The sequence below is a fragment of the Cyprinodon tularosa genome, unplaced genomic scaffold (genome assembly GCF_016077235.1).
Source record: "Cyprinodon tularosa strain WSP-4 unplaced genomic scaffold, ASM1607723v1 ctg4, whole genome shotgun sequence".
Classification (NCBI taxonomy): Eukaryota; Metazoa; Chordata; class Actinopteri; order Cyprinodontiformes; family Cyprinodontidae; genus Cyprinodon; species Cyprinodon tularosa.
In genome coordinates this window covers 586,599-871,426 of record NW_024039118.1, presented here as the reverse complement: position 1 = coordinate 871,426, position 284,828 = coordinate 586,599, and the positions used below count along the sequence as shown (strand labels likewise).

General features: G+C 38.3%; 7 protein-coding genes across 10 annotated transcripts; 4 read left to right on the top strand and 3 right to left on the bottom strand.

Moving 5' to 3' along the window:
- The first annotated feature begins 9,825 nt into the window (after window positions 1-9,825).
- On the top strand, window positions 9,826-21,817 carry LOC119791697. The gene is made up of 4 exons (XM_038297940.1): window positions 9,826-9,931; window positions 12,609-13,257; window positions 14,314-14,470; window positions 14,812-21,817. The coding sequence occupies exons 2-4, from the start codon at window positions 12,622-12,624 to the stop codon at window positions 21,030-21,032; spliced, it is 7,014 nt and encodes a 2,337-aa protein (XP_038153868.1). The 5' UTR covers window positions 9,826-9,931; window positions 12,609-12,621; the 3' UTR covers window positions 21,033-21,817.
- A 1,797-nt stretch (window positions 21,818-23,614) lies between these two features.
- On the bottom strand, window positions 23,615-43,692 carry LOC119791723 (microtubule-associated protein futsch-like). Of its 2 annotated transcripts, none has more exons than XM_038297995.1 (10): window positions 43,603-43,692; window positions 31,567-41,416; window positions 31,392-31,488; window positions 31,200-31,281; window positions 30,278-30,341; window positions 30,015-30,146; window positions 25,931-26,020; window positions 25,689-25,832; window positions 25,421-25,605; window positions 23,615-24,700 (listed from the first exon to the last, which is right to left on the bottom strand). In XM_038297995.1, the coding sequence occupies exons 2-10, from the start codon at window positions 41,413-41,415 to the stop codon at window positions 24,532-24,534; spliced, it is 10,812 nt and encodes a 3,603-aa protein (XP_038153923.1). In that variant the 5' UTR covers window position 41,416; window positions 43,603-43,692; the 3' UTR covers window positions 23,615-24,531. The 2 variants fall into 2 exon arrangements, with proteins under 2 accessions (XP_038153923.1, XP_038153922.1); XM_038297994.1 differs by lacking the exon at window positions 43,603-43,692 and adding an exon at window positions 42,096-42,194.
- Window positions 43,693-44,864: 1,172 nt separating this feature from the next.
- On the bottom strand, window positions 44,865-69,384 carry vps41 (VPS41 subunit of HOPS complex). The gene is made up of 28 exons (XM_038297897.1): window positions 69,190-69,384; window positions 68,864-68,902; window positions 63,418-63,525; window positions 62,005-62,082; window positions 59,191-59,265; window positions 58,255-58,317; window positions 56,729-56,794; window positions 53,246-53,365; window positions 53,013-53,159; window positions 52,862-52,928; window positions 51,232-51,329; window positions 51,016-51,145; window positions 50,766-50,881; window positions 50,561-50,679; window positions 48,715-48,796; window positions 48,533-48,625; window positions 48,325-48,452; window positions 48,065-48,209; window positions 47,533-47,574; window positions 47,398-47,448; window positions 47,171-47,308; window positions 47,035-47,089; window positions 46,821-46,961; window positions 46,579-46,715; window positions 45,546-45,645; window positions 45,419-45,463; window positions 45,253-45,332; window positions 44,865-45,168 (listed from the first exon to the last, which is right to left on the bottom strand). The coding sequence occupies exons 1-28, from the start codon at window positions 69,208-69,210 to the stop codon at window positions 45,088-45,090; spliced, it is 2,565 nt and encodes an 854-aa protein (XP_038153825.1). The 5' UTR covers window positions 69,211-69,384; the 3' UTR covers window positions 44,865-45,087.
- Window positions 69,385-80,260: 10,876 nt separating this feature from the next.
- pou6f2 (POU class 6 homeobox 2) lies at window positions 80,261-198,462 on the top strand. Of its 3 annotated transcripts, none has more exons than XM_038297900.1 (11): window positions 80,261-80,592; window positions 81,357-81,544; window positions 110,355-110,452; window positions 118,960-119,179; window positions 135,130-135,192; window positions 149,096-149,397; window positions 167,511-167,648; window positions 175,492-175,701; window positions 178,894-179,047; window positions 190,955-191,123; window positions 197,745-198,462. In XM_038297900.1, exons 2-11 carry the CDS (start codon window positions 81,373-81,375, stop codon window positions 198,250-198,252), a joined length of 2,034 nt encoding a protein of 677 aa, XP_038153828.1. In that variant the 5' UTR covers window positions 80,261-80,592; window positions 81,357-81,372; the 3' UTR covers window positions 198,253-198,462. The 3 variants fall into 3 exon arrangements, with proteins under 3 accessions (XP_038153828.1, XP_038153826.1, XP_038153827.1); XM_038297898.1 differs by lacking the exon at window positions 80,261-80,592 and adding an exon at window positions 81,033-81,240; XM_038297899.1 differs by lacking the exons at window positions 80,261-80,592; window positions 135,130-135,192 and adding an exon at window positions 81,036-81,240.
- Window positions 198,463-218,559: 20,097 nt separating this feature from the next.
- On the top strand, window positions 218,560-224,413 carry otulina (OTU deubiquitinase with linear linkage specificity a). Its single transcript, XM_038297863.1, has 4 exons — window positions 218,560-218,657; window positions 221,510-221,691; window positions 221,809-221,930; window positions 223,854-224,413. The coding sequence occupies exons 2-4, from the start codon at window positions 221,575-221,577 to the stop codon at window positions 224,275-224,277; spliced, it is 663 nt and encodes a 220-aa protein (XP_038153791.1). The 5' UTR covers window positions 218,560-218,657; window positions 221,510-221,574; the 3' UTR covers window positions 224,278-224,413.
- Window positions 224,414-229,784: 5,371 nt separating this feature from the next.
- Window positions 229,785-242,728, top strand: LOC119791651. The gene is made up of 10 exons (XM_038297870.1): window positions 229,785-230,070; window positions 230,624-231,175; window positions 234,470-234,616; window positions 234,850-235,122; window positions 237,433-237,512; window positions 237,598-237,704; window positions 237,791-237,934; window positions 240,034-240,165; window positions 240,647-240,916; window positions 241,309-242,728. Exons 1-10 carry the CDS (start codon window positions 229,925-229,927, stop codon window positions 241,516-241,518), a joined length of 2,061 nt encoding a protein of 686 aa, XP_038153798.1. The 5' UTR covers window positions 229,785-229,924; the 3' UTR covers window positions 241,519-242,728.
- Window positions 242,729-243,955: 1,227 nt separating this feature from the next.
- On the bottom strand, window positions 243,956-258,752 carry ankha (ANKH inorganic pyrophosphate transport regulator a). The gene is made up of 12 exons (XM_038297871.1): window positions 258,267-258,752; window positions 256,310-256,526; window positions 256,081-256,199; window positions 255,855-255,938; window positions 255,117-255,287; window positions 254,882-255,016; window positions 254,226-254,318; window positions 254,043-254,135; window positions 249,213-249,342; window positions 249,004-249,127; window positions 248,774-248,873; window positions 243,956-244,209 (listed from the first exon to the last, which is right to left on the bottom strand). The coding sequence occupies exons 1-12, from the start codon at window positions 258,360-258,362 to the stop codon at window positions 244,078-244,080; spliced, it is 1,494 nt and encodes a 497-aa protein (XP_038153799.1). The 5' UTR covers window positions 258,363-258,752; the 3' UTR covers window positions 243,956-244,077.
- Between the last annotated feature and the right edge of the window lie 26,076 nt (window positions 258,753-284,828).

The following is a 284,828-nucleotide window of genomic DNA, read 5'->3' as shown; positions in this document are numbered from 1 at the left end:
CTTTGGTATGTGTGTATTTAAGTTTGTGTAAGTCAGCCAACATATTTAAACTACTGAGAAGGGGCAGCAAAAAAAAAAGAGCTATGTGTTTCTGTGAACATGTCTGTTGGTAGAAGTGTGTATGGTCATTGTGGGCGAACAGAATAGTAAATGCTCTGCTGATGTTTCCAGAGCCTGGAAACTTCATCTGAGTGTCGGTTGGTCAGGATGCCAGTGTCTCACACACGGAGGCCGCTTGTCTCGACCTCTCCACTCAGCGGTGACTGACCCTTAATCAGAGGAAGGTTGTCTGATGACGGATAAATCACTCCGCACCCAGGGCTGCTATCTGGGTCGCGTGTAGTCAGCTTGTCCCGTCAGAGGGCTGGCCCTCAGCCACAGGCCTTCCAGCGGGACGGTATTGAGCTATTTGATGAGGAGGAACCCTGCCTGCCACCGTCCTCTGGAGAATAATAGTGCACATTCTCTGCATGTTAATGTTTCTGTTGAGAGGCTGGGCTGCTGATGGTCACCCAACACTGAGGAGACACTGACAACCTTTATATTCTGCTGTCTATTCAGGTTTTTCTGTCTTGATTGCAGTTTGAATCTGCTTCAAATTTATTAGATTCATTTTTCAGGATAGAGGCATTTTAAAATTTAGAAAGAGTTTGGATTTAAAGTTGTTTATATGTAAAATTTAAATAAAACATCAACATATGTCTTTGTATAGAAATAACATCATAAATACTGCAATAGGCAGGGCCTCGAGAGAGAATTGGCCCCTTTGCAGGTTTTATTTTCAAATCATCCAAAATAATATCAATATCAAAACACAGGTAAGCTAGAGGCTTGACTTCTTCTGCTCTGATTTAGAGGTTTTTAAGCATTACCACCCTGTATGTCGTAACGCAATAGCATCTAATCCGTACTTCTGGGCTTGTGTTGCTGTGCTGCTGCATGCTCTCCTGTATTGCTTGGTCAGTTATCACAATATATTCCCCAAAAGTGTTGAAGCTCGTTAACACGTTTTTTTTTTTTTAAATATGACGCAAGTGTTTTAATTATTTCTTCCTCAGCAAAGGTTTTAGCCTTCAGATGCGTTGTTGCTTTTTCTTTCCATAGATAAATGATGAAAACGGACCTGAACTGAGGAAAGGGTTATTTTCACTGTCTCTCATTAGTATGAAGCACTTTTAAACTTATTTTTATTGGTCAGTAGCTCTTGGAAAAGTTCAACATTGTTCTATACTTTCTTTACAATACTTCTGTTAGTCTATAAATTACAGAGTAGCTTAGCTCTTTAATGCATAACAGACTTGTTGTCAGTGTATCGACCACCCAGACCCTTCAGGTCTTCTGGTTCTAGTCTACTCTGCAAACCCAGAACCAGAACCAAACAAGGAGAAGCAGCTTTTAGCTTTTATGCTACACTAATCGTTTAGAGTGGCCTTTGACTGTGCTATCTGAACATAATTAGTTTAACCTCTTAGCTTCCATCTCCAAAATGTCACGTCATTTTGACGTGACGTTTTGTTCTGTATTAACCACAAGCTTATCTGTAAACAAAACCCAACATGCTTTACCTCTTTAGACTTAGGATTTCCCAAACAAAATAACCATCAACCAAGCTGTAAGCCAACTTTACTCCACAAACACCAATAATTAATAATCATCAGATTGGAACTTATAACTCTTCACTTGTTACCCTGTTTTCATCCTCTGGCATTCCAAAACACGTTCTATTCTGGCATAAAAGGGCTCATTTTGTCTGTTGTAAAACCCATAAAATAAAATCCACCAAAGTATTTTTTTTTCCTTTGGAAAAGTAAAATGATATGGTTAAAAAAAAAATTTCATGAGTATGGAAACATATGTAAGACATTTTAGAATATCTATGTTACCTGGTCTTATTCACCTGTCTGTTTGCTTCACTGGTGTATGATTCATGTTTCAAATTAATGACCAATCTAACTTTTAAATATTGTGTTAGCCAATAAGAGAAGCTTTTCAATGAAGTATTGGACGTGTACTGTAGGGGCAGGCTTATGTGCGTAAGAATTACGAGGAGAAATATTTGGATATGCACAGAAAATGCATGGTCAAAATTCAGAAAGCTGATAATTGGAAAAATTATAAAGGAAAGTGCTTTAATGAAAATGTATGAAAAGCCACAAGTCAAAATATGTTTTTTTCTTCTTCTTCTTTTTATTAATTGGACATAAAATTGAAATAATCCACTTTGGCACTTTTGGTTCCAATTTGGATCAATTCTGCTTAATGGACCTTTTCTATACAAAAAGGGTCACAGTTTCACAATGCTTAGGAGATCTGACATTTTCCACAGTTATTATTCACAACATAAGCAACAAGTATTGTGAGTTGGAGAGGAAAACTATGAATTATACCCAAAATATAGAACATTAAACATTGCATTTTTTTTTATCTGAGGGTAAAAAGGATTTGTTTGGATTAGTTTGAAGTTACATCGCTCAAGTTGTATAAGACCTACAGAGTTTGTGCACATATCTCCAGAAACTAGAAGATATTAGCTTTCTGGCAGCTTAGCATATGACATACATCACAAGCATGTGGTATTTATAATAGTTTTTCACTTGCCACTGGAATTTTGGTTTGCAATTTCTTTTTGCACAAGCTAGAAAAAGATGAGAGCAAAAATTTCTTGGCCAACTTTCTTTCTTTTAATTATAAATAGTTTTTTGTATTTTCATTCAATTTGATTATTATTATTACTCATGTTTTGCAATCATTTAATCACCTTTCTGCCACTGCAATGTACTTTTTTCTCAGTGTGTTTTCCTTTTATTTTGTTAACCATAAACCTCCTGACTTATCCTTTCACTTAAATGTGCTATATAAACAAGCTTGCCTTCTCAATGGGTGAATAATTACTCTCATTTTGATTCAGAGGAGTCCTAATGTCTTAGAGAGGATCACCCTTACATTACTGAGTAATTTCAATAAATCAAGTTTCTCTGGATTTATTAAGATCAGCATTTTGGGACCTCTAAGACTATTTCAGGTTCTTTATGAGGGACTTCTTGGTTGTATTCATCAGGAATTAGTTAGACTTTCTATAAGAACAAAAAATTTGAGCACAGTTTAAAAATATTCAAGAGGTCTTACATTTCTGATAAAGGCTCTTTATTTCCACAATTAATTTCCTGGTCTTTAAAATAATAAACAAACTCTAAATTTTGTATTCATTTGTATAGCTTAATTTGTATTAATCTATAATCTTCATTTGAGAATAATACAGTATCGTCACCTGATAAAGACTAGAGAGCAGTTATAACGCTTTTTATGGGGCTTGCTACCTTTTCTGAGGGGTTCTATACCGAAATAAAAGGTAAATATTCCTTAAAAGAAGGATTTTTCTCTATAAATCTTTAAAGTGAATCAGTAATTGAAAAAAAATCAGCAAGGTACAAATATTATTCTAAACATAAAGAAGTTAATATAAAAACCCTAATGCAAAGTATTAAGTTGAATTTTCTAGCTCTCTAATACATTTCTGTAATGATTGAAGGTTACTGCATCAATGCCTATAAATTGCAGCACGTTTCAGTCCTTTAATGCATACATGCATATATGGTCAGAAGTAAACGATTGAAAACAATACATCTTGCCAACTGTTTAAAAGTTTAACACCTAACTCAAATGGCAACAAATACATAAGATTATTTATACTTGTTATAGTTAGTCTAATAGACAAATCATTTTCTAGATTTTTTTAGTAATACATTCTGAACAGAAAACAAGGTAGACTATGTCTAAAAGACAAAAGAGAGAAAAAAAATCTGCAAAAAAGTGGACAAGTAAAGGCAGCCTGCATTTGTAGTGTGCATTTTTAAAACCACTCTCTTTTTTTCCACTTCCTTTCAAAGTAGATCAGATGGCACTTATTTATATATTGGATGCAATATCAGCTGAGTACAGACACTTTTTTAATAGAACATAAAGTTGATATGGTAATAAATATGGTGGTACATAAAACACTGTTTAATTTATTCTACTACACTCATTATACAGCTGATACATCTATAGCAGACACGTAAAAAACCTGACATTAAATTGAATTTGACCCTTAATGTTTGTTTGATTCCTGCCACAGTCCAAATATCGGGCCTGTTAGGTTACTCTTTGGTTCTAACCTTCTCCAGTGTGAGTTATACCATATGTTAAGCTTACCTCATGTGTCTTTGTCTGGGTACAAGATCGAACCTGTTAGCGGTCCAGGGTGTTCTGACAATCCCACTCACTGAATGCTGGGGCATGTCACCAATAAGTGAAAAAAACATACAGCTGCGAGCCTAAAATTTCACCAATACAAACTAATTCCTTTACCCTGACAGTATCCGTATCATTTGATCATAAACTATAAGGAGAAAAGTGAATATAAACTTTGAGATAAGTGGAAAAACTTGCTGGAGCGTTCTTTAAAAAAGACTTGTATTTTTGATTTTAGATTTTATATATTTGCATATTATTGGATATTTGTGTATACCACCTTATGAACTTAAAGTCACAAACAGCTTCAATTGAACTCCAACTCATTCAAACCGAATGAACAGGTATAATTTTAAAAAAGCACATTTGTTTTTATATCCTAATAAAGTTGGCATATAAAATCTCTTATTTTTACCATTCATAGAGGTTATTGGAAGTCTTCTGTGGCATTAAACTAATGATACGGTCATTTGAGTGTGCCTCCATGGCATTTTGAAAATTAGCTTTGGTGGCACGCTCCAGCTCTCCGGGGGTTGGAAGGACTCTTTACCATTACCATAATCCTAAACGGTCCTCCACAGATTCTATTTACTTCAGCTTATAAGATGTTAAAATTGGGAAAAAAAAAAAATAAATTTGGATTTGTGTTCATGTCTGCTGGCAACAAGTTAGACTTTACCAACATTTCTCTGTTAGTCTGCAAACAAGACATGAACGCAACACATGCAACAGTTTTTTGAACTTTTAATACAGCTCCTTAGATGCCTTACCTAATGTAAATTTAACTTAATCTTCTTTTCTTTCACATAATAAAATCAATAGTGTAGTTTATTATTGTGAAAGAAAGAAACAAAAAAAGAAACAAAGAACAAAAGAAAGAGAAAGAAACAAAGAAAAAAAAAGAAAAAACAAATAAAGAAACCAACATAGAAAGAAACAAAATAAGAAAGAAAGAAGCAAACAAACAAAGGAGGGAAAAAACAAAGAAACAAATAAGGATGAGACAATTAGAAAGACAAAAGAAAGACATTTTATAAATGATTTTCAGTATCTGATTATAATAAGCGAGAATGGTGGTGAATTTGAGCACAGCCTAATTGAATAATGGAGATATCGATGCAGAAGTGCGGACTGATTTACCGCCCAGAGGAGTGTGCTTATCTCTCCGACCGTCCTATGCAGGAAACACTGGGATGTCACCAGGCAGATTAAAAGCTTGGCACAGCTGATACAGAGAGCTGAAAATGGATGGGGTGGGGACCTCTCCGGGCTGTGCAAAAGGGTTTTGGAGGGGAGTGAACGGTCAGCAGTTTGACCTCATGAGTCCTGTTTGGCACAGTTTCATTCAAAATCTGGGAATTCCACTGGAAGTCAGGAGGCTGAAAAATAGGTTTACCATCATCTAACTGGTTAGGAATTTTGAAACGTAAGCATAGTTTTGATTCAACTTGGGCCAATATTCACTTTTTTTAAGCACACCCAAAAGGAAAAGTGGAATTTATCAACATGTTGGTGAATAGTGGAAGTATTTGAAGAATGTCAAAGTAAATCCACTTGAGTTGGAGTTGCATCCTATAAATGCTTTTTGGTCACAAAACCACTGAATCATGACAGCTGCAATGGAAGGCATTTTCACAAGGGCCAGAAAATGAGCCACATATTAGATATTAAATGACACAACAGAGGGTAAGTGTGGTTACACATCAAAAGGCGCTGCCGGCATTTCAAATGTGCCTTCAAGTGTATTTTTGCTGCTTTAAGCAGGAGTTGATGGAGGCTGGCAGACACTCGAACTGAAGAAGTATATGCAGGCTGAAGAGAACAGCTCAATGGGAACACTGGGAGACAGATCTGGAGAAGCAGCTGCACGGAGGACACTGAGACAAATATAGAACCAGAACAAGAGCCAAAACATATCACACATTTTTTCCCATTAACAGCATAGGTTTGAATCTAACGTGGCGCCAATTACTTTCTCTATAGTCGCGGGAGAGTAAAAATAGGCCTTGGCTGAAGTGGCAATACAAGCGGAACGCAGAGACACATATCTGTCTTGGCGGCATGTGATTTTACTCTTAAAGGGACACTATGCAACATTTTTCAGTTAATTAATGTGTTCCATAACGTTATGGATGACTAAATGAGTCATTTCAGGTTGAACAAAGGTATTCTCGGCCGCCCTGGTGGTCTGTGGGGGAAATACTGCACTTGCAACTGCAGGAGCACCGACCCGCACCCACAGGCTCAGAAGTCTCGTGAGAGTCAGTCTTGCTTTACGGCGAGAACTGCTACATGCCCCCAGTTAAAAGCATTCTCGTTGCTAGCACAGTGGCGATCTTTGTGCAGTTATGCTACGTTCACGCAGCAAAAGCAGCAAAATCGCATCTGCTGCTTCATTTTTGCTGCTTGTACCAGTTAGTTCTGACGCGTGGCTGAAGCAGCTTTGCTGCTCTGGCTGCAAAAGTGTGTCTGAGGCGCGTTGGGCGGAGCTTCACTATCCTTTCTCTGCCTTGCAGCTATATTTGCTGTGATCAGTGGGAATAAAGTAGTTTTAATATGTTTTTAAGTGAGAAAATACACCTGAAAACGTAATCAGTGCAGTCAGTTCATTCAGATTATTATCCTGCCTTCAATATTTTTTCTGTCGGAGCCGCTCAGACCCCCACATACCAGGGATGCGCCGACAGTATGGATCCCTTCATCAGCAGCGGTTCACCGCGGCAGCTGGTAGGTGTTTTTCATCTAAATAATCCAAACTGCATATTCTGCCGGCAGATTTCTGCATTTTAAGTTAATTTAGGCGTCAATAAACTGTTTAAGAGCAGTGATCATCAGCGCTGTGTCTCTCTCCCTGCGGTAAACGCACCCGACGCGCTGCTGCAGCCGCTCAGACGTGCTGCGCCTGCAGCTCAAAACGCGCCGCGGGACCTTTGCATGTAAACTCGCTGCTTCTGTCGCGCCAGCTACATCCAGTGTGAACGCAGCGTTAGTCATTCGCTGCTAAGCTCAAAACAACCGCGCCTGGCTTGACGGAGAAACCAGGAGAACAGCTGTGCATATTTACGACAGTGCACTTTTACTTTCGCCCTCTGGAGGGAGCCTCGCTGGAAAATCAACACCGGTTGCATAGTGTACCTTTAATCATGCATGAAAACTTTTTTTTTTACATTGCCAGCTGCTTTTGTTTTGAGTTTTTGCAGAAGTTGCAGAAGCCTGTAAGATACCTCATTTGCGAATCCCACCTGTTTGATAGGGTGATAGGTAGTACAGCTGTTTATTTAAAATATGAACTGCGCATATTTATGAACAAGAACACAACATTTGTATATGTAGCAGATAATAGCCCTGTAATAGTTGCTGGCTGCTTGTTCTTTGACAGGTTTATGTTAACATACATAAATGCATTGGACAAAAGTATGCACATAATATGGTGTAAAACAACAAAGCGCTTGAGGAAACACAGCTGCATGACAGAAATCAGTTAGTGCAGCCGTTTTATCCCTCCCTTTTCCAGCATTCCTTATCTCTGCTGTGGATGGCTGGAATGAGGGGCATTCATGACCTACCTGTTTACGCTGAAAGCTTCCTCCATTGTTCCCCACTCAGCTTCCTGCAGGATTTTTCACATTTTTGTGCTTGTTGGGTTTTTTCTGGGAAGGGGGTCAGAAAGTGGACGGGGATCATGGGAGTCTCTGATGGCATTCCTGAATGTCAGCATGGTCACGCTTAGCAGGAATTCTTTCCTAGGGCACAAATTGACTGCTTTATATACACCTGGGATTTTTATTTTATTTTTTTTTTACAGAAGCAAACTAAACTCTGAAACTATGTAAAACATTGCATCCTTTTATTGGAAATCGAAATCTGATAGCTTCTCTAAAAGCTTTTAATTCCTTCAGTTGAGTTAACTGTGCAATGAAGTCATCCTGCTTTACTCTAATCTCTTTTACTACAGAAATAGATTTGGTTAAGTTCGGGTTTGGTAACTGTTATGCAACCTACGAGGCTTCACAGTTAAGGATATTCATGACCAGCTAAAACCTCTCTCTGTAATACAGTTAAACCTAATCTATTAGTGTCTACTACCCCTATAAACTCAACTGTATTTCAAGAACAAGCACCATGTCTCCAGGAGAGTATTTTTGTGATGGCTATAAAGGCCTGTATTTGCTATTATGAGAACGTCCATCTGATGTTAACACTCTGTATTGTCCCAATGTCACACCGTGTATGAGAAGTAACTTCTGGTTACCCTGGATGCCACTGGGAAGTCAGAGTGATACAATCTCAAAGGTGACAACTCTCCAATTTTCCAGTGGTCAGAAAAAACATGAACGCTTGTAGTCCTCAACAATCATATATTATATATGCGGTATTTCTGCTGATCTTTTAAGAACTGAAAATAGACAGACGGACGCATGGAGATAGATAGATAGATAGATAGATAGATAGATAGATAGATAGATAGATAGATAGATAGATAGATAGATAGATAGATAGATAGATAGATAGATAGATAGATAGATAGATAGATAGATAGATAGATAGAAACTTTTGCCACATTTGTTGTGAGGCTTGCTGTGCACATTCAACAATTGGGACACAATGATGGTGTGGGACAAAATGTTTCATTAAAAAATGAAAAGCAAAATGAATCAGGCCCTTTACTTTCTTTGCCGCAGACTCTCTCCAGAAGTTTAGTGAGGATCTCTGAATGATCCATTGTTGACCTAAATGACTGATGATGATTAATATAATACACTTGTGTGTAATCAAGTCTCTGTATAAATGCACCTGCTCTGTGATCATCTCAGAGGTCTGTTTAAAGAACAGAAAGCATCATAAAGAACAAGGAACACATTAGGTAGGTACGAGGTACTGTTGTGAAGAAGTTTAAATCCGGATTTAGATGCAATAAAGATATATATATATATATATATATATATGGTCTTAACTGCAAATGACTTCTTTAACCTTGGGCTGGCTCTGTCTATTGTCCAGCTCTAAAATCAAACAATGTATTAAAAAAAAAAAACTACCAATTTTAAAAACCTAATCATATGATTTGTAACTTTCATAATAAAGGAAGCTGTCCTCTCTAAGGGTCCTTAGAATCGAAAGCATCTTAATCCTAATTATGGAAAGAGGTCCCTAATGCGATTAGAAACCTGCTCGTATTTTACAAGCGGACACTAACTTACCATCTGGCATTCAGAAAACCTTGCTCACATTTTATGCTCTAATTTAAAACTTGCACAACAGGGCTATTAAAAAATTTTATAGACAAAAACAACATAAAAAAAACAACTTCACAAATATGTTCAAAATTTTTCAACATTTGGTGAAAGATTTCCCTTGCAAACATTAAAACTCTCCCGACAAATGATTCTTATAAAAACATATTGCAGTTTGATATTAATGTAAAACATATCAATATAATTCAGAGGTCTTTGGACCAGTTTTGTGACATGCATTGATAGCTCCATAAGGTGTGGCGCACCCTTCCAAAGAGGATTTACAAGCTTTGCACCAGCAGTGAAGATTAACTCTGAGCAAAGATTAAGCAAATTGCCAATGATGTTGTCTCCTGGAATAAACTCTTACTGTGCAGTTAGCTCAGCAGCAGTCATGCCATGGAGCACGCTATGGAAATCTATAGATCTTCCTTAGAACAACCGGAGCTCTAATCATGCCAATAAAGGTGAGTTACTTGTTTCTATTTGTTTGCAAGTTCAACTTTGTTTGACTGATTTATACTTTGATTGTGAGAGATGTTAGATAAGCTTGTTTCACTAAAAGCAGTTGAAAATACTTAAAGTTTGAAGAAATAGATAATTACTATAAATTTATTATTCAGTCTTGTATGAAAAAGAGATGTTTCAAGAAAAAAAAAATACTAATATAAAATTAAATAATTAAATTAATAAAGTCAATGAAAAGGGCACTAAAACCTTTATATTTGTGCATCAATAAATTTTTTTTCTCTCCAGTTTAGCAGAGGGCCGGTCTTTCACCTGGTGACTACAACCTGACTAAGTAAACAACATATGCTTGGCAGCAGGTCAATTAGGTGTTTACAAGAACTGTATATGTTGCCTTTAAAAAGTTTTATAGCATCATGCACATTTATAGATTATAGCCTTGGCAAGAATATTTACAGAACCCTAGAAATAGCAAAATCTCACGTGTTAAAATGTGACTTAAATTCAGTGAAATAAGTAACTAAAGAATTTAACCAAAGAAACAGCTTCCACAATTAACACTTCAAATAAAATAAATGTTACTTAGATATTTATACATTACATTTTTCAGATTGATTGTGTATAAAAATTCAAATTTGTGCTCTATAACTCCCTGACATGACACCCTCTCTTATAAATGGGAAAGAAAAATAACAGACATATTGGTGCTAGTATGTTATAATTCAGGAACTGGACCATAGGATGTTGGTATTCGCTTAAATTTATACTTATAGTCATTGAAATGGTTAAAATGCTAAAACCAACCTGGACTGTGTAAAACAAGACTGAACGAGAAATTATGTTTATTGTACCGCTGATGTCTATAAATGTGGAGGATGGTTTCTGTTGTTTAAATGTTGATATCATTAAAACTAACCAGAAAAAAAGGATGAAAACTAAACTAGAAGCAATTATTGTTCGGCATAGACAAAATATTTTTATTCTTATGAATTGAGTTTCGTGTTTTTAACTAAGCCAAAGACATCAGGACAGATAAAGGTATTAGAAATCTCCCTCTTTGAAAGAAAAAAATATTTATATCTTGTCTTATCAGAAATCAGATTCAGAACTTTTTTTCTGCTGAGGTTTTAGGCTTTCTCTTGCTTAATTTAAATACTTGCCCTATTACTGGTTAACACATTTAGCAACTCAATCAATTTAGACATCTAAAAATATTAAGGAAAACAACAGATCAAACAAATCATGGTTGTTTTTGTCAGACTACTCGTATTTTCATGTTCAAACATCTCACAGGTCTACAGAGAAAGGTCTGAAAAAGAGAAAGTATCCAGTGAACAACAGCAACATGGGTAAAGTTGTTTGCTGACAACCCGGTTCACAGGGGAGTGAGGCAAGTCTGTTCTGAAACTATATAAAGGCAACCGTTGCTCTAATAGTGAGAAGACAACTTCAAGTAGAAATCCACTCATTTAAGAACAGAGAACCAATCCACTGAGGATCAACAAAATTAGACAATAAGAACCTGGGAAAAAGAATGCTTGAAAAAGTGATTCTTTATATCACCTGCACGATTTAAATGGTATACAGTAGGATAACAATCTATTGTAAACCGTTTTTTAAGCAGGTATCCATCTGCCTTACATAAAAGTTTCAGGGCTACCATTTCAACTGATATGGGGGATATTTTCTCATTTTGAGCCCCTTGGTTCCAACTGAGCTTCATTTTAACACCTCAGCCTACCTGAATGCTGTTATTGACCATATCTGCTCCTGTATGATCACAGTGTGCATGTAGGATAATGGTTACTTTCAATATTTAATGCAACATGTCCTAAGGCAAAAATCCTCTCCAAGATAGTTCGCTAAACATCATGAGTTTACTTATATCAAATGCTGAAACAGTCTCACGATATAAAAGCAGATGCAGTCAACAATCTGCAGCAAAAGCAGACGTGTTTCTTCTTAATGTTGGATCTATGCCACAAATGATTAAGGAAAAAGGAGGTCCAATATATAGAAAAGAAAGTTAATTCAATTCAATATAATACTAATTAAGTGTGCTTATTGTCAGTGTACAACAGCTATGTCTCCAGTTTTATTGTTACTCAGTAGCAGCCATTCAAAACCGCCCTTCCCTGTCAAACACCAGCCAAATGGCATCCTACTCCACTGCTTCTCCTAGCCAAATCCAGCCACTGGCCTTCTCCCGGGCATGCTTTTTTTTACTCTGAATCACCCTTTCACTGAATTACAGGTTCTGACCAGGAGATCAAGCTTCTCTTTAGATCTTAAAGTCCACAAATCAAAGAATAATTTAGTACAAAGATTGACGTTTAAAAAGGAATTGTTGAGGACCAGCTAAGGACCAGCCAAGGGTCCATCAAGGAAAGTGGGAAAATTTTGAATTGCTACTACTGTAGGTCAGAAAGTAGGAATCTTTTACAATGGTTCAAGATTTAAGATTGTTTATTGTCATTATACATAAAGGGCAGCACAAAGTATAACAAGATTTCTAAATCACTCACTCCCTGCATTTCCAAATCAAAAGACACCATAAGGAAAGCAAGAATAAATAGATACTCTTGTAAAGCAGAAGCATAAGATGCAACAGATGAAAAGCTTGTTTTTTGCTAAATGTCTAATTATTTTTGCTTTTTCCTACACCTTCATTTGCAGTCAGTTGGAGAAGATGAATGAAACAGGACTTCGGAGAACCCTCCCTGACCAGTCATCAGGTAGCGGACATACCTTCGAAACTTCCCATCACACGAGTGTCACCAGTACTATTCTGTCAAAGCGGGTCTGCTTCTACAAAAGTGGGGATCCACAATTCAATGGCCTTCGAGTGGTCATAAACAACCGCACCTTTAAAACATTCGATGCGCTTCTGGACAGTCTTTCCAAAAAAGTCCCCCTGCCTTTTGGGGTGCGTAACATAACGACTCCTCGGGGGATTCATGGCATCAAAGCGCTAGATGATTTTGAGGATGGGAAATCCTACATCTGTTCTGACAGCAGGAAAGTCAAGCCAATCGATCTGGCCTTGGCCCGGAAGAGGCTGCCACCGTGGTACCATGCAAGACCTGTTAGTCCTAATCGCAAGACAGCCAGGTTTTTTCCAGGCCGGAAAAATCTCCACAGAGAAGAGCAAGGGATTGTTCATACACCCAAAAAGCTGGTTGTGTTTCGCAACGGAGACCCCTCTGTAAGGCATGCTGTTTTGCTACAGAGGAAGACTACGCCGAGTTATGAGTCTATCCTGAGACACATCTCAGAACTCATGCAGTTCCACGTCAACAAACTACATACTCTGGATGGCCGAAGGGTAAGTGTTTCCCATCAAGATCAAACACAAAGTTATTCTGCTGGAAATCAAACATTATCAACCCTAAAAGTACTGACAAAGACCTACCCCTGGCATGAGGAAGTGGTCACATGAGAAAAGGGAGTGAAAAACTTTCTTGCAAACCCTTATAATACCTCCAGTACCTTGCAAAATTATTCATACCTTTAAACCTTTAGAGTTTTTGTGAAATTCAAAACACAATATTCTATGTACTTTATTGCGATTTCCAATGAACTACCCTTAAACATCAAATAATTACTTAATCAATATCAGGTTTTGAATACTCAACAGACCGAGGTTAAATTAATCATCTGAAATAGATTGAGTAAGTATTTCAGGTTGAAATATAGCAAGACAAGCGCTAACATTTGATATCCTAGAAAACTAGCCCCACCCGCCAGCGGCCAAAATCCTTTTTTCTTGCAAGTGGGTCTAGCCTTGATCAATGCCCCAGGCCCTAGAACTGGTGGGCCAATCAGAGATGTGTTTTGAATTTTCAATAGCAAAGTGGCCAAGGGTTTTGAGGGCTGGGCCGACAAAGCTGTGCAACGCTGGACAAAGCACAACAAGAAAGATGGCAAAAAGACTTAGACTTAGACTTGGGATTTTCGTTGAAATGTGAGCAGGAAGAGGCTCTACGCTTGTTGATTTTATAGAAGGACGTATACACTGATTTACCGACAGGCTGTTTGTTTACATTCCCCCACCAACTTTCTGTCACGCTTGCTACGTCACAGTCAGTTGCCGTGGCTTATCAATTGAAGTCCCAATAAAAAGAATTGAATTTTAACTCTGTAACATGACAAAATGTGAAAAAGCTGAAGGAAGTGTAAATATAGGCAAATAGTTTAACATTGGGTCTAATGCAAGTTCAAGCCTTGCTTGTTATTTAACATACATAATTCCATACTTAAAGTTAGGATTCTTTGTAAAGTAGTAGGTAAAAATAAATAGTAAAATGTTTAGATATATTTTTAGTTTAAGGAATAGTTTGAGCTACACTAATTAAAAGCAATTTATTTCCTGTCTTTTCAGATTGATGGTCTTCCAGGTTTGATTCTGTGCTCTGGAAGTGTGGTTGCCGTGGGCAGGGAACCTTTCAGGCATGTCGTATACAGCATGGAGAAATATCCAAGTCCAACAAGGCAACACACCAAGCGAAGGGTTTCAAAAAAACAAAAGACTTCAGTCTGTAAGTAAAAAAATAAATTGGTTGGTTTATTTAGGTGAAGAATTTCTTAAAACTGTGTTCATTAGCCTTGTATTAGCTTGATACATATTAAGTGTATGCAGTAATCTGCTGTCAGTCAAGGGTTTAAGCTTGAGAAAGGGCTGAGGTGATAATATTGAACATAATGCTGTAGATGACCTACATGCTTCGCTGCTGGCTAATGTTCTAGAGGAGCAGCCGTTCAGTCAGTCTAACTTTCTCTTCCTTTTCTTTTCTCCCTTCATGCTTTTCTGGAAAACTCTTGAATTTCTTGTTTTTTACTCTCCAACTTTTCACACAACCCTTTTGGACTCTCTGAGAAGCAAAGAAAATGACACCTTCATTTTCTTCAAAGTCAAGAAATTTCTCTGCATCATCAGAGAGGTACATCGTCCAACAGATTCATGCCAGCATGGGCGAGAGCTCCTGTGACCTGCCCAGTAACGCCGCTAATTCCATCGAGTCAGACTCAGATCGAATACTGGAGTCCTTGGCAGAAACAGACGAGGACATCTGTCTCGGCAATGGCGGTAATGAGGGACAGGACGGCGATCTTCCGAATGACGACAACATTGAGAAGTCCTTTCGGGTAAATGAGGACGGCAGTATGACAGTGGAGATGAAAGTGCGGCTGACAATTAAAGAGGAGGAATCTGTTCAGTGGACAACCACCTTGACACGGTCAGTTGTAGCTGATCAGCTTAACATGTCGTCTTTGCCACATTCTGACCCAGAGCAGGAGGTTTGCTCAAGAAATTCACAAACTTCTGCAGCTTCCAATGACATTATCCATAAAGACAGAACCAGTGATGACAATGACGATGATCCACCATCTCTTGGAAACAGAGCTTCTAGTGATAATTTTCAGGATGAGGATGATCTTAAAAACCACACAGAAGTGTTGCTCCCAAGGAGAGAACCTACTCCAGGATGCAAGAGAATAAGAGAAAGCCAAGCTTCTGTGGATAGCATTAAATCTGTAGATGAGGATGATTTTGGAGAAGGAAAGGTGGGTTCTTGTTTCCTCGAAGAACAGACAGAGAACGTGACAACAAAAGAGCAGTTCTACATGGAGAATCAGACCAGCACAAAACCAGTTCCTAAACCAAGACGACTTGGTTCTGTGGATGTTATCAACAGGGACAGTTCTGCATTAAAATCCACTGAAATTATGCAGACTGAATCCAGCGGAGATGAGGTTACTGAAACAGTCTTGCACATATATGAACAACACACATATCAGGATAATTTTCTTGCAAATGTTGGTGTTCACAGTATGTCTGCTTCTGGAGTTACTTCACAAAACAGGCAAAATTGTTCTTCTAATGAATTTGAAGCTGAACTTTGGCCTTCGCCGGCTTTTGAGCCAGATAGTGGATGGAGAGCTGATAGCATGTCTGTAACACCAGGTTTACAATTGGCCTCCCTAAACATTGGTGCAATTCAAGGACCAAAAAGAGAACAGCTACCAAAATCTAAAAAAAGCCAAGTCAAGCCAGGAGACAATGAATCAAAGAAAGATCTGAGGGTTTCCTCAAAGCCAAAATTGACTAGAAAAAATGTCCAACGGGATATGACACCAGGTAAAGGACAAAGGAAGAGTTCAGGAAAGGCTACTGAGAAACGTAAAAAATTAAAACCATTCTCCAGTGCAGTGTTCATTAAGAGAATTTATGGAAACAAAACTAAGCCCCCAAAAAAGATCAAAAGGAAAGTAAAACAAACTTGGAAAAGCTTACCAAAGCGATTCGCTAATAATGTTAATGGTCAATTATCTTTAAAAGAAGAGACCAGCAAGCAAATCTTAACAGAAACAAGCTCTCCACAAATAGTACAGATATGGCAGAGTAAAAACGAGTCCTTGCATGTTATTAAAGACAGGCCATTGCTACCAATTAATAATCCTCCTAACTTTGATAAAGAGTATGTGGAGCATGGGCCCGAGAAGGGACATTCAAACCCAATATCAAACCAAAAAAAAGAAAGCAAAAGAATGGACAGATTTATTCCTGCACAAGTAGGAAGAACTTTAGAGGAGACCTCAAAAAACAGCAAAAGTTCTGAACTTTCTACCCTGGAAAATGTGATCTCCCCATCAGTTAAGCTGAGAGTACAGTCTTTTGAAAACAAATCAATGCCTGCAGTCACATCACAAAATGGCCAGGATGCTACACAAGCTAAGCCACCCCTAAATGTGATCTACTCAAAAATGATCCCACCGACAACTGAATCAACTGAAGAGGGAAATATTACAATGTCTATTGATTTACCACCACCACCGCCCAAACTACTTGATACTGAAGATTTCACAAATGAATCTAAATGTCTAAGTGGTAGCCTTATCAGCAGCCAGGGACTAGATAATTGTCCCCAAAGTAGGACTCCTACATCTGACAAGGCCTTATCTTACAATTATAACACAACTGAAAAAATAAAATCTGCTTTAACCAAGAATGCCCCGGCTAAAAAGGGGGTAGAAATAGCCAGAGCTCCATCCATTAAAGAGACTCATTTGGTCAGTAATCACTCTCCAGAAACAAAAATGTCACCCAAAATGGAACCTCTGAATGAACCAGCTTTGGATAACTATGCTACTGAAGAGGAAACAGTATTGTCAGTTCCCACCATCAGCAATGGAAGGAAGGAAATCTGCTCAACAGTGACAGCAAAAAAGGTTACAGCCACATCTGAAGAGATCCCTCAACCCACCTTAGAGCGGGGCATTCCATCATTTTGTACTTCTGTGTCTCCACTTAGTTTAACCTCTGATGAAAGAATGTCGTCTTCCAGTATTATATCAAGTGAAACCTCAGTTTTGGGAAGTATTGAGTTTGAAGAAACAAAAATATCTGATATGCCCAAAATCGAAGAAAAATCACCTAAGAGTTTGGCAAAAAAAGCCAAATTGAAAAGCAGTCCATCTCCAGAGAGGAAGATGCAGAGCAAAAACTCCTCTGAACTCCAAAATACGTCAACAAAAAATTCAGCAGAGACTAGACACATTGTGGACAAAGACAATCTTTCACAAAAAGGACTACAAAAACCTGAAAAACCCAAAGTAAGTCCGTCAGCGGAGACAAAACACCATGAACTTCAGAGACCTTCCCCATATTCTCAGTCTCTAGATGTGGTGTCACCACCTAGTAGGCACAAGTCCAGCAAAAAGCTTCTTCCAAGAAATGTCTCTTTGGACAGCCCGTTACAATCAAAGAATGGAAAACTTAAGAAATCATCCCAAAGAGAAGGCCACCAACCAGCCCTGCTGAAAGCTGATATCAGTGGTGACACTGAGGCTGTGGCAGGAGATCAAGTTATATCTGTGATGCCAGAGCCAATACATTCAGTGGATCAGCCTAACATGAAGCCAGTCCTTGAGAAGATCTGCTACTCAATAAAATCAATACGACAAATTACTCAGAGTAAGCGTCCATCCTGTTTGGAAAAGTCCAACAGCTTACCCGACTTTTCCTCTCATGTGGCCTCAACGTTTGGCTCTTCATCCAAGGTTCTTCTTGCTTTCCTTGCAGTTATGACCCTAAAAGATGGCTTGGCAAACCTGAATATGAAAGAGCTGAATGCATACAACGTCAGCTGTGCTGAAGCTTTAAAAATGATTGATTCCCTCCGAGAAATTGCCAACATAGAAGACTCTCAAAGATTGAGAATCAGTTTGTCCAATTTACAAAAGTCTGCTTCAATGCAGCTCCTCCAAAGCTGGAAGGGTTTCCAGGACAAAAGCACAAACCTTATTTCTTCAGAGGCTGCCCCTGAATTTGATTGTGGCATTGGAGAAAATGTTATTGACCAGATAATAGATAATTTAGACATTCCCAAAAGGCTAAAGGATGAACTGGTTTCGCTTTCCGACGGTGAGAGTGACAGACGAGGAAAGAGACATTCTAGCAGACTGAAGCTGTTGGCAGACCAACTAATTCATGAAAACACTGGCGAAGACACTGTTACTCATGATGAAAAAGATAATAGTGGTGTCAGGTCTATTGTGAAACAAATACCTGACATTAAAAAGCCAGCACAACCAGAATTGGACAGTACTCCTCTGTTTTCTGAGGCAGGAAAATACAAAACAACAAGGCAAGTAATAGAAGACAAGGGCTGCAAGAATTGGTTGAATTCTGTCGCTGATTCAGAATATAATCCAGAAGAAAAGAAGACTTTCAACATAATGTCTCTAGACTTGCAGACATGTACAGATGAGGCACAAGATAATCCGGAAAAGCAAAAACAGCACCAGAGGGCATGTTTGTTTGAGAAATTACCACAAAAAGGTGCAGAAAGTGTAGACCTGTACAGCAGGATAGAACCCGCAAAACAAGAGACGTATATGGATGCTAACCAGTTAACACAAAATGAGAAAAACACGCTCTACACTGAAATAATCAAGGAAGCTAGATCAGATCTGGCTGAAGGACACCAGGTGATTAGAAGTGCCAATAAAGACTGTTTTAAACAATATACAGAAGAGAGAGCGGAAGTAACAGATCATGGGACAAAACAAGGGATCAGTGCAAGTTCTAACTATTACGCAGAAGTAAAAGTAAAAGGGAAGAAAACAACATTCAACTCAGACTGCAAAAATCTGTATGATCCGATAGAAATCAAAAGTAAAGTGTCACAAAGCCAAAGAGCCAGTATGGGGCTAAACATAAGCACTAATGGCAGTACAGGAAGCTTAAATGTAGAGGATCCATCTTCACTGGAGGAACAGCAAGAAGTTAATTATAAAAAACTGCATGTTATTATTGAGGAAAGCTTGTCTGGCAATGAGAAAGAGGAACCCCTTGATTATCTTCCTAAGTTTGCAGAGGAAACAAAAGCAGGTAGAGATCTGGAGGCTTTGATCGAGGAGTCTGAGAACGACCAGTTTAGTTCAGAGGATGAGATCCAGTATGCTGCTGATGAGCTAAAACAGCAAGGTTCTCCTAACCGAGGCTCAGTTGGTGCATTAGAAAATCCAGATTTATGTAGCTTGATAACAAATAAAAGTTTAGGATATGGATTTAGATCCAATGTTGATGATGACAGTGGCAACGACCACAGCAGTTTTGAGGAACATATGTATGAAGTGCAGCTAAAGGATGAAGATAAACAAAAGAGTAACTTAACTGAAGAAGAGTTGAGTTACTATGAAAATGACTTTAGCTCTGAGGAGGAAGAAACAAGTAGAGAGAGAAGATTAAAGCAAAGAACTGCCGAACTCCAGGAAACTCCCCTGAGAGTACAGCTAGAAGAGTTAAACACCAAGGGGATTGTTGAAAGTCTTAAACATCAATCTGATGAGGTCTTATCCAAGTCCGTTGCAGAGCGGGTGACTCTTCTGGAAAAGCAGGTGGCTGAAGCCCAGAAACCAAAACCTGCAGCAAAAAGTTCCACAATCAGGCTTTCCTCTCAAAGAAAGTCTCCTCCTGAATCCGAGGATTCCCCTTCTGAGTCACCTGCTTCCGAGATGCTTATCTGTACTCGATCGGCTCCTCAGTCATCGTTATCTTTTAGCTACGACTCCAGTGGTGTTATAACCACAGAGCCCGAGGGAAGCAGAGTCAGATCCATCAGGGAAATGTTTTTAGCAAGGAGCGCCACAGACATTCAACAGAGAGGCTTCCTGGGCCCAAGCTCATCCGAGCTGAGGGCAGAGACATCAGGCAGTGGTGGCTATCAGTCCCAGACTTCTACTGACCTATCTGGTAACGAAGACGACTCGCCACGAAAATCCATCTCTAAAGGCTTTGTAAGGAGGGCAATCGAAATGCTTTATGGCAAGAAAGACCCCGAACCAGAGGAAGTGAGTGAGAGATCCCCTTCAGAGCCAGATCAAAGAAAGAGGGAACCTTCAAGCATCCTCTCTCCATTTCACGCAGCTAGATCTAAGGCAATGTCAGAGTTCTCCTATTTTAATTCCTCTAATGCTCTAGACATCTTCAGTGAAGCAACGAGATGCATTACGTTCAACGCACAAGTGGGGCCTGGAGACAGTGTTCCTATTGACAATGGCCGGTGGCTTCTTAGAGAGAACACACAAATGAGAAAGTCAGTGTCAGACCCAGTTGGAATTAACAAAACCTTGACAAACACATTTTACGATGATGGATTTTGTAAGGATAAAGAGGAGAAGACTCCGTATTTATTGTTCAGTTCAAAACCAGAGTTACAAAACGAGACCAAATCCCAACCTGGAAAGTGCACCTATTTCTCCCTGCCTCATGCCAGTGAATCAGAGGCATGTCAGGATGAAATGAGCGTAATAAGCAAGGACAGCAAGAACGAGGACAGTGTTGAGGAGACAAAGGATGCTTCAGAGGACAGCAAAACATGGACAGAGAGAAACGGAGCCCTGCCAGGAATAGGTGTTATAGATTTTAAGATGAAGGACAATAAAGTGCACCCGCTGGTTGAGCTGCCACCCGATGGTGAGGTGGTGGTGGTACAGCCTGGGAAAGGTCAGGGCGTTATTAACAGACGGATTCAAGAACCTGATGTTTTGGACTTACTGTATCATTTTTGTGGTGAGCATTGTCCCATACTGTGAGAGCAACAAACTCTCACATTCAGCTAAAAATAAATTGTACACAGGGTTAGAGATGAATATATTGTCTTCTGTGCCTACATTATCATGTTTTCATGGCCTTGAATTTCAACTCACTTCAGCTAACTTTCATATAAAACATTGTGTAATGGCTACAAAACCTTTACATTTTTAAGTACAGTCAGTAATTTGGTTTTTGTCTTTCTCAGTTGATTTTTTCCTCTTTTTCTCATCCACTGAGCCCCAATTTTATTCAAGTTGTCCAGTTTTCCAGGCATCTCATTAAAATCGGATTTTGTTTGTTTCATTTGATTTTTCATTTGCTGACTAAAAACACAAAAGGTACAGCTTTTAAGAGTTTGTCAGTTGCTGCTTGGTTTATCGTAAACATCAAGAATTTCCTGTGTAATCCAGTCATGCACCAGAGCAGGTCTTTCCCCCTCTAGGTTGCCTGTAAACAAAACAAACAGCCTGAGCATTACTGTAATCTCACTTTAAAACTTTAAACAGATCAAGTCCCTGCAGATGTCAGAAAATCAGGGTGAGCTAAGCAGCGCTGCAGGAGCTGGTCAGAATAGTTGCTGCAGCTCAGGTTTAACTTGGAGCAGTTTCTTTTTTTAATAATTACACCAGACTGTAGAAATGATCTGTACTGTGGTTGTTGTGTTTTCGATAGCGTGACCAAAACGTTTAGGACCAAGTGGTCTATGGTTTACAATCTGGCAGCTGTAATGTTCTTTTGTCTTTTTGAGCTAATGTGTGAGAATAAAAACTGTGTTTACAAGTAACTTTGTGTCTTTTTTTTTTAAGCAACCTAAATTGAGCAATAGATCTGTACTATTTTAATCAACAAAGATGCTCTTGATGAGCAAAGCAAAAACAAAGCCCCCAAAAAATCAATTTGTGGTTGTTGAGTGAGAAACCCAAACATGTTTTTCTCTTCCTGATGTGTATCAGCGCCCAGAGGAGTCGTCAGCAGAGCCTCGGTTTTTGTCCCTCCCTGGTTGAGGAAGCATTTGTGTTGTTCTAAGACTGTTTTGTTTCTCTGATGTTGCCATCATGCAGTCCCGTGTTGTGACAGGAGCGTTGAGGAATGTGCAAAGAGCGGAGTGTTTACATCTTCAAGCAAGAAAATTCCCACAATTTAAAACAGATTCCAAGATATCCCAATATATAAGAATAATTGTGGAAATAATTTATGTTCATATTTTAACTTAGATTGAAACTAAAATAAAATAAATCTATATAGATTGGTTACATGGTGTGATATATTATTATTTTGATGATAATGGATTAGAGAAAATTGAAACCCACTTTCTCAGAAAATTACCATGTTAGTATATACCTAAAAAATACAGGAAATATTCACACGGCAGGAGAGAGGGCTGGAATGACTTTAACTAAAGACAGTAATCATTGACTGCCTCCATAAGGAGAGTGGCAAAATGTCATCCCTCTGACTGCTGACTGCAAGCATGGAGAACGAAGGGAAGAAATAAAAACAAGAAGTCAAAGGTGCACAAGAAAGTAGAATGATCTTTTATGGTTTGAAATAATTTTTAGGATTTCATTATCTGTAAAACCATTATAACTGGATGGTTAAGTGGAAAGAAAAACTGACAGAAAAAGGTGTGTAAATCATGAAGCAAACAATATTTGGAAAGAATTATAAAAGAAACTATACCAAAAAAATTGGTAGGATTTAAGAGACATGAGTCTCAGCTGGGGTAACGCTTCAAAACAGAGATGCTTCCTGAACATGGGCTTTAAGTATTTTATATAGCCACCACCTCTACTGAAGAGCTTTATTGCTATGATGATTTTATTTTCTCACAAACCTTGACACTGGTCTACTCTACTAGTCTAATAAAGAGGGCTGTAACCTGCAGCCCTAGGCCTGCAGGCTCATCTTCAGATCAACAGTGGGTTCTGATAATGTTTGTTTAAAACTACAGAAAATTTACAATATTTCTTAAAAATAGCTCATTGTGTTTTTATGTTTTCATGCATTAATTTTAATAGAATATTATCAAATTATTTTCAACTCATTTTTTCTTACATCCCAGTTTCACAAATGCAGTCAACTAAAAATAAAACATTTAAAAAATAAACCATATTCCCAACAAAACTATTTAGACATATAATCTCAATTTAACATTAGTTTACTCTTCTAAATTACATTCTAAAATAAAACTGATTACATTTCAAAATGACTATACACCAGCTTTGCATTAGACTGGGTAGCAATTCAAATTTCAAGAACTCATGAGATTTAATTTCTCAGGATTAGGAATAAATTGTTTTCAATCTGATTTTAAATAGGCTTGGCTGCCTAAATATTACCTGAATAACATGACCATGTGGTTCCCACATATTGATACTTATAATATAATAATGTTCAACAGCAGATGAATAAAGTAATAGCACTTAGAGTCTATAGGGAGAGTGGAATATGAATAGTTTTTAAGCCAATGTTTAAGAATTAAGAGCATTTATTCAGAACTGGAAATTTCTCTTTTTTAACATATACCTACTGTGCAGAGTGGGAGCCACCACTTTGAAATGAAGAAACTTCCCACAAAGAAAAATATTTTACAGTTTATTTAAATAAATATTTACATAAGAGATTCATATAAATCAATTTATTTTCTTACACAAAATGCCACTAAAAGGCGACTGCTTTAACAAGGATGGAGAAAATAAGGGATGATGAGGTTAATCGGAGTGTGATCTAAACCCTTATGTAGCGTGGACCTTTATGCAAACTTAAAAAACACAAAAAAATACACATTTAAGATCGTTCTTATTTTCCATTATAAATCTTGTTATAGTATGCATAAATCTACATGATTATTCAATAGAAGTTTTAATTTGTTAATAAGGAATAAAAGGAAGATTCTCTACACTAACTGAATAAAAAGCCATTTGCCGGATGGTGGGGGCGGCGTGTGGCTGAGAGGTGAATAAAGCGAAACAAACAATCAAGTAAGCATCAACAGAGCACATTTAAAATAAAATAAAAACCCTTGGTGAGACTTGAAGACAACATTCAGACAGAACAAGTCTAAAAAGTAGACATTATGGCTCGGTTTGAAAAATAAAACCTTACAGGAATACATGAAGAATCCAAACTACAGCTCAAAGAATCAAATCTTAATCCATCCAAAGACAACCGCGGCTTCCCTGTCCAGGAGGAGATCCTAACACCTATCCTCACAGCTTTTAAAGAGGTTTCAGATTGCTGAACATAAAAAACTGATATGATCTTTAAACTCTATTGCTCTCTCACATCATGCATTTTATTTTATTTTAATAAAACCAACTGCTTGTTTAAAAACAGTATAAAGAAAATATATTTTCCAAAATACTATGCAGGGAAGAGTTTAAGTTGTCACCCTGAGTTTTAGTCCAATGATCGAGCTCTTAGAGGAGTAATTTAAGTCTCTTTATTCACTGTGAAGATTTCCATGTCAGATCCATGGCCGCCTCTACCAGGGGGCTGTCATACTGAGCCAGTTTTGGGCTGGATTGAGCGGGTCCCGCTTACAAAGTTATAAACTAAAAACTGAGATGTGCCGAAGTAATGGGTGGCAAAGAGTTTTCCATCCGGAGTCGGGTCTGAGAACGCAATCTCATCTTTACTCAGGTAGGAACCGTAAATGAAGTTATTCCTGTGAAAAAAACAAAAAAGCAACCATAAGTGACTGCAAGTTATTTTGCTTTGCATGATGTACTCTTTTCACATAAATCAATTCAAGGTAAAAAATGAAAATAGAATAACTGGAAGTGAGGCCGTGTAGATTCTTATAGACCCTAATACAATTAACTTTTAACAAGTTTTAGAATATAATTTTGCTATGAATATTTAAATATTTGTCTATTTGCTACATATCTCAATTGCAACCAGGGTGAGGAGAGAATGTCTTGTCAGAGATGATCAGTTGACTTTAACTAGGCCATTATCACACAGGGATATGGGATCCACACAGCATGATGCTGCCACCACCATATAGCAGCATCCTGGTGTTCTCATATTTGTGACCGGTCTGCTGCATTCATTGGTGTCTATTATGCTGTTAGTTCATGAATGTTCTCTAAGAAATTGAGGCTTTATATTAAGATTAATTCACAAACATTTGATTCTTTAGATGACGTCTGATGATAACTGGATGCTCTGGATCTTATTTCTTCTAACAGAATAAAAAGGTCATAAATTGAAGGAATCCAAACCCATTAAAATTTTTTTATCTGTCAATGTTTTAAAACCATGCATCCCTTACCTCTCACTTCAAAGTACTGCTCTACCATATAAACTTCCTGTCTTGTGTGTCAAATTGTGAAAATATTCAAGGTTTATTAATAGTTCTTCAGGGCACCAATCAGGAACTGACCTTAGGCACTCGATCATACGCGTGGCGATGGCCCGCCTCCGCATCATTCCGACCACCCAGATGCGGCTGATGCCACAGATGGCTGGCTCGGGTGTGGTGGAGCAGCACCAAGCTCTCTGACGTTCAAACATCACCTTCTCCCCTTCTGAGCCCTTAGGAGGAGCCTCCTCGATCACTCTGTACCCCTTTGAGCAAATATGAAGAGGAGTTAAAAAAGGCTCAGAGACATAACAGCTCTAAACAGATATAAGAGCCTGCAGTCTGCTACCTCTTGAATGTGCTCTGCTATGAGGCATCCGGCCACTTTCTTGTCAATAGAGATAAAGAGGAAGGTTTTAGTCTTAGATGGACACTTTGTCTCCACCTGTTGGAAGCCGAGGTCATTGTCCACCATCTCTCGGATCTCCTCCACCTGAGATGAACAGCAAATTAGCAAGCCGCAAACATGATTTAAGACAGAAGTCCAAAATATGAGAAGCACTGATATTTCTAACCTCTGAATTTACTTACCTTTTTCAGGGCATATTTGGGATCATCAGGGAGGACAAGGATGATCTTGCCATCAGGATATTCAGCCATGATTCTCTCCTTTTTCCAACCCTGAAAAATTAAAACAGAAAAAAAAAAAAAAAACATTTAATCCTGAAGGCGTTTTTTATTAGCAAAACCAATAGCACACCAGCTTTACTCTATAAATTAAACATGAGATTAACATTTATTTGTTTATTTAGCATTCTTTGGAAAGTAAATCACATCCAAAGCTTTATATACTCATCTGGTAGAAACAAAAAACCCAAAATCAATGAATCACTAATGTCATGACCGGCACACATAAAATAAAACATGTTTTTTTCTCGTTCATGTTTTTAGTTCTTCTGGATCTACAAGATTTTACTTTGTAATTCATCAATTTCCATTTTTGGGTGACAACAAAAATTTCTTTCATCATCAAAATAGTAAGACTAGAGAATATGCTATTAGGTAGAGCTTATTATTAAGTAATATAATATTAACAAAATTAAAGAAAATGGTTTGTTATCTTAAATTGTAAATGTCAATCTAATTAATAAAAAGAGTTTTAAACAACTTGGATTGAGTCAGAGAAGGCATGAGGAGGACCAAAACCTATTTTGCAACACACACCGAAGCAAAATGTAACAACTTTTCTTTTATTTCATTATCTGTGACTAAGATTATTTTTAATTTATGGCAGAAACCATCCATATATATTAGAAGCAGATTAAAAGTTAAATGCATGTTAAAGAAGTCCATGTCCATTTTTAAATACAGTGAATGATGCATGATGCTGTGGGCTTGTTTCTCTACAGAGGCCATGGGAACTGGTGCTGAAACAATTAATCCGATGAATCGATTATTGAAATAATCGTCCACTAATTTAGTAATCAATCCTAAAACAGAGGTGCTTAAGTCCAATCCTGTAACTTTTACATGCATCTCTTCTCTAACTCACTTGAATATAAAAAGGCTCAATCCCCTCATTCAGTGTAGGCACAGTAACGAGCAATCATTTGATACAGGTGCATTAAAAATGGGGTGCAACAAAAAGTTTCACCTGGTTTAATTCTGTAAGAAATCTTCTTTTTAGGAAAGATCCCAGATCCCAGAGAGAATTCATAGAACTCATCTTCAGTGATCCTACTGCCTACTGGATATGCTGTTGTGAACAGAAATCACTCGAGCAACCCATTGGTGTTATGCAAACATATTACATAAATGAAGTGGCATTGGTCTTTTACATACTTTAATAATCTCTTAATCAACTCTCTGCATTTAACCCATCCCTTTGGAGAGCAACCGGGGAGCAGTGTGGGGTAAGGTTTTGCTCAGGGACCCAGAGTGGCAGTCTGTGGGAGTGGGGGATTGAACTCACAACCTCAGGACTCAGTACATTAAGACATTTGTTTGATAGAGTGCATCTCATGCTCACAGCAACACTAGAAGAGCATGTTTTGAGACAAGGATGGGATTCGAAACCCATGCGCGCAGAGCACAATGGATTAGCAGTCCATCGCCTTAAAGGGACACTATGCAACCGGTGTTGATTTTCCAGCGAGGCTCCCTCCAGAGGGCGAAAGTAAAAGTGCACTGTCGTAAATATGCACAGCTGTTCTCCTGGTTTCTCCGTCAAGCCAGGCGCGGTTGTTTTGAGCTTAGCAGCGAATGATTAACGCTGCGTTCACACTGGATGTAGCTGGCGCGACAGAAGCAGCGAGTTTACATGCAAAGGTCCCGCGGCGCGTTTTGAGCTGCAGGCACAGCACGTCTGAGCGGCTGCAGCAGCGCGTCGGGTGCGTTTACCGCAGGGAGAGAGACACAGCGCTGATGATCACTGCTCTTAAACAGTTTATTGACGCCTAAATTAACTTAAAATGCAGAAATCTGCCGGCAGAATGTGCAGTTTGGATTATTTAGATGAAAAACACCTACCAGCTGCCGCGGTGAACCGCTGCTGATGAAGGGATCCATACTGTCGGCGCATCCCTGGTATGTGGGGGTCTGAGCGGCTCCGACAGAAAAAATATTGAAGGCAGGATAATAATCTGAATGAACTGACTGCACTGATTACGTTTTCAGGTGTATTTTCTCACTTAAAAACATATTAAAACTACTTTATTCCCACTGATCACAGCAAATATAGCTGCAAGGCAGAGAAAGGATAGTGAAGCTCAGCCCAACGCGCCTCAGACACACTTTTGCAGCCAGAGCAGCAAAGCTGCTTCAGCCACGCGTCAGAACTAACTGGTACAAGCAGCAAAAATGAAGCAGCAGATGCGATTTTGCTGCTTTTGCTGCGTGAACGTAGCATAACTGCACAAAGATTGCCACTGTGCTAGCAACGAGAATGCTTTTAACTGGGGGGTGTAGCAGTTCTCGCCGTAAAGCAAGACTGACTCTCACGAGACTTCTGAGCCTGTGGGTGCGGGTCGGTGCTCCTGCAGTTGCAAGTGCAGTATTTCCCCCACAGACCACCAGGGCGGCCGAGAATACCTTTGTTCAACCTGAAATGACTCATTTAATCATCCATAACGTTATGGAACACATTAATTAACTGAAAAATGTTGCATAGTGTCCCTTTAACCTCTCAGCCAACTTGTCTCTAATTGGTGAAATAATTATTGTAATTATACTAGTTGTGTTGGAAACAAACTTTAAGCAGGTTACAACAAAACAGGTACAAACCTACATACCTTTTTATTTTCGGCCAAGTTTGAGTTGCTAATGTCAATTTAGAAGCTGTTTTGCAGTAATTAAATAAAAATATCCCTCATGGTGGGTAGAAAACAGCAACGTTGCCAGGGTTATTTCGACATGTCGTGAGTGCCTTTCAGGTACTGATTTGTGCAGAGATGGCAAAAGTACTCACTTTCCGTACTTGAGTAAAAGTACAGATACTTGTGTTAAAAAATACTCTGGTAAAAGTGGTAAGGTAAAAGTAGAAGTACTGATTAAACTTCTTTACTCAAGTAAAAGTAACAAAGTACAGGCTTGTAAATTTACTTAAAGTATAAAAGTAAAAGTAGAAACCACTTTTTTCATGCCGTTGCCTACATTTTAAATGGATGTCTGCCAATAGGACTAGATCTCCGTTGTGTTCATTTTCAATCATCTCGTCGTCCATACTACTATGCTAACGCCACCGCCACCAAGCTGCAATGATTTGCCGCGAATGAATACCGCCGAATCTGTCGATTCATCTTGTAGTGGTGCGTCAAATGCAACGTAGATTCCCATCCAATTAGATTGAATTTGGTATTGATGACGTGAAAAATAATAATGGCAACTCCATTGAAATGATTCAAAACTAAAGTAACGAGCCAATTTTTTTAAATGTAAGGAGTAGAAAGTACAGATTTTTGTGTAAAAATGTAAGGAGTAGAAGTAAAAAGTCGCTATAAAAATAAGTAGTAAAGTAAAGTAAAAATATCAGAAAAATCTACTTGAGTACAGTAACTAAGTATTTGTACTTCATTACTTCCCATCTCTGGATTTGTGTATGTATATCAGGCGGGAAGCGGACAGGCCCTGTACATCTTGCAGCTGTGCTGTTCGTTACAAATTAGGATGTATGACGCTAACAGGATGCATAATTGAAGTTTCGTACATCCAAAATTTTCATGCATCTCAACTTAAATAATTTCTCTCAGCTGCTAATTTTTAGTGCCTCTACAAGGGTTAGCTATAAAGGAGAAATATGCCCTATGTTACAAAGCTCCCCCTGTGAGTTAATATCATACATCAGCAGATCCCATGAGGTTTCCTTTAATACACAAGTGGGTTTCTCATGTTACTTTCTTGATGGGAAACTACAAACATCAAAAGGATTCCTTTAAATATACAAAAGTCATGCTGATCAGTTTAAAAGGTTGCCTAAAATCAGTCCAAAAAAAACAGATAAGGGTAGAATCTCACCAACAATCTGGAGTCTTCTCATAAAAACCTTTCAAACCAATTAAATTAGCTATGATGCCATTGCATCAATGTTCAAGAAACAAACCTTAAGTTTAAGTTAAGTTTTAACTAAATGCCAGCATTGAATCATTGCGATGAAGACATTCTCCATGTTTGGTCTCACCACATATTTGACAGCACTGATGAACTGATTGTGAAACAGTAAATGCTGGGATTCATCCTCAGGGTTGGCAGGAGAGTAGAGCATCCCACATATGCTGCAGGCATCTGGGCCGAAGTGTTTCTGCTCTGCATCCTGGGAGACAAAAGGAGACACAGGTCAGTTTAAAAAACACAGCATACAACATGGATGGTAGTTCTTCTGTTTAAGCTACATTAGACATTTGGGTAAATGGGGCGTGGAGTGATCATTTTGCTTACAATTACCTTCTCAGTGCCCTCTTTGTCGCCCTCTTGAGGAGACGCCCCATCTGGTGGCTTTTCTTCTCCGCTGTGAAACAAACACACATCAGTGGGGTTGATGTATTTTTCCCAAGTCAGATTCTAAAATTCTCCCGGCCTGAAAGGCAAGCCTTTTTGTCAGCAAATTTCCAAAGAATAAAACCTATTTCTAAGGATGTTACGGTTTAAATTGACCGGACGTGAAATGGACAGGAATTGGATGATTGAAAAAAAATGTATAGTTGTACAAATGGACAAATGGATGGGAGGACAGATAACTGGAGAGACATAAAAAAGCCTAAAAAGGCCTTAATACTGGACTTGGTTGTCATGGTTTTGAGCATAAGATCATATTTTCCCCATTCTCTCTCAATTCCCTTTACTGTGAGTTTACTTTCAAAAATAATAAAAAACTAAGGCTAACAGTGCCTAAAACAAAACAAATAAACCAAAAAGAAAAAACAGAATGGATGGAAATGGGGACAAACTGATAAAGTAACAGATAAAAACTCAAAAGAGGAACACTGGAAACACTGAGGGAGGGTGAATGGAGATATCGACAGTTGGATGGAAAAATAGGAGGACGAACAAAAACAATAGAGGAAAAAAAATCAAATGGACGTATAGATGGGTGAATGACACACATATGACTGGATGGAGAAAGACAAAAACATAGAGGGATGGATAAACAGCCCGCTTTAAGCTAATGTTTTAAATTTAAACGGAACAGGAATTTTTTTTCAGACTTAATTTTTCTTTTTCTGTATTTCTCCAGATAAGAAAAAACTTTCATATAAATATCTAAACTCCCCCAACTGTTCATGGACCCTGAACACAAACATTTTAATTTAAAGGAAAAAAACAACAACAAAAAAAAACAGTAAACAAGCAAACTGAATCTTCTTACCTCTTAGACGGCTCCGTCGATGTCTTTTCTTCCGTCATGGCTAATTCGGTGTTACTTCCTGGAATAGAATCTGCAGTACTGACTGTTGGAGAAAAGGAGAAAATGGGGCAAAACGTTAGACAAAAAATAGTAATAGGACGAGGCAGAATTCTCTTTCCTTGTATTATGGAACAAAAAGAACAAAACACAAACCACTAGGTATTTCTTCACAAGTTCTATTAGAGAGTTTAGCACTGTCCTCAGGTGCAACGGCAGAAGCAGGAACAGGTGAGGATGAATCAGCTGCATCCTGTAAAATAAAAGTGTCAATCACAGCATACTCATAATAATGGTACTAATAACTGAAATAACATAAATTTAGATTTACCTTGGGTTTGTTTTCCTCCTGTGTTTGGGGACTTTGGGATTTCTGAGGCACTGAAGTTACTGAATGCTTGGATTCAGACAGCTGAACGCCTCTCGTTGCAGGCTGCTTTGACTTTGTTACACTTGTACTAGCTGCTTTTGATAGCATAGAAGAGGGAGCAGCAGGTTTGGACTGAGCTGCAGTAGAGATGGATTTAGGAACAGTTCCAACAGAGGGAGCTAGTTTTGAAGTCACTGCAGTTGTAGCTTTCGACTGTGGGGCTGTAACAGTTGGCTTGGTTTGTGCTGGCTTTATCTGAGCTTGCGCTGCAGCACTCGGCTTTGACTGTCCAGGAAGGGCAGTTTGAGCTTTAAGTTTTGCCTGGTTAGGTAACTGTGGTGAAGCTGTGGGTTTTAATGACGTTGTGGGGCGCTGAGCGGGGATGCCAGGTCGTAGCTGCTGACTGGGCTGATTTGGCTTTTTTGGAGCTACCAGCAACATGTCGTCATCGTCTAATTCAAAGTCATCTGGAGAGTACTTTGGCCTGGGTTTGTACGGCGTGTACTCTACAGGCTTCGGTTTTTGAGCTTTAAGTCCATTGGGCATGGGAGGAGGAACTGCTGGGAGGGACCTCTTGGCTGTGGATCTGGTTACTTTTGGAGCAGGTACTGTGGCAGCTGCAGCGGCTTGGGAAGCCTGAGCCTTACTTTGCCTCGTGCTCCTTCGGGTTTCAACAGTTTGCGTAGCAGGCTTAGTGGTCTCGGCTTTAACAGGCGGAGCTTTGGCGGCTCCTTTTTTAGAAGGCTTGGTTTTGGCAGTTTCTGGTTCAGGGGAAGGAGTTGGAGAGTTTTCCATTTTAGCTGGTTCTGTTGCGACCGGCTCAGCCTTGGGCGTCTCTGGTTTTGGTGGTGCAGGTTTACTGGCAGGGGCAGGGCTTGCAGGGGAAGATGTGGACTGACTGGCTGCTGCTGGTGGAGGAGGAGTAGTTACTGGACCCATTAAAAAGCTGGAAGAAAAAGGAGCTTGCCAATCAATGTCTGAAAACATCTGGTTTGCTTGATCAGATTTTAGTTTCTTTACGCGAGCCCAAGACATTTTTTCCCTCTGCAGCTCAACCTGTCTCAGCCTCTGATACCGGGTAAGCTTCTTTTTTTCATGGGCTTTTAGCGGCACTGAAACTTGTGATATGAAGAAGCGTCTTTTCGGGGGTTCTGCAGCTGGCTTGGTTTCAGACGAGTCTGTTGACGAGGGATGGGGCGCAGATGACTCGGGAGCAGGTATCACCGAAGTAGAGCTGGCTTCTAGCCCAGCAGGAGTTGCAACATTATCCGGTTCTGCATCTTGCAAATTAACTGCTGGTTGTTCCCTTTTGGTAGCTTCAGCTTTAGCGGCTGCTGCTACCGCTGCTTGTTTTTCTTCCTCTATCCTTTTCAACAACATGCTGTCCGTGGCGATATCTTCTGCAATTTCTTGACAAAGGGCTAAGAGGTTCAGCTGCTGTCGTTGCGCAGCTCTCTTGGACTCTGCGGCCTTCTGTTCGGCCAAAGCTGCAAGTCGAGCTTTTGTTCTCGCTTGCGTATTCATTTCTTGTTTCTTGGGTTTCTCCACCTCTGGTCCCTTTTTATCATCTTCTGTTTTAGCTTTTTCCTTCAAAGTACTGCTGATTTCCTCTTTATTTTTATCCTCTACCTTCTCTTCAGACTTTTTTGGAGGGTCTTCAGTAGCTTGTTCGGAAGGCTTTATTATTTTTACATCATCATCCTCTTCATCATCCTCCTCGGCCACAACAATCTCTCGACCAATTTCGATGTCCTGCAGCATTTGCACTTCTTGAAGGTCCAAATTAACTTCTGCATTCTCCAATACTACAGCCTTACCATCTTCAGCTGAGTGCTTAGCCTCAGCGTTTGACATTTCTGCATTTTTGTGTTCCGAATTTTGAGCATTTTTAAGGTCCTGAGGTAAAACCTCACCAGAACGGTCTACAGCAGCGTTTTTGAACCCATCATTTGCTTCTTCTAATCCTCTCTTTTGAGAGACATTTAAGATACTTTCATCTGAGTCTTTTCCCACTAACCCACTGTCAGAGAGTGAGGAAGACAGCCCTGATTCAGCTGCAGCCTGAGTCAAGATGTCTAAGTGAAATTCACCCACTGGAACTGGTTCTAGTATTACATACTCTTCAGATGCACCATCTGGTATCTCTACTTCACTTTGGGGCGGAGCGCCCTGAAGTCCATCCTCTTCCTGCACCTGCTTAGAGTTCTCTAAGAGTTCTTCACTTCTGTAGTCAGGAATGGCACTTCTTTCACTTTTGTGAGCTGAATCTTCTGACTTGCCATCTGTAGTGCTGATATCAACACTTGAAGCGTTTGATGTTGCATTACTCTGCTCTAACTGGGCATGTGTTGCACCTTTTGCCTCACTGACAGTTTGCACTTCCATTTCCACAGTAACCTGACTGTCTGGAACGGTAATTTCTTCTTTGTCCTCCAGTTGAGGGTGAACAACTACCTTTACTTCTTGGGTTGAAAAGTCTCCCTTGGCACCCAGAAGGAGAGGGCTCTCTGTATTCTGTATGTCCAGAACAGAAATACTCTCACCAAGGTCAATTTTTGTATAAACTTCCCCACCACTGTTGCTCTCAGGACTGCTAATCGGTTCGTAGACTACCTGGCTATCAGAAAACCGGACCTCTGTCTCATTTACTGTCCTTATCTCATCTTCTGATGCCTGAATAATACTGCCAAACTCATCATGTTGACCATCAACAAGCGCAGCTCCTTCTTGAGGATTAGTAACAGATCTCTCAACAATGGCTTCGTCAGTTAGCTGTCTCCTTGTTTCTACATCCTCAGCAATTGCTTCCAACTTGCTGGCATTTGCATTATTTTCTAAATTAAAGACAGGAAGTGGTTCCTCATTAGATATATCTTTGGTGTCATGGATTTCTTCCGACAAATGGTTGCGTTGTTCTGCCACAGTAGCTAGAGGAGGAATTTCAACTGTCTCTGCAGACGTTTCCATTTTAGTTTCAGCCTCTTGAACATTCTCACATAAAGAGGTGACCTTGTTTTCCTCTTTACACTCTTTGTCAGCCTCCTTGTTTCGTTGCTGTTGAAGATGAACATCCGATTCCTGAAAATAAGTCTCACTGGGGGTTTCTGATGCATAGAAAGGTCTACTGATTTGACCATTTACACATATAATGCTTTGTTCACTCTCAGCAGGAATAGTGTCATCCCCTGCTTTGGTATCTTGAGAGAGTTCACTGACCTGAACTCTCTGGCTTTGGGTGTTTTCTATAAATGATTGGTGATAATTCCCTTCCGGTACCTGAGAATTTTTCTCCATTTCTTCTGGAGTCTCAGAAATAGCAAGATTTTCTCTAAAAACCCTATCATCATTTTCCTCATCGGCATTAAGGCTCTGCTGGAGTTCTGCCTCAGGTGGTAGCGAGGAAACTAAACTCCTAGTGTCTGAGGTGAGTTCAGGGACTTCCTGACTACTCCAGCTATGTCTTTGTTCAGTAACAGTTGATGGCGATATCTCCTCTGGCCCCTCTGTAGTCTGCATTTCTTGTTCTTCTGGAGCAATTGACCTAAGGCTCTCAATTACATTCTTATTATTTTCATCACATATTTTCTCTGCTGGTGTTTGAATTTTCATTTCATCTGGACTCTTAGAAATGCCGACATATTCTTCAGATACCCAGTTTTCATTTTCCTCACACTCATTTGTGGGAATTCTGAAACTCTCTGGGATATTTTCAGATATGAGAGTGACAGGATTCGTAACATCAATACATTTCTGGTTTTCGGTTTTTCCTTTAGAGGTTTGTTGAAAAATCTCTTCACGAGGTACTGCTTGCATTTCCACTGGATTGTCAACAATACCACTGTAATCTTCGACAGCCTTTTTTTCGCCATCTTTGACCCTTTTGGCCACCTCAGTTACTTCAAGGCCCCTCTGGTTGTTTGTTTCAGGAGTAGCTGGTAAAAAAGACAATCCAATGTCTTGTTGAGCTTTCTGGTTCTCTGTTTGTACTTTAGCCGCTGCATTAGAAATATCCTCAAGAGATGTGGGTGTTTGCAATTCTGTTTGGGTTAGATTCCCCTCAATGCCAACGGGTTCTTCAAAAGTCTTGCTCAGGTTTTCATCACACATGTTAGAGTCTTGAGCAGTTTCACTTGCATCAAGGCTCTTCTGGGTTTTTGTATCAATAATAGTTGTTGGTTGAAACATCTCCTCTAGAGGCTGTGTTGTATGCTTTACCATTTCAACTGGATTGCCATCTATGAAAATACGTTTGACAGTTTCGGTCTCATCTTGATTGCCTTTATTTGTGTTGCTTTCAGATTCTGTTGCATCAATCATAAGCTGGATTTGTTTGTTTGTTTCACTAGCAGATGGTGGAGTGAAGGTTTTGGGTAAAGAATCAGAGATTGTATCCATTTCATTATCCGTAACAGTTACAGGCGTGGAATCTGTATTTTTGTCCTTCCACATTTGGTTTTGTATTTCAACAGCAGGGGAGACTGTATTCAGAATCTCAATTACGTTTTTGCTTTTCTCTCTCTGCATTTCCACCAAAGGTGTTTCTGTAAAATCCTCTGGAGCAGATATGAGCTGGATTTCAGATTGGACTGTATCGTCTTGCACGCTCAGATGTTCTTTACAACCATTCTCTTCTTTCTTAACATTTTGATCAGTTTCAATCATCATAGCATCATGTGCATCAAAGTCTTCTCCAGCTGTTTGTTCACTGAGATTGTGGTTTTCCTCACTGAGTGGTTCGACTACAGAACCAATGTGGGAACAATTCTCTGGTGTCTCCATGACAAATTCTGTTTGGTCTTTATTGGTATCCGATGGCGAGGGTGAAACTGGACTCTCTTTTGTTACTGTTGTGTCTACTTCAATTTGTCTCTTTGTTGCCGTCATGAATTCCACTTTTACTTTGTTTTCATTTTCAATCAGATGTTGAATTGCTATCTCTGGGTTAGGTTCCAATATCGTCTGGCTTTGAATTTCATCTCTAAGAGCAATGGTGCAGACCTCCCTGGTCGAGTCTGCAGCCTCAGCCAAAAGAGCAGAACAAGTTGCAATCTCTGGAGCTTCGCTGGATATCTCAGTGGTAGGTTCATAAACAGTCTGCATTTGCATTTTTTCTATATGAGAAAGGTCAGATACCTTGCTAGATGGGACTAAAACTTCTCCATCAGGTTCTGCTATGTTTTGAACAGTATTAGGACCATATGTAACATCTAAGCTGTTTGGGTGACCTAAAGTTTTATGAACTTGATGTGCTTCGTTGAGTGTTCCAACAAATGGTTCACTCACCAATTGGGTTTGCATTTCCTCAAAAGATCCAATGTTTGACCTCTTCTCTGAGGTTACATCAACTCCTACTTGGGTCTCAACTGCACATTTTATATCCCCAAAATCTATCTGTGCTCTGGGGGGTAGAGAAGTGGCAGGTTCACTAACCAGCTGTGCCGGCATTTCTGAAGTCTCTGCAACTTCTTTTTGTGTTTTGTCAGGTTCACTTACCAGCTGGGTTTGGATTTCTTCTGTTAGAGGACAGTTAGAAGCAACCTTTCTATCAGCGTGCAGTTCACTCTGTTCAGCAGCAGAAATACATTTAAAATCTAAAATGCTCTCATGACTCAAATTTCCTTGATATTCATTTGGTTCACAGGGTATGCCAGTGGTGGTTTCAAAGACCGGCTGTGTTTGCATTTCTTCTACAGAAGATGATATAGAGATATTCACTGATGTGCATAAAACTTCCCCATCAGGTTGTATTCGACTCTGACCAGCAGTAGAACCACATTGAACATCCTCTTCAGCTGCAGAATTTGGATTTTCCAGATTTTCATTAGCTTCATCTTGAATGCTAATGATGCATTTACTGACCAGCTGAGTTTGCATTTCTTCAACAGGTGAAACGTTGGTTACTTTCTTTGACATAGCCTGAACTTCAACTAGAGTCTGAGCAGCAAAGTTTGTATCCACATCTTCATGTACCATGTAGCTGATGTCACTGGTAGTTTCACTTACTAGTTGTCTTTGAATTCCTTCTATATGTACATCTGTAGAACCCTCATTTGGTGCGGCAACAATTTCTTCAGCAGCCTCTAATTTAGCCTGAGTAGAAACACATGCCACATTTTCACTGCTTCTGGAATCTGCATTTCCCAAATGATTATGAATTTCATTGGATACATCAATGTTTGGTTTATCCTGGGTTTGTGTTTCTTCTACACGTGCATCGTTAGGGATTTTTTCAGATGTGACCTCAACTTCAGTCTGAGCTGCATATTGCTCAGTCTCCAGGCTTTTCTCTGCTTCAATAGGTGCTTCTATAAGTTGTTCATTCACTGCTTGTGTTTCCATTTCTTCTATAACAGTAGAGACGGTATGGGATGTTGCTAAAGCTTCTGTACCGCCTTCTCTGTCACTCTCAGAAGCAGCATGTATACTGATCCCACAATGAGCATTTTTCAGATTTTCATGAGCTTTGTCATCAATAGTAGGCTCACTGATCAGATGGGCTTGCATTTCTTTAAAAAGCACAGTCTCCTCAGATGGGGAATCAACTTGGCTTTGCATCTTAGCAGTCCCATTGGGACCATCCTGATCTTTGGGACTTTTTGCAGGTATTTCTATGAAACTTTCCCTAACTGACTGGTTTTGAATTTCTTCTATAGGAGCAATATTAGACACTTCCTCAGACTTTGTAAAAGAGAGCTCATTAACAGCGATTTGAGCCTGAGTGACACATGGACCACCCTGATCTCTATAAGCTTCTATAGGTATCTCAGTAAACAACTGGTTTTCCATTTCTGCAACACTTACATTGCAGACCCCATCTTTGGAGCCTGAAGCTTCTAAACCATCTTCCATTTGACCCTGAGATGCACCACTCATGTTACTTAGCTCCTCCATTGCTTCCTTAGGTATGTCCGTAGGTGTTTCATTCACCATCTGGGTTTCCATTTCAATAGAAGTAAAAGTAAAACCTGTCTGGGATGATGCTAAAACCTCCGTGTTGTCTGTTCTGTGACTCTCAGCAGCAGCAAGGTCTACACTAATCCTACAATTAGCATTTTCCAGATTCACATTATCTTTTTCCTGATTGATAGGTCCCGTGACCTGTTGGGTTTGCATTTCTTCAGTAAATGGGGTCTTTTCTGATGAGGCATCAACTTGGATGTGAGTCTCAATGGTCCCCGTTTGACCATGGTGATCTTTGTGAATTTCTTCAGGCATGTCGGTTGTACGTTCCCTGACAGACTGGGTTTGCATTTCTTGTTTAGCAGCAATCTTAGGCACCTCCTCTGGTGTTTCTGAGAATGTATTAACATTGATTTGAGTCTGATCAGCACCCAGGCCACCCTGATCTCTGTAAGCTTCATCACCTATCTCAGTTATGGGTTCAATAAACAACTGCCTTTGCCTTTCTTCAACACTTGCAATATTAGAGATCTCTTCCATGGAGCCCGCAGCTTCTACATCTTGTATTTGAGTTGGAGCAGGATCGTTTGTAGTCTTTGCTTCATTGAGTCTATCACTGGTCAGTTTATCAGACAGCTGTGGTTCAGTTTCTTCTGTAGTAGCCTTGGCTAACTCAGGCTCTGACATAGCTGTATTTTTTCCTAGGACTTCAATCAGAGTCCCACCTGCGCAATTTGCTTTCTCCAGATCTCTCTGAGCTTCATCAGGAGTGTCTGTGGAGGGTTCACTAACCAAATGTTTGATTGGGCTGTGTGATTCTTCCATCAGAGTCCTGTCAGAGCCCTGTTTAGATACATTTAAGGTCTGTATATCCACTTCTGGTAGATTCTCAGCCATTGCAGAAAAACCCTCTGCAGATTTTGTTGAGTTTGAATCCTTTCCACTTTCATCAAGTACTGCTGTGGTACATTCACTGTCCTGCTGAACGTCTGATTCCTGTTTGAAAAGTTCAGATGTTGCAACAGGCCGTGTTTCCATCCCACTTTGACCCTGATTTTTTTCACCACCTCCAGGAGTTTCCATATTTTCAGAATCACCATCCTTTACATGATGATGGATTTGAATAGAGACAAGTGTGGGGGATTCCCTGACATGTAACTCCAGCTTTTGCATTTCCTCTGGAGGATCAGGATTTAAGATCTCAGATGTAATTCCAATCTGTATTTCTGTTTTACTTCCGCCTTCGGCTTCACTGAAAGTCTCTTTGTTTGCCACGATTTTAACATTTTCCTCACTTTGAAAGTTTGTGGACAGGTTGGCAGTAGAATCCTGGATTTGTGAAACAATTGTAGCACTTGGATTTGAAGCCAGTAAAATCTCTTCATCTTTGATCTTTGGTACAACAGCTTGATGAAGGATCGTAATGTTATTTTTGTCTCTGTTTGAAGAATCCATTTGAAACATGCTTTCTTGAACAGTGTGATTCTCCTGACTATGAATATCCTCTCCAGATGTTATTTGAGTTGCTGGAACTATATTTTCAGAAAGCTCCTCTGTTTCATTTTTAACTAAAGTATTCTGAATATCAGACTGAGTCCCTTGGATAACAAAGCTATGATTCTGTTGTTCTTTTACAGAAATGTCAGAATCAGTAACACTTTGGGGATACTGGATGTCAATTTTTTCTCCACTGCTTTCTTTGAGTTTTTCTTCAGAGTTTTCATTCGTTTTGTTTAAGTCCTCCCCCAAACAATCATCTCTTACTGGAAAATTGTGTTTATTCGCTACAGGATTTGACTCCTTTTTTAAACGAGTCTCTGAAACAGCAAAGGATTCTGCTTTTGTTACCATTTCCTCAGCTGCTGGACTACAGATTTCCACTTGTGATGACGAGAAATTGGTTTCAATGAGTGATCTTGTTTCTGACTCTTTTAACCCCACTGATGTTTGGGTATGGTGAGTGTGATCTTCTAATCGGTGTGATGAATCAGTCCTTCTTGGTTCAAGATTTTCATGTCCAGAACTTGAAATCACATCTCCGGGAAATGAACCTAATGTTTCCTCTGATGAAGATAGCGTTTCATTATTTTGGCCCTTTGGGATTTCAGCAGACCGAACTTTATCTCTCTTTTCCTCATCCTCAGAGACAGCACGACCTACTGTTTCCGTCAAAGAGGTTTCATGATGTTGGTGTTTTAATTCCAACTGCTGCATTTCTTCAGTTGTTGAGTCCAACCTGCCTGTTTCAGATGTCAAGACATCTGTCGATGCTCTCTGAAGTGCTTCAACTGAAGTTTCTTTTTTCTCATCGGTGTCAAACAGGCTTTTAGAAGATTCAGATTCGGAGTATCTCCCATAGTTGTGCTCAATCTGTACAGAATCTGGTGGTGGAGATGATGAATCGTGGCTAGTGTCCGGTGGATCAAAAGAACCTTCCTCTACTGTACGCTTAGCTTTGTTGGAATATTTTTTGATGCAACAGGTCTTGTCAACATCCTCCCGCTCCCCGAAGAAGTCTACCTTACTCCTGTCGCTGCTCGGCTCCTCATCAGACTCTGTGGAGGTGCTCCGCTTCAGGGAACCTTTGGAGTTTTCTCTTTGGGAGAGTACTTCTCCGCAGGAGGCACTTGTGGCTTTCAGAAGCTTGGCTTTTTTAAGAGGGGGGTCTGAGGGGGTCGCAATGGAATCACTAGAAGGAGAACTCGGTTTCAATAATTCATTTCCATCTTCAACAGAGGAAGACCTTTTTTTCTTAGCCCGTGGGGTTCCTGTCTTTTCTTGCTCTACTCTTGTCTGTAGAGCGTTGGTAGTTGGTCCAGTTTTTGATTGTAATTCTTCGCCATCCTCTTCCACCTTTCTCATCTTCGACTGTGGTTCATGAGGAGACGATTCTCTCTTTGAGGCCGGCATTCTGTTAAGATATTAAAGCATCATCAGGCTTGGACTGAAACACACACACAAAAAGGTACAGTGCTGAAGATTAAAAACAATTATTAGGAGATTGAATGTCGTTGATTATCTACTTAAATTACAGTTCTAGCTGGATGTTTAGCTGTTCACCCTTTCAGAAATAGCAGTATTAAATTTAGTCGTTCGGGTTCATGGCCCTGACCTCACTTTAATTTAAGTTTGTTCATTTAAACTGAGCAATAACCTGCTTTATTTCCATCTATTCATTGTAAATTTATTTCAATCAACTGAAGATCCTGTGATAATCTTTATAGTAAGATGGGTTTTAAATGTTCTAGAACAGAGGTCTGCAACGTTTTCCAGGCCAAGGAACCCTAAAGTGATGGTGAGATGGAGTGGGGACCCCCTAATTATATATATTGTGTTAAATTGTGTTATATCAAACTGGTCCTATTGTCATTCTATTACAGATGGAGACATGTAATGAAAGTAAATTTGCCCTGGGATTATTAAAGTATTTCTGAATCTGATTGGACAGGTGTTAACTAGACAGTCAAATACACAATCAAATTCATCCTGAAACTTTAAATCAATACCCAGCCCTACAATGAAGCCACAAAGGTAAGAAGTATTTGTGTGTGTCACCAGGTGAGGTGCTGAACTGAGGAATACATCATCACCTTTTAGACATGGTGATGACAGCATCATCCTGTGGGACAGTTTCACATTCCAAGATAAGAGTCAACTTTCAGGCACTGAACTGTGGACAGGATCGGGTGCTAAAAAAACATAATGATCCATTACCCATAATTAATGTCCCATGAATAGACAAAGAATAGTGAGCATCAATGACTCACTGAAGAACCCGGAACATATAAAACACAGCAGACCTCAGTCACATCAAGTAACCCTATTCCAAATAAGTAAAAAAAAAAAAAAAAAAAAAAGAAAAAAAAAAAAAAGGAAAATAAAAAAAACCAAAACAATCTAATTAGTGTTGAATTTAACTCAATGCTAATTCTGACATTTTAAATTGAAAAAGGTTCCTGGATGGGAAGCGAAACGTCTTCAAAGTTGTAAACAAAGTTCAGTGGATTGTTTTTTTTTTTTTTCCCCCTTTTTGGAACGACTATGACCTGGATGACTGAGAATCTTCACCAGCACAAGTAACCTGATATGACAATAAATAAATCTGAGCAAAAAAAATGCATCAATGGGCTGGTTTACAGAGAAAACACTGCAAAGAAAACAAACAATAAAAAAAAAAAAAAAAAAAAACATGAACAAAACAGGCCCAGTTCACGTTTGGCTTTGTGCATTTTGCACAAAGATTTTTCAAATCCAAAAAAAGTTTGATGAAAATCTCCTTCTGCTATGATGCTACAGTACCTGGATGTTTAGGCATGTTTGTTGGAAACTTTATCTCCTACAACATGAAATCTCAAAGAACAAAACCTAGCCATCACTTTGTAAACTTAGATATTGTCTTCATAATATTTTGAAGGGCATTGACCAAAGCAATAGGGCAAATTTAAAAGAATAAATGAATAAAGGTTTTAGAATGTGTTAATAAAAGTCAGGATTTAAATCAGAACAGCTTGGATTGGGATTACATTAAAGAAACTGTTGTGGTTGAATTGTTAGAGTGCATCTAATTCAGCTTGCACTTAGGACTTAATAATAAAACAAAGCCTTGGAGTCATCTACTTTCACATAATTTAAAATTAAATAGTGCTAAAGAAAAACATGCAAATACTGGTACCAAAGCATGCCTCAAATCATAGGTCTGCAGGTCCTGACCTGATGCAGTAGGTGTTTATCATACATGCAACAAGCCAGGCTAATGGTGGACATAAACAGATGAATCAGAATTAAAGTAGCTGCTTAGCAAGTAACACGACGTACGATCAACTTTAATTCGCTTATTCCCTGATTTGAGCAAATTATCTGAGCGATTATCTAACAGATAGATGGGGCACTTCTCTGTGTGGAGAGCATGCAGTCAGAAATGGACAGTTAGCTGATAGATAGCAGAGAGGAGCAGGGAGCTAACGCTAGCCGCTGCCAACTCGCAGAAAAATAAGCGCAGCGAGACTTACAAAGAGCAAAACAGCTGCTCCACACTCTGATCACAATCCCCACTGAGGCTTACCGACATTACCAAGAAGGTAAAACCGCAACACGTACCTGATAAACTCACTTTGATGTTTTCTTTCTCAACAACAGCTGTTTTTTTTCTCCCCGTGAATAAAAATTAACTGTACTTCCGGAGAGAGACGGCGGATGTGACGTAATCACGTACTGTCCCTGCTCCGAAAGTTGAATTTATTTTGCACGAAGTATATAAAATCCCTTACTTTAATTCATTGGAAACAGAGCAATACTTCCAAGGATATTTTTGAGAGATTTTTTTTTAAAGAATTATTTATTTTGTTTTTCTGATGTATTTTATTTTAGACCACCTTTCCATTGTTCTTCTGTATAATTGTTTGTAAGATCTGTATAATTTTTTTTTCAATAAAAAAAGGTTGAATTTATTTTGTGGAAAATAGAGAGATAACATCAATAGGGGGAGCTCTGTGTTTATGATGTTCATTTACTTGGTAACATGACATTAAAAGGATTGATTTGAGAAAGTAATTCGCAGGGGGAAAAATGAAATGATTAAAAGTCAATAAATAATCTAAACGTTGTACATACACTTTGTCATAAGTTCACTATTTCTTTATACCAATTGATATAAGAACATTAAAATGACAGTTTTTTTTATATCTTAGTCATGTCAATGTATCCTGCAGATTCTCAAGTGAGAGAAATTATTTGGTTAAAAAAAGTTATTCAAGTACTGAGAAACTAATTACACAAATCCATGCAAAAGTAACACTTTTACAAAATATTTTTTTGGCATAAACCTAAGAAGCCACTCCTCACAATTGGTAACTAATACATATTAGAACAATGTAAAATACCTCAGTGACATTATTTTTAATATGTGGACAGACTGTATATACCCCATGCACCTTCTTCTTTTTGACTATAGAGCTGATGTAACGAGTACATTTTTCCACTGTGAGATCAATAGGGTCAACCAATCAATCACGTCGAAAAGGTCACTCAAGCAAATATCACTGAGTGAAAAAATTATTTACTACCCCCCTCTGTTTTTTTAATCACTGAGGAAATCCTGACTGGAGATGCTGAAACCTGTAAAAATGCAGTGTAAATTTACATTTTAAACTAAACCAGTGAAGCATAAAAAAACAAGCATGCTTGTTTTATTTTAGATATTATAAAACATCGCTTTATAGTGCTTTGCCATTACCTTTAAAAAAAGTTAAATTTTCCTCGACAGTGAAGCGCTGCTCTACAGCTCAAATGCTTTGGTTTGTATTAATTTAGTCCTGCTTGGGATTTGTTTAACTGCAGAGCAAACCAGAGACAAACTGAAATCAGAGCTTAAATGATTTTATTCTTTCTCAGCACATAACATTAATAGAAAGCAGAACAAAGTGCAGCGTTTTACAGTTGTCAAACTTAAATACTCAGAAAAGGTCCAGAGGAAATGTTCAGCATATCTGTAAGTTTGCAGATGAGTGACTAAGGAAAAGGGTTTTTATTGATCTATGCATCCGAGAGGAAAGAAGCATCAATAGTCGCCAGCGCCTTAAACTGTTACTTTTTCATCTCCAGTATTCCACTTCCAGGTCTTCGCTTTTTTGCACTGCAGATGTTACAGAACTGCGTCCCAGGAATCTGAGAACAAAGGAAAGTTACAGATAAAGTGATGCAGAAAAAAAGTGTCAAATTAGAAAATGCAAACCAAGAGGATCCACCTACAGGGCCAGAAGACGGTAAACACTCCTTGTGGAACATATGTCTGCAGTGAAACACCACAACACTAAACGACTGCGCCATATCTGAAACACAAACACGAGCCTGATTAGGCAAACAGCAACGACAAAATAACCCAACAGCATAGCTGGATGCAGCTACGTCCAGTTACCTGAGGGTAATATTGAGCTGTGACACGACTCACAGATGTTCCCCTCTGAAAGAACAAAACAGAAGCAGCAAATTTAGGAATCTGCTTAAACAGCCATTAAATCAACTTAATCTGTAAACAGACTGACCATCCACTCTGACTGCTCTTGTTTGGGTTCGATGCATCTTCTGGAGCAAAGAGAGCGAGTCGGCTACAAGGATCTTTTTGCATCCTTCTCGGAGGAGAATCTTCAAAAGAGGAAAACTGGTTTAGAAAAATGCTTTCAGAAAAACCCTTCATGATGTTTCTGTTCTGGATCAATCGGAATAAATTAACAGCAAGGGTACTTAAAGCAAGCTTAAGAGTTTCTCTTTTAATTTAAATTTCTAATCGTTTTATATACACATATATACACAGGACGGTTGGGATTATAGACCTTTGTAAGAATATTCAAACTCCTTTTTCTAAATATTAATATTTTTAAAACGAAATATTTAAATATTTATTGTCATTTTCTTACAGGCTAAGATGAAATTAAAGAATGGTCGTTCATCCCCTTTTACTCCGTTAAAACAATCTGTTACCTTTAAAAATCACCATAATTAGTCAATAATGTAGATAAAAATATAGTGGATCTAATTATTTATAATTTTTTCTAGCTGTTCCTTAGAAAAACATTACAGTTTAAGGAACAGAACAAACATTATAGAATTTGTTCCCATCAGATTCGATCAAAATGATAGGCTTTGGTTTACATACAAAATGCAACAAGACGAGAAAACTTAATGCTGCACATCATCTTGAATAAAGCAGTCCTAAAGTGAAGCAAGGCAATGGCAGCATCATGCTGTGGGAATGCGTTTTGTAAGCTGGGACAGGAAAGCTATGCCCCTTTTCAACTGGCTCCCATTCCCCTCCACCCAACCAGTTCATAAACATTTCTTTCTCAGCGCCCTTCTCCTTTTTGATCATACTTACTCCTGTGCATGGCATACTACTTTTTTTTCGTATTATGTAATATTTTAAAACTTTTACAAAGGATTCAAAATCCAATCCTTTGCAAAAGTTTTGGACTTTTGCAAAGGATTGGATACATTGGATCCAAGCAACGTATAAGTCTGATGCCTTTTTGCAGAGTAGATTAGGTGAAACTAAAGACCTCCAGTGAGATCTGGACAAACCTGCAGGTTGTAGTCGTGGAGAATTTTCACCAGTGAGTCTCTGAGGTTTGGGATCTCCATCCCCTCCTTTATGCGTTTGATGAGCAGAATGGGATCCACGTGAGTACCAATGTTATTAAGGAGCCCGGTAATGAATGCTGGAAGCAGTCATAAAATCAAAAAGGTAACAAATCAAATGATAGATTGACACGGTAACAAGTTGGAGCAGCTCTAATTAGAGAGCAGGAGATGTGATTTCTCACGTGGCTTGTCTATAGAGTAAGAGATGAGATCTTCCCACAGCTCTGCGTCGTCCTGCTCTTTAGCAAACTCTATAGCTTTGTCCACATCCTCTAACTCCTCCATGATCATCTGGAGGGCTCGTCTACAGTTTCCCATCCTGCCTGTATGGGTAAAAAAAAAACAGATTAGATCCTTGATTTCTATCAAACAAATCTTTCCATCATCAATGCTCACTGAGAAGGAAGACTGTCTCCTCCACAAAGTTCCTCTGCTGACAAATCTCAAGAGCCTGTGCAAAAAAGTGAAAATAAGATAAGGCTAAAAAGTGTTTTTTCTTCACTTTTGCTGACCTATATTTAGTAAGACACACCTTTTCAAGAGGACAATGGGTGCTATCCCTCAAAAAAGGAAGAAGGTTTGGTCGGTCATACTCCGCGTATAAACCAATCTGCCTTTCATGGTACTTCTGGCCTCTGTGGTGGTCCCGCTTGAACAGTTTATGGAGGTACTGAGAGGGGAGGGGGGGGGAAAAAATCAAGAAAATAGTGTGATACAACGTAAAATTCTTCAGACTTTAGAAGTAAAGCATTAGCTCACCACATGCAGCAGCTCAGGCCTTCCATCCAGTTCCTGAACCACTCTGTCTATCTGTTTGAAGAAGTGCAGAAAGCGTCAGCAGAGGGCGCTATTCCCAACAGAAGGAAAGCTTTTAGAACAGTGCCGTGCACTTACAGATATCTTGTCTTCATTGTCGAGAAGCATATCAACAGCTTTCTATCAACATAAAAACCATGTATAACATGAGCAGGACTTGAAAAAAAAATCTGTTAAAATGCAACATTTCTGAGTTACAAAAAGACATGACAAATATTTTCACTTCTAACATGACATATTCTTTATAATAACCTAATACACACTGATTTGAGTGTGTACTCCCTTAAAATCACTCTTTACTCAAATTCCTTCAGATTTCCGCCCATTTACCAAATTCATAAAAACGTCAGATTTTCTATTAAGCTCCATACTCTACTTACTAAATCTTGTTTTTCTCTCACTGTCATATGTGTTTTATAATTTGATGTACACTTAGACTCAGATCTGAATAAATGGAATGACTCCTCATCCTCCGGCTTCTAGCAGAGATCTGAAGGTCTTGAATCCAAACTGGCTGATGTCTGGAACGGATTGTGGTCTTATCCACCTTCATAAGAGAGTGAGATTCATTCGCATACGGATGGACGAGAGATCAGCTTAGTTTCCTTACCTCCTTGTCAAACTCCATCAGGAGGACGATCTTGTCCTCGATGGAGGAGAACAGGTTGTGTTTGTGGATCAGCTGGTAGACGTCTTTGTGCCTAAGCCTCAGATAGATTTCCAGGGCTCGGTCATAGCGCTGGTCATAAGTGTACCTTAAGTTGAATAAAACCCAAAGAAGGATTCAAATCTTTAGCAGACACAAATGTTAAAAGTTGCAGGTCTGAAATTTTGTTTTAAGAGTGTAGTAGATGTGTGAGCGTCACTCACAGTTCAGCCAGTGTGGTGAGCAGTGTGCTGTTGGTGGGATCCCTCTTTAGGTGGTCGTTGACGGCTTGAACGATGGCCATGTTGTTGTAAAGTTCTCCTGGCCATTCACGGATCAGTGTAGCAAAACCCTTTTAGGGAAAAGATGGCAAATGTGAGAACTGCAACTCAGTTGTAAACATGACAAAAACAGTAAGAGAAGACAAAGTACCTCATAGTCCGTTTTTAGGAATTCGTGCAGGATCATTTCATAAATAGCCGGTCTGAGACGCAGATCTCCTCTCGGCAAATACTGACTGATGGCCTGAAGGTAAAGAGGAGGTGAAACACTAAAGATGTCACCAACTTGAAGAAAAATGTTTTAATTGCTTGAAGTTAATTCTATTATTCTACCTTCAGCTGCCCTATGGTCTTAAACCGGTACACCTCGTTCTCCCACAGCTCCATGTTCTTTCCAAGAACCTTTTGACATTTTCTGCAAAAAAAAAGCAAAACTTAAATCAATCTAGATGATATTTTTTTACTTTAATCTTGTAGTGAATTTAACCACTCTTCTAGTCAGAGTTGGGATATTTACTTCCTACATTCCGATCTTCTGGAAGCAATAAACTATTCTCCATCCATTTTAAAACCCATTTCAAAGTGTGTTTGAGATCACTGCCCTGTTTAAACATTCAGGTTTTCCCTATTTGATCTAAACCTTAGATGAATGGAAATTAGTTCTGATATTCAAGAACAACTCAGAAACTCAAGCCTATCATTTGCTGGAAGATGCTGCAGCACCAGAGTCTCTTTCCAGAATGAAATCATTTTAGTATCAACATGAAATGAAAGGGTGCTGAGGAACAGCTGTTTTAAATGAAAATGTGCAGCTTGCCTTAAAGACCAATTCAGACTGAGCTGCTTGGCAACAATGATGAAACAGAAAGTTTTCAGTACTAACGGCTGAGCATCGTGATGGAAGCATCATGCTGTGGGGCTGCTTTGACATAAGTGGAGCTGGTGCATAGCACAGGTTGGATGGAGCAGAGAAGGAGGGCTTATTTTTCATTTATCTAACTCCTCACATAAACAGCTAGGCGGTTGAAACTTGAACACAGTTCGGTGTTCCAATATGAGTGAATCAGGCTAACAGCTAGCATAACTAATTAGTTCCCAAAGCCCTGACCTCCTCCTCATTAATAGAATATAATCTGCTAATAAAAAAAAATGGGACAAATATTCTGGCAGTGAGTACAACTTCTTCTTTATTAGCATTTATTTGTTTAATTTTAATGTGGATGTTCATATTTGAACCTGCATATACTTACTTAAAGGTATGGTAGAGGATTTTTTAAAAGAGGCGCCCTCCCCACTTAAAAAAAAAATGCACGTGTAAAAGCGTGCACAAGCCCATTTCTCCACGTGCACACCCTGTTTAAAATGTGCTGTTCTCGTAGCTCATACAAGCTTACCACATACAATGGGGAATATATAGTGGACCTTATAGCAAACTCAGTTAACTGACCATCACAAGGATGATCACTGCTTATTGTTCCGTTGGTCACAGAATTCCTCCTCCACTGTGCGGTGCCAGAGCCATCTTTGTTATTAGTCGCCACTATGTTGTAGCGACAGCTGGCCACTGACAACAAATCCCATAATGCTTTGCGAGGAGAGTTCTCCATGCAAAGCATTCTGGGCTATATCTGCCTCTTCTGAAGCCCTTCTTCTCTTCTCATACACTTCGTAGACACTTTTTCTCTTACGACCCTCTGCCATTTTTTAAAGAACTGCAGTAAGACAGTTGAGCTTCAATGACCCTAGCTCACCACACATATGCAACTGAAAGTGTGCATGAGCAGAAAAAGATGGCTAATGGGGCGAGCACATAAGACGGCCTTACGAAAACATATCACCAGAACGATTGACAATTAGGAGGAACACTTATTTAGATGATCCACCTGGAAAAAAAAGATCATCCTCTATACCTTTAATCTAAACTTTTGCACTCAGTTCTTGTTTTTAAAGAACTATGTGCATAATCATTTATCCCTGTAAAAAGAACAGATCTAAGAAATCATAATATTCCTCTAACAAAAAGGTAATTTAACAAACATGAGAACTTTACTTAAAAAGAAAATCTATTTTCTCTCCATTAAATTGAAAAAAAATTGTCTAAATTCAGCTTTTTAAAAATGTTTTTTTTTTTTTTTTTCTGTCTTTGCCAGAGTATATCTGTGCTACACGCAGGACTGACCTGGCTGCGGTGTCGTAGTCTCTGTTCTCCACCAGGTGATTGATGTAAGCCATCCCTATTTTCTGAACGTCGTGCCTCTTGATGTTTTTGAAGCTGATCTCTGCAGCCATCAGCGCCTCCTGTCTCAGAGAAAGGATGCAGAATTAAACTCTGACATTCCTTCTTAACCTTTAACAGCCTCTGGCTAAAGTTCAGCAACACAAACCTCATATTTCTTCTTCTCGAGGAGCCAATCGATGTGGTCGTCCTGGTCTCGCTCTTTAGCCACAACGATGTCTTTGGGACTGATGATGTAGAAGAGCGGCTCTCCCTCTGAATGCTCTGTTAATGAAAATACATTTATGGCTCTGCGTCCCGAGCATTAGCGCTGACATTTACTAGTCGATGCATAATAAAATCAGACTGCAGAGAAAGGCTGGGTGACATTTCACCCAGGGTGAGTTTGATGGTCTCACCGAGGCGGTAGTCCCTGCACTCATTGTCTTGGTAGCAGCGAACACTCAGAGCATCTGAGGAGATCTCCTCACAGCTCTCGGGGAGAGGCTGGATGATGTCGAGACGAGGCCGCGCGCGAACCTCTTCATCCTGCATGCAGGCATAACAGGTTATCGCCTAATACTACACATTTATATGTTCTGTTAATCCACATGTTTAAAAAAGGTTAGCTATACCATCTGGTCCAAGTACTCCTGCACAAAAAACAGCGAGACAAGCTGATCCGCCAGCGGAGCCAAACCACAGATGAAGAACTCTGTCTCGAATGCAGACACTGAAAGCAGCAGGTTTTTAAAGAATGTGAGGAATGACATAAAGTAACATCGGGGGGGGTTACGGTAACAAACAGCAAGCTTCTAAACTTCTAAAGCCAGGGTCTCTTAAATCTGGGTTAAAACATCATACATTTCACATATTTGATTAAGAAAACTATCAATGAGTATCCAAGTCTGTCAAAGATATTAGTAAAGTAAAGGGGAGATAAAGATAAAGATTTTTGTTTCTTCATAACAAAAATAAAGACTATCATCACCCATCGAGTTTCTGGGGTTTTTATTGTTCTAATTTTGGAATCAAGGATGTCTTTATGGATCAACTCTTTTACACACTGTACTATTAGGAACATTCATTGATGGAATGAGCTGAATATATACATATATATAAAGATAATATTTGGTCTTACCAATTTTTGTGAAAAAGAAATAACATAATTATCAATATTAAATCTGTGGTGTCATCAGCATTTAAATAGTGTAGAAAAATGAAAATAAGTTTGCTTTGTTATTCTTAATTATTATTAAAAATATTGTATTTTTGTATCTTGGAATTTTATTGCATCCTTTTATTTTATATAATATGTATAAGTTAATTTTGTCACAAGTCTACAAATGTCATTGTTTCTTTTGGCTTAGATTTTTTTGTTTTTCTAAATTTTGGGGGGGAGAGAACTATGGAGGAAGTTTGCTTTTTCCCTCTGTGATTCTTGATGTGTGTTTTATACTGTCCGTATAATACTGTGTTGTGTTGTCTGTAATTTATGTTTTGTTTCATGGACTCCCTCAAAAACGAGAGGGCACAGCTCAAGGGGTATTCCATTAATAAACAATAAACAACAAACAAAACAATAAAAATAAATCACTGTTCAAATGTGTTTGGTTGTCATATCATAAGAGTGGAAAAGAAAAAAATACAGAAAAAAAAATCAAAAAGTTAAAGCAGTTAGGTGTCATCAGTATAATATTGATGTAGAAAAATAGCCTCAAAATAATAAAAAGCTATAATAAAATGTTGTAATTCTTTTGTGGTTTAAAGAAAATACAATATGACAATAGGATACTTGTCTTCGACACCTTTCTTACTTTGTTTAGGAAATTCATTAATTAAATAAATTAAAATTACAAAAATGAAACTCTACTTTCTGGGGTGATTATTATTTAATTGAAAGAAAAAAAAAGAAAATCTGATTAGTGTAGAATAAAAATCTGTTTTTAAATACATTTTAAAAAGTACATTTGTACTAAAAGTTTTTAGTTATTTTGCCTTATTATATGTCCGATGTTTGAGATCAGATGAACAGCACATTAGCTATTTAATGCAAAGTGCCAAATGCATTTAGATTTAACTGATTCTATAACAGAACAGGTATTTTTCCTCCCTTGTTTCATTATAAAAATCCTTTGAACTTGGATCCATTCATCTAGTTTCTGTATTTTAATCCTTCTCACTATAAAGAAATATAAGAAAAATGTTTGAGTCAGCTATAAATGTAAGCAGATACATTGTCTGCTTTACTGCAGCGTTACTTACCTATTTCCACGTAGCGATTGGGCAAATCTCTCATTTCAGTGGGATTTCGCTCTTTGACTACACAAATCTGGGGAGAAACAAGATGACATTAAAACATTGAAGAAGTAGTGCCTGAAATAAAGAAGATGAAGAAGAAGAAGAAGAAGCAGACCTTGATGGAATTACCCCAGCCCAAAATGAGTGTGGCGTCGTCTTTCCAACACAGGCTGCAGGGGTACATGTCAGGCCGCAGACTCACGTTATCCCTCAGCACGTTGGTGATCCGCTGCTTTGTGCTGAAGTCATAGATTTTTACTCCCTGGGGGAAAAAAAGGAAAATGATGCCACATAACTGTTGCAGTCATAGTGGATATGAGGTTTGAGATCTGGGAAGCTGTTGCTTACCAGGTTGTTGGCCCAAGCTATAAGGTTTGCTCTCCACTTCACATTAGTGATCGTGCCCTCACCCTCATGAAGGACTGAAGTCTTCCATCGATTCAGCCAGTTTCTCTCATACAGGAGCAGCTTGAATGAAAGAAAGACTTTAATGTACAGCAGTTGCAAAACTAATCAGATGTTTTGTACATTTAAAATACTGTAACGTTACAAGAAAACTGCAGTGTATTTTATCTGGTCATTGGTTTATCATTGTGTGGTAAACTAAAACAAGTGAAAAATCAGAAAAGTGTGGCTCATTTGCATTCAACTCCTAAAAAGGAAAAACACTTTCTGCTTCAGTTACAGCTGCAAGACCTATGATGATTATCTCTGTTAGATCAGTGCCTGGACTCTTTGCCAGGACTCTGTTCCACATTTAATATCATCCGAAACATCTGATGGCTCAGAAGATACACCAGCGCAACACCCTCCCATCCTCCTGTCTGATTCCACCTCTTAATTACTGGTCTTTTTTTTGAGGTTTAACTATTTTCCTAATGAGTTCTCTGCTCTACAAGAAGACATCCTGGAGAACAGAGACGTGCTCTGGCATGGACCTTAACTTCCTTTCCAATACTTCGATGTCAGCAATTTGTTTAAAAATCTGTTCGTTTTTTTCTGTCTGATTTAGATTAAATTCTGTTCAACCTTAAGTCATGTTTAAGAGTCATCTACTTTACAAAGAAGTGTAATTTAAAGTGTTAAAAGCAAATTCAGTCAAAAGAACTGGGTGAAAGCTCCAAGGTGTAAGCACCTTCAGGGGGCAGCTGCTTCCATTTCACAGAACAATAAGTTAAACACGTTAAAACAATATCCCAGTATTACCAAGCATTTAGGTCTGAGCTTTGACTAGACCATTTATATACATGAATGTTACCTGTTCTATGCCAACCTTCACTTACAAACATTCTGTGCCTCCCTCACATAGCGCTTATTTTGACATACTTATTTGCACATTCATGCTTGTGCATAAGGGCACATAGCCAAAATCATAAAACCTAAATAAGTGCTTCTTATTGGTGAAATAACACTTGGTCTTTTGTCTTCACAGAGATCAGCTTTCTGGATGAAGCAGCTACAGATCATCTTATTAAAAAACCAAGACTGATGGTAATTTCCTCCCGTCATTATGTTTCAAAGCTGTGCCAATAGCATGTTTTATTTTTGCTTCAATTTATCCACCATATTGGATTTAAGGTGATGCATCTAACTGTGGAGCCAAATGTGAAGATGAGCAGCAGATGATGAAACTGGCTCCTTTGCTTACAGCAATTTTTATCTAAAATGTGTAAAATGTTAACTGCTAGAAAACTTGCTTCCTGTGTTCCCTATGGGATTAGCATCAAACAGCAACTGCATAGATGGCCATACAGCAGCAGGTTTGATGTTATCCTAACTACTAATCAAAGAGGATTTTGCATCCCTGTTCCTGAACTATCTGTTGTTCTTTATTTCCCTAATGTGAACCTTGGAGGCCCTCACATATCATTTTAAACTGAGATTTAACTAAAAATATACATTTACTAACTCATTAAAAATAATTATAATTAGGGGTTTTATTAGGAAACGGGGTACAGATAAATGCATGCCACACCTTTAACATCATAAAAAGTATTTCAGTTCCACATCAAACTTATGCAGCCCTTATTCATATTATATTGGTCTATTACAAAAAAAATCTCATACTATGTTGAAGTTTTTGGCGGGAATTTTACTTAAATATATACCATGTACTTTGGATAGAATGATTCAAATCCATTATAATATATTTAAGTATAATTTAGCAGTTGTTTAAGAAGCCTAGCCCTCTTTATATAAGAATAATAATTTGAGTCTTATTCTAGAATTTCAATCAAACAATACCAAGTAACTGGTAAATAAAGTTCAAGTTAATATCTCGAGCTGAAATATCCTAAGTAACAGTTAAACTTGTTTCTATACTGAGCTTAATTAACTTATGCAAAACTTGTCTGTAAATATACATTCTTTTAACAGAAGAATAAGAAAAAATCTCAAACAGGTGTTTTTTTCCCCTTGAAATCCTATTATTTATTTTTTTTAAGTACAGTGCCATATCAAACAACTCTGGAGTGCAGTAATGCAGACTAGCCTACAGAGGGCAGTAGATAAACAGCATACAGCTGCTGGAGTTACCTGTTAAGTTAAGGAGTAGAAGCCTCATAAATTTAAGTCAAACTGTACATAATGACATAAAAGCTTTTTCCTTTTCATACGCGGACTTACTTTCACTTAGGAGCGTTTTGCTAAATGGAAAATTAAGACAGATTGTTCATTTGACTGCAGTGAAGCAGGACAAGCTTCAGGTCCACTGATGTAGGAAGTCATTCGGAACGCACAAGTGGGTCGACAAATTTTGCGCACAGTCTGTGTAGAAGCCGTAAAGGCGGCGGTGAAAATGTGGTGCATTATAGGCATGATTTCACACCCTTATCTCTCATCATGAGGCTGGCTGCCTCTTTTGGCCGCACACCATTTATTGAGGAAAATGAGATTGGTGTAAAATAAAGCATATTTAAAAATCAGCCCCTGTGTTATCATTACAGATGGAATTCACAGCCTCGCGTCGGCTTTATCTTTTGCACATTCTCTGCGTTGTCTGGATCCTAACTGTACAAAGTTGAACAAAAAGCCTCCAAAAGAAGGACAGATTTGTTACCAAAGAGGTAGAATTCGCTCTAATTCAGCATTTGGGCTATGTTAATAAACAGTTTGCTCTACAAAGAGATGATACTACAAAAGAACTGGGGAGACAAAATTGAATTTCCTTTGACAGGATGTGGCGCCCGTTGAGGCTTATTGATTTTCATTACAGGCACCTTGTGGAGGCCTTCACAACATGGAAGGGAGAGGAATCAGCAGCAATTGAAAGAAAATGGCAAAGTAACGCTAATAATGGAGTTTTATGGAGAAAGTTTTTCCTCACACTGCTGTATAAATGTCAGTGCACCTTATTTATGGCTCAATGACGCGAGATCAGAGCTTTATTGTATTATAGCAGTTTTTTTTAACAGGCAGATGTTGTTTTTTCTGAGCTGGGAAAAATCAAATCTAATGTTCAAATTCATTTCACTCTATACATGTCTCCCCAAAGAAAAGCCTAAGACTATGTAGCCACTTTATAATGGCATCTATTTGCTGCGCTCGTAAAGCGTTGCTTTTTGAAACACTGCAGAGAGAACAGCACTTTGTGAAAATAGCCACCTGTGCCGAGAGCACTCCAGCAAAGAGACAGAAAACTAAGAGCCTTTCACACTAGACAAAGGCCTGAGTTTTGCCTTCCGAGCTTGGCCAAAGCCACTTAGTTTTTTACAGGAATCGGTTTCACCCGGACGCAATCAGGCGGGAATTATTAGGGCAGGAAAATTTCTATAAACGCCCAAAACTGCCCGTAATGACTGTTAGCGGGAGGAAAGTACAGTTTAAACCTACCTTGTTGCCCCCGGTGACAAACTGTTTGTAGTTTGATCTGCTGAACTGAGGGTGTAATGCAACAACCTGCAAAATGAAAGAAAGGAGGCTTTATCATGACTTACAGTATCCTGCAAAAGTTTTCATAACTCTTTAAGTTTAGGATGCTACAACCACAAACTATAACATATTCCAATGGGATTAGACTAACATTGAGATTTTTTATTTTTATTTATTTTTCACTATAGAAGGAAAATTATTCATGTTCTGTAAAATGTTTCACAAAAAAAAACAGGTCTGTTTTCAGCTCCTTTAATAAAACCTGATGCAACCAACTACAAAAAAAAGATCTAATCAATGAATAGCATCTCAGCATAAATTTAAGCTCAGCCTTAATCCACCTGCTCCGTGGAGGTTTCAGTGGTTTGTTACAGAATCTATGATCAGACCAAGGAACATAGCAGACAAGTCAGGAACAAAGTAGTGAAGACAATTAAATCACAGTCTGGTAAATAAAAAAAACATCATCTTACAGAGCTCCAATTAACACATCATCTAAAAATGAAGAGTACCACAACTACTAACCTGCAAAGACACACTCATCATCCTATATCGAGCCAAAACAGGTCTTTTTTTCAGTTAGCACAGCAAATATATGCATTAACATACAATAACCAACAATCCATTCTTCTGAACACACAATTTCAACTGAGAAACAGTGTGGTGGCAGCATTATACCGTTGTTAGGCTAGCAACAGGGCAGAGAGAGTTAGACATAGTTTAAAAGGTAGTGACGATTCTCTTTCCAGCAAGACATTTGGCCTAAACCTGCAATCAGAGATAAAGTGGTCATTTTTAGACTAAAATATGTTTATATTTAATTCAATTTAGTAAAAAAAAATTTATTAATCCAACAGGGCAATAAAATGTAGCAGTTACTCATGGTCAGCTTCTAAATATATATCTGCTGTAGGGGCTGATAGCTGTAGGCTTGAAGGACTTTCTGTGGCGCTCTGTCTTACACTGGATTTGAGAAGCCTCTGACTGAAGACACTGCTAATGAAGAGGATGCTAAATGTACATAATGTTCTTCACTTTATCGACTCTTTATGACATTCAGAATGACTTAGATTCAAATTTAATTAAGGGGCTTCTACATTGAGAAGAGTTTTTCCATCCAAACTAAGTTAGAGCCACTTCACAAAGATGATGTGGAGTGATAGTCTGTAGATGTGGAAACCTGCTAAACATATAATAAATAAAGAAAGTACAACTGCAATTAAAATGTGCTTTTGCTAAGTACTCAAAAGGCTAGAAGACAAGTTCATACCACACATTTCAGATCTTTATTTAAAAAACATTTAGCATAACTTTTCCTCCACTTCACAACAATGCACAATTTGGTTTTCATCCATCATGTAGCAATAATGAAATAATAATAAAATACAATAAGGTCTGTGGCTGTGATGTAGCATACAGTAAGAATTCATGCTTAAAATGCTTTTGCGAGGTAATAAAGGAAGGTACAGCAAAAAAAAAATACCTACTTTGATAGGACAATCGAAGCTCTCATGGAAGCCCTCTCTTGTGTAGAGGCCAAACACTTGAACCTGGAACAGAGATGAGGCGGCAGAAAAGACAAAAGCAAAGGTGAATTACTGAACATTTCTCGTTTAATTGCTGTGTCTGCAACTATCTGAGGCCAGCGGGGGGGAAAAAAAAGTTGTTGGAAGAGATTCTGATTGGCGCCCTGCTCCTGCTCAGGGTCACCAATTAGTGGAGATGATTTTTATTTTATTTTTTTCAACCCTGCAGGCTTTAGAGCAGTCCTAATCTTGGACTTGACCACATCGGCAGTTTGCTACAGTAGACTATCTGAGCACCCCAGGATGTTACCCCCACCACCCCAAAGATGTGAGGAAATCATAAAACTCAGATATGATCTGATTTTATGCATTAATGGTCAAGGATTAAGTTAGATTTTGAAGGATTAACAGCAAACTAAATTAGAGGTGATAAACACTTGCTGTTGCATCAGCTTTAATTGTCTGCTTCCCCTTTTTTCCTGCGACAAGATCTAGTCTTTACTGAAAGTAGGAGGACAGGGCGATATCACAAAGCCTATCTTGACTGTAGAATCCATGAACGATGGTGGTGATGATAGAAAGAAACAAGATAAGAGCCAGAACATGGAGATGGTTCCTATGGAAGGGCTGATGGCTGACTGACAGCTAAACACATCAGCGTGCACTCCTTCAAACTGTTCTTTAAGATGGTTAAAAGCTGCGACTACATTTACGTGCAAATCTGGGGGAAATAAAACTCCTGGTTAATGCCCTAAATGTAGAGGAAGTGACTCCCAAACTTTTAGGTCATTAAAATACAGATTGAAGTTGATAAAATGAGCTTAAAGATAGAGAAACCCCGACTGGCCGCAGAGAGAAGCTCCAGGACCAGGATCTGTAACAGCAGATGTATCTCACCTTCCCGTCCTCGGAGCAGATGCCCACATGTTCCCCACTTTCATCCAGGCTGATCTGGTTGATCTTCACTGAACTCTGGGGGCGCAAAAAAAGCATTTTTTGAAAGTTAAAAATCATAAAGGGAACATACAGTGAAGTTGCTCTGAATAACATAAACTTTCTGATTAAATTATTTGTTGTGCTTTTTAATAAAGAAATTCCAAAGTATAACTCTTTATGTTCAATATAGAAATCAGTTGTGCTAATCATCAAAAAGAAGAAGAATGTTTATCGCATCGCTGAAAGCCACCAGCTCAACTTAGAGGTTATTCTTACAATAATTATATATTATGCCTATACTTTAACATTACACTTTAAAATAATGTAACTTCCTATATGAATTAAGTATTAAGTTTTGAACATGAAACCTATTTTTGAGCAGTGGCTGCTGTACTGCACTTTATGGTGAGTTCAGGTTTGACTTGGTAATCTATAAAAATCATGTCCACAACTTAGAAAAACATATTATGTCTATTTTAAAACTTGGGTTTCCCTATTATCTGAGGCGCCGCTGTCTATAACGGCTTCAGAAGAGAATAGTTTGGAGGAAATAGCATCATGATATCCAAGGAAAACAGGTCAGGGATAAAGTCATAAATATATTTAAAGCAGGCTTAGGCTGTAAAAAGGTTTGATCAAACTTTGAACATTTATTAAATCCAACATCTTATCCAGAAATAGACTAAAGCACAACTGTAATCCAACCAAGACAAGGCTGTCCATCTAAACATCTAAAAGAGAACTGATCAGAGATGCAGGCAGGAGACCAATGGTGACTTTGGATGAACTGCAGAGATCCGCAGCTCAGGCCGGGAGTATCTGACCACTGGACAACTATTAGCCATGCACGGTATAATTGTGTTTTTTATGGAAGAGTAAACAAAAAGAAAGACACCGTTAAAAGAAAACCATAACCGCTTACTCCCACTGGATGCGCAGCGGTTCCTATGCTGCAGTGCTGTGTCTTTGCTGCTGATAGCAGCATTTCTAGTCAGTCAGAGCGGTTCCACAATCTTTCAGATCACATTCCAACAGAATATAGTTATATCTGTTTGGAAAATGGCGGCCTAGTGGTTTGGGCATAGAGCTTGGAATCTTGAGGTTCTGAGTTCGAGCCCCACTCCCACAGACTGCAAATCTGGGGGGAGATGAGCAAAGACCCTGAGCAAAGACCCTAAACCCCCTGATCGCTCCCAGGGCGCCCCACGATGGCAGCCCGCTGCTCTCCAAGGGGTTGGGTTAAATGCAGAGGTAAATTTCTCCAATGTGAGATCAATAAAGTTCAATTATTATTAATGATCAATTATTATTAGAGTTGTAATGTGACCAAATGTGGAAAAATTCAAGGGGGACTTCATTGAGATAATGGTCATGGTTGAAGGTCTCTGATTTAAACTGTCAACTTCCTGCAAAAAAAGAAAAAAAGAAAAAAAAAAATGAAAAAAATTCCCAGCTGGACTGTTAGTATAAAAATTCCAAGCACACAGGATGGCAGCAGAAGTGTTTACCAAGAAGGCTTTAGCATGAACAGCTAGCAACATTTTACAACTGGAGTCGTTTTAACGTGGCCACATTTTCCTGTCTAACTTTTAAGTCACCAAGACGATCTGAACTCGTTCTCTTTATACAAGCTAAGGATGTGAAGAACATACAGGCCCTCCTCTATTTAAAGCACTCCAGTAAAAAGGTGTACAAAAGCCTAAAAACGAGTTGTTGTCATGGAAACTTGGTGACCCCAGATGTCAATTTTACTGCTGTTAATAGCCTCAACAATGAGCCCTGGAGACTTCCTTTTCGTCCTCCTCGCTGTGTTTGTGTGTTAAAAATTTTAACCTTGCCTCAGTTCCAGTTAAACTTTTATGATTCTGTCTCAGACTGTAGATATGAGGAAGTTTAGGCAAGAGGCTACTTCTTTTTACTTCTTGTTTGTTGTTGGCTTTTCCATTCCTGACCTCCGAGTCTCATATTTATAATTTATTGAAGGAGAAAAGTATGGATTACCCATTAAAAAGTTCACAGACACTGTGATCAGTTTAAAGATAGTAAATACAAATTGCAAAACTCTTCAAGTTACAGTCAAACTAACAAATATGCTTATAATTTGAAGGTTTATTTAATTTTATTCTCATGAGCTAACAATACACACCTTGAAGTTTTTATTAAAAAGAGCATATTAAAGTTTATTGACACTGCTCTGAATATTCATTGGAAAAATCACAGCAATCAAATCCCTTTTTCACATATTTTTGCACTGTATACTTGGAAAGAAAGAATGACAAAGGTGGAGGAAACTAGAGAAAGACAAGAAAATGGATAAAGTTCACAAGGAATAAATGTAAGAGAAAGACTGAAAAGGGAAGATGAGCAGTGGGAAGGAAGGAAGGAAGGAAAAGCAAAGTTAGGAATGAAGGACAGAGCAAGGAAGGAAGGAAGGAAGGAAGGAAGGAAGGAAGGAAGGAAGGAAGGAAGGAAGGAAGGAAGGAAGGAAGGAAGGAAGGAAGGAAGGAAGGAAAAGCAAAGTTAGGAATGAAGGACAGAGCAAGGAAGGAAGGAAGGAAGGAAGGAAGGAAGGAAGGAAGGAAGGAAGGAAGGAAGGAAAAGCAAAGTTAGGAATGAAGGACAGAGCAAAGAAGGAAGGAAGGAAGGAAGGAAGGAAGGAAGGAAGGAAGGAAGGAAGGAAGGAAGGAAGGAAGGAAGGAAGGAAGGAAGGAAGGAAGGAAGGATAAAAAAAGCAGAACTGAACCACTGTTATCAATAAAACAACGTCATACTTACAAGGTCAAATTTCTGAGTGATATTTCCTTGAATGTCCAGCAGGAACACCTTTCCAAAATGGGTTCCCAGAGCAAGAAACTGAAAAAAAGACAAAAAGTAAGATGTTTAACAATTTTAAGAGGAAAAAAGTTGGCAGAGGTAGAGGATAAAAAATGTTTCCTGGAACATGCTCATAGAGGGGATTGGGTGGGCTTGGAGGCAAAGCTGTGAAATTGCAAGGAGTGGAAAAGCCCTATTTATTAAAGCAGACAGTGTGAAATGGCATTTTCCCCCTTAAATTAAAATGCTTAAGCATAATAAATGCTCTCTACATGCTCTTCTTGCAACCCAATCACCATCTTTCCCAGTATAGACCCATTTCTTCTCCTGACCAGCAACTGGTTTCTGTTTTAAGGCTCCAGCAGGGGTCCATACGGCTGCAGATGTGTGTGCGCACAAGTCCGCGGGGACAAAAAAAAAATAAAAATTACAGAAACCGGGGGCTTCTAGCATTAGATTAAGTGTGTGTTCTTCCGCCCCAGCCCCTGCTGCATGCCGTCTTCCTAATCCCCCTCCCTTCCCGAGCAGCATGTGGATGTGCGGCGAGCCCACCATGCTTCAGTGCAGTCTATAATGAAATGCTTATATTTACAGGCACAGCTGAGCATGTCAGACAGAGCCCCCTGCAATCTCCCCAAATAAAATAACCAAAAATAAATAAATAAAAGGTTCGGCCTTGTGAGGCGGAGCGACTTTTAAAGGGATTTATCAGGATGGGAATTGTTCAAATGAAATTCCAATTCAGACACTTAAAATATGAGGCAACATAAGGCAGTGCTTGCTGCCTTTAGTGTGTGTAGGGGTTTTCATGTTGATGGCGGGCTGGATGGCTAAAGGTAAACAAACCAAATTAGAAAAACGGATAGTTAAATTCTAATTATGATTTCACAAAAACAGACTTTCTTCATGGCTGCTTCAGGTGTAGGAGACAAAAAAAAAAAGCCTGGACTCACAGAGCAGAAATAAATAAATGAAAATCAATTGTTGTTAATAAAACATCAGATAAGGAGACGTAACTGGGCTTGACTTTTGCTCTGCTCAGGCGTGAGGGTGTGCTGCTGGTGCCATGATGGCTAAAGATCATGCAGAGAGTGGCTCTCTTTAAAAAAAAAATAGAGTAGGAGAGGAGTAAAAAATATGTAAGAAGTGGGAATAAAAAGAGGAAAAGACAATGGTGCCTTCTGAGGCACAAGGGGGGAAAGCAAGGTGAGAAAAGAATGGCCTGCCTCAACGGATCGAGCAGAAGGGATGAAAACCAACTTTGAAGATGGCATCTCTCAAATGTGCGGGTAAACAGAAAAAAAAAATTCCCCTTTGGAGAAGATTGGAGTTGAAGCTGAAATACCCTGGTGGGGGGTGGATTACCACCCTTACCTTGTCGTGGACCGTCATACAGCTGGCTGCGTCGCTGTGGAGGATTTCAGTCACCCCGTTGGAGAGCCTCTCATACTTCAGTTTGGGCTCCTCCTCACTGTCCTCCTCCTGGTGGAGATAGGAGATGGGCTCTCACTGAAACACTTTCTTATAAGGTAGCTATTACAACAGGGTCACCTCTAAAACTCTAGAAAGATTTCTCTGAAATGATCCATGCAGGAAAAATGGGATATACAGCATGTCCTTATTTAGTATTGTGTGATTAAAACAAACCACAGATCAGTTAGAAGAAGTTCCAGCTGTTTGAAAACTAAGCAAGTGGAAATAATTCAAATTGGCCTCTAGTTACTGTTGCATACAAAATAATATTCCTATTTTCACATTTTATCAAATCATTTGTGTATCTTACTGGGAACACGATTAATGCTGAGTTGAATTTAGTGCAGAGAAGGAAGATGAAATGTGTTTTTTTATTTATATTTATTACCCATTATCTGAAAAGTGCGATGTGCATTTGTATTAATTTCCCTGGATACATTTATCTGTTTACAATTATAGCCTCAATTTCTTTGGGATTGTTCTCATTCTAAATCTTTCTAAAAAATTCTCAATATTTCCCTCAACTCTGACCACCTTTTTTTCCCCACTGGTGCATGAATCCATTCCCACAGTATGATGGAGCCACCACCATATTTACATAAAAATATAAAATTTTAGGGTAACATGTTTTGGATAACAATGTTTTTGTTGGAACAACTACTACATAGAGGCTGGTGTTTTTGTTTTAAATTAGTGATTCCCTTTTATTTTTAATAAAAAGCAGATAAATTATTATTTTTCTGGCATTCTGGGTGAGATGTTTACGTAAGGCCGTCCTACGTGCTCGTCCCTATTTTTACTTACTGGTGGTGAGTCTGACATAGTGGAAAAATTGCAAATCTTCTTTTGGAAAGTAAGCTTGTATGAGTGAAGCAAACAGCAACATTTAAACGGAGAGTGCACAAGAAGAAATGGGCTCTTGCATGCGTTTAATAGGCGTTCCCTCTAGGAAGCAGGTACAGAGTTGTGCATGTGCATATTTTTTTTTTTTAAGTGAAGAGTCTTTTCAAAAATTCGCAAAAATTCTCCACTATACCTGTAAGCATTTACAACAAATTACAACAATAATAGCTGTTATTTCAGCAGCCGGTGCTTCAGATTTTAACATGAAAGCAGTTAAATCATGTTTTCATGTGAATGTTTATGCCTCAAAAATTAACAAGCTTGAATCTCTAATTCTAATGAAATTTTAACATTTATTGCTCAGCTGACACCTTTTAAATCAGTTCAAAGGTTATCCTTATGTCCCCGGAGGAATTTTCTTTTCAAATCATGATTTTTTTTTTTTTTTTTTTTTAAATCAATGAACTTTAGTCTGTAAAAGTATGAAGAAAAAAATTTTTTTTTACAGAAAAATACTTCTGAATGCATTATTGTCGTTATTTATTAGGAGAAAACCAGAATATTGATTTAGGACTTGCATGGTTTTTAACAGCACTTTATTCTCTTGCTTTTCAGATATTACTTTATGTATTAAATGGGTAAAAATCTGCAAAAATGTAATGAGTAACCTGTTTCTTTACTGCAATTAAAATTAGAAAGATGAGCTGTATAAAATGTGTTGCTTTTTTAAAGAATCTAATTTACATATGCTTTCTGAAAAAGATTTTTTCCTCTCTGTTGTTGGAGCTGCTTGTCCACGGTGAAATACGTGCATCTATTGTTTTCATAAGACAAACTTAAGGCATTCTACTGCGTTACACTTTCCAGCATGAGCCCACATTGGAGGCCGGTCACAGCCTGAATATTACCCATAATTCGGTTTATAACCAATGCTGCACAGTCTGTGGCTGCCCAGAGGGTGCATCAACTCAAAACATTGTCTGCCATTATGTGCTCCTGGCTTGGAGGTGGGGGACAATAGCGTGGAAAAAATGTTATTTTCAAAAACAATCCTTCCCCACTCAACAATGCCATATCTAGGCTATTTCCTGTGTATTCTGGTTGTGAGATTTCTGATGCGAGGGCATTTGTCACGGGTTTCAAAGGCGTATCAAACAACAAAGGCAAACTTCATCCCCACAGAGAAAATACTCATTTTAAAAGTTTTGCCATTTCTTGTAAGTTGCTTTTTGTTTTGCGGACAACAGAAGTTGCTTTTATGCTGCTTTTCTTGCCTCTTGTCAGTTTAAATAAGCATGCGGAACCGTTTAATCTGATGACGTCAAGGGTAAGATTCAGGCTTCAGCATAAATGGGACAGAAGGATTTCTTTCGTCACAGATTGAGATATTGACTGAAAAACCAGGCACATGACGTGGCATATAGCAAACAGTCCATCCGTGTCAAATATGACATGCAAGTCTAATGAAGCTGATAGACAAAAAACTCTGATGCAAATACTTTCAGGTCTAACATTAATAGAAATCATGTGACTCCAATTCAGTTGTCTTCAAGATTTGCAGAGATCCAAAGGTTTTATGGTCCAATTCACACACAGTTCAAACTGTAGCTGTCATCAGCTTCATAGCAAATCACCGAGGCTGCACTAGTGATTTCTTTTTTAATTGTTTAAGCAAATGGGAAAGTTGATAATTATTTCTCTTTCAACTGATCAATCAAGATTAATCTGAATTTCTGACAAAAAATCTTTAAAAAAGTCAATAATATTCTTACAAAAAAATCCCCAACCAGTTCCTGTTTGATAAATAAATAGATAAACAAATAAATACAGAAATAAAATGTAATAAAAATGATCAGACTGACCAATCAGTATTCAATGGGGTGGTACTTCCTGAACTTACTGGACCAGAGTGCAAATCCCCTCTGGGTTGAACAATTCAAGATTAACAGGCAAAGTAAAACTTAAACAACTTCATTCACATACAAAAACAGGAATTCTAGAAGACATCAATTCCATAAAAACCTGAACTAGAGAACAATTAAAATCACTATTAAAAGTTTATTCACACACTTCTGTTCACAAACTTATGTTGTAACTCTTCTGCCTAAAGCCAAAACGTGTTGCTCTACTTGGAAAGTTGTTTCTTTGGTTCCTCCCTTTCACATGAAGATGCACATATTTACTTCTATTGTCATAAAAACTTACAGAATTCAACAAGGATTAATTTTTTTCAGACTTTGCATCTAGTGGCAGTTTTAAAAGGGGTTATTTCATAATATACCAAATACTCATTACTGATTAGTTCCTGATTATTCAACCATTTCTAACTTAAAATGAAAGAGCATCAGAAATCACACAAAATAAGTGTAGCTCTCAAACTTCTAAAAGACCAGGAGCAATAATCTATATCCCACCTAAATAGGAATATATGTAAATGGTATAACGTTTCAAGTGGGAATATTCAAAATTATTCATGCATCCCTCTTCCACTACATTTAAAGGCCATCTTGCGCGTGCAAATCAACATCAAAGAAGGCTTGAGAGAAAGGGCTCTCGTTAGACGAGACCTTGATCAAGCTCTTTGCCATCCATGCGATCTAAAGAACTGGTAGGAAGAAAAACAGAGTTTCTCCTAAACTACAGCATCTCCAAAGTCAGTGACAGAAACATTGTACTTTTAGACTGCTTTACTGCTAAAGGGGCAGCAAAACTTTGGGGCCATGCATCATAAAATGTTGGATGATTCTGCATCTATTTGCCAAAACATAAAAGACAAACCATGGATGGGTGTAATTACAAAATAATTACCTGAATATAAATTCCACAGCAAAGAAAAAAAGGCCATCAATAATAACACAAAAAGGTGATTTAGTAGCATCGCTAATTCAGATCTCAAGTCATCCTTTGAACGGATGCATGGGACAAAATACCCTTTGTCAAAACTAGAGACATTTTAATAGCTGAAACATTGGCAAAATGCCTCTGCACAAAACACACTATATATAAATATAATTGTGTATATATGTATTTATATTTTTATGAGTGTGTGTGAATATTGGATAAAAAACAGGTTTAACAGGAAGGTTTCTCTAAATTAATTAAAGTGCAATTAGAGGGAAAGGGGGTATGAAAAATAAGTTTTACTTCTTCATACCCCTTTTCAGACAATTTACATTAACTGATGTCAGTTCTCTGGCTGTATATACCGACAGATTTATTTGGTGGAGGGTTTTTTTTTTATTATTTATGTTCAGGTGAATTTAGTTAGTTTGGAAATTGGCGTTTGGTTAGGTTAATGTTAAATATTCTCTTTTGTGTGTATTTTGTTGATCCTTTTATTGTTGTTTGTCAAATTGTTTGAAACAAATTCTTATTCATTTATTCATTCATTCATACATTCAGTTACATAAAGGCTGCCTTAAAACTGTGTTCAAAAGAGCAAACCCAAAGCCAGATAATATTAAGCTGTAACTACCGATTACTTTGCAAATCATTTATTCTGTTGATTATTTTTTCACTTAAAAATCGGACAGCCAAAGGTTCCCTAAAGAAGATTTTTTACTTAATGATATCAGGTGAAACTAAAACCTTTCCACCTGTGGAGTTCTGAATCCAGCATATTGACAAACTTTTTATCTTAAAGTACCTTTTAATATCTTTTTCTTTACAATTTTGATACAATTACTATTCTAAGTGGGTTGCTCTGTCAGCTAAAGGCATATTTTACAGTCTCTATACTCCAGTAAACGATTAATCGATTACAAAATTAGTTGACAATTATTTCAATAACCAAGTAATCACAATTAATCCGAATAATTGTTTTACCCCTAGATAATAGCATCTTCTTAATCAAAATGTTAATTACCCTACAGCAGCCGATATAAAATTGGCAAACATAAAATAGGATGCCCATTCATTTATGATTTTCATTCTTTCCTTTAGCCTGCTCTGACCTACTTGAGTGAAATAGTTCAATGTTGCCTGTATGTAATTATTTTCTCATCAGCTTCCATAGTAGAAACATAAAAATCTGCTTCCTCCCTGACGGTGATGTAGTAGTCATGTTTTATTAAGCTGGTGTGTGATTCTCCGGAGCACAGGTGTGCTGTAACATGCCAAAGTTCAGTCCTAATGTTGGAAGATCAGGAAAAAAACATCTGTAATTCATGAGAGCTTGACACCTTTCAAACCCTGACAAAGATCCTACAGGGATCAGGCTGTGTTGATGTATTACAGTCCTTTCAGTGGACACTGCTTTATACGAGGTAAAAATCATCCAGGTTTGACAGAAATATGCTCACTCCTCTAACAATGTGTTGTTGGTGTATTTCTGTGCCGACATACTGGTGCAACTGCCTTATATTTTTACCTTTTGTTTGTTTGTGTTTTTTTATCTCTCCATAAGCCTGCCTTCATAGCAAACTACTGTTATGTACATTTCCCATGCTTCCTTTGGAAATAGGATGAAAACATCAGTGCAAAATGATGTAATGATGAATCTTACCTCAGATTCATCTGTGAATTCCCCACTCTGCTTCCTCTCCTGGAAAATAAAAACATCCTGAGTTTTTTTCTTTAAACAACAAACTTAGCAATGCTAGATCACATGACGAACAGGTATGCTTTTGGGGCTAAATTTTAAAGAGAATAACAGAAACCTCACAGTATAGCTATAGCATCCCCGCGTTTTATTTTATCCACCCCAGATTGAATAAACAAACCGATTCTTTTTTTTTATTTCTCGAAAAGTCAATCAACAATTTTCCTGGAGTAATCTCCAAAATGACAAGAAGTGCAGATTAATGCATCAGTATTAGCTTGCTAGCTTACCTGTCCCTCTACTTCCGACATTGTTAAAAAAAATCGTGTCCAATCGTTATACTATCTTAAAACGTCAAATAGATGTTAGCAAAGATGAAGGAAGAAAATCTTCCTAGAGAAAGCATTTAATATATAGCATAACACAGTGTTTGTTGTCGAAGCAAGCTTCTTGGTGGCTAAATCACATGACAACGTTTAGCGCGCTAAGCCTTATGGGTATTGGAGTTTGAGAGCCCAAAATAACCACAGTGGGAAGGTTTAGGTACAGCAAGCATCGGATGCGTTATCCTTTTTTTTCTTTTTTGTGGACGTCGTTGAACCAAACAGTCTTCAAAAAATATTACTTTAAGGTCGTGTCACCATTTTTATTACATTTAAAAATAGCCTGATAGTTCTGTTTGTTTGCTTGTTTTCTTTTCTCTGATATTTTAAATACATTGTCTCCCGCGTTTTGACCAGTTTAAGCTGTTCAGTATTTTAGGTGTGAATGTCTGACTGAAAATGGGACGTTCAAGGACTGAAGTGCTCCATATGTAAGTAAAATATTGACACCCAAACTTCTCACTAATATATGTGAAATATGGCCTCTTCCATAAAAAACTTAATGAAACATAATATTTACAATAATAGGCATAGCCAGAAAATTTTTATAAGGGTGGCCAGGCAATAACCAATGTATACTGAACGGTGGCCCGAAAGTGGATAGGCACCAAAACTTAACGGTCAATCTACACTGTTCCAACAGGAAAATTAATGAGCAAACCATCCATATTTTCTAAATAAAGACTAACTATCCTTTGCCACAGCCATTGCTAACAAATAGACAAATATATTCAAACATATGTGCTTTCTAAATAAAAGGTATAGTGGATAAAATTCTTTCAGGTTTGAGTTTTGGGCGAACATCTTTTCCATTGTCATGACTTACCTACTTTTATCAATAATCATTCTGCATAAAATTGATATTTACAAGCACAAATATCTACATAAATTGATTGATAAGTTTTTATTAAAAATAGATATTTATCTATGATTTCACTGAAGACTCCTTGATGAGTTGCAGAGACACATCTTTTTCACTTAACCCATAAAACACAAAATCTATTTCTGCTTGAACTCTGTACCTAATGTTAGTATATTGATGTGCATAATTAACCACAGTGTTTTTATTTTAAAGTAACTGTTAATATATGAAAATTTTAAATGTTTTGAACATTCCACTTGAGAGTATTACCGCTGCCACCTCTATATTAGAGGGAAATAAATGGTAGGGGTGGCCGGGGGGGCAATGATTGGCTAAGGGTGGCCATGGCCCGCCCCTGCTTCCATTAAAAAAAAGTGGGTTTAAAAAAAAGAAGAAAGAAAGATAATGTAGACAAATATTTTTGATATACAGTCAAAAATATTCCTACAAAAAAAATCCTCAACCAGTTCCTGTTTGATAAATAAATAGAAAACAAATATATACAGAATAATAAATTAAAAATGAAAAAACAAATAAAGATCAGACTGACCAATCAGCATTCATTTGGGGGGGTGGCTTTGGCTGAACCAGAGTCCAAATCCCCTCTGGGTTGAACTACAACAAGTTTAACAAGAAAACCACTTTTTAATTCCCACCATGCAAAGTAAAACTTAAACTACTACAAAAACAGGAACAGATAAAGATTTCCTTTCAGACGTTAAGGAAATGTATGCAGTAATAGTGTCTGGGTTTAAATGATTAATTAAGGTGAATTTTCCACAGTTGATTTTTTTTCACAATTAGCCACTGTGATAGCTTTTCTGTGACAGGATTTGGCTGAACAAATTTAAAGAAATTGTGATGTTTGTTTCCTGTCACTGTTGATATTTTACCCACATTATATTCAGTTTGACCAAATATATCTATATGTTCTATATCTATATGTTCATTGAATTAGATTGACATGAACTAGAGTCTTTAAATGTTTTTTTTTTCTACTGAAATCCTTTGGGTGTCATGATCTGAGAGTAATATCGGATATCGTTCTGATAGTAGCCACAAAATTTATATTGGATTATATCAATCGAAAAATCTCCAATATTTGGCATTTTGATTGAAATATTTGCTTCTATTTAAAGTTTCTGTAATTTATTTGTAAATATTACATTGGTCAGTTGTTCTCATAACTATTGTTTTTTACTATTTTTAGTAATATCACTTCATCAAGCCTTTTCTAACATTCTAAAGTATAAACTAAGTAATAAAATCATAATGCTTTTAGTGCTAATATCGTCTCAGGTAAATATTTGTATTGTATCGGAAATTAAAAACTTGTATCGGGGAAATCCTTAATTTACATACACTGTTTACGAGAACATCAAAATAATAGAAAATTTTGAAAAAAGAGATATAATTTTCACTCATTTCAGAAAGAGAAACTATAATCTTGGTGGGTATTGCTTACACTTAATGAAAACCCAAAATTCAGTGTCTTAAATAAATAGAATATTGTGAACATTTTTACTCAAAAACATTATCTGAGGTTTTCTGAGTCTCATAATTGTCGTTCAGTCAGAGTTAGTAGGCTTTACAACCATGGAGAAGACATTCCCTCTACCGGGACTCTAAGTCAGAAAAGTAAAATTAGCATTTCATTTATTCTTGAAGTCATGTTCTGGAGAAAAAATCCAGAGTGACATGTTAACAGCAGTGGTGTCAAAAGTACTTAAGTAGAAGTATAGATACTGCAGTTTAAAAACACTCTGGTAAAAGTTGAAGTATCAACTTGACATCTTTACTCAACTTAAAGTATAAAAGTATAAAGTAACCTTTAAAAAAATAGCCTGGTGCCACTATATGAATTGAAAACTCAATTTTTCAACTATTTCGAACTGTTCTTTTATAAAGTCCAAGTTAATGAAAGACCTTTTAGAGCGCTTCCTTCTGTGGACAAGCCTTATAGAGTTACTGTTTTTATTTCCCAGCAAGACTTGGTACCTGCCCCCACTGCCAAAGGTAACAAACACTTGTTCCATGACTATAGTGTTACTCTGCATGACTGGCCAGCAAAGTGGCCTGACCTGAAGCTCATTGAGAACTATGTTTTATAAGGATACCAGACCCAACAATGTAGATGCCCCGAAGGCTGCTATCAAAGCAATTTGAGCCTCCATTACACCTCAGCAGAACCACAGTCTCATCGCCTCCATTCCACTTATGCTATTAATTAAATATTTCACATAGACAAAGGTCCAACCAAGTTCTGATGTATATATGCTATTTTGATGTTAGGTTGTTTTATCTTTCAGATTTTTTTTTTATTTGGATTTTCATGATCTGTAACCTGTGATGATCGTTTTTACCCCAACAAAACACAAAAAGGGTTAAAAAATATTTCATAATGAATCAATGTCATGCATGGTTTTCACTATCTTCAATGACAGAGTTGTGATTAAATTCTTATTTTTAATATGTGCCTGTATTAAAAGGAACATGGCTTCTGTCACTGACTGACAATGAATTGTTTCAAGTCAGTAACTAAAACAATATCTATATGCTAAATGAAAATAACATTTGGGAGAGACTGTCAAGGCTCAGAACATTCCCAGTATTCAAAGCAAGACAGACATATTATTCAAAAAGCGTTTATGTAAAAATGATGGATTTGTTAATTCCTCATCATACTCAAATAAAAGAGGGGTCATAATCTTAATACATAAAAATCTCCCTTTCACAGTTTTAGACACATTTAAAGACACAGAAGGAAGATTCATCCTGATTAATAGTATATGGAGAGAGTTTATAGCTGTAGTGTACACGGCAAAAAGTCCGGAGGTATTTTACTGAATAGAGATGTTAGCAGGGTCAATTGAAAACTGATGAACAGATTTTACCAGAGGTGTGCCTCATGCCATGCTTTATTTAAATTTGGTAATCATCCAGATAATGTGCAAGTTTAGTTGTTAGTCATTTGGGGCAAAATTTGCTGCTTAGCAGAGGTCTGCTCTCTCCGAGTGCTTTTCTAGTTCTTGTAATGAAATTGTCTATAAAGTAACTCAGACAGGGAGAAGACATTACACCAAACACAACATCAAAAGCCAAGTTACAGTTTGGTAATACATATATGGACAAAGAACTTCACATCTTTAGGCACATGCTATCGTCTGATGAAACAAAAATGAAAGTGTGGCTCCATGATAAGCACAGTCACATTTGAAAGGAAAAAACTGGAAGCTTGTAAGCCCTCAGACACCAGGCCTGTGATCTGAGAAGCCATGGGGCGGCGGCCTCATGGAGAGTAATGATGAAAGGAAAAATGCTTCATGAGGAAAGAACCCATTGTGGAAACATCTGGTAAGATCTAATGACATCATCCAGAAGGTTAAAGCTTGCTTATAAATCATAAACTATATTATAAATTATAAACTATAAATAGACAGTAATGCTCAGCATCTTGGCAAATTAGTTATAAAACGGTTTAAGAAAAAACAAAAGTCAGTCTTTTGCAGTGGCCATCCAAAACCTATATTCAGCTCCACATCAGTTGGCAGGAACAACCCATTGGGAGAAATAAATAAAAAAAACACAGTAAGCATTTTACTGATACACTTAAAAAGACAGTTTGTACATATGCTACTGATATATTTACACTACTAAATTCAAGGAAAGTAGAGACATTAGCAAATAGAAATGATCTTGGTTGCATTTAGTTTGACCACAATGCCAATGGATTGGAATCAGAGGAGTGGAGTCACTAGTTATATTTACTCAGTTACCTTTATTTGAGTAACTTTTTGAGAAAAAATACTTTTAGGAGTAGCTTTACAACATTATGTTTTTTACAGAATCATTAGTCTTCTATCAATGAAAAGCTTATTTAAACAAAACTTCACCGGAGAGGTACACTCCTACTACCTAACTTTACATTTTTAACCCATTTTTAAAATAGTACAGCAGTTGTTATGTTCCTGAGTGGTTAGCAGATCAGTTACTCAGTACTTTAAAGTTTTCTTGAATAGCTGCTACTTAATTTTGAGTAAAAATGTGACGTAGTAGGGCCACTTTTACTTGTGTACAGTTTTTGGGTACTCTACCCACCCCTGCTTCAAAGTACTTAGGTATTCATAAAGTGGAAATACAAGCTATTATGATGGAGGCATAAGTAGCGACCCCAAAACTTTTCTGCTATTTATAAACAGTTTCAAAGAGAAATATAATAAAATTGACTTTATACAGTCTAAATGTCCAGATAATTTGACTTATTTCTTATTAATGCAACTTCTAATTTACCTCAGCACTACGTTATGTATATTTGCAGACATTCCTGAGCAAGGTGTTGAGAGAACCCTTCATATATTGGTCGGCTCACCAGCTCCTTTGTCACGCCGCTGACAGCCATAGTCCAGATGAATGCCAAAGGTATGATTTGCCTCTTCTTTACTGAGATTGTCTCGCACCTTTGTCTTGCCTCATCCATCCTCAGGAGAATCCTAATGTACTGATACAGAGAGGGAATAATTCTTTTTTTTTTTTCTGTACAATCTGCTTAGCAATGATTTATTGATTGCTGCTTCCACCCTTACGGAGAATTACCAATCCTTTTTGGGAAATCACATTTTCACACCTTTGACGAGTGTGTATGTGGCGCAGGTCTCCAGAGACAATGTGAGGGGGAAACTGACTTTGAGGAGCAGCTATGTTTGAATCTCAGCCGTGTCACCCCTCTGCTTCCAGTGGTTAATGGTTTTTTTCTTTGGCTCGCTGACTTTCTTCCCCTTAATCACTATTTGGAGTACTTGGTTTGTAAGTATCCCCTAATTTCATATGTGTTTGTTCCTTTTCCAACCATGAAAGCACACCGTTCACCTATGATGATCACAGAGAAGCCCCTCTAAGGCATAAGCAGCTCATAAACAAAAAAGGAAAATAATAAAAAAACAACCCTTGCCCACATAGGAGGAGTCATATTAGTGGACTGAAAGCTTTGATGCTCCAGAATGTCAGCGCCACGGATCGATCAAGCACAAAAACACACACACACACCTGACCAATCAGAGGCGCCTATCCGTTGTGGACCTGCTGGGCACGGCGGTTTACAAGCTTCAAAGAGCTCCTTTTAATACACTGCTTTGATAGCCCTCAGCCTTCACTGGCCCACTGACTATCCACTGGGGAGCATTTTAGCTTTAGTGGGGGAGAGAGGCATAACTGTTGATCATACTAACAAGCTAAAAAAATAAAAAGAAGTATATATCACCTAAAGTTTTGGGTATCTTCAACATTTACATGTTATTCTAAAACCAGATAAAGAGGAATTGAATAAGCAAGTTTTCAACACAATATTTCCAAAAATGCATCTTTGGTGTAAACATTTCTGAAATTACTGATCATAAGTAGAGTCTAATACATGAGGAGTTTTAGTGACATTTGTAGATCTCTATGCACGGCTCAATCCAAATGAAGTTGGAGACAGAGAAACAGTTTAGTTAATAACCCTAAGGGGGAGACAAACCATCATCTACCAAATCACATTAGGAATCAACATAATATACAACATACAACATACTGATCCAGTGCAGCAGATTCACCTAAATATAAAACAATTTTAACTGTAGGATTATTTATTATTATTATTATTATTATTATTATTATTATTATTATTATTATTATTATTATTATTATTTGTTTTAATAAAAAAAAGCTTGTATCTGTTAAGTTATTTGAATACATTTTGCCTTATTCACATATCTCATTTCTGGTCTTTTGGCATTATCACTTCAGGTTTGTAGGATAAGACTTTTAAAGAAATAGCATCAATACGTTGGCTTTATTTGTCATTTATTGGTGCATTCACCTAAGCCAATTTGGTAATCTGTCCGTGTCGAACACTTCACATGGTAGAGTAACTTCAGAGTATGGCTGCTTATTGCTAACATTCCCTCTGCAAACAACATTTAAAAAAGGATATCAATTCCTTTTTTTTAGTTGTTAGGTCAATTAGCCCTGCTGTGTTCCCAGTCTGCTGACGAATACTGAGATCTAAAGCAGAATAACAAGTTCACCGATACTACTTCTGCTCAAAGTTTTTTTTTGAGTGATTCTACTTGGTGTTACAGCTAAACAATTAGGAACACATGCTTTTCTAAGTGCTGTTTGATTTTTTTTTTAAGGGAAGTATATTTACACTGATTCTTATCATGGAAAAGAGGAACAGCAGGGCATCTATTCATGAAATGAAATATCAAAATATTGATTTTTTTTTTAACCTGATATAATTTTTTCTATTAAACAGGTAAAAGTGGGCTAAAAAACAACAACAACAAAAAAAAAAAAACTGAAAGTATCACTTAAAGTTTGGGGTATTTTCAACATTTACATGATGTTCTGAAAACACATAAGAAGAAATTTAAAAAGCAAATTTTCAACAAAACACTTCCAAAGAGATGCCACAGTGAAGTATAGAACATTAACTCAAGTAGAATAAACTTAAATTATATTTTTAACGCCTTGATTGATATTTTTAACAGCTAACATCAATATATATATTTTTTTATTGGAATGCCAACAACAGCTTAATTGGTAAAATGTCATTAAAATACTTTGAATGAGCAAAGGAAATGGCTTCCTCTCATTAATGCAGTGCAGGTTTTTAATACGACAAGGTGAATCTAAAATAGCAATAAAAAGGGTTTGTTTTTTTGTTTTGTTTTAAACTGAAATCTCCTTTTTGGTGCCTTTCAAAATGGGGCAGCACTGATAAGACCACCAGCGCTTTGCAGGGATATCTGATGACACTCAGTCCCCCCACCCCTCTACTACTTATTCTGCTGCCACTGCGGGTGTGAAGGGGGGGTTAGAGTGTTTCATCCATTGTATGCAACCTGTTCCTAAGTTATGCCTGAACTGAGAAGAAATGAGATCATCCTTGTTCCCCCATATCTTTTAATTTCGATAAAATTGTACATTTAAAAAGAATGTATTACAAAGGTAGTCATCCTCAGTGAACCTTTTTTAAAATTCTGTCCCATTTAAGCTACAAACTAAAACATGGTTTACTAGGAATTGTTGGATGGGCACAAAATAGTGTGGTGCAGGCCTGATGTATATTTTTATTCATCCCTATTTCTTTCCTCATACTTTTACATGCATTTAAGTGCAACCAGCTGGTCTGGTTAAGAGAGTCCACTAGTGAGCAAGTGCGTAATGATTTAGAATAGAATAGAATTCAATTTTATTGTCATTGCTCTGTCACGAGTACAAAGCAATGAGCAAAAAGGTACAAGCAAAAAGTAATAAATAGGGACTGTAAAAAGTTGTGTATAAATATAAATATGAATATGGGAGCTACATGCACAGATTACACAGATTATACAGAATATACAGGAAGGTTAGGAAAAGGATTATATATGTATTAGCTGGTTTATAATACAAGTTAAATAATGGCAGATAAGATTTACAAATTATATACAGATTGTATACAGATAGTGTATGTGTGTGAGGACAGTCCATATGTTATTATTTCTGTCAAATCCAGTGAGATTAAATGAGCCCTTGGGCACTATCAATAAGAACAGATTTTGTTAGAGATAATAATATAAATAGTTTGAATTTTAGAAAAAAACTGTAGGATATTGAAGATGAAGGAAGATGACAAAGTACACAATGAATAAGAGTGGAAAAAGCAACTTATCCAATGCTAGAATTTAACGTTCAAAGATGTGTTAAACCTCTATGGTTTGTGATCATTCTAAAATCTTCATGATAGACTTTGTTGAGAGCATTTTAACACCCTGAGGTGACTTTGATGAACTACACCTCCACAATAAATAAAGGGACAAAAAAGTAACTAACATAACAACATATTCTCATTATGAGTGTGTATGAAGACGTTTGTCCTCAAAAAACCACATCAGTGCGCGTGTGCTGGCAGACAAAAAAAAAAAGCAGATCCGCGGACGCACGTAAAAATGGGAAAAACAGTGCAATCATCACTTATTCAGGTTTCTAACTACCTTGCTTGCTGTTTTATATCTTAGGGTTAGGGTAAGGGTCAGGGTTAGGGCTAATTGTAATTTATATTCTATATTCGTGAATGGTGCGTCAGATGCGCATGTGCATACGACGAAAAAAACGTCCAAAACGTACAAAATAACTTTTCGTACGATTTCACACGCACTCATAATGAGAATAGGTTGAACATAAACCTCTTTTCTTTGCGTATAAAACAAGACTCAATTAGGAAGAAAAAAACTATTTTTAAGTTGAGTTATCACAGCCTTAATCAGAGAAACAGCCAAAAGACTCATTGGAGGAGCTGCAGAGATTCACAGCTCAGGACGGGGAGTGTGGTCACAGGACAGTTACTATTTATTGACTCTAAAAAAGCTAGCTTTTAAGGAAGAGTGGGGAAAACAAAGCAGAACACATCCTGTTTCCAGTTTAATGGGCTCAACAGGAAACATGAAAGAGTTGCTCTGATCAAATAAGTCTAAAATTGGTCTTTATGTCTAAGGTGTGAAGTGCTTCATCTGGTTATTAATTTGGCATACTGTAGCATTCTCATGGTGACACATGCAAGTTCTGATTTTCAGATTATTTTCAACAGAAAAACTACAAAACCAGAGATTATTTATTAAGGAGTGTTGGCCTGGTGGGTTAGAGCTGTGTGCTCATGCTCTAAGAAGGTTGTAAGTACCTGGTTCGATCCCCACAGCCTCCACTGTGGGTTCCTGAGCAAAACCCTTAACCCCAAACTGCTCCCCGGCCACCACATAATGGCAGCCCAATGGTCCCCAAGGGAAAAATGCAACAAAATTCCCCATTGTGGGACAATCAAGGGATTTACATTGTTTTCCCTCCACTTTAAAGTTCTTCCTGACTTATTGAAGATCTATCCCTGTGATGTTGATATGATAAAATATAAAACATAACTTAAAGGAACATGAATACTTTAAAAAGAGTACACCCTTCTGATTGCAAATATTAGTATCCCTTTTTGTTTATTTTTACAACCGCAATAACATTGAATACAGCTCATCTTTGGGATATAATTATCTGCTGTATAAGATGGTGAGAGATGTGCTGCCCTGTTATCCTGCAGCCTTAGAGGCCAGAGGAAGATTAGAGCTGTGATCTCATTCCCAGCACTTGTTTGGAGTCTGTCAGGAAGAGAAATGCCAGCATTAGAGAGGTACCGCCACACTCCTGATATGATGAAATAAGGAGGAAAGGGGAAAGGGAAAAAGATGGAGGGATGGACAGAAAGGACCATGCCCTTCTCTGAAGTGTCAGTAGCTTGTTTATTCTATTTTTCATTGTAGCTGCTGGGGCAAAGATTCCCATTTTTCCTTTATATCCCCCCACCCGCCCATCCACACCCACCCACCTCCTGACAAAAAACACAGCTCTCATTTTTTATAGGTCTTGCAAACCCTCATGCCCTAGTGAAAATTACATTGTGAAACGGTAGAAATCTCCGGGCTGCCTGTGCTCGCCGCTGTCCCTCGGAGCTTTCAAACAGTCAACAGACTGTGAAGAATAAATAATAAAAAACTATTGATTATTTTGATGACTGCAAGATTCAATTAGGTATTAATTTTGCCCTCCAGTGGACCTATCAAGCAACTCAAAGGAGAGGCGGGGGGAGGGGGGGATTGTCCCAAACGCATGCAGAGCGCGGCCAGGCTCAGACAGAGGAGAAAATGTGTTTACGGCGGCGGGCGGAGAGGCGCATCGATGTGCAGCGTCCCACATTTAAGTGCTCCACAAATGAAGCCCTGATGAGTAGTGACATTGTTACCAGGGATATGAGTATTGACCAGTCGGCTCACGGATTTTAATGACAGCTTAAACTACTTCTATTGATTAACATTTTCATAGATTATCATGTGTCATATCAGAAAGGGCAGATTGCCGTGATGGGCACATTAAAAAGGCCCCTCTGGGCAGCAATTCATCGACCATCCTGATTGACGCAGGGGATTGTTGATGTGAGCAAGGGGGGGAATAAGACCCTCACCCTCCTCCTTTTTTTTTTTTTTTATCTGTGCTTATATATACATGCCGGTCACCTGTCCTTTGCTTAGGCACATTTAGGTTGAACCTGATTCATAAATAAGAAAGAGGCCCGTGGTGGTGCTGCTCCACGTCTGCGCCTCTGAGCCTGAGGTGGGGTGAACACTGTCTGAGGAGCTTTCTAGTCAGGAGACACAAGGGGGAAGAGACAGAGGGAGGGAGAGGAAAAAGGGAGGAGGTGACATCTTCAGGGGTTTTCTTTGGAAGTTACCTCAGGCTTGAACGTGTGCTGGTGATTTAGACGCAGAAAGGTTGAAGAAGCTCCTTCTGGTTACGTGGGAGGTACATCCTGACTGCCGGCTTGTTCTGTGGTGGCTCTTGCTTTGAGCTTTCTATAACCTCGTTTTTCTCATTCTCATCTGGAGCTTTGAAAGGTAGGAAAAGTTCTCAGGAGAGCTTTTTTTTTTCTTTTTTTTTTTTAGGTCATTCTGAAATTAAGTTTGTACTATTTCAAATTTGTATCATGATGTTTGTAAAATACACTTTCCGTTAATAAAGTGTCAGTTTATTTTCCACTTGACTCATTTGTAGATAATCTAATCATTCTGTATTGATGTTTTCTGATCTGGCAATAAAAATTAAAAACAATTGGCTGATTTTAATTAGGCTTTAAGTATGTATTGCTTTATAATCTGATGCAAGATATCACCTTTGATATAACTTTATGTCCCTAAATATGCACAAATTGTTGTGATCACTGTATTATAGTTCCCTCCTTTTCAGATTTATTTATTCCTCCCTTCATTGTAATTAGTAGGTATCTGTATGCTGAAGATGAGGCACATGTCAGTTAGGGATGTGCTGTCGGAGATGAATGTATCCCAGTTTCAGGACTGTAGTGCACGATGGTAAAGCCACGCGATCCGTAACAGCTCTTCACCAGGCAGCAGCCGGCAGGATCAGCGGGGTAGCACCAGTCTCAGATAAAAGAGGGAGCCAAGGAGGGGAGGGAGCAGGAGAGAGAGAGGGAGAGTGATGAGTGAGCAACAGGAAGGTGAAGCTTGGGTGGAGAGAAAGAGAGAGTGAGTAGAGACATAGAGAAGGAGTCGCTGAGGGTGAGCTGCTCAGGCAATCTAACCAGGGGCTTTTTCTCTCTTTTTTTCCCCCTCTCCTCCCTGTTTCCCACCTGGTCTCCCAGCTCCCATCAGGATCCGATGATTACAGGGCAGCTGAGCAAGCCGCTGCTCTCCCTGCGCAGCGACATGAGCGCAGCAGAACTCCGGGCAGACGACAAAGCAGCAACCCCAGAAAGCGATTTGAACGACGAACCCCTGCTCCTGCCCTCTGAGGCCACGGACAGAGAGGGCACTCCCAACAAGCTGTATGGTGAGTCCACTTTTATCTCTGTGTCCTCCTCTGCTGCTAACATGCCGGCTTACTTCTGACTGAGGTCCACTTTGAGTGGGAAAGCAGACCTGCAGGAGATGGGACAGGTGGAAGAAACTAAGCGCATGAATGAGTAAGCTGAACTTTCTAAGAGGTTCATCATAAAAGTGCAGAAACTGCTCATTTTACACAATTAAACCCAGAACTTAATTTTATAAGGATGGATAAGTTTGTATTAAGCTGGCTACACCCTAAAAAATAATAATAAATGTAGCATTATGTTAATTAGGATTATAATTTTCTAATAGTTTAGTTTTCCTGCCATTGTTAATATTTTGAATCAGCAGATGCGTAAATCTTTCAGTAAACATTTTAAACTGACTTTAAAAAGTAATTTTGTGCATCAGAATAATTTCCTTTAAGGCTAGCTTTACAACTTATCAAAGTTATGCTGCATAAAGTCGTTGATTTTTTTTCAATAATAAACAGGAAGATAAACAATTATGACTAAAATGTATATTAAAAAAGTTCTAAATTAGTGCTGAACAATTTCCAAATCTCTTCTATAAGTAGATTTATGTATTCATTAAATAATTAGAGTTTTTATTGTTGTTCTTGAGCAAATATATAATTTTCCTACAAGTTATCCAGATTAAAAATTGCATAAATAATTACATAATTTCTAAACTCTATATTTGATTTTTTTTTTGTTTTATCTCCTGAACTAATTAATTAATCCATTTTGAATATGTGTTGAAATATTCTCTTTTTCATTAATTAGTCATGTGGATTGATTCAACCCTGTTATGAATCAATAAACCTAATGAATAAATTAATTATTTTGAAGATCTAATTACATTTTTAATAAAACACATTTAAAACCTCAGGCCTCTTTTTCTGTAACATTCGCAAGAAATAAAGCCAGACCAATTAAATGTATTGGTTCTTTTTATTAATATATAACTAATATGTGCTGAAGAGGAAAATCTATTGTTTTCCTTCTTATAACAAGAACATGTTAACCATTCACATGTGAGATTTTATTTTATCGATGTCAGATTATTTTGAAAAAAGAGTAATTGTCAAATAGAAATGCTTGGAAAAGAAACCTAAAGCAGTTATAGAGCTCTAATGTTTTAAAATTATTTTCTTAATTGCCTTATATTATGTTGCTATGGATAATAATTGACAAGAGAAAAGAGCCTTTAAACAGCTTTTCCACAATACAATTCTGCAAAAAGAAAAGGCCCATTTTATTTCCCGATTGGAAGTTGTGCACATCCCTGCTCATTAACTGGTGTAAATGTGTTCTTATAATGTGTCAATCTGGGTTTGAGGATGGGATTAATAATGGGTGTTTATTCTGAATTTACACCACAGTAAATGGTGTGGGTTTTTTATGGTTTGTCAGGATTTATTGAAAGTTGTTGAAAAGACTCTCTGACTGTGTGTCTGGGTGTGTGTGTGTGTGTGTGGCTGTTTATGTTGTGTGGAAAGTGGCAGAAAGTATACCAGAGTTTCTTTGGATTAAGCTTGCCATATATTGGAGACTGAAAAATAAACAAAAAAATTGGGAGCAGTAGAAACAAATATCCCTCTAACTTATAGCTCAGAGTTTAGCACTCAGTTATATTTCCCAAATAACTCCAGGCTAGTCCTCTAAACAAGGACTGCACGCTGCAGGATTTGTCTTGAATGTATTGCAATTTGCTTTAATAATCATCAAGTCGTTTCTTTCTGTTTGATCAGCTTTTATCTGACTCTTTTACTTTTACTTTGTTTCTATTTTACTTTCCTCTTTCAGATAAGTTGATACCTTTAGATGCTTAATCCTACTATTTCTGAGAAATTAATTGGAATATTTTAAGCAGAAATACCTGTGAAACTTTTGCATAAACAGCCAGTTGGGTGTTTGACTCTACTCTGTCTAAATGTGGCTATTTTGAGCCACTACCATTTCTGCACGCTGTGAGCTTTGTGGGATGGTTGCCCCTGCCCAGTGGTAGAGCCTTGGGCTGTGCCAGCAGCAGCTATGGTTTTAGAGCTGTCGCACAGATGACTTGTGAGGAAGTAGCAGGGAAATCTTGCAAGGTTGTGTCCTCTGCTGGCAGGCTTGAAGAGTGGAAAAGAGAGGGGCATTGAAGAGGAGAAACTCGATATCTCTTTGTGTAAAAGATCTAAAATTTAGAAGAAACCTGAATTGATCATTTTAAGAGGAAGTTATTTTTTTTCTTGTTTGAAAGGGTTTTCTATAAGTTTTGGTGTGTGTCGGGTTTAACATTTTGACACTTTTCTTTAAATTCTGATTGATAGCATCAGCTGTTAGTTAAGTCCATGAAGCTTTTCTTAGATATCAAAATGTAAAAAAAAAATGCTTAATACTATAGAAACAGAGTGATTCTTTAGATGTTCTTTAAACTTAAGTAAAATATTAAAGCTTTTTTTCATCTCTGAAAATCTATATAGGCTAAAACTCAGGAAAGGATTTGAAAAGGGTTATATTTTTCTTTATGGTTTTGGTTTCTTATGTAGTTCTGTGTGCCTGGATTATTGAAATAAGAGCGCAGAACTGTTCCGGTATTAACATGAAGGGCATGGATATTGAAAATAAAATCAGCGAATTTAAACCAGACTTTAGGTTGTTTTCATGGTTCTTTTTATGTGGCTTTGAGCAGAGTATATGCCACAATATTTACAGTTTTGTTCTTTTCTTGGACCGGGGTAAAGAATCAACAGATGATTCTACACTTTGATTTGCCACATTGTTTGCATGAAAATATTTGTTTCCGATGGAGCGCTCCAGTTTCACGCTTGACAGACAGTCTACCCAGCTCATCGGGACCTCCACAACAAAGTTCACAAGGTAACCAGCTAAAAAAAAAAAAAAAAAAAAAACTGCCTAAATGTGTGTAAATTCTATCAGCTTTGAAAGGCAGTCATGTCAGTCCTGCAGTACCTCAGCTGTCGGCATGAAATAAAATTAAATCAATAAATTTCTGATCGTTTTTCTTTAATTACTGTCAGTGCTTGTAGTCACTTGTAATATATCACACCGCTTTCAAAAGAAAAGTAAAAATTACATTCTTTATTTTAAATCTTAATAAGCTTTAAAATGAAGTTGGAGCAGGAAGGGAGGCAGCAGTATATTTACCTCTCTTCAGGGGGTAAATTAAAACCCATATGAGAGACCTTTGCTGTTCTTCCTATTTGCAGAAGTAGTAAACACAGACAATAAAGTCATGATTTGCTGTGCTTAATAATTACAGGATATTGTAGAAAATAAATTTTCTATATCCCCTTAAACATCTATTTTTAAAGTGAAAAAGATTACATCAAACTGGGCACAATCAAGTAGTCTGATGCATTTTCCTAAATTGTGATATTATAACTGACTCAGCAGCTATGTTTTGTTTACCATTGTGGGTTACAGTTTTACAGAAACCTTAGACTATGCCATCAACATTTAGAGAACATCAGTGGTTATAAATTCTTCTGTTAGCTTCTTAGCTAGGGCTAGAGCAGATTTTATTTATTTTTTTCAACAAAAGTACATTTGAGTTACCAAAAATAGGATTTTTTTTAAAAGCAAACAGTTCTAGTCAGATTTTTCAGCTACTTTCGTGTACAACTCTGCCTTTAAAAGTGCTACAAACAATTATTGAGCGATGTTCCCTGCTGAATTTTCACCTTACAACCATTTTTTCCACAGCTTTATCATTATTACATTCTCACAAGTACATAGCAACGAAATGAACTCTGCATTTAACCCATCCCCTTGGGGAGAAGTGGGCTGCCGTTGTGTGGTGCCCGGGGAGCCCTAAGCACTAGGCCACCACTCTCCAAACTAGGTGACACTCCCCATTGTATTTCCAATGTATATACAACTTACTACTGAAAAATAATAATCAGTTTTACAGTTATTTCAACATTTGTAAGGTTTGCTTTGAAAAAGGATGCAAACAGAGTCCATATAGCAGCAAATTTGACCTTTTAGCAGAATACATATCTACTAAATGTCAGTTAAGTCCTTATTATCCAACCCAACCTCTGAACAGGGTAAATCCTTTATCAAAGAACATTTGCATGAAATCTAATGCCAAAAACAGATCTGATATGATATTTGAGCTCTCACAGGTTTGAAAGTGTTTTAGGCTGCTTTTCATATTGACACGTACACCATTACACTCTTTATTATTAAAACATAAAAATGAGTGGCCGCATTGGAAAAATATCATAATGTTGTTTTAAAAGGTTTGTATTTTGACCTTATCTTTTTTACCTCTGTGCCAGGCATGGTATCACAGGACGGCTGTTCTGCTTTTTGAATATCCCTCTTCTTATCATAATGCATGCATGTGTCAGCATGCACATTTTTTAACTGATATATGCAGTCAAGCCGAAACATATTAATTTTACAAGAATATTTCCTTTAACTGGAAGTAATATTAGGGTCAAAAACCCTTACTTGGACCTTTTAAACAATCCAATCCAATGGGAGGAGAGAAGTGAAGATTAGGGTTATGTTAAGTAGATCTTCTGACCTTAAAATAAACCTTCAAAATCCCAGTTAAAACAAAAAAGTAAATTAGCAAGTATAACATTTTTTTTAATTTTTAATGCAAATTAAATTACCCGACCAATTGATGACAAAATCATTTATTTGTCTTTTTACATTTTTAAGTCCATGAAATTATTTTGAATCTAAATCTAAAAGAAGTATATTTACATAATAATTATTTATTACATCTTTTAATAAGTGGCTTTTGTTTGGTCAGGTGAAAAGCTGCTGGAAAGATGGTGATATTAGATCCCAACTAAGTAAACATCAGCATACCTTTTTTCCCCCATTAAAGTTTTTTTTTATTTGTTCACATTTACAGCTTTTAGAGAATACAGTAAGTGTCTGAGACTCGCCTCTGTGCAATCAGACCTTCAAAACTTGTGTGTCAGGAGCTCGTTTTAAATCAAAACTAAAATTATTTGTGATAAACCTGCCTGAGAAGTAGTATTTGTGTCAGAGCCCTGGTATATTCTGAGAGTTTTTATAGGTTCTTACCCAGAGTGGGATTAAAATGACCCTGCGTGTGTTTACCTTTTCAGGCCTACCACAATATTTGTGCCTCGCAGAGTTAATGTCCACCTTCTGCATTAGTTTCTTAACACTATTCATACAGTAAGGCTTTGTGGCGGTATGAAAAGCAGAAGTCAGCTGGTAGTAAACAATTGTAGCACTCATGTTTGTCTCCAGTATATTGTCAAACTCGCACAGCCTCCATATGCTTACTGCCGTGGTGAAAGGGTCATTCTCCTCCTAAAAGCTTGCCTGTGCCAATAGTCTTCCACTTCAGGTAACAGGGGCTACGAGGCACAACAAAGATCCTGCTGCCTTGTATTTATTCCAAGTAGAAGTGGACATTAGGTGGAAAAGCTGTGTTTAGTGGGGCAAGCAATTTTTTTTTTTTTTTTTTTTTGTGAAAGGAGGAGATGGTGTTGGATGCCTACAGTTTCTGTCTTCTCTTCTAAAGCAAATCTCCCCCCATCAAACATCAACAGACAAGATAATAAGACACTCAGAGCACAATTCAGTATTATATTCAGCAACCAAAGACTCATCTCTTGTCAGTTTGCATTTACTCTCCCAAGGATGTGACGCTTCTATCATCATGCTGTCAAAGAGACCCTGCCTGGAAAGACAGGAGCACTCATTTTACACACTTACTGTCTGCATGAAATGGTCTGCACTTATACGGATTCTGCCAAAATGATGGCACATTTTCAGAAAGGTCACCTAGAGACCCCCCTACACCCCCGCTATCCCCCTTCCCAAAACAAATCTTCATTGATTTTTGGTATTGGAGGTCATTTGGGCAAAAAAAAAAAAAAGAAGGAAAGTCCACCGAAAAATGCACCACTACACTAATGTGTTTTTTTCCCTATTTATTTCATGTTTTTTCAGCCTAATTAGACATCATCCTTAAATTGTGCATATGAGATGGGAAATGTTTTTCAGCCGGGTTACTTAACATGCCTTTGAACATGTTCCTGTCAACATTAAAATTGTGTTAAAAGGCAGAAATTTCAAACATTTCTCATATTTAGTTGTGAAATTTGGTTTTAGTGGGAAAATGAACATTTTAGTATAAATTTGGCATTTTATACTGGTATTTTGCTATACTTTTGTGTGTTTTATTTATTTTAAGCACTACCTGTTGCTGACAATTGCAGCATTATAATATTTCACCAAAACTTTTTTCACTTAATGCCATTTTTGCAAAGAAAAAAGCTTTGAATTTTAAAGAATCTTACCTAATGTTATGCATTGTGTCTTATATGTTTGGCATGAACACTATAAAATTGGAATTACACTATTTAAAAAAAGTTTAAAAAAGTAAAAAAAAAAAAAAAAAAAACAGTAGTTTAAATGTTACTAGTAAGTTATGGTCTAAAAATAACATACGGTAGATAAAAGTTGTCATACTGCTCGCCTATTTGAGAGTCCTTGCTAGGTAAAAAATTTAAGTTTAGAGATTAATGCAGTGATGCCCCTCCCCAGGTTGTTGCTCCTCACACAGCTGGTTGAAAGAAGATCCTGACAATATGATAATTTGGGACAAACATAATTTTGTTTCTTTTTGCATAATCCATTAATAAAAAAAAAACAATTGCAGTATAAAATGATGATGCTACTTTTAATTAGATGTGCAGCTTAGCTTCAGAGACTAAAAACCCTGTCTAGTTTTTGTCCTGACTTATTTCAAAACTCAGTGGTTTAAGGTTTGTCCCTTGCCCTATACATCTGTATCAAATAGATAAACCATGTGGGAAAACTCTAATGAATCTTCAAATGACAAGAGAATGAAGTGGTCCAGTGACGTGGACTCAGAAATTTCTGAGGATCAATGGAAAATGGTGTGTCACAAAGCACAGATTCAAACTATCAATACCAAGTTTAAACTTTTACAGTATAAATGGATTATGCGTACATATTTGACTCCCTTCGTTTTGGACCGCTTCAACAACAATAACCCTGACCTCTGCATTAAGTGTGGTCTAGAGGAGGGCACACTTTATCACTGCCTGTGGACCTGCCCTAAAATTAGGGAATATTGGGAAGAGGTACTAGAACAAGTCTCTGACTTAGCTCCATAAGATTACCCGTCTGTTCTAAGTTGTTTATTCTTGGACTTGTCTCAACAGACTTCAGATTGTCAAATGCTGTGAAAAAAATGGTATACATGTGCTCATTACAAGCTAAATACTGAATTGCTATTTCATGGAAAGGGGAAGCTACAAAATTTTTACAAAATATGGGAACAATTTATAGACTTCTTGGAAAAGCCAACGAGATGTACAAGATGCATAGGCTGTATATTTCAACTTTCTGATTTCGTATTATAGATATTGTAAGTGTTTTTTTTTCCTTCCTCTGCCTTTTTTTCTCTTTCTTTCTTTTTTCAATGTTGTTTTGTTTCTGTTTTTTTTTTTTATAATTAATATCCTTCTATTTTGCTAAACATGTATTTTTGATCTATGTTGTTGGAAAATTTAATAAATAAAATTCTAAATAAAAAGAAAAAAAAAAATAGATAAACCACACTAGCAGCAGTCAAGCTCTGCAAAGAAGAAGAGGCTCCTTCCGAAGACATTTTTAAGGACACTTAAGCCAAAGCTGAAGTGCGTCACCTGCCGTCATTATAAGTGCAATCCAAATAGTGCTGGCAGTGAGGAAGGAGCCAGGTAAAGGAAGCAGGATGCTTCCTATTCTCAGTAAAGATGGCACATGGAGCTCCTTACGTTCCCATCCGCCTCTAGGAGCTATATGGTTACCCACAATCCTTTAGATAGGTAAAGATAGGTAGCTCCCATGATGTCATGTCCAGTGCACTGAAGAACAACAGCACCATTGTGGTAGTATATAGAGCTTGGTTTTAGTTCTGTTCCACATAAAAGAACCAGGATGTTTGTTTATTGTTGGGTTCAAAGGTTTACAGACAAGACAGAAAAACAGCAAAGGGAAGTTTCCATTACATAGCGAGTATAACAAGAGTTAAATGTGAGTAAAGTTTACAACTAAGCATCAATGAGTGTGGCTGACTAATACACCAAGAAAACACTAGCCACTCAATGTGGCACGGATTTTCTTCATGTTAAGGACCTTTTCTAATGTTTCAAAAAATGTGATGCTAGATTGAAATGTAATGCTTAATATGTGTAAATAATTAAGAGTTATTTACTTCAAAAAGTATATATTTCCATTCATTTTGATTTTGAGACAATAAATAAAACCATATACACATAGGCAAATATCAGTTACTTCAGATAAAAGCAACCCTGTTTACTTACCCTTTACTTTGCATTCCTCCACTTCCAATGGATCTATATAAAAATTTTTTATCTTTACTTCGTATCCCTGTAAGGTCATATCATCTCACACAATCCAGCAGCTCGTACAACCAAAGCTTATGTAAAGAATTAATAAATAACGAAAAAAGACTTGGTAATACTGATCATATTGTTGTTCCTATGTAATGCCATCTACTGGTATCCACCAACATGTAGCCTTTTTGAGTCAGTTACTTCTCTTTCCAGCTTTCTATAGGCAGAGCCCAGCTCATGGAGTTTAACAAAAACATTATTTCCTCACATGCACTCTGTGTGACACATGCAAATGTACTCATCTTTATATATTTTATGTTTTTAATTGAAGAGCTTAAGCCTTTTGCTCCAGTTGTGAAACTTTTGTCTATTTTAATTTTTTTTCAGACAGTTGTAGTCTCAATTTGACCCTCAACATTCATGTGCATGTCTGTTGCGTAAGGATGTCCGGTAGGATTCAGCACAGTCCAGATTTCCTTTCCTTCGTTTGCAAGTGTTCTTACTGTTTTCCGCTTTAGAAAGGCGAAGGGATAGGAGCTAGGAACAGGAACTACAATTTGAGGTATTCTGAGTCCATATTGGAAATAGGCGTGTCCAGGCAGAGATGCATCCAATAGTTGCGGGAGATCAGCCCTTAAGGACTGGAATTTGAGACCACTGAGAAATCATTAGTTATGATGTGTAGCTGGAAATGCAAATGTTTCGAAATAAAATACATGCAGTTTTTTTACTCTCTGTACTTAGGTTTACCACGTCTGTGTGTTTTGCCACTTGTATAGTACTTTCGGCAGAGGTGGTCAGAGTACTCAGGGACTGCGTTAAAGGTGGTGGATTCACATAGAATTCCTATACAAACCGTGCGGTGAAGGGTGGTGAAGTGGCCAGCAGTGGTAGCTGAGGTGTTGTCAAACAGCAGCACCGCATGGAGAGAGAGGAGCGGTGATCGCTGAAGTTATAACGAGCTCAACCTTTCTAAGAAATTGAGACATGGAAGCCATTCAGTGACTGGTTGTAGTTGAAGCTTTTTAATTTAAAATTGAATACAGAGAAAATAATGTTAACAAATGTAGAAATAAGGAATCTTCCCAAGAGGTATTTAGGTGGCTTTAAAAAAACTCTAAAAAAGCACTGCTTAAGCCGGGCATACACTGTGCGATATTTTCAATTGTTGTACTCAGCTACAGCTCAAACTGTATGACAAAACCGTAGGGTTTAAGAGTTGACAGCTCATAATGCATGTTCCCACACTGTGCGGCCCGATGCTCTGATGCGACCTTACGACGGCTCACTGAATTTGAAACATGTTTGATTTTCTCCTGACCTTATTATTCCTGATTGGGAGGTGGTCGTGAGAGGCTGATTGCCCCTCGTTGCCCCCCTGTATAATGCACGCTGAGGCTGAAACTCGGCCCTATCGAAAAATTCTCTCTAGATAATAGGCTCAGAAAGGGCAAAAAACCATACAGGGTATTCCCAGCTTAACTTATCTCCAGAGAGCCCTGTCTATCACTGCCCAGCATTGGTGCTTTCTAAAGGGATAGATTTACAAGGACTTTGTTCATAGAGAACAACTTAAGCCCGGCGTACACTGCGATTTTCGGGGCGATTTTTCCAGTCATGGGAGAATCTTTCGATCGGCCCGACTTTCAGCCTGATGGTGCATCGTTTGTCGTGTAGTGTACAGGGTGTTACAAGTGGCGATCAGCCTCTCACCATCACCTCCTGATCAGGAATCGTGTGGTTGGGAGAACACGATCGTCGTGGGCAAATCGCTCAGGGCGCATACGCAAGCAAGTATTCTTCTTTTTATTCTCCCTCTCAGATGTAAACACAGCAGCATGGCAGGGATGCAATGAGTGAAATGCAGTTCTTTTTGTAAAATTGACAGACCGTAGTAGCCACGTTTGCTCAGCCATGTCTTTGTCCAAATATGTCGTCGCCTTTCCTTTTTAGGGCTTTCAGCACAAAATTGCACAAATTGACAAGGCAGCGCGTTTCACTATAGTGAGCTTAATATTCCCATACTATTTGTATGGCTTCCGGATAGACGAGTCAGAGCAGCTCCGTCACTGCAGAGCTGAGTCCGACGTGGTGTTTAGTCGCACAGTGTGAGCAGGTAGATCGCATCAGAGCAACGGGCCAAACATAAATCGTGAGCTGTGAGCTCACACTGTACAACTAAATCATGCGATTAGTCGTACAGTGTGAGCAGCAGCTGCGCGCAACGATTGAAAAAAATCGCACAGTGTACGCCCGGCTTTAGTAGCAGTGCGTGATGTTAAGTTTCACCTGGGCTTTTATTGTGAAATGCCGACAGGCAGTGACACATTGAAAGGAAATGAAATGGGGTTGCCAGCGGTAACGGTAGGTCCAAAACAAAGGGTCTGGGAGCCTGGTGTGATTTACTAAATATTAAACAATCATTCCAGCCACTAAATAAGATAAACATGTCCACTGTTATATTTAGTACTAGCAGATGAAAGACAAGATGCAATGCAATAACTATAGGGGAACCATCAAGGCACTGTCTGTTGTGATGGTGACGTCATCGACCGTAATAAAAAATTATTCTATCTTAAAAACCAAATCAGCACAAACAAGAGTTTTACATGCAGAAATTAACTTGCTCTGAAAAAGTAGACTTGATCATTTTAATGGAGCTTAATCGGGGAAGAGTTGACCTCTGGGTGACCTGAAAAATAATATTTAAAATCTGTGAAAACAATAGTAACACATACAATTATTTTTTTTATTCATTTATTTTATTTTTTTTTACAAAGGACCATTTAACCTGCACTAAAGAAGCACTAACCATGCAGTAGAGTCAGTGGGTTATCAGCTTTACTCAGCTGAAGCTCCTACATTTGTTGATGTGGTCCAGGGTGTAAACACAGTGCATCTTAAATGCAGAGCGGTGAAATACCTGCAGGGCTCACAGAAATCACCACCTTCACTGCCTGCTGTGTGAACATACCAATAAAGTAGCTCTACTTCATCATATTTTTACTCATGTAAGAGTGAAAAGTAGCCCTCAAAGAAATTACTTTGGTAATCGAAAAGAAGTATTTGGTAAACAAATCTACTCAAGTACTGAGTAACTCCTAATATTTGAAATCCTGTTATAAGATCAAAAACATAAAATCAAAATAAGACCAAAACCTGAATTTAAATGCAAATAGTTGTACTTTAAAGACTATAATAAGATATTCAAAAATTAAACAAATAAGGTAAATAAAAATGAAAAAACTTTTGTTAACAATTTTTCTTTTAAACATAAAACTTATAAAACCAGTACCTCCAGTGACAATATTTATTCCTTACTGTATATTAGGACGTCACATTTTGAAATTAACATTAACTTTGTGTCTTTGTCTGGAGCATCTTGGTTTAAATCAAGCTTATTCATTTCTCAATGAAGTTACTCACAATGGATGGAGTGGCCAAACATTTTAGTCAAGAAAGAGTCACAATATTATTCAAGTTAAAGTATATAGTATTGTGCAGTATATAGTATTGTGCAGTAAATCTACTCCTAAAAGTATTTTTTCTTCGAAATGTTATTCAAGTTTACTGAGTAAATGTAACTAGTAACTGCCACCCTCTGCCTTTAGGTAACTGGTACCTGATATGGCAGCATAGCTGAGGTGTAAAGAGTAATTTTTAGGCCCCAAAAACTTCATACCAAACCGAATTTTGGGGGAAAATGTATGAGATGTCATACAGACTATAAAGTTACATGAGTTTGACACTTTGGCTCTCATATTCGAGGTTTTAGAGAGAGCAGTATTTATACTACTTAATAATACTTGAGGAGTGCTTGTTTCATATTTTTACTTTTTTATTTTATTTATCTTTACTTAGCACATAGTTTATCAGTTGAGTAAATCACAGAGTTAGTATATTATTTCAGTATTTGACCATTTTATTTAAAAATGATATCATTCTGTCAATTTATCTAGACCACGATATCCTAAGCGCTGTAAATAACAGTGCCTGAGATTTGTGACCCAATTGACCACCTGGCTACTACCCTAAACATACATACAGTTATTTAAATCTTTAAAATATAGATTGAAATAATAAAATATATTTTTTAATTAAAATATTTTCTAAAAACACACATTTAATTATTTGATTTCATCCTTAACTGTACATTTCATTAACATTTAGCACAATTGTTCATAAAAAATTTCATAGAATGTTTAATTATTTAATGTATAAGATAAATAGATGATGCACTTAGTTATTTAATATGTTTATTTATTTCATTGGAAATACTCCTTTATTTGTATTGTATTAATTATTTATCTAATTTTGTCCCTTTTGGCCTGTCATACATCTCAGGAGTCACATCACAAAGATCAGGATCTTTGTGATGTGAAGGAGGGCCCCGACCCCCGCTTCTGGGATCCAATCAGTACAGTAATGCATATGTGGAAACTGTGAGTGAAAGCCATGGCACCAGGTCAGAACCCACTCATGCACTAACGGCTCTAGGCCAAATTTACTAGGTCTGGCCGGTGTGTTTTCATAGTGTCATAGAAAACAATGCAATAAAAAAAATATATTAAAAAAAAAGGTATTATTTAAATATATTAATAGACAAAATGAAGTGAAATCTCCATTCTATTTGGTTTAATAAAAATTTTAAGTTGTTTAAATTTAAGTTTTGTATTTTTGTTGTAAAATTCTTCATTTTAATTACCATTAAAAAAAAAATATATATATATATAATTTAACATTTAAAAAAAACTACTGAAAAAAAATGCTGCTGAATAAATGTGTACTAAAACATAAAATGAAGGAATATTAAGTCAATATAAATATATTCATTATTCAGGAATGTTACATATTTTTGGCTTATTTTAAATGAGAATAGCCAGTTTTAATCAAATCAGAATTAGAAATTAAGTAAAACTGATCAATTTAGCTGTAAAATTTTTTTTATATTTTTTAATATTTTGCTAGAAAAAAAACATTTAACAGATTAAAACTTAATTCTATCTCAATACGACAGACGCTATCAACTTCACTTTTTAAATCACAATAAAAAAAAAAAAGGGGATCCAAGGAATCTATCAGTCTGTTCATATCATTAGAATTTTTTTTGTGTGTGTTTTTGGTACAGGGGCCTTAACAGGGGCCAGGACCAGTTCTACAGGGACATTGGCCCCTGTAGGTCCCTGTTGAACAGAGCATGCACTCATACATGAGGGAATTATCCAAACTTCATGGTAAGGATTTGAACCCAGAAACTTCTTGCCGCATAAATTAGGTGATTTAAAAGCATAATCTGTGGAATTTCTATTAATTTTGAGCATATTATGAGAATCTAATACTAGCTTATGCTTCTTACATAAAAGTCTTTTGTTTCATATACATGTCAAACATAAAGACAGAGAAACATGCACTGCTTGAGGCTTGAGTTCTTATTATTTTTGTGTAATCAGCCTAGTGGGCAGGATGCATGGTGGGAAAGCTGCTTGCTAATGCAGAGAGCCTTGTAATGTTGTGTGGTGAGGTTAAGTAATAAAGAGGCGCAAAGCGAGCGCTGAATGGGCCACGCTGAGTAAATAAGAGTGGATAAAGTAGAGCGAGAGGGGGAACAAGTCTCTCCCCAGGAGGTGGATCTCATTATAGGGATTTCAGCTGCCTGCGCACTCTTGAAAACAAGCCTAATGCGTGCCTCTAAAGCAGGTGTATTACATTTGCTAATGTAACCGCAGTGCCCATGGCTACAGCAGCACAATCACTGCGTGGCAGAGAGGATGAGTGCAAAATAGACTTCTTGTTTTCCTAACAAACAACTGCAAAGGTCATCTGGTTTCACTGATGCGTGTTTATGCAGAAATGACTTTGAGAAACACACAAAACTTCAAAATAATTGACGAGATGGTTCACTCTACTGCTTTTCTTAGTCTTGACTTTAAAGGAGAACATTAAGGTGTCTACAGGCGGCAGCTGGGAAAAAATAAATTGAATTTCCCTATGCATTTTCTTTAGCTATGCACTTTCTTTAAGTTAGGGAATATTTTTGAAATGTAGAACCTGCTCCATAAGCAATATAACCATGCCTTTCATGTGGTTCTAACAAAGAGGAATCTGTGGACTGGCATGGACACGGTCGGTGTTGTTGAGTTGTAATTGAAGCTACAAGGGTCACATTTTCAGAATAGAAATTACAGTCTTGTCTTTGACTTGTGTGGCGTGAACCAGGAGATGCATCCTACAGGCCTTGTGTCCTTCAGAAGCCTTTATTATTTATAACGTTCCCTCTTTGAGCAATGACCAGTACTAATGCATAACCTTCTGTCCTTCTGGCTGATTCGCTTTCTTTGAAACCAAAGATTGAGGCAGGAGAGGTGGGTGTGTAGAGGATGAGGAGGGGGGTGTGGGCAGGAGAAAGAAAGTGGGGGGAGAGGTAGTACAGGCCAGGGAGGATCCATGCTATCCAGAAGTTATTATGTTTTTCCCTTTATATCTCAGGATGTGGAATAACACTGCGATGGTTCTTTTCTCTTGAATAGAGTTATAGGCTTCAAAGTAGCACTATTTCCTAGTGTTCTTCCTTCTATTATTTGCCTGTTCCTCTAGAATAATGTGATGGGATCAAAGGACCAGGTTGGGGTGTTTTAGCCGCCATCAATGCTGCGTCAATCATTACTGCGTTTTAACCCTAAACTTGTCCCTATATAATTTTTTTAACAATCCTTTGGCACTGATGTGATCCATTGTTGTACCATACTCAGTTGGAAGGAACAACTAAGAAGGCGGGGGTGGGGGGGGGTTCTTTGAGGGGCAAAGGGTAGAAAGTGGGACATAGGCCACATTAGTGCTGGATAGCCTGGAGGTTGTGGCTGATGTGTCAGGGATGACATGTGGGTGTCTGGCCCCCCACCTACCCACACACAACTACACACTCCACCCCGCCTGGCCTTACGCCCCACCGGCTACTCTTAAATGTTCTGCAGTTAATCAGGCAAAGCTCTAAAGCTTTGGTTTTTACTTATACATGTTTCAATTTTCATTCTAAGGGTTAAAGGGACATTTTTTATTATCCCAGGGGTGCATAAGACTATTAAAGCAACGTCATTATGTTATGATGGCACATCGTGATGATATTAATTGCAATTTTTGCAGTTTTCATCTCTATTTTTTACCCATTTTTTCACAGTGTTCCTGTTTCTCTCAAGGCTTCAGCATGTTGCTCAGTAAAACCAGGTGTAAATCAACTCCAGCCAACTGGCCAAATATATTGTTAAGATGCTATGTAATACACGAACAAATATTACACTTTACAAATCCTTTGGAATTACAATTTTGCACGTATTTATATCTTGACAGACTTCAGTTCAATTTTTTCATTATTACTTTGAAATAAATATAAATATCTACCTGTCAAATGGTAACTGAACATGTAAAAACAGTTTCTATATGTATAAACATTATAAGAAAGGATCTTTAGAATATAAAATATGGCATGAAGTATTAAAATATGAAGAATTTAAATATGTAACATTTTATTAAAGATGTATATATTAAATATATATTTTATTAAAGATATATATATATATATATAATGTAAGTTAAAATCTATATTATGTATATAACATATAAAAGAATGTAAATTATTAGGAAATTATATATATATATATAAGAAAATACTTTTGTTGAATTTATAACTAATAAATATTGACTGTATAATAAAACTAAAAGTTGTACAAATTTAAATTTGATGTAAGCTGTAAAATTACATGACATGAATTATAAAAAAATCAAAATATAAAAGTTGTAATAAAGTCTCTGAATGTTGCAACAAAATATTAACTTTGTAATCTTCATATTACAGTTAAATGCTTAAAATATATATTTTATTCAACATTAAATTCAAAATTGCAACAAAGTGGTATAGAATAAAGCAGAAATGATTTTTGATAAAATATAGGTAATATGGATACAGTTGCTTTAGACCAATATTGTGATATAAAGTGTTAAAGAAAGCCATTAAAGAAATAATAGATAATGCTCTTTCATTTTTATAGACATAAGCTAAAAAAGTTGGTCTTTTGCATTTTTGGTTTGAGCCATAATCCCAGTTTTAGTCATATAAGTTGTTACATTGAAAAACTAGAGCTAGATGATACAGAGTGAGATGGAGGCTTCTTTTCATCCCTTGGTGGTGGGCAGCAGAATCCTATTTACAGCAAATATCATTTAAGTAATTTAGAGGGAAGAGCACTAGAGAAGCAGGCTTCTCCTAAAAGGCTTAGAGCTCTCTAGAGCTAATCTTCATCACAGTGCCCCACCTCCCCTGTTTGCTGTAAAAGGATGAGGGATAATTTGGATTGTTATTTACCTCTTTCATCCCTGAGTTAATCAGGTTGGCATTGCTCTGGGAACAAGGTAGCAGATGTGCTCATGTGCAAAGTGTCCAAAATCCCCTGTGAGGAGGAACACAAAAGCCCTCCTTTCCCCTTCTCTTCATCCATCTTCCTCTTTCCATCATGCCATCCCTCCTTCTTGACCTTTGAAATGGGCATTGCCTCTTCTCACCTATTTACCTCCCTCTGGTCCCTCTTGTGCTTGTGCTGCTTCCAGCTCCACTCCAACATGAAGGGAGAGACAGGTAAGAGCTGAAGCAGCGTACTTTCCTGTCCAAGAGCCTTTTGGTGTTGACCTCTGTCTGTGAGGGAGAGCTGGAGTGTTTGCATGCAGATTTTCTATTTACAGGACACCACTTTCTCTTCCCTCACATTTTAACATATTTGAAGACAATTCATAACTTACTTTTTTTTTGTTTGTTTTTTTACTTACCCATCCTCTGTGTCTTTGCTCCGCTGCTTGAAGCTTACCGACTACCTCAGAAATAGTCACAGAACTGCTGAGGTGTAAAATCCTTTTTGTTCAGCACACTCCATGGCACCACCCCTTGTGTAACTCTCTAGCTCCATAATTCCACTTTGTGCCAGAATAATGAATGAGATAGATTTTTCCTCCCTCTGTAATGTCTGTGCCCTTGCGCGGTGAGGAATCAGGTTTTAATGTCAGAGGCCGGAGGGAGATCGCTGTGGCCTCCTCTCCATCTTACCCAGCGCTGCACTCTTAATTAAGGAAATGACAGCTCTCCTTGCACCAGCAGTAGCCATAATGTAGCTAATAGTGTTACAGGCAGACACTCAAAAGTCAGTCTCTGGTGATTTTCTATCCCCAGAATCTCTATTGACCTATCCCAAGCAGCCTCTCCACCTCAGCCTCTAAACAGAGTATTACTTAGGTCCACAGGGAGCCATCTTACTAAGAGCACCTGGAGTTATTGGCAGCAGATTATGCTCTGTGTTATTGTTAAGGGCTTTGGTGGAGGTAATGAAACTGAGCTAAATCACTGGTGATTCGGGCTCTCCTGCATTCTACATAGAGTTAAGTAAATCACTGCAAAGCTCACGCCTCATACTTTCTTTAGCTTGTGTGTAACATTAGGTTGTGCTTTGCCTGATACACATCAATGGCCGTGGAGTGGTCTGTGTCTCTCAGCTTTCTATAATGCAAGGCCCCTTTTTTTTCTTTTTTTCTTTCTTTTTTTTGTTTTTGCCTAGTGGCATTAGTAAAATCAATGTTTCAGCAATCTGTGACAATTGGTTGTGGTGTATTGATGGGATCAAACTTTGTATTTGATGTGCTTGTTCTCCATATGAGTGGATTCTTTGTGCTCCAGCAGTTCACAAATGCCTAACTATAACCCTCCAAATCTCCAAATGGCAGCCCGCAGTTCAGATTTAAACCCAAAGCAAGTTTTCTCTGGACCAATAGCAGTTAAGATTGAAATGCTGAACTTTACAGAATCTTAGTGCAGCATTTTTCATCACCTCTGTTTTTATCATAATTTTTTTTCTTTGTTTTGGACCTCCAGCACATTGTTCAAGGACTGAATACAATTGATAATGAAATGATGATCTTATTTTCATATGGTGTGTGTCAGTCTGAATTTGAAACATCTATTATAAATCAAAACTTTCATTTAAAATCAGTTTATGAAAAAGGAAGATATATGATTAAAAATGTAAATATCTATTTTTTTTTATTAATACATACATTGCCTAAGTAATTCCATCCTTTCTTGAATGTTTAAGGGAGCAATTCTGTGTGAAAGCCTGACCTTGTTGTGCATGTAAATGCTCCATACACTGTTTAATCTGCTCCAATGCCTTGCATTCAAAACAAGGGATAATTATTACGCTCACTCAGTGTTTAAACTGTTGTAAAGCTTGAGTGGACAGCATCACCCAAACATCACTGTTCCACACAGCAAAAGTCTAAACATTGTAAAACATATCATAATCAACTATCTGTGGTTTAAAGTTTAGACACAATCAATTGTCTGCTTTCATGACACTATTGTTTAAACAATATTTTTCTAGCACCATTGCTTTTACCAACACAAAATGTTGATGGAGAAGACACCATGAGGTCTTTTGTTCAATTTACCTGATTCGGCACAATTTTGAACCATAAACAAGGAGAACAATTTAGTCAAAACTATAAGCTCCACCCCCTAACCTCCTCCTATCCATCCATCCATTTTCCAGCACGCTTATCCCGAGTGGGGTCGCAAGGGGTGCTGGTGCCTATCTCAAGCAGTCAATGGGCAAGAGGCGGGGTACACCCTGAACAGGTCGCCAGTCCATCGCAGGGCAACACAGAGACAAACAACCATTCACACACACACACACACACACACACACACACACACACACACACACACACACACACACACACACACACACACACACACACACACACAGGAGAAGGACTAGAGAAGCCAATTAACCTAACAGTCATGTTTTTGGACTTTGGGAGGGAGCCGGGGTACCTGGAGAGAACCCACACATGCTCAGGGAGAACATGCAAACTCAAACATGCAGAAAGACCCTGGGCTGGGAATCAAACCCAGAACCTTCTTGCTGCAAGGCATCAGTGCTACCCACTGCGCCACTGAGCAGCCCTAACCTCCCCCTATTGAGAATAATTTCTCGCAAAAACAAAAGTAATGACAGGATAACTGCCTTGGAGGACTACTCAGTTTCAGGTCTAGATTCAGTCAGAGGGGGTCCCCCAAAGCTCTCCATCTCAAGAAAGCTGGTCCGGGATTTATATTTTGTTTTTTCTGTTTTGCTGTATATGCAGTGACCGCAAGAAAAGTTATGCCAACTTTCCCTTTTTGTCGACCTCCACGGCTCTCTGTTCAGATGTGCCATGCATGGGTTTGGAGAAAACACACCTAATTGGGAAACATTTTTAGTGGCTGATTAGAAACCGGAATCTTTACAGAATAAATCGCTTTGGCAGAAAAAAACGTCATGTTGAATTTAGGTCTACACTAAAAAATGTGTGGACTCCTGCATATTCACATCAATCAGTAACTTGTTTTAATAAAATGACCCCTTGTGCCATACAATATACCACGTAAAAAAACATGTTTCTTTGAAAGATTAGAATAAACTCAGATAAAGTGCCTTGAAGTGAGAATAAATGTTTTATCTTTTCAAAATAAAAGAAGTTAAGAAGGCTCATTTCAATTGGAAAATTGGATTTTTTTCCTATGGGCTAATCAAATCTGTATTCAGAGATAAAATATTTAAAATTACTTCATCATCCACTTTAAAAGTGGACATCTTACCCCTATTTGGCTGGACCCCCTTTAATTTCTGAGCTGCTTTGATTATTTTTGGCAGAAATTCAACATGAAGAGATTTTGAACCATAATCATCTTCAAAAATGGTTCATTGATTCATGTCTCTGTGTGAATATAAAAAAAAGCTGAATGTATCTTCTTCTTAAAACCAACAACAACCTTGTTTCCAACAAAGTTCTACAGTGTTTTAGAGGGGAAGAAGTAAAAACACTTCAGGTATCTTGAGGTGACGTTGGATTCTAAATCATCCTTTAGAAAACACTTGAAACTTTACACTTCAATTTACGCAACTTTAGACACATTAGAGCGACACTCACAGGAAATGCCGCAATAACCTCTTTACATTTAGGGATATTGTCTCATATTTAATACTGCATTACCAGTTAGTCATACACAGGGCCCTCCATCCTTAGACCCGTTGAATGGTGCCTATAAAAGAGCACTAAAGATTTTAGACATGAAGCCATTATCTTATCACCACTGTAACATTCTGGATGAATGTAGGTATTTTCATTTGTCAATTTAAAAAAGTTAAAATCTTCCTGTCTAATTCATGAAAGCCATACTTGGTCTGGCCCCTTCACCACATAAGGACTTTAAAGGGATAGTTCGGGATTTTTGACATGAATCTGTATGGCATCCCCATTACCAGTGTCATGCAATCACACTGACTTACCCCTGGCAGCATCCTGTGAGCAGAGCTCTCGTCCAGCTTTGGTCAAGCCGAAAGTAGTCCGGCAGGTTTGCTAGACCCAGCGAAATAAAACGTTTCTCTTCCCAAAACATTATGTGTTCAAAAGAGTGATATTTTTGCATCCCAAAAACATTGTAGTGGAAAAAGTCACACGTCGTTATCACTTGGTCCTATTTTCTCTCTGTTCGTATCAGTGCGCGCCGTCATTCTGACAGCGAGCTCAACTTTTCCAGCTCATTTCAGTGCTAACTTAGCAGCTGCGTTTACAAGCAACGCCACCGAGCTAGCTTTAGAGCTAACCAAGTCCATTAGACATTTACAAGAAGGGCAGGGAAGTCGCTGTTGTTTGTGATGCAGACAGCAGCTGCTGCAACTCCGACATCCTCATCAATGGAAAGGTTCTGTATCTCGGGCATTACTAAATCCCACTCAAGGCAACAGTAGCATTCCACCTCTGTCTGCATTAATTCGCACTTGAAACAAGTGCACCATGATTTGTCGGCCACCCTGGATATCGCAGCTCCAGCTGTGGCTCCTGCGGCTCCGGCTTCAGCTTCCATCACTTCTCTGTCCACCCTCTCTCTTTCTGCCCGATCTAACTCCATTTGTCGAAGTTCATCGTCAGTGTACTCGGGTTCATAAAGATATTCCTTTGGCTCTAAGTGGAAGTCGATGTTTTCCTTGTCGCTCTCGTAGTCAGACATCTTCCCCAGTAGTAAACAATCGCGAATCAAACAGGTAGGCCCAAGCTGTCAGGTCATGGTGTCGCGCGCACTGATACGAACAGAGAGAAAATAGGACCAAGTGATAACGACGTGTGACTTTTTCCACTACAATGTTTTTGGGATGCAAAAATATCACTCTTTTGAACACATAATGTTTTGGGAAGAGAAACGTTTTATTTCGCTGGGTCTAGCAAACCTGCCGGACTACTTTCGGCTTGACCAAAGCTGGACGAGAACTCTGCTCACAGGACGCTGCCAGGGGTAAGTCAGTGTGATTGCATGACACTGGTGATGGGGATGCCATACAGATTCATGTCAAAAATCCCGAACTATCCATTTAAGCAGAAATCCTTATTCACAATCACTTTGAGAGGTGATTGTGAACTTATTTTTCACAAGACGTCATGTCACTTCAGGGTTCAGCCTTCTGGAATCCCATGCCTACTTCAGTGAGGGAAAGCACAAGTTTTCAATTTAAAATATGATTCCTAGGCTCTCAAAGATGTGATTGGGGTGCACTATAAATACTATAAATATATAAACAGGCCATGTGAACAATTCATTATCACTTTCAGTGCAATACATCAGTAAGTGCATATATAATAATGGAATTAGTGCAATATCAATGAGAGCAGCACAATACAAGTAGTTAACTTTTTTGTTTCCTTCTTATAGTTATTTACTTATTGTTTGTCTGTAGAATCTACAATTTACGTTATGTTTAGTGTATGTTGTAAATATCTTATTTGTCTGTGACATCAACCTGCCAGGAGGACTGTAGATGAATATAAGAGTATTTAAATTGTCTAATGTTCATTAATATGCATTGTCTTCTATTTTTTCTAAATAAAAACAATACAAAAGTATAAATGGACATGGTTGCATCACACAGTTGCAGCAGATTTGTTAGCTACACATCTTTGATGAAAATCTGTTACTCAACCTCATGTATGTTCAGTGATTTCATCCTGTTTGTAGAAGAAACTAGTTTGCTTAGACCATCAGAAGTTGGATTCACTGTGACCATGGAGGGATGGATATGGTCAGTAACAATGCTTAGGTGGATTACCAAACTAAAAGGACACTGGGCACAAAAAAGGGGCCAAACAGCCTCATTTTTGTACAGTTTTTAGTGAGCTGGGGAAAAATCTAAGCCCCTGTTTTCTTTATTGAATTAATGGGAGTTGTTTAAATAAAAGTTTACTCTTCTGGTGCTGTAGCTTATCTGCTTCAGTGTTTAATGTGTCGTATCAGCAGGTATTCTGTATACCCTGGTAGTGACAGGTAGTTACATAGATTACTGTCTTTTCTTTGTTGTCTCCAACCTCCGATCTCTCACAAAGAATTCCACTGACTAAATGTTTGATATTTTTCTTTTTGGTTTATTGTCTATATATCTCTAAATTAATAGCCTTTCATACTTCTTTATGTTAAAATCATGTTTTCATGTTACCTGCCATTGCTTTGCAATAACCAATACTGTAATCATTTTACACAGCAAACAATTAGTGATGTAATTAAATTTGATTCTTTAAACCTTTTGAGAATTTGGCATTAGTTATATGGATTACATTTCAAAAGAGAGAGAGAAAAAAAAAAATGACCGACAGCATCTTAATAGCAAACTCGTGCTCTCAGGCAGACATTTTCAAAAGGCCCATTATAAAAATGGGGGCCGGCTGTTCAGTGTGAATAGCTCGAATCGTTACCAGTCCTCTCTCTCATACATTTGACAACTTACATAATGCATTTCCACTAAAATAGCTTAAGTGTTAAAGCTTCTTTTATGGGCAAAAATTGATTCATAAATGCACTGAGGCGAAAGCTAACGCGAACACAAAGCTTTCAATAACACCATTTCATACAGACTGTCAATGTACGAAGCTGCTGCATTGGAGGAGGTGCCATGCTGATTGCTTTATGAAATCCAGGCTAATTGTTTTGGGCTGCAGTCCTTGGGGCAGGTTGCATTAAGACAGGCCGAATGAAGTCAAATAAATATAGCTCTTTGCACCCCCCCTCCCCATATACACGCCGCATTGAAAGTGGCTCTCCAGTGGCCACTCTGCTGATCAATGAAAGAGAATTTATTTGGTGGATATTGGCAATATTTCCATGACATAAGTCACATGAAATTGGACCTCGTGCTCTGCTATAAATATAATTAGTTCACTTACATAGAGGAGTATTTTCGCTGGAAATGTCATGACGCCGTCAGCCTGATTTTAGACTGACAGCGAGATAAAGACTACTTTCAAGAATTCAAGGCCAAAGCATACGTTTATAAGCTAAACCAACGTTATTTCTTCAATACAAATGTCATATTTGGGGTCAGATGTGTTGTTTAAACATGAACTGTTCAAAAAGTTGAACAACTGAATGCTGAAAGAAATGCTCTGTGTGAATATAAGCCTCTGTTGAATGTGCGTCCCCTATTTTTATTATCGTTTGGCCTCTTTGTCCGTCGTTCCTCACGTCAATATTTCCTTTCATTCCATTTTATCCACTTTATGACCTATGTGCAATCCAGGATTCAAAGGAATTCCTTTTGAGCAAAGATTTGATCAAGACATACGCTTTTAACCCCTTTTCTGAACACAGAATTAATCTCCATTTAGAAATACATTAGAAATTCATTCCTGCAGTTATTTTTTAAGACATGAAAGCTTGACATGCGCTAAGATTCTAGTGATAAAAGAGGAATTGAAAAGACTGACTCCCTGGGTGTCTCTGCAGTCAGCTATTAAAGAAATTACACAAATCCTAAGAGGGAAGCTGTGCATGAGAATTTATTTATTATCGATTTTCGTCTCCTGATATAAACATGTTAACTTTACAGATATTTGCAAAGAGATGAAGCCTTCTAAGTTATTGTGAGATGATGTGATGAAAGGCATCAAGCAATCGTTATTTGGTAGGTCTGCTGTTCTGCTTATCAGGTGAAATACATTATTAATGAGCAATATCTTAATAAAAGTCATCGGTCTTACTGTTTGGAGTTTATTGATCATTTATTTTGTCATCTTATTTAATCATTTTGCTAATTGGTTATGTTATTATGGTGTTGGAATAACTATTGCATTTTATTCACTGAAAAGGCCTCTTTTAAAATGTTATTATGTCTTATTTTCATCACACTATGGAGGCAGCATATTAAAGCACTTTTAATATGGTTTGAAAGTTGACTTACAGCACATTAAAAAATAACGGAAACTTTATTTTTTTTTTGCCCAATAGTAAGAAATGAAATGAGAGAATACATCTAATAACATGCACTCCGGTGGAATTGTGTTTAAACATTTCAGAATAAACTTTATTTGTTAAAATATGATTTACTCTTTATAGATTTCTTCTGTTTTTCTTTTTTTTTTCATTACATTAAGGTCGTGCATGATAAGAAATATTTCTGGATGATATATTGTTCCAGCAATTATTGTGTTAAACAATAATCATGTCATTCCGTTTGAATGCAAAGGGCTTTGAAACTGATTTTGTCTCAGTTTTTCTTTTCAAAATCTCAGCTGGTGTTTCTCTGGCTTGATGCTCCTTAGGGGCAGATACGTGGAGTGTTGGCCTAGTGGTTAGAAGAGTGCGCTTGTGCTCTGAGAAGGTTGAAAGTACCCTGTTTGATCCCGACAGCCTCCACTTTGGATTCCTGAGGAAGACCCTTATCCCCACATTGCTCCCCGGGCGCCACACAATGGCAACCCACTGCTGCCCAAGGGGATAGGTTAAATGCAGAGAGTGAATTTCCACATTGTGGGACAATAAAGGGATTTACATTTACACATACAAGTGACAAATTTTGTAATCCAGACCCTTTAGTAAAGGGAAAAATATACATAAGTAAATTATTGTCTTTATTTAAATCTATCATCATCTTAATAATTGATTTATCACATCGGAACGTTACAAATTGATGAATTATTTTATTTATTAGGGGAAAAAATGTTTTTCAATTCAATCTGATCTTTTGTGAAGAAGTAAATGTCCCATTGGAGGGTTATTGAGCATGAACATGACTTCAATTAGGCCCCCTCAACACCTTCATTTTACTTTTATGTTTTAGCATACCCCAAAGACAACCTGAATTTGATTTTTAGATTTCTCTCTTGATTTTTTCTGTTAAAGTAACAGAATTAATGGTTTCTTCAATTGCAATTGATTGTCTTCTAAAGAAGCAAATTAGCCCTTGGTTATCACTCTACCTCAATCATATAGGTGGGATGACTTTTAAGATGCTGTGTTTGTTTTACAGTAGACAATAGGAGACAACATTTAACAAAAAAATCCACTTTTGTCACAGAATACTGTGTGTTGGCAATGCAATCCAAACAATGATCTTAACACTCCTGGAGTGGCTTTGGTAGTGGAGTCCCCACTGTTACAAGTTTTCTCCATTTATGGAGGAAGGCTTTCACTGGATGGAAATACAAAGGCTCTGAGATGGCTTTGTGTCCCACGCACTTTGTTTCTTATATGTTCTTCTTTTCTCTTTAAATCTGTGACATTATGTGTTGCTATTTAAGATCCTGTAGGCTGCTTCATGTTTATATAAAGTTTCAATCGAAGTATTATTTTACAAATCTATATTAAAACCAACAATATGGTTAATGGCTATTTATTTATGACATACAACCAGGGCAAATATATTTGCACTGGGTTCCAGGTTGTTCTGAAAAGCTTTTCTCTCTTTATAACTAAAATCAATATTTATTTATTCGGGTAATGTTTGTCTGATCATTGCATTCTTTTCTGGTGATTTAAAATATGTTTCCAAACAAAAGCAAAAATAAATCTTTAAGGGGAACATTTACCTTTCCTCATCATTTTATTTATATTCAGCTGAGATTCAATCTCTGATATGTTTGCATTGATCCTGATTCCATTTACTGAGTGCGCAGGGTGGAGCCATGCAGGCACAAAGTTATCTGTAATGGGTAAAATAATTGGTGAAAAGAGACTGGCTTGTCAAAACAGCGCCAGCGTTGTGAGGCTGATAAGCGGGAGGATGCGGACCTTTATCGAGAAGCAGGGCCATCAAGCCAGAGGTAGAAACCAGCTAGAAAAAGCAGGCTTCCCCCCTTGGGCTTTCACATCAGCCATCAAATGCGTAAGGTTCATTTGGTAGGTCACGTCATTCACCAATTATTTGGATTTTATGCAAAGATGAAGTGATTTTAGTTGGCGGAGGGGAGCTTAAATTGTACCATGTAAATATACTTGACATGCAATAAGATCTTTTCGGCAGGACACTGGAAAAGAAAGTTTCTTCTATAAAACGTTTGAACCCAATGGATGGGCTGTATGGTTATGAAAAAAGGAAAAAGAAAACACAATTTCTTCTTTGTATAAAAAAGCACATTGAACATGAGATATATGCTTCTTTCAAAGCTGCGATAAAGCAACTCGACCTCATGGCTGAAATTTGATCTAACTTTTTTCATTTCATTGCTGTCTTCATACACAGTGACAGCTTAGGTATGCATTCATACATTGGGCTTTATTTTATTAACATAAAGGTTAAACTAAGGCCAACAAGCTTTGAAACAGGGCAACACTTTTGAAACAGGGAGGCATCAGTCATTAAAAAAGGCTATATTGTCAACTTTGTTCTTTTAGAAAAATTTAATAGAGCTAGAGGTAACAAGGATTCAAGGGTTAAAAGGTATAACTCAGAGAAAATATTTAAAATGTATTAAAGCTCAAATATAAATGCTTTATAAATCTTTACAGTATATAATGCTTTATAAACATATCTATAGCCATGATTTTTTATTAAATAGGGACAAGATACCTTAAACCTTTTCGCAAATTTTTGAAAAGAGCTGCCCTCTCCATTTAAAAAAAAATTATGCACATGCACAACCCTGTACCCCTCCCAAGAGGGAACATCTATTATACATGTGTGAGAGCGTGCACGAGCCCCTTTCTCCTTGTGCACGCTCTGTTTAAAAGTTGCAGTTTGCATCACTCTTACAAGCTTACTTTCCAAAAGAAGATTTGCAATTTTTCCACTATGTCAGATTCGCCACTGGTAAGTGAAAATAAGGACGATCACCTAGGACTGCCTAACGTAAACATATCACCAGAATGATTGACAATTAGGAAGACCACTTATTTAGATGATCCATGCGGAAAAGAACATCCTCCACTATACTTTTAATTATTTTAACACAGATTTAATATTTAATTGTTTAAAGTGTTTAACTGGTCGCTGTTTAAATTAATTGGATCTCAAACAATATTTAGTTGCACACAATATTTTAGATGGTGGCTGGTCTCAATGGGTCAGCTCTTGATCTTGTGTTCCTCTATCTTTCTTAGCTTACAGTAGTTGTAAGGATCATTGTGGGAACAAAAAGAACTATTGCTAAGAAACTACTAAAGTGCAATTCTGGCCTTTAAACCCTCTGTTCAAGCAAAATTTCTTAATGGTTACATGTGTTTTACTTTGATTTTGCAATTTTAGAATTAATATTAAAATGGATTGAAGAGTTAAAGAAGTTTGTTTAACATTATTTTCGTTTTGAATATATTAAACATGCTAAATTCACCCTTCTTGGATTGATATTCCAGTGTAGGTTCCCTCTTTTCCAAAAATAATAAACTGTTGGGCTTTAATATTAAATTCCTTTGCGTCGTGAGGAAAAAAAACCCTCCTAAAGTCTATGTGTCTACAGTGAGATATCATGTGATGTTGATATCATGTAGGTAGAAGTTTAAGGGTCAAATCAGCCTCTTGGACCTTTTAGAGCAGCCCAAGCTGGATGCACTGCTGAGAGATTATGTGAGATAGAGATTGCTATGATAACCAATCATCTGTGGCCTTTATTTTCCCTGCAGCCATCAGCAAGCTTATTATCATGTCCCTGTCTGCTCAGCTCCACTCTGCCCTCATAGCAAACAGGTCTAATTGTGTCTCATAGCTGCAGGCTCAGAGCAGAGGGGGGAGTGGGCTCAGATGAGTGATACTCAGCGATGTAAATGGCTGAATAATATGGCCCCAGCGTTTGTGGTGGAGCTCTATCTCTCTGCGGTAATCTAGGCCATCGGGGACCCGCCAGTATGCATCATCCACCATCAATGACTCTCTCTGCTGGTTGGTAATTTATTCAGTGCTACAGTGGTTATTGATAAAGCACTTAAATACAAATTCCTCCCCCCCTTCCTCGCTGCCCTCTCTACTCAGCGCTGTAATATCACAGCTTGGTATGTGCTCTGTGTTTATCTGCTTATAAAGTCTGTGTTGATCACAGGTTGAATCTTTGTTTACGCTCTAATTTGTGCTTTTTCTGCTCTGCTCTATCCCCGTCTCTCTTTTAGGAGTTCGTGACGGATCAGTTCAGTCTGACGCCAGCAGCAGCCCGTCTGAGCAGAGTCAGCTGGGACAGTCTCACCCTGGATACCCAATGGGCCCACAGGTGAGTGGGAGAATAAAAAGAGAAAGAAACATTGTTGATTGTGATAATATTAATATTAGTTAGATTGCTGCTGTTAAACATGCTTTTGCAAATTTGCTCCTTTACCTAAATCAATGCAGTCAGATATGCTGTTACTCAGGCATAGCTGAGTTTTATCTAACACGTCACAAATCATGAAACCAGCGAGGTGCCAGCTGGAGGTCAAAATGTCACATGTATTGCTTAGAGCACTAACACTGTTTAATTGGTTTATCTCATATAGAGTTAGAAATTAGAATATTTTTAAATAGTTTTTATATTTAAGTTTCTTAGTTCATCAAGTTAAACCCATCAAATCATACAGACAGGTTGATGTTTATTCCTTTCATAATTATGATTAATTTCCCACTTAAAGCTGATGAAAGCCTAACGTTTAAGATGTTTAATACTTCCTTAAGGGTTATTTCCAAGTTGTACTTTTTGATATACACAGGTACTGAATATTAACGTATATAAAGGGACACAACCGTTCATTATTATTATACATTTGTGTTCGGTCATATGTTCATAATCAGAATTAAGTTATATTCAAAATTATTCATTACATCCAAAAACTTTTTTTTTTTAAAAGAAATGTAAAAAACCAGGCAAGTAATGTGGTTTTGGAAAATGCCGAACATAGACTCATCCAATTAAAAGTTATACAGCCATGACTGGTCAATCTAGAGAATCTGTCTTCACTGCTCGATCCGATCGGCTGCATCCGTTACACCGATGCATTCAACACTTTATATTGTATTTGGTGAAGAAAGGCTGATTCAGTTGCATATGCCATTGAAAACCAACCTATAAAGTTCTTTATTCACTGTTCTTGAGCTAATCTGAAAGCCACATCGAGCTTGGAGATCTGCAGCTATTGACTCTATGGAAAGCTAGCAATCTCTTTAATCTCTGTGTTTCAGTTTCCACTGGCAGCCGCTCTGATTTTAGGTCTAACACTTTGTGGCTGAGTTTCTGTCGATCCCAATCACTGACACTTTGTGGAAATACAACAGACATGGACTGCAAAATTGATAGCAGTGATGGAATTTACCTTGCATGCGGGCTCATATCACGGTACCGCTCTGAACCTGAGCTTCTTAGAGCAACCCATTCCTTCACATATGTTTTCTGAGACTGCATGCCTTTGTGTTTAGGCGTTCTACATATCTGGTCAAAGAGGTGAACAGAAAACTTGAATTCAATGATTTGTAGAGAAGAGCTAATAGTTTTATATAAAGTGCCAATATCTTTTCACATTCTGCTGGAACATCTGAGTCATCAACCATCCATTACAGTGTAGAGAGATAATGCCAAAAGAAGTCAAAGATAAACTATATTGCCAAAAGTATTTGCTCACCTGCCTTGACTCACATATGAGCTTAAGTGACATCCCGTTCCTAATCCATAGGGTTCAATATGACGTCGGTCCACCCTTTGCAGCTAGAACAGCTTCAACTCTTCTGGGAAGGCTGTCCACAAGGTTTAGGAGTGTGTTTATGGGAATTTTTGACCATTCTTCCAGAAGCGCATTTGTGAGGTCGCACACTGATGTTGGACGAGAAGGCCTTGCTCTCAGTCTCCGCTCTAATTCATCCCAAAGGTGTTCTATCGGGTTGAGGTCAGGACTCTGTGCAGGCCAGTCAAGTTCATCCACACCAGACTCTGTCATCCATGTCTTTATGGACCTTGCTTTGTGCACTGGTGCACAGTCATGTTGGAAGAGGAAGGGGCCAGCTCCAAACTGTTCCCACAAAGTTGGGAGCATGGAATTGTCCAAAATGTCTTGGTATGCTGAAGCATTCAGAGTTCCTTTCACTGGAACTAGGGGGCCAAGCCCAGCTCCTGAAAAACAACCCCACACCATAATCCCCCCTCCACCAAACTTTACACTTGGCACAATGCAGTCAGACAAGTACCGTTCTCCTGGCAACCGCCAAACCCAGACCCGTCCATCAGATTGCCAGATGGAGAAGCGCGATTCGTCACTCCAGAGAACGCGTCTCCACTGCTCTAGAGTCCAGTGGCGGCGTGCTTTACACCACCGCATCCGACGCTTTGCATTGCACTTGGTGATGTATGGCTTGGATGCAGCTGCTCGACCATGGAAACCCATTCCATGAAGCTCTCTGCGCACTGTTCTTGAGCTAATCTGAAGGCCACATGAAGTTTGGAGGTCTGTAGTGATTGACTCTGCAGAAAGTTGGCGACCTCTTCGCACTATGCGCGTCAGCATCCGCTGACCCCGCTCCGTCAGTTTACGTGGCCTACCACTTCGTGGCTGAGTTGCTGTCGTTCCCAAACACTTCCATTTTCTTATAATACAGCTGACAGTTGACTGTGGAATATTTAGGAGCGAGGAAATTTCACGACTTGATTTGTTGCACAGGTGGCATCCTATCACAGTTCCACGCTGGAATTCACTGAGCTCCTGAGAGCGACCCATTCTTTCACAAATGTTTGTAAAAACAGTCTGCATGCCTAGGTGCTTGAATTTATACACCTGTGGCAATGAAAGTGATTGGAACACCTGATTCCAATAATTTGGATGGGTGAGCAAATACTTTTGGCAATATAGTGTACATAGAAGTGGCACTTTCAGAGCCATTAGAGAAAGCTTACAGGTTGAAAGAGTGACGCTTCCTATTAGGCTTCTTTTCTGTGTTCCTATTGAGTGCATGTTGTGTGTGAAACACATAAACAGCCTCAGTGAATTCTACGGTGTGAAATGTTTAAATATTTAATCATCATACATCATCTTCAAATGTAATTGAGCTGCAGCACTAACAAGCTGACAATACAGGCTCTGTCACAACAAGCAGAGAGCAGAGAGCCCCGGCCTCCAGCCTTGTTAATAGCTCAATCAGGCTTTGTCCTATCTGATTGGATTTATTGGCCTGGTGCCCCAGTGATGTTTAATGAACATCTATCTGGTTAGTGTTGCTTCATGTCAGCAGTCAACACACACTCACAGAGCATCTCACGTTCCCCTCACCCTGTTTAATAAGGCTATTCTCTCTGCTCTCAGTGTTGCTCAGTGACAGTCAGCCCTCATCAGGACAGAAAAAAGAGGAAACACTGGACAACAAGAGAGTTGTTGAGTTTAACTAGAGAGGTTTAAATGCTGACAAATCCCCACTTAAAGAGATTGTTTTCTCTTTTGGTTGAATTAATCTGCTTAGGGAGATTTCTTTGATTACCTAGATCTGGTCATATATGCTGTTTTTGATTTAGATAAGAAAAAACTCAAGAGGTAGAAGAGCAGAAGCAAGCAGCACTTACAGTCTTATCCTCAGCAGGCGGCTCTCAGCAGTCACCATCTAATATATTAATGCTGTCAGTACAGTCTGTGAAGCTAACACTTTTCAGAAACAAAAGAGCTCCGCATGCCATACCCAATTCTCCTGCTCCAGGATCAATATGTTGTGATAGATTCTCGCCTCAGAGCCGGATATTGTTCAAACAACCATTATCTGATGGTAGTTTACCCAACATGAATCTACCTTCTTTCTGTTTCCCAATTGCAGTCAGGATGACAAAAGTCTGCTATCTGTGCGATTATGGGCAATTTCTCAGTGCCAGAGCTGCCAAGCAGATGGAGGGGCCTATTCTCCCCTGATGAGCAGAGAGACAGGGTAGAACATCCAGTCCAGAGTGGGGCTGTTTCCTCTTCCAGAGCTCAACGCTAAACCCAGTCTGTGTGTCAGTGGGGCCCCTAGGAGACCACTTCTCAACACTTAGCTGTCAGGTCTTCCAAGCGATGTACAGCAACTTTCCGGTAGCACCTACAGAGAGGACAGCAGAGAGCTTTAAGGCCAAAAGCCAGGAGACGGACGGCTCCTTAATCTAGATTAGCAAAGTTTAGGGTTTTGAGCAAAACGAGACAGAGTTTTCCAAAAGTATAAATACCCACTGAACTTTTTCTCACACATTTTCAGGTTACAACTACAACATTCAAGATATTTCAATGGAGTTTTATCTGAAACAACATTACAAAATAGGACACAACTGATTGTGCACTATGGTCTGTAACTTATACCCCATTTACACTACCCTTACACTACCGGTCCGAGCTCGGATCAGTTAACCAGGCCGAGCTTGGTTCTGACGACCGTTTACACATCACGCTATCTCAGTTCCTCGACTCCTCGCCTCCTAGTGACAATCTGCGGTATTACTGCCAGTACTGAAGGAGGAAATCAAGCAGTTGGTGGAGGTAATGCACCAAAAGTTGTTTGTTCTTAAAACACAAGAAGAAGAAGACGAAGAAAGAGGGAATCAAGCAAATCAAAATGGCGGCACCCGTCACATTCAGAAAGTTATGCTTGATTATTATTGCTGTACTTCGGTGTTATTATTTAAAATGCCATTATTTCCGGAGGGGCATTATCCGCCAACTACTGGAACGGAGTGTGAATCGGGATGTGCAGCCAGACGGAGATGATGCGTTCTGCTTATGCGCTCTTGTTATCAGAGAACCGAGCCAGGGAAAAACCGAGCCGAGCCCACCTCTGGAACTGGTCTGCAGTTAGCTCGGTTCGGTTGTGTCTAGCTCGGTTCAGTTCAGTTTGCTTTCCATTTACACAAGATAAGTTATCTTAGCCACTGAGCTCGGACTGCTCTCGGTACGGTTTTTCAAGGGTAGTGTAAATGGGGTATTAGAGATTCACAGCTCATGTAGGACAACCCAGAGGACAACACATATGGCCTTTATAGAAGAGAAAAAAAGTCCATTGCTAAAATAAGCCCCTGAGAAGTCCTCATTGCAGTTTTTTATACTCCAAATAAGGGACACGAGTTTGCCAAAAAAAGGCACTCTGGTTTGAAAAAAACAAAAACAAACCCAAACACACTTCTAAAGGTTGCAAAGATTTAGGACTGGAGCAGAGGTTGACCTTCCAACACTACTGCCCTTTGTGGACTTCTGTTTAAGTTTCTTTTAAGTTTTCAGTTACACTTTGATTTATGTCGTTCTATCATTGGTTTCTTTTCCATTTTGTGTTATATTTAAGCAGTGTTGTATTTTTTGAGTTACGCTCTGTCCCTCCTTGTCCCAGTCTACTTTCCCTTAGCTCCTTCTAGGTACTTCTGTCTACACCTGCTCTCTATCAGCTAATTAGTCCTCCTATTGTTTCTGTTTTCCATATATATATATATATATATATATATATATATATATACACACCTCCTGGTCAGTTACTCATTGCTTGATCCTTGTCATTCTTTGGTTTATTCCTCCCATGTGTCTCCTAGATTTTTGGTTCTTGAGATTCCTTGTCGATCAGTTCTGGACTTTGGATTATTTTTTTTTTTTTACTTTTTCATTACATTTTATAAGTAATCTTACCTTCATCATTCTACTCTGCATTTGGGTCCACATTAAGCCTCTTGGACCTACATCCACAAACCCTGACAACAACCGCAACACCAAACAATAGCCTAGAGCTGCAGCGGAAGGATTTAACATATTCATGTGTTATAATAGCCCCAGACCTGAAAATTAACATCCATGAATACTCTCTAGCCAATTAGAATGAGTGAGCAAAAAGTGGGAAAATTGAAGGGGTTTAGAAACTTTGGGTTAGGAATGCTTTTGGATTCAAACTGCAGTAATTCTGTTCTGTCTACGATTGTTCTGGTGTCAGATCTTGATGTGCACATCAGCAGTTATCTAAGCATATGATCACCACCTAAACATTTCTCCTCTGCTTTCTCTTAGCAGCTACCAGCGTCTCTAAAGCCGCCTGTAACGATGAATACATCGGCACTACATCTCATAATTGTCTTTTAATGCTATTCCCTTCTATCTGAGGCTGTCTTTACTGTCAAGCTGGGCGATCTCATTTTGTTTGATACACAGATGAAATGTCTAAGGAGACCCTTTGATTGGGGGCTGTGTCTGTTTGAGATTAAATTTAGTTTAAAAAAAAAAAGCAAGATTACAAATGTGTCACCCACTGCTAACAAACGCGTCATTTCTGTATCTGTCCCTTTGAGGATTCTTTGAGCCCCCAAATAATTAATTCATTTTTCTAAAGTTAATGGCAAATGCTATTATGTATGCTCTCAGATGCTTCAGATTTGTTATGCACTGCTGTTGTATATCAAAGCAAACGTTGAGTTGAGGAATACTTTACAGTGTTTGTGAGCAATTCTGTCAGCAGCACTCAACCCCTCTTTTTAACAGCTTCATATCAAATGCAACTTTTTATTTGTTTTCTGGGGCCCGAGCTCTCTTTCTGATCACATGCAGGCTGGAGTAGGTGCAAACACTCAGAAATGTGTAAAGTTATCGCTGTGACACGCCTGTCTCCCAGGAGCATGTGGTCCTAAGAGTCGACCAGCTCTGCATCCTACACAAGGTGCACACACACCATGCAAAACAAAGCAGAGAGCTGACAATTGGAGTTAAAGGCTTGTAAACTTTTGTGTGCACAGTGCAACCAGGCATGTTCTGCAATGTCTGAGGCAGCCTACTTTACTGTGAGTGCAATACAAGCTGACATAATGCTTTTATTATTTTATTTCAAACAATTCAATCCCATGTTTACTCTGGGAGTATTGTTGAACTTTGCAATATCACCGCTATTTCCTGTCTTATGTTGCTTGTATGATTACATTTGACATTAACAAATGCTGACATAATTTCAAAAATTTTGCATAGGTTAGACTTAAATATGTTTTCTCTTCATACATCTGTAGATTTTAACCACCGGGTTAAAGCCCAGATGTCTATAACTGGAAACCCGCTGGTTTGAAGGACACATTTGTAGTGAGCTGTTGGTGGAAAAAGTAGATTATAGAGATTTCTTTGATAACACATCTTTACACGGTTAGGATTCCCGAAACGATTTTACTTTAACTTAGATAAAATGAACAAATCCAAGAGAACTGATGTGTTACAACCCTCTTCAAAAGAGCAAAGTACTGCTGATTTCTTCAAAAGCTCTGCCTATTTCAAGCACATTATTCTTTGTTGCCAGTGATTTTTTTTTCAAAGGGGAAAATTTTTACTGAGTCTCTATGAGATATAAATTCTTTGCTCTCTAACAAAGATGGAGCTCTGTTCTGAGAAAGCAATATTTGACTGCTGACTTGCCCATCTATCCATCAAACACATTCTCCCATATCAAGTAAAAGCTACTTTATTTGGCTAAAGTAGACATTTCTGGTTCAAAATTGCACTCTTTAATTCAAACTTCAGCAAATTTTTCAGACAAAATAATTCGGAAAAACAGATACTAAGGCCAAAGATTCATATTCTATGCATCACTTTTTGCATAGAAATTTTAATACCCCAAGACAAAGAATAGAAATGCCACCAAAGTGGTCCGTGCCAAAAGATCCTGAGGGGTATCCAGGGCTAAGTATGAACAGTTTAGACAAGAGAATGTGACAGCTAGCTTGGCCTAGACTAACTTAGCCTTATTAAAGCATGGACAGTGAGTAAAGGGAAGCTTGTAGTTGGTGGAGCATTTTTCATCCCCCCCTTCACCAGAGGTTGATGTGGGCTTTCTGGATCCCAGTCGATCTGAGATATATCAGTTTGAACCGCTTGCTTAAAAGTGCTGACTAAGCAATTCCTGAAGTTCATGTTGCTCAGCGGTGGAGAATGGGATGACTCGACTGGGATGAGTGTCTGATGGAGTTGTATTAATACCTGAATGTGGGTCTATAATGACAAAGGTTCACACCAGCATGTGCCATTTGAAACACTTCAACTGCAATAGCTACCATGAGAGGGCAACAACAAGATGGTTTTAAGAAAAATATAGATATCTAAAAAGGCTCACATGAATATATATATATAAAAAGACAGTTACATTATTGTAGCACCTCATTGAACAAATGTATTCTCTATATCTATAAAAAAAAATTGATGTAGCATTAAGTTTCAGTTTAGATTCTTCGGTGATCATAATTAATAGAAATGCACCAATCAGTTTTTTTCCATCCAGTCTGATAACGATAAGAGGATTGAGAGTGATTGGCGATATCTGATGCAGATTAAGATACTACTGTTGAATAAATCAACCCTATAGCATAAAATCTGAGCAAAGGCATCATAATTGACATTAACATTGTTGAAAAAATATTAAATAATAATCAAAATATTAACACAGTTATAAATCATCAGTAGCGTCTGTGTTTGTTCTGTATAATGACGTAATCAGCATAACAATTATAAAACTGAAGTCATTAGATCGCTTTAACTGTATTGCTGTGAAAGGTTTCATAAAATTTAGAAGCTTGTTCTTATATATTTAATGCTGCAGTTATTAAAAGACAAATTGGTATCGAAATTTGGGAACAACCAGTGATTCTAGTTGTGAAATAATAAAACAAACTTTTTATGGTCATCAAAACTAAATAAAAGATCTGCTTGGGAAAAATGTCTTGAAAAACTCATTTGTACAAGTTTTAAAGAAATGCCACCAATCTTTGTTCAAAGGCAATTCATGTACAGTATGTCTATGTTTCCTCTGCAGTCTCTCCTGGTGGCCCAGCAATTAGCCAACGCAGTGGGTGGCGTGATGTCCGGGGCGACGCCAGGCATGAACCAGCCCATCCTTATCCCTTTCAATGCAGGCGGACACCTTGGTGGACAGCAGGGCCTGGTGCTCTCTCTGCCCACGGCCAACATCCAGAGCCTGGTGGCTGCTGCCGCTGCAGGGGGAATCATGACGCTCCCTCTACAGAACCTGCAAGGTGAGCAGTGGTGTCAGAAGTACCCACTTCTGTTACTTAAGTAGAAGTATAGATACTGCAGTTTAAAAACACTCTGGTAAAAGTTGAAGTATCAACTTTACCTCTTTACTCAAGTAAAAAGTGAAAAAGTATGTGCTCCAAAAACTAATTGAAGTATAAAGTAACCTTTAAAAACAACAGCCAGATGTCACTATATGAATTGATTTTTTGACTATTTCGAAAAATTCTTTGAGATAGCGCCAAGGATGAGGGAAGTCTTGTTGGTCTCTGTCTCCATCTCCCGATACGCTCTCGACTGTGTCCGACCTTTCTGACATTTCAACATATTTTTTTGAATCTGACATTGTAGCATGGCATAGACAATTTGCGTTTGCAGACAACCTGCTTGCTTCTGATGATTTCCTTTAACTAATCAATGAGTGTTTGCGCTATATGACTCATCCAATCACACTAGTTTTCACTAGATGTGGATGGAGCCAATGATCTACATTGGATGGCGCACATGATGTGAAATAAATATTTATAAACATAAAACCAGGAGTATCCAATTAAAAATCCGTCCGAATAAAGAAAATCATCAACCAGTAAAGGTCTGGAGATATTTTTAATGATCTGCTACTTTAAACAGAATTTAATACTGAAATAAAATTAGGTGTTTATGCATTCATGTTATATTGAATTAAAAAAAAAATAAAAAATAGAAAATTTTTCCGTTTTAAAATCTAAAGTGTTTTTTGAAGTAACAACAATCTTTCAGTTTTATATAGACAATTTCCTGATTCACATATTTTATAAAACACCTGAACTGATCGTTATTTTATTTTTTTTTTCTGGCTTAATGAGAACAGTGGGCTTTAGGCTGCCCTGCAAGGCTTTAAACCTGGGTTTGATTAGGGACAAAGCCATTCTCAAGCACATATCAAGGTGCTCATTTTGAGCCTGGATCCATATTTATTTTTTATTCTGTTCATGTTGGAGAATCCTGCTTCACAGCAGCAGGTTGGGCCAAACATCCTCAAAATGTGCAGCTTCCCCTCCAGTCCGGCCAGGTCAAGATCCTCTATTGCAATCACACCAAAGAGGAAAAAGAATGGCGAGAAAATCTGGTTGGTCAAATTAAAATATAGTAACAAAAGATTGTTAACTACAAATTAGAACATAATTCTTATAAATTAAATTTAAAAAAAAAACTAACACAGTTTATTTAAAGATTGGATGCAAACTATTGGTACTTATACATACCAGGAAGCAGATTTTTCATCTCCATCAGAAACCACACATATGCTGGATGCTGGCGGGGATTTTTTTAATATGTCATATTAAATTAAGCGTTCATTTCTGCATGTTTTGCTCCTACGAATTTAATGACAATATCGTACATGCTCTCCTCGAGCTCGAAGGAGGAGGAGACGGAGGATGTGGGATTTCTGGGTAACAGGAGAAGCGGTGCAAGTGACGTTTAGATGCTGTCATCCAACAACATGTGGTCATTTATAAATGTTTTAAATTAGGTTGGGTCCAGATTAGCCAGCAGGTGGATCCAGACCGCGGTCCGCTAATTCGTGACTTCTGCATTAAACCGAAGCCAAGAGTAATGAGTAACGTTTGTTTTAAAAATGTAAGGAATAAAAAAGTATAGATACTTGTGTGAAAATGTAATGAGTAGAAGTCAGAAGTAGGAAGAAAAATAAGTAATGGAGTAAAGTATAGATACCTAAAAAGTGTACTTAAGTACAGTAACGAAGTATTTGTACTTCGTTACTTGAGATCTCTGAAGTTGAAGTCAACAGTAAATGAAACAGTAAATGAACAGTGGTCAGTAAATGACTACACTAAGGAACATTATTTTCTTATTTTACATCAAGATTCATTAAGCATAGACACTAATATGTTGTAACTCAACAACAAATATTGTTTTGACTAACACTGAAACTTTTTTACACAGTGCTTTGGTCCTGAGCAGGTAAGAAACCTTGAGGGATTTGTATCTCAAAAAGCAACCATCCTGAAATTGCCTTGAGGTATAACCATATTAATTACAGGTCAGCGTTTTGCAGCGCAGTGCAGAAGCACTTTATGCCTCTTTCCCGTACATAGGAGTGCATCGTACTTCACTTTTTTTTATCTCTTTTCCACCTCATCTGTCCATCCACATGGCTGTACTTATCCTTACCTTTTAAACTTTAATGCCCAAGTGTTCTCTTTTGATCATAGTTGTAAATGGTTTTCATTTTAATGTTTAAAACATTGTCTCTTTTATACCATTAGATTGAGAAATGGATGGGGAAACTGTCATTCATGAATCTTAGATGAGAGAGTGGCACTAATGTAAAAAATTTTAAAGCAGTGTGTTTTTAGGAGGCCGATTACAATAATGCCAGTGCTGCACAAAGTGCAGGGAATGTGGCTATCATGTGGGGAAATGGATGGGCAGATGCCCTTAGTGAGGAAATGTGGAGCTAGAAGCCTAATGGACACAAACATGCATAAATAACAACAGCCATCGCTGTGGGCAGAGCTTTTAATAAACCCGCATCTACCCAACAAGCCCTTCAATGTATCCGTCAGCAATGGACGATAATGGGCCCGGCAGGCTATTCTGACTCGCACGTCAACACATCTTCGTTCTTGTCCACGAGGGACAACCCAGAGGCTTCGGCGATCTGATGAACTGATCGACAAACACATCGCCAGGGTGTCAGAACTCTATAACAAACAGCTTTCTGTCAGCCAAGAACAAACCAGAAGAGATCCTGAGCCAGGCGTCCTGATGAAATTCTTCAGCCAGAAGAGATAAGGGGAAAAAATATGTTGTGCAGAAATGCCTTTGTGGCAGATCTTTTTTTAAGCGAGTGGACTGACAGACTGGCTGTTCGCACGTCCTCCTATCTGAAGGGGATGCATTGAAGGGACCTCCGTGGAGAGAAAGTGACACAAGTCACGGTTGAAGCTAAATGTCTTGACTGTGTCCGGGGCCCTCTGGCCATGAGGCGCTCCTTCACTCTCCCCTGTCTGAGTTCATCACAGCTCCGCTGAATGAGGCCTGCTGGCACAGCACCTCTGTCAGACAACTGCGGCTCTGGCCTCTGCCCCGTAAACCCCCCCTCCCATCGCCCACCCCACCCTTCCTCAGCCGCTACAGGGCTCCAGGCCTGATTAATCACACATATAATACAGTGCTGCGCTGTCACCAGGGAGCAGTCAGCCCATTTCACAACCTGTGAAGCAAGTGTGCTTTACAGCATTTACACGCTGCTTTCTAATTAGCGTCAGATCAGACACAAGACAGCAGCCAGGCGCAATAATGAGGTACTAGGAAGATCCCCAGTCAATGTCTGTGTTTAAATGTAATGAGGCAGCTAATGACCAGCTAATAAGGCTGTTTGTCTCACAGAAAGGGTGGTTTAGGTAGGCGAAATAGTATACATGAGAGCCTGCATGGTAGGAGTTTGGAGCCTACAGCTGGGAGAAAGCAGGCAAAATTACGTTTTTATTATTACATACATAACTTTATAATAAAGCTTACCTCTTACTCATGAAATTTTTTTTATTTTTCCACATCACAAGTTTATGTGTATTCAATTAGGAATTCATATAAAAGACCAACACAAACTATTACATGATTCTGAAGTAAGGGGTTATTAATAGTGAATAAACTAGATATCTAAAACATTTACAGCTGCAAGTATCTACTATCTTTGCACATGTAGATTCTAATGTTTGACAGTTTATTGTTTTTTTTATTTCTTTATAGCTCAAGTTCAGATCGGGTGAAAATAAATTTTGGAAAATTGCCAAGATTTTCAGTTGGTTGGTTTTATCCAAACCAGTAAAAGGTGATTCACCACCTTATTCTCAAGTGTTTTGCAGCTTCTAACAGATTTATCTCTAGTATTCTCACATATTTAGCTTAGTTCATTCCATCAACTCTGACCAGCTTTGCAAATTTCTGGTAAAGAAAATATTCCTGCAGGATGATGATGCCACCACCATGCTTCACACAAGGTTAAAGTTATCTGGAGTGTTAGTTTTTTCCCCACATATGACACTTTATATTCGGACCAAAAAGTTAAAATGTGGTATCATCTGAACAGATCAGTTTATCTGCATGGTTGCTGTGTCCCCAACATGGAGGAGCTAACTGCAAACAGTGATTTTATTTGGGGCCTTTGTAAGTAATGGTCGTCTCTTGTTTATTCTTCAGCCTTTCCATTTGCTATAGGTGGAGAATTATGTTTTTGAGGTTTGTTTTATATATATATTTTTTTCTATTCTTCACCAAAACTTTATTCATGGCCTTTCTGCTGTGTTCCTTGCTCTTAAATTGGTAGTTTATGCAATAAATATTTTCAAACAAACCCCTAAGGCTTTCACAGAACAGCTAGATTTATATTGAAATTAAATATATTTTGATTTGTTATTAAGTCAGTGCAAGGGGCTTAACATTTCTCAGATTATCTAAGAAAGAAAACAAAATCAACAGCTTGATAAAGCCCAGGGGAAAAATCTCTAATTAGAACTAACCTATAGGTTTAACAACCTTGAAGTAGATTTTTATTAAATGTTCCGGTAATGTGTATCAAAGCAGGTTCTGTAGGACCTGATGTTGACAGCAACAAAGCAGCTGGTCCACTGCGAGCTTTAAGAGGGCAGACCTCTCAGACTGTGATGAATAACTATCACTGTAATGGGGTTGTGCTGTAGAGTTGGAGCAGTTGCTTAAATAAAACTGAGCAGCATCTTGTGGCAGACTCAGTAAACACAGGCACCAGTGTAACTGGTTATTTGTCAGAATGATTTATGCCTGCAAACATGCAGTAAAAACAAATTCCCAATGAAACTAAACAAGGGGGAAAGTTATCTTTTGTGACAGAGTGCACACAATTCTAGCTGACTTCACAGAGGCAAAACTAGGTTGGGTCATGCTAGAGGTCTAGAAATATGACGGCAGATGAGAATAAAATCATATCTGATTTTTAGAAATTCAGATTTAAGTATGTTCGACACATATGGGAAATCATTGTGAGGTATTTGTAGCTGGAAGTGAAGCTGCGTTTCTGCTGCATTTTAAATTGGATTTTATGGTTTTATAACAAGCAAAGTGCGATTATCATAGCTGTAAAACTAGCTGTATCAAACAATTGTTCATCTAATCCAAAATTGAAGCAAGAAGAACAAAGTCATCTGTCTGCTCCTCTCCTCCATGGCTTACTCAAAGGTAATTCAAGGAGCTGCTTTACTGGAATGCTTTCATATTAATAAGCATATCCCACCTCATTTGCTGTGAGCAGAAAGCCAGGCAGCACATCACAGAGCTAAGTTCTTATGGTGAGGTGAGAACATTGTTCCTCTGTACTCGTCCACAGGAAACACAAAACACACTCAGGCTTCCTCGCGACGGTCGGCATCCCACTCACCTGCAGTAATGAGACGCCGTGTCAGTGCCAATCAAAGAAACGTCTGTCGTTTTGATGAAAACGCTCAGAGGTGTCGCTCGCTGCTTTTGGGATCGGCATGATACAAATTAGGGAAATCAGTCTGCTCATTACACCACCAAAGGGTGGGCTCCTGGGGGAAGAACTGAATGTTTCCACACTAGTTAGACATGTCAGACTGGATCTCTTCTGCCTCAGCTGATTGCTGCTCCTTTAAGAGGTAAGCTCAGCGGGCCGGGCCTCTGACTTAACCTCTGTCTGCTGAGAGAAACACGCTGTGTCCCTTTACTCATTACATTTTCTGAGCCAGAGAATATCAGACATTCTTCCTACGTTTGCTGCTGCCACTCAAACCTACAGTATGTGAGGATTTTTCAACTAATTTTCAGAAGGAAAAAAAAATCCCAATCCCATTTTTTTATGTGTATGTATTTGCACAACCTTGTTTTTAAGCGCATATTATCAACCTACATATTTACCAACCTGCCAAGGGGACATTTCATACCTGCTTTTACAAAGATTTACATTCTCTTCACATTTTCCACTGTAAATACATGTTGTTGTCTGACTTCAATAGTAAAACACATAAGCGCAGTTACCTACACAACTAATTAGTTAGATTGTATTTTTCATTTTAACAGCTAGCAGCAGTGGTGTCAAAAGTACACACATTTGTTATTTAAGTAGAAGTGTAGATACTGCAGTTTAAAAACACTGGTAAAAGTTTAAGTATCAACTTGACTTCTTTACTCAAGTAAAAGTGAAAAAGTATGTGCTCCAAAAACTACTTAAAGTATAAAAGTATAAAGTAACTTTTAGAAGAAACAGCCAGATGCCACTATATGAATTTTAAAGCTTCATTTAATTTCTTGACTATTTCATAAAATGCTTTGAGAAAGGGCCAAGGATGAGGGAGGCCTTGTTGGTCTCCATCTCCTCATACGCTCTCGCCTGTGTCCGACCTTTCAGACATTTCAGCATCTTTGTTCTGAATCCGACATTGTAGCATGGCATAGACAATTTGCATTTGCAGTTTGAAGAACACCTGCTTGCTTCTGATGATTTCCTTTAGCTAACCAATGAGTGTTTACGTTATATGACTCATCCAATTACACTAGTTTTCACTAGATGTGGATGGCGCCAATGATCTGCATTGGATGGCGCACATGACGTGAAATAAATATTTATAAACATTAAGCATAACCCAAGAGTAACGAGTAACATTTGCTTTAAAAATGTAAAGAATAGAAAGTACAGATACTTGTGTGAAAATGTAATGAGTAGAAGTCAGAAGTAGGAAGAAAAATACGTAATAGAGTAAAGTATAGATACCTAAAAAGTGTACTTAAGTACAGTAACAAAGTATTTGTACTTTGTTGCTTGACACCTCTGGTTAGCAGTAAATCGTTCCTCTGCTGTAATACTGAAAAAGCTCCTGCAGACCAATTTGGAGAGGAAAAGAGGAAGATCTACCATGGAATTAAAAGCAGTTATCTTCAGTAATGAAACTGTCACATATTCTACACTTCATAACCGATATTGGTTAACTGCAAACTCCATGAAATATAATAGCTGTAACAACATCTGATAATAATATGTGATAACATGTAGCTGTAATTACATGTGATCTTGACAACCAAGATCTCAGTTTTCTAACATTTCTGAGAGGAAAAAATCATTGTATCCATAATATTTTGATCATTTTGCAGTATTTATGCCGTGAAACTGTATTTTTTTCCTTCATGTTTCATTTTCACAGATCATAGATCTATTAGATAATTTTTGTATGATGAAGGGTCATAGTTTGACATGTTTAATGAGTCATGCCATCTCTAAAGGAGTACCGTCCCATCCTGCAGAGACAGCTCATTTAAGCTTCTTGTACCCAGGATCCTGTTCTTTTGGACATGATCCAGATTTCTAAACATAGGTCAGGGTAGGAACTTAGACCGACTAGGAAATTGGAAGCTTTGCCTTTTGCATCAGCTCTCTTTTCACCACAACAGACCACCAATCTGTCTTTCAATCTCCCACTCCTTTCTCCCCTCGCATTTGAACAGGATCCCAAGTTACCTAAACTTCTTTACTTAAGACAGTATCTTTCCTCTAATTTTGAAGAGGACAAACAACATTTTTCCAGACAACCATTGACTCAGACTCAGTTCAGCCCAAAGAGCAAGCTGACAACACCACACTACACAAGGAAGTAAAAAACACAGACATTTACAACTTTATCAAAGCCTCTTAATGCTGTTCAACAGCAACAGCCATTTCTTTCCTGGAGTTGTTCCACAGTCGATAGTGATGATATTAGTAAGCTACATCCTGAGATGTCTCTAGATGTTTACATTTGTGAACACTCTTCATGTTTTACGCGCGGATCCATCTGCGTAGTTACACATTTGCCGAGGTGCTTTGTGCGCCAGAGTCCACGCAGGGGGCGTAGAAGCCCAAAATGACGAAATTTGGCACATGCGGACATGTCAAGCATAAACCAAACCTCCCCCTGGTGGCAGCAAAAGGCATTCAAAGTTGTTTTGAGGCTGACGATAGTCTTGATTCATGGTCTCTTCAAACTTCTCCCCAAGTCCAAAAAATGATACTGTTATTTAAAAAAATCAAAAAGCTTTTATTTTTGAGACAACTGTTTTTTAATATATACTTAAATAGACTCTGCATTATATAATTATTTTGTTTTTGATAATAATGCGAACTGTTCAGAATACAATATTCTTCAGGGATTCATATTTTTTTCTTTATTGATGAAAATCCAATTGAAATTTTAATATAATATTCAGCCAGTTTCCCAATATCTTGCAGCTTTACTGTAAAATAGCTACCTAAAGGGTAGAGTCAAACAATTCTGCTCCTCTAGAACTGTTCTTTGAGAGTAAGTTTTACAGTAGAACTTCAAGTCAGGCCCACTCTCTCCATTCATTGTAAATATTAAAAGGCTTTTTAATCTTTTTACCATGAGCATAGGTGTAAAGTTTTATGAAAACCCTTCAAACTGTGTTTAATGAGCAGCACGGGCTATGCAGTTTTAGATAATACAATGTTTTGGATTTTTTCTTTCCAACTTTTGGAGGTAGTAGATTCATTTTTTAAAGCTATTATAAATCAGAAGTTGGTATTTGTTAATTTTTAACTAAATAATCCTAGAGGAAATATTTCAGGCATGAACTATATGAATTTACAATCTCCTTAGATGGCTGATTGTAATATCAACATCAAAAAACATTAAAGAAACCTGAAATACATGCTGTGTCCAAAACATTAACTTGAACTGACTGACAAAATTAATTGCCACCCTTGGTCCAGATACAGATATTTTTTTAGGGTAAATTAAATTACCTTTGCTGTACCCAGAGCCATACTATGCATTTGTGAAATACCCACATTAGTGTGGACAGAGAGTTAATGTGAGCCCAGTCTGCCCCTTCTTACCCTAACATCTGTCATTGTAACCCAGTAAAGCCCAGGCCCATTCCTCCTCGATTATCGCTGTTTAATTTGAAGTGTTCTCAAGCAGAATGCATTCCACGTCGTCCTTTAATGATTTAAGTCAGCTTTGGTTGTAGGATAACTCGCAGGGGAGAGAGCTGCATTAAATAAATAACAGTGATAAAATGTAGACCTCATACATTTCAAAGCTAATGCAACTAGCGGTGCAATAGGAGCAGCTGCACACAGTCCTGGAGCGGTAATTTGATTGATTTGTTGTGACAGCAGCCAAATAATTGAGAGTGAGAGCTGCTGCTGGAGATGAAGCGCAGGCAGAGGCAGGTTCGCCAAGCAGTCCCAGCAGATACGGCACCCGGCTTCTCATCTCTGCCATTGATAGCTGCCAGTGGTTTTATTGTTTGTCTTCAATAAGCAGCTTGGAAACGTGCGGGGTTAGTGGTTGTGACAGACGAAAAGAAGATAAAAAAGTCCGCTAATCAAAATGCACGGAGAAGCATTAAGAGGGTTAGGATCAAAAACAGAAATTTACACGCTGAGGTTTACTGTACATGCAGCCATGAACACTTGCTCTCTCCTGTGAGACTGATCATTACCCTTATATATGTTTTGAAGTAGAGACATAGGGGGGTTTTCCCTCCTGGTGTTTTACTTGTTGCAGATGTGTTTATCAAGTGTTCTATTCAGGTTAAACACTTGTTATTGTAATTTTACACAAATTCAAAAAAGCAAGAATGAGCCCCAGCCTTTTTAATTTAACAGTTTGTTATGCTCCCCCATAAGTCCTCCATGGTATGAAACAGTAGCACTGTTTGTCTTAACCTTCTGACTCTTGACTCATGTTTTGTTTCTCTGGATGGTGGCCGTGTCATTGTGGTGCAGCATCGCCAAAGGACAATATACCAGCAGAGTGTAGAGTAAGAAGTAACTGAAGAAAAAAAAAAAAGAAGCTCTTTTTATGGCACTGTATAAGACAACAATAATATTGTTAATCAGATGTGGCTGTTTCTGCTACTCCTCAGCAAACCCTGACATCTGCCCCCACTGGTAAACAGCAAAGGAGGCTTTTTGCAAACTTGCTGCCATAAACACACAAACAGCCTCTGTGCATTACATACTGCATGCTTACATGAGGGTGCACAGAGAGTGGAGAGTTTAGGTTTTACACAAGGAGACAATGAACCATATGTATTGGGAGAGTTAGGAGGTTCAACTTGACAACAGTTATAAGTATAATGGAATGAAACCTCATTGCTTTTTTACCCCTTTGCCAATTCGTACACCAATTTCCTACCCTTAAATTAATCGTTTCATCTTTATCTGCTTAGATTTATTAAAATAACAAAGATCTTATTAAAATAACAAAATGTGATTTGTCAAAATAAAAAAACATGCAATTTAAATGTTTTTATCTAAGAAGGAACTCAAAATTACTTTATTAGCTTTGAATAAAGCAGATACTTCATAAATTATTTTTTACAAAACATACTCAAAAACATAAAAAAAATAGACGCACACGTTATATCTATCCTTTATAATGAGTAAAGTGTAATCATTAATTTTGTTTTATTACCTATGTCAGGGTAATATTCTTTCATTTGAATAAAAAAGTGACAATTTCATGAGACTATTGTTTTATATTTGAATTTGAGACAATTAAGTGCGGTTTGGAATGAAGTAACCTCTGCTCATAGATTGCATTGATTAGAGTGCCATGTTTCTTTAAAGCAGATTATAAAAATTATTTGTAATTATAAAACAAAACCCTGTTGACATCTACCTAAGTACTATTTTTTAATATACTTCTAACTGTAAAACCTTCTATTGCAGGTAAAGCAGCAAAGTTTCTGCAGATTGAAATTCTTCCTAGTTGTTCCATTTACTTGATGAATTGATGATTGATCAATACAAAACTTCCTATGAAGGACCCTGTGAGAAACCCTTTGATTAGATAATCAGTGAAAGGTTTATTTGCAAACAGACATTTAAGTAATGTTATCCTCTGAACAATAAAGACACATAGAAGTTATTGTTATTTTGTGTAGATCAGGGACCAAATGGCCCCTAAAGGGTCAGAACTACAGTAAATGAAAAATGAATAATATATAAGTTTATAATACAATTGATTTAATTTTCACAAATAGCTCTGGAGCTTTTTTGTGATCATTTGACTTTTTCATTTAAACATACAAAAATTAACATTAGATGCTATCATTTAAATGCATCGCAAAGTTTAGGGAAACAGTGTCATAAACAAACATCCATTAAAATATCTTTGAAATATCACACTTTAGAATAATCATCATAACCATAATTTATAAATGGTAAACAGACCATTTATTAATGATTAACATATAATTTATTAACGGTTTATAACCATTAATGAACTGGATCTAAGCCATTTATAAAAGGTAAATAGCCCAAACATCAGTGAGCTTCTTGGCTAATCCTAATCTGACTTTGAGTTACATTGTCCTGTCATGTTAGTTGAGCCCTATCCCTAACATCAGTGGATTTAAGACCTGAGCCTAGCCTTTAGTTTTAATCTAACTTGCCCTGTAATGTTGAACTTACCCCAATATCAGTAGGCTTAATTCCTTAATAAAGGATCTATTTACCTTTTTATAAATAGTTTGGATGTGAGTCAAACAAAATAAATGATCACTTAACTATTATGATGGTTATTGTAAAGTGTAACCACATATCTTTTCTAATTCTCTTTTTTAAGATTATACGTTACTAAGAAAATACTTGATCTATCCTACACTATATTGCCAAAAGTATTTGCTCACCCATCCAAATTATTGGAATCAGGTGTTCCAATCACTTCCATGGCCACAGGTGTATAAATTCAAGCACCTAGGCATGCAGACTGTTTTTACAAACATTTGTGAAAGAATGGGTCGCTCTCAGGAGCTCAGTGAATTCCAGCGTGGAACTGTGATAGGATGCCACCTGTGCAACAAATCCAGTCGTGAAATTTCCTCGCTCCTAAATATTCCACAGTCAACTGTCAGCTGTATTATAAGAAAATGGAAGTGTTTGGGAACGACAGCAACTCAGCCACGAAGTGGTAGGCCACGTAAACTGACGGAGCGGGGTCAGCGGATGCTGAAGCGCATAGTGCGAAGAGGTCGCCAACTTTCTGCAGAGTCAATCACTACAGACCTCCAAACTTCATGTGGCCTTCAGATTAGCTCAAGAACAGTGCGCAGAGAGCTTCATGGAATGGGTTTCCATGGGCGAGCAGCTGCATCCAAGCCATACATCACCAAGTGCAATGCAAAGCGTCGGATGCGGTGGTGTAAAGCACGCCGCCACTGGACTCTAGAGCAGTGGAGACGCGTTCTCTGGAGTGACGAATCGCGCTTCTCCATCTGGCAATCTGATGGACGGGTCTGGGTTTGGCGGTTGCCAGGAGAACGGTACTTGTCTGACTGCATTGTGCCAAGTGTAAAGTTTGGTGGAGGGGGGATTATGGTGTGGGGTTGTTTTTCAGGAGCTGGGCTTGGCCCCTTAGTTCCAGTGAAAGGAACTCTGAATGCTTCAGCATACCAAGACATTTTGGACAATTCCATGCTCCCAACTTTGTGGGAACAGTTTGGAGCTGGCCCCTTCCTCTTCCAACATGACTGTGCACCAGTGCACAAAGCAAGGTCCATAAAGACATGGATGACAGAGTCTGGTGTGGATGAACTTGACTGGCCTGCACAGAGTCCTGACCTCAACCCGATAGAACACCTTTGGGATGAATTAGAGCGGAGACTGAGAGCCAGGCCTTCTCGTCCAACATCAGTGTGCGACCTCACAAATGCGCTTCTGGAAGAATGGTCAAAAATTCCCATAAACACACTCCTAAACCTTGTGGACAGCCTTCCCAGAAGAGTTGAAGCTGTTCTAGCTGCAAAGGGTGGACCGACGTCATATTGAACCCTATGGATTAGGAACGGGATGTCACTTAAGCTCATATGTGAGTCAAGGCAGGTGAGCAAATACTTTTGGCAATATAGTGTATATATATATCCAACAGTTATGCATAATCATTGCAATTGATGTTTTCATGATCATGTGCCGTATCATTGTTTAATAGACTGGTCAACCACTGAGGTCTAGTAAATGATGAATATTGAATGCAGTAGAGATTTCAACACATCAGGGTATTGTTTCCGTGATATTTAGGACCTTATAAAGTGCTTCTAGTTAATGGCTTGACTGTTTGACCCAGGAGTTGTTTTGTGGAAATTACATCTCATTTTTGCTTTCCTCTTCCAGCCGCACTGTTTCCAAAAGATTTGCTTAAGGTCTGCCTTGTTCCTAAGGTGCAAATCAAGAAGCTTTCAGCACCAATCTTTAGTCAAGCATTTTAACTGAAAATTGATTTGTGATTTACATGGTTAGTAAGGGGAAAATGAACTTATGAAATGTTGTAAATGAAATATTAGAACAAGGTACAGTGGGAGGAAGCAGAAAGAGATGGTAATCTTGTGGAACTGAAATTCTTGCCTGGCAGAACTGGGTGACATTTTACATTTATCTGTGTTCTGCATGAGCTGTAATGTTAATGGTAATTTTATGGGACTGAACCGGAATGAAAATGGTGTTATCACCAACTGCTTCAAATGTTGAATTGTGTAAAGAAGCACAGCTGCATCCTTTATTTCCTTTTCCTCGGTAATGTGAGTTTTTGCATGATCTATCATCTGGAGTTGAACGGGTGCATTCAGCCTTTTTTTTATCAGTGTCTTTTACCGTAGCATCTTTAATCTCACATAACCTCAGTATGTTTTGAATTTAGTAAAACTGTCAAATTAGTTTTTTTTTTTTTCAAATTTATTTGACAGTGCTTTACATTGTTATCTGTAATTTGGTTTTGGTTAGGTTTTTGCAGGTTTTTGTTGTTACCCATATTTTACTTTTTTTAAGTATAGTTTCAGCCTCCTTACTACTATTGTTGAATGGTTTTAGAACAATTTAAAACTCACTGCTCCTAATCTGAATCTCTGATAATCTGATGTAATTTTCTTTTTTATCTTGAAATGTCATTTAGCATTTTTAAAAACACAATGATGATAGTGTAGTACGGCTTCTATAATCATTCAGCGGAATTGATAGGATTTGGCTGCATCAATATATTTTAGCTTTTGTTGCACAATCTGCTTTATTTTTGTTTGTTTTTCATATATATATATATATATATATATATATATATATATATATATATATATATATATATATATATATATATATATATATATATATATATATATATAGGGATAGGCTGACTGTCTAAGGGTCAGATTTCTAAACATTATGTATTTCCTGAAGTCATAGAAGATTATTAGCTGAATAAATCAGAAAGTATGTTGAGCTGTCAGTTTCAATTGAGTCTCAGGCATCTAACACCATGAGGTGAGTGTCTTGGTGTTTTCTTCTGGTAATCAATATGATATAGGAAGGAATTATGTAATTTCCATCACAATGATACACATACTCATCACACATAGTTTTCGATTATATATTTCCAGTGCTTTACATTCGCCTGCTGCATTTCAATAATGCATATGGCAAGTTGGAGTGACTTTCATTGCCCTCTATGCACAGCTGATACAGATTTTAGTGGCTGGGATTGTAAAATAGATCCATATGTATGACCCCAGATCTCATATTAATGTATATAAGTACACAGTTATATGGGATGTGAAATATAAAATATACCACCTCTTACTATCGAAGTGTCCTCTGGGCTTAAGGTCATTATCACCAGACTGTGAAGCAAATAATCTAAAAGGACATTTACAAACAACAGAGAGACTACTGAATCATCCACAGAACTGTTAATCACTTCAAATAGGAAAATCTGTGTATGATACTCAAAGTAAACAGCCTTCAGGGGACAATAAAGAGTACTTCATATCTATAATTTTTTTGAGACAAAAAATATTGCAGAAGTACCTCATTAAGATGAGGTCTAATTTAGTGCATATTTGTTTGTAAAATTAACTTAATGTTATTTAAAAGCATTTAGATCAACGTATGTTCTGCAACATTTATAAGGTAATGTTTAAAATAGCAGTATTAAACCTTATAGTATAAACCAGCATAATATCAATATGGATCTATAGTAGCGTTAATAATACAAGCAAATCCATGTTGCTTTACACTCTAATCAATACTTTCTAAACAGCCCATATGTTTTAATTTTGTTCGATACTTGGTGCGCCTGGTGTTTCCTTTTCCCACTCTCTGTGTACAACATTTATAGATTTTCATAGAAACTCGCTCTTGTGTTTTTTTTAAGACAAAGGAACCAAAGAAAGGCAAAGAACAAACGCAGCGATTCTGCAGCGAAGCTGTGGGAGACAAGAAGGTAGCGTGGATCACACAGAGGTCACTTAAACACAGCTCTCCAGTTCCCTGTTTGTGAAACCAAAGAGTCTGCGGTGACATTTGTCAGCAGATGGTATGGAACCAAAGCCCTCTCCTGTGGGGATGCCTTAGCTGCTGCTAAAAGCCGTCTGTGGTTACTAATTGCTGACCAGAGCCTAATTACCTTAATTAATGGCCGAGGTTTCTGGGGGGCAGGTTTGTGGGGGCTTTTATCAGTATCAGTGCAGCTTAAAAGGTCCCACAGGAGGCCTGAGCAGCACGTTGGTCCCGTGGGTGCTATTTCTGGACTAACTGCAGACACATCAGAGATGGATCGTGTGGCATCAGTACAGGAGAAGGATCTGTTACTTACAGATCAGAAGAAATCCTCACTAAGAAGAGGAGGTGGGAGGGGAAAAAAACCTTTTCTTCTCTTCTTGCTGAATTACTCTAGCGTAATTCACAATGATAAAGTAGACTTAGCACCTTTTTCCACAGACCGTGGGGGGTTTTGTTCAGTGAGCTCTCACTGTGAAATTATCCCTATGCTTCCATTTGCCAGCTGCAGTGAAATGGTTAAAAGACACAGACCATCCGGTATGAAAATAGGACTGATTCAACAAAATCCAACCAAAAAAAAGGAAAAAAAATCCCACTCTCCTCTCGTTCTTTTTTTTTCCTCCCCAGCCTCTCCACCTCCACCCTTCCCCCAGCCCCGTCAGGCACCTTGTCCGCATCCGAAGAAGGCTTGTAAGTTTCAGGGCGCATACATTTCTTTTGATGATATATTGTCCCGGTGAGGAATTTCATTTACTGCCGCTGCCCCTTGCTGAACCTGTTGCTAGTCAGTGAGCACGATAAGCGTATAAGTAGCATGCTGCTTCATTCATCATACATCGTTCTGGGCTCTCAAATATCTCATATGCGATTCAGGAAGAAACTACTAAACCGGCACAAAGGATCCCACCAGGATCAGCCGAGGGTCCATTAGACACTGTGTACAAAACACAGCGGGCTTGCTGTTCACACACACGTCCCCTTTGTTGCATCTACAAAAATTACCCTTCATTTCACGTCGTACACGTTGTTTATGTAGCAGTGGGGGATGCATATCTGAAGTGAGGTGCTCATGTAGTACATAATTCTGTTCACATCGCTTGCACATTTGAATGCATGCATTCTGAAATCTTTCTTTTTCTTTATTTTCCCGCCGTCATAGTGGCTCACTCTGTGTTGTATTAAACAGCATTAATAATCACAAGAGGCTCAGTGTCACTCAGAAGTCTCCACATCACTAAAGCAGACAGTGTTGTGCTGCCGGGCATGTTGTGCTGTGTGAAAGTGCTTACACGCTCCCTCAGACAACCAAAGGGAATAATTAAAGACAGAAGATGGAGGCAGAAGAATGGAAAGCAAATCCCATTGTTTGGGGTTATTTCATCCCACTGAATTTCTTATTCTCACGTTTCTTCCCAAATGCACTCTGGGTGTGTGTGTGTGGCACGTTATCAAAATCATATGTAAGCGGAGCAGCGCAGAACAAAAGGCCTGTGATGTCCCTCTCATACCCACATTGTCTTTTGATTATTCTACAATCATTTTATATATCTGTGCAAGAAGGGAAGCCTTAATAACTCCCTAATCAAGAGCGCTGTAGCTGCACACAAACCACACGCAAGATGTGTTTTAGACCATTTGAAGACAAGCTTGCTTAGTGCACTTTCACTCCCCGTTTTTTATCTAATGGTGTAATTCTTCAACGCTTCAATATCCTAGTTGCTGCAAAAATAATCCACAATGAAATTCAAATTTGAGCTGAACTAGACTATTAGGGCAACTCTACGCCACTCCATTTCTAGCACAGTAAATGTAGCCGCTCAATCTCTCTCAGCTTTTACTGTCAGTCAAAGAGCACTCAGTCATCTCCGTGCATCAGCCTCGCAATATTGATTTTTCCACCCACTGAAACAGCCGCATGAACATAAATTTTGCATGAAGCTTTTACTCGCGGCCTCCGCTTTGGTCTGACGACACATGATGGGACCATGAACACACTGTAATAACCCGGCCTGTCCTGCCAGACAGACAAGCTACTTTTTTTTTTGTTATTTTTTATTTTATTTATTTTTTTCTCTTAAAAGGGGAGGAAGAGGGGGTTTGACACCTCCTGGACTCTGAGGGATAAAAGACCCCATGCTGGGTTTCTCAGACTTACAGACTGGTGATGTATAGGTGTGTTTGGGATGTGAGAAACTAAATGACATGTAGAGACAGTGGAAACTTATTCTGCCTTGGAAATTCATTTCAAATGAGTTGGTGATTTAGTTTATTTACACAGCAGCCCAAAAGTTGACAAGTGACATTTTGACAAAAAGGATTATTATTTCATATTTCTGTCCATTCCTTTATTATCCACATCCATTTACCCTTGCAGCGTTATGGGGGCTGGTGCCTATCTCTGGCGGTCATTGGGTAGGACGTGGGATACATTCTTGGACTAGTTTTCATAATTTCACTGCAACAACCTGCACATGATTATAAAATAGTAATTTAAACACTCTTGTTTCACTAATTTCTAGGTACACAGGCTTTGCTTATAATTTGCTTCTATCATCCTAACATACTAAATATTATTACAAATCTTCTCAACCCTAAATTTAAGCACTTCTTGACTTACGTTACCATGCATTTACAACAGTCTGGTGATATTTATGTGTACTTAAATAAGCAGAGAAAATTATGCTTATTACTGAAAGGGAAATCCTAACAAAATGTATATTGAACAGACTCTTGAAGGTGCTGGACTTTTTACTTTTTATTTTGTTCTGCCACAGGAACTTTTTTTATTTCAAGAGAAGTTTTCATGGGCTGTTTTTTTTCCCTAACATTTTTTGTTTCTATTGTAGGATCATGGTTAGTAGTGTAGGTTTGCTGTAATTTCTCCTCATGTTTTTGTCTGGTTCTAAGATTTTCCCTACAAAAGTGCAAAACAAAATCCTCTTGTTACAAAACTGACTTTATTAATCTGACGGCCTGACATTGCATATCTGTTCCAAATACTGTGGAAAGGCCTCAGCAATTTTATTAAATTATGGGTTCCTTTTCCACTGCAAGAATCTTTCTCAGGACCCAAGTCAGTTTTCTAAGTCTGCTCCTCTATCTCCTTACCCTGACCTGTACAGTGCAGGAACTGACCAGATCCCATCACCATGAATGAAATGTGTCCTATAGAATACATTTTGTAGCAAGGCAGGTCCATTTGAAAGTACTAGGATTGTTTTGGTTGAAAATGCAAAACAGTTCCTACTGGAGAACAGTTTCCTGCACTTTTTCATTCAGATCCCAGTTCGATTTCCTTAACAGTTCATGTTTTCTGATTGCCTCACTAAAACAGAATTGATTGGCATTTGGTTTAAACTCAACCTGTCATGTAAAAATTCAGTGATTACATTTAAATATATAAATAAAATCCTCTTGCCGTTTTTGAAATATCAACTTACCAAAATGAATAAAGAGTGGGCCTCTGCTTCCAGGGTATGCAGAAGAAAAAACAGAGACACTAATCAAAGGACAGTCAAGTCTGGATTATTTCAAGCTTCATCTCAATTACAAGTGATTTTTAACTCAGCTTCATATGTAACTAGTGAAATAGTCACAGTTTGTTTTTAGATAAGAAAATTGTAATCCCACCTGGAATTAATTCTCCTCGTCTTTCTTTTCCCATCACTCCAAAAGCAATTAAACAGGGAAGTCTGCCTCAGCAGAGTACATATCAGCTGTGTTACTTTACCTCTATCTAAAGTTTTTTTTTCTTTCATCTTCTTATTATCAGTAATAACTGTGGCAAAGTTGGCTAGAGTTTTATTACTGGAATTCACAACTTTATGTTTTATTTCCTGTACTCAGAACAAATTCATCCCAATTACATATTTTCACAGATTTGACAAAGAAAAATTGGTTTTTAAACATGGTGGGTGGAGTCAAAGAAGTGAATAAAATGGTCACAAAAAGAAACAAAGAAAAAGAATGACCAACATGGGGAAAAGAAACCCTTTGCCCTTTAGGGCGGAGGTCTTCAAAAGGCGGTCCGCGACCCCTAGGGGGTCCACGGAGATACTGCATGGGGGTCGCGAAAGTTTTGGTTGATTAGACTTTTTTTTTTTTTTTTTTATTCCCGCCTGAAATTTTTTCCACTCATTGAAATGTCTTTAAATACACATTAAGATGAATTTGACTCCCTGTAGTAAACAGATAAATTGAGGCAGAAAATGTATTTAAGTCATCAGTTCACACATTCAGAGACACACAGGAGCTCTTTCAAGCTGGGCACCCTTTCATTCACAACACCTGTCCCGTCAACCAGGAATCAGAATCAGAAATACTTTAATAATCCCAGGTAGAAATTACTTTAATTACATTACTACATATGTAATAGAGTGACTATAGGACCAGTTTGATATAACACACTTTCATACAATATATATAAAATTAGGGGGTCCCCATTCCATCTCGGCATCAGTCTGGGGGTCCTTGGCCTGGAAAACTTTGAAAACCCCTGCCAATGTAACTAACACAATCAAAGTCAATTACCGTATTTTCACGACCATAAGGCGCACCTTACTAAAAGGCGCACTCTCAGTTATGTGTCCCATTTCTGTATTTAACACACACATAAGGCGCACCGGACTATAGGGCGCGTTTTTTATATACCGGTACATGTCCTCTACTACCTTTAAATACCTCTACTGCGTATTTAAAAATACAGCGGGGGCAAAACTGAGTATGACTGTGCTTTATTCATGTATTTATTACAAAGTATTAATCAAACCTGGCAGCTGGCCGTGAGACAGACACATCACAGATGACACAGCGCTGTGGTCACTCCTAAATTAACTTAAAATCCTGAAACCTGCCGACGGAATTTGTTCGCTTTTATTACCGGTATCCTGGTGCCTGCAGCTAAAATTATTTAGATGAAAAACACCTGCCAGCCACCGCGTGAACCCGGAGGCTGCCCAGCCTAGAGGCTGCTGATGAAGGGATTTCTGCTGTCAGTGCACCGCTGGAATGTGGGGGTCTGAGCGCCTCCGACAGAAATAGATAATCTGGATGAACTGACTGCAATTATGAAGTTTTCAGGTGGACTTTCTCACTTAAAAACATATTAAAACTACTTTATTCCCACTGATCACAGCAAATATAGCTGCAAGATTTAGATTATTTAGATGAAAAAACACCTGCCAGCCGCCGCGGTGAAGAGGAGGAGACCCGCCCAGAGGCTGCTGTTGAATTAAGTGTTCAGGTAGAAAAATAGAGCGGGAGCAAAACTGAGTATGATTGTGCTTTATTAATGTATTTATTACAAAGTATTAATCAAACCCATCAAAGTCATCATCCTCTGTTTCTGAATTAAAAAGCTGCGCTAAATCAGACATGCCAATTTCCCCTTCTTCGCTGTCAGAGTCACTTTCCGTGCCGGGCGGCTCCTCAGAAATAATGCCGGCTTTTGCGAAAGCTTGAACAACAGAGCCAGCAGACACGTTAGTCCAAGCATCTACAATCCATCCGCAAACTGTGGCGTAACTTGCCCGGCGCTGCCTTCCACTTATCCTGAAACTGTGGTCTCAGTCTGTCATCCATCGCTCCCACGCCGCTCGCAGCCTTACTTTGAACGGCCGCTTCACACCGATGTCGAGCGGTTGAAGTTCCTTTGTCAGACCTCCCGGGATAACGGCGAGCACAGCATCCATTTGATTCACCATGTTTTTCTCATCAGCTGTGAGATGGGCACGCATGGAGTCACAGATTAACTGCGATGGTGATGCGTGGAAAAAAACACCTGTTCTCCTCACATACACCTCCCTCAGCCACGCTTTCATCATCTCCTCATCCATCCAGCCCTTTTCTTTGCGTTAATATCATGTCATCAGAGCGCTGTGTCTGTCTCGCTGTCAGCTCCCAGATCAGCTTCTCTGATTGGTTGATGCGGCGCGTCCAGCAGCAAAACTTCAATTTTTCCATCTGAGCAGCAGCAGCGCGTTGGCGGTGCGTCAGATCGCTCCCGACGCAGCGCCTGCTGCTCAAAACGCGCTGCAGGACCTTTTGCTGCGCCTATACGCGCGTCAACCATTGACTTTGCATGTAAACTCGCTGCTTCTGCTGCACCTGCTGGGTCCGGTTCACACCGATGTCGAGCGGTTGAACAGCGAGCACAGCGTTAATTTGTTTCCCCATGTTTTTCTCATCAGCTGTGAGATGGGCACGCATGGAGTCACATATTAACAGCGATGGTGATGAGTGAAAAAAAACACCTGGTCTCCTTACATTCACCTCCCTCAGCCACTCTTTCATCATCTCCTCAATGAGGTGGTCTCAAAAGTCGCAGTTACAACACACATAGGGCGCACCGCACCAAAGGGCGCACCGCACATTTTTAGGGGAAAAAAAGACGTTTAAGTGCGCCTTATAGTCGTGAAAATACGGTAAGTTTAAAAACACCAATATTTTTATTTTTTTTTATTTTGTCTGGAGCAGGATTTATAAAGAAAACCAGGCAAATTGCTTGGGACCCACCTGTAACTCTGTCAGGAAACCTCCGGAGCTTCTGGGACTACGCTTTAGAAATCAATAACAGAGGTTGAGCAACACCAAAAGGGTCACATCATCAAGTACACATGGATTTTCTTGTATGTGTAACAACTCCATGGAGATGATTTCATTCTTTGAAATGCTTCATCTTAGAGCTGAATTCTACAACCCTGCTTGGTAGTGCCCTGCATCCAACAATATAAAGTGGAAGCCTTATCGATAAATCTCTACCAGTGAGTGGTTTAGTTCCATATATAGGCATATATCTTACTAGTTACAAGTTTGCCTTCACTGGCTTTTTATTACTTCTTTTTACTTTCTATTTTATATTCGTATCATCAATACATGAAAACTGTTAATCAAGATGGTATATAACTATTAAGCAACAAACCAAGAAATATAAATATGCTTTGATTCAAATATAAATTATTTACAATATGTTATAAATGAATGTATATAAATATGTAATTTTTTTGACTTAGTTTCAGTAATTATATCTTTAAAACATAATCAATGAGTTTAATGATACATTTTGAGCTCTCAGTCATTTTATGCAACCCTTTCATCATTATCTTTGTTTATTTTGTATTTATTTTGACATGCACATCATATAACTAATCAACAAGAACAATAGGCATCCTCCTAGATATATATTTGCATATTTTTAAAATATACAAGAGCTAATAACCAAGACTGGTGGAGAGTATTGCCTCCTAAATTCTTAATCTGGTCATTCATGTCCGTAGTTGGCCTTTTCCTTTTTATCAAAGCATTTGCTCTTCCTCTTTCCACACCTTCCACAAACATCCGGAGGGGCCTCTATATCTTTTCAAATAACTTGCTTTTCCTTTTTTGGAGATATGTTTTGCAGCCAGGGGTACAGTCTTGAGCATTTGCTTGGATCAATTGTCTACTTCCACAAAAGTGTGATGAGTCTTTTAGCTTGTAGTAGAAACATACTGTACCAAGTACATACATGCATCAGTAACTGTTCGCATTTGATGAAGCCCAGATCTGGTGAAATGTCATTTGAGACAAAGTGCCTTCACAAAAATAGTAAAAATAGTGTCCCTTTTTCATCTGAACATGTCCTGCATGTGTTTGTTAGGATATTAACTGAATGGTGTAACATACATTTGCGTTTACGATTTATACTTGTGCAGGTATCAGTGCTGAACTACTGATGTGTCAGTCTGCTCATCAAACGATGTTTAAGTCGTAAAAGGTCAAATAAAAAGGCTATTTTAAACATATTTTTCAGTAAAAACTTAACATAATAGCATTAACATAACGCCTCTTTTAGAATGAGTTAATTGCCTTAGTTTAAGCAGATTGCCATTTTTCCAGTCGCATATTTATTCTTAGCTCTCTTTTCAAGGCTTCCAATTTAAGAGTTTAGTTGTCTGGGGAGTTAAGAAGTATAAATTTATAAAATTATGAAATAACTTTATTTAAGCTATTATTGCAGACAATATTTTTGATGATATTTTTGTATGTGTAATATAATTATTGAACAGTGTTTATTAGCATACAGTAACTTTAATCACACTAAACTTTTAATAGCTCTCTGTCTGGTAATTTTAAATGATATTTTTCTTTTTAGAACCATTACTACTGATTCATATTAACAAAAATTTTTAATATGATTCCTTTACCTCAAATACCTTCAAATCAGGATTCATTGTCCATTAAAAAGTCAGAGTTATTTATCATTAGATTAAAGGTACAGTAGAATACCTCAATAAAACCAGATTTCATCTGTGTTACTCTTAATCAGTTTTGGATGCTAGAATTTTTTTTTTTTCTCAACAGCACCAGATACTTTATCCCAGTTGGTGTTTTTACAGAATAGCCTGAAAATGCTGTGCCAGCATGAGGGTGATATGCTTAAATGAGCTTCTAAATTATTCTGATATAGAATCACCTAAAATGATAAACTAAGGGTACATCTGACTCATACAGCTGCAGTCTTAAACCTGTGGCTTGATTGTGCTGATTGTATTATGCAGTGTTCACATGCCACAGACTGAAAATTAATATTGTCTTTCTTTCACCATAAGCGTAAGATATTTGTATGTTTGTGAATTAAAAACTATGACTTAAAGGACTAGGCGCAGGGGAAGACAAGTGTACAGAGGCCTTAGTGTTTGATGTGAGTCCTAAACCTAGAGAGACCTTTGCTGCATGTCTTACCCCTCTCTCTTCTTCCCCTTTTCTACCTTGTCTACTTTGGAAACAAAGGCCAGTAGGTTTACAAAAAAAGGACCTAAGGTTTAGATAATCTTTAATATTATATATAGTGACCTCTGTTCCAAAAGTTATCACTGAGCAAAATAGATGAGTGCAGAAACATTTTTCCCTTTCTCATCAGTGTGCAACTGCTCCAGTCTACTCCGTAGAGTAAAAAATGACCTTCCTTTGACCAGCTTCATAATTACCAGATCGCATAGAGTCTAAATCTCCTTATCTCCAGTGGGGTAATTATCAGTGTGACTCACTGAAAAGGCAATTGAGACACAGCTTTATGGACTCCTCAGCGAAACGTGAGGTAGAGCAGTAATAGGCAGCTTGTTTGTCCCCTCTTCCTTCATTCATAAGAGAATGAGAGCTGTGTTTAGACATGAACAGTTCCCAAAAATAAAGGGTAGGTCGGACATCACAACCCTGATGTTTCCTCACAGGCTTGATGGCAACCACTGAAAGACTTTTAATGTTCATAGCACTTATTTTTCATTAGTTTATGCTTCATTTTTCCATTTAAACAAGGTTAAAAGAAATAAGACTTAAATAAATTCCACACTCTTGGTGAAATTCTATTTCAGTACATGGCATAAGGGGGGGGGGAAACTCCTATGGTATGTGTTACAACTTATTTTGATCATTTTTATTTTAAAAAAGCATTCATCTATACATATATCATAAAATACTACTGTAGTTTTGTCTGACCTTTTTTAATATGTAAGTGATAGAATATGTGCATTCAGTCAGTCAGTCTTTTTGTATTGATGTTATTAAGATGAAATTTTAGTCAGTCTTCATATTAACAGTGGCATTGAACATCCACTACAGGAAGACTATTGATATTTAAACAGTTCCAATGGTGTTCAAATGAAACCCATCTTTTAAAGATTCATTATAATGTTTGAGATTTAGTAGAAGGGTCCCGCACACACTGTAGAGACTCTTAATTAGAAGGAATAAAGCAAGTTGTACTTGTTTTGCTTGTACATGGCTGCATTTTCATTACAAATGTGCACAGAGCTATGATATAATGCTAAAATAGAAAATGCAAAGTTTTGCAATTGCTGTGTTTCCATTAAATAACTGAAATTGAATTAAAATAGCAAGTGAATACATTTGTCTATGCAACAACTCTTAAAAAAAAAAACATGGCACTGGTGGATTTAAGCACATACTTAAGCCACGTCTCTAGTGAGCACCATCATCCTCCAACAATTTTTCTTCTTCTTCATGGCAGTAAGAACCAATTGCAGGATCTTGTGATTTGTGTGATGCAAAAAAAAAAGTGTTTCTTTGCAGTTTTGCAAAATATAACAATTTTGATTTGACTTAAAATCCACCTCATTGAAGCATAAAACTGTCTATCGAAAAACAGGAGTTTTTTCGAAACTGTAGTGTTTCCATTTAGCAAATTTATTGTTATTACAATTTGCGCAATTTGGTGGCTAATGGAAACACGCCTACTGATACCAGATACTTAATAGCAAATATTGCTACCGTTTCCACATAGTTTCCAAAAATGGCTGTATAATTTTTCTCAAACTGTGGCATTGCTGCCCAGGTGGCACTGAAAAGAAATTATAGTTATACTGGATTTATATTTGCGAATTCACGGGCATTCTCAGACTTTTTAAACTTCAATTTGCTTTTTTGATCAATTTTCCTTCTTCAAATTTGCACATTTCAACCTCAAAAGAAAATGTCAACACAATTAAACTGCACCTATTGAGGATTTATGACATAAGACCAATCCCTGTTGATGACACTTGAAATGCTAAAGCTTTGCTTTTGGCAGTGGTTGCAGCAAAAACATAATAAAATAATTGTCTGTTGTTGCCAAACATAGTTAGATCAATTAGCATAGCCTTCAGTACTATGCTTGATAACTATAAAAAAGAAGAGAACTACGATACAAGCGGCTTGGAAATTAATTTTAATTTGTTTTCAAAGATTCTGCATTAATAAACATTATATACATTATTTATGCCCTACTTTGAAAGTTTAAGCTAATACTACTTACATTCATATGCAGATATGCCCACTTATTAAATCACAGCTTCTAGAAGATTAAGAACAGAAATGTAATTCACTGCAAGTAAAACAAAGAGCAGAGCTTAAATGAATCCCAGAGAGTAAGGCACTGTACCAGGATGGTTGGCCAGGATACTGAGATAGTGCTTGTAATGAGAAAGCCCCCCCATCTCCACCATCCAACTTCTCAGCCACACAGAAAAACTAAAAATAGCATTTTGTCTGACGAACGAGCCAGCTTTGACCTAGCCTTACCACCTCTGATTATCAGTCTCTTTCGTCCTACAGCACTTCAGAACCCAGGGCCAGGACAGTCAAAGATAACAGTTGATTTCTTCTGTGGCACTACAAGAAAAAAAAAAAAAAAAAGTAAAAGAGAGATAGCTGACAGTTTTTCAAAGTAGCAAGTTTGGCGGCCTTACACTTCTCTGTGTGGATTTCTAAGCTGGTTGTTAAACATATAAATTATGCAGAAAAAGTAACAGTTCAGGATGTACCTGATCACTAAGTGGCGCAATCTCACCCTGTCCTCATTACAAACATTTAATATGGCAAGCAGTGACAACAGCAAAAAAAGAATCCCTCGCTCCTCCACCACCTCAGGCGTGATGACTAGGTGGAAGAGTCCCGCATAGTGCAGCAGACAAGTGAATATGAAACGCAACAAAGAGGCAGTGGGAGATATAATGAGCACTATAGGAACACAGCATCCTCTTGGCCTCTCTCCATTACAAGCGCAGCTCCAACTTTCAGCTCTGTGTCTGCTGGAGGAAGAAGCACAAACAATTAGCTGAGACAAGCCGTTTGGATTATGTGCTCAAGCAGAGCAATCAGACGGCTGCAGTTAAAGGAATGAGCTTTAGAATGCCAGTTGGCCAGTTAGAAAGGAGCAGAGGGTCAGTGGTCCTGACAGTCTTAACAAGATGACAGAATTTATAAAGCACTGCTGTTAAAGAATATAGTTACCTGCAGTGTAGCCCTGATAATAAGGCCACATGGGGCTTCTTCCATATTCCCTCTGTATTTGTTTTCTTTTGCTTCATATTCTTTTGTTGTGCCTCTTGTTCCTCAGCGTAATGGTTGGTGCCGCAGGAAATTCTTCAATCGTCTTTGATCTTCGTCTGGTTTCAATAATTTTATGACAGAGATCTCATTTTGCTCCCCTTTTGTTTTCTACATCTTTGTTCTCTTTCATTCTATCTTTAAATGGGGGTCTCAACATTTTGTCGTTGTGAAGTTGCAGAGGAAGAGAGCGGGTCCTGTCAGGGGCTCAGCACTCACAAGACAACTTGGCCCAACGTTTCAAGCGAGAATTGGACTCATGCCGTTCGCACAGTTGATATATAATTCATGGTGGGGGTGTGAGAGAGGTGTCAATGTGTCAGGAGGTAGAAGAAATATAAAAGTGTGCTGTTTACTGGCCGAGAGATGCCGGCTTCCTTCAACTGAGCTTCTGCAGATTGAGGAGGGATCTGATCTTCATCAAATGTTCATCCACCCCTGTCCTGGAATAGAAGTGACCCCACTAATCAAAGACATGTCTGCTCTGATGTTTTATTCATCTTTTATGAGACAAGCTAACTTAAATTATTAACGTACATTGATTCTGTATGTATGCAATCTTGACTATGCAGTGTCAAGGCTGCATTTATCTGAGGATCGTAAGAGGCATTTTTCAGAGCCACTGTTCCTGCTCTGTCTTATACTAAAAGTAAACTGTAAGACCTGTTTCTGATTGTGGATGGATAATTTCCACCAATAAAGTTCAACTAATAACTTTCTTTCTATTTTGTTATTCTTTTATTGTTTAACCAGGGCACTTTAAGACCTTTCATAACTATATTTTGATGCTTAATTTTTATTCTTATTTTTTCCAATATTTAGGCAATACAAAGAGCACAAAAAGCAAAGAGGAAAATAAATTAAAAATGTGTAGATTAAAAAGGTTTACATTTTTTAAATTGTAAGAAATGTCAGTGAAAGACCCTTAGGTCCTTGATATATTGGTTTGTTGTTTTTTTTGTTTTTGTTGTTGCATTGTAAGCCTTGTAGGCCTTCAGTCTGGTAGGTTGCACTGATTTTAGATGTTCCAACTACTTAAAAAACATTAATGGCGTATCGGTCACTGGATCCAACTCATGTAGGGATAAATCAGGCATAAACTTTACAAAAGACATTCTTCTAGTTAAAAATTGGGTAAAACTGTCCACTTTTCAAGAGAGCTAAGTGTAATCATAGACATTTTATTGGTAATATTTAAAGAAATTGCAGGTTAAAGAGATAAGATAAGAAAGAAACTGAATGATGGATTTTTCATCTGCTCTTATCCAAGCTCTTATTGTCTGGAAATCTTGTTTCAGTCATTTTCTGAACACCATAGGGCATATGACGGAGTATTAGAGCCAGGCTAGAGATTTTTGTTTTTGTTGTATTATTATTAGTTATAATATTACAAGACTTAAGTCGTGATATTACGAGAATAAAGTCATAATATTAGAATAAAGTTGAAAAATAATGAGAATGAAGTTATCATACCACAACCCGTTTCAGGAAAGCTTCGAGCTCTGACCAGCATATGACCATTTCCACCAAACAGCAACCTCAGTCCACTATGACATCCTGCCCAATTTGATGCTGGTGTGCTAAAAGATTTTCTAAATTGTCAAACTGATGCTAAAGTATAACTTCACATGATGCTCGACATTCCTCATTTTAGGGAAGAAAGTGCTTCTTGTAAGAGTTGTCATCAAATACAACTTTATTCTTGTAATATTAGGACTTTATTCTCATAATATTCTGATTTTATTTTCGTAATGTTACAACTTTATTGTCGTAAGTTTACAACTTCATTCTCGTAATGTTATGACTTAATTCCAGTAATTTTATGACTATTCTTGTTGCGACTTAATTCTCGTAATTTTACGACTTTATTCTCTTAATGTTACGACTTAACTCGAAATAAATAAAAAAATCTCTAGCCTTGCCCTTATGCTCAATATTTTTAAAGCTTTCAAAAATCTGACAGAGGCTTTTGAAAACCAGTGACATAAACAAATTGATGTTCAGATTTTATGCATATAAACTATGTTTTTATTGAACTTCGATTAATTTTGTTATTAGGCTACATTTAAAAAAAAACAAAAAACAGTATGTCTGAAAATTAGCTTTTGGGGCATAAAGAACATCTATCTTATATTTTCTATGAACTTATGGGTTTTCGGTGATGTTCCGGATTCGTGGAGCTGTTTAAAACGATTAGAGCTGGCTTATTTTTGAAACTACATAAACATTCAAAGTATCTTATAAATTCGTTTTCCTGAAACGCTATTATTGGATCCAATTAGTTAATGGGTTTATTTTCGATGTTAGTGTAAAGATGGATGTCTTTTTTCTTATGTGGTTTTAAGCCATTAAACCAAAGATTATGTCATTGTCCATATAACAATGATGACTTATGGCTCCAGAGAGAGAAGTTATATCAGTCAGGCTGAATAGCTTGCTAAATTAAATTCACTGGCTCTCATGCAGGCTAAGAACCCTGGAGGACCTTGTTGTGACTCCATGCAATTTACATGTGTCTCTCACTGTCCACCTTTTGCCACCCACACCTCCACATGTGCATATATTTCTCTCTGAGGTGTTGGAATGTACTTCAAATAATGAGAGCTTCTTTTTTATGTGCTAAAACACTTGTTTTCAGGTTGTCAGTGAAAGCTGATTTGAGTTTGTTGTGCTATATGCGTGAAATTTAGGATCTGACACACAAATCAATCAGCTGTCTTTTCATTAACAGCTACCTCAACACTGAACTCCCAGCTCCAGCACCTGCAGCAGCTCCAGCAAATGCAGCAGCACCACCAGCAGCAGCAACAGCAGCAGCAGCATCATCACCAACAGACTCACTCCCACACCCAGAACCAGCTACCACCCCAGCATCACATGACTCCACCCAGCCAGCAGCATACCTCAGTACCATCTCCAGGTTCCACCTGCTCCTCCACCTCTGGACACCCGCAGCCATCCCCACCACCAAGGCAGAATCAGTCACCAGCTCGCAGCCTTCCTTCCCCAGTTACTCCACCTATGCCTCTGCCAGTGAGTCCTTACTTCTTGGATGTTTTTGTAATTAACAGTAATCATCTAATGAGATTGGCCCTAGCATGAATCAGTTGTTTGACTACATTGCTTAAGCTTACAGTATATAGTATTTTTTTTTTAAATCTGTTCACAAATCATACTTTTGCATTGTAATCAGTACTACAACTACAGACAGATGAGAGGCTATGATTACTTTTAATTGCATTGTTCTGGTCATTGTTCAATGCAACTTTACTATAGATATCAGAAGTACCCAGAACCCTGATACTTGCCTAGATCTTAAAAACAAAAACAGTTATGTTTTTCAGTCCTTCTACAAAGACTAGAGTTTGTTTTTAATATTTTTCAGCTATTCATAATTAAGAAACAAAAATATAAGAACAATAATAAGCTTTAAAACGTATCATTTTTAAGTAAATGCATTTAATTAATTTACTAGCTTTAATGTAGAATCAGATTTTTATTTGATATCGGCAGATTCCCAGTTCTACATTAGAACATCCCCATTAAATTAAATGCAAAAATGGACAGTCACCTACTGTATGTTAATCCGGTTACATTGAGGGTTTGGATGACCTAGGATAAACTAAAACAAAATGAAAAGTGAGTCAACATTTCAGAGTTTTTTAAGCATTCTTTAAGTTGTTTGAACAACAATATTACAGAGACCAATATTTTCTATTACTGGTTTTTATTGCTTATGATACATATAGAGTATTTTGAATGTCTCAAGTAATCAACTGATCATTAAGACATCTTGAGAATATATATTTCCAAACCATTAAAGTAATATTTCTGGTGATAAATACAGGGCAGCTAGCATCCTGCCTTTCTCCAAGTAACTGCTGTAAATGGTCATCAGGCCATCCTGAAGGCTATGGTAGGAAATGTGACAATAAGAAGATGATATATGGATGGGTGTTTGTACTTAGATGGTATAAGCCGCGAGAAAATAAAAAGAGAAATTAGAAAATTTGGTTCTTAAAGACATTAGTCTATTTAAATTTATTCTGTGAAGTGCTAAACACAACTCTTCTAAACACTTCATATCTATTAAGAGTCTGCGATGAAATTAAGCCTGGTGGCCTCTGAGTATTTATTTGGATCACAAGGCAATGCAGTTTTTTGTTGAGGCTTTGCTCCCCTTGAGGATTTTTAACCCCTCAATCAGAGATGCAGAATGCATTTCCTTGTGTTGCCATTTCTCAATTTACCTATCCTTAGTCTTAGTAGACATAATCATACCTTTAATTTTTTGTTGTCACCTTTTTTGTCTATCCATCTCTGCCCCTCTGTGTGTCTGCCTGTCACTGTGTGACCATAATAACCTATTTTATATCCCTGTGGTTTCATTTCTGGTGGAAACTGGCCAGGGTCGCCTTTCCGTCCCCGGTCACATTCATCAGCGTCAGACCCTTATTGGGTTGTGGTGCGAGCTGCTTTATGGCCGGGATGAGTTGGGCTATTTGTTTCCCCTCGCAGCCCTCTCCGGCCCTGTCACGGCCTGGTGAGACTCAGCAGGAAAAACAGCCTTTGGATTTAATGGGCTCCAAAGGCTAGCCACTATATTGCACTAAACGCACCATCCAGTCTGAGTGACCAACACAACAGATTAGCACATTCAAACTGCAATGGGACAAGCTCAAAGACATAAAAACCCGGTCAACTGAGTCTAAATTTAAGATGTACTTGGAATCCACCTCCTGAGAAAGTTTTCAGACAGCAGATGAGATGACCAGTTGTCAAAAACCCGTTTTACTTCATATAGACTGTCTTCTTTCAAAAGTAGCATTGTGGGTGATTATGATGACTGAGGACAGACCTCTCTTTAGAGGGCAAAGAGGCCACACCAGGTATCATTAAGATATTGTCTCATCAAATAGGATTAGGGAATGTGTTTGTTTATGGGAGAGGCAGAATTGCTATAAAAGGCTTAGTTTCTGGGGGGGTCATTTCTGGGATTGCCAAAGAGAGTGTCACCCAACACGTGACTCGCTCAAGGACAGGCCGTGGCCCTCAGGACACGTTCAAAGTTGCAGTGGGATTTAAACCCCACCTCCAACCAGTTGGGTCAGCGACTGGATATCCACTGAGATAAAAAATAAAAAAACACCCTGAATAAGCTTAGTTTTAAATAGAGAAGCAGCTAACAAATATTTAATGTTGAAAGCTATTTTATTATAATTACATTTTTTAACAGTGGAGTTTGGCATTTATTGTTAATTCCAAAATCTAAAAGACTTGAATATTTAAGTATGAAAATACCTATTTATAAAGTTCCCTGTTGCCTGATGCCTGCTCAGGAAGTGGGTTGATGGAATTAGCTGGACTTCCTAAAATAGGTACTGGTTTTAAGCCCTGCTGTTTTTATTATATTTAACTGTGTTATAATATAGATTTGGTATAGTCTAATTTAAATCTGACTTTTGACTGGATTTGACTAATTTTGTTACATAATCCTGGCTATAATTTGGTTCACTTTGTGTGTTAAAATGGCATTTATTGTTAAGAGACGATATACTGCATGCAAAAACTGAATTAAACTAACTAAATATCAAATATGAAACATCTGAACTGAAACTTAACCCAAAACAACCATATTAGGTCACTTATCAACACAGTTCCTAAGGTTAAAAAAAGCTTCAATTTTTTTCGTTCATTTGAAATGAAACATTTTTGAAATGTAACATTACCATGTGACATATATGTATGCTGAAACCAGTTACGTTCCAACACTGTAGCTCAGCTCAATTATGATATAAAAAGTATTTATGTTCACTGAAAGACAGATCAAAAGGTTTTAGTGAATTGGTGATGAGCATTTTCACAGTCAGACTTTAAAAATGTCCTTGTTTTTTTTTTGCAGAAATAACCTTTACCTCTGTGAGTTGGGTCAAACATATTAGGTTACAACAATTTACTTGAATCTAGCTCCAGTAGAAGCTGGTGTAACAGTTTATCAGCTGCTGCACTCACATATTTCATCTCTGAGATCAGGGCTTTATGCTTGCCACATTGAAACTTTAACTGTAATTTGGCTTTATTGTCCATTTTCTTTACTAATCTCTGTCCACAATTTCACTTCTAGGCTGATATTACTAATGTTGTTTATATGTCCACATAATGTTCATTCCACATAATACCATCTATTTTGTGTTATCTCCAATAAAACATGATGCTATCAATCCTATTTTTCACAGCTAGAATGTGGTTCTCAAGCTCCTTTTCTCCATAAGGAATAATGGTCACTATAGAGATGTACTGTTATTTTAGTTTACTTAAGCCACAAAACATTTCCGCTGAAACGAAGGTCTTTGCAGTGGCTTCTCCCTCTGTGGATGGGCTTTAATCCCATGCTGCTACAACACCTACTGTGGATAATGATTCTAAGTAGCTTTTGCAAACTTTTTCATTGGGTGTTTTCCTACTGTTCTTTGGTGACATGCATTATTCTCATCAAACATGTCTGTGTCTGTCTCCTTCCTAGAAGTAGTATGATTTTATAATTTTAATGCTTCCAAGGAATAGTTTCAGCAGAAACTGTATCATAGGGTGAACCAGAGTTTTTGGAGTTTGGCATTTTACCCCCTAATATCTTCAACATTCAACTCTAGATGAACTTACAAATTTGTCACCTTTTCAGGGAAGTGTTGTTACTTTTCTCTGCATTAAGAAGCTTAAGTCATCACGTGTTTTATACCCAAATAAACTGCCATTTAATGACAATAGAGTGGGTTCTTTGAAACTGTCATGTTAAAAAAAAAAATATATATATATATATATATATATTTTTTTTTTTATTTTTTTTTTTTATCAAAAAGGGAGATTGAATATAACTTATAGGGGCTTTCTCAACAAGTTTATGTAGATGCTGAACAATGTTGACAAAATGATTTCCTGTAGCAGGCTGTCTTACCAATGGTCTGGAGAAGCCTCTGATTCAAGACACCTTGTTGTTGGACAACAGCCTGATGAAGAGGGTTCTCAAGGTGACATATATCCCAAAATAAGAAAAAATTGGTAAAAATTCTTCTGGCTGCAACACATCCAGCATCTTAAAAAACAGTTTTTCTCGGCTCTGATCGGTATTCAGTGAGAACATGAGACTCAGGTCAACCCGCTTATTTATGTGATACCATTGAAAGACACATATGGACGTCACCACACTACATCATTCACGTCTGATCTAACAAAACAACTCTGCTTAAATTCACTAAACATTGTGCAGGAGTGGTGACAGAGATCCATGTGGAACAAAAGAGAAACACAATAAAGCACACTCACTATGCATTGGCTCCGTTCTGTGTTGCTTTCAGTTGTTTACTTTCCTGATTTCTGACGCACTGCTGACATCATCAAGACTAACCCAGCGGGATGGCATCACCAGACGCACAGTGGTGTGGGGACAGAGGCCCCTCAGATCCCGCTTTTTTTGCCAATGGGAAAGCAGCCAAATGTCAACTGTTAGCGGATCGAACCTGCGTTCAAAAAATCTGCGTTAAGCCGCTAATTTCAGTAGGAAAGAGGCTTATGTTAAAGCTCTCTAAAATATAAACAGCATTAATGAACACTGATTTGAACCTTTTCATGCACACTGGTCTGTAGTAAATGTGGATGTCCACAATCATTATGGTCTTTTAGTAGTCTTTTACTTTAATTGCAGCAGAGGTTTTTAACAGGTTTTAATTTGTTGTTGGGGTTTTAAATGTTGAAAATAAAGTCAGAGGATGGCAATTTTAGTTTATTCACGCCTTACCCAGATGACCTGGCCTGTGCTCTAAAGTGCAGTCATAATTACCATAAAGCAATGATAACACCCCCTATTTCCTGCTGGCATTATCCAGACAAGTAGGATCACTCAGCCATTCAACTATTTGCTGCAAACATAATGCCAAGCTGCTTAGAGACAAACATTCATTATGTTCCAATTAACGTCTTATTGTAGCTCCCCTCTCAGGGGAGACGTGTGATACTCATTGTAAACTGGTACTGAGAAAATCCAAAGCACTCATTACATCCCTTGAGCTTTTTTTCTGGTTTTAATTTCTGTGACCAAACTCATTACCTTCCTCATTAATGTCCTTGTTAGAATACAAATCCTGCCACGACAGATCATGTCACCATTAGTCAATAAGGTCTGGCTTAGATAACGGCAGCTAATTATCCTAAATGGAGGAAGGATTTAACTTTCTGTGCCACCCCCACTCACTTTTTAACAGTGATGTTGGATGCACTCTGCAGCTGCCTAAAATAGCCACCAAAGTGATGACAAATGTACATGGAAGGAAGAGGGAGGAGGATTATGAAATTTGCTTAAGTGCGTTAATGGGCTGATTGCAAAAGCGAGTTGGATTTTGCTGGAAGTTGATTGATTGGAGCTGGGGGTTTTCTCCACGCCCGGAGAGCTCAGGGATTTGACAAGGTAAAGGCGCGCCAAGTCTGTTACACCGGAATTGATCTTAATTAGATCTGAAAGACCTGCCACAGCAGAATGGTCGCGGCGATTAAAATGAAAAACAGGAGAAATTACTGATCAAATTAATCATAATGTCGGGCTACAGCTGTAGGTCTGGTGTAATTTGCCACTCCAGTGAGTTACATCAGCCCAGGCAGGGAAAGGGGAGGCGTTACATACTGATCCATGGCAATGGGAAACTTAGGACAGCCTATCAAATCTCTACTTCCACTGAGTGTGCCCAGACCCTCCTGACCCTGCTACGACATCCTTTGGACCCCTAGAATCCCTCCCTGATCTAATTTTTTTCCTTTTTTTTATTACTCACATTATGTCCTCTCCCATTCAAAACTCTCAGGGTCTGTCTTGAACAGGAATTTTCTTTTATCAATTTCAAGGTCTGGATGAATGTGGGACTAAGAAAACTAAACAAATTGATGATATTATTTTACAGTTCAATCGCATATTGTTCACACCCCTAAAACATTTAGTTATGAAATTATTATGAAGTTATTATATTATTATAATTATGAAGTTATTTTCTTCAAAACCTAGACAATGTTTCAGATAGGAAATCAGACGAGCATGTCTCCAAATATGATAGACCTAATAAAAAGGAGTGTTAATTAGATAATTAAATAATTGAAACGTTGTAATTTGTTTTCCAGCAATCAACCCTGTAGCCTGAGTTTCACCCTTGACTGCCCTCTGTAATAATGCTACTTGGTCTGCACACCTCCATGTATCCAACATAAACCAACAGCGTTCTTCACTCACTGCTGACTGCACTGCTGTCCTGGTTCATTCTCTGGTCAGCTCCTATCTGGATCATTGCAATGGCTTCCTGTCTCGTTGTCCTAGACCTATACAGAAACTTCCGCTTGTTTAGAAATAGTGTTGGACCGATACCAATACCAGTATCGGACTGGGCCTAGATCCAGCTCTAAAATGGTGGTATCGGTATCGGCCAGGGGTACCATTTTGAGAGCCAAAAGTTTATTTAAATATTGTCACCCATTCCAGGTAGGCAATAAAAAGTTCTAATTCTCTTAATATTAGTCTTTTTCCTGCTTGACAAAGGTAGGCAGCAGCTTGACGAAGCCATGATGGCAATTATTTTACATCCAAGTAGTATGCAGTTCTTCATATATACACACATCAATTTTAAACAGATGGTATCGGTATGGGATTCGTATTGGCCAATACAGCACAGCCGGGTATCAGGTATCCGGTATCGATTTCGGGGCCAAAAAGTTGAATCAGTGCAACACTTGGAACAGAGATCCACAGCTAATCACAGAACATCATCTTTTCATCACATCACTTCTGTTGGTCTTCAACAGCTTTACTGGCTTCAAAATAATACTTGTCATGTTCAAGGCCATCCACCACCTTGGGTCCTTACTGTATGTCACAATGGCCCCCTTTATATTAACAGACCAAGCCTGACTCTTAAGATCCTCATCATCCATCAGCCTCACCGTTCCTCCACCATGGGATACAGAGCTTTCAACCGTTCTGCCCCTCGATTCTGGAACTTTCTCCCTTTACACATTTACAACATTAACTATTTTTGTACAAATCCCACCTTCTTTTTAAATTAGCTCTCAGTCTCATCTCCATTCTTTTTTTTTTCTGCCATTCTTGGTTTTGTTGATTTTTCCACAGAAGTCCTGAAAGGTGCCTGATAAATACAATGTACTCAAACCTTCTTAGAATTCCTAACCTTTTTTTTTTTTTTGTAGATTTCCAGTGGTATTTTTAAGGTATTGTGTTTATCTATAAGTTCTATGTCTGTCTATACCATTACTCTAATCCAGTGGTTCAGAACCCTGGTCCTCAGGGACCCCTACCCTTCATGTTTTAGATATGTCTCCGTTCTAGATTACCTGATTCAAATTAGGGCTCCTCCTCTGCAATGAAGTGCTGCAGAAACCTGTTATCCATCCATTCTTTTCTTGTGTGATGCAACAAGGAAGCACCTAAAACATGCAAGACTGGGGTCACAGGGGAACAAGGTTGGGAACCACTTTACTTATCTTTAGCTCATCCATAGATTGTGTGTCAGTATTAAGTTGGGACTTAAACAGAAGAAAAATTTAATTAACTAGCAAATACTGGTTTGCTTCCTCTTTCCTGTTTATATAAATAACGCTTGATAGGAACTTTATAGAACATTTCACTTATAAGCATTTTGGGTTTTTTTTGTTTGTTTTGTTCTTGTTTTTCGCATTTTTATACTAATTTAAAACCTTCTTATTTATAATAAATAGGCAATATTAACGCCTATCTGGTCTTTTGACACCTTTAAATTCAGGTTTACCTGGACCTGTGGTTGTTAAACCAGTTTTAAAGTGACAAATAATTAAACATTCTGAGTTTTACCCTATAAAGCCTAAACCATGAAATAAATAAAAATAGAAAACTAACTTTTTGAGATTGCAATGTTTATTGAATATTCTGACAGATAAAAACAATAATACATACTAGTTTTCCCATTGGCATTTTAATTTGTACCATTTTGGACACATTGGGCATTTCTGTATAATTTATGCATTTTCTCTGCTGTTATTGATCCTATTGTATACACCAGCTTTTTCAAGAACATAAATATCACACCGATGATGTAGAGGTAAAAATCTCATGTATCAGATATGATACACTTGGCGATACAGGGTTAAGTAAGGTCCTATATGAACAAAATACAACTTCTAATACTGTAGTACTGCATGCACAGTGTAGGGCTATAGTATAATTTGTATTTATGTTTATAGAGATTATTTTATCTTAAAAGATAATTTGGTATCTTTTATTGATTCAAATATCTAAAATGAGACTTGCAACATTAAGCCTTAAAAATTAAGCCCAAATACTATTTGAGCAGGTCCATAGCACAGCTCAAACATCCAGAATTTTGTTTAAAAAAAAAGCTTTTATTTATTTTTTTTATTTGAGTGGGAACAGCTGAAAAAATCTGTAATGAAAAACTTGGAGGAACCCTGAGCTCTGCTGTTCTTGTCATAGTTGTCTTGTCACCAGCATGTTGTGTGTTCACTAATAGCCTCTGACCTCGGTCCAGTGTCTGCCTGGCTGGTTTTCTGTGGCCCAGGCGTCCTGTCTTCCTTGTCTGTCAGGCTCCTGCCGTCTGTCCCTCTCCTCCTCACGGTTGTCTCCTTGATCGTTGTCAGAGCTCCACACCGGCCCTGTCCACTCTCAATCCGCACACTCATAGGGGTAATTACAGCCTAGGGGCCTGCCCCCTATCCCAGTGCTCCACAATTTACCACCAAAGTGTCCACAGACATCTCTCTTCTTCCCCACTGCACCCCGACATCACAGTACCGCAGGGCCTCAACCCACAAGTGCTGCAATTACCTGAGTCTCTCCTCCATCCTTTTCTTTCTCTCAGCTTTTTTCGAACCCCCCTTCCCCTCCCCTCGCTGTCCTCTCCTTCCCGTGGCTCCCTCAATATTCCCCAGCAATCAGCCTTCATTAGAAGCCTCTGGTGAAAAACCATCGTCACCAAGGTCATCTGCCGCCAACCACAACGGCCTTTCAGAGGCCTGGCTGTTTGCACTCTCCGTCTTTTCCTCACCTCTTTGCCATCATCCTGCACCCACCCTTTCTCCACCCTGCCTTCCCTTCTTAAAGCTTCTGCCCATCTTTGTTGCGTCATTAAATGTCAGACACTCATAACTGTTTTCTGCTGCTTGCCCTTAAAATATGCTCTGTCCAATTTGCTCCAAATGTCCTCTTTTTTTATGGGTGGTGGGAGTTTCTTCCATTATAATAACACGTGCAGTAAATGAGCCCCACGCGCCTATTCATTGATTTTCCAGATAAACGCAGTGTTCATTCAATTTAGCGAAACGGGGGTCCATCGTTCTGTTGGATATTAAATCAAAATTAAAATGACATGCTGAAATGTGGATGCTGCGGCTCTTACTGCAGCATGTCAGAGGTAATGGAGTCACTTAAGCTGAGAGGGAAGATACCCTCCATCTGCTTCATGTCTTACCAATCGGAAAACACTGAAAGCTGTTGTAAAAAATATATACATAAAACTGGAATGTTATTAAATATCAGATTTTCTAAAGAGCCTGGAATTATGTAACGACTGTTTCCAGATAGGGATAAGGATGTGGGGTTTGGAAAAATATCAGTATTTTTATCCATCTAACCAACAATCATTGTTCTTACCTTCCTTCCAATTTTTTTTTCTTAATAGACTTATTATTGTAGAGAATTATCCCTAAATTAATTCTATTTGATGAGCTAACAGGACAAACAACTCCTGATAAAGATTTTAAAACCCGTCATGAATTTATGAAGAAAGTGTGACATTTTAAAATGTCTGTTATATTGGGGGAGCAGGTTTTTTTAAATTTCAAAAAGGTGAACTAGGGCTGTTTTGCAATTTATATCACAATTTATTTTCAAGTTAACACCTAACAAAAGTGTTACATTGTTGGTTAAATTTTTCTGGATTTGGTAAACATGCCTCCTCTTTGACAATTTCATAAAACAAATTTGACTTTGCATTTGCAAGGAACTAGAAGAGTTAAAGTAGAAGAAAAAACGTTTTCTCATCCCAAGTATTATCCAAATTGTCACTTGTTTTAAGTCCAGCCCTGTTAAAAAAAGTTTGAGCATATATGTATGTATGTATGAATATCTGAGTGCTAGCAGCAGCGTTTTGATGTGGTTGTGTGGTGTAGAGCATGAACAGGCCCCCTCAGCTCAACTTGGCCTCTTATTAATGCACAGCAGATCTGGCTCTTAAGAAGGCAGAAAATTGCCTTACATAACAAGCGCTGCACAATTTAGAAATACAAATGTGCACTGTTGACTGAAGCAGAAAATAAGACTGTTGCCCATCAACAGCACCGCATTTCATATGAATAATTATAAAGCATGGGAGCTAGATGAGGAAAACAACCTGACCATGACAGCTCTACTACTTTTATTTACTTTAAATGAGGGATTAGGCAGGGAGAAAATCTACAGACTTAAGAAGCAACGATGAACCTTGAATTTCTAAATAAGAAGAAACTTAAATTTATCATATTTCAGTGATTGTTTCGGCAACTCTGTGGACATTTTCACTTTTAAAAATGGCTCCCATTTTTAACCTTGTACCAACTTTGTGGCTTTTCTTGGTTTTTTGGCCTTTCAGCCATCACACAGTTGATGCTTCCTTTACTTTCCAAGGTTTGCCGTTCTTATAAACCTGGCCCCATTACTTTTGAAATGTGCAGAGGGCTTCCCGCTCAGACACCCAGCAGAAAGGCAAAGCTCCCCCGATCAGCCCACATGCACACCGGGGGCAACTCGCATTAGACGCCCACATGGGAGCCCTCGGATGAAGCGCCGCGCCAGGGCTCACCTAACAGTGGATAAGGAATAGGGTTTCTTTAATTATGAGGCAGGGCTGTGACATTGAGTTCCCCCCTTTCTCCTCCAGCAGCCTTTCAGACACCATCTAAGTGCTCCGCTCCGCTGAGGAGGCCAGTCCCCCCGCGGGGCGCGATTCCACTGCCTGTAATTTCTGATGCCCATTAGTGACCGCAAACAGAGCACCGGGCTCACACAAGGAATACAGCCATGCTGCACCGCCACGCTGTAAAAAGACCCTTTTAATGCAATGTTGTTACATTATGCCCTCCTCATAGACCAAGTCAAAAGTCCCATTTGTGGTCTCTGGAGGATATTATCAGAAATTCTTTTCCAAAGCGTTTTAGTCAGGCTAAGCTGTGGTTGGTATATATTTTTGCAATCTACTGAGAGCTGTTTGAATGTATGGAAAGATTTTTTATGTCTGTGCTTTTTATTCCTGATTATTGGTTTTATTTCCCCGGTTTATTTGTTTTGGGAAGGATATCTATAAATATTCTATATATATATATATATATATATATATATATATACAAGTTATTGACTCTGACTATAGATGTTAATATAATATATTTTTCCCGTTTAAATTTTTTATTTTTCTTCCTTGGGGATTTTGGCCTCTGTATGGGCAGCTGCAAATTGGGGCAGATCTATCGCTGGAATCTAAAGAGTTTATCTAAACTCTCCAAATTCTGATGGAAAGATACAGTATGTCAAAATATACCCAGCTAGAACTAACCCTGAGGGAGCTACAAAGAGAGTATGGTTGAGGTAGATCTTGCTGAGAAGTATTTAGCTGAATGTAAGTTGGGATACATTTTTGCATTTTTTATTTTTTTTTTTTGCCCGTATGTATAAATATCCCCATTTGTAGATTAGAGAAAATTCACATCAATGTTAAACTTGTGCACTCCCTACAATTGTTGTAAATTATACCACTGTGGAAGAAGATCAATTCACATACATAATTAAAAGACAGATATAATAAGACTTTTATTCCTATTATAAGTGTGTTTAACCTTCTCACTGGAACTGTACTTTTCATTTATTCGCCCCTCCACTTATGTTGATTTAGCCTGAGGTGTTCTTTTGGAGATAAAGAGAAAGACGGTAAGGCAGAGAGCCACAGGAGAAGGGAAGAGAGGGTGGTGGATTTATCGATCAAGGGTGACCACATCTTAGCCACAGAGCCCCTCTCTTGTGATTAATCTTCAAGCTTAGAGTCGGCCAATGACACATGACAGGCCTCCTCCTCAAACTCCACCATTTCTCTTCATTACTGGCTGTATTTTTGGACACCACAGAGGGGAGTAATCATTTACCTTTATTGTGTTTATAAAGCTGCGGCATGGATGACCCTTCCTATATTGAATTGAGGACATCAAAAGATCACTGGACATTGATTAGGAGGATATTAAAGTCATTCAAATGCTATATTTATATGTCAAACAACAGCAGAGTGAAAAGAGATGCAATTTCCATCCAAATCAAAAGAAACTGGATCTAATCAGCCTGGTAGAAAAAAGACATTCTGAATAGAAAGGTTGGAAAATGTTAATGCAGCTCATATTTTCACAAAGGTCTGATCTTAAGACTCACTTTCTCACTCTGACTGTAAACATACCCTTGTTGCTACTTTATAATCATAGCTGGAGCAGCAGTAGATTTACTGCTACTCTGGTTGCTGCCATGATTTCCAACCCAGCGCCAATGTAGCACAGAAATAACTGCACCAGATATGTCACTTCATGAGGCTGAAACGGTCAGCACTTTCCTGTAGTTACTTTATCACCAAGTAGTTTCAGATTTAATACATCTGGAAACAGCTAAACATTATAGATCATTTCCCTGAAAGAGAACAGTGTAAGAAATTGTAGCATGTTTAATATTATTACCTGCAGTGTTCTCTAACTATATGAAATGTACTGCAGGATGTGATTGATGATAAAGGACCCACTCTGAACCAGTGTTCCTTTACAATTATCAACAAATGGGCCGGAGCAAATTTTATGTAATGATTAAAGCTCCTGTTAATTTCGCATGAAGGTAATGAGTGGGGAGATTGACGGCCACTGTCCTGCACTCCATCATCCCTTTATAGTTAGTTTAAACGCTTTCATGACTTTTCTCCTTTTCATTTGCATTTTACCTCATTAGATGTGGCCATTTCGACGATGGCCATTTCCTGGAGTTAATGCATTTTATTTGATCAGCCAAACCTCCTCTGTTAACTAGCTGTCATTCCGGAGTTTTCATATGACATCACTCCATTAAAGGCCGACGTGCCACCTCAGCCCCCTCCACTTCCACACCCATCCCTCTCCACTGCCTTAAGCAATTACAACCTTCAACTGTCGCCAGATGCTGCATTATTGTACTCTGCCGGGTGTTATCTGCCCCAGTTGTTCCATCCGTCTTTCACTTCTCTATGTTTTTCCTCCAGAATGGCTCTTTTTGAGTTTTATTTTCTCACAGCGGCCGAAGCTGAGGCCCATCGGTGAGCAATAGTCAGAGCTCGCGGGGCTCAGAGTGCACAACTTCAGTGTGAAGCCCCACCGGCCAAGGGACCAGAGGTGTTTTGGAGGGCCTAATGGCATTTTGATGTTCATAAGCACAGCGGATGTGAGGAGGGGGAGGCAGTTGGAGTGGTGGGGGATCGAGGGGTTTAGAGAAGGACGAGAAGGAGAGTCAGTAGAGGACTGTCAGCAGAGGACTAGCAGAGTTCTGACAGACAGAGAACGTGTTTTCTCATGTCACAGCTGATTACATTCACTCTGGAGTAGGAAAGAGCAGGGAGGAGACAGGGATGGTGGGCTGGAATCACACTGGGGAAGCTTCCTTGTTGTTTCAGATAAAGGACATTCCTCCGAAGGAGAAACAAGAGTGGTATTGACTGCTAATTTAACCTGTTGGGTTCACTTTGACACAGTTTCGATGAATAAAGAGAATACATTTTACACAGCCCTGAAGCCAGACAACTGACATAACATTCCCATTTTATATTATGTCCATCAAGTTATCTTTTTTCTTAAAAGAAGAGGGCTGACTAAAGGGGCAGACGAACAGCAGTGATGCTGCAAACAATCAGTACCACTTGGCCCTTTGACCAAGACGGTAGCCAAGGCGGGACAACAACAAAGGCACAACAACTGAGAGGGGCAGATTGAGGGGTCAAACCAGCAACCTACTGCCCACAGAACAAGCCCCTGCTGAGCCACCATCACCCCTACAGGGACATATTTAACTACACTGTTCACACATATTGTGGCCTGTTTCATAACTCAATGCATAAACCTGCCAATATTTCCAAATCCTACATCTTCCATGAGAGAAAGAGGTTGGAAGCTCTACTGGATTAAATGTACCTCCTTTGCTGGACTCGATAAAGCCTTCCTGTTATCCACGGAAGGTCTTGTGCTCTCTCCCTGACCTAATCACTGTCACCTCTTTAATAGCTTTTTTGTCAACTAACTTGATTTAAAACACCTTACCAAAACTGCAAACAGTTAACATGAGTCATCTTCCCTCAGTAACATCAACAACTCGAACCCTGAAGAATTTTGTTGCCCTTGCCAGACCTAGCGATTACTACAGTATGATGAGTAATTGGAAAATCTACTTTTGAGTTTATTTCAAGCTGATGGAGCTGAGAGCCATCCGATTCTGTCTCTTAGGCATTTCTCAGGTACAACTTCGATTTCTTTATACAAAAAAAACAAAATATCTGTCTTTGATGTTTTCTGCAATTTGCTGAGATCATAACAGGTGTATTGTCCAGAGAGGACTGAACAGCCGAAAATCTTCTTGCCCTTTTCACAGTGAATGAAAAGAAACACAATCTTTAATATGCAGGCTCTACAAACTGGAAGATCGCTGTTTATCTCCTCCAACACATGCAATCAGTACAAATACAAGCCCAGCTCTGTCATTTTGTGCCTCCTGCCGAGGTGTTGAGAGGAGTCACCGTGGTGGAAAATCACCTGGTTAGGTGTTGAGCAAAGCTTTGCCTCTCCTTATTTCTGGCTCTCCTTCTAACTGCTATCCATATTATGCTGTGCCAGAGATGTAGCAATGAAGTCGGCTTTCTTTTCACAAAGATTTAGCAGAATAACAGAGCACCTGAGAGGGCTATCATTGAATGAAACGTGATGATGATATTTCAAATATATCTAAAGGCTTTTCTAACAGCCTATCACTCACATAATGACACAGAGCACAGCAGATTTTCAGGGGGGACTCTGGCTGTGCTCGCCTGAGCGGATCACGTTATCATTGTGTTGATATGTGGCCTCTGTTTAACTCTGCCTAACTGACCATGTTGGCTTTCCTCCCACTATTCCAACATTTACAAGCAGCAATTTTTATTTTTAGCTAGAAAAAAATACCCTGAGTTACGAATCCAGGGTGGCAATCAAAATCATACTTTTAAAATTATTACAATCATGCCTTAAAAATCTTGCCATGTTGCTCTGTAAGAAAATAATATTTATTTGCTCCAATCAATGCTGGCATAGATATATCATGAGGATGAAATGCAGGAGATAATTTTTTTTTTGGTTGTTGCAGCTAAAAAATCTCTTTGTGGGGCTAATACCTCACTATAATTCCGTATTTTTCTTCATCACTAAATAGGCTTAAACTGGAAGGGTACTGGACTTAAACTTAACTTTTTTAAAAGACATTTTGACACCAGGAGTCTTTGTCAGTTCTATCGGCTTTACATGTGCTGGAAAATAGCTTTAACATGCTGTAAAATTAGACCTACCTGGCACCAGTGTCACTTGGTTATTATTAACACACTAACCAGAGAAAATTTGGACTCTCTTGTATTCGTTCCTGTTAACAGCAGCACTTTGTCCAAATTTGGGGTTCTACAGGACAGTCTTCTGCTTCTAACAATATTTTAACCGGACACCTGTATCTGTTTCTAAACATACTTAAACATGTGTTCGTGCAGATAATTTTAACAACTGCACAATTCAGCTTGTAATGCATTGTTTTGCAGTTGAACTTGTTAATTGGTTGAAAACAAAATAAGACTTTAATGCCATACACTTATCAGGCAATGCTTAATGTTTCATCAGCTCTCTGCAAAGCTCCACTCATGTGGGGTTAGTATCCTGCGATATCAGGTCAGAGATAGACAAGAGGCTTCTGATACTGGTACAGTCTCTCTCTTCAAGTTTAAAGAACGGAAAACACTAAAACTGTTTTAAAAAATCAAATTTTTTTGATGATTCAATATGTTTTTCTGATTTACAAGACCAACTTAAAGTCATGTTTGAAAATATTAAAAGCTCAAAAAAAAACCGTCCCCTGTATCACATTGGATGGTCTGAATGTCCACCCTAACCACTATATGGTGGTTAGGCCATTTCAGATGAGTGTCCAAATGTCTAGTGGATGAAAAAGTTGTGGAGTCGAAATTTCCTGCAATGCACCTTGAAAAGTAGTGATCATCCATGGTCACTAGACGAGCAGATATGTTTTGCGAGGAGAAGCATCATGGGATTTGTTGTCACAGCAGAGCGCCTTTGCCATTGGCTGTCACTACCCGAAAGCGGCGACAAATAACAAAGATGGTGCAGGCACCGTGCGGGGAGGTGGAGTTACATGACCAAAGGGGAGGGAAAAGTAGTGATAATCTGTCCAAACGGTCGGTTAACTGAGTTCATTATAAAGTCCACTATATAGTCCCAGCTATATATAGTGATTGAGGGATTTAGGGGTTTGGGCGGATGTTCGGACACAGCCATTGTGTACAGTATGTTTTTAATAAAGGGCTGCACAGTTAATAATGTGACATGATAGAGGAGAATTTCAGTATTTTAATTACAAACAAGTAGGTGTTGGATCAAAGTTCTGTACTGCAGAGTTTGAGCAAAAAATAAACAATATAATAATAAAATGATAAAGAAAAAAAGGTTAAACGTTAAAATCAGAAATGAGAGTAAATTTAGAAATACACTTTACCACAGTTTCAGGACTAAAAAACCGAATGACTCAGACTTGTGGGCTTCTTTTTTTTCAAACATTTGAGATGTTCCTGGTTCCCAAAGGGCGTCCACTGAAACACATAAAAGACAATCTTGCGATTATCGAGGAAAAACTGGATGACTTTCAGACGAGAGGAGGCAATATCAATCACGGCCAATTTGAGGCCACCAACATGAAATATGATTTCATAAGACAAATGCAGTGTCATTCTTAATGTGCTTAACCTTTACTGTCAATGAAAAAGTATTGATCGCTCTGTGGCATTTTTTCATCATTTGATTTCAGAAAGTGTAATAATATATGGTGGTGGGATAAGAAAGAATAAATGGCATCCGGATCTATGAACAAAGCTGAATTCTCTACAGAATGTAGAGAGTATGAAAAAGCTGGATTTTTTCACCTCACTACATTCTGCTTTAACTTTCCTTTTTCTTTTAGTCTTCTCATTTGAGTTAAGTAGGAAATCAGGGTTAGCAGCAGGGAGAAAGCAGCCAGTTTCTTTATTCTGTCCAGTAATCGGGAGCTCTGCTCTCTCTGTCTTTGATCTACTTATTCAGCTCAATAAGACTTTGCTTTACTGCAATACAACCAAATCAGCAGTGCATTTTCAGCCCCTAATAAGTGGTTAGCTTGATTTATATGGGTAATCTGAGAAATGTGACTGGCTCTCCAGCCTCTTCTCAATGCAAGAAGTCTCTTTCTTCCACCATGGGCCAAACTAAATGAGTCCATTACAGCAATGTACAGATGGTCATTTTAACCTTCCTCTGCCTCTACAGTATCACTCTGTTAGGGTCTTTTGATGCAGGGGGATTTCTTAGTCCAAGTTTATTGAAGCAACAGACGATACAGTGATGCATAGCCTTGCTGCCTGGCTCTATTGTGAGAGCCTGTGTGGGAGGGCCATTGCTGAGGGTCGAAGGACTAGACTTAGCCCATGGGGAGCCCCAGAGGCCAGAGAAAGCACTTAGAGTGGTAAAATGGCCACTTATTCACAGCCTCCCTTCAGTTTTCACTGCTCCTCCCTACCCTCGAGCCTCCCACTGGGTCCAGGGGCACAGACCTCTGGGAAACGTTTGATAAACTGCATGGTCCTCACTGCTGGACTATAAAGACCTCTTTGCAGTTAGCCTCTTCTCTTCTGGACAACAAAAAGAAAGTATGGATGTGGTTTGCTGACCTCTTTGGACATTTGTGTTGTAGAATAAATGTGTACAAAAAAGCAGATGTTTTTCCTGATAAATGATGTGTTTGTCCTCTCCAGCTGAACCCTCTGGCTAGCCAGGCAGCAGTGGCAGCAGCAGCCGCCATGGGGTCAATTGCTGGATCTCAGGTGTTCGGCAACACCCTCTCAAATTTGCAAGGAGCCACCGGGCAGCTTGTTACGAATGCACAAGGACAGGTGAGTGTAATGCAGTTTGTAATTATTACCTCCGCCAAGGAGGTGGTGTCATTAGTGGAGTTTGAGTGTGTGTGTTTTTCTGTCTGTTTACAGGATAACTTGAAAAGTTATGAACAGATTTTAATGGCATTTTTGCCAAAGGTGCACCTCATTCCAAGGAACTATGGATTGAATTTTGCTGATGATTCACATCATAATTCAGCTGCAGGAAATTTGTATAGGATTATTTAACATTTTTAATTTACAAGTCTCCTCTCAGATTCTCGATTGAATTTAGTTCCAGTTTTAGAAGTAAGCCACTTCAGTGCATGAATATGCTGTGATCTAGTATTTTTAGTGAGGATCGTGGGTTCAGGATAATGTACAGTATTAGTTTTCCTCCACAGAACATTTGTATGTTGGCAGTAGAGCTATATTCTGGTCTTACCTGACAAAAGCACCTTTTCCAACATGTTTACAATGCCCCAGACATCATTTGAGATAACCTGCTTTTTATGTCTTTCAATCTTTAGTGGTGTTTTTATTAAAAATATCTCATAAAGTCTGCATGTCCTGAAAGCATGACTACTGAGTTGTTCAAATCTGCTGCTCCTCTGGAGTTACCACAGGCCTCTTGCTGCTCCACTCATTACTAAACGTTTTTCAACTTGTCAGTTTACCTGAAAATCCTTCTCTTTTCCCTTGGATCTCAATGAAGACCAAACAGAGATTATCAAGCAGTTTATCTTTATGAAGCTGTTTGTTCATAAATGCACACTATTTTCTTCCGACTTCCGAAAGGGATCTAATTATGGGCAGTTGGATTTAATTTAAGGTTGTTGGGACAAATGCAAGAGAAAAATTTGATATACCAACACACAGAACCATAGTTATATGGTTCTGTGTGTTGGTCTGTTACACGCAGTCTTAATAGAATATGAAAGTGTATTTATCTGATAATTTGCAAAACATGAAGTAGTTCTCTTTCATAAAGCAAAGTTTCATAACTAAAGTAGTTGCAGTGGTTGGGAGCCCCTAAAAGATCTTCTGTTATACACAGTATTAATGTCCAGCTCAAGAAGGACCATCTGTATTACATTCTTGATCTTTTTTCATTGATTCCTCGTGGCGAGACTCCATGTTGCCTCAAAGCTGTTTGTCCACAGTCTGGCCGCCACCCTCCATATATTAAGCATTTTGGGAATAAACAAACCCTTCCCTCTCTTAACCTCACGCGCCTGTCGGAGTAAAACGCTGACCTTGTCATATTTAAGGGTGGCTGCAAAATTGTTCCATCAGTAGCCAGAGGCTTGAACAATGGTGCTTGTCATTGTTCGGCTCTATCTAATGAATCATCTTATCTCAGGTGCACAGTGCGCACATTAAAGCAGACATTGTGGACTTTTATGCCACTTTCTGTTATTTATAATAACCACTGTTTCTTTGTGTTACGCTTGCTTTGTCCTCATCATGTCAACTTTACAAAAACAAAATGACACTAATCCAGCTGGAGATATTTTAACTGATAAAACACACGTAAATTGATGTTTTTTAAACTGGACATTTCAGAGTTACATTTACTGGTTTGACCATGTAGAAAGTATTGTCTGAAAAGGAGACCTTGATCCTAAACATAGCTAATGAGACAGTATGGACTTCTCTGGCTCACAAGGTGCCTGGAGCACTGGGAACAGATCACTGAGGATATGGACTTGACGGGATGCTCTGTGCTTTTGTAGCGTCTTGGTGGCTGACACTTCCTGACATAATCAGGTCACTGAGATGGTCAAAGCCCTGGGGTACAGCCTTTGCTCCCCACCTCATTATTCCACTGCATTATTCAGACGAAGGACTCTGAAATATACACTCCCCAATGAGAAGGTCTCTCCCATCCCTCCCCTGAACGTTGGGTATTATACACCACTCGCATATGGTAAATTAAGGAATGTGCCTTCTTTAGTGGATTTTTTTTTTTTTGTTACTCATTCAAGGTGCAGTTTGATTACAGTTCAGGGGACCGTCTCTCTTGTCCCTGCACTCCGCATGTAAACAATTACTTTTCCTTGAATTTAAACCATGGTGTGCAGGCTTTGTTCACTTAATTTCCTCTACAGTGCTGTCAAAAGGCCTTTTCATAAGCAAGAGCTTGGAGAACCTTGAAAAGTGTCAAGTCTGATGGGTCTTTGGAGTTCAGTTTTTAAACCTTAATTATATTGGCTCGATCGTTTTTTTTTATTCTCCAAGGAAAATCAATGAGGCTCTTTTATCCTCTCTGCCTCTACAACAGTGATTAAGGCTGCGGATAAAAGCCACAATTATTCAGTCACCCTTCTTCTAAAGATACTCCCCCCCCCTTATACAAATCACACATTTTATCTCCCATCTTCTCTGCGATGTAAAATCTATCTTTTCCTAAGGTTTTAAATGCAGTTAGTGATAGTTAAGTGCAGTTTCTGTACTGGCAGCACAAATGCTAATGGCTGTTTCCTCTCTAAACTGAATACAGTCAAACCAGGTGAGGCCTTAACCATGCATATAGCTTTTTGAAAAACTATCTGCTATCTCCTTTATACTCTGTGACCTTTAGTCAGGCCTTTTGCATATAATGCTGATACTAATGTGAAAAGCAACACGCTCACACGCTGAGTCATACAGCAGGTGACGCTTTACTTCAAAACATGGTGATCTGCAGTGACGTGCGGTGAGGTTCATAGCTGGTGAGGCACTGACGTCATCAGAATCAGATTTGCAAATAGATGCATAGATTGACAGCAGTTTACAGGTTATGTTTCACTTCTGCATCCTTACACATACAAACTGTAGCTCACAAAACACACATTTCCTTAAAAAACAAAACAAAATAAATGTTATTACTGTCTTACCTTTACTTATAAATGAATAGAAGTCCTCCTTATCTTCCTTCAGTTTTAAAAGTCTCTCTGTCTCAATGGAGATCACTGCCAGGGAAGAAAGCCTTCCTTGATCCGTCCTGTTCCTGCCTTATGTTTTCAGTCTCTTGAGCACCCCCTGCCATGAGGCAAGAGAACTGCCTGCCTCACCTCGAACTTGTTCTCTGCCGTTTATAATCGCTCATTACACGAAACACGTTACACAAACACAGTTGGTGACAAAAAGCTCTGTACATTATATACATAAGCCAAATTATTAGAAATAAGTTCACATATTACATTTGTTTAAACCATTTTATTGACGCCGTACAGCAACATGCTCTCTCCGCTTTGCAGCCAGCGCAGAGCCAGGGGTTGCGCAATCCAAGGTGAGGCAGAGCTCGCTGCTGCCTCACCGGCATCGCTTCCAAGCATTTGAATGGGAAAATAAGAAAATTCAGCGATTTTGAACAAATAAAAATCGAAATTGGTGAAGCTACATGAAAAATGAATATTTTTTAGTACAAACCACCGGATGAATATAACAATTTAAATTACTTTATGATTATATATTTTCTTTCTTTCCATGATGGCTGGTGAGGCACTGCCTCACCTGCCTCCCCTGACCGCACGTCACTGGTGATCTGTCTCAACTGAAGGAAGCTTCCACTCCTTGGATGAAGTGCACCTACTAAACAAACTGCTGTTGACCTTTTTAATGCTACTGCAGGGGAGTTAAAGAATTATTTTTCTCACCAGTCTTTAGATTCGTCACACATCACCTGTAATTGTGTGTAACAAGGTTCCTACAGACTGGTATATGATGAGATTTAAATGTTTTATAAGTCTGAAAAACTATCAAAAAACAACCAAGAAACAAATCCATTCATCTTTGGACAGTATTTAGAGTTTTAGAAACTTAAATTTGGGGAAATTATAAAAGATTCGATAACACTGGTGTATATAACATGACTTTAATAGTTCCATTAAGTATAAAAATCCCAGACCTAGCTCTCAATTTTTTTAGATTTAAAGTAAAGGATTTCTTATCTTCTAAAGTTATTAAAAAGAGAATATGTATCAGAAAACATCTTGCCTTTATTTCATTGTTTTAATTTTCTCTGAATTTGTGAGCAGAATGAAGCTTAGAATTGCAGTGAGAACTTGTGTGTTGACTTTTCAAAAAAAAATTCCCCTCTTGGGTCCCAATTCACCGCATGAACTGAGGGGGAGGAAAAATGGGCAGAGATATTGCCTGGCGACCATAGCTAAAGACACAGATTGCCCCGGCTGGAGAGATGAGATGACATTTCTGTGGAAACAAGAGCAGCATAATCTTAATGAGTTCTGCTGGATGGAGAGAAGCACGTCTCTCACACATGAACCGGAGCAGAGGCAAACACAGGAAGTGAAATAACAGCCAGAAAAAAATGGGAAATAAGTTAGGAGATTACTAAGCTGTGAATGAGAAGTCCCAATGGCTGCTTATTTATAAAATAGTTGTGTGAAGGAAATTGCTGCATAAGAAACCCACAATCAGGTGTTTGGAAGTGGAAATGACTCCTTGCTCTTATCAAATTCCGTTAAAACAATATCCTGCTGGTTGTCAGACTGTACAGATTTTAAAGCAGATCTAGCAAAACCTACTCAGGAGTTAGCTCATTAAGCAGCTATTAATGCTCAATTCAGATTTTTTTCTTCTGAGATCTAATTTTTTTCGCATTTTTGTTCATACTAATAAACTGAACACCATCAGATGTGCTGTTATCTGTCTGAACAGGTTGGGACAACAAAGCACAAAGAAAATACAGAAAGAGAATATAGATGTCGTTCAGCAGAGCACTGTTTAAAGATACTAGGGCTTTTTTTTAAATAAAGATGAAGTAATAGTGGATACTATTGTCTGTGTGTTTTTCCTAAAGTGTAGAGCACTGGAGGACAAAAATATTATGACCAAGTCATAAAAAGACAAAGGAAGGTTAAAAAAAATAGAACACATCTTTAAACCCTAGACCTTCGTAGAGTAGTGACCACTCCTGCTGTAGAGAGGTCAAACGTGACCTGACCTTTCACACTGCAAACACTTTTAAACTATCAGATATGCATCTGTTTTATAGTACCACAAAAGAGCTTAGCATAAATCTGATCTTTTTCAGATGAAAAAGATCAGAATAATGTTCACATTTGCCTGGTGTTTGAACATAGCTTTAGAGATGCTTTCTAATCATAGAAGGATAGTTAAAGTCATGCTGACTTTGCACACATGCACAGTGGAGGTTATTTACTCAAAGGATCCGAATCTTCACGAATGCCAATCGGAATGGATATCAGCAAAAAACACCTCTTCACAACATAAGTTCTTTCCGATCAGACCAAATCAGATAAATATATTCAGTTTGACATGTTTACACGAAACATTTTTGATCTGACCAGGCCTTCAATCTGATTAGTTATGTCCATATTAATGTAGCTAATTAAGGTAAAGTTGCAATATTTTACATATATGCTTTGTACAGAGAAATAAAATAAACCTTAATTAAAGATCAAAATAACTCATATGGGCCCTGACCTAGGTATAAATACATATTTATTAATATATATGAATGTTTGTGGACCAGTCTTTAGTAAACACAGGATGCAAGACGCTCAGACATATGAAGGGTAGAAAGAAAAGGTATGTTTGCCTTTGAGTCTTTTTTATTTACTCAATCTCTCTGGGCATCCTTTTTCTGTCTTTACTAAGACTCTAATCCCTAATGAATTGATGTAAAACTCCCCCTATATATATTGCAGCATTTTTTTTTTGCCTGTGTTGTTAGTCGGATAGTCTATTTTTGTGTTTGATGGCGTCGGATGAAGGAGTTTTCCCTGCAACCGGAGGGTTGTCAGTTCAAGCCTTTCAGTGTCATTCTGTCCTTAAGAAAGACACTTTACCTGCATTGCCTACTGATGGTGGTCAGAGGGCCCGGTGGCGCCAGTGTATGGCGGCCTCGCTTCTGTCAGCGAGCCCCAGGGCAGCTGTGGCTACAATGTAGCTCGCCATCATCAGTGTGTGAGTGTGTTTAGGAATTACTGAATGTAGTGTAAAGTGCTTTGGTCAAGTCTTCTGACTGGAAAAAGCGCTATATAGGTACCATGGTCAAATTCTGGTGTTTGTTACTTGCATCACTTTTTGTATTTGCTGGGCAGTAATGTATTTGCTGCACGTTTTTACCTCTTGGCCACCGTAGCTATGCCTTTTAAACTCAAACTCTAAAAGCTACACAAGAAACAAGAAACAGCCACAAATATAGCTGGAAATAGTTATGCTGTAGGAGGGTCTTAGCTTAATCAAGTTTTTGAATAGATTTGGCTTGTATATTTGTTTAATCATCTTAAAATTAAAACAAATATAAGCCAGGAAATAAGATTTGTTTTAAGTTATTTTCCGGTATAAAATGTTATTCAACTGTTAAGTGTTAAATGTGTCTTTCGGAAAGTCACAGAAACAACGTGTGTGTCATTTTTCCTCCTAAAAATCAACACTTTGACAGGTCACTATTTAATATTCGCCCTAAATGGAGCAGTGTGATGCCACTGTAAAACATCTGTGTAGATACAAGTAAGGGACCTGGTATGGTGGGATGAGTCATTTTCCTGCTCCTTTATTATGCTTATAGAACAACCACTTAGACCAATGATGATGAATAATTGAGCGGAACAAGTTCTTTGCCACGGTGGCATGCAAAGTAGGATCAGTGGGACTCCAGAGACACAGGCGTCAGGAAGGGCAATAAAATATGCTAAGTGGCAGGAGAGCATTACAGGGAGTTTGTAAAACCCCGGCTGAAAGACCAAGAGAGAGAGATAAATTATCTGTTCCCTAATGCGAAGCAACGTAAGCAAATGAGGCATAGCAGGGATGAATTATACATCATTGGACCACCTTTCTCTTACAGATCCCTCCCTATTATGTCAAAGAGACTGGAGAGGGAAGAGGAGGAGGTGAGCCATATGCAGCGTGCTGCTTTGGGCTGTTAGGCTGTTGCACAGAGCCTTTCACTGAAAGGCAAACATCAAGAGATCGAGCCCAAGACTTTGCAATTCTAGCCCAGGCAGCTTTTTCCTTGTTTCCAAACAACAGAATTTAAAACGATGGTGCCTCATCCATGTGGAGCTGCTCTCTAGTGTAATGAGGCGAGTTGGAGGAGCGCTGCCAGCAGGGGGGCCAGGGTGATGGCCGCTGCCCAGAACCAGTCCCCAGATGACATTAACCTTCATCATAGTGAAGAGGCGCTAAGTCCCCCCTAAAGCGGTACTCCCGGCTACACTCTGGCAGCTCTGAGAGCTAAAACGTGGCAGTGACACTCTGCCACCCCCTTTGATCTGCCCTTCCTGATTACAGCCACTGGAGAGAGGAGAGGAGAGCAATGGTTGGAGGGGGGTGAAGTACCCCTTGGACCCTGAGAGTTGGATTAGAGGCACAGGGTCCTGTCTCCCTCTTCTTCTCTCTCTCTCTTATTGTTTCTTTTTTTCCCTCATTCTTTTCACTTTGCCTGTTTCTCTGCAGCCTCACTCCAGAAACAGGCAAAGACACTTCAGCACACATTCACACACACACACACATCTTTGCTGATCTAGGCCTGGAGATGGATAATACAGTCAGTGGTGTGCACCATCACACACACAGGTATTCAGCGCTGACCTTTGCAGTGCGCTCCCAGCAGTCTGCTTTGGCTTCACTTGCTCCAGCCTGTAAAGCCACATCAGTGACAGACGATCAGTGGACACTTCTGCATCCTTCTGTCTCTCAATCCCACCACTCTAAAGCGTCTTACTCTGATTAGCAGCATTAATTGCTCTAAATGTTTAAAATCCTCTCTTCCATAAGGAAATGTCATTTTCATTGATACCTCCAGTGGCGTTTACCCTCTCTGCTCTTTCTGCTTTTTTAAAACCACCCAGCTGATTTAGTCTCCGCTCTGCCCCCTTTGTAGATAATTGGAACAATCCCACTGATGCCCAACTCTGCAGGGCCCTCCAGCCAATCAGGGGGTGGCAACCCAGCACTGCAGGTACAGCCAATTACGCCTCAGCTTCTGACCAACGCTCAAGGCCAGATCATCGCCACGGTGATCGGCAATCAGATCCTGCCTGTCATCAACACCCAGGGAATCACGCTGTCACCAATCAAGCCCGGACAGCAGGTAACATATACGCTCCTCTAAGAACACGCTAACATACACGTGAAGCTGGCTTTACTGTAGAGCGGATGGTTACAGTTCTAAACTCCAAGAAATGATTAAGGGCTGGTTCCAGAATTGTAGGATGAGCAACACCTAGTGGAGTTTTGTTTTGTTTTGTTTCTTTCATGATGATGCCCTGATTTTAAAAACACAGCAACCTTAACAAAAATATTATGCTTTTTCATATTCCCAGCACATTAAAACCAGAGTTGTATGTTTCTAATAGACCAGCTTATGCGATAACAACTTAATGACGCTGAAAGGTGTGGCCTGAAATCCTGACATTTTCGAAAATAACTCAATGTGAGTCTGACTTGATGAAGAGCAAACTGTGATGATTACCGTTCAAGTTTTGCAACAGATTCAAGTTTTGACTTTGGCTAGGCCACTTTGATAAATCAATATAGTTTAACCTAGAACACTCCATTGCAGCCCTCTTTGATTATTTTTGCATTCGTCCTGCATAAAGGATTAAGTCTTATGAGTATTATTATATCCAAATGTGAGTGCTTACTATCTAATAAGGGATTTATCAAACATTTCATTTTGGGCTCAGTTCCTGTGTCTATTTTAAGCACCTTTGAAAGTCAGAAACGCAATATTTCTGCTGTCATGATGGACACATTGGAGGCATTGGTAAAAAAGACAGACAATGGAGAGATATTCTATGTGCAGGTCAACATGTATGAACTATCAGAAGATAAATTATTTAATGATATTAGTGGGGAAAATTATGTAAGCAGGAAAGCACAGATTTATGCAGCAGGAGGTTCTTCTATAATTAATAAAACCCCAAAACTAAACGTAAATATCTTGGTATGACTATATATAAAAGAATAAACACAGTTTTATTAACCATCAGAGAACAAAGATCACAGAGCCTATAAAAGGACACCAGGGGCTCACCTGAACTAACTTATGGCAAAGAGATTTTTTTTTCCCTTTCAATTTTCTTTTTATAGGTTCCACACAAAGCACAGTTATCTTGTGAGAAATTGTTGGGGCCTTACCTTGGTTTGCAACATTTTAGTCAGGGGTGTGTTGTAAAGAGTTGATGGAGGTAAATCCAGCTGTTTAGACCTTAATCTCATTGTTGGAAAACAAGCTAATGATATTATTAATGGGGACTCTATAAGGCTCTCAGGGTTTCTTTTCTTTCTTAAACCTTTTTGATTTTCTTATTGTCTTTTGAGTGTGAGCATTTTTTATTTATAATTGTATGTGCTACATAAAGAAAAGTTAGAAATCTGAACATCACTCCTTCTCTGTCAAAGGGGGCTTTAGGGGATGAGCAGACAAACTGAGCTTTTCCAAATGTACCTAAATGTTCCTTTTGTCCTAAATTAATTATTATTCACCATTACTTTTATTATTGATTTCATAATACTCGTAATTTTTACCTTCAACTTTATGGAGGTAGTTGTATAAAGTTCTTTAAAGGCCACTCTAAGACTGCAAGTAGCACATGGAGTTTGTTAATATAAAGGGGCTGGGAACCCAAATAGAGTTTATGTCAGTAAAATAAAACTTTGCGCGATCTACCTGCTTTCCATTTTGTGGATCCCTTTAGGTACATCAGAAAATCATCCCTTAAAGTCAAAGTTTGCGTACAATTTTGATTAATTCTGAAGACCGTTGTTGGAGAGATGATCAGAATTAGCCGGTTTGTGTTCATCAATCACATTTATTTCCGATAGTATACTTTCTGTGCTTTAATGTGATTATCTGTATATATTCAAGATGTTATAACATTTTGTTGGAAAATATTCTCCTACCTAAACCCTGTATGCACTTATTTGCATACTTTCACCCATAAAATGCTGCATTTTTTACACTTGTGTTGGTGCAGATTTGTCAGTAAAATATTTGTGAAGTCCCTCTGAAACTCATAAACCAATGCAGAGACTTCTGAAATATCAAGCTACCAAACAAATGTAATTTTTTCACTTTTACCCCCCTCCATATCTTTTTTTTGTTTCATTGTTGTCCCTCATAAATGCTCTACAGCCCCATGTTTTGCCCTCTTTGACCTGAACAAATCTTATGCTACATAAAGCCCTTGCCGTCTTGAAGACCTTGTCCTCCCAACTTTCCAATCTATATGGTGCATAAGATGCACGTCTGCCAATTCATGCACTCTGAAAATGTTATTGACTTGAAAATGAAGATGTCAGAGCAGAATTACAGGGTAAAGGTTCACATTGAAGGCCTCTGTAGTGCAGAATGGATGAACTCTTTCTGAAGATGGACACCTAATTGTGGCACCCAAAACAGCAGATCATACTCTTGAATGAATTAATGCATTTGTAATAATGTTTATGCTCGTGTATGCACCTCAAAGCCAGCTTGTACGCATTGTTCCACGGGCATAATTTACGGTTGTCAGAGCCTACAGTCTGGAATATTTCCAGTGAAGCTAGATAATTCTCCGAGCCTGTCAACAGTCCTGACAGTGTGTGCATTGCTGTTGACACCCCTCCACCACCACCATCCAAACAAACACATGCCACAGAGAAAATAATTAATGGCAAAAGAGGAGAAGAGAAACCAGCCCAGTTTGTGGTTTAGACAGCTTTTGTTGCTTTTAAAGTAAAGACATACTGTATTGATCTTTTAAAAGCAAACCCAAATGTGCATAAAACATGAAAATACATCAGTTTTTGCCGTCTGTGCACATAGTTGGCATATCATGAATTATGTTTGATACGGGGACTGCTGCGTACAGACGTTTTTTACCTACATTCAGGCTCTCACTAAAGGCATCTCCCCATCCCTAATGATAAAAAAACAAGGCTAATGTCAAAATCGTCTTTTCTTTATTCTTCTACCAAACCTTTTTTTTTTCAAAGAGAAGTTATTACAAAGCTCACACAGAGAGAAATACTTGTACTCACTGCAATAACCCAGTGGAATTATTTTCATAATGATCATGATGAAGTACAGTGAGTCTCTCATTATGTTCAGCATCTAACTGGCTAATTTAGCATCTGTTGATTGGGTTGATTCAATTCTACAGTGTGTTCCAGTCAGCATAATGACATTATTATTGCAAATTATTTCTCTCATGATGATGTTCAGCAGGACTAATGTTTTCTTTTGGACCTCAAGCTGTTGGTACATCATATGAATGCCCTGTTGTGTCTGTGTGTCCAGCTGCCTCAGGCTCAGCAGGGTCAGTCAGGCCCTGCATCATCTCAAGCCAACCTGCTCCACATGCCCCACAGACAGAGTCCTCTACACCAGGCCTCCTCCTCCTCCTCTACCTCCTCATCTTCCTCGGCTCTCAGCGTGGGCCAGCTGGTCAGCAGTAAGTGTCTGAAGCAACTCGGAAAAGTACAAGGATATGTATACTGAACCTACAATGCAACATCAGCTCAGAATATGTACTTTTAACTAAATGTTCCTTATAGAGGTATTTATAGTCCTGAAATCTTTTTCTGGTTTTGTAATATTACAGCCTTAATCTTCAAATATATTTTAGAGTTTTAATGTGACAAAGCAACAGAATGTGCATGATGTGCATTATTGAGCACCTTAGAGTCAATCTTTTCTAAAATCAGACTTTGCTCTATTAATTCAAACTTGTTATTAGTCAGATTGGACTGAGAGCATCTGTGAACTTTAACTTCCAATTCTTAGCACTAATTCTTCCTGGACTAGGCTTGATTCCAGACTTTGATTAGGCCATCCCTTCAGCATAATACTGCCTCCATCATGTTTCATAATGGGTTCAGGTTTGACTAATAATGTTACCTCTCAAGACTATGAGGTGCAATCTTCAATTCAGTTCAGTTTATTTATATAGCGCCAATTCACAACACATCATCTCAAGGCACTTTACAGTTCACCAGATCATCCAGTCAAATTGATTCAAAGTTTTCTATCTAAGGAAAACCAGTTGATTGCATCAACTAATCGGCTCGAAGGCAATCCCTCACACTAAGCATGCTTGTAGCGACAGTGGAGAGGGAAAACTCCCTTTTAACAGGAAGAAACCTCCAGCAGAACCAGGCTCAGTGTGAGCGGCCATCTGCTGAGGCTGACTGGGGTTCAAGGAGGCAGAAACAGATACAAAAGGCAACTGTAAAAGGCAGCCCTGTCCAGGAAACACACAGCCAGGCCGACGAGCACCGAGCCAGCTCCAATGCCAGAGGACAAAGAGAGCACATCCAGCCAGTCACAGTCAGAGAAACAGGACTACACTGAAAAACAGTCAGATCTCCAACATCTATAAACAAAGCCAAACAAGAACAGACGAGGTAAAGCTACTATGAGAAAAAGCAGAGAGAGCATAACGTTAGAGATTGAACTAACAGATTCTGCAGAGTGGGAGAATAGAGATATGATGAAAAAGGGGTCTCTGTGTCCTGCAGCCGTCTAAGCCTACAGCAGCATAACTATAGAGATAGCTCAGGATAACCTGAGCCACTCTAACTACCGTATTTTCACGACTATAAGGCGCACTTAAACGTCTTTTTTTTCCCTCAAAATGTGCGGTGCGCCCTATGATGCGGTGCGCCCTATGTGTGTTGTAACTGCGACTTTTGAGACCACCTCATTGAGGAGATGATGAAAGAGTGGCTGAATGTAAGGAGACCAGGTGTTTTTTTTTTCCACCCCTCACCATCGCTGTTAATATGTAACTCCATGCGTGCCCATCTCACAGCTGATGAGAAAAACATGGGGAAACAAATTAACGCTGTGCTCGCTGTTCAACCGCTCGACATCGGTGTGAACCGGACCCAGCAGGTGCAGCAGAAGCAGCGAGTTTACATGCAAAGTCAATGGTTGACGCGCGTATAGGTGCAGCAAAAGGTCCTGCAGCGCGTTTTGGTGCAGCACGTCGGGAGCGTTTAAGCATCTGAAGCGCCGCCAACGCGCTGCTGCTGCTCGAGATGGAAAAATTGAAGAAGACACAGCGCTCTGATGACATATGATATTAAATGAAAAGGGCTGGGTGGATGCGTGGCTGAGGCAGGTGTATCTGAGAAGACTAGGTGGTTTTTTCCACGCATCACCATTGCTGCGTGCCCATCTCACAGCCGATGTGAAAAAAAGGTGAATCAAATGAACGCTGTGCTCGCCGTTATCCCGGGGGTTCAAAGTATGGCTGCGAGCGGCGTGGGAGCGATGGATGACAGACGGAGACCACAGTTTCAGGATAAGTGGAAGGCAGCGCCGGGCAGATTACGCCACAGTTTGCGGATGGATTGTAGATGCTTGGACTAATGTGTCTGCTGGCTCTGTTGTTCAAGGTTTTGCAAAAGCCGGCATTATTTCTGAGGAGCTGCGCTGCACGGAAAGTGACTGACAGCGAAGAAGGGGAAACTGGCATGTCTGATTTAGCGCAGCTGTTTAATTCAGAAACAGAGGATGATGACTTTGATGGGTTTGATTAATACTTTGTAATAAATACATGAATAAAGCACAATCATACTCAGTTTTGCTCCCGCTGTATTTCTCTCCCTGAAAACTTAATTCAACAGCTGCCTCTGGGCGGGTCTCCTCCTCTTCAGCGCGGTGGCTGGCAGGTGTTTTTTCATCTAAATAATCTAAATCTTGCAGCTATATTTGCTGTGATCAGTGGGAATAAAGTAGTTTTAATATGTTTTTAAGTGAGAAAGTCCACCTGAAAACTTAATAATTGCAGTCAGTTCATCCAGATTATCTATTTCTGTCGGAGGCGCTCAGACCCCCACATACCAGCGGTGCACCGACAGTAAATCCCTTCAACAGCAGCCTCACCGCGGCTGCTGGCAGGTGTTTTTCATCTAAATAATTTAAACTGCAGGCACCAGGATACCGGTAATAAAAGCGAACATATTCCGTCGGCAGGTTTCAGGATTTTAAGTTAATTTAGGAGTGATCACAGCGCTGTGTCATCTGCTATGTGTCTGTCTCATGGCCAGCTGCCAGGTTTGATTAATACTTTGTAATAAATACATGAATAAAGCACAGTCATACTCAGTTTTGCCCCCGCTGTATTTTTAAATACGCAGTAGAGGTATTTAAAGGTAGTAGAGGACATGTACCTGTATATAAAAAACGCGCCCTATAGTCCGGTGCGCCTTATGTGTGTGTTAAATACAGAAATGGGACACATAACTGAGAGTGCGCCTTTTAGTCCGGTGCGCCTTATGGTCGTGAAAATACGGTACAAGCTTTATCAAAAAGGAAAGTTATAAGCCTACCCTTAAAAGTAGACAGGGTGTCTGCCTCACGGATTAAAACTGGTTGTTGGTTCCAGAGGAGAGGAGCCTGATAACTAAAAGATCTGCCTCCAATTCTACTTTTAGAAATTCTAGGAACCACTAGTGAACCTGCAGATTGACAGCGAAGTGCTCTCTTAGGAACATAAGGAACAATCAGATCTCTGATATAAGATGGAGCTTGGCCATTTAAGGCTTTATATCTGAGATTAGGACGATTATCAATCATACTTTGAGCTAACAAAATATAAGGGGATTGAATATACTTCAAACTTTTCTCTTTTTTATTTAGAAAAGAAAATATCTGACTATGCTTTTCTTTACACTTTATAAATATTCATTTCTATGGTTAGTCTAGCACTTAAAAACCCCTAAATATGCATGGATGTCTATGAAATATGTAGCCTTTGTCAAAGATGGCACCACAGGTAGCAGCCAACCCTTAATTAAAGGGAAACTACTAACATCTAACAGTCCTCTTTAGGCATTTTTATTGACCCCAACTTTACTGAGATCTTGGTTGGAGGCACAGTGGCGCTCTATTATATTTACACTCTGGAAGATTTCAGCAAGAGAGAATCAAAATAAACCCTTCTAATAAATGTGTCAGAATGTGAACTGTCAGGAAGTGGACAGTGCATTCAAAGCCGATGCTACAGCCCTGCTTTTTCTGCACAGATTAGAGTGTTTTTAAAGCTTCATCCCGAGCGAGTTTTCTAGAACTGCCATTTCTTTTATGGTTTTTGTGAGGACATGTGTGTGCACCCACAGCATCTACCACAGTCCTGTTTCTGGACTTCAGCTCGGCTTTAACACCATCAAACAAGGTATCTTCTACTGACCAGCAGCGGTACATCGGACATAAGACTGGGGAGCATCTTCTTACAGCCCAGGGCCCCCTACAGCTAACCCGGTGTGCGAAGCTCCTGAAGTTTGCAGATGGCACCACAGTTATTGATCTGATGCAGGATACAGACAGGAGGTTGATCATTTGGTCAACTAATAAGATCAGAACCTTATAAGGTATAAACCCCTCATGACAATAGAGATGATGTAGTCTTCAAGAGAACCTCCTAGCCCCCACCCTGGATCACCTCCATTTGCTGGCAGTCAGCCCTTCTCATTACTTAAACTGCTCTTTACACATAGACTGATGTGAATTTTAGCTCCTCACTCCTCACTACTATTGTGGGAGCGAAAGACGCGCTGTACTGCTGTGTTTAATATGGACAGCCCTCAGCATTCTAAACATCATTACACAACAGAAACATGCATGGGTGACGCTAGTCACCAGGACTACAGCCTCCTGAAAAAGAACTTCAAAAAAACTCCAGTTACTCAAATGTAGCAAATAGCAAACTCTCCGTTGTAAAACCCAGAAACTTATAAAGGGGTGTACTGTACGTTTCCATGTGTCACACGGAGTACACATGAAATTATTATTTATTTTTTTTTGTGTTCAATTTCATAAGGTGGGCTGCTCCTATACATCCTGTCAAGCAAGGGTTTGTCGGTAACTGTTTAGCTCCTAAACAGCAGGCAGTAACCTCTGGAGGTCCCTATGCTAAATAACCTCAAGTGATCTCCACAACTGACGTTATTTGGATTGAGCCTCTGTTTGGGAGATGGCCTAACAGTTACTGTTCTTCCTTGAGCAACTTAAGAAGTAAAACCCTCCAGTGTCTGCTGGCCATCTATTAACATATTTTAACATTTATTTCATTATTCAGTCTGTCCGCATTATATGACTTGTCCCCAAAGCAGGACAATTGGACTAAATAACATGTTTAAAAATAAAATGTTTAACATTTGTTGAACCAGAAAAATATGCAAGCTGCAGCAATGATTAGTCAGCCACCATCTCCGATGTTATCTACTTTTGTCTGGGTTCTTTTTGAATACACAGATCATAATGTGTGTTTGTTTTGTAAGCAATCACCTAAATTAAAACACAGCTTCACCATGTCAGTCTGTGCAATAATGTAGTTTGTTGTCTTTTTATCAGTTGCTGAATACCAATGATGAGCTATGAAATGAAATGAAATGAGATTTATTTTGAACATGATACAAATATAAAAAAATAAAATAGTGCACAGTAACAAGCAGTGCATAAAAAAGAAAAGAAAAATACAGATATTTGTTTCCATTGACATATCATGCTCAAAAATGGGGTAGGAAGAAGTGAAAACTTATTAACTCCTACCCCCTAAACACATAAAAACTTACAGTCCTACTGTTATAAAACAAAAACAAAAACAAAAAAGAAAAAAATCAAAGTCAAGTGAAAGTCAAAGTGGCAGTCAGCAGTTACTAATATTTACCTAACACAATTCCCTTTTTATGCTGGTTTGTCTTTTCAAACCCTTACACCAAGTTGTTATCTGTAATACACACATTTTTGCTTTCTCTCACTCATATGTCTATCTCTATTGAAAATGACCTTATATTTTCTATTGAATTGTATTAAACTATTGCTTTGTTTTAAATCTTCATTTAAGTTGTTCCATAACTTTACACCTTTAATTGAAATACAGAAGCTTTTTCTTGTTGTTCGCAACTTGCGCATCTTTAAGTTTGAGTAACCCCTTAAATTATACCCCACTTCTCTTTCAGAGAACATGCTCTGTATGTGCTCAGGTAACAACTTTTTAGATACTTTGAACATAAATTGAGCCATTTTAAATTCTACAAGCTCGTCAAATTGGAGAATTCTGGATTTTTTGAAGAGTGGGTTTGTATGCTCATAATAACCAACATTATGGATTATTCTAATGGCTCGTTTCTGTAGGATGGTTACCGGATGTAAAGAGCTCTTGTAATTAACTCCCCACACTTCACAGCAATATGATAGATATGGTAAAATCAGAGAATTATATAGGATATGAAGTGATTCAGCATTCAATACATGTCTAGCTCTAGCCAATATAGATATGCTTCTACTAAGTTTACCCTGTAAATGTTTAATATGAGGTTTCCAACAGATTTTGTCATCTATTATTACGCCGAGAAACTTATTAGCAGATACCCTTTCTAAAGTTACGTCCTCTATTTGAACTTGGATTTCAGTATTTTTGTAACAGTTCCCAAAAACCAAGATTTTTGTCTTGTCCAAATTTAATGATAATTTATTATTGTCAAACCATATCTTTAACTTACTAATCTCTGTGACTGTTGAGAGGAGATGTTCTAAATTGTCGCCAGAGACTAGAATATTTGTGTCATCAGCGAATAAGATAAATTTTAATACATTGGACACTTTACTGATATCATTTATATAGAGATTAAATAAGACTGGTCCTAATACTGATCCTTGTGGTACTCCACAGACAGTCTCCTGCCAGTCAGATTCCACATCTCCCAGTTTCACAAATTGTTTCCGGCTCTTTAAATAACTCCTCATCCAGTCCAAAACTACTCCCCTAATTCCATAGCGTTCTAATTTTTTAAGTAGAATTTCATGATTTATTGTATCAAAGGCTTTCTTTAGATCTATAAATATCGCTATTGCCATTTTCTTACTATCTGTTGCATTGGTTATTTCTTCTATTAAGTCAATTAAGGCCAGCGATGTTGACCGGTTTGCTCTGAATCCATATTGATTGCTGTTAAGTAACGAATGTTTTTCTATAAATTGTTCGACTCTTTTCTTAAAGAGTTTTTCCAGGATTTTAGAAAATTGTGGGAGAAGAGAGACAGGCCTGTAGTTAGTGAAGTAGTGCTTATTGCCAGTTTTATACATTGGTTTGACCTTAGCTATTTTCATTTTGTTGGGAAATGATCCCGTTTGAAATGATAGATTGCAGATATAAGTTAATGGTTTAGCGATTCCTTTGATTACTATTTTAATAGTTTTCATGTCCAGATCTTCACAGTCAGTGGATGTTTTATTTTTACATTTATTCACAATGTCTATGATTTCTTCTTCTAATACAGGGTTGAGATAGAAGGAGCTGGAATTATTCTCAATTTGATATTGCTGAGTTGCAGTTGTTATAGTCGTTATTTTTCCTGCTAATTGAGGTCCTATGTTAACAAAATAACTATTGAATTTATTGACGACACTTTTCAAATCAGTAATATTCCGTTCATTCTCTATAAAATAGTGTGGATAGTTATTATTGTTAGAAGATTTCCTAATAACTCTATTTAAAATGTTCCATGTTTCCTTAATGTTGTTTTTATTACTCTCCAGTAATTTATGATAATGGTCCTTTTTACATGTTTTTATAATATTAGTTAACTTATTTTTATATTTCTTATATTTGTTTTCTAATTCTAACGTTCTATATTTTAAAAATTCTCTATAAAGTTTGTTTTTCTTTTTACATGCCTTTTGTATTCCTTTTGTGATCCACTGTTCATTTTTTTGATTACTTTTCCTTTTATATTGTTTGATTGGGCAATGCTTGTTATATAGTATTTTAAATGTTTTTAAAAATTCTTCATATGCTGAATTCACGTCATTCATTCTATATATTAATCTCCAATCGTAGGCCAACAACTCAGCTTCTAGAGCTTTTAATGTCTCTTCAGACGTAACCCGTCTGTAATACATCTCTATTTTTTGATCGTCTGTTATGCCCTTGAAGTCGTAGACTATGAACACTGGTAAGTGATCAGTAATATCATTCATTAATATTCCACTAGTTAAATTATTTTCCAGCACATTTGTGAAAATATTATCAATTAAGGTAGCACAATGCGATGTTATGCGACTGGGTCTGGTGATTTTAGGATACAGACTTAGGCTGAGCATGGTGTTAATAAATTCTTCAGTCATTCTATGTTTATTTGGATTAAGAAGGTCAATGTTGAAATCCCCACAAAAAAATATTATTTTTTGATTAATTGTTATAAATTTTTCTTCTATCCAGTTGTTGAGTACTTCTATGTTTGATCCAGGGGCTCTATAAATGCAACTCACCAAGATATTTTTCTTTTTTTCCACTAATATTTCTATAGTCACACATTCAAACATGTTGTCCATGACAGTTGACATTGTTTCGATCAACTTATAATTAAACTTCTTATCAACATATAAAGCTACTCCCCCTCCATTTTTGTTTTCCCTGTTCTTACAAACCATTTCATAACCATTGATTTCAAAGTCTATGCCCTTATCACTATTTAACCAAGTTTCTGATAAGGCAATAACATTGAAGGTCTGTGAAAGTTGTTGGATGTATTGTTTGATGTTGTCAAAATTTGCATAAAGGCTTCTGCTGTTAAAGTGAATTATTGACAGCTTTTGTTCCGTTTTAATCTTATTGTTGAACTGATCATCGCTGTAATAGTGACAACTATCATTGATGACATTATAGAAATTATTATTAGGATCAATGTCATTTTCAATATCTTGCTGATGATAGTTTCTGTGTTGGAATACGGATAGCTCTATATCCTCATAGGCTGCGATCTGTTGCATGTTTCTCTTTCAGTAGTGAATGTCAGCTATGTCTGGCTGTCTGTCATAGCTATGTGTCCAAGGAACAAGAAATCAGGCTTTAGCTGCACAAACAGAATCCTATTATTACTCTATTGATCTTTTTAACTGGATTCATAGACAGTAAGCAAAAATAGAAATTCTTTCATTAAAAATTAGAAAATCTGATATGGTTTAAAAAAATGTGGTCAACCAATTTTTGATATGAGAATGATTTATCATCCTTGATTTTTTTATCAATTACAGAGTTTTATATCAGCGTGTTTCAGCGTGCTCATAACTTTTACAAAACGTAATTCAACGTATGCCAGCGTTTTTGCCATATTTTTCGTACTTAAGGCATACGCTGGTCTAAATCGTCAAGGTGTTACTGGGGCTTTAGATAGACTCACATCACCATTACAAATGGAAAATCTGAAAAGCAGAGAATAAGAGCTATGCCACTCTGCTCTGATGAAGCCATATGTCCCAACCATAAACCACAGTACTGCAAAGTGAGTATAGGGTCAGACAAGAGGTTTTCTATGTTTATGAGCGCACTAATACTAGGAGAATCTAACTTTTAGGCAAGTTAAAATGTCCCACTCTCCTAAATGAACAATAGATGGCAGCAATGACTATAGCGCTTCCTTTAAGATGGTCATACTTTCTGGTTTGAATTTTAGTAAGGTGTTTTTTGTTTTGTTTTTTTGGTGTTTTTTTATGTGCTTCACTTGCTTTACTACTTTTTGAAAAAAAAAAAAAAACTATCTCTGACTTTAAATTTCAACATCATAGTTATATAATTTTTATACCTCTGAATCGTGATTTAAAATTGCTATCACAATAATAATGTACATTGACAGGACTTCAGATTTACAACTATAAAAAAATATTTTCAAATAAAAAAAAGAACACCTATGACCATAAGATAAAAGCTTAATACTGAAAAATTTTGTGAACATATTTACTAAGCATTTTTAAGTACGGAAAATAATAATAAAACTCATTTTTGTTAAAGAGAGATAGTGACCTTAATCTAAAATATATATATTTAAAACAAAACATTCTAACAATGATAATAATGATAATCCTGGTCAACCTTTGAGATCTTTGGAGGTAATCTAACTTTGCAGGCTCTCTTTGTGGACAGCCTTTGACTGATTGCTTTATTTTTTCCTGTTGACTGTCATTTCTGTGGTTTATTAAACTACCCAAAGTGGCGTTTGTTATGTATGATGAACATAAGTTTCATTCTCCGAGTGCGTTGGCCTTTGGCAGGGCCTTATAAATCACTGTGGCTCAGCCTGTCAGCAGGCAGCCCCTGCCTTTAAAAACTCAGTTTTATTCAGATAAATGTTATTTGTCAGAGTCGATTCTCCTAAACTCCATGTAAACTCATTTCAAAGGCTGCCATAGTTTCCCTGAATTTAATAAAAAACAAACCAAGTCGCCATTGATCAACTTGTTGTGGACATTGTGTTTAGCTTATGTTTACCGGTACCCTGAAAAACATCTTATAAACCATTCTGGTCCAGACTTTGCAGTAAATAGGATTAACGCTTTATGCTGAGTATGAGCCGCATCACTTCTTCTCAATATCATTTACAGCAAACATGTGCACGTAAAATCCTCTTGCTGTCGGTGTTAGAGAAAATGAAATGTCATCATGTTTGCTTCCAACAAACATTCCAGAAATGAAGTGAAAAGCAGAGCATGTTTGCTAACAATCAGGTGAGGAAAGATTAGATCATAAACAAGACACCAACACTTTTATTTTTATCCTTTCTTAGTCCGGAAAAACTTCTAGTTGCTCCTGCTTTAAAAAAACAACAAAAAAATAATTTTGATACCCATATATAACTGTGCTTTCCTGCAGATTTAACTTTTCTGTGTGGACTAAAGCTGAAACCGAAGCATTTCAGCTTGGCTCTAGTTAGGCTTTGTCTCAAAAATGCTGAATATCCATTTAACAATATAAAAGTGAGCTCTAACAATGCATGCACTGTTTATTTATTGTTTTGGGGTTTTTTTCAGGCTTGGCCTGAGTATTATTTTGTCAATGAAAAAATAAATAAAAACTATCGCAATACTAATCTTAAATTTGTATTCCTGAATCTTTGTCAGAGGGTTTATTTATCCCACATCCCACCAGCCATTAAACATCAGATAACCATCCATTACTCTTACACCTTAAGCAGTATGTTAATATAATGTGTGTTTGCAATACTTAGTTTACAGCAACAAAATATTAAAACGTTTATCTTTTAAAACACTGTAAATGCAATAAGCAGTATACTACATTTTTTAAGCAATAGCTGGGATTTGGTTGGAGAAGTCTCCTTTTATATTTGCTCATTTAAAAGAAATGTTTTTTTTTTGTTTTATGTTTTTGTAAGTACATAATTACCAAAGTATTTTCACTCAAGATTTAATATAATATGCATTTAATTTCGCCCCATCTACTCTTTCTCCTAGCCTCTGTCCTGTTTTTTGTTTTTTTTGTAACATTAACTTCTAAACCTTTCATGCACTATTTATTGAAGCCTTAATGAAAGATTCATCAATGCAGTATAAATGAGCCGGGTTCAAATTTTAAGTCGTGTTTGAGCCGTGACCTAATATCTGCCAAATAACGGGGATCCAGAGGCTGGACCGGTATAGAACGGCTTCCATTAGTCTTTCAATCTACTAAGTAAATAGCCTCCTCTGGGAATGATGAAGAAATGCTCATCACAGTGGAGATGATGGAACCCAAAGAAGCAGTGAGTGCTCCGAGTCTGCAGTCCCCTCATCCTTGCGGCGTTCACACGTCTGGAGCTGCATCGCATATGCTGCACGTCACTTATGAGGCACAACGAGATGGCAGCCTCATAGATTTTTGCTTAAATACGCTTGGAGGAGTCCTTTAATAATTCATTGATAATGACCAGGATGAATTATTCAGAAGCACAAACTTTGCTTTGGTAAGCAGGATGCCAGGGCACCTGACATTGATGTACAATGTTGGATCACTTTTTATTAGCGGGGAAATTATTTAAAAACCCTTCAACGAAAGTTTACAGCCCTGCTTTTCTTTCATTGCTGTATTTTTTTTTCTTTTTTGGTAAAAACTAGCATTTGTTTGAGCTGCTTTGACCTTTCTTAACTAAAGGTCATCCTGAAGTAATAACATCTTTTCTTTTTCTTTAATGTTCATCTTAGTGTTACCTTTAGACTAGACATGTATTCATACAGATGTCTATAGCTGTGCACATTCTTTCTAATAAAAGAAGCCCTGTTTTTTTTCTCTATACTCAGCTATACTGTAAAATAGAAGATTTACACTTAAAAGGCTGTGCTATGAAAGCCCATATTCACACCTTACATAAATTCATTTTTCAAAACATCTCTCAGACATGTGAGGTTTACAACAAAGAGAAATAACAAGTTCTGACCCAGAACAGGACTATTTCTTAAGGTTGTTTAGAGCCCATCATGGTCTCACATGGCTGCCCGTTCACCTCATTCACTTTTGAAAAATAAGCTAAGCGAAGGAGGAGCAAAGGGCTAATAAAATGAGACGCGTGTGTTTGTGTTGCAGACCCACAGACTGCCCCCAGTGAGGTGGACGGGGTCAACCTGGAGGAGATCCGCGAGTTTGCCAAAGCATTCAAGATCCGCCGGCTGTCCCTGGGCTTGACGCAAACCCAGGTGGGCCAGGCGCTCAGCGCGGCGGAGGGCCCTGCATACAGCCAGTCCGCCATATGCAGGTAAGACAGAAAAATTAACAGGAGAAATTCAGATTTTATTTCTTCTTCTTTTTCTGTCCTGATTCTGTCAAATGAAGGTAGATGTAGCAGAGCAGCATCAGTGAGCTGTCAGGTGCCTTCGCCTCTTTAATCCATCGTGAAAGAAGACATCATTAAGATATTAAACACATAATTGACCCACATGGCTTTACTCACCCACCCTGCTCTGCGTTCCCACCCACTGACAGCCTGGTGTTACTTATGCAAAATACATACACAAGTATTACCAGAAGCACTTAAAGCATTTAATAATTACTAAGGACATCGCTGTTTCCACTGCCTGAACATGAAAGAGCTTGACGGCAACTATCTGTTAATAAGATTCCCATATTTTACTGCTTCTGTGAGTACAGTTTAGCTGTAAACGGGGCATTATATATTCATGAGGCAATGATAAAATCTGTGTTTCATTCGTCCTGTTTTTCTGCTTCACTAACGTTTTGCATCAAGAAGCTAAATAAGCCACATTTTCCTGTCAGGTCAGAAAAATTGGGCCACATGGCTTCAAAAACTGCAAGAATTAAATAGAAAAGTTATTTTCTTTACAGACCATAAAGACGGTTTTAGAGTTTGCAACAGAAGCATGTGTAAAGTGCTGTTTGGCATCAGTAATTTTCACTCCCCATGTGTTTTTAATGTGCTTTGCAGATAACCTGTACTGTTTAGGTGACGCAGCACCGACACGCAGCTTTAAAACTTTCATCACATCAACATCAAACAGCCGATAAAATGTGAAACAGTGCATCAGGCCCGGGCTAATGTTTAAAGATGGAAGAAAAAAAAAATCACACATGAAATATTTACAGCCAGACATAATTCAAATATTTATAACATACATTAAAATCCATTAGCTTCAAAAATAAACACTGTGCTGGCTGTTATGCATGCCTTTAAGACAACTTTTTCATTGTTTGTAAGACATTAGACATGACATGCTGATGTTTTAAGAAGAAGCAGGGGGAAGTTCACGTGCTTTAGTTTAGTTAACATCAACATAGACATGAAGTTTGAAGATAGGGACATCACTTTAGCTCTGGGGCTCCGGCCCTGAACCCAGACATCCAACAGACACTGACAGATGCTTCTATCTTGTCTGCTTTCATTGCTCACCATGTTCCCAGGCTCTTTATTAGTGTTTCTAAACAGGCACAGGCATTACACAAGGGTATGCTCCAACTAGTGTTGTCCTCCTTTTAGTCAGCAAAAGGCTGGCAAATAAGAATGGTTTGGTTTGATGATATAAGACATTTACTGTGTTTTATGAAAACAAATATCTTCTATCTTTTATTATAGGTCTAAACAAAATCTATATTCCTCTTCATTTTGAACTTTTAACATCCAACTTTGTTTTACGATATGACATGCAAAAGATCAACCTATTGCAACCAGTTAGATTGTTTTTAAACAAAGTTCATATCTATGCGTAAAACTCATGAAATAAAGAAAACTAGAATAAAAAAAAACATTTTTGTTAAATAAAATGGTTATAAAAACTAGACCTTGAAAAATATGAAATCCACCTGAACCTGTAATAAGTTTACAGAATCAATTAAAACCAAATGAACTTTAAGAGCGAATGTGCTTAGTTTTTGTCTCTTTATCGTAATGTATTAATAGGAAGTCTAGTTTCCAGGTATTGTTATTGCTGTTTTTCGCTGTACCACATCATGCGAACAGATGTCAGGCCACACGGGTTGCTGCAGCGGTCTGTCCTTACCTGAGATTTTATTCTTTTTTTTTTTCTTTGTCTAAAGAGTAAAACTGAAACTAAGCATAAATAAATAAAAACTACACTAAACTAGCTAACAACTACTAAATATTAAAACTAAAACAGAATTTAAAACCAGTAGTTAAAAGTAAATAAAAATAAAATCAAATTTCAAATTTAGTTCAACCTTTGTTCCAAAAATGTCATCAAGGAAAAAACCTTAGTTAAAAAAAAAAATTTTCTAATCTTTTTAGGATTAGCTGAGGTCTAACCCAGGAATCCAGCCAGTTTAACTAAGGTTTATAATTCTGCCAAGATGAGTAGTCATCAAATACCCAGATAGAACTATAGCAGGACTTTGTTGGAGGCTGCAAAATGATGACAAATATGTTCCACCTCCTCTGGTATATTTATTAAGATACACACAACCATTTTGGTTTTGCTCCCATTTTCTGTGTAATGAATTCAAAGATCTAAAACTTTTTCCACAAAAATTTCCCTCAAATATTGTTGACAAACCAGCCTAAATCTGTGATAGTGAGCACTTCTCCTTTGCTGAGATAATCCATCCCACCTCACAGGTGTGCTATATCAAGATGCTGATCAGACATGATGATTAGTGCAAAGGTGTGTCTTTTTATCAGACTGACAACAATAAAAGGCCCCTGTGAAAGGTGCAGTTTTTTATGGGGGGCGGGGGGGTTGGGGACTCAGAAAACCAGTCAGTATCTGGTGTGATCACTATTTGCCTCGTGCAATGCAACACATCTTCACATAAAGCTGATCAGGTTGTTAATTGTGATCTTTGGAATGATGGTCCACTCCTCTTCAATGGCTGTGGGAAGTTGCTGGATATTGGCAGGATTGGTACATGCTGTCATTCATCTCATGAAAAATGGGAGCAAAACCAAAAGTGTTGCTTTTATTTTTGTTGCTTGTGTTAGCAATGGGAGGTAGTGCATTTAAAGTTGTAGGGGGACATGCACATTGATGAAACATATAAAAAAAATTATATAGAAATCATAATAAGATTAAACACAAAAAGAATTGTGATCTAAAAGCCTTATGGAACAAAAAAAGTTTCAATAGATTTTTTTTATTCTAATTTCAAGAAGTTGCAGAGGTTTGCTATCTCCCAGCTTAGAAGCCACAGACTGAAATGTCCTGTCCTCCTAGGTTTTGGCCTTGTGTTTGTTTAGCTGTTAAATGACATAAGTAGACAGGAGCCTTGTCATTTAGAGCCCTGTAGGTGAGAGTGAGAATTAGATTGAAGTGATAACAGACAATTTACTTGATTTAGTCACATTTATTTCTAAAGGAAATAATGAAAAGCCTAAGATAAATGTGCCGTTCCTGGCAACGCTGTGTGTATGCAAACCTTAGACAAGAACTCTCTGAATTACAATAAAAAATAAAAACAAAAAGGAGGAGAAAGGTATGAGAAATCAGATCCAGTCAGCTCACAGTATCACAGTTAGCTTTGGAGATGCTGTAATAAAGAAATAATATAATCCAGTGATCCTAATGCATTTATTTAAACAAGATTTCAAGTAGTCTATTTTTATATTTTCAATATTTGAATCAACAATCAAATTTTAAAAGGTTGTCTCGCACTTAAAACATTTTTGTCCACAAACGTTTTTCTATTTGATCATGATGAAAACTCACACCTTAACAGACCTTCCACATACTGATTTTATGTGAACCTATAACTTCAACACTGAAGTTAACACTCCGTACTGACGCCTAAAAGGTTCAAACATGTTATGTCCAATTTCTGTAAAACATGAAGGAACATTCTAGAAATTTTAAATAAAAATGTACCTGCAACCCAGACCTCCACTGCCGGGATGCAGCTCAGATAAATAGTTTTTTTTTCAGTGTTACTGATTACATGAAAAGCAGAGAAAGGTGCATCTGAGTCTGTGGTCAAAATACAATGTTTTTTACGGCATTTTAGGTTCTAAAAAAAGCTTTTTTAAAGCTGGTTTTCTTGAAGCCAAGAAAATTAATTTTAGCCATTCAATCAAAATAGCATTGATTCATAAAAATCTTCTAAATGAAAAATTGTATATGACTATTAAGAGAATTATTCTTATTTAGTCTTTTCTGTCTGTGCTTTAGATATGATATGATATATTTTTATCCTGATGACCAAACATCCAGCAGCTCATATAGTATTACTCCATCCTAAGAGTCCCACCCCCAGCACCCCTCCCATCCAGATGCACCGGAGGAGGGACCCCGCACCCCGGCTGAGCCGCTCTCAATTCATTTTAGTATCTGCGGTTTCTGTTGATCCATGAAATGTCCTGTCTCCAGCGGCTCTTCATATTTACTAATGTATTCCCTCAGTATGGAGCCCTCCTCTTTCCACTGTTTAGGATGGAAGGATGGGGTTATAAATAATACGTCCTGTCGACGAGGTGTAGAAACAGAGGAAGTTCATGCATGCATGGGCATCTCGCCCTCAGCTCACCTCACCATTAAAGAAGGCTTTTATTACTGTGTGTTTCTTCTGAGCTCAGTGTGGCTTTAAGCTTTTTCTTTAAGAGCCACTTTACTAAAGCATTTCAATAGCAGTCTGGAGAAGTTATTTCATAAAACCAAAACCATACAATTATCAACTAACCTTCTTTTATTGGGCTAATTCCTAGTAAACTTCATGAATTAATCTTTTCTGCTGAAAAGATTTCCCAGTAACTGCAGCATCCCTGATTCTGTATCCACATAATTCTGAGGAAGGTTCCTCTGGTTTTAAATTCTGAATTATAAAGAAGATGTATTAATTTATAATTTTAATAAAAAGCCTACAACACCTTACAAAGGATCTTATACTAATTTCTACCTTTTCTTATTTGAAGCTGAAAAATAATTGGTTTCGTAGTTTTAAACAAAAAAAAGAGATTAACTTTTACTTATTATTTATTGTTATATGAATGATAAGAACTGTGATTTATTGTGATGTTCATAAATCACAAAACAGTCTGGCTATCCATGATAATGTATCTATTTTATTCCATTTCTGGTTCCATGAGAAAATTGTATTTGTTTTTTCAAATTATAATAAATTTGCTCCTATTGTGCATTCCAGTGCAGCTGCACTGTTTCATGTGCTGAAGTAGACTGTTTAAAAAGTGCAATCAGTTTTAATTACCTTTCATCCTCAGTTTCCCCACTGTAACAATAAATAGCCCCTTTAATACCAGACTATATCATGTGAAAATGTAAGGTTCAAATAGTCTATCCCCAGAGTGTACAGTGAAACATGGCCGAGGCAGCATCATGCTGTGGGAATCCAGGTTTTCTAACAAGTGAAGCTCTTTAGAGAACTGCCTCTAAACTCTTGCAAATCCTATTTTCTAACCATCTTCTCTGTCCCTGCTAAATAATGGCGCTCCCACATCATGAACCTGCCAACACCTTGTTTCATCATGCATGCCACACTTGCCAGATTTCTATTTGGCTTAAAAGTGGCAAAAGTTTCAAAAGGGTTTAGGATGAGCAAAAAATAAATAAAAATGCAAGTATAATCACTGTAGAAAAGTTGTTTGACAAAATGTTCATATACTGTAATTCATATAACTTTCATATATAATAATAAGTCATTGTCACTTAGGGTCCCTGACTAAATCCTTGACCCCACAATGATGGGGGGGGCAATGACAAGCTGGGATGGACTTACTGCAGAGGAAAGTTATTTTAGTAATGCACTGTTGCAATAACAAATGAAGGTTATTCTTTGAATTCAGCTCCGTCTGACATTCATTTTTAATTAGCCAGTTTGTTTAATATCTAGGTATAATTAAAAAAATACCAAACAGTTACTCTTTTTCAGCCTTTCCATAATGATACATAAACTCAGTTAAAACGTGTTCCTCCAAATAATCACAATAGAAGCATTACAAATATGAGAGAAATTACTTTTTTTTTAAAAGGCACCTGACAGTTGCTGAACTTCCTAATTACAGGCAGTGAATTGATACTAATATCACTCCACTGGCAGTCTGTGAATGTGTTCTCAATGAATTTGATGTTTAAACTATGTATAAAATCTCTATCTTAATTCTAAATGTATTTTTGTAAATGAATGATGGTGGCATATCTGACTGCATGCAGAAGATATGTTGGTTCTTATCTGGGGATAAGAATGGTTATATACTCACTAATGTCTAAGAATAGTCTGTAAAATGATTAGAATTTTTTGGCATGCTTTTTGTGATTTAGCTTCATGTGATTTTTTTTACCATCTGCAGTATCTCCTTGTTCCACTATTGCCAGTTTGGGACAGAGAAGCTGTAGCCAGAGAGTAAAGCAAAGTTGTAGCAGGGGCACCTCCAGCTGGTGTTTCCAGAAGCAACATGCAGATTAACACCTAGATGTTTGTCTCACAGGGTTCCTGCGCAATCTGGGATTTACTGGATGTTATTTCCAGGTCAAAATATGTATGGATAAATTAAGATTGGATATAGAACAGTATTTATAGTCTTTTCTTATTCCTTTATATTATTATTTAACATCTATTCTTTATCCAACTGTCCATTCTTTTGTTCGTCCATCATTCTGTGCGTCAACCAATCCGTCTATTCATCCATTCTTTTTTTATTCTCTTCCCCATCCTTCCTTCCAGTCTGTTGTTTCCTTCATTTTCCATATTGGTGAACATTTTGTTTGAATTTAAACAATTATGTAAAAAGGACTGAAAACTCTTTTAAATGTTGTGTGTGGAAAAGAGTGTAATGTCTATAAAAATGCATAGGAACCCTGGTTTCAGTCCCTGTGGCATTCTGGTTGAGGAGACTAAAAAACAGGCGACTTATCCCTTCTTCTGGCAGGGCACCTGAGTAAGATTCTTTTTTCTCAATTCTCCCCAGACACACCATCCTGAGAAGCCACTTTTTCCTACCACAGGAAGCCCAAGAGAACACTATAGGTAGCAGTCTGACAGGCAAACTGAACCCTGGCCTTTTATATCCTGCCAGGTTTGAGAAGTTGGACATCACCCCTAAAAGCGCCCAGAAGATTAAGCCTGTTCTGGAGCGTTGGATGGCCGAGGCTGAAGCCCGCCACCGTTCCGGAATGCAGAACCTGACTGAGTTTATTGGGAGTGAGCCTTCGAAAAAACGCAAGAGGCGGACCTCTTTCACACCGCAGGCACTGGAGATCCTCAACAGCCACTTTGAGAAGAACACGCACCCCTCCGGACAGGAAATGACGGAGATAGCTGAGAAACTGAATTATGACAGGGAGGTGGTCCGCGTGTGGTTCTGCAACAAGAGGCAAGCCCTGAAAAACACAATAAAGCGCTTGAAACAGCCCGAGCTCGGCATGGCCGCGCCTATGGACCCTCTCACCGACTCTCTAGAGGACCTCCCCAAGTGAACGAGCGCAAAAGTGTCAGCCATTACAAACGGAAGCAAAGAAAAAGAAAGCAGATGAAGACTGGAAAACCGAGTCAGCGGGATAGAGAAAAACTTTGTGTTGTCATTGTGATCACCACAGTTCTGTAAATGACCTCTGCAAAAAACCAAAAAAAAAAAAAACACGAAAAAGAGATTAATATGTGAGAATTATGTAAAAAGAAAAACATAATGGCGTGCTGATTTAAAGAGATATAGATCCAGAACTGTCTCCCTAATTCTGGTTCTCCTGCGAAGAGGAATTTAGTAAAGAGAAACCAAATCCAAACACTATCTACCAAAGTCTGTTACATCTAACTGCTAAAACTAATTTTGTAATGTAAATGTGCTCTAAATTTTTACATTTGTACTGGCAAAATCTAAGCTATACGTGTGTGTGAGTACACCTTTTATCCTCGTCTCTTACTTTTTTCTTCGTTCTTTGAATGTAAATATAGAAAAAGAAAAAAAAGATAAAAAAAATGTCTTCAGATTAAATCACTGATACATTTTTGGCGGAAAAAAAAGAACCTTTGCTGTTGCATTATAATGTTGTTTGCCTCCAGTTGTGTTTCATCTGTAAATATTTTCAGTCACAATGTAACTTTGTACAACTTTTACAGGTATTTATTAATTATCGGATGAGATTGTTGGTGAAAAAAAGGGAGAGGAAACGGGGGACTTTTAAATATGATGGTGGTGAAAATAATGAGGGGTTTTAGTCTCAAGTTGTACTGCAGCTTCGTTTCTGTTGTCAAAGCCTGATAGCCAAAGAACACACAAACTTCAGCTCAAGGACTGGGGGAGATCTTTTCTTTCTGTTTTCTTTATATTCACATGGTTTTCTGCCTCCTTTTTATAAAGTGTTTTACTGTGTGTTGGAAAAAAAAATCATGTCAAACAGCTTCAACTGTGCTTTTTTTTTTTTTTACAACAGCTTGTAAAGAAATGTTTCTTTTACGTAGATTTGCCTCTGCATGCTTTAACCAGACCACAGATTTCACATCATGAAATTAACATATTCATCTGTATTTTTCATGAAAATGAACATTTTAATATTACCCTAACTTTGTCTAGATGTGTGATTAGGAGATTAACCACCGAGCTTATTGTTTGCAGGTTTTTTTTTACTTGAATATCTCACAAAAACTGCTTTTCTTCAAGGAGCCGTTTTTGTTCTTTCATAGTTTGAATTTCTTTTAGCTGAGTGAAGGTCACTTCTGTTAAGCAAAGCTTTATTTCTATGTGTTAGAACATTTGTTATTTAACACTTACAAGGTTCTAGTTTTATAATTTCTCTTATTTATTGTGTTCAGAAGCAGAATTATTTAAACCCCTGTATATCATTCAGTTTCTGCACCTTGCAAAGGTCTTACAGCCCCCAACCTTTTTTCACGTTTTCATATGAAAGCCTCTGAATTAGCTTTATTTTAAGTCCATAATTTTGTCATAGACCAACACAAAGCAGTGCAGAGGGAAAATGGTTCATGTTTTTTATTTTCTTATTTTAACCAATAAATATCTGTAAAGGGTGTCCAACATATGCTTCAGCTTAAAGATAAAAAAAAAAAATGTTGAATCATTGTTTCTTTGCAGTAAAAGCCTCAAGTATGTAGGTCTCTACCAGTTTTATTCATGTACATATTTCCTTGTTTTTCCTGCTCATCATCGCAAACCGGCTCAGACTCGTTCTGATAGGATGGTGCGGATCTGTTTACATCAGCTATCCGAAACTCTTAATTAGATCTACGTCAAGGTCATGATTCTGCATTATTTCATCCTCTTAAAAAAAAAGCAGTTCATCATGTTTTACAAATACTGTTTAATACAGTACTATTTAAAAAGTCCCTTATTGTCCCACAGCGGGGAAATTCAGATATGCCAGTGGTGAAACAAATGGGCGGTGAAAGCAAACAGGTACAAATAAGACTGCAAAATATGAAAAGAAGGAAAAGAAAATAGAAAATGAAGGGAAGAAAATAAAGAATTTCTCATTCCTCTAGTCAAATAAAAATGTTATGAGAAAAAGACCCCACGTTCTTATTAGTACAGTAAAAAAAAAAAGTTTTTCTGCCTATTATATATTATAAAATGTATTTATTCCTTTGCAGAAATTGCATATAAATTCCTGTTCATATCAAAAAACTTCTTATTTCTAAGACATTGCAGGCCTAAATCATTAGGAGCTGCTTTGAGGAACCTGGAGGGACAAATGATGTCTCTGAGCTGCATCTTGCAGCATTTTAACACATGAATATGCTTCAAAATAAACCGCTGCAGTGTAACTCTGCCTCTATGTTCAGGTTCAGTCTCCTGCAAGAAAATGAGGCTATAGCGCAGGCTCTTATCCTCTTCAGCTTCTATTTCCTTTTATCCAATATCCTTTCAACCGTGACCAGCTTCTACATCTCTGGTGAAGATTAGCAACCCCACATGATGATGCTGCCACCAACTCCTTTAATGGTGGGTTTATTGTGGGACTTTAGTTTTAAGTCAGACAGTTGAACTTTTTTACCTTATGAGAAAAGCAACTTTAAATCATTGTGAATACATCTGCACAACTGATTTTTTTTTTTTATCATTTTGAAAAAATAGGAATGTGAATTGTCATTTTCCTTCCTCTCCTCAATTGCTTATTGCTTTGAGTTGGTCTATTACATACAATGTCAATAAATGATTTGAAATAATGTGGCTGTGAGTTGACAAAATGAGTAAATGTTAATATTTTTGCAAGGCGCTGTATTTTCTTGCCAGAAATATCACTCTTCCGGGAAACGTCTCGATCCGTCACTCCCTTTTTTCCCTCATAGGAACAGAGAAGAGGTGAATGTTGAGGATAAGTGTCACATGTCAGAGCGAGTGAACTTAATTTGAAGTGAGGCGAAATTTGATGCGATTTATTCAGAATCAAGTGTCGGCTTGATGTACATCCTTCCACGTCGGTTATCTCGGCTGCTTTTGCACCCAGCCTGAAAATTCACTGTATCCCGTAAAATGTCATAGAAAAGTGGTTTGTGTGTTTGTGTTTTAAAACGGCATCCATTTACCTCCACAGATTTGTTCTGCTGCTTTCATTGTAAACAAACAATTTCAGGCAGAAGCTTGAAAAAAAAAACCTGAAAGTCTGCAGAGAAAAAACAAACACTGATCAGCTTTGAGGCTTTAAAACATACAAAAGAAGCTGTAACCAAAATGGAAAGAAACCTAAAAGAAGACACAGAAAGGAGTTATGCCTTCACTCGACTTATTAAAGCTGGACCAAAGCTCTATAGTTATGCACATTGTACAGAGACGTAGATTCAAGATGTTGACAATCTTTAAAAACATGAGCAGAAAGAAGACGAGCAGCAGGAACACAGAGGTTCATACCTCAGTGTTGGAAATCAGATAAATGCAGTTCAAGCAAGCAGCTGCTCTGCACTGTGTCCATGTTCACTGTTAAGGTAGAGGAAAAAGGCTTCTGCTTCCTTTTCTTTGACGCATCACTCTGTTATACTTATCTCTAACTGAGCCACATTGATTTTTATATACAATTCTTAATGATTTTTTTTCTCTGTGTTTAATTATTTACAGCTTGTAGAAAGATGTAGAAGAAGAAAATAACGACAGCTGTGTTGTTCTTTATTTAATTCTAGATCAGCTTTTTTTTTTTTTTTCCTTAATCAGTTTCAAAAACCAACTCAGAAACAAATTTTGTTAGCAGTCAAAGAACTAGAAACCAAAGCTGAAGAGTCTCTGGATGTTGGTTTTCTTTTCTCCCTGTGTGTTGTTTTTTTTTTTTTTTTTTACAGACTGAAAACTGTAATTAATCTATAGAGCAATATCTGTTTTGGTCGGTTTAAGCAGCACTTTCTGTATTTCTTACAAAACAAGAGAAAAGAGGGAAAAACTTATTAAAAAAAAGAAAGCTTCAAGTCTGTCACATTGATTTGTACCATAATTCGTAATAAACAATGTTTGACATGAAAATGACGACAAGAGTTTCTTGTGGAGTCGCTTTTTCTGAGAAGATTCAGCCCTGGAGAATAGAATATATATATATATATATATATATATATATATATATATATATATATATATATATATTTTTTTTTTTTTTTTTTTTTTTTTTTTTTTCTTGAAATTTTAATTGCAGCTGCACAGCATACATTTACCAAAATAAAGGCTGATGATGCAAAGGTGACTTTTACAATTATTATATTTTTATCTTTATGTTTTTATTATGTATGTAAACAATAATGATCAGACATTTTAAATCAGTATCACTGACCTTCAATTGGAAAATAAGTACAATATAATTTGGTCTATCGATATGATTGACTCACTATTATATGATTGTCACACTATTAAAAGAATTCTGTAAATGAATAGTGAATTGGTAACTGGTGAAATGGGGAAGGAGCTAGCTGGGACTGGACTGGGTGGGTTGAAGTACGGATATTTTCAGTTGATAAGTGGAGCTGGCTGTTTAAAGTTCACTCTCAAAAACATTACCTGAAAGTTAGTGATTAAAGTTCTGGATGCACTGTTAAAATGTGATTTTATTTAGCTTGTTTGATTTTTGTAGTTTTATTTGTGCTGTTTGTACAGTTGCAGGCGGCCTGTGGTTGCACTACCTATTAGCTATGCCTCAGAGGAGATTTTTTATTAAATATGGAAACCGTAAATAAACCTTTTTTATATCTAAAGTCAATGAGATGTAATATCAGTATTTTTAAAACTCAACAAAATCCAGCTGAGTTTTCAAGCATGAATCTTTTTTTCACAGCACATTCTTTTTAACATCTCTCAGCCTGATTGAAAAAGGGGAGGATTTTTAGAAAAAACATGAGTGACGGTAACATTTGCGAATTATATATTGATGTTATTCTGAGTGCATAAGAGAGTAAAGACATTGGTGATTTACAAAACCTGCTATTTAATCAGACAATTAAAAACAAATATGTCATATATTCTGTTTTTTTTTTATTAATACCAAAGTTTCTCCTCTAGCTAAGCTTCTTTTTCTAAATGAAGCTGTTCATATTTTAAGAAGAATTAGAGCAGATATCTAAGGAGAGAAAACTAATTAATTTCAAGCAAGTTCAGCATAAAATCATCATTAGATCGAGAGGACATGATATCACTGCCTGCTTTCTTTTCCTCATGACATCACTCAGTATGAGGAGTTATTTATGCTGATTTTCTTTATTACCACACTACAACTAATTTCTATTCACCCCTTTTTAATGTAAACACCCCTATATAAATCTGTTGTAACCAGTTTCCTTTAAAGAGCAAATAATTTGTAAACATTTAAACTCATTATAAATAAAACTGCACTATAAAGAACCAACTAAAAAAATCCAATACCAAGACATGGTAATTACATCTCTGGAGGAGCTGCAGGGATCAAAGGCTCAGGTGAGAGAATTTATTTCTATGTTTGTTTTGATACAACAGGCCATAAGAAATGTTTATCAATTTACAAAGATTTCCCAGAGGAATTTAAACAGAGTACAGGTTTTTATAACAAAACTCTATACAACTTTCTCCGTAATGAAAGTGAAACAGACGTAAATTTCTGTGCTGCTTCAATGTGCAAAGGAAGGTTGTTCTGCTTTTTTTTTGGTTCAACTGCCTGAAAAAGCCACCAAATAAAATAATAATTTTAAACACACCGTTCATATTGTGTAGACTGCAGGTGGCAGCATGATGCTGCCATCTTCAGCATGGTCAGAGTTGAGAAGGAGATGGGAAGTTACAGGTCTGGAGGAAAACCTCTACAGGCTGCCAAGCATATGAGACACGGCTGGAGGTTCAGCTTTAAGCATTATTATAAATATAAAGGAGAGATAAAATCAAATGATTTAGATTATTGTTAACATGTAGGACAAACAGAATCAACTAGTAAGGGCCTCAAAAATTAGATTTGTTTTTTTTTCTAAATAAACAATACAATTATTGTGAATGTATTATTTTTTTACAATTAATAAACTAATTTGTTGAGCTTTTTTTTTAAATTGCTTTGCATTCAGTTCAGAAGACAGAAAACATTGCTGACTAAAAAAATGTAAACATTTTTACATGTTTAATCAACAGAAATAATGACTTTCCACCTTCCAGATTTTGGTGGTTTATTGTTTTTCCTGTTGTCTTACTCTTTATTCTTTTGTTTGCTTGTTTTTTTTTTTTTTAGTTTATTTGCAGCTATAATAATATGGGAAACTGTCATTCATCTTTGAAAAATGCATGAGTAATTTGGTTTTTAAGTTTTATTCATGTTACTTAATGTTAGTGGAAAGTCATAATATGTTTTTAAAATGCAGATTGTGTTGGAACCAGGATTTAAATTGCCCAGTCAAATTTACGACAAAAATCACATTTAGAATCTTGGGCAAGAATTGACAAATAATGTTTAAACAGGGAGAGCATAGAAGAACGCTGTTGGGACTATATATATCCTTCATAATGAGCTTGTGGATGGTGGCTGGGGGTGCAGGAGGTCCAGGTTTCTCCCCAATCTTGGATACGTGGAAAACAGTGGATGGATGAACCTCTTCAAACTGCAGCGTTACTCATGTTATCAAACGAGAAAAACTCCTCGCTTCACTTACTTACCTTCTGCTAAGAAAAAACTTTTTACGGCTTAATTGTTTTTTTTTCTGGAACAACAGATGTAGGACTCATTCTTGCATCTGAAGCTATTCTAATAGGCTTTTTTTTTTAAGTAGTGCTCTACTTCTATAGAGATTTCATTGGGTCATTAGAAAAGAATACATGTCAGGTTTGCTGCTCATCAAAGCTTCATGTGTTTGTTTCACCCAGTAACAACAAGACAAGTGTATAGAAGAAGCTATATATAAATAAACAAGGAGAAAGCCTTTTGAAACTAAACTCAAAAGTTTGATGCAGCTTCCCTGTCCATGATGCCTTTGAAAAATGGGCAGGCTGCTGAGAAGAAAAAGGTAAATAAATAAATAATAATAATAAAAAGCACAGAGAACATAAATTATTAATATTAGACTGAAAACTGATGTTGGAGATGCTTTCTCGTCTTCCTCTCAGCGCTCCCCCTGCTTTGTTTCAAAACTCTGGATGTATTTTTGGGCAGACGGCTGAGATATTCCTTTGTTTTCCATCCTCACTACTCTCATTGTCTCTCCCATTAACAATGTAATTGTGCAGATGCTGCTCCTGAGCCATATCTACTGTCTGAAAGTGTTTCTGATGCTGAGGAAAGTTTACTCTCCATCAGCACAACGGAGCACCCAAATGAAGAAGAGCGGCTCGGATGAGAAGAGGTGCTTCGGTGTAAAAGCTTGGGGGACTTTTATCAGTCGTCATTCCACTAAAAAAAAAAATCTCACTGGAAAGTTGTGCACAATTTAAAGTTTATAAGCAATGAATCCAAAAAGTTGAATCATGTGGACGTCTTTTCATGGATGCTCCTCAAATCTTTACTCATGTAAGGTCTCAGAACTCGGGACATCTTAAACACCTAAAGTATTTTTTTATTTTTTTTATTCATGAAAGGAATTTCTTCTCCTGCCAAGAATTTTCTCAAATTAAAGTATTTCAACGACTGAAATGATCAAAATCTGCAGAGTGAACTGCACCTATCGATCACCGCATCCCAAGGTGGAATGCTTCTTTCAGATTGGCAGATAAAAAGTAAATGGAGTTAAAATTACAAAGTTTCTGCGTCTTTGTTTCTTCCTTTTTTTACACCTCAGGCTTTGATGATTGGAATGACACAAATGGAGATGCTAAAAAAATAAATAAATAACTGCTGGACTAAGAAAAAGAATGTGAGTAAACAAAAATAATTAAAACAATTATAACAAAGTTTAAGAAAGAGAAAAGCTCAAAATCTTTCTTCAAGTGTATATGTAAAACATAAAAGAAACAAATTACCAATAAAACTTTATTTTGTGAAATAAAGATGAAATTTGAAATTGATGTCAGATTTTTCAGCGTTGTTAAGTGACAGACAAATAAAAATAAATCAACACTAAAGGGAAAGGTGTTCTGGCAGCACGAAAAAAAATATGTTTCATTCCTATATCTTTATTAAATTATAATCTACCTCATTTGATTTTATTCTCAATAACATTTTTTGATTAGAAAAACTAAATAAGTTAGTAACTAACTCAAATGTATTTGTATAGTAGGTTTTCAGACAGGATGCCAGAAAGTGCTCCAGGATATGGTAACAGAATAGAAAAAAACCACAGAATGCAGAACAGAAAAGTGTAAATAGCAGAAAGGAAAAGGCACAGGCAACATCTTCGCTCCTAAAAATTAAAGAATTTGAAATATATATTTTTTTTCTATACTAACCAGAAAAAAAATTAACCAGTTGGAATCAACAGTTGAAACAAATAGAAACACATTAATTCTGCCATAACCTGAGAGAATAAAGGTATTTTTCTATGCAAAAGACAAATAGGATATAGATAGTTCTCACAGAACTAGACAAGTTTCAGATATTCAACTTGTCACTTACTCTCTACATTTGAAATAATACATTTAAAATAACTACCTATGAGACTCTGACATCAGTCAGGAAAGTTTGCAACACTCCTTCCTTGCAGCTTTCAGGTTTCTAACATGAACAGCTTGATTCAAATCACCTCACTTCATCTCTTTGTGACCAAAGCTTGGTGTCTGAGTCGTCCCAGGACTTTCTCTTTTTCTGCTGGTTTTTAGTGGTTTTTGTTTTGGCCAGGTCTCCCTACAAAACATCACACTTCCACCTTCATGCTTCCGAGTTGGAACATTTTTTTTTCTGGTACTGTTTATGCTAAACATGATTATTGTGCCAGTACCTCCCCAAAAGTTGGTAAACATGATTCCGTAAGTCTTACGTTCATTCATCCTAAAGTTTACCTGCTGCAGGCATCATTTTCTATATCAACAGATGGACCTGCTGTAGGTGGGGACACTCAGGTGGTGGCTCATGGACCTACAGTTCCTCAACCCAAACGCTTTCATTAGGTTTTCTTATTTTGCAAAAATGAGCTCAAACATATACTAATAATAAGGAATAACAGCCAATTCCGATGGCAAAATCAATATTTAATGCATCCCTAGAAGTACAATTTTAATTCCATCCATCCAGAAAAAAATCAGATATGCTACATTTTAAATACAGTATTGCATATTTTTTTCTTGTAAAATTTCTGGTTAACTTGGAGATATATTTTATTGCTTTTTGAATATCCCAGTAAATGTTTGACTTTTAAATCTGCAGCTCTCCCTACTTCTCTCTGTGCTCTGTTTAAAAAGATTTATGAACTTATTTACTAATGTAACGATGCCAGAAACAAAATGTAAAGATATATAGAAGCTGTGCAGTCTGATTCTATCTGCACAATATGAAAACATGTTCATTTTAAACTGTTACTGGGAGTCATGGTCTTCTGAGAAGCCAAGCTTTTTTAACTATAAGAACCAACTGTTTTTTAGGCTTCTTGCATTATAATACTAACTTGTGTAAACGTACAATCTGTTTGCATTTTTAGCTGAAGACGTTCCGCATGTCTAACAAACAGATTTTTTGGTTGCATGGTCTCTAATTTTTTTAACCAACCCGTCTCCTAACTTTTACTTAAACATCAAAGTAGCTGCTGGTTAAAATTCACTGAGTGCTGCTGTGTGTCTCTCCTTCAACAATGTAGCAACTCTCTAAGCAGTGAAATGCAACAGCAAATCAGATTTCTCAAAGCGACATCCTATGAGTTTACACCGAGAGGCGGGACATGGGAGCAGCTGGAAAGAGGAAAAAAAAACAGACTCAAAATGCTCTAAACACAGATTGCTGCACCCAACCTCTGTTACCTTTGTCTAAAGCAAATGAGTGGAAAGGGGAAAAACGCAGATATTATTGATGGGGACTGTCCCCACCAGGATGCCATCTTAGGGATTTAAGCATCTCTCTGTCATCTACCAGGGTTAACTTCCCTGCACTAGCAGACCATCTTTCTGACAGGGGAGCAGATGAGCTGAAATTATAAGTCCTCCTCAAATCCCTTAACAGATACAAAACTTGTTGGGATCTTCCTTTTAAAGCTGTTGTAGAACCATTTTATTACCTGGTCCAAACCCAATATAGGTATTGTTTCTCAGATAGCATGCACGAAGGAAACATGTTTCTTTTGTGCATGCTAGGAACTAAACATGTTTAGGTATTAACAGAATTTATTTCGGTCATGTTTGATATCACCTTCCAAAATGCCCTTACATCTTTGGCCATTTCAGGAAAAACCCCACTGAACATTTTCCTGCAAACTTTCCCTTTTTATCTTAAAGTCAGCCAGCATCTCTCTCCTTTCAAAAGCCTCCAGTCAGCGTTAAGACTTTCCCACACAAAATACAGCATTACTATATAAGATGATGGTGGAGCCTCTCTGGCCACCATATGTCAGCACAAGAATGTCCATTTTGCCGACCCACACAGAAGTGAACAGATATAGAAATGAACAGATGTAACAGTTACTTAAAGGTGTAGTGGAGGATTTTCACCAATTTTTGAAAAGACCCGCCCTCTCCACATGCACAACCCTGCACCCGCTTCAGAGAGGGAACGCCTAATAAACGCGTGCAAGAGCACGAGCGCATGCACAAGCCCATTTCTCCTCGTGCACGCTCTTTTTAAAAGTTGCTGTTTGCATCGCTCATACAAGCTTACTTTTCAACAGATTTGCATTTTTTTCCACAATGTCAGACTCACCACCGGTAATCGAAAATGGGGACGAGCACATAGGACAGCCTTACGTAAACATATCACCAGAATGATTGACAATTAGAAAGACCACTTATTTCGATGATCCACCTGAAGAAAGAACATCCTTCACTTTACCTTTAAAACATAAAATAAAAATAAATCAATCTTCAACAAAGCCATGAGATGCATGTTTTAATGTTATGATGGTTTTCACTCTGAAATGAACAGTGAGGGACGCAGCAAACCAAATGTTGTTGAATTTAACACAGTAAACGGAGCATCCTTATTATCATCTAGCTCAGGGTTCCTAATCCTGTCCTACTTGTTTTAGGTACCTGAGCTGAATGAAAAGGTGATCAACAGGCTTTTGCAGGGTATGATGGCTGCAGAGAAGCTAATGCAATCATTTGAATCAGATTTGCTTGATTACAGACACAACTAAAGAAACTTAAAAAAAAAAAAAAAAAACTTATCTAGACCAGCGATTCCCAAAAATTTCAGCTGGGACCCAAAAAATAACAGTACCACAGACAGTGTTTATTTTTTCTCACTATCCAGTAGTTTAAAATGTTTAAAGTGATTTTAGGAAAGCACAGAAGCCATGATAAGCTGCCCTACGTTTTTCACATGGGTGTTCAACAGTAGAAATAATGCAGCATAAAATACTGGATAAATCTATACAATAAAGTAGAACATAAAGTTTAGTTAGAAAACTCTGTTTCTTGAAAAACCTACACTTTCTATCTTTACTTATCAGAGATCTAAGAGCTACAGCAGTTTGAGGGCTGCGCCAAAGCCTTTGTGATGTATGATGTTTTTGAGGAAGACAGCAGAGCAGTAAAGACAAGTTTTGATCTTTGAATCTTTGTGATATTTTGATTATTTTTTTCTTCTAAAACCGAAGAAGCTAAAAGGAACGGCTAAGCTCACTTTAAGGATTTAAACTCCACTTTTTTTTCTGTCTGTTTTTTTCCTTAAAGACTCCAAACATCTGACTTGTAGAAATGAAACATTCCTGTTCAACCCACAGCCACCTGAAATGGTCCTGGATGGAAAGAGGGTGGAAATATAATGACATGTCGGCGCTCCAAATGGATTATGTTTCAATATCAGCCAGGACACAGAAACAGAAGGGTGGAGGAAGAGAATGCATGTGTTGGATGCAGATGGTTTTAAATTGCTGCCTTTGTTTTCCATCAGGCATGAAGCATTCACTTTCCTTATCTTTCATACAATGTGCGGTGGGCTGATGTTCTGGGTAAATGAACTGTCTGTATATCCTTCATCCTTGGCTCCTCCGCCTTTTTGTTTTCACTTCCTCCGTAGGGTTGAGATGTTGCTACGCTGACTGTGAAGCCCGAGCTGCTCAGGCGTCTCCCCACTTTGCTGCTCTGCACACCCAGATGCCTCTGAGGGTGCAATTACCAATCCTCACATGCAATCGAGGTCAGCCATGCATATGATCCCCTTTGCTTTCACTGTTGTTTCTCTCTCTTTATACCCTTTTTCAGCATTATTAGCAATGACACGCAGTGACGTATTTGTAGGTAGAGGAGTTAATAGCCCGGCTCTTTACAGAGACACCTGTCTGACTTGAGCAGCTGATTGCATCGGTCCATAGTCCATTTAACTTTGTAGCAAGCAGGTCTTTCAATGCACATCTTTAGGGTGTGATGTCTCTGTTTTCTCATGGCCCGCCCAGAAAGATTTTCTAAAAGTAGCACAATAGAATATAGGAGAAGCGGCTCTACAGCTTTCTGCATTTTTTGTGTGTGTGTGTGTGTGTATATTTGTGGCCATGTCTTTAATACCTGGTGGGGACAATTTCCTAGGAATATGCTACATTTTGGGGACTCATAGGTACTTGTGGGGACCAACAACTGGTCCCCATAAGGAAACTTTCTCTTCTTGGGGTGGGGGTTAGGTTTAGGACTAAGGTGTGAATTGAGTTTAGGTTAGGTTTAGGGATAGGTATGTGTCGGTAATGGTTAGGGTTAGGGCAAGGGTCATGGTTAGGCCATATAAATTAGTGGGAAATTAATGGAAGTCAATGGAAGGTCCCCACAAGGATATTGTGAGACAACGTGTGTGTGTGTGTGTGTGTGTGTGTGTGTGTGTGTGTGTGTGTGTGTGTGTGTGTGTGTGTGTGTGTGTGTGTGTGTGTGTGTGTGTGTGTGTGTGTATGTGTGTACCTTCCTCAAAAGGCGTTAATGGAGAACCAATCAAACAGAGTTTAGTTTAAAAGTTGCCTATAGTTCTGCAGAAAGATATTGTACCATACTTACACTGATGTTCTAAAAAAAAAAAAAGCTCAAAAGTAGGTACACTGCAAAAATGAAATATAAAAATGAATTAAATTAAGTGTATTTTTCCTTAATTGGAGTAGGTAAATAATATGATTTGTCAATGGGATGCGTAATTTTACTCTTAAAATAAGATAATTAGATAATATGCACTTAAAATAAGACAATGCAATTGCTTTTTCTGATTTTAAGTCATTTGTCTTCTTCCATTGTCAAAGTGTCTTTCTTACCTCCCCAATTAAAGAAAAAAAATGCACTTATTTTAAGAAAAAAAGGACTTATTTAGATTTACATTTTTTGAATTGAATAGAAAATCCCCTTATTGTCCCACAATGGGGAAATTCTTGTGTTTACAGCAGCAAAAAGATTATAGACAATATGGTCACACAAATGTGGATCTTAGAATAATGTATAAGAATAACATTATAGTGAAGAGCTAAAAGATAAACAATAAAATACTGCAATGTAAACTATTTTAATAATATAAAACCTGTGCACCTGGAGAATAAATAACCATTATACAGCTATGGACATTTTTACACTAAAGGATATGTGAAATAGCAGCAACATCAAAGATGTGCAAAATGACAGCATGTTATTTAACTGACTAAGATAAAAACTGTGCAAAATTAGCATGAATTTAACAACTTATTGAGGTTGTTGGGAACAGTGGTGGTTATAGAGTCTTACAGCTGCAGAGAGGAAGGATCTGTGATAATGCTCCCTGGTGCATTTAGGGTGCAGCAGTCTGTCACTGAAGGAGCTCTCCAATCATGCAACAGCATCATGCATGGGGTGGGAAACAATATCTAACAGAGATGTTAATTAGTTAGGGTCCTTTTGTTTCCCAGCTCCTGCCCTGAGTTCAGAGGGCATCCAATCACAGATCTGGCCTTCCTGATCAGCTTATCCATCCGCCTTCTCTCAGCTATAGATAAGATAAAATGACTGGATAATATTAAGTGTAGTAGATAAGTGCCATGCAATATTATTTAGTAAAAATCAAGATCAGTTGTATCTGAGATGCCAAGCCCAAAGTGGGCCTCATATATGTCCTTTTTAATATGTGTTTTTTATTTGGAGCCCTGTAGCTGTTTACTATAGTAGCTTTTTTTCTCATTTTCTTGCTGAATCTGATCTTATACCTTTCTTTTACATTTGGGGAATACAGTTAGTTCAAGGAGGTTACATGCAAGTTCTTAACTGTACAGTTTTTACACAGTAAAAAGTTAATATTTTCATATATATACTAATGAAGCTGTCTGACTGAGGTCTTAGCTACTTTGAGGTTCATGTCAGTAGTCAGAGAAATAGACGACTATACAGCAGAAAATAAAGCAAAACTAAAAACGTATTTGGCTGATGATACTTATGAAAATTAATGTAATGCTAGAAGAAATAATTGGGATGTTTGCACAAAAAAAAACATTAATTAGGAATCAATATCTCAAAACAACGAGAATTTTCCAAACTGTTTTAAAAATGTTTCATTATCAAAAGCAATAACTGTGAAGCTTCCTGACACAAAGCCTAGGCGTAAATTCAACTGGAAGACTCTTTTCTGTCTACCAGTCACCTCACTTCTGCCTATCAATGTACTAAACTCAGCATATAAACATTAAGGGAAGGATGCTCTTCTTTTCCACCTCCAGGGTCAGGCTCCACGGGCAAAAGGCGTCTTTCACCAAGATCTACCTGCTCAAACAGATCCGCTGCATTCAGCATCAACGTCTCCTGCTGAGGTCTGAAAGACTAATGTGTCTTCATGTCAGTAAAACTTCTACTTGCTGCTATTTCTGCATGTGAGTCCCTGCAGGTATAAACTGTATGTATACCGCTTTAAAACAAAATATTTAAACGGAGTCTAATCTTATTTTAAATATTGGCATTGTCTACTTCAAAATCCCAGACATCAAATCTAGCTCCTCACTTGAAGGGTTATTGTAAACATGATTTCTAATGTTTTTAAAATTCTATATTCTTCCTATTCAATTCAATTTAGTGTATTTTTTAGGTTTGAGTGATGTAGGTAAAAAATATTTCCTTAGTAAAACCTTTTTTACAAAGTTTAATTCCCTTTAAAAATCTGAAAGTCCATCTCTTTAAGGGAATTAGTTTTTGCATTGTTTGGATTCCAGTTTTATGGCAATCCTGAACATATAATCACTGATGCACTGTTTTCTGTATCTGGTCAAATAAGCATATGAAACAAAACGCATCCAAATATGTCAGTGCTCAAATAAAACAATACTGTGTAATCTATTCTAAGAACTGCAATGACTTGGTTAGAACACAACTAATGGACTCAGGGACAGTCTTTGTCTGTGAAAATTAATCGAAGAAGTTCATCAAAATTACCAAATAGAAACATATCAGTCCTTTTTTTGTTTGAAATGGGGGATTAAATGATAAGAGCAGCAGATGAAAACTGAAATAGTTTCCTTCCTGTTAGGCAGTTTGTAAGCAACGCATGAAAAACCTTTTGGCAAAAGTGCAACTCTCCTGCTCATGGGTCATTGCAGCTTTAAGAGCTACAGGAAAATAACCGGCCCTGCCCTCCATCATCCCCTCATCCTGCTGACCTCTAACGTAGGGTATAGTATACTTACAGCACATACGGAGAGGGAGACGGAGAGGAAGAAGAGGAGAAAAGAGAATGATTGCATATCTGAAGGCTTTAAGAGAGTGGCTATGGATGGGAGAGAGGAGTGACATGCTCGGACACATCTTTGCTTTCTTATTAGTGAGAGCTAGTGCGGACACTCTGGGCCCTTTTTATGGCGCCATGATGAAACCCCTCTACGTGCATCTGTGGAAAATGGCCAGGGGAAATCACAGATGAGAATCACTCAAAGACAGGGAGATGTCAACAGGCCCATAATGATAGCTGATGGCTCCAGAACACTCTCCCCTCTTCCCTCTCAGCCTTTACCTGCCCAAGTTGCACTACCCTTGAAAACATAATTAGAGGTAAAACAGAGAGACGGAAGCTTTATCTCTGTTTTAGACATCTGGGAGTCCTTTTTACCCCCTTCCCAATCTCTCTTTCACTTCATGGAGAGAAGAAGGAGGAGGAGAGCTCCCTCTGCGAGACGCCAAGGTGCTCCCAGTCCATTGTGCTGCTTGCTGTCAGGTTAAATTAGGGAGTACAGGCTCTGTGAGTGTAAAAAAATCAATACTTGATGGAAGATTGCTCCCCGGAAAATCTGTTTTGATTCCAGGATTAATTCTTGACCAAAGGCTCCTGCAAAATGACATGCCATTAGGCTGAAAATGAACACATTCTGCAGTGGAAATTGGATGGAAATGTGTCAGGTGATTGCCCCGGCTGCTTGTTTGGACTCTTCAAGCAAAGTGAATGGGGGGGGACTTTAAGGTGTGGCGGCCGCAGACCAGGCCTGCAGGCCGACTCCATTTCCAGAACAGGGACATCTCCGCTGTGGCCTCCTTGTATTCTCAGGGCCATTGTTGTCCAAGTAGCTGCAAATGCACTCCACCGAGGTGAAATGCATTTTAACATCCGTCCACTCTCTCCTGTGTTTGTAAAGTGTGGCATGAAGAATGAGAGAATCTCAGAAATAAAATAACGGGGACTTTTCCCCCCCTTTCTCTCACTACTCAACAGTGGGGGGAAAAAAAGGTGCAAAAATGCATTATTGATGAGTGAATAATGTGTTTGTCATGACAGATGACATTTCCTTGCTTTGAAAAGTTAAGCAGAAGACTGTAAAGATGCAGTGGACAGCCAGAAAAGACCATTTATGTATTTCAGTGATTCCCAATGCTCCAACAGCATATTTCTTATGGAGCCTTTGGCTCAATTTATCTGTCATTCATTGTTTTTTCATGCATTGCCAACCTGACTGAAATAAAAACAAAACTACATATCAAATGGTTTTGCTCCCAACATTTTTTACTGTGTTAAATGTTATAAACAGGGCTTAATAAAGGAAGGCAATCAATGTACTTTTATATGTTTTTCTTAAATACATCTTCTGTGTCCAAGGATCCATTTATTCCCTTATTCTGGAAATAGCCTACTTAAAGCACATGAGCATTTAATAATGTGTTTTAAATGAATGCCATACAGTTTATTTAAAAAATTAGAAGTTGTTTAAATCCACATTTATATCTTTAGATTGATCAAAACCTTTTAAAAACCACAAAATTAAATGCTAAATGAAAAAGAACATTTTTGAGCTCTTTCTCATTCCTCTGTCTAATAAAAGTGTAAAATGCTTTAAGAAATAACCTAAATAAAATCTTACCGGTTTTACACATTTGATCAAGATACCTTTATCATGAGGATTTAAAAGAAAAGACAGAAAAACAGAACCTAAATGAACTGAAAGCATCTTATCAAGTACTGCAGCTGTAACCTGGTTTGCTATATAAAGTGAGGCTGCAGCGCCCCCTGCAGGTGTTACCTGTCATTGCCCTGATAATCATCATACTTGTCTCGCAAAAATGTAACTTTGCAGAGATTGTTGATGCATAAATAACCTTTTGAGGAACCTGAGATTAAAACTAGACTGTTTTGATTAATTTGAATATTATCACAAGATGGAACTATAACTTAAAACCAGAGCAAGGTGCATTTTCGAATGGTTGAAGAAACATAACTTTAAGAAATGTGAAGGAAAAAGAGGAATAAAAAAACTAACAGCTGTTTATTTTATTCCAACCGTGTCATTGCAGATTTAATCAGTCTGATCATTTATATTTTGGGTCATCGGTTCATTTTAACTCCATATTTGAAATATTATTCACTGCAAAAAAATTTAATCTAAATAAGTATTTTTTTTTCTTCAAATAAGTGCATTTTTTCTTGAATTGAAGAGGTAAGTGAGACACTTTGCGATTGAAACAAGACAATTTACATTTAAAATAAGAAAAAAAAACAATTGCATCCTCTTATTTCAAGTATATTATCTAATTATCTTATTTTAAGAGTAAAAATACTCATTCCAGTGGCATATCAGCTTAATTTAAGACATTTGTACTTATTGCTAGATAATTTTTGCAGTGTTGGTAGATTTGAGATCTTTCTGATCCCTGAATAATTTTAAAACATGGTTACGGGCACTCTGGTGCATAGAGCATGTTGTGTTTAGCAAAGGATCAGTAATAAATTGCTGTTTTCAGCCCCACAGAGACAAATACTAGCCCTTTCTATGCTATTACAGCTACATTGTTTTTTGGGTAAAAATTATTTGCATCAAATGTGACTCTTTTTCACATGCTTCTTTCCAAAACTGCATAATTTGTTTTACTCTTACATACAGATGTTTAATTAGATTTTTGACCATTTAAAAAAAAAATGACTTGATTTAAACTGTTTAACTTTGGGTCTTGAGGTTTTCTGGCAGGTAGACCCCCTTCGAAGTCTCTTCTAAAGTCTCTTTCAGCTCAGGACTATCCTTGATTTAGGTGCATCAATCCTTCCTCTTAACTCTGACCAGTTTATTTTAAGTACAGCATCCCAAAGAATGATGTTGCCACCACCATGTGCCTCCAAGGAGGATGTCATCCATTTGTTTCAGACTGCATTGTTGGCTTCTTTTTTCACCTTAAGTTTTAACTATTTGATATGCGCACCTTCTTTCACATTTTCAATAACACAAATAGTCATTGGTTTTCTTCAAGTGATCATGGCCTGGTTAGTCTTCAACTCAAACCGCAAATACGTACTTTATTTCACTCTACACACAATGGTGGTATCAGTTCAGTTAGATTGAAAAATACTCTATTGATTCCAAAGGGATATTAAATGAAATATGAAGTCCAGCTTAGACCGCTGGTTTTAAATTCCACCTCTAAACAAGAGAAACTTTTCTTAACTTCCTCACTAGAGGAGTATTTTATGTTTTCAAAATAAGGTGCCAATCAAGTTCCTTTTCTTCTTCTTCTTTTTTTTTTTTTTTTTTTTAGAAATAGTGATGGTTCTAGAGTAATTTAATGTGTGCTCACACATGTGACTGACTTGGTAAAGCATGCTAAAAGAATAACATCCATCTTCTCTTTCAAACAAACATATCTAGTAACACATGAAACAGCAAAAATACACCTTTTTAATGATAAATAACTATTTGATATGCGCACCTTCTTTCACATTTTCAATAACACAAATAGTCATTGGTTTTCTTCAAGTGATCATGGCCTGGTTAGTCTTCAACTCAAACCGCAAATACGTACTTTATTTCACTCTACACACAATGGTGGTATCAGTTCAGTTAGATTGAAAAATACTCTATTGATTCCAAAGGGATATTAAATGAAATATGAAGTCCAGCTTAGACCGCTGGTTTTAAATTCCACCTCTAAACAAGAGAAACTTTTCTTAACTTCCTCACTAGAGGAGTATTTTATGTTTTCAAAATAAGGTGCCAATCAAGTTCCTTTTCTTCTTCTTCTTTTTTTTTTTTTTTTTTTTAGAAATAGTGATGGTTCTAGAGTAATTTAATGTGTGCTCACACATGTGACTGACTTGGTAAAGCATGCTAAAAGAATAACATCCATCTTCTCTTTCAAACAAACATATCTAGTAACACATGAAACAGCAAAAATACACCTTTTTAATGATAAATAGTATTTCCTTTGCATCCTTTCTGATGAATATATGCACCTACTGGAACTTGCATAATTTCCAGCTTTTGTGTGATGTGTGAATCATGTACACTAGCACCTACACCTTATTTATCTTGATATACTGTATATACCTTGATATACTCTATATATATTGTTTATTCTTAATGTACCTTTTCCCTCCTTGTTTGCACCTTCTTTAATTACTATGCCAATATGTGACCAAAGAATGTATCCACTGTGTGATCAATAAAGCTCATCTAATTTTGCATACCAAACTATGTAAGCCAATAGTTAATATCGACTCTAAGTAATATTTACTTATATTTACTTTTCCCATTTACATAAATTTTGCTTTTAAAACCAGATTACTTGATTTAACTCAGCCTTTCTCTTTACGGAATATATTATTATTGTTATTATTATTAATATCATTATTATTATACTCTAAAATAGGTGGACATAAGGGTTATGAAAATAAAACTTGACTTTGTTGATTTACTGCAAAAGGAATCAGGAAGCAGAAGATATCAGGTTCCTTGATTTAGGTGCATCAATCCTCCCATTAAATTGTATAAAATAGTTTTTTCTCTGTTTTTGTCTTTTGCCATGTGGTCCACACTCCTTACCAGTTGGTGGCGGCAATGCTCACTTAACGTTTTAACCAACCGCCATAAAACATTCAAGAAGAAGAAGTGGGGGTTCGTAGCCTTGCTCTGCGCTCCAGGCCAGCAGGTGGCGACATCATTTCTAAACGCTGTAACACTGAGGTATCTAAATCTTCCTCTACTGCACCGGTGTGACAGATCAACTGGGGAGGAGATCAACTGGTGACGGCAGCTGGAAAACCGCTGATTTTTGCAGATGTGTCTGTGGGCGGGGCTTTTCAGGACCCCTCGCCTCAAACAGGAAGCAAACTGCGCGTAGACTCCAAGAACTACAAATTATCTTATTATCTGATCGATGCGAAATACGTTGAGATCTTTAGAAGTCACCGTCAGCAAGGTATTTAATTGCATTAAGAAAACATATAGCATGTTTTAGGGATTTCTCCAAACCCGCACACAGAGATTTGAGGAACTTGTCCTGCTGTTGTTTATCTGTTTGTTTCAGAGCCTCAGCGATGAGAGAAAGAACCGAGTAGAAAAACCACAGAAAGCTGTATGAGAAGTAAAAACAGCCAGTGCAATAAAAGGTCAATGGGAACAACTAACGGTGTATTTTTCTGCATTTTTCTGTCGTCCTGTATGTCTTGTAAAAAACGAGCGAAAATAAAAATGTCCTCTTTTTTTTTTTTCTCAAAAGCGCCGACTGTTTATATGGAGGGAAACTAATCACTTACAGTCCAACTCGCTTCCAGAGGAGTTATAAATGTCTTTAAAGTTTAAGATGTGTTGCAGGAACAAAGCAAAATAACATAACTGCTGCGGGGAAGAGTGAAATCTCTGAATTCAGTTTTTATATTGTGTGAATATATGTGATATTTTGGGCATCGGGGCGAACAAATTCAGAACCTGCTGTACTAAAGCATTAAAAGAAGCAGCACAGCCTCCAGCTGACTGCAGCCAAACAATGAATAAATAAAACAGGGAGATTTTACGGTAGATATCTGTTCGAAAAAAAGGTCTGGTTATTATTTTCTCTTTTAATAGCTACGCTGCATAACTTACTGTCTAAATATTTCTTAACGGGGTGACCCCATTCTGATCTAAGAGTAAAGAAGGGAAAAATAATAATATCTGAGATTCTGGAATTCCAACATGTTTTAGGCGATCAGTGGACTCGGAAACATTAACTGTCACCAGTTGATCTAAGACCAGCTCTTAAACAGGCAAAGCAGACACACGCAACAGGTTCATTATCGCAGGTGGAGAGAGAAAGCGTGTTCGTCTCAATAGCTCAGCAGGTAAGAAGACGCCTTGCAGTTAAGTGCAAGCTTACCCGCGGATTCGTATCCACAGATATCTTTATGCCCTCGTTTTATTTTAACAGATTTTCCAAAGATGGGCAACATAATATTATTTAAATGACAAACATTTCCTCGCAATCAGCGTTTTGTGCTGAGTTGCTTTTTTGTCCTTCTAATTGCACCAGTGAAGCAAACAATTTGGACTAATAGTAAAAACCTGACAAAACAATGACTTGTAAACCAGTAACTTGAAAAACGTGAATGATTTAAAGTTGTTCTGCATGCAAACCAAATAATGTGGCGTCCTCAAAACAATAGAAGGGAATAAGATGACAGCTGACTGAGGGAACATGGTTACACATCATGACAGGTTCGTAATTGCGGTAAGAAAAATAATCAACAATAACAGTTACAAATTTAACGTAGCCTGCTACAACCCTAATTGAGGATAAGATAATAACATCCAAACATCCCAGGAGATGGAGCGTTTTACAGCCCATATTCCTGCAGATCCCGCTGGATCACAAGTTAATCTGTGACACTCGGATTCTGACGCTTTCAGATCCTCACGATGCGTTTATTTGATCCCCAAACTTAAATTACTCATCATATTTCACATTATCCACAGACAACAGACGTATGTTGGATAGATATTAGGCCAGGATAAATTATAACCTTTATTCTGACCCGTTTGTTTACATTTGCGGCATTTTGATCGGGCAACCACGCAGCCAACTAATCTCTCCAAACAGCTGTGCTGTGGACCCCGTCACAAATTAATCTAGTTCTTCGTTTATCTGCATTTTTCTACAAGATAAAACATAAAGCAGTCATGGCGACTCATACCCACACCATAGCGGTAGCTGCTAACTCTGGGATTTAAATTCTACTGTGAAAACAGAAAAAGTAAAGTTTCCGCATCAACAGGTATGTGATTCAGATTCTATTAGCTGCGCCTAAGTAAATACATTTTACCCCCTTTTTACACATGGGGCAGTAAAACCAGCTCAGCAGCAGCCCGTTATGGTCTCATACCTGGATATTATGAACCGACTGAACACAATAGCAATAAAAATAAAGGTGTTTGACCTGATACAGTTCATCATACGGGACAAAGTTTTGGGATCCACTAAAAAAACAACACCGCAGTAGAGACTTGTATTTGTGTCCAGAAAGGAGAATAAAGGAAAGATGAGAGCATGGAATCTAAGAAAATAACTTTTTGTCAATATTCAAAAAATAAAGTGGGAATAGTTGGAAGGATGAGAAGCCCAATTGTTCTGTTTGCAGTCAGTTTTTCTTTAAAATGTGCTGCTTACACACGTGCCTTCTGAATGACAGGCCTCTTGAATGGATTTATTTTTACATTCAGGAATTTATAAAGTGGGCGGACTTTATTGTCCAAGCTACAGGTTTTCATTTATAGCTTATCGTTCAACAGGAGAAATGACACTCCAGTGTGAGACAGACTTTTATTTGGATTTTTTCTTGGGATTCTTTGCACTATCTGCTTTGCTGAGGATACAAGTTCCTTACCACATCATTCTAATCTAAAAAAACAAAACAAAACAGAAATTAATTCATTAGATATGTCGGTTGATTTTTTTTTGGCGAACAGTTTTGTTACGTTAGGAATATTTTTTCGCCAGGCATCAACACAGCCACCTAAGCTTCAGTAACATCTGCGGTGCGCATAGATTCTAACCAGTTGATCTCCTCCCCAGTTGATCTGTCACACCGGCTCTCAATGCGTGTGGGAACGTTGCTAGTTCTACATATGAGGGTTGTTAACCTGAATCCATGATGTCTTGGCTAAAATCTGCGTCTTTCGGCGGTGAAGATGTATTTGATGAGAATGCGGACGAACTTCATTTACAAAGTAAAGAATGGACATCCAACATGAAGAAACGCATCAAGGTGAGGTTAGCTTTAGCTCCCATCAGTCTCTGTTACACCGACTGGAAGAAGCTGCTTACTTTCTGTCTGGTTGGTGCTTTATTATCGTTTTATTCCACCGCTGGGTGTTTTGGACAGGATGGATATGTGGACGGAGTCAGTGCTGGAGAGGAGGCCTCGCTACAGGTGGGATTTAACCAGGGCTTCAGAGAAGGAGCAGCTCAAACTGTGGCTGTGGGTCGCCTCAAAGGGATTGTCAGGTAAAAATATGACATATACTGAGCATAACACTTTATATTTACAAAGACTATTGGTGCTGCTTAGGGCAGAAATAATTAATCGGATCAATTCATTGATTATTGAAAAAATCAACTAATTTAATAATCTTGAACTATAGAGACTCTTAAACATGCTTTTAGCTGACAGAGGAACTCAGACTAGTAATTCTACCAAAATTGTAAAAGAAATATATCAACCTTTCGCATTAAGATAAAGGAAACATTTTTTATCTTTCAATATGCTCTATTCAAAACTTAAATGGGAAAGTTTTAGTTTCACCTGATTTAATTTCATAAAAAATCTTCTTTAAGAAAGCTTTGGCTATCTGATTAATATGACAGGTTGATCGATTTGCTAAATAATCGTTAGTTGCAGCCCTGGTGTTACTTATAATTCAGGAAAATGCAGACATAATACACATGAAAGTAAATCCATGAGATAAAAAGCAGTTGGCTTAGGTGGTAGCACAGGATGTTGATAGATACTAGATATGATCATTGGGGACTTCAGGTGATTTTTCCATAAATGTCTTGAATGCTTCCGTTTCCTAGAGGTAATCTGCAGACTTAGACACACTTCTACAAAAATAATGATTGATTTTCATAAACATTTTAACATTTAAAGTGATCAACAGACCAAGATCTTTGCAGAAGCCCCACAGATCCGTCTGTCGATCTCCAGCTCCATCCTCCCCTCGCTCAGGAACAGGACCTAGAGATACATGAACTCCTCTAAGCCAAATTTTCCCACTTGAATAATGTGGGCTTGAAATCGCTGATCTTCATCCTGGCCTCTTTGTGCACTCAGCTGCAAACTGTCCAAGCACAAGCTGAGGGAGCCCCCCTTGAATGGTTCTAGACGGGGAGTAATGGGGACCAGTGCCTCTGTAGACCTGGTCCAGGCCCCTGTACTGAAAATATCTGCTACAAAACTTAAAATAGAATTAGGTACATTTTCCATGAAATAACTGGATTTTTTCTTTGATTTGAGCAGGAAAATTAACAAAAATCAGTTTTTGTGGGGTAATAAATTAATAAATGTATAACAATGATATGTCCTAACAGCCATTTGTCCCTTGGACCAATTTCAATACACATTCACAATCACCTTTACAATTATTTATTTGATTTTATATAGGCTGATTCCCAAACCAGGCCCTTGATTATGAAAAAGACCGGTCATGGCCCTAAGTAAGTGTTTTCTGGTGCTCTTTTTTTTTTTTTTTTTTTTTACTGGGCACCTTCTATTTCATGACATCACCCCAGAGATGCTGCAGCGTTTTATCACACTACTTATACAGGTCTTCTTTTTAAGAAGAACATAATCTAGGACGTCTCATAGCTGAAAACAAAACACAAGATCTCAAACTCTCCTTAACCGAACTGTTAGAAATTTAAGAACCATGTCAAAAACTGAATTAAGCAAAAGGAAATCAACTAATGGAAATTAGCTCTATCTGGTCCTTCTTGAGAGAAGTTCTCAAATAACTCAGTGTTTTGATGGCAAAACAGTATTTTGTTCCTTTACAATCTTGTAAAGGGTCCAAATATTAGCAGGGCTGTTTGTATTCTCTGTATTTTAGCCTTTGTTGATTATTTTGACACATTTAGAGCGGATTTTTTAAATTATTATGTTGCATAATCATTCCAACTTGGAAAAAACACTTCAGTTAAAGCCTGGAAACATCCTTGTTGATATCAGGTCCATGATTCTCTGAGATCATGCAACCTTTGACCATAACCACAACCTTTTTTGTTTTCTATCTTATTTTGTAAAACATCCCTATTGACTTTGTTCCAGCCCTGATTGTCGTCTCTTCCCCTGCCCAGTGAAAGCCCGTCCTGCTCAGTTCTTTGTGTCATTGTGTATCTAACACTGTATCCTCTTTGTGTGTCCATTCACAGCGCTGTATGGTGCTGGTGCCAGATGCAACATCCAGAAAAGCCCGTCCCGGCCGGTGTCATCGACCTTTTGCAACTAGTAACGCAACACGAAGAAGGAATCATAGACAGCATTAGGAAAGCACTGGAGAATCCTCCTCCTAGTGTGAGCGACGTCTCTGAGAGCATGGAGGATCTGGAGGTAAAGCAGCCCGGTCTGGGCTGCGGCGGAACAGGCTGTGAAAACACAGACTGCTGCAGGAGCGAACAAAAAATGGACTTGGAGAGTTCTCACCATCAGCACAATCTAAGCTCTGAGCCCAGTGGTTTCCCCTCCAGGTCACACGAGGGTCTGGACCTGCTTGTGCGGCGCTGCATGGATCTGGTTTCTGAGCTGGGACTTCCACAAGAACTGATCCATCACATAGAGGAGCTGAGGAACTCATAGCAGTTAATGTCATAAGTACCAATACTTGATGTGATCTAGACAGGTTTTAAAGATTTATTTGATGTGCATAGTGTAAATAATTTGTATTTGCAATTTTTCTAAGATTTATTTGAAAATGAATAAAATGTTTACCAAATGTATGCTTGTTCTCTCTCCAACACAAATATATTCCCTGTATTTTTTTCCATTGTTAATGAGAAACATCTGATTAAAGTTACACAACTGTTGAAATGACTGCTTCCCATCTAGGAAGCCCACTCAGGTGTTGAGGTTCTTTCAATCACAAGATCATCTGCTATAAAAGAGGACTCTTTGGCTCTGTTCGAAATCGTGGGCTGCATCCTCCAAGGACGCGGTCTACCTCAACTGGATCCTTCCAAGTCCTTGGAAATAAGGAGGCCGGAAGTGTTTTGGCTTTGAATTCGAACAGGTCCACCCTTCGGCGGGTTTTACCGCCGTATGCTCTGTAGCTTAGTAACCGTGAAAGTTGAAACACAAAGCAGGAAAAGAATGAAAACCGAAGTTTTCAAAACTCTATTTTTTATTATAAGGTGAACAAAGACTACACTCACAAGAATCCAGAGTGGAATAAAGGTTCCAACCACTTGGACCAGGAACAAATAAAATCAAATGTAATGATAGAAACCTTAGTCAGTTAAATAACATGCTGCTGTCATTTTGCACATCTCTGATGTTGCTGCTATTTTCAAATATCCATTAATGTAAAAATGTCCATAGCTGCAGTTTTATATTGTTAAAGCACTTTACAGAATTGTATTTTTTATATTTTAACTCTTCCCTATTATGTTATTCTTATAAATTTTTCTAAGGTCCACATTTGTGTGACCATTTTCAATAATCTTTCTGCTGCTGTAAATTTGCTCATTGTGGGACAATAAACATATTTTCTATTCTATTCTGTAAAAGGGGTAGAAAGATATAAGTAAATCTAAACAATATATGTATAAAAATATATCTGCAAAATCTGTAATATTCAACAACAAAAAATACTTAGTTAAGCATATTGTGCAAAACGGCAATAAAAAAATGAAACTATCAGATTTATAGTCTGGTCTTGGCTGGAAAAGGAACATTTTGGAGCAACACAACGTGAGAGAGAGAGACAGACAAGTACCAGGACAAGGGAGAGGAGTGGGCAAGGTAGAGGGGGAAGAATAGGAATGCGTGGTGGCGCTCAAAGAAGGACCAGAGCTAAGGTAACTGATCAACAAGAGCCACGATCATTGACCATGTCATAAACCACGGGCTATCATACAGAGAGGCTGGTGAACGAGTACAGCCAAATATCAGCCTGGACACATTGGCATCTATTGTCCGTATTTTCAGAGAAACCAACAGGTAGGATATTGCTTCTCCTACACCAAAGTGTAAATACAGTAAAATTACCATTTACAGTATAGAGTGACTTTATGCCTCCAGTGTCTGATATGGAACTGCATTTTGTCTCTCTAAGGATTCAACGTCTACCTCCCTCAGGGAGCAGGGGAAAGGTCCTGAATGAAGAACAAGAACTTGCTAATGTCAACATGGTGACTGCTGACAATGAAATAAAACTGAAAGACATTTAGTCCAGAGTTGTAGAGGACAACCTTGTCTTTGGGAACATTGCAGCAATCAGCATAACATCCATCTCTCAGACTCTAGCTAAACACAGATTCCGAATGAAACAACTATACAAAGTTCCTTTCGAAAGGAACAGTGAACGCATCAAAGACTTCCATCACCAATATGTCCAGGTAAGTTTATGCAATACAGTCATCACTATACACAGTTTGTTTCGCAGTAAACTATTCTATAAACTTAGAATATATTAGGACATACAGTAGATTTTCAGTACAGCACAGCAGTTACATACACACTGTCTAATTACTTTCGGAGTCATGGAGTTGGAGGCCAGTCAATTCCCCCATGAATTTATCTATGTTGACGAGGCTGGCTTCAACCTGGCAAAAAGGCGTCGCCGTGGGAGAAACATAATTGGCAAAAGGGCCACGGTTGCTGTGCTGGGCCAGAGAGGAGCCAACGTCACCATGTGTGCTGCAATCTCCAACAATGGTGTACTCCTGCATAAATGTGAGATTGGCCCCTACAACACCGACCGCCTTCTTATTTTTTTAAGAAGACATGCATGAAAGACTGGTGCCAGAGGTAGAAAGGGGCAGTTGGGAGACCATTTGCCAATATATGTGATCACATGGGACAATGTGGCATTTCAACCATTCCCGTACAATTACAGCCTGGTCTGATGCCCATCCAACGATGATATCCCATTTCCTTGCTCCTTACTCTCCTTTTCTCAACCCCATTGAGGAGTTTTTCTCAGCCTGGAGATGGAAGGTATTTGACCATCGTCCACATGACCAAATGTCTCTCCTAGATGCAATGGATGCTGCATGCCAGGACATCACAGCTGAACACTGCCAGGGGTGGATAAGGCATGGGAAAAGATTCTTCTTACGATGCCTTTGCAGAAAAGATATCAGGTGTGACGTGGATGAGAACATGTGGCCAAATGCAGAAGACCGAGTAAATTGAATTTTATTATTTTTTTATTTTTCCGGTTTTCCAGAGTATTTCTAATAGTATATCTTGCAGTAATTTCCTTTTGCATATATAGTATTTACGTATACTGCAGCAATTCTGTCTCTGTCTTTTGTTTCATAAAATGTAAATTCTATAAAGCTACTTTCTGCAGTAAACAAAACAAAATGCATGTGCAAAACAGAGCTGTGTCCTTGTACAGTTACTGTCTATTGTATAAAGGCACACCTAACATCTAAAATAATGCAGTTTCTGTAGTTTCAGCTGATGATAGTGTTTTTTTTTTTTTGTCATTGTGTTATGATTGACTAAATGTTCCTGTTGGAAGAGAACACGTGTTAGTGTTTTGATTAATTATGTGATTTGGAAACATGTTTGCAATGTTTTGTCAGACATGGTGTGTCGTGTTAGTGTATTATTGTATTTTGAAAATTAGTTTTGGAGTTTAGTTTACAATGTGTGAATTTGAACATGAAATTAACCGTTTTGCCAATTGTGTGTTTTAGGTGTGTTGGTGCGTTAAGAGTTTAGGAAACCTGTTAAATGTATTGAAAACTGTGTCACAGTGATTTTAAAAAAACTGTAAAAGCAAGTTAAGGTTGGTAACTCTTATAAAAACGTCCTAAATGCATAGTTTTTATATTAATCTTTTTTTATTTAACATATTGCATATTTTATTTGTCTGTTTCGTAGACATTATTGGGGGAAAAAAAAGGGGAAGTGGTGAGCGCACGGATTTTCGGAGGGCTGCTTGGCTGCTGCAGAACTGTCAGCGTACACTACAATGACGTCATGCGCTTCAGCCAGACTGTGTAGTAATGGGAATTTCGCCTCTCTTTTTGGATCCAAATCATTTAGCGGAGTTCATTCAAAAGAGCTGGATTATTATTTTTTTTTAACCAGAGATGGATATTCTAACTCTTAGTGGCTTTTACAGCTAAATATATGTGTTATTCAACATGTCTGAATACACATGTATGTTAAATATGCACCACTGTACGGTAACATTCCCCTTACATATAATAAAAAGTTTAAAGATATGTTATTAATTCATCTGTAAATTCTTAATAACTCATAAGTGCGTGAGAGGAAGCGGGAGAACAAACTGGCTGTTTACTTGCCAAATAGCCTAATCTACTCAACTTTATATACCATCGATGCGTATATTCAACATTTCAGTTGTGTGAGCACAATAAGCATTTGTGAAGATTAGATTTTAGCAAGCATAACATTTTGAGTGCATAATAAACATTTATAATTTATAAAGTGCCCAGTGACTAATTAATAACGCTTCACATTATGATTCCTCTTGGATCATTCAGGATACGGCACATTGACGCGGCTCGGGCTAGAGCCGCTCATCACAAGAGCCGTGACCTGCTGCTCCGGCTAAGCTAGGGATCATCGTGAACAGATGTTCCGTTCAAAATACCATGAATTGGGAGTTTTTCTGAAATGTTCCGTATTGATACACGCTGGCCTTGTGGTAGCTAAAGCTATCCACTGTCACAGCAGCGTTTGAAATGAGCCATTCTCTCTCCTGTTTGGGTTTTAAGTTTACAGCAGCTAGCCGCCGGCTAACCCCGCTCACCAAAAGTGAAACGAGAGCTGGAGCTTCATGATCCGAAGGGTTTGGAGTTTATCTTAAGTTTAACGCAAAATAAAGAAGGTAAGCTGAGCTAAAATACAGCAGTGTTAGCACACAGGCAGCAGCTGTTAAGTTTGTCTTTCTTGTTACTAAAAGCTGCTTCCTTGTGTTAACTTAGCTTGATCAGATGTTATTCCTCAACATAAACAAGAGTAATAACTTGGAAAGTCTTTATAATTTAAAACCTTATGTTTTCAATTGGGGGTTAAATGGTGTGGTAAATATTAAGATGTCCTAAGACGTAAAATCTTATTTAAAATCGCTTTTGTTGACATGTTATTTTTTGAAAAGGTGGTTCCCAAAGTTAGGGTCAATATCTGACTAAAGGTCACTACTGAATGTCAGATTTCAGGAAATGCCAGAATTTTATTTTCACAAATAGAAGTGATATTCTGGTTGTTAAATCTGTTTGGTGAATATTAATGCTTTATAATCCAATAAAAATTAGTTGGGTGGAAAACTGCTGTTATTTCTTGGGAGAGTGCACAAAAAAATCCTGAGACAATGTTAAAAGTTTAATTTTGTTTTTTTAGAACAACTACATTCCTGTAGTTGTGCAAATGTTTTACAGATGAGTGAAAAGAATGCTGACAGCAAAGGTAGCTGAGTCAGTGCAGCAGGGTGTGTTTTAAAAGTGGATTACCATCTGAATATTAACAACATATCAGTGTTGAACCATGCTGTAGATCAGGATTCTTTGTTCCAGGCCCCGGGGCCCCGGGGTCCTGCACACACCTGACCTCATTAACAGGCAGCATTTAATAGCAGGAGACGATGCAACCATGCAGGCTGGAAGCATTTAAAACATGAAGGACTGCTACATATCATGCTAATTAAAGCCTTAAACGTATCATCTTAAACATGGAGTGGTCTTTAGGGATTTCTCGATCCCGTATTAATATCGGATATCTGTCCGAGAATAACCAAAAAAATTGATATCGAATTTTATCTGCCGGCATCGAAAATCTCCAATATTTTCTTGCTCATAGAAAAGATCTGCTTCTTTTAAAAGTTTCTGTTATTGATTGGTTAGTTTAACATGGGTCAGTTGTTTTCATACCATTTATTGTTGACTGAAAATAAGGAATAAAAGCCAGTATGATTTGTGCCAATATCGTATCGGGTCAATGTCGGTAGGGTATCGGAAATGAAAACATTGCACCAGGACATCCTGATACTTAATGTTCTGATACAACTAAATATATTCCCCTAAAAACACAGGTTAAATAGGAATAATTATTGTTTGCTCACCTGTTCTATCTTTCATTATGTTTTGATTTTATTATTTTGTCTTAAAGTGTCTCCAGATTGATAAAGCAGCACTATGGTTGCTTCCTGAGCTCCCAACCCTTCGTCATGGACTCCTAGAACCCCTGGTTGTTTGGGACTGGAGGCTACCACCCAGCCTACCTGACCCCAGCCTCCCCCCCAAAGCAGATGGGGAATTGTTGTTGTGAAGCTGAAAGTCCCTGTGGCAGCATTGAGGAACGAAGTGTTTTGCTGAAAGATGACTCAAAGACATCATGCGCTGGTGAGAGGGTAGCGGTTGGCGCTTGTGGTCCTGAAGACAACGATGACATGAGGTGAGATTTTGTAAATCTGCTTGGAAAATGTACGTTTTTTTAAGTTTTTTATGTGTTAATCTTCTTAGTTCTGTTTGGTTTCTTCAATCTCATGTATAAATAACATTTCTGAGTCTTTTCCCTTCTAGGAACAGAAAGAATGAAAATTAATTATTAAGATTGGATCAACTGCAAGGAGAGAAAAATGCTAAATTCGCCCTGTGGTTTATGTGGGACGTGATGCATCAACAAATAACTTTTAATCATGTTAGAGGACGCATAGGGACAGGGGGGAACTTCCACCCGTCCTTTTAGGGGTTGTCAACTAGAAACAGTCGAGTCATTTCACTCGCTTTTGAGAAATGTCAAGATACAATCATTAAAAAGTGGTTGTTGTGATCAAAGGTTTCCTGCTTCCTCTACACCTCCAGTTTAGGGAGAATCCTCAAACGTTTTTTTTTTTTGTTTTTTTGTCCCTCATGTATCTTATTTATTTGTGCTTTTGTGAAGATTTCAGAGGTGCTTTTGTTGTTGTTAACCCGTGGCTTTGCTCATTCTGTGTTATGTCTCTCAGTCAGTCTACTGCTGAAGAAGCCAAGGAGGTGAAGGAGGAGCAGCAGAGGTGTCAGAGCAAAGAAAGAGAACCCAGGAACACTCAGGGAAATGGACATTTACAAAAGGGAGACATTCAGGAGGTGTCAGCTCCTCCAAACAAAGACAGAGGCAGCAGAAAAGAAGATGACGAGAAGGAAGATGCTCCTGCGGAGCGATGCACTTTAAACCAGCCACAGGTGGACGTCTCCTCCCTTGACGAACAGGAAGGTTTGGCCACAAACGGAGAGCCAAACACCGAGAACGTAGATCAAACTGCTGTACAGGAAGACGTCTCACCGCCGCCTGAATCTTCACGCCCAGAAAACCTTCCCAGTCCTGAGACAAACCCTCTGGCGGAGGAGGACAAAACGGACGGCGGTTCTCACGCTGATTCTGGAGAGGATGCTATCGGTGCCGAGGCCAAACCGTCAGAGCAGTTCACACGGAGTAATGAAGCGCTATCAGAGCCAAGCACTCAGGCGGCGTCCATCTCTGCGGTCAGCCAGGACACAAACACAGAGGCTCCCAGCTGGTAAGTAAACATGGGGGTATTTCAGGAGGAAGTGGAAATATTCAGCATTGGTTGTGTTTAAAAGCCTTCATTCAGGTTTAAATCAGTGGCCAGATCAGACTTCTGCTGTTCCTTCAAAAAGTATTAACACCTGTAGAACCTTTGGCAAAATGTTTTTTGAATTCAAAATGTTTAATAAACTAAAAGAATTTTGTACATGATTGTGAAGTGAAAGGGAAAAAAACTCCTGAGCTCTGATCTGCCTTTCTTATGCAAACAGTCTCTGAAAGGTTCAGCGTGCCTTCCTAATCTGACCCAATGACTCTGATACCCCAGAATAAAGTCCTGTTCAACCAGTCTGTTCTAGAAGTTGCCTCTTGATTAAATATTTTGTTACTTACTTTAATACATGTTAAAAAGAAAATCCAGCCTCCAGCTGCCCTTAGAGGTTCCTTAATTAGCTAATAGAGTCCAGCTGTTAATCATTAAACCTCAGTATAAATCCAGCTGTTCAGTGAAGGCCTCAGAGGTTTGTAAGAGACCTTTGGTGAATAAGAAGCATCGGGAGCAGCAGGGAATGTTATCAAAAGCAAACCTACGTTGGGAAACAAAATCCTAATCTGAGTGAGAGCTTTTGATGAGTCATCCTAAAACAGGAAGTGTACGGTAAGGCTTCACAGTATATCCCAACCATGCCCTTATTCCAAATATCAAGCATCACATCGGTGTTTTCTATTAATCTGCAGCTGTAGTGGATGATGCAACTTTAACCTTAATAAACTAACGTGTCAGGCAGGGTATGCAGCTTTTACTAATGTGAAGGAGCTGCAGAGATCCTCAGCAGGAACCTGGTTCCGTTAGAAAGATTGTCAATGAGGAAGGCTTGTTTTTATTTTCTTTATTAGCAAAAAAGAAAAAAATATCTAAAGTTAGCACCACAAGCCATGGCAGTGGCACAGCAAACATGGGTGATGGTGATCTGGTAGCGTCAAACTGAAACTTTAGTTTTTTGACTTGATGCAAACAGCTGCATATTGAGAAAAAGTACATTACTCCCTGCATCAGTGTGTCGCAGTGAGCTTCACTCAGATAGTTTTGATTTATGCTCATTTTTCAGTGTGGTCTGCGCTACATGCAGGGGATCTAGATACGGCCGAGGCGGAGAGAAGTGGGGGCGAGTTTGTCCGACAACGGAGGGACATGAGGTTGAAAAAGAGCGGAGATCCAGGTGGAAAAAGGGTCCCAGCGTTCTCGCACACCTCGCTCTTCTAGCTGGTCTAACTTTACGAGTCGTTTTCCGCAATTTCGGTCATAGAAACAAAAGATCTTGGCCTCCTGTCTGCGGCACTGTTTGCGCCTACCTACAATTTGGGAGAGGAGCAGAGGCGTATCTGAGGAGGTGGCGGCAAGGTCTTTTTGTTCATTGCGGCACCTACACAGACGACCTAGTTTCGAAGTATAAATCAGCCTTAAGGGTCTTGCTCAGAGAGCCAGAGTGGCAGTCAGTGGGACGGGACCTAGAACAGAACCTCAGGATTCCAGGATTCCACGCTCTATGCCCTAACCACTAGGCCACCACTCCCTTTTATGCATGCAAGGTAATACTGGAAGAAAAGCCTTGGTTTTCCTCACACCTCATATAATCCTGTTCAGAGATGCTCTCCTTCCAGCTGGACTGAGTTAAGCTCTTGATTCACATAATAAATCTGGAAACATTGCGGTCTTTAAATGTCCAAAGCTGGTGGAGATGAATAAACCAAGAGCTCTGCAGCTTATTTAAGAAGTTTTACTGCAAATTATTGTAATAACAATTACAAAACATGTATGACTTGCCTTCTTCACAATAATGTCTTCACAAAAATTCCCCAAATATAGATTCAAGTTTGTTTGGGCATCAGGTATAAATACTTGTCTGTTACGTTTCCATCAGTCAGATCAGCTGTACCTATCTGGTGTTTTTAAAAGTGATTGCAGCATTCTCAGAATCTGATCTGGTGGATTGATACAGCTTCGAGGATCGGTGAACGCTAAAAAACTAGGGGTGTTTGGGAGATCAACAGAACGGCACCAGATCTACGACACTGGTTTGAATATTTTCAGTTTAATTTGGTTTAAATGCTCTAGTTACACCAGACGGAGCCTTGGCAGCTGCTAGCACTGTGAAATTCAGAGCGTGGGGAGACGAAAATGTTCTGGAAACGGACCCAGCTGTCCAATATCCTCGCTAAGCAGCACTTCTTAGCTATTAATGATTAGACTCTGATTTTAGGAGGTTTCTGTCTTTAAAATTTGTTTTTCTAACAACATAATTTAAGCAAAAGCTTTTTAAAAAATCAATAAAACTAAAAAGAATTTGAGGGCAAAACATCAATTAAGTCATCCAGGAGGGACTCGGAGTAGAGCCGCTGCTCCTTCACGTCGAGAGGAGCCAGTTGAGGTGGCTCGGGCATCTGGTTAGGATGGCTCCTGGGCGCCTCCCTGGTGAGGTGTTCCAGGCATGTCCCACCGAGGGGAGGCCCAGGACACGCTGGAGAGACTATGTTTCTTGGCTGGCCTGGGAACGCCTTGGGGTTCCTCCTGAGGGGCTTGAAGAAGTGGCTGGGGAGAGGGAAGTCTGGGCCTCCCTTCTTAAGCTGCTGCCCCCGCGACCCGACCCCGGATAAGTGGAGGAAGATGGATGGATGGATGGATGGATGGAACATCAATTAAGGATGAACTTTTTTAAAATTTGGCTTCACAATAAACTGCAGAATTTATTTGATCTCTTTTTTCTAAACATTTAAAAATTTACTAAATTTAATTGTGTGCCTCTTATTTAAGTTCCCAGTTTCTTTTTACTCAGGATGTAGAATGCTTTAGTTATTTATTTTATTTCTCAAACGCCCATCATGCAAACATTTAGACAGTCGACGATCTTCAAGGCTCTTAAGTTTGCAGGTTCCAGAGGACGGTGCAGAAGCTTTATCTTCCTGTTCCTTATGTTTTAAAAACCGCACCTATGTGCTGAAAATTCAAAGGGAGCTACTGTGAGAACACAAAACATTTTTTTTTTTATTAAATCAACTGAAGGGACATTAAATTTAGAATAATAAAAATGCATACTTCAGAACAGTATAAACGCTGGTGTCCGTTTATTTACAGTTATTGTATGTTTGCCAAACCTTTTATTGCACAATATTTGCTTTTGCTGTCCCAAGTTCACGACTGCTTTAATGATTAATGTCCTCAATCATATCTATAAGTAGATTAAGTTTGCTTGACATTTAATCAAATGCGTTTTGCGCAGTTTGCTGAAATGTTTCTTTCTGCGTGCAGCTCTGTGGAAGGTTCTGTGGAGACAAAGAGCCATGTTATCTCTGAGCCTCTCTCTCCTGGATCGGAGCCCACAGATCTCAACCACGCTCAGGAGAAACCGGGCTCTGTCGCCTCGGAGCCCACATCTGCTACAGAGGCCAAGGACAGGTCAGCAGGTTCATGCTCTGTTGAATGAAAACCTGTTAACAGATGTTCTCTTTTTGTTTGTTATTATGGCCACTAGGGGGAGCAATAAACACTTAGACAGCCAAAAATCATTTTCCTGCAGCATTTACAGGAAAACTGCATACATTTAAATGCAGTAGAGCTTCGCCATCATCTCTCTGCATCTGTTTTAAGTGTTTATCACACAGGCGGTAAAAATGAGATTCTCTCTGCAGCTTAAAGTCGGATCTAGAAGACAAGAAAGATCCTGAGGGTTCAGGTTCTGCGGAGGAGAATGTGGAGGAAGCTGGAGAGGATGTTTGTGACGAAGGGAAGAAGGATGAAGAGGATGGAAAGAAGCCGGAGAAAGTTGCTCTCACCGGGGAGACGGAGGCTGCTCGAGATGAGAAACAGTTGAAGATCCAGGAGCAGCTTGGAGAAGATGAGCCTTCGTCCTTAAAGTCAGATGTTGAAATGCCTGCAGACGAGGAAGCTGGTCAGGATGACAGGTCTGTGCAGATTCTATTCACACACATTTTAGCTCTGAACTGGATCCTGTATTGAAGGTTTTGTTCAAAGGTGGTTTAAAACACTGGAGGCAACAGTTTTTTGTAAAAATATTCAGACTGACCTGTTCAACAGTTTATGTCCAGGTTGGAACTTTATTGGTCCGACTTTAATCTCGGTTTATTTGTACCATGCTTTTACTAAAACGGCTCATTATAAGGGGCGTTGGATTGATTAATCTTTATCTCATTTCAGCATTAAAACTGTTGGAGTAATTAATGCAAAATAAAGTGTTGGATAATTGTAAAGTGGAAAGAAAATAATGGAGTTAACACATTTATATCCAGCTGCCCAGGGTCAATATTTAGTGGTTAAAACTGAAGTCAGCTGTTTCTATATAGCGGTTTTCTCTAACAGGTTTTCACACATATAAGCTCCATTTACACTTATTGTCTGAAAACCGATTTGTGCCGAGCTTGGATCGGTTAACCGTGCCGAGCTTGGTACCTTATGACCGTTTACACATCACGCTAGCACGATTCCTCACTTCCTAGTGATGATCTACAGTACTGCTGCTCTCTAGAGGTAAACAAGCAAACCAACATGTCGGCGCCTGTAACATTCAGGAAGCTATGTTTTGTTATTATTGTGATATTTCGTTGTTTGTGGAGAATCAGGCAAAGAAGGCAGCCTTTGGGGAATTTACTTGACAGAGTCTGCTTTTGGGAAGTGGATACAACAAACGATAGTCCAGTCAGGGCTTACAGACACAGGAAACAGCGACAGACGTTGAGGTTCATCACACTGCTAAGCAGAATCATGTGGCATGGTAGGGAAGCTAGTATTTTTATGAATATCTGAAATTTAATGCTTACAGGGGCTGACTGTAAGGAGATGACACAGCCTGCTCATGAACTCTTTGTTATCTGAGAACTGAGCCAGAACTGAACTTCGCCGAGACATACTGATGAACTAGTAGCGTGTTAGCACGGCTTGGTTGTGTCTGGTTCAGTTTTGCGTGCCATTTACACTCAACAGTGATCTTGGCACGGTTTCAAAAGAGTAGTGTAAATGGGGCTATAGACTCTAATTCTTACCTCTTCTCCATCTCTGAACAGTAGGTTTGCCACAGATTATGCCACCTTTTGGATGTGGACTTTGACTAGGCCATTCTAGCTCTGGGTGTGCTCATAAAGTCAATGTCCTGCCCCAGCTTTTTGCAGCCTCTTACAGGATTTCTCCTCAAACTCTCCCCACAATTAGCTCGGTCTGTCTTATTGTCAAAAATTATCGCCAAGACATGATGCTGCCTCCACCTTGTTTCATCCAAGGCGGTGACATGCTCAGGGGGGATGTTCACTGTTGGATGACCAGAGCACCTTCTCTAGCATGCTGGTATTGCTCTGTAAACCAAACTTCTTATGGTTTTTAACAAACAAAACAAAAAACTTTAGTACATTTGAGATGTGTAGATTGCAGAAAAACAAGCTGTGCTTTTCAGATTCTCCCACCTAGCCTGTGGATTTCTCCACTGGCCTCTCTGTTGCTTTCCCTGCCTGCTCTCCCACTTAAACATGTTAGGTAGCTTTAGCAGTTACTCCACTTGTTGCTTTATAATCGTTTCATTTTCAGACGACACACTGAACATTGCTCTGTTCAATTTTCTTCATTTTCTCTGATCTTTATGGTTCTGTTTGTTCACTAATATTCTCTAACAAACCTCCGAGGGATGTTGGTTACAGATTAGGAGTATTGGAGCAAAGAAGGCTGAATATAGATTCACTCCACACTTTTCAGATCTTTTCCCATAAATTATGTTGAAAACCACACTTTATTTCCCTTACTCTGCACAGTTATTCACCACTTTGTGATGCTTTGTCATGGAAAACACCCAGTAATATAAAAAGAAGTTGCCTGTTGGAATATGAGAAAATCTGGAAAAGTTTAGAGACAAAGTTTAAAATTAGTGAGGCAGGAAGGAAGCTTTTGCAAACGTGTTGAAATGTTGTTCCTCTACTGAGAAACAGCTGAAAAGCACATAAACTAATACATTAAGATGAGCTAGTTTAAATAGGATTTTTTCCTTGTTTTGTAGTTTTAGATATTTCGTTTTCTCCAGACTTCATTCCTAAAGGGGTCGGACATGGGTGGTTATTTTGGTGCTGTTCTATTTTTAGCTTTTAGTTAATACTCTGTGTACTCTACAGCAGCAGGTGCAGAGATAAAACCTTCTGATCTATTCTATGGCTGGAAACATGCGATTAATTTGGCCTTCATTCCCCATAAATATGACTAAATCTGTTTCCCTTCAGTGACATAGACTTGTACCGAGGAGAAGAGGAGCTGTCTGCATCATCAAGTCATAAACTGCAACCAGCATCTGAGTTAAAAAGTAAATGTTCTCAGCTTACGCTTTCTATTTAGGTCCTACAGTTGATGCTGAAATGTCTAAATAACATCAACAATCCTCCTCCCAGTTCCGAAGGTGCAGGATAGCTGCAGTTTGTCTCCGGCTGTGGATATCCTGTCTTACAGTGAGAGGGAGTGGAGAGGAAAAACTGCCAAGAGTGCTCTCATCAGAAAGGTTGGTGCCTTTTGAAGAACTGCTTCAGCTTCTAGACGTGTGGTTTTATCTGCACATCTGAGGGGCTTCCTGTGGTTTTGCTGCAGGGGTACGAAGAGATGTCTGCAAAGTTCAGCCACCTGAGGAGAGTCAGGGGGGACAACTACTGCGCCCTCAGAGCCACCCTGTTCCAGGTGTTGTCCCAGAGCGACCAGGTGCCTCAGTGGCTGCAGGAGGACACCGTTTTAATGGTAAATATTTACAGTTATTGAGATTTAGCTCTCTCTACGTTCTCATATAGAACTTCTGTAGACCTCCTTTTAATTTGGTAATATTTCAGTTGTATGGCTTGCATCAAGTATTTTTATTTGTATCCTTTTGCAAGCTGATCACAGTAATCACTTTGTACAACTATGGCTGTTTACATTGAATGTCCAGTCCAGGGATGGATCCAGAGAACGTTACAATGTGAAAGTTAACACCTTCATTTTCTGTGACGTTCTTTTTGTAGTTTTTAAACTAGGCCAAACAATATCAGGCTGTTCCAGCAAATGTTTTGGGGGCAGTATTGCTCTAGTATTGCACCGATGTAGAATAAAAAAGAAAAGCCTGCAGAAGAAAGTTTGTCTCATGAGGTTCTGGTTCCTTTTTGCTTTTCTAATGTAGTTCTGAACCTCATCATTCCTCCATGAGATATTTTCATACTGTTTTGTCTTGTATATTCAAACTCCTGATTTCGATTTACTCTTCTTCCACTTGTACAGCTCTTTCTGCAAGGGAATCAGTCCCGATGTACTATAACCTGTCAGTTATAACCATGCCAGTGGATCCAGGGTCAGTGATGGGCTCACATTGGTGTGATTTGCACCAGAAACCGAACTCCTGCATTGCTAGAAGCATTTCACAGGTTTCCTGTATAAACAGCCTAAACATCATCAGGGGTTGACGTTAAGGATTTTTACCACTTGCCCTTTGGGCAAGTGACTTTCACATTTCATTTGCCCAGAAACAATTTTTACTTGCCCAGTATAATGTTTGATAAAAATAGTTCCTAATATTCATTTTTGTATATATATCAATGAAACATGTTTGTTTGTTTTTTAAATGTTTTTTGTAATTCAGTATTTTTTAAGTTTACAGGTTCCTGGTGTGTATATGCATGCGTCAGATAATGAACTCAAGCCTACATTACTGTGTTAACATGCTTTTCAATCCTTCCTGCACATTCTTTTCAAACTAAACTTTGCTTTAAACTGTCGTGTGGTTGGAAAAATATAAATTGTAATGTCAAAAATCTAAAAAAAACTTGACAGGTTGAAAACTTAAGATAAATCACAAGACAGAAGTCAATGTCACAAATAAATAACTTATTTTAGAGCCACAGTATGTTTATACAAGATAATACTATTAATATAATGTGACTTTTCTAGAGAATCATTATACATAGTTATTTTATACAGGGTTTCCACAGTCTTACATCATTTCAGAATTCCCTGAGTTTTAACTGACTCAGGATTAGTTTTCCCTGACAAAATAAATGCAGCCGTTTGTCGTTTTGGTAACTACATCAAAATTACCGCTAGGTGGACAAAAATCACGCCATCTGGCGGAAAATCACCGGCTTTTTCAAATCACGCGAGAATGTGTACAAAACAACAAAAATGGCGCCGGCAAAGCTTCTGGGTCGTTTTCATCGAATGTCAGTGATTTTAAAGTAATTTTGAGTGATAAATAATTTTTTTTTGCACTCTCCCAACAATAAAAACTACTTGCCCTGGGAGATCGGGCGATGGTAAACATCGAGCCCTGATCATTGTGTATTTCTTCAAGTTTTGCACAGTTTGGAAGCTCCAAACCCGAACCTCTCTGCTGATGTTATGAGGTGTAATTTCACAGTGGTCCAAATCAGGATCCTTTCCTTATCATATCATATATATTGTATAGTGCACCCTTCCCTTCTGCTCAGCATGATGCTGCCACCTCCATATGTCACAGTTTGAATGGTTTCTCAGGCATTCAAGCTTCCCCCATTTTCCTCCAAATGTAACAACAAACCTTAAGGCCACTTTACCAAGAAAAAAAAGGATGAAATATTTGACTAGTTGTCCCTTAGAAGTGATGGCCTCTTCCTCACTGATTGCTGGCTTTGAAAAAGGTTCATTGAAAAATAAGCAGTGACGGGTTGTGCTGCAAAAATTCTGCTTGGTGCTTGGAGTTGGTGCTAAATGCAGCCCCCTGTTTAGCTGTTCATAGCTGGCATTTGGTTTTCTTGGCTTCAAAGCTAAAAGTTTTATAAAACGACGCGCCCTGAGGCACTGAAGGTTGAAATGTTTTAATGTTTTGTTTACAGCTGCCAAAACAACTGGAGGCTCAGGACGGCCTTATAAGCCAGTGGCGATTTCCTGGACATCACGTGAACGAAGATGGCGTGGAAAATCCCATCGAGCGGCTGAAGGGCTACATGGAGCTGCTCCGACAAAAGGTACAGATTCCATATCGGCTCAGAGAGAAACCCCGGTACAGCAGCGCATCAATGACTCTCCACAGAGCGGTAGCTGGATCGCTACCATGTGTGAAAGGAAGGCTGCTGCTTAAAGGTGAAAAATGAACACAGCAGTGCTTCAGTAAATGAAAGGCTGTTGATTGAAGCTAAAGGACGCGCCGTTTATATAAAGCCATGCAGCGAAGCGTTCAGTTCTTAACCAGATCTAAGATATTACAGCAGTTACATCAGTAATTGATGATAGATGGGAGCAGAGATTTAGAGCTTATTGCTTTCCTAGAACTAAAGAAACTGCATATTGAAGAAGAATATTTCCTTAGCAATTTTTCATGGTATCTCAGTTGCATATAAAAGCAAAATATTGCGGGTTCCTTAGGGAGCAGTGAGATGTACACAGTGTCTCATTCAGGGACCTGCAGTCATAGCCTGACTTTTGTTCACTTCTCTAATTTGTGTCCAGTGGAAGGCGGCGGCAGACTGTCCTGGCGCCGCGGCGCGGCAGCAGCTCTGTGAGCGTTTGTTCCAGGGCGAAGAGGAGGAGCTCGGGATGCTTGAGGCGCTGAAGCTGCTGATGCTGGGCAGGGCCTCTGAGCTGCACAGCCGCATGCAGGTGGGGGAAGACGTCCCTCTCTTCTGCTGGCTGCTGTTTGCTCGGGACTCGTCAGACTGTCCCCGTTCCTTCCTGTCCAACCACCTCAGCTATGTGGGCCTCAGCGCCGGGCTGGAGCAGGTAGAACACATCGTCAAACTCTTTCTCTCTGTATTTTATTTTTCTTTTGCGTTTTTCAGCAATACGCAAACAACCCTGGTACTTTTTCCCAGCCTTTGAATACATTTGAATAAAACCAGAGCTACAAACAAAAGCAGCAGGGTTGTTTGTCAGAACAGGAGGAGTATTTTTATAAACTGATCAGTAAAACATGCCAGTGCTTGAGCTAGAGCTGACTTATAGAGGATATCATTATTTGCAATACATTAATGAAAGCCTTTGCAGGTACGCTCTCCTCAATGACACTCCACCCACTAATTATTGTGTGTTTGGGCAGCTGATTAAACATGCTGCTGTTTGATTCTTTTTTTGTGCTTTTGGAGCTGTGCAATTATCTTTGTTTTTTTGTGCAGGTGGAGATGTTCCTACTGGGATACGCCCTGCAGCACACCATTCAGGTTTACAGACTCTACAAAGCCAACACGGAGGAGTTCGTCACCTTCTACCCAGACGACCACAGGGATGACTGGCCCTCTGTGTGCCTCGTCACGGAGGACGACCGCCACTACAACGTGCCGGTGGCAGAAGCTGCTGATCCCTGCCAGGAGCTCCCCTCCAGCTGATTAGCGCTGCGGGGGAAGAGCCTATGCTGTACAAACGCCCCTCAGGTCGAACAGAGTGACATTTTTATGCCAACTCCAGGGGTCATGCTGGGATATATGCTTCTAGAGGTCACACCTGGAAAAAGTCACAGATTCTCCACCTAAGGGAGAGGAGATCTCCATGTTTGACATTTATAACAAAATCATTTAGGTTGCGTCACATTAGAGCACTTGGAGCATTTCTTTCTTTTTTGCCATAAGGTTGTTTTATTTTTACTGTGCCATAGTTATTTGTGCTTGTATTTTAGGTACTTCCCTAAAAACCCAGGGAAACAGTGAGGTTCATCTACAACAATAAAGTCTGAAGATTTTAGTTCTGCCATAAAGTAGATCAGAAGGACATGGATTAAAACCAGGATTATCAGTATTGGCTCCCATTTTTGTCTATCTTTACAGCACCTAGCTGAATCCTTTGTTAGGTTTTCTTTGCTTTGTTTTTTGCCTATAATCTGAGCCAACTGTCTCCTGACTCTAAAGCATATATCTCAAAATGTAACCCTGTCGTTTTAAAGCTACGGTGACTCGAGACCCTGTACAAGATGTTTCTGTTTTTCCAAACACTTGTATGCACTGTACTGTAAGAGTTTTGTTTTTCTACCTTTGGTATGCGTACAAATCCAGTTTTCTAAGATCACTCCAGCTGAATCCAGATTGGGTGGTCAATTAAGAAAAGCAACGAAAAGAGGCAAAAATACAGAATTTATAATCTTGCACTGGATCTTTTTCTGTTAATTTATTGTTTTGATGTTGGGGGTGGGGGGAAAGAGGTACTTTAAATGAGTGTGAAAGTTTAATTTAAGACGGCTGAATTAGTCGATGACGGGTTTGCTGATGGACTTATTCCAGATGATGATGAGAAGACTCGGAGGATTAATGGCAGCTTCTGTGTCAGAGGCGTGATGTGTAACTGTCGTATGTTCTGTGCGTGTCAAACACAGTGACTAACATGTTGCCTTTAACCAAGCTGTTCAGAAAAGAGGGAACATACCAATGTTGCTGCAAAAAAAAAAGAAATAGCTGGTAAATGCTTCAACCACCAGCCACAGGTTGTAGGTTAAAAAAAAGAAACAAAAAGGCTCACTTGGTTATCCATGTTGCCTTAGAAATGATGCACAATTTGAATGAATGTCAGTTTTTATCAGTATGGAAATAAATGGTACATTTTGGAAAAGTTTGAAGTTTTTTTGAAAAGCAATCATTACAAATAGTCAAACATTTAACATTCACAGGAAACTGACAGGTCATCATACTGTTCCATGTCATGTGATTTAAACCATCCTTAAAACTTTTTTCATTTTGCTTTGAAAAAAACTAGAGATTAAATTGAAAGAAGGTTGTGTACAATTTTCATTCCATTTCATTTGAAGAATTATTGGATCCCAATGATTAATTTAGGGCTGCAACTAACGATTATTTTGCAAATCAATAACCTGTCAAGTATTTTTCCAATTAAGTGATAAATAATCTGATGGCAAAGGGTTCCTGAAGGATTTTTTAATGAAATTAAACCAGGTGAAACTAAAACCTTTCCACTTTAGGAGTTCTGGATAGAGAATATTAACAGACGGGTTGATTATTAAACGATTATTTTAATAATCAATGCATCGCGATCAGTCATAGTATCTATGGATCTTTCCAGAAGTCTTTCTCCTTTCTCATTGTCTAAATGTCCTAAAAAAACTGAGCCAAAGTCTAGTTGACTTCCAATTTATGCGTGTTTGTGGTTTCCATAATCTAGATGACTGAGGATTTACACAGGCAACTATGTACAAGTTTAAACCTAAGATTAGAAAACTGTCAGACATAATTGCTACTAAAAATACCTTCACAACTCATGACAACAAAGATTTAATAATAAATCCATTTATTTGCAAATAAGAATGCCTATACAGTATATACAGTACATACGACAGTCTGAATACTAACAGGAAAAAGGCTTGGCAAATAAAGAAAAAAAGTGGGTCCAACTACCAGACTGCACTTGAAGAGGAACATCAGAACCGTATTGTTTAACACACAGTGGTTTGATAAGGGATTCCTGACCCCTCGCAGCAATGAAATATACACAATGCATTAAAGCAAAAATCTGTACACCGTTGTATGTAAAATACGATTGCACAACCCAACAAGTTCCACATTGTGTCCGAGTTTGAATCCGAGCAAGGTCTCTGCTTTTATAAAGTTACATGAAATATTTAACTCAGTTTTTTTTGGCAACTCCACAACCATTCGGCTCGTTGTTCCCGCTGCTAAAGAGGAGGAGGTCTCCTGTGTCGGTTTCCCTTGTTTACCGGTAAAAATGTGAGGAAGAGTACACACCCAGCTAACAGGATAGGCTAACTAAAGACAGTATTTACAGCAATGGACTGGAGCTGCATGGCTTTCTTTACAGTGTGCGTTTTTTTTAAAGTGTGCAGGTCCAGACATGGAAGTCTGCAACCAGACCCTTTTCTAGTCTACAGCTCAATGCCGAGCTGTCCGTCTTCAAAGTTCAAGGTCCTCTTCCTGTGCTGCAGGAGCTCACTCCTGCTCCGCGTCCTCTTCCTCCTGAAGTTCTTCGATGGCGTCCATCTGGTTAGGGGAGCTCACTTGGCTCATGGGAGCGGAGTCGTCAGCCTCCACCACTAGCTCGTTGGACATCTCGCTATTCCTCTGAGAACAGAAAAAAAAAAGCAATGAGAAATATTTTCTAAGAGGTCAAAGAAATAGTGACAAGAAAAGAAAGCAGCTGCACAGCAGATAAGCTTTAAAATACAGCAGCTAAATAAATATGGCACAAGGATACAATAAATCAGAACGTGCTGAACCCTTAGTTTCACTGTAAATCTTTGAGAAATGAAGAAATTGCTGCAATCACATTTTCTCCGACCTTGTAAAATACTGCTGAACACTTGAGGTGAAGTTTGTGTGTCAGTGAACATTTTGTAAAAGAAGGATAGCTTGTTTTGGAAATTAGCTTGATGACACACCCTTAATAAAAAAAAAAACCCTGCAGCTAGAACCGACCGTTTACAATAAAACAAAAAAATATGACATATCGTATTAATCCCTGAATACAACCTGGTTCTATTTGGTTTTATGTGCTATAAAAATTAAAGGCTAAATCATAATTTTATACACAGGAGGACATTTGATGCCAACTATGAGGTAAAACCAAAAGGAAAAAACAAATCTCTATATAAAACCAATATTTATTAGCCACAATTATTTCTCTACCTGAAGCTGGTCTATTCATGCCAAAACAGAAGAATTGAATTTGTCCTTTTCTAGCTTTAGGATGAAGCGATAACTGACATAACAGAAAGTCACAGTTGATACAGATTTTTCTTCCCACAGAAAACATCCGTTGAGGTCTGCAGCTATACCTGAGAATTACTTTTGTGTTTTTTAATCACCACAATGATTTAGCCACAATAAAGGAGCCCATCAATGACTGACCTCTCTTAAGAGAGAACGTCTTCTGATTAGTCCGCCAAATTTAGGTAGGATCACTTTCTTCATTTTCAAATATTGGTGTTTTTTTGGGAGTTTATTGCTTCATAAAAGAAAAGCGCACACACATCAGACCATCTATCTGTGAATTTTCTTTGAACATTTTTCACCAACATCAATTTTCCTAATATGTTTACTGGCAGCGCAGCAGCTCTCTGTGGGATTTACTGTAGACACAGATGAGTCTAATGGGCAAAGCTGCTTGTAAAGCAACAGTGACTCTGCACTTCCCCAGTCTGGCTAACGTCTGCCTCTATCTACACACATACACAAAACAAAAAAGAAAATGGATGAGTTGCTTTTAAACTATGAAAACAAAACCTCTGTATGTCTACCACCCTGTTTCACCAAAACCTGGCTAAGGAAGCACACCACAGATGACGCACAGATGCCAGGCTTCCTGCTGTTGGGCAGACTGCAGCCTGTAGCTTTCACTGAAAAAGTTAGAGTTGACATCTGCTTTGATTTAAAGGTCGTTGTGCTACAGACAAACTGGATCAGTTTGACAGCTTTACAAGATGCTCTTCAACGGGACACATCTGGTACTTTCTTATCACCATCTTCCGCATCTCATTCCAAAATATAGGCAGAAGTTAAACACTTCTAAGCCTGTAGTCAGGACTGATGGGAGGAGGACACATGAGTCAAAGCAGAGGCTAGAGGCCTGCTTTGATTGCACAGGTTGGAGTGTTTTTTGAAGCTCCATCCAATGAATTAAATGAACTTGTTATAACTGGGACTTCTAACATAAATAGTGAGGATGTGTCTGTGTAGCCTAAGACCCTTCATACAAACAACAACAAAAAAGCATTTACATTTGAGGCTGCATGGTTCCTGGCTGTATAGGCAAGCCAGGAACAATCTGGCCAAGGAGAAAAAGGGCCGCTGTTCTGTCAGATGAGCATACCCACAGTCAATACGCATGGCAAGATGTTAGATTTGCGTTTATCCCTTTAGTTTTGTACAACAAAATTGGCTTTAAACTACCTCAAGGGGGTCCCTTTATCCCTTTAGTCGCACAAAAAACATTTTAAGGTCAGATCACCACACACTTCAATATACCACCAAAAAGTAATAAAGTATTTTTTTTCTAGATGACTAACGCCCGTTGAGGTAGTTTAAAGTCTATTTAAAAGTCTAAAGGTATAAGCGGGGATAAACTAAAGAGATAAATGGGTATTGATTATGTGTATGCTGGTCTGACAGGGTATGCCTATCTGACAGAACACCACTAAGCTACAGCTTGAAGCTAAACCACGGCTGCTTGATATCAAAATTAAGAAAATATCACTAAAAAGGGAGAGCAAGCCCAGCCTTTATCTAGTAGACATCTCAACAGCTAGACCCCAGAAAGCAGCCCTTCATTCCTCTAATAAACTCTTTCACATCCCACTCTGCCAAATAAGCTCTGCATGGACCAATACACCCTAATTCCTTGGATCTCTGAGGAGGATAATGCGCAGTTTCAGTATAAGTAGACCAGGAAATCTCCAGGACCTGACAATGTCTCCCCTCATGTCTGGTGCTGTTTGGGGTTCCCTCCTACCTTAAGTCCTCCCGTATTATCCCGATCCCTGATAAATACACCATCAAAGGGCTAAATGCAGACATTTTGCCATAGAATCCTTTGAACAACTTGCGTTGAAACATCTGAAGCAGATTACAGGCCCCCACCTGGACCCCCTCCAGTTTATTACTGGGTAAACAGGTCAGCAGATGCTGCAGTCAACTTCAGACCACATTTAATCCTGCACCACCATAAACACCCAATGGCATAGAACAGGTTCTGTTTGTGGACTTTAGTTTGGCTTTAAACACCATAAACCTGAATATTCTCCACCAGAAACTCGCAGAGAAGACCTCCACCAATAAACAGATCACTATAACCTGGAATAAGTGAGGCTTCTTCATCACATGAACCATAAGCACCACTGTTGGGCTAATATAGGCCACTGCGATAATGATTAGTCAGCATACATACAGAAAGTGTATTGGCTGGTCCAATGGTGTCGTCAGAACCAACTTTAGCTTAACCTGCTCAGAAAGGTGGAGAGGTTGGTGGACCTCAGGAGAACACCCTAAACACTGCCTACCCTCATCATCCTCGACAGCACTGTGTCCCCGGGGGAATACTTATAGGTCCTGGGTAGCATTCACACATAGACATCATTTAAAAGAAGGACCATGTCCTATTGCAACACAGGAAGTAAAGCCTTTCAGAAGAGCTGCTGTAATCTTCTACGGTATTATTCTGTCTGGTTTGTGCAAACTGCATACAGGATGGGTTTAAACCGCAATACAATTGGATTCGTCTGCAGGATCATCAGGGCTGATGTTCCATCCATTACTTGTACAGCAATAGTGTTCGGGATAAATCTCAACAGCTCCCATATATATTATGGCCCCAAAGAGTTTTCAGTCTTACTTTCAGGAGAGCTTAAGAGAAGCAGTTTGCAAAAATGGTAGAATGCAATGGAAGAAAAATTTGGCCTTACAGTTTACAGTTTAAAACCTGCGATGCAAAAATTATAAATCATTCTAGGCTAAGCACTGACAACCCCCCTGCCTTGAGGTTTCCAGCCTTCCTCAGATCTCTGTCTGCTCGTATGATCCGATAGCCTGGCAGAGACACGCTGGAGTCGGGGCTGCTCCTTCAACCATGTTTCAGTAAAACATTTAATACTGCAATCCCAACATTCTGGCTGGACCCTTGCTAGAGCTTGGAGATCTCCTAGATCATCTCACATCTATGATTGATGGAAAAGGTGGCTTGAATTTCCTGTTCCTCTCTCTTCTCCTTTTTCCTTCTCTGCATCATTACTGCCTCCTTTTCAACTCAACTGGTACTTGGTGAAGTATTTCTATTATTGTAGCTTTAGCAAGGTTGACACCTGCTATGGTTATACATAACAAATGTATAAAAAGCAAAAATCCTTCCAGTTGAACAATATTCAACACCAGAGGCAAAAAAACACTGAAAAAAAGAAACTCAACTCTTAAATGTACTATTCCATTACTTAAAAAAAAAATGTAAGAACTTCATTATTTAATTGTATATCTAACTGCTATCTGGGATTGTTAATTAGAGATGAACCGATGCAGGTTTTTCAAGCCGAAGTCGTTACCAATTATTTCGCCATTAAACCGATATGTACTGCCGATATTTCAGGATAAATTCTTGGAGTTTATATTGGTTCTCATTCCACCAGTTAGATGGTAAAAATGACAAATGTAAGTCAAATCAATTTAAATAATGATAATAGAAAAAACATTTCATAACAAATCACAGAAAACATTGATGATGAATAGCAAAAGGAGGGAGTGGCAATGCCTGTTAGCTGCTATACGCACATATCGGTACCAATACAAGAAAATAAAAATGGTAACAGAGGCCAAAAATCTCTTTCATTTCTATTTTTATTTTGCAGGACCTTTAAACTATCCTTCCTTAAACTACTTTATCTAGCTAATCTGACCTCATATATTCAGCAGCAGAATGTTTTTCCTTTTTTTTGTTATGGACACTTGACCATTCTTTCCATCATTTGAATATGATCAACAGTGATAAAAATAAACAACAAGCTTTCCAGTCATACATTTCCTCGTAGTGAAAACAGTTTTGCTCATGTGTGCCTTTATTTTAAAATATGCTAATTAAAACGGCACACTCAGAGTAGGGATGGTAGATGATAACAAAATGTAGAGCAAGTTCTCATGTTCTCACCTGCTGTCTGTAAACATAGCAGGCTGCTATGGCAACCATCGCTGACTCCCCGATGAAACCGGCTAACAGGGACCCGACGCCAAGCGTGGCCCCGTGGACCCTGCAGAACAGAGAATTACTTTAATCCGATGCCTTATCTTATTTCTGTGTATCAGAGTAAAAGTTCCTCATCTTTGGCATCTAGAGCTGACCCTGAGTGGCCTCCTGCACACCGTGTGCCGGTTACCTACCCCATATAAGGCAGCACAACCAGGCTGATGATCAGGACAACGATACGGAGAACCGAACTTGGCGCCAGGACGAAGGTCTTTTTCAGGGTCATAAGCCATCCAGTCAGATGAGCCCGGACAGTCACTGCAAACGAGACAAGGGAGACATTAGCAAACTGAAATAAACCTCCAACAGTTAATGATGAGGAAAGAAATTCAATAGCTCTCACCAGGCAACGGGAAGAAGGAGAAGATCCGCAGCGGCACCACGCAGAGCGCAGCGAAGGTGTACTCCACTCCGATGATGTCCACCAGGATCTTCTCAGACACATGTGGGCTCCAGAACAGCACGAAACAAAGCTAGACGTCAGAACAAACACGAATTATCTGTTGTTCAGCACACTTTATTAGACAACACTGAAGATGAATGTGGGCCTTTGAAGCGCTCACAAAGCAAGTGAGCCGGAAACCAACATTTTGGTTTCCAGAGAGGGCTGTTCGAGCACGTGTCGCATTAGCATCGACCCTCAAAGCAAAGCGATCAGGGCGACAGATGTGAAAGCTATCTGATCTGACATGAATAAAACATTTCTGTGTCAGAAACCCTCAGATGGAACCGCAAACAGTCGCTGTTCATGAAAGAGATCGTTTTACGCAGAAGAATGGCAGCCCAGCTTCAGAGGCAGGACATGGTGTCTCAACAACTGCTGCAGTGAGCATCACATTACCACTGGTGAGCAGATGATTTCTGCAGGTTGGTCAGATGAATATTCATACAGCAGGCAATCCAATTCTTAGACAAAATGCATAAACCAAAAACAACAGAATATCTACACTCTAAGAAGCATTACATTGACAAAAAAAAAAGAAATTCTAATATTAGATTTCATTCTTAATCCCTCACCCGTTTATGAGCCAACTCTGAAGATCAAAAGCCCAAGTGTGATGCTCTTAATACTGATTTAAAGGAGCCAAAAGGTTTTCAGGGCGTTTCAATCAAGAGCAGAGCAGCATAGAAACCAAACGTTGCCTCCGTTTCTTTACTTATGATACAGTGGTGAGAAAAGCAGCTCTTTGCATAAAAAGAGCTACAACAATGCAAGAATGAAATAGTGTTTACACAGGTGCAATACATTCAATAATCAAAAGGCTAATTTATTTCAGCAGTTTGTGTTATGCATATTTATTAGGCAACAGTTCAATATCTCCTTTGATTATTTCTATAATTATGGCTTTCAGCTATGAAACCATCTATTTCAGTTTCTCAGATAACAACATAGGATCAATAAAAGGATTTTTAATACAGAAATATCAACATGTTAAAAAGTATTAGCAGGAACTGCACTGTATTGGTCGGGGATCCTTTTGCATGAATTGCTTCATAAATGCAGCATGGCATGGAGGCTGTTATTTAATTAACAGCCATCAGGTCGTCTGTATTATTGGCTCTGGTGTCTCCCAGCTTCCTCTTGATAAAACTCCTTAGGTACCACAAAGATTAACACAGGAGTCGGTGTTATGTAATATTTAAATATGCAGAACATTGAAATTTATTATAATTAGCTATAACGTGAAATAATCAAAGCTGGAAAGTGTAGGAGAGGTTGATCGATACATTGGTTGGCCGATATTTTTGGTTGAGAATGTGAGTTTTTTTTTTCTTGTATCAGAATTGGCCAATACATGCATGCATGTTTCATTAGTGCATTCAGCAGCCGTGCTTTATATTGGCTCTCCTTCCATTGGCTTTCATTTTTAATGTTTAATTTGTTAATGAATATTTTGTTTGTTTTTTTAACTGAGGTCTGTGAAAAATGTGTTCTCGATGTGACATTTTTATCACGTAATTAGAGGAAGAAAAAGCAGAATCCATTGAAAGAATTGTCCCCGGCACTTATTGGGGATTAGTTAGACTGATCAAAAGAGTGAACATTACTTTTATCAGCCCTAAAAACCCTAACTGTGTAGAATAAATGGGTACAATCAATGTGCATATTTTACTGAATGTATTTTCAGGTTAATATTCTGTGGGGAAAAAAATGGCTGCTAAATAACCCAGTGTTTCCTCCATCCAGCATGTTTTAGGTGTTTTCCTGCAGCCACACACCAGACTTTAATGAATTGTTGATTAAAAGACTTCTGCAGTGCTTGATGGCAGCTTAGGAAGCAATACTACAATTTCAATCAGGTGTGTTACACCAGAGGCCCATGCAGGAGAGAGGACCCTGTAAACTGTGCGTCTTCTTCACGGCACTGAAAATATGAGACACTGAAAGGACATGAGTCGACAGTGGAAACTCTGGAGGAGAGAATGCTTAAAGTCCGTCCAAAAATGTCTCCCCAAGGCTGTCTGAAAAAACATTTTCTGTTGCCCGGCTGCCAGTTAGAGCTCCATGTGAGTTGAAGAGTTGAGGCTTGTGGAAATATTTAAAGATGGTCTGACATTGTTTTTGATCTCCTGAACCAAAACATGGCAAGAGATTACCTGCTAATGACGTAGCTTAGCCTCACCTCACCAGCTATGATTATTTTACCCTGATACAGTCACACCAGACTGAGTCAACTGCGGCATCTCCTGAACAAGCTGAGACATCCTAAACAGGCAGTTCTCATGAGTTACACCTTCCATGCTGTTCTCCTCCCCTGTCGGATACACTCCTTCTCTGCAGTACTTATTTTTTTCCTGGAATACCTCACATGAATCTACTGTCACTGCAAGTTTAGACATGAGGGGATCATGTTGATCTAGGCAGTATGTGCACATGCCCTCATGTCGTTGTTTACAGCTTTAAGGTTCCACATCTGGCGTGCCACTCTCCTCCTCCTCCTTTTAAAAGTTTAAACCACTGCCAACGATTTCCTGTTGTTCATTTGCATGCTATTAAAGGGACAAGAAGAGGCCCTGAGGTGCAATGGTTATCATGGCTGCAAAAACTGAACAGAGACTTTTTTAGGTGGGATTAAAGTTTAAATCTGCAGGTCTGCAATCCAAGAACACAGAAAAGACAATTAAAAAGAACATTTTGCAAATTGTCTGTTTCACTCAAGTTCTCCATCTATGAATATAAATGCACTGCAGGAAGGTGAAAAAATATTAATAATCTAGTCCCTGAGTTTGTTTTCCACCAAGCACATCAAAAGGAGACTAGAAAGAAGAATTTCCAACATGTTTCTGCATAGCACCTAACTGGTTATATGAGTCGTAAGAATATATGCTGCCAGTCGACTCGCACACCAAAACAACTGTAAACCTGACAAACATCAGGGCTAGAGTATGAGGAAACGACTCCACCAGTTAGAAAGTTGTTCCTTTGCTTACATCCAATAAAATCACTGTGAGACTCAACAACAATCCCTGAGGCCCACTGTGGCCATCCAGTTAAAGGGAGTCTGATGGTATTTTTAAGACCACATGAAGACGCATTGCTCTACTTGATGGAGAGCTTGAAAAGAAAAACTCTTACCCCTGTCAGGCTACATGTACAAGTCCCAAGTCTGCAACTTTAAACATGTAAAGAGGTTAAAAGTTAAAGAACTCCTAAAAGCTGCCAAAACATGCTTTTCTGTTTACAGTATGTGTCGCCTTCACATTCTGAGATGCTTTCGATTTTTTTAAACCGGTCGACATTTGAGCCTGCAGGGCAGGGTGTAGAAATGTTTTTAACATACTGACTAACATCTGAATAAGCTTTTAGTAACATTGTGGATCGTGTTTTAATCAGAAATCACCAACATGCTCAAAGACAACAGCAGAAGCACCTTTAGTCGTTTAGATTAACCTTTAAAAAACGGGTCCAACTGCTAATGTATTTTAAAGCTTTGGGAGTATTTACTAGGGGGATTTAAACCTGATGAATATCCTGCTCTCCAAGTAGCTTGGGTTGTTTTTGACACATTTTTCATCAAATGCATCAGATTTTCTTTCCCCATTAGGACAGCAGGATGCGGTTTGTGTCGATACTGAAATTGTATAATGCAGTTTTTCATCAGTACTCTCCTTCATTCCCATTATCCCGAATGTCCCAAACCCACTTCCTGACTGGTCAGTAGCTCTGCTGAACAACTGAGAGGCAGAAAATAGCAGTAAAGCTCCATCTAAATGACCAAAGAATCTAAATAATACAAAGTTTCAATTAGGGCTGCAACTAACGATTATTTTGCACATCAATTAATCTGTTGACTTTTTTTTTTTTTTATTAATTGATTAATCATAAGACAGTCAAAGTTTCCTTAGAGAGGCTTTCTACTAAATGAATGCAGGTGAACTAAAACTTTTCCACTTGAGGAGTTCTGGATAAAGCACATTGACAGACGAAAACATTTTCTTTTTATCTTAAATGCAAAATGTTTATATATATATATATTTTTTTTTTACAATTTTGATACAATTAGAGCCCTATGGGGGTTGGTCTGACAGCTAAAAGAATATTTTACAGTCTCTATACTACAGTAAACAATTAATCAATAACTAAATTAGTTGACTATTACGTCAATAATCAATTGATCTGATTAATTATTTCATTAGTTTTAATGAATACAATGCATATGAGACTCCGTGAAACAACTGCAGCGCTGCACTGTAATAAAAAAAAAAATTTAAAAATAAAAATGAAGTTAAGGTAATATTAATAACTTTAGTTTGGCGGAGAACATTAGAGAACAAAGGAAACACAGCAGACAGGTCAGAGGAAACTGAAAGAGCAGCTGCATGTTATAAAACCACATCTCAAACTTTGAATATCTCAGAATGCTCTGTTAATTGCATTATCCTGAAAGCCTTAAGCAGAGAAGCAGCCAAGAGGCCTGAGGTAACGCTGGAAGAGCTGCAGAGATCTAAAGGAGATCCGAGATGTGGGAGAAAGTGCTGTGGTAAAATGAGATTCAATGTACCGAACTAAAACACGGTGGTGGCAGCATCATGCTGGGGCACAAATTTTTGTTTTCATTTGTAATATATACATTTATTTATTTATTTTAAATTTTTTTTGCAATATGGAATAAAGGGGGTGTAAAGTTTTAAAGGGTGTGAAAACTTTTCCCTATTGAAAGAAACCTCTTACCGTGAGCGACAGGGCCAAACAGCAGAAGGTAAACTTTTTAATGTGCGTCTTGTTCACCGGGCTGCCGGCGTTCATCTTGTTGCTTGGATTGTTCTGCAGGAAAGAGGGCACATCGTCACATAGGCTCTTATCTTCCCTTAATGTATACATAACCCAGTGTAAACATTGTAGAGACTGGTTTACCTTGTCAAAGGCAGGGTAAACTGCTCTAAGCTCGGTTAACCAGCCGTAGGGCATGTGACCTACAGGGTATGTGGCTGTGAGCACGGCCACGGCCTGCAATGACAAACACAGGAAAGGTAGAAGTCATTCGCGCGCCGCCGCTTTAAATCTAAAAATACCGCCCGGCTAAATCCATCCCGGGAGCCTAACAACAGCCAGCCTGAGCAGCATGTGTGCCTCTCACTTTCCCCACAAGTTTTCAGGGATTTATCTCTGGACGGCGGCCTTGAAGCTCACTGTTTTGTCGCTGGCAACAATAGGCAGGAACAGCAGAGCCACGCAGGAATGTTCTGGAGCAGAGTAATCATGCCCTGAGTTTCCCATCTATGCTGTGAATCACCCAAACCGCTGGCAGCCTGTGTTGTCAGTCAGCTCGTTGTGGTAAACAGCTTTGTCTTGCCTCTAGTAGCTGTGCTGTTCATATGAGCCAGAAAGCTCCAGACGGAGTTTCTCTAAGCTGTGAAAATTGGTCGGCTGGATCCAAACCCAGCCGTAAAACGAATGTTTACAGTTTTGAAGGGACTCAGTGGCAGCTTTACTGATAAAAATCTATCTTAAAGTTGGAACAGAAACACAAAGAGGCGCAGGTTTGACTATAAGATGTAAATGGGACGCACCTTCGTGGCATCTTCGGACCCCTTGAGGTCTCGGGACACAAAGAGATTGACGATGGGTCGACTGATGCGCTGCGTGGCCAGGATGAGGGCCAGAGGCCACCAGAAGCTCAGCATCTTTTTGATTGTAGAGTCACCCTGCAGAGAGGAAAATATATCATTTAAAAGAAAGATCTTTAACCTGATTTTGATCCTTCACATCAGGTATAAACTGCATTGGAAGAGAGAGAGAGGGTACCCCAACGTCGAGCCCGCTGGACTCTGGGATGATGTCATGAATGTTGCAGTAGTAGCCGATACCGACGATGCTGAAGCGGACCATAGCACCCATGTAGAGTGAAAGGATCGGAATGAGCAGCGGCTCCACACATTCCAAGTTACTGTGCAGGAAAATAGCCACGAACACAATCTGCAGGATGCAAGACGACATTAAAAAGACAGGAGGCACAAATTTAACATTAAAAAAAAAAACACACATTTTTTGAAGTAATATTCCTGGCTAAGCACTTAATAGTGGAGGACTTTCTTGAATTTTTGAAAAGACCAACCCTCTCCAAGCATATCAGCAGAATGATGGACAATTAGGAGGACCACTTATTTTGAGGATCCACCCGGAAAAAGAACATCCTCCACTATACCTTTAAATATCAGAGAAGAACATCCAGCCAATCAGATTGAGTCGTCCTACAGTAAGCTGACTGATAAGAGCTCCAGGATAGATTAGTGAGGATAAGTAAAGGAAACGTTGATCTATTGCAGCTGATATCATCAACACAGCTTTTAATAGCATCGTTTCATGATTTCCTGTTATTGTGCAGCTTAAAATACAGAAGGATGGATGGAGCGTTAGGTTAACAGGATAGGGTATTAGATCAGGAATTATCTTTTTTTTCCATGTTTTCAGTCCTGGTAAAAATCCCAAATTTAATTAGATTTTTTTAATAAAATGAAAAAAAAATCCAAAGCTACTCATTACCTGAGCCACAACATCAGAGATGGAGGCAGAGCCCACAATGACGCTGTATTTGTGCTTAAGGAGGATGCCTGCATGGATCCATGCCTGGAGGCCAAAACAGGTGGACAGAAAGGTTATTTTCAGATGTCAAAAAAGAACATTTCTATTAAAGTGACTAACATGACAGAGGATAAAAACCTTTCTAGGTCATGTGTGGCTTAATCCTGCGTTTTTCTGAAACACTCACCATTGCATCCAGCAAAGGGAATGCAGCGAGGTATAAGAACGCCTTTCTTGTCTTTTTCCCAACAGGTTCATCCACATGGTGGAGTTTATTGATAATGTAATATCCCAAATCTGTGTAAGCTGAAGGGGAAAAAAATGGGATAGAAACGATATATTAGCAGAATAAAAATCTCCTATTCCAAATTTTCCCAGAGGAATAAAGCTGTCAACAGAACAGAATAAATGTGCACCTATCAAGATGTGGAGGGTGAAAGCGATGACTCCGGCTATCAGCATGCAGAGCACAGCCTTCCTCCGGTCGCGCCTGCTGTTAACAAACACCAAGCCCACGTTCTTGAAGTCGCTCATGGGACCAGTGAAGAACTTCATCAGGGAGTAAGCCAAGCCATAGCTGGCCAGCATCTCCACCGTGTCCTCCTTGACGGTGGCTATGCCCCTGTTGAGAGCCTGGATGTTACAGCGCGGGAAGGGAGGAGAGCACAGAGATAAGGACAGATAAGTTCATCTCTGAAACAGACAGCAGCTTCTTCTAGAGAACCTTCTGAGTGTAATCCCACCCTAAACTCTCAGCTTGGCAGATTACAACAACTACTTCCAGTGTTTTCTATATGCATTTTATGTTGCAGCTCATGTAAAGATGACGATACATGGAGGTCCTGAGGCTCTGGGTAACTCTAGAGGAGTTCAACAGCTAAGGTGGGGGATTTGTTGACAAATCTAGCCTTAAAAAAAAAGCTTTAAGAAGTTTTGCTAGTATAAAAAATATATACCGGTATATATATTTTTTTTTTTATTTGATGAGACCAAAACAGAAGATCAGTGCATATGGTAAGTTGCTTGGTAAATTAACACATAAACGCTGAACACATGGTACCCATTGTGAATCATGGTGGCAGTGGCATCATGCTATGGGACTTTTTATGGTGAAGCTGATCAGACATGAGTAAATCCATAGAGAAATCATGTTATAGGTTACAACAGATGAAAGAAAATAAAGAAACATCTTCCCTAAACAGAGCTAAAATGGAATGGTTTCAATTTAAAGCAAATCCCTGTGGTGGAACAAACTCCAATCCAGAAATTGTGAGGAGAAGTAAAAAAAATAAAATAATGCTCACCTATTTTGCAAAAAAGAATGGGCACAAGCTGAAGCTAGTGGAGACAAACCCAGGTTATATAATAATAATAATTGAACTTAATTGATCTCTGCATTTAACCCATCCCCTTGGGGGGCAGTGGGCTGCCATCGTGCGGCGCCTGGGGAGCAGTGTGGGGTTAAAGGTCTTTGCTGAGAGACTCCCATCTACACAGTATTACATGAGCTAAACACAAACAGACATTTATTTGTAAACTATTCTGGAATCCAACAGCTTAAAGACACCGTCCCCACTATAAAACACGGGGGTGACACCATCATGCTGTGGGGGAATAATCCATTTATATCTCTCCTCTAAACAATGCACCGTAAATCCCAATAAAGCACATCAAGGATGCATCGTTAAGGCTAAAACTATGCAGAAACGTGAAGGAGTGGATCATCTGAAGAGTCTTGGTGTGAGTTATGGTTATCTCACAGCAGAAGGCAACTTCTAACAGCCCTGCAAACAACTGGTTATCTGGATGCACAGTAAGAAGGGCAGATTATACCTTCAGCTCCTTAAAAACACTTTAACTTTAACTGTAGCAGCAGCTCCAACAGCTGCCCCCCATTTTCCCCTCTTCCCTGTTGTGTGTGCTATTTATACCATCCCCACAGAAGCATTACATAAGCATAATCCTGACATCTCCAAGCCTCAGTCTGCTCTAAACCATCAGATAAACTCTGAGGCAGGAAATATGATCATCACAGACCTTAATCTGTGTTCTTAAAAAAACCACAGATGACTCAAGATACATAAACAGATAGAGGGAGGTTATCCTGAGAGAACTGGGGAAAAACCCAGCAACATTTAACAAAAGCAGTGAAATCTATAAAAATGAAGAAAAATAAAAAGAAACAAGTTTTTTTTTTTTTGTGAAATACTGGCAGCTGTGAGGCTGCTGGCTAGGCTAACTGCAGACATATATAAACAGAAATGTCTGCTAAAATAAGCACGGCTGGAAATATCTAAGGATCCGGGGGTTGGAGGGTTTGTTATCCAAATGAAAGCCGAAAACAAGGAAGCGCGCGCGGGGGAGAGGAGTTACCTGTTCCCCGAGGTCGATGGCAACATTGGTGATAGCCAGAGGCACCAAGAAGCGGAGGAGAGGCCAGTAAGCACTGAGGGATGGGAACTCCACCATAGTACAAGCAGCCGGGAGGACAGAGCAGCGAGCATCTGCCTCTGCCTTGGTTGGTGAGGAGGGGGCGAAAAAAATCAAAGAATCTGAGAGGAAGTCCGCTAAAAACGGGTGTTTTTAGGAGGAGGTAGCGGCAGCGGCGCCGCTGCTGCTGCGGCTGAGATCCGAAGGTCAATGAGGACCTGAGAGAGGCGCATCTTCCTTCAAAATCATCTTGGAGCGGAGGGGGGAGGAGGAAAGGGAGGAGGGGGGACCCGCAAGGTGTTTCTGTGGATATGAGGAGGTAAAAACAAAGGCTGGATAAGTTGGTTCAGTAGCTCCGCTCCTCCTCATCGGTCACCAGCCTCCTAGAAGACAGGAACCCGCTGCGGTCTGACCAGCCGCAGGTGGGCCTGGCATCACGGTGACATCAGCACGCAGAGACAGACAGACAGAGAGCAACAGCTTAGGTCCTATAGAACAGGCCCAAACGTTCATTTCTAATGCAGGCAATAGAAAAAAAAGCAAACTCTGCCTTTTAGCCAGGATTACTCTCATTAAACGAGTCAGCTTTATGCCGCTAGATATGATGTTTTTAGTTAAAAACGGATAGTACTTTGATCCCATGAACATAAAGTTACCTTTTACCTACAGTCTGAGGTTTTGTTTTAAGGATAAACAGCAGATCTCACGTCTAAAATGAGTGAATGTTTGCCAAATACTGACACCTGGTGGACAGTAAAGGTAGAACATTAGATAGATGATGATGACGATACAGTAGATAGATAGATAGATAGATAGATAGATAGATAGATAGATAGATAGATAGATAGATAGATAGATAGATAGATAGATAGATAGATAGATAGATAGATAGATAGATAGATAGATAGATAGATAGATAGAGTGATACCCATATTCTCCAACATATACTACTTTCCACAGTGTTTTTCGAGTTCCTCGAGAGCAAAAGAAAATGCTAATCATAAAAAGGAGGAATTTGTTCTTTTAAATTGTGCAATATGTCTAAAACTGATAAATAGGCAAAGTAAAGACTTAGAGATGCTAAAGTGGCCCAATATAAAATGTTTTGGGATTTTTACTGGTGCAATAAATGTATAAATATGTTCCCGGTGGCCAAGAGGGGGCCAGTGTGTTTTTATGGGGGGCCAGAAAAGCATGAAACAAAAAACAGGGCAAGGGATTCAAATACACTTCTGCATGAAGTGAAATTTCTATGCAATTAGGTTTAATTAAAATTCTATTTCTTATGAGGTCAATATACATTCATAATTTAGGAATTTTACATATTTTTGACTTAATTTAAGTTAAAATTACAGTTGTCTATAAAATCTGAATTAAAACTCAAGAAAAACTGATAAATTCAGCCCTTAAAATTAGAGCAATTCGTTTTGAAAAAAATATTTAGCAGAGGAAAACTGGGATCCTATCGCAATACCACTGAAGCTATCACCTTAGTTTTAAAATAATTAGTAACACAGAATTTGTAAAGAAAAAAAATGAAATAGATCCAAAAGACCTATCAGTAACCATGTCAGTTCCAGCGCATATCATCATTAGAATTTCTTTTAAGTTTTATGGCTTCAGTACAGGGGCCATAACAGGGGCCAAGACATGATCTACAGGGGCAATGGCCCCAGTTGGCCCCTATCTAGAACTGCCCATGCATGGCTGTTTGAGTGGTTATCTTTGTTTGTTTTTTCAGCTTTTTAGGAAGTCAACCAGAGCTGTAGGGCTCCACTTTGTCTCTAAAGCATCCAATAAAGACAGGTTTTAGTTTCTCCTCTCATATAATTTCTTGCTGTTGTATGATTGCAGGGGGATTCATTTCTGTTTGCCATGATCTTACCTCCATGGTGGACATTGCATCTTAAATATATGTTCCACACTGGATTATACTTTGTTTATTAAATGATTTGTGTTCTGTAATTTGTAGCCATAAATTGCAAGGATAAATGTTTTATTTATACCTACCAGGTGTAAATTTCAGAGAACTTGATTACTTAAAGTTTTACTTGTATATTTTTTTTGAAAGAAAAAAAAAAGTAAAAAAAAAAAAACAAAAACAAAAAACATGATAAATAAAACTGGTGGTCCAGAAATGTTAAATCTCTTTTTTTTTGCTTACAAAGTATTTATTTTGAGGGGGAAAAAATGTGAGGCTTTAATGTAGGCGTTAAAGGTCACTTTTGAACGTGGGAATACTTCATGACAAAACCAAAAAAACAGCCAAAACAAATCTTAAGAGAAGGTGCGATTGCCAGTCATGTGTATAAGGTTCAATTATGGTCAACAACAGCCAAGCTGTTTTTCTTTGTTTCTGGATTGTTTTTGTTTTCTTTTATTACCAGATTCCTGAGTTCCTTAGTGTAATTTGTTCAACCGCTGATGGCTGTGAGAACTGACAGTAAAACGCTCTTACACAATCGTCAGTCAAAACATGAACTTGTTGCTGCCTGAGGGGATCTGCGGTACATTTTAAAAGGTGACACTAGCTTTTATGAGAGAACATGCCTTTTCTATTCAGCTGTTTTTCAGGCCAGATGTTTGAACAGCCAATACCTGCAAGCTAACTCAGTGGGTTGGGCCCCACAGTGCTATTCCTCAGCAATGCAGGACGATTTGGAGAACTTTACTGCAAATTATCGGCAGTACCTTGCATTTAAATACAGAATTTGTGGTTTTCTTGTAAAATAAATTTGACATTTTGAAATGAAAGAGCAAACTAGTTGATTGGTAAAACATGTTTGACTGGTCTAGATTGTGCAGCTTTTCTAGTGTTATCTGGATTTGCTCTTGCACTTAAAAGCATTAAATATGCTGCAACATGTAGTTTATATCGTGTAAAGTCCCACGGTGTGCCACTCTTATCCTATGCCCATTTTAGCAGAAGGTTGAGATGCTTTATGGGCAGAGGAGAATAATCACTTTAATTGTTGCTCTGTTTTTCCATGATTTTGTCTTAAATAAATTTTAAAATACAAGTTTTTCCTAACAATAGATAACCTATCCCTTTGTACACTTTTAATTAATAAGGTCTTTTAATATATTTTAGTTATTTCTGCCAACATATAGTTCATTACAATAAAATAAGGAGATTTAAATCAAGTTTTCAAACATAAAAGAGAGACTGCCGGTCAGAGACTGGTTCCCCTGAAACACCAAAACAGAAACTCAGCAGTGTTTTTCTGGTGCAGTGCAGAGAGAAAAGGTCAGAGCTCTGTGTTGGAGAAGGAAAGCAGCATCTAAACAAAGCCGTCACACAGCCAGCTACTTAGGGTCAAGACTAAGCGGGTCATCTGCATCACATTAACAAAGGACACTTATTTGAAGACAGTGATGTTCTTTGGAAGATGAGTGGTTCCAGACAGGAATGAAATAATCTCTATTTTTCAACACCTACAGTGCAACCTTAACATGACTGCCCAGATGGTTTATATAAAAAAACATAGAACAGAGTAAAGACCATTGAGTCATGTGATCTTAACAGCCTCATTACTGACCTAATTAGCTCCTATAGCTGATTGTTCTAATTATAATTGGTAAGCATGATACTTCAAAGCTATGCTCAAAACTAACATTTAAAATAGAAGGTGATGAATCTTTAGGGGACGAGAGAAGAAATCCAGTTCTTTCCTATTTAAGCACCAAGGGATATAAATATGATATTTAATAAAAGAAAACAACATGGTAAGCAATCCAGCAGCCATTAATGTTTCTTATTTTAACTAAATCTAGATTTGCCTTAAAACAATCTTTTTATCAAATCAAAACATTATTTGCACTTATTGAAGTGCAGTAATTAACAAAAGTCAAGCATTTCATAACCAGCTTTGGATATGTTGACATGACTTTATAAATGTGTAAATTGATGCATGACAATAGGAAACCTTTGAATCTTTATTGGGTTTGCACTCTCAGTCACTCTGAGCTTCTATGGTTCAGCAATATTTGAATAAATAAATATATATATATATATATATATATATATATATATATATATATATATATATATATATATATATATATATATATATATATATATATATATATGCACCTTTTTTAATATGCTAATTGATATCTGCTAAATCTTGCCTTTATTAGCATTTTGCAGCAGAAAAGCAGCTGAAAACATGCCGGAGAAAAATTTTGTATGAAAGGCATAATGATAATGGAGGAAAAAACCTACAAAGCACACACAAAACTTACTTCTTCAATAGCTGCCACTTTCTAATGGCTAACAATAACTGCTGAATAACAATACATATACAATACCACCTTTATTCATATTTAAACATATTTATTATTCTGCACACAACCATCTTTAACAATTTTATGATGTCACTTCATAATACCTTACCTGCTAATATTATATAAGTAAACAAATATATATATATCTTTGTATTTTATCTTTTCCATCTTATTTTCCCTATATATTTTTACTTTTCATATATACTTTTATTCTTTACATCTTTTTCTTGGCAACGAGAGCACTGCAAAAATTATTTTAATGTTTCTGAAATGCTGCCTGTCACAAACAAAATATCTTGAATCATCATAGGGAACCTTCTGCCATCTAGTGGTCAGATTGAGCCATTACAGCACCTCGTTTTTTTTTTCGGGTTGACGTTCACTCCAACATAAAGCCTAAAGTTGCTTAATGTGGATAATCAGATGTATTTCCGTATAAGTTTTAAAATTTTTATTCTGCTGTTTATAATCTTGAAATTAATGTACCCCTGCGGAAATATTTGTCCATTATGTCAATTTTTCATCATTAAAAGATAAAATCATGATATCTATGTAATAAGTTGACAGTATTTCATTTAAAATACAACTTAATACTTCCACTTTGAAAAACTGCAGTCTATTGCCCTGCAGTAATATTTAGAAAATATTATAATAATCTGATTTTAAGCCTGTAAAATCATTTGGAGCAGAATGATGTTCAGAGAGACAGTAAATGAAAGTTTAAAACGTTTTTACTCCAAACATGCAGGAGATCCTGCAAATAAAATAACTGGAAGTCAGAAAAATAAACACAAATTAAGTGGACATGTTAAAAAAAAATCTACACGTAAAGTTTTTTTGAAGGTTCAAAACAACGGATCTCTAGAATTGCTTTTAAACTCTTTAAATATATGGAAATCTCCATTGCATCATTGGCCACTTATCTTAAAAATGTGACAGTATTTTCATTTCATTTCAGTATTTCATAAAGAAATAATTAACTATAGTCATACTCAGTCCAAATATGCACTAAGCCACAACATTATCTCTGCTGTTAATACAGATAATGTTCTACAGCATGAAACACCTCTTATTATAACATTTTCCACTACTGAGCTTACAGGCATGAGTTTCTCACCTTTCCTCTTTGTGAAAGTCTATTCTCCAGCATTCTGGATCTACCAGCAGGTTCTCTACAGGACTTTGGTCAGAGAATTGAAGTGGCTAAGGAAAAACTGTAATTTTCATCTGCTGGTTATTATCATTGCAATCACAGGAACAGTAGAAAATAAATCATGACAATCTAGTCCAGTAATGACCACGTAGAATACAACTACACTGTTTTATCATAACTGTTTTCTTTTTTCTTTGTAAAATGGAGAACAAATATAATTTTTAATTACAAATAGTTCAAACTGTTGAAAAAAAAAATGGCTAAGCAGTATTTGAATCGAGTTATGTCAGAAAGAAATGTATACATTTATGCTGTCATCTTCTTATGAGATGAAAAATGGAAAGTTTTATGATTACAATATACACTCACCGGCCACTTTATTAGGTACACCTGTCCAAGTGCTTGTTAACACTTAATTTCTAAGCAGCCAATCACATGGCGGCAACTCAGTGCATTTGGGCATGTAGACATGGTCAAGACAATCTCCTGCAGTTCAAACCGAGCATCAGTATGGGGAAGAAAGGTGATTTGAGTGACTTTGAACGTGGCATTATTGTTGGTGCCAGAAGGGCTGGTCTGAGTATTTCAGAAACTGCTGATCTACTGGGATTTTCACGCACAACCATCTCTAGAGTTTACAGAGAATGGTCCGAAAAAGAAAAAACATCCAGTGAGCGGCAGTTCTGTGGAAATGCCTTGTTGATGCCCGAGGTCAGAGGAGAATGGCCAGACTGGTTCGAGCTGATAGAAGGGCAAAGGTGACTCAAATAACCACCCGTTACAACCAAGGTGGGCAGAAGAGCATCTCTGAACGCACAGTACGTCGAACTTTGAGGCAGATGGGCTACAGCAGCAGAAGACCACACCGGGTGCCACTCCTTTCAGCTAAGAACAGGAAACTGAGGCTACAATTTGCACAAGCTCATCGAAATTGGACAATAGAAGATTGGAAAAACGTTGCCTGGTCTGATGAGTCTCGATTTCTGCTGTGACATTCGGATGGTAGGGTCAGAATTTGGCGTCTACAACATGAAAGCATGGATCCATCCTGCCTTGTATCAACGGTTCAGGCTGGTGGTGGTGGTGTCATGGTGTGGGGAATATTTTCTTGGCACTCTTTGGGCCCCTTGGTACCAACTGAGCATTGTTGCGACGCCACAGCCTTCCTGAGTATTGTTGCTGACCATGTCCATCCTTTATGACCACAATGTACCCAACTTCTGATGGCTACTTTCAGCAGGATAATGCGCCATGTCATAAAGCTGGAATCATCTCAGACTGGTTTCTTAAACATGACAATGAGTTCACTGTACTCAAATGGCCTCCACAGTCACGAGATCTCAATCCAATAGAGCATCTTTGGGATGTGGTGGAACGAGAGATTCACATCATGGATGTGCAGCCGACAAATCTGCGGCAACTGTGTGATGCCATCATGTCAATATGGACCAAACTCCCTGAGGAATGCTTCCAGCACCTTGTTGAATCTATGCCACGAAGAATTGAGGCAGTTCTGAAGGCAAAAGGGGGTCCAACCCGTTACTAGCATGGGGTACCTAATAAAGTGGCCGGTGAGTGTAAATGTTTGTAATGAAGATTCCTTGATAAATTCAACATGATCTGTTTAAAATCGTTTCTGTGTTTCGAGTTTATGATGCTCTCCACTTAACGAGGTTCTGCGTCACCTACCAGGAGATACTCTGCTGACTTGAAGGCAGTCTTCTCTGCATTTTTATGATGGAAGTGAGGCAGACTTTTGGATGCTTAATGTCTAAAGCAAGGGTCTGCAACCTGTGGCTCCAGAGCCTATGTGGGGCCCCTCACTGTCCCTTCACTGAGGTTCTTTCAAACTTTGACCAAAAGTTTTTGAAGAACTGAGAATTCAATTTTAAAATGTAAAGCTACTTTTAAAAAGTGCTTGCTATAGGGTTTTTTTCAAGGCCTTTTTATGCAATTCATGCAAAACACTTCCACTAAGAATAAGTGAGGATTAGTATTTTTTTGTTGAATATTTTTTTTGCTAATATGTAAGTTGCACTTTTTTTTTTTTACATAATTTTGTGAAAATGAAATGACATGAATGACATAAAAAACATTTTAAACCTTAACAACAAATAAAATTGATATTCTTTGATTTAATAATCTTAAAAATCTTCCAATAGCTGGTATCATAAAAATTAGCTATTTGGTTTTTGGAGGCTTTTATCTTTTTTGTGCAAATTTTGCTAAGCAGGAGCAAAAAAAAAAAAAAAAACATTAGGGTTGTGAAAGCTGCTGACATCTAATCTAAAGAAAGGAATTTTCTCAGTCCTTTAATCCATCTTCTGACTCTAACAGGGATGCACCAATCTGATTCCTGGATCGCATATCGGCTCTGATTCTGTCTAATTATCTGGATCAGAGATCGGTGATTTAATATCAGATATCCAGTGCACTTTACATTGAACTGTTATTTCTTTCTTTTTGATGCTTATTTGTTAATAAATAAAAAACAGATTAACACAGAGTTAAATGTACTCTGTGTTAATCTGTTTGTGTTTTTCTAATGATGTTTGTGTCGCCATTAAGGCGATTTATATACAGACTTTTATGATGAAACGTTGAGAAAAAATAGGACCTTTTATTTTGATACTGTTTCCTGTAGTTTCCTTACCACTTCCTGCATTGTATTCAGTTACTCACTTTATGTGAAGCTAAACTTAAAATTAAAAATAGTTAAACTTTGTTTTGTTACAGTTTTCACTCTGCTATGTAATGCTGGATTCTTCAAGTAAACAACAGTGGAACGTTAACTACAGAGCAGTCTCCTGGTTATTGCATCAGAGTTTAACTTGTTGGATAGCAGTGAAAAGACTGAGAAGTTAGCACTGAACATCGAGTCAGGATGGAAACTAGATCTAATAAATCAAGCAAAGTTGGAAGCAGCTGTCATTCTTCTACATCATCAACCAATGCTTTACTTCACGCACGAGCAAAGGCAGCAGCTGCCAAAGTGCGTGCCGAATATGCTGAGCAAGAAGCCAAAGCTAGGATAGAAAAGGTTAAAAAAGAGACTGAAATTGAAACACTAGCCATCTGCCGTGAAGCAGCAGAAGCTGAAGCCGTAGCAGCTGTCTGGGAGTCAGCAGTTACAGGGAGCAACAATTATATTGTGCTGGATGAAACAAACTTAATAGAACAAAGCAAACATGAACGAACAAGTGAATACATTCAAACTCACTTCCAGTCCACTAACCCTGTCCAACAAACAGTCATGAAGGCTAGTCCACCCCCAACGCAGCCAATTGCCACTCTCAGTTACAGCCCGAACAACCCCTTTGTTTCACACCATCAGCCGCAGGTGTTTTCACATGACAGCAGAAACTATGTGGAATTTACAGACTATGACTTGGACTATGCACCACCAGCAGCCAAACAGTCAGTCAGGCAGAATCCATTTTCCAGAAAAAGGCCCAGGGTCATTTCCAAGAGTCTCACTTCACAGATCAGTGAATTGAATATCAGGGCTCCATCATTCCACCCCCAGCAGACCAATACTCAAAGTATGCCTGCTACTGAACACCTGGCACAATATTTAGCTCGACGTGACCTAGTGAATACAAGTTTGTATGAGTTTGATGATAAACCTGAAAATTATCGTGCTTGGCTGTCATCATACAAAAATGCCACCCAAGGACTTGGTCTCACAGCCACTGAGGAATTGGATTTGATGACAAGATGGCTTGGAAAAGAATCCAGAAACCATGTGAAACGCCTCCGTGCAGTGCACATAGCAAGCCCACAAATAGCCCTCGTGAAAGCTTGGGAACGTCTTCAAGAGTGTTATGCAGCCCCAGAGGTGATTGAAAAGGCCCTCTTCACCCGACTGGATGCATTTCCCAGAGTCATAGCCAAGGAAAATCTGAAGCTACGAGAGCTGGCTGACCTGCTTATGGAAGTGCAATGTGCTAAGGAAGATGGCTACTTACCAGGCCTGTCCTACCTGGACACGGCGCGTGGAATTGAGCCTATAGTGACCAAGTTGCCCCATGGACTCCAAGAAAGATGGATCTCAGTCGGTTCTAAGTACAAAGAAGAAAATAGAGGACGGTTCCCACCGTTCGATTACTTCACGAAATTCGTATGTTATGAGGCCAAGAAAAGAAATGACCCCAGCTTTACCCTTTCAAATGTTACTATAACATCACCTCTCAGGACTGAAAGTGCCTTTCCTAAAACCATCCAGAAACCCATTGCAGTTTATAAGATCAATGTCAGTCCTACAGGGACAAATGTCTTCAGTGATCCGAGTAAGATCTGCCCAATACATGCAAAACCCCATCCACTTAAGATGTGCAAAGCCTTCAGAGCCGAAACTCTGGATGACAGAAAGGTATTTCTGAAAGAAAACGGAATCTGCTTTAAGTGTTGTAGCTCAACCAACCATATGGCAAAGGACTGCACTACTACTGTGAAGTGTTTTGAGTGTGACATCAACCAACATGTCTCAGCTATGCACCCGGGACCAGCATCTCAACCTTTGACTCCTTTGACCTTGCCACAGCATGGCGGGGAGGATGAAGGGGTAAACGACACCAGTGACATTAGCTCAAGCTGCACAACAGTATGCGGCACAGGACAAGCCAGACGGTCATGCTCTAAAATATGCCTGGCAAGAGTGTACCAAAAAGACCACCCAGATAAAGCCATTAAGGCCTACATCGTATTAGACGACCAAAGTAACCGGTCGTTAGCCAAGTCCAGTTTCTTTGACAAGTTTGACATTTACACTAAGCCATATCCTTACCAGCTGAAAACATGTTCTGGGCTAGTGGAAACTTCTGGCAGAAGGGCATCAGAATTTATTGTGGAGTCTCTCGATGGGAAAGTTACAATTCCCTTACCACCACTCACTGAGTGTAATGACTTACCTGATAATAGGTCCGAAATTCCCACACCAAGTGCTGCTCTTCATCAACCTCACCTGTCAAAGGTAGCAGAACACATCCCAGAGCTGGACCCCACAGCTGAGATCCTCCTGCTCCTAGGAAGAGACGCAATCAGAGCACACAAAGTACGGGAACACATAAATGGCCCCGCCGATGCGCCCTCCGGGCAACGCCTTGACTTAGGCTGGGTGCTGGTCGGAGAAGTCTGTCTAGGGAACACACACAAGCCAAACGTCAGTTCCTTCCGGACGACCATGGTTGACTGTCATCGGCCCTCACTCTTCCAGTCATGCACAAGCCTTTTGCACTTTAAAAAGGAACTTCAAGACAGACTGCCTAGAAATGGTGCATTACCACCTGGAGCTAAGGAAGACAGTCTGGGTCAAAATGTGTTCGACCGCACCAAACAGGATAATAAGCTAGCACTTTCAAATGAAGATGAAACTTTCTTAAAAATGATGGACAAAGAGGTCTACAAAGACAATTCACACAGCTGGGTTGCTTCATTGCCATTCAGACAACCAAGGCAACTTCTTCCCAACAACCGCAAGCAAGCATTCAAAAGGTTTGAGTCCCTCCAACGCCAATCTACCATCCCTGAACAATGGCACTACATGAACACCGAAGACAATCCGGCTGACCTGGCATCACAGTCGGTTCCAGCAGCAGGCCTCACACAGACGATGTGGTTCACTGGACCAACCTTCCTGCGCAAGCAGTCTATTCAGCCAGGACTAACTCAGTCATTCCGCTTAGTGTCACCGGAGTCCAATGGAGAGGTCCGTCCAGTTGTGAAGAGTTACATAGCTGACCTGCAAAAGAAGGTTCTCAGCACAGAGCGCTTTGAAAGGTTCTTCACATTCGACACTCTCCAACGAGCCATCGCTCTTCTGATTCATATAGCAAGATCCTTCAAAGCTCCGACGGACAAGTGTAAGGGATGGCATCACTGTGACTTACCTCGCTCGGTGGATGAGCTTTCTCAAGCAAGAGAAATCATCATCAGAGCTGTTCAGAAGAATACATTTGTGAAAGAATTTGAAGCTCTAGAGAGAGGAAAACAAGTTCAGTTGAACAGCTGCCTACGCTCCCTCAACCCAATCTTACAAGGTGACTTCCTCTGCCTTGGAGGCAGACTGAAAAATGCGGACATGGTCATTGAACAAAAGAACCCAGTCATTCTCCCAAAAGGACACCACGTGTCCTTGCTTCTTACCAGATACCATCATGCCCACGTAAAGCATCAGGGCCGTCATCTAACAGAAGGTGCTATACGAGCTGCTGGGCTCTGGATCCTGGGAGGCAAGCGGCTTGTGAACTCAACTATTCACAAGTGCATCACCTGTCGCAGACTTAGAGGTCGGATGCAGGAACAACAAATGGCAGATTTGCCCCCAGAGCGTCTTACAGCCTGTCCTCCCTTCATATATGTGGGCTTAGATGTTTTTGGGCCCTGGCACATCTCCACCAGACGCACCAGAGGGATGCAACCTGAGAGCAAGTGCTGGGCAATACTATTCTGCTGCATGAGCTCTAGAGCAGTTCACATCGAGGTGATTACCTCAATGGACACCTCAAGCTGCATAAACGCTTTGAGGCGTTTCTTTGCCATAAGAGGACCAGCCAAACAACTGAGGTCAGACTGCGGCACAAATTTCAGTGGGGCCTGTAAAGAACTTGGGCTGAGTGCAGACCAACCGGACAACACGGTGCAGAGGTACCTGAAACAACAAGGATGCTCCTGGGTGTTTAACCCGCCTCATGCCTCACACATGGGGGTTCATTGGAGCGCCTCATTGGAGTAGCCCGAAGAATCCTGGATTCAATGCTCCGTGATCACAGCACTCGCTTAACACATGAGGTTCTTGTACACTAATGGCAGAAGCGACCGCAATTCTAAATGCAAGACCACTAGTTCCAGTATCGAATGATCCAGAGAATCCATACATTCTCATGCCACTGATGCTGTTAACACAGAAAGTCTGCGTCCCACCACCTCCAGGTGACTTCACAGGCAGGGACCTCCTCACCAAGTAGTGGAGACAAGTACAAGCCTTATCCTACTTGTTCTGGAACCGTCGGAGACAAGCTTACCTATCGACCTTACAAAGCCGCAAGAAATGGACAACGTCACACCAGAACCTGCAAGATGGTGACATCGGCCTCCTCAAAGACAACCAAGCTGCTCGTAACAACTGGCCCTTGGCAGTGGTCAGGCTATTCCAGGAACAGTCGGAAGGGTCCGTAAGGTGGAAGGTGGAATTGAGGACCACAAACCAAGGACAATCAAAGACTTACCTTAGACCAGTGACCGAAACTGTTTTGCTTCTTCGAAAAGACTGATGTTTCAGTTGTAGTTCTTAGTTAAGTTTAATGTTCATGCTAGTGTAGTGACCTCACAGTGGTCAGGCGGGGAGTGTGTCGCCATTAAGGCGATTTATATACAGACTTTTATGATGAAAGGTTGAGAAAAAATAGGACCTTTTATTTTGATACTGTTTCCTGTAGTTTCCTTACCACTTCCTGCATTGTATTCAGTTACTCCACATTCGGTTTCTATCTGCTGAAAATGGTTCCTACTTAAAGAATTCCTGACTGTGAACGATGCTAGAAGCAAAGTCGTAAGTAAAAGTCATTGTTATGTTAAATAATTGATAGTTTAAGTTAAGTTTATAGTAGAAAGAAAATATAATAAATAGGTTAAAAAGATCGTTTTTATTCATGTGTTTACATAGGTTAATTCATCAGACTTTATGTGAAGCTAAACTTAAAATTAAAAATAGTTAAACTTTGTTTTGTTACAGTTTTCACTCTGCTATGTAATGCTGGATTCTTCAAGTAAACAACAGTGGAACGTTAACTACAGAGCAGTCTCCTGGTTATTGCATCAGAGTTTAACTTGTTGGATAGCTTCAGTTAATACACTGCAGTGACGACAACACAATGTTTATGTCAATGCTAAAGCTTTAGCTCATATGGCAAGATATATGGTTCTACCATTCTACAGTTGAACTGAATCAGTATGGGATATTAGCAGGTACAGCTGGTGTATCTCTAACCTCCAGTAAAAAAAAGAGTTTTAAAAAGTGTGAGAAATTACAAAAGCAAAATGGTAGACAGATCTGTGTGAATTTTCTTCAAGTTTAAATAGCAAGATATTGTTTACATTTATAAAATCTATAAAATAAGGTATGTAGCTTTTATTCTGCCTGATCAACACAATCATGATTAAGAATAACACTGAAAATTCACTTAAAGGTATAGTGGAGGATTTTCTTTTTCTGGGTGGATCATCTAAATAAGTGGTCCTCCTAATTTTTAATCAGCCGTGCAACATGCTCGTCCCCATTTTCTCTTACTGGTGGAGAGTGTGACGTGGTGAAAAAAATGCAAATATTTTTTTGTAAAGTAAGCTTGTATGAGCGATGCAAACAGCAACCTTTATTTTAGACAGAGCGTGCACGAGGAGAAATAGGCCTGTGCATGCTCTCGCACGCGTTTAATAGGCATTTCCTTTAGGAAGCGGGTACAGGGTTGTGCATGTTCATTTTTCTTTAAACGGGGAGAGGGCGGGGCTTTTCAAAAATTTGCGAAAACCTTTAATAGTAAAAAAAATAATTTTTACACATAGACTGATATTTTGTAAGATGCATTCCTTGTTTCATATGTTTCATACATGCAAAAAAACCTCAGTACATATATCATTAGAAACACATGCTAGCCTAATAACCTAATAACTTGTGTATCAAGTTAGCTCTTACTTCTCAAGACTTTGGTTTGACTGGTAATAACCCTGCACCATTTTTAAGCCTGTAAGAGGGAATGTGCTGGTATGTTTTATTTTATTATTCTATTATATCAAGCACACTTGAGCTTAAAGTCACAGGACAATGATCAGAAATTCTCCTTTAGGATTTTGCCAAAACGTAAAACTCATAGTTCCTGATCATGAAGCAGCAAGGCAGGCCCAGACCATCACACTACCACCACCATGTTTGACCTCTAGGTAAGATTGTGAACTTGTTTTAGTTCAATAGCAATCTGATGGATGTCTATGATTTTGTTAATATGTCCTGATTTTATAAGATATAGTGCATTTTAAAAAAATCTTTTAGCCATCTGCCTATTGTGAGCAATGTTCTTTTAAATATACCACAACTAATGATATTAAACCAAAGATGTGGTTAAGAGCACGTAATTTATAATTTAACCAAAGTTAAATTTTCATATCAAACAACATACATGCATGCCACACGTTTTATGTGTGGCATGCATGCATTTTGCTCATTTTTGCTTCTACTCATCATGTGTGTATATTCTATTTTAGACTGCAAGAAACACATTAAATAGATGGAAAAAAATAATGCACCCAATCTATGCCTATATTCTATATTAGTGAAAGGTTGCAGTAAAATGTTATAAATAATGAATTAGGAATTTAAATGTTGTGCAATTGTGACTTCTGCTTTCACAACCTGTTGTAACAGAGATAAAACTTTTTTTTTCCCATAAGGGGACTCCTTAAGGCTGAAGAGGCAAATGCAGAATTATTATCTATCACTTCTCAATTATGTTCTTTTAAGTATTCAGCAGAAGAACAAGCAAATCAAAGCTGCTAGAATTAAAACACAAACCCACAATGCTCTGTTAACTTGAACACACGGTATATGTTAGCTGTTTCAGGCTTTGTCAATAACTGTCAGTTGTTACCATCAATAATTAATGACACAATTAGCTCTGGAGCAGCCCCATTGATCCGGCCTGCTCTGTGTTGCTGGCCCCAGCCTCTTTTCACTGACTGAAAGCCGTGCATTTATTGATTTCCCAGCTCTTCATGCTGACTTGTGTCTTGGCTGGATGAGGAGGAGCACAGCCCTGATCTATCAATATCTGCTTATGACCCCCACCTCCCAAACATCAGTGTGTGTCCGTCTGCCTCTTCATTAAACGCTTTAAGTGCAGCGTATGCACAACTTTGTCAAACGCCATCAGCTCTTCTGCAGCTGAGACGACTCTCCTGATGGCGCTGAATGAAATTGGCTAATAACATGTGGAGAATGGAGCCAACTCACTGTTCAAATATATTCTCCCGATGTGAAATGTTGAAATCAAGATTGAAGGTGGTAGACCATTCTGATGGAGAAGTAAAACAGAAACAAATAATCATCTTGTTTAACTTTAAAACAGAATTAAACAGGAATGGAAGGAAATCCTAAAAAAAAAACTTCCTGAAAGAAAGGACTAAGTTTTTTTTTTTTTTTGTGGGTGTCAAAAAAAATGTTGCTGCATTTCAAGTAATCTTCAGCATTTCCATATATCTTCATAGTCATTAAAAGGTACATTTATTTCAGTAGCTAATTTTACTACATGAAAAACAGATTAGATGCATACAGACTGATGTTTTAAAGCTTATTTTCTGGTAATTATAAGGATTTTGCTCTAAACTAATAAAAACAACACATGACTACATTTCACTTAGACAATCGGGACTAACAAAAAGTATGTTTGATGCTTAAAGCTATAAATGTTAAAAGTCATTTTAATCTGATAAATGAACTAAATTAGACATTTTGTCATAGTTTTAATTTAAAGTATGTGTCACAGGCAAGGTTTCAGCATAAGCTCTTGAGGTTTTAATGTGTATGAAGCTGCACAGCTCTGATCGTTAGATTTGTGGTCAGATATTCGGGAAGTTCAGACCAGCCACTTCCGAGAGAAACGGAGGAGTGAAACTGGATTTCCCAAAGTGTGCTGAACAAGCGGATGACTAATCTGACATTTAAGAAATCTAACTGCAGAATTACTGGAATTACTTTATGTCCCATAAAGCATGAACCAAGAAAATATGTGTACAGATGAAGATTCAGTGTATCTTTGCATCTCTGTTCTGGTCTCTTTATGGGTTTTTATGCCCAAATTCTCAATCATAAACATTGTCCACTACCATCACTGTTAGATTTAGTTCTGTTTGCTTTTTTTTTTTTTTTTACTTTCTTTTATTCTGCTTTTATGGCAAGGCAAGGCAAATTTATTTGTATAGCGCAATTCAGTACAAAGACAATGCAGAGTGCTTTACATGATTAAAATATAGGAAAATCAAAGTAGGAAAAAAATAAATAATAAAAAATGCAGAAACAAGAAAGAACATTAAAAACAGTTGGACTAAAGGAAATAAAAAAGTTCAACTAATGATGTTTCAGTTGAACTTTTTAACTACAACAGTTGAAGGCAATCCTAAACAAATGTGTTTTTAGTCTTGATTTAAAGGAACTCAGGCTTATGATCAAATTGTTTTATTTTTTTTTTTACAAATGTTCTTGCTTTTGTTTTTCTTCTGTACTGAACTGTGCTATACAAATACAATCGCCTTGCCTTGCTTTGCCTTGCTGTAGTGTAACAGGTGTTTTTCTGCAAGTACAAATATATGGTCAGTTAGAGTCCACCTTTATAAAAAAAATATAGAATTTATTTTTGTATTTCTTCTTTTGGATTAGTTTTTGTGGGGATCTTAGTGTTTTACTGGTTTCATTTCTATCCTGAGTAATAAATCCGCTCCTTCTTTATTGCTCACCAGCAAACAGTTGAAAGTTTTGGGTTAAAACCGACTGATATGCAGAGTTTTAATAACTTCATCCATCTTACCAAAAGCATTGGATCCGTCTAACAAAGAAGTAACCATCATGTTTAATTGTCGGCATGGTGGATATTTTCTGTTTTGTTTTTGGTTGTTGAATAACCTAAGAGTCATTTTAGTGTAAAAGATACCTTCTGGATCTGTGACCCCCAACATCAAGTTCTGTCTCCCAGCCCTACATGTTAGTCCAAACATAGAGAGGATACATGAGATCTTTGTTACTTTTACAGCTTAAACTTAATTCGAGTGCTTGTTTGGAATTTTTGCAGCTCTGTCTGTGCTGTTTTTGCTTCCTCATTAGTCCTTTAAAACCCTTCCATTGAAGACAGAAAATAAATTAAAATGATAAATTGAGACTGAAGAAATGAATGATAAATAAAAATAATAAAAATGGAAATCATGATATTGATTTTGAATATATATACTGTATTCATATGGATATATCATTAAATAAAACAAATAAACAAGCCTGCAGGAGCTCCTGAGCTTAAATTTAGCCGAGCAAAACTTTGAGGCAATCACTGAAATCAGGTGTTTTTCTGTAATCTTCAAGAAATGTTTAGTCTGCCTTTTGTTGACAGGAATGTTGTTTCACTATTCATGAGTAAGGTACTTTAATTTGTCTGGGACTGTTTTTTAAAGTAAATTTGTATTTAATATTACTTTTTCAGTTCTGTGTTATTTGAATTGCTTGTGTAAATATATAATTTCCTTGTATGTTAACTTTCAGGCACAACTGTTTGTCCTCTTCGGTTAATTTGTTCACAAAAACAAAAAGTGCATTTCAGTATGAATTTCACAAAGTAAAAAGAAAGGAACAACACGCAGGTCTGAAATTTGGCAGACAGTGGGGAAGTCAGAACAAGAAAGGGTCCACCAGTTATCAGCACATAACCCCACCCCTCAACAATGCTAGGGTAAACTGGAAGTCCCACGTTAGTTTAGGACCTTCTATTCAGGCATATATACTCCTGAAAGAAACTCACAAAGAGTATTAGGTTAACATTAAGATATAATAAATAGGTGGGAGGGATTTTTCCTCCCTCTTCCTTACCAAGTCAGTAGAATCGAAATACTGAGAATAAGGTTGAAATATAGTGTAAATGTAATCAATAACAATAAACAGATACAATTTCAGAGAATGGAAGCTTACTAAGTTCACCAAATAGCATACAGTCAAGATATACAGTCTGATATCTGTAGGTACGTCTAACACTTACGCAGAGATGGGAAGTAACGAAGTACAAATACTTCGTTACTGTACTCAAGTAGATTTTTCTGATTTTTTACTTTACTTTACTACTTATTTTTATGGCGACTTTTTACTTCTACTCCTTACATTTTTACACAAATATCTGTACTTTCTACTCCTTATATTTTAAAAAATTGGCTCGTTACTTTAGTTTTGAATCATTTCAATTGAGTTACCGTTATTATTTTTCACGTCATCAATACTAAATTAAATCTAATTGGATGGGAATCTGTGTTGCATTTGACGCACCACTATAAGATGAATCGACAGATTCGGCGGTATTCATTCGCGGCAAATCATTGCAGCTTGGTGGCGGTGGCGTTAGCATAGTAGTATGGACGACGAGATGATTGAAAATGAACACAACAGAGATCTAGTCCTATTGGCAGACATCCATTTAAAATGTAGGCAACGGCATGAAAAAAGTGGTTTCTACTTTTATTTTTATACTTTAAGTAAATTTACAAGCCTGTACTTTGTTACTTTTACTTGAGTAAAGAAGTTTAATCAGTACTTCCACTTTTACCAGAGTATTTTTAACACAAGTATCTGTACTTTTACACAAGTACGGAAAGTGAGTACTTTTGCCATCTCTGCACTTCAGTTCTGAAACTGTTTTTAACGTTTTTATTGTCAGTATGAATTTATTCTCAACATTTTCGACTTTACTGACTTAGTGTCATGATCTTGGCACTGATGTCTGCTCTGATTAAACATTTCACTCACCTGCCTAGCTCTGCCGTTATCATTACCGCTCATCTAATCCACGTGCTTCAGCCTCTATGAAACAAGCCTTCAAACCAGTCATCAGTGCCAAATTATTTCAAGCCAGTGATGAGAAGTTCGCTAGCATTCCTGTATTTCTGATTGCCTGATCCTGTCCCGTTCTGCCTCTGGACCTCTGAGTCTGGCTGTGCCCGTCTGAATTGTTTGCCTGAACTGTCTTCTGACTCCAGCCAGATCTCTGCCTGTCTGTGTACCGAGCCTGGGACTGTTACCCGACTCTGATCTGGATTTCCCCTCGGCACTTTTTTGGATCTCTGAACTCCTGGCTTTGACTAGTGAGCATGTCACCGACACAGATTCTGACCACCAGTAGATCAGCCTCCGCATCTTGTTGGCAGCCGACCAGCAGGAACCATCCTCTCCCTCTGGGCCCTGCTTGAAATATAAGACCAGGTTAGTGACTCACACGTTCCTTATCATCCACTTCCAGAAAGACGTGGTCACTAACCTGTTGTCTCCTCCTGCAGAGGTTCCTGCCTAATAGGCCCAAACTTCTCTCTTTGGTTCTGTTTCTAATAACTATTTTGAGAAATCTGTTTGTCCGCCTCGAATACTAGAACTTATTGTTCTGAGTTTGACACTTAGTTTGGAAGAGGTGAAAAAATTTCTCTCCCATTTTTGTTTTGTTTTGTTTTTTTACCTAGATATGGCCCTAATACTCCCTCGTAGTTTTTAAAGTCCTTCCCAGTAATAGCTAAAAAGAAAAAATAAATACTGTAATAAAGAGAATCTGTCTAGTTGCTGTTTAGGCTACCATTTTTTGCAGAAAAGTTTTTTTTAATGTTGCTGTTGTCCATTATGTATTGATATATGTACAAGGAACATTTTGATCCTTTCTAACATCTCTGAAAAAAAAAATCCATCTAGACTACTTGAGACAGGTACTGTAACATAGGGTTCCTATGTTCTATTACAATGTGCAATTAAGAGGTTTGCACACTCATGCTTTGAATCAATTTGACAGTATAATCTGGTGAAATGTAAAGTGCCTTGAGATGACATGTGTTGTGAATTTGCGTTATATGAATAAACTGAATTGAATTGAGTTGATGCAATAAGGATTTTCAGTATAATATAAGGAATCTTAAGAAGCAATTTCATTTGTTTTCTTTTATCCTCTTCCATGGAAGGTATGCAAGGAAAACATGTTTTTTTAACAAAAAGAAAAATAAAATGTCACACTGTCATTTACCATAGATAACTTGCATAAATAACTGGTCTTCTAAGATGATGTCTGTTGACCTGTAAGTACATAGCTTAATTGTTTGGACACCAGAACAGAAGATTTGTTTTTGATAAACCAAAGGGACTATTCCAGGACAATAACCTGTTACCAACTGTGAAGCACGGAGGTGGAAGTGTCATGTTCTGGAAAGGCTTTGCTAGATCAAGACCTCTGAATTCCACCATCATAAACTCCATGTATTCTACTGTGTATCCGACGGGGAGTTTGAGGAAAATATCTGGCCTTCTGTTGGAAAATCGAAGGTGTGATAGAACTGGACCCTGCAACATGAAAAATTATCCAAACTTTACCACACAACCCACAAAGAAGTCCTAGAAAAGAAAGAAATTGAAGCCCAGATCTAAATCTTATTTAATGTAGAAGAGAAGATCTACTCCTAAAAACTCACAGCTAATAGCGAGGAATTCAACTAATTTCCTCTGGCTGATGTTGAAGTACGTTGATGCTTCCTTCTCAATAATTATTTTAATAATTATCAAAGCTGATTAAGCTAAACTAAATAAAATGTTCTACTAGATGTAAGAAAAAGTTTTAGTTATCAACAGGTAAATCATAATTTTGATAGACAAATAATTGCCACTTTCTTAAATTCTGTGTTCTCATCAACATTGAGATGAGGAAAAAGTTCAGAGCCAGCTCCCACCTATCAGAGGAAACCATGCCAGTCCCTGTTAAAAGCCTCCATCTGTGTCCCCAGGCACTGTGAAACACAGTAACACAGGAAACTTCCTGAGCTGATAAGCAGTGAGCTGAATCACCCTGTTATGATCAATATCCTGCTCACAGCATCCCTCAGTGAGGAAAGGAGAGGCGTGAGACAGAGAGAGTGGGATCGGAGGGCCGAGTATCAAGGAAAGAGGATCTGCTTCCGTCTTGGTTTGGGGATTTCCTTCTCCTCTTTCTGATAACGAGAGAAAAACTCATGAACTTTATCCCCAATTTTGCCAGATTCCTCTAACCTGCTCGCCTCACTCTCCTAAGCTGATTTTTTATAAATGAGTTTCTGTTCTAAAAGCATAAACTGTTTTGTTTTAACAGCAAATGTCTTTTTCTTCCTTAATATTCAGGACATACGTGTTCCTCCTGAAATGAAATAAACAATTATATCATCACCCAAAATAGATATTGTTAGGAGGAACCTGTAAAACATGATGCCAAACAGGTTGCATAGATAGTTAAACCAATGAATAATGATGCATCCACAAGACACCTTTTACATTAAGCATGTCTAGATCTAACCTGACAACAGCCAGATGCATGTCTAGCTCCGCCTAGCCATGCATCTGGCTATCATCAGGTTAGTCTAGATCATCCTATGTTAACAGAAATATGACCACTTAATAAAATCACTAGCTTTTAACTGGGACAAATGTCACATGGAAATATAAGATTTTGATGTCTTTTCAGTAGGCCAATTATAATGTCCAGATTGTTGCATTAGAAAAAAAAACCGTCACATCTACCTAATGTATCTATTGGAGGCAGAAACAACAACTATTCTATTGCAGCTTTAATATCTAAGAGCCAATAAATTCAGCTGGCTGCTTTTTTGAAGATATAAAAAAAAACATCCAGAGGTTTATCAAGGTTGACACCCGTAACATGTTAAATTTAACACCAACCCGAGTGCATCTGGTCCCACTGAACTAGTGTTAAATTACCTCTCTACATAGTGCATATCTTACTATAGTTGTTGCAATAACTCTTAAAGAGCCAATGTACTTTGACACTGCATATTTAACACTAGAATTTACTGTGTTTACAAAGTAAATTTTGCAGTGTTGAAGTAACACTTAAAGAGTTAATTTTAACACCAATCCGAGTGCATTTGGTCCCACTCTGAATTAGTGTTATATTAACTCTCTACAGGTGCTGGTCATAAAATTAGAATATCATGAAAAAGTAGATTGATTTCAGTAATTCCATTTAAAAAGTGAAACTTGTATATTATATTCATACATTACATACAAACTCATATATTTCAGATGTTTATTTTGTTTAATTTTGATGATTACAAATGACAACAAATGAAAATCTAATTTTGACAAATGAATATTCTAATTTTATGACCAGCACCTGTATCTCTTCCTCCAGTTGTTGTTGTACTGCCCTTGCACTGTGGAATTTACTGAGTTGTTTGTGTTGCTTTTGTAGACTATTGACGAAAGATCAAACTGTTCGACCTTAAAGGAATAGTACACCCAAAACATTATTAGCCTTCATTTTCTACTCACCCCCATGCTGAACAACACTCTGGAGTACTTTTTTGATATCTCAAATGCATCTGGAGATCTGGGAGGCTTCTTGCTGTCTGCTGACATTCAAATAATGGAGGTCTATGGTGACTGAGGCAGAAAGGTCCATAAAAGTCCACAAAAAACGTTTCAATATTCCTCCATACTGCTCGTCCAATGTATTCCAAGTGTCCTGAGTGGGTAGCATCCAGAATTTACTCGAAACGAAGTCATTTAGAATGTTTTTAGAGCATAAACAGTAGTGTATAGGATTTCCTGAAAACGCGCACCTGCGCGTTCATGACGCTACGGAAGCCGGCAGACCAAACCAGATGAAAGTGCGCATTCAGCGTCTGCTCTGCCAATAATGCAAGCGTAGAAGAAGAAATGTGCTGTTTACCTGTGCAAAGAAAGAAACAACGAAAGAAAAATGTCTGAGGACTTCAGTGTTGAGGAAGAGCATGAGTTCTTTGCTGAGCTGAATGCGCACTTTCGTCTGGGTTGGTCTGCCGCGGTTTCCGTAGCGCCGTGAATGCGCTTTCAGGAAATCCTATACACTACTGTTTATGCTCTAAAAACATTCTAAATGACTTCGTTTCGAGTAAATTATGGACGCTACCCACTCAGGACACTTGGAATACATTGGACGAGCAGTATGGAGGAATATTGACACGTTTTTTGTGGACTTTTATGGACCTTTCTGTCTCGGGCGCCATAGACCTCCATTATTTGAATGTCAGCAGACAGCAAGAAGCCTCCCAGATCTCCAGATGCATTTGAGATATCAAAAAAGTACTCCAGAGTGTTGTTCAGCATGGGGGTGAGTAGAAAATGAAGGCTAATCATGTTTAGGGTGTACCGTACTATTCCTTTAAACTTTTTTCAATTGCTTTAAAATGAAAGCAACAAAAACAGAAATTGCTGCTCAAACCAGCAAAAGCATTGCTAAAACTTTTTTTTTCTGTTTTAAGATAAATCTCTAAGATTGTCTTATAAATGATAGTGGCACAAACAGAAACTTTTACTGCACAAATTAGCACATTAGCGTGGCTTTAATCAGGTGACACCGAGCTTTTTTTTCTGACAATCTCCCCCTCTATATTTGGTAGGAAGAAAAAATGTGTTAAGTTAATTTAAATAAGGGTTAATCAAAGTTGTGGCACATATTTTATAATTTTGCGTTAAAGGGTCAATTTAGCCCTCCAGCAAATGAGCCTTATATAAATGAGCACTTATTTTAGTTCAGGATGAGATCTAGTGTAATTATAATTATTAAAAGTGCTTTCTTCCACCCGCCATGTTTTATTTTTTTTTTCATTTTAAAATCATATTAAGTATGGTCATAAACATCCTGCAACTTTTCATTCAGAATCATGCTAAATACATTAAAGGTTTTAAGAAAATAACACTTTTCTTTTCTGCTTTTTTTCATTGAGATGTTAAATTTGTAGATAATTAATCATGGGTCCATGAAAACTTTCAATTTGATTTTGACCCCTGATGCTAAAGTTTTGGCAGTGCTCTTTAAAAATATTTATACGATAGCTATAAATATTTTTTTGATTATAGCTAATCAAAAATGTATACATATGCACACATCAAGGTCAGTGTCCGGTTTACGTCTGCTTTTCTTCACTGGGATGTTTTGCTGTCTTTCCTATTTTAAAAAAAGAGCTAAGAGAACAGCATTAAGTAGTTGATTTCTTTTTTTGTAAGTGTGGCTTTAGGTGTTTTGTTTAAAATAACAATTTCAAGATTCAGATTGCAGTGCTTTAATAAAAGAATAAATTAATTTCAAGGTATTTTACGCATCTTTATTGTAGATGCCAACATATGTGGAGGGCACTGCATCAAGCCATATGAAGTTGATTAGATCTTCAGCCACTAATCAAAAAACTTTTTCAATGAAAAAAAATAACAATTTTCAGACCAATTTCAGCCAGGTAATCTTTATTGATAGAGCACTTTAAAGCAGTAGGCACTAACCAAAGTGCTAAACAGATTTAAAACTGAGAGGTTCACCGTCACTCTTGTCTCATTCCTTCTCTGTAAGGAGCAAAACCTACGTGGACTTTCTTAAGGTTCTACAGAACTTCTCAAGATGTGAAGACTTCTTTGGACTTTATAGCTTTTTTACTCATTTTATGTCCACTCCTAGCGACTCAAATGGAAAGCATTTTACAAACTTGCTTTTAAAGCAAACTTCTGTATAATATCTGTACAATTTAAGTTTTTGTTTTTTTTTCTTTTACAGAAGAATAAATAGGGAAAAACATGCAATATTATGCAGCAAAAGTGTTCACACCCATGAGTTCCAACTTTTTTCTATCCCAATTTATAAGCTTTCCAAACCTTTCTTTGACTTCATTCTTCTGCACAACTTTGCACAATTCTCTAAATCTATCTGAGTGTGGAATTATATATTAACAACCACCTTCTAATGAGCTTCTTTTAATAAACCTATAATTTCTATCAAAATTAATTAATTATGTTGTTGCTATATCCAGCCCACCTGCAATGGTAAAAAAAAAAAAAAAAAAAAATCCCGTCCTATTGGTCTTTACAAATCAGGGCTTGGAGGTTTTTATTGAAAGCAGTTGCATTTTGAACTAATGATGACTCTATTTTCGAACTAAACCCACACCATGATGCTGCTGCCTCAGTGGGGGTATAGCGAGGCTTTGTGTTGTCTTGGCCCAACTGTTTTAGCACAATGAAACTTTCTTTTTTTCTAAGTAGTAATCTGAAGCTTAAAGTTTGGTTTAATCTGACTTTAAGACATTGATTTTTTTTTTTTTTACTTTAATGAAATATAGAGTACACCAACCAACAAACTGTTTCATTAGATCATTAGGCCCTTTTATATGCTGCATTTTAACTCTTACTCTTTTTTTTTTTTTTAAACATGATAACTGTTAATTCACCATTTAAATCAAAAAGCTTTCTCCACCAATTAACAGTGATACTGCACTCCTAGTATATACCAGCAGAGGGCACTCTAGCTCCGTTCAAACCCCTCTTTATAACAAGCTCTGAAGTCCAACTGCGGTCTGATTACTTTAATTGCTTCCTTCCTGCACTTAACTGGTATCAATCCCTCCAAGTTAGAGGGAATCTTATAAACGCTGGACGGGGAAAAGTATTTGACAGTTTCTTTGAGGTGGTTTGCTGATAACATACAGCCACAAACTGCAGGTATTTAGTGTTAAAATCAGCTGGTTCCAGGGTGTCAGCTACTGCAGATGGACTGAGGTAAATCTGCAGCACCTGTGGGCGCTGCATTGTTGTGAAACTGCGGTCTAAGACTGGTTCTGCTTCCTTGTAAAAAAAAAAAAAAAAAAAGTGTAACTTTTGCTTTTGTCGATATTTACATAAGTAAGCAGATGTGTTATACGAGAAATGGGTCAATTATAGGGGGTTCTATTTGGGAAATATTTCTATGTGGTTTGCTAATATTTTCAAATGATCATGTAGTAGAAAGTAGCATGTAGTATTTCATAGTTGTTTGAAAGATGACGTCTGCACTGTTATGTGTATATATGTGTGTGTGTGTGTGTGTGTGTGTGTGTGTATTGCACATCTATCTCTTTGTTACAAAGAGAAAATCTAAGCTATCTCTATAGTTATGCTGCTATAGGCTTAGACTCCTGGAGGACATATGCACCCCTATGTCATCATTCTGCTTTATTCTTTCTCTATTCTACCACTCTGCTGAATCTATTAGTTCAATCTCTAACGTTATGCTCTCTCAGCCTTTTCTCATAGTAGCTTCTCCTCGTCTGTTCCTTTTTGGCTGTGACACCATCTTGGAGAGAAATATCAGCTGTGCTGCTGCCATCAACACCTTTTTTTAATAGATGTTGGAGATTGGCCTGTTTTTCCAGTGTAGTCCTGTTTCTCTGACTGTGACTGGCTGGATGGGCTCTCTTCATCCTCTGACATTGGAGCTGGCTCGGAGCTTGTCTGCCTGGTTGTGTGTTTTCTG

Coding starts and splice junctions, on each gene's coding strand:
- LOC119791697 (XM_038297940.1), top strand. CDS start 12,622: ATGAATGAAACAGGACTTCGGAGAACCCTCCCTGACCAGTCATCAGGT. Junction 13,258..14,313: donor ATACTCTGGATGGCCGAAGG/GTAAGTGTTTCC, acceptor CTGTCTTTTCAG/ATTGATGGTCTTCCAGGTTT. Junction 14,471..14,811: donor AAAACAAAAGACTTCAGTCT/GTAAGTAAAAAA, acceptor CTCTCTGAGAAG/CAAAGAAAATGACACCTTCA.
- LOC119791723 (XM_038297994.1), bottom strand. Junction 31,282..31,391: donor TTGTGAAGAAATACCTAGTG/GTTTGTGTTTTG, acceptor TTTCTCCAACAG/TCAGTACTGCAGATTCTATT. Junction 30,147..30,277: donor ACAAAGAGGGCACTGAGAAG/GTAATTGTAAGC, acceptor TTTGTCTCCCAG/GATGCAGAGCAGAAACACTT.
- vps41 (XM_038297897.1), bottom strand. CDS start 69,210: ATGTCGGAAGTAGAGGGACAG. Junction 52,929..53,012: donor GCTGGGGTAATTCCATCAAG/GTCTGCTTCTTC, acceptor GTTTCTCCCCAG/ATTTGTGTAGTCAAAGAGCG. Junction 47,309..47,397: donor GGCCTGAGCTGCTGCATGTG/GTGAGCTAATGC, acceptor CTCCCCTCTCAG/TACCTCCATAAACTGTTCAA.
- pou6f2 (XM_038297898.1), top strand. CDS start 81,194: ATGAGTGAGCAACAGGAAGGTGAAGCTTGGGTGGAGAGAAAGAGAGA. Junction 81,241..81,356: donor TGGGTGGAGAGAAAGAGAGA/GTGAGTAGAGAC, acceptor CTGGTCTCCCAG/CTCCCATCAGGATCCGATGA. Junction 81,545..110,354: donor CACTCCCAACAAGCTGTATG/GTGAGTCCACTT, acceptor TCTCTCTTTTAG/GAGTTCGTGACGGATCAGTT.
- otulina (XM_038297863.1), top strand. CDS start 221,575: ATGATGTCTTGGCTAAAATCTGCGTCTTTCGGCGGTGAAGATGTATTT. Junction 221,692..221,808: donor ACATGAAGAAACGCATCAAG/GTGAGGTTAGCT, acceptor TGTTTTGGACAG/GATGGATATGTGGACGGAGT. Junction 221,931..223,853: donor CGCCTCAAAGGGATTGTCAG/GTAAAAATATGA, acceptor GTCCATTCACAG/CGCTGTATGGTGCTGGTGCC.
- LOC119791651 (XM_038297870.1), top strand. CDS start 229,925: ATGGGGAATTGTTGTTGTGAAGCTGAAAGTCCCTGTGGCAGCATTGAG. Junction 230,071..230,623: donor GAAGACAACGATGACATGAG/GTGAGATTTTGT, acceptor TATGTCTCTCAG/TCAGTCTACTGCTGAAGAAG. Junction 240,166..240,646: donor TGGAGCTGCTCCGACAAAAG/GTACAGATTCCA, acceptor ATTTGTGTCCAG/TGGAAGGCGGCGGCAGACTG.
- ankha (XM_038297871.1), bottom strand. CDS start 258,362: ATGGTGGAGTTCCCATCCCTCAGTGCTTACTGGCCTCTCCTCCGCTTC. Junction 255,017..255,116: donor CCAGCGGGCTCGACGTTGGG/GTACCCTCTCTC, acceptor TCCTCTCTGCAG/GGTGACTCTACAATCAAAAA. Junction 254,136..254,225: donor TTTACCCTGCCTTTGACAAG/GTAAACCAGTCT, acceptor TCTTTCCTGCAG/AACAATCCAAGCAACAAGAT.